This window comes from Loxodonta africana, chromosome 10, assembly GCF_030014295.1.
Source record: "Loxodonta africana isolate mLoxAfr1 chromosome 10, mLoxAfr1.hap2, whole genome shotgun sequence".
In the NCBI taxonomy this organism is placed as follows: Eukaryota; Metazoa; Chordata; class Mammalia; order Proboscidea; family Elephantidae; genus Loxodonta; species Loxodonta africana.
In genome coordinates this window covers 83238218-83526575 of record NC_087351.1, presented here as the reverse complement: position 1 = coordinate 83526575, position 288358 = coordinate 83238218, and the positions used below count along the sequence as shown (strand labels likewise).

The 288358-nt window shown below is 38.8% G+C and overlaps 1 protein-coding gene and 2 pseudogenes across 6 annotated transcripts; 1 reads left to right on the top strand and 2 right to left on the bottom strand.

Moving 5' to 3' along the window:
- Window positions 1–87779: 87779 nt before the first annotated feature.
- Window positions 87780–275373, bottom strand: PCNX1 (pecanex 1). Of its 6 annotated transcripts, none has more exons than XM_064292658.1 (36): window positions 275191–275373; window positions 241610–241818; window positions 226118–226223; window positions 217878–217923; window positions 216871–216960; window positions 210436–212151; window positions 200857–200989; window positions 194950–195134; window positions 180637–180727; window positions 178524–178581; window positions 177831–178048; window positions 168489–168642; window positions 165489–165521; window positions 162256–162427; window positions 161666–161776; window positions 159574–159665; window positions 153148–153257; window positions 152617–152722; window positions 151169–151261; window positions 144561–144711; window positions 142522–142663; window positions 135069–135246; window positions 132430–132538; window positions 131548–131677; window positions 128868–128926; window positions 126761–126976; window positions 116628–116881; window positions 114338–114568; window positions 108798–108898; window positions 107883–108033; window positions 100902–101132; window positions 99720–99994; window positions 97867–98072; window positions 96369–96811; window positions 95790–95930; window positions 87780–93854 (listed from the first exon to the last, which is right to left on the bottom strand). In XM_064292658.1, the coding sequence occupies exons 1-36, from the start codon at window positions 275341–275343 to the stop codon at window positions 93714–93716; spliced, it is 7035 nt and encodes a 2344-aa protein (XP_064148728.1). In that variant the 5' UTR covers window positions 275344–275373; the 3' UTR covers window positions 87780–93713. The 6 variants fall into 6 exon arrangements, with proteins under 6 accessions (XP_064148728.1, XP_064148730.1, XP_064148729.1 ...); XM_064292660.1 differs by having other exon boundaries at window positions 177831–178033; XM_064292659.1 differs by having other exon boundaries at window positions 200857–200986.
- LOC111750167 (V-type proton ATPase subunit E 1-like) lies at window positions 116888–126750 on the bottom strand (annotated as a pseudogene).
- LOC135232554 (small ribosomal subunit protein eS26-like) lies at window positions 124549–124909 on the top strand (annotated as a pseudogene).
- Window positions 275374–288358: the final 12985 nt, after the last annotated feature.

Here is a 288358-nt window from a genome sequence, read left to right as displayed (position 1 = left end):
CCATTGGAGCAGTTAAAGCCTCCTGGCTTTCCTCCTGCTCTTTCTAAGCCTCAGATAAACAGACAGACACATCCTTGCCACCTTTTCTAACTGTCAAAATTCGCTCACTCTTCTCCACTATCTCAAATGCCACCTCTTTTCAGGAACTTCCTGGTCAAGAGCTTAGCTGCTAACAAAAAAGTTGGCAGTTTGAGTCCACCAGCTGCTGTTTGGAAACTCTATGGGACAATTCTTCTCTATCCTATAGGGTCATGGTGAATCAGAATCTGACTCGACAACAGTAGTGTTTTTGTTTTGTTTTTTTTTTTAACCACTTTCTTTGCAAATCTTCAAAAACACTTAGCACACTTTGCCTTCTCAGAGGGTAAAGCCACTTGGCTTTTACTCAGCCCAGCACAGGCTATTATGTCTTGATGTTGTGTGTGCCATCTAATCAATTTTCAACTGATGGTGACCCCATGAGACAGAACAGAACTGCCCCATAGGGTTTTCAAGGCTGTAATCTTTGCAGGAATAGATCACCAGGCCTTTCTCCTGCGGACTGGCTGGGTGGGTTTGAACCGCCATTCTTTTGGTTAGCAGCCGAGTGCTTAACAATTGCGCCACCAGGGCTCCTGCGTCTTGGCAATGGCAGACATTAATTAGCAACCAGGTCAGGACTTGATCCTTGTAAGCTCTCAAGTGTCCATCCCAAAAAATTGTGTGATGTAGCTCTGCCCTACCCACTTGTCACAGAGAAACCCCAGTGGTGGCATCTGTGCTTGCCACTAATTATAGCTTCATTGTTCCATCTGCCAGAGCTCCAACCTGGGGAGGGAGTACAGTGTACTTACAAGCAGAGACTGCCTACATTCAAAGCCCACCTCTGCCTCTTACTTACTGGGTGACAGTAGGAAAGTTATTTCACCTCCCTGTCCCTCATTTTCTGTAAAAAGGGGAAACAAATCCCTGGAGTTGCTGTGAAAATTAAAATAACGTACATAAAATGACTGGTAAACACTAATCACTCAAGAAATCATAGCTATTGCATTCTATCAAGCCCTGCAACAGTCTGTTTTGAGAAGCAGCCTCCTGACTTCATTCATGCCCATACCATGGGGTGGTGTAAGAATCGGCCCCATCCTCTCAGCCACAGAATCCTCACATGAAGACAAAAGAGACAAGTAACCCCAAAGACTTCTCCATCACCCGGAGGCTGGCATAGAAGGCCCTAATGTCCTATTCCTGACTTGAGTGAGCCTTTCTCAGCTCCAACTACACACTCTTCGGAGAAGAGGTGTGTCTGGCATCGACTCCAGATAATTCACCAGCATTCTTCGCCGTCTGAAGTGTCTCTTTAACTGTTCAGCAGCGGTAAACACTCACTTCTTATAATAGAGGACTGATTTGAGCAGGCGATGCTATTTTACTGTGTCTTCTGTTAAAAACAAAACAAAAATCCAAACTACTGTTTTCCTCTCCCTTTTTTCTTCTTTTTTGGAGGGAGAGTTTTTATTCTGGGGCTGCATCCAAGGCCAAAGACTAGAAAGACATCCTGAAAGGTCCTGTAGACTCACAACTTATACCCCTGTGAGGCAGGGGCAGAGAGGTTTCCTGAGATTCTCGTGCCAGTACAGAGAATTCCCTTTCAAAGCTCCCGTCCCCACAGGGGGCAGAACTGCAGTCTTCTCAAGTGGTGCTTGAGTTTACTTTCTTCATTCCACTTCCAGAACTTTGCATCTCTGAGGATTTTGTACGGATTTTAAGATTTCCTATTGGCCTGAGTCTACACCCCCAGGGCTTCACTGTCTTGTAGCAGACTGGAGAACTCTTACAAGTGACCCATAAACATCACTGTGCATCACATCAAGTGACATGGTAAGCATTGCTGCAGTAGTACTTGCTTCCTAAGAGGGTCATGGTAAACCTGAGGCTGGAATTGATGCCAAAATCAACAGAGGGATTCCTTTTACTTTCAGCAAATGCCAAGTTTATAACACAGGGTGCCATTTCCAATTCCCAACTACAAAACTAGTGCATGTTAGAAATAGAAAATACATTACAATAGATAATTATTACAAAAGTAAACTAAAATCACTTATTACCTCATCATCCAGAGATATAGCCAATGGTGTATAGTCTTCCAAATATATATATATATATATATATATATATATATATATATATATATATATAATGGATCATTCTATGCAAACACTTTTGTTGTTGTTGGTAGTTCCTACCTGTTCGATTCCTACTCATGGCGACACCATGTGTGCAGAGTAGAACTGCTCCATGGGGTTGTCAAGGCTGTGACTTTTGGAAGCAGATCACCAGGCCTGTCTTCTGAGATACCGCTGGGTGGGTTTGAACTGCCAAACTTTTGGTTAGTGGTCCAGCACCTAACCATTTGCACCACCCAGGAAGTCCTACATACATCTGTACACCTTCGTAATTTGCTTTTCCATAAGAAATATTATTACCTTTCCAAATGTATAAATACTCACCTTCAGCATCATTTTTGTGGCTTCAAAGTACTCCACAATTGACTCAATGGCAATAGGTTTGGGGTTTTGGAATCCTTACAGGAGCAGATTGCCAGGCCTTTTCTCCCAGAGCTGGTAGGTTCAAAGTGCCAGCCTTTCGCTTAGTAGCTGAGGGCTTAACCATAGTGCCACAAGGGAGATAGATAGATAGAGATACATAGATAGCTACATACATAGGTATCTACATATAGATTTATTTATCTATCTATCTAAAACCAGTTCTGTTTCTCTAGAGAACCCTAAGACACCCCTTATTATATACAATGTAAGATATAGTTACATCTCACAGTATTTAAGTTACAAGATATGAGGGAAAAGAATGGACATCAGCCAGGAATGTGGCAATCTTTGCTAGGGAAAGGATTAGTGAATTTTCAGTTGTGTGAAAGCTAGGCACATCATGATAGGTGGAGGTATGATTTTCTTATTTTACTGAATGATTATGAATGGATAAATGAGATGTGTATGGGTGCAGGGTTGACGAGGAGAGGATTGTAATGGCTAGCCTTATTTGTTGACTAAGGTATAAACAAACAAACAAAACCCATTATCACAGAGTTGATTCCGACTCATAGCGACCCTACAGGGCAAAATAGAACTGCCCCATAGGGTTTCCAAGGAGCAGCTGGTGGATTTGAACCGCAGACCTTTTTGTTAGCAGCCATAGCTCTTAACCACTTTGCCACCAGGGCTCCAGGCTAGGCTATGGTACTCAATTATTGTAACAAATACTAACCTAGATATTGCTGTGAAGGTATTTTATAAACATAGCTAATATCTACACTCAGCTGGAATTAAGTAAAGGAGATTATTCCGATCGTGTTGCTCAGCCTGACCTAACTGGCTGAAGTCCTTAAGAGCAAAAGGTGAGATTCTCAAAAAGAAGAAACTCTGCCTCAAGATTTCAGCATCATATCCTACATGTGTTGCCAGCCTGTGAGCCTTCCCACATTTAAGACTCAAGATTGCATCTTCGAATACTGTCTTAGTTACCAGCATGCTGTCTGCCCTACAGATTTCAGGTTTGCCAGCCCCCACAATTGCAGCAGCCATTGCTTTAAAGTCTCTCTGTCTGTCTGTCTCTCTCAGCACCAAACATGATGTCCTTCTCTAGGGAATGGTCCCTTTTGATGACATGTCCAAAGTATGCTTTTCTCCCTCCTTTCTCAGGGATGAGACCTGCATTGTGATGTGAAGTCCCTCTGTCTACTCCTGCTCCCTCCGCTTCATCCTTAATAGGTGTTTCCCTTAAGAAATCTCTGGAATGTCTAAACTCCATTTGACATCTGCTTCTCAAAGGACCTGAAATGGCACAGGTGGTGCTGAGAGAGGTCTGAGAAAACAGACAGCAAGATGAGGTTTTGAGACTTTCTCATTAACACACAGCTGGCAAAGAGGACACTATCCCAAGTGCAATAAGGGAAAAAGATAGTGCCTAGCAAAAAATGATCACCCTAATTGCTCAAGTCACCAGTGGGGACTTAGGAAAAGGTGCTGATAGAGAACAACATCCTTTCATGGACAATGATTTCGGCATTTGAAAGATACGGGCAGCAATGGCTACAGGACAGCGGGGTTACTGGTTATTATTAAGTTATATTGATGCCCTGTGGTGGATAATGAGATACTATGGTAGTTAACAGAGGCAGATTACCCAATAAGCAAGATAAGCATGGGCCTACTTGTGCTTACTTACTAATCTGTAGTGAACAATTTCACATTTTTTCACCCCATCAAACTTCGGCTTCTATTTATGGCTGGCATCTTTCCCTCTTCCAACCCCACAGCACCTTCCTAACAGAATCAAAGCCTCTTTTCAAATTTACAATCCCTGTCAGGGATGGATTGCCCAGTAAGCAAGGTAAGATCATCTTTGATGTGGTGAGAAACGTGAAATTGTTCACACACATGAGTAAGTATGCATAAGTAAGGCCGCAAAAGTAAGCCAGTGCTTACCTTGCTTATTGGGCTATCTGCCCCTGGTAGTTATTAATTGCTAAATTGAGAGCCAGAGAACATTTGTGGTTGCTTACCAAGGGTCTTTTATCTCCTGCAGTGGAAGAGCAATCATACTGAGAGGCAATCACAGGATTTGATAGACTGTGAGATCTCCAAGACATTTACATGCTTAGTCAGAGAAATTCCGTTATGCTAAAATCAGGGCTCAGATGGGGAGAATCTAGCACCTTAAAATACAGGATGGTGACATTTGGAGGAATGCTCCTAAGAATTTTTGGTCTGCAGATCCTCTGAACCCTCAGAGCTTATCCCCCACAGGGAACTGTCTCCCACTTCCCTTCCCAGTTGTCCCCAACTTATCTCTGGGCTATCGTGCAATTCGCAGCACAACATGGCTGGAGCTGTGTTTGCCCTGATAAGGTGGAATGAGATTACACACTGAAGCAGCTACAAGAATTAGGTAGCATGTAGTGGTAGGAGCCAAGGGAATACACCTGGGACCGGATTTTGAGGTTACTTGACAAAGGGCATAGTGGTTAAGTGCTACAGCTGCTAACCAACAGGTCGGCAGTTCAAGTCCACCAGGCGCTCCTTGGAAACTCTATGGGGCAGTTCTACTCTGTCCTATAGGGTCACTATGAGTCAGAATCGACTTGACGGCAGTGGGTTTTTAGTGGGTTGATAAAGGGGGGCCAGAATGTAAATCCAGATAAGAATTCATTGATTGAGGGCACTTTTTGAGAAGTGAGATTTATCACTTCGGCAAGGACCCCCGCCCCATGATATGGGGTACCCCACTGCTAAGGTGACTCTCAGAAGCAGGGAGAAAGCAATAGCCCATACTGAACAAAGTATTTTTCACGGAAGATGGTAGAATAAGGTATCAAAAGGCTGAGAGAAGTAGGCATGCTACAGTGGATATATTACATTGATTCCAGAAGACCTATCAAAAATGAACAGGTATAAGGATCAGCATCATCTCTAAGGAGTTCAGTGAGTCCTCTGCAGGCCAGGTTAATGTTAGGATAGATTATCATAGAGTAGTGCTTATTAACAGCCATGGGAATGATGGGAGCCCTCAAAGTAACAGTTGCCAGGTAGCTACGCTTAATAGCTAGAAGCCAGGCAACCACAATTACTCTAAATATTGCTAAGGTTTGAGGGGCAGTTAAAAAGGGTTTGACCTATAGGACTTGTTAAGATGGTTATTAGAGCATGACATCTAATGGCAAAATAGGTAAGCAGCCAAAGAGGGTGCTGCTTAACATCTGCTACAAGGATAGTAAATAAAAAACAATATTGTGTCCTGGGTGGGATGGTGGACATTAAAGTCACCATAAAGACTAAAAGATACAACAGAATTTTCCCTATGAGATCTCCATTTAATTCTCCAATCTGGCCCTTGCAGAAACCAGATCAATCCTAAGGGATGAGTATAGATTATAACAAGTTCTACCACGTAAAATCTCTTGTTGCAGCTGTGGTTCAGATGTGTTAGCCTGGCTAGAGCAGATTAAAATGGCCTCGAGTGCATGGCATGCAGCCATTGGTCTGGGGAATGTGGAGTCTTCAATTCTGATCAGAAAAGAGCATCAGAAAGAATTTGCATTCATGTGGCATGGACACAGGTATGTATTTATAATTTTTCCCCCAAAGACTATGTTAACTCACCTGCTCTCTGATTAATATAATCGTAAGAGATCTAGGCTATGTGGACATCCAGAAAATGTTATACTGATTCATTACACCCATGGTATCACACTGATCCAGCAGGGTGAAAAAGATGTGGTTAGTTCATTGGAGGTCTTATTAACAGACATGCATTCCAAAGGTGGGAGATAAATCCTACAAAGATTCAGAAACCTTCCACTTCACTAGATTATTTAAATATACAGTGCCTACCCTGATGGTGTAATGGTTAGGAGCTACGGCTGCTAACCAAAAGGTCTGCAGTTTGAATCCACCAGACACTACTTGGAAACTGTATGGGGAAGCTCTACTCTGTCCTATAGGGTCACTATGAGCCAGAATCAACTTGATGGCAACTGGTTGGTTGATTTAGGTTAGGGGCACTCTGATATATACACTCCAAGGTAAAAAATTGCTGCATCTTGCATTCCCTACCACAAGGAAGGATGCACAGTGCCTAATGGACTACTTTGGGTTCTTGATGCAAATATTTCACACCTAAAAATACTACCCTGCCCCATATGCTAGATGATAATGAAGGTGACTAGCTTTGAAAAAAAAAATGGGGCCTAAATCAAGAAAGGAATTTGCTGAGGGTTCAGGCTGTGGTGCAGTCATCACCTGCTATTTGGATCATAAGATTTGGCAGACCCTATGTCTTTGCCCTTGTGGAGGGGTCAGTGATGGGAAAAGATGCAGTGTGGAATATGAGGCAAGCCCCAGAGGGAGAATCACAGCATAGGCCCTTGTGCTTTTGAAGCAAGGCCATGGCATCTGTCTGTAGAGAAATAACTTCTGGTGTGTTACCGGGCCATGGGAAAAATAGAATTTTTGACCGTGGAACTTCAAATGAGTATGTGCTAGGTTCTGTTGGATCTAACAAGTCAATAGTCAGATAGGTCTGGCAACAATTCACAGTAGGAGAATGATGGTATATCCATTACTGAACCAAGAGAAGGCAGGTATAAGCTGTAGGAGAAGGTAGTTGAGCCCACCATGTCACAGACATGGGCTCGACAAAGCCCATCACCCAGCTTGTATCTATGGCCATATGGAGGATTTTGTTCAACCATCTGAAGGAGGAATGAAATGCTCGTACTTGTTTTATGGATGGGTAGTCTTGTGTTATGGATAGTGGTGGGCTGGCAAGTCCAAAATCTCTAAGCCAGGTGACAGGCTGGAGACTTCTGCAGGTTTGCATCCCAAGATCCGTTTGCAGAGTGAAGAGACAGCAAGCTCTCCCAAAATGTCTGTTTAGAGTCTGGAGGCAGAACAGACTCAATGGAGCCTCCTTTTCAACTAATTAATTTCATCACATTAGATTACATTAAGGAAAATGATCACATAGCATTACATTATATGACATTACAGAATAGCAACTAGACTAGTGCTTAGCCAAACCACTAGGAACCATAGCCTAGCCAAGTTGAACACATAAAATTAACCATCACAGCTGACTTGCTGCAAGCATTTTTTGTCCTTCAAAAAAAGAAAAGGATGAGCTCGAGAGCGGTTCAGAGGTCAGCAGGGCTGCCAGCATGGCACAAACCCAAGGAGAGGGCCTTTACTTCCTTGGTTCCAGAAGATGGGGCATCTTCTCAGTTCCACAGGGTGGGGCCAATTCTTAGGTTCCAAGGGGTGGGTCACCACCTAGGACAGAGAGAGCAGGGCCAATCCCCAGAACAGACAGAGCAAGGCCACCAGGAGAAAGGGGCATCCTGGTGGACTAGGGAATAGTGGCTGCTGAGCTAGGCCTGGGGTTTGGGGGAACACCACCTAGGTTGCCTGGAGAATGAGGATTATTTTCAAGCCATGAAATATAATAAAACTAGCCCTGCTGGGTTTCAGATATGTTTAGGACCCATAACCCCTTTTCCCTCCAATTTCTCCCTTTTGAAATAGGAATGTATATCCTATGCTTGTTCCATCATGTATTTTGGAAGCTTATAACTTGTAGTCAAGGCTGCACAGGTCCGCAGATAGAAATTTTGCCTTAAGATGGACCATACCCAGAATCTCACCCATACCTGCTTTAGATAATCTCAAAAATGAGATTAAGAGTTGATGCTAGAATGAGTTAAGACATTTAGGGATACTGGAATGGGATGAATACATTTTGTATTTGGAAGTGGCATGAATTTAGGGAACGTAATTAAGAGCAGATTATTATGGATTAAATTGAGTCCCCTAAAAAGATATGTTGAGGTCATAACTCCCATACATGGGAATGTGACCCTGTTTGGAAATAGGGAGTTTGAGATATTATCAGTTAGATTAACATGATGTCATACTGGAGTTGTTGTTGTTAGGTGTCGTCGAGTCAGTTCTAATAGTGACCCTATAGAGCAGAGCAGAATTGCCCCACAGGGTTTCCAAGGAGCAACTGGTAAATTTGACTGCTGACCTTTTGGTTAGCAGCCGAGCTCTTAACCACTACGCCACTAGGGCTTCTATACTGGAATAGTGGTGTCCTTAAAATAGAAGAGAAAATATGCAGAGACAAGGAGTCAGAAAGGATACCATGTGATGCTGCACCTACAGGCCAAGGAATGCTGGGAGCTACCAGAAGCTAGGAGACAGCATAGAAAAGATACTTCCTCAAAGCCTCAGAAGGAATCAACACCCTTACCTCAGACTCCCAGTCTCCAGAACTGTGAGACAATAAATTTCTGTTGTTTAAACCTATCATCTACTTTGTGGTATTTTGTTATGGCAGCCCTTTAAAACTAATTCAGATTGGTACATGGATACAAACACAAAATGGATGTGGCTACGTGACAGCTCTCTTCAGGGGTGACCTTGAAAAAGAGAATGAAGAGAGGAAACTCTTCATAATCAACAGAGTTGTGACCAGTGCACTTGGTCATTTACTTTGGGTGAGACAATAAATTGTCCAAGGTGGGCTTCCAGTGAAATCGCCAATGTAATTGAAACCTCATGTGTCCAACAGCCTTCACAACCGCTCGAGTCCTGGAAGACAAAGAACTAGAAAGTCAGAGAAAAAGTAGCCTAGGTTAGAGTTATGGGAGTACATACATAGGAGTGGTCAGAAAGTGTGAATTTTTTTGTATCATACGTTCATACTTACCAAAATGCATCCACCCTATAAGAGACCTTGGATGGCTAAGTAGATAAAATGATTTGGCAGGTCAATGGTAGCCAAACTTCATCACTGACTACCCTAGAAATGGCATAATGGGCATATGAACAGAGTGCCATGGTGGCAGAGGCAGAGGCTATACATGGGCTCAACAGCATGGACTCTCACTTGCCAACGCCAGTCCAAACATTGCTGCCTCCAAATGTCCAACTTGCTAGCAACAAATATCAATGTTGAGCTCCTGATATGGCACTAGTCCTCGTGGAAACCAAACAGCTACTCGCTGGCAAGTCAACTATATCAGGCCTCTTCCATCCTGAAAGGGCCAGCATTTCCTCCTCACAAGAATAAACACTTCCTGCCTGTAGTGCCTCAGCTAGCACCACTACTGGGGGCTTATGAGATGCCTGATCTTAAACATGGAATCCTACACAACCTAGCAGCTGAATAGAGGATTCACTCCTCAGAGAAGGAAATGCAGAAATGAGCCCATGATCACAGAATTTTTGTTTGCATCACATGTTATATCATTCAATAACAGCTTACCTCACTGAGTGCTGGAATGGTCTACTGAAGACACAGCTAAAGTGCCAACTCAGAGACAATATTCTGAGACAATGGAGTGCTCCCTTCAGGATGCAGTGGTCAGGTTAAATCAGAGACTCCTATATGTGCTCTATAGCCAGGAACCAAGGAATGGAAGCAGAGTTTTCCCCACTTACCATCACTCTCAGTGATTCACTGGATTTTCTGCTTCCTCACCCTGCAATTCTGTGTTCTGCAGAGTTGTAGGTCTTGGTGCACAAAGAGGATGTACTTTTACCAGGGGACATACAGCATAAGTCCCATTGAACTATAAGCTATGGCCACCGTTAGGGCACCTTTATGTCTTATGTCCAAAGACTAGCCAATAAGAAAAAGAGTAACCATTTTGGCAAGGGAATTGGCAAGTGAAGTATGGCTGCTGATGCTCAGTAGAAACATGGAGGATTAGATTATATGTGAAACCTAGGTAATTCACTTGGGAGCTGTTTGAAACCACCTTGTACAATGCGAGCTATGAATGTATCTGTGCAGCAAGCCTGACCTGAGAAGATCTCGGACCTCTCAGATATGAAGATGTAAAGAAGTAAAACAAACAAGATACGGGGTCACCTGAAATTTCCTTGCCTTCTGGTTTGCCCCATTTTCTTTGTTTTTTACTATCTGTCGATCTGTATGTACCCTGTCCCAAGACTAACCAATAAACACAAAACCAATGATAGAAATACTGTTCTATTGAATATTAGACCTCAAATAAAAAGAAAGAAAACAGGAGCAACCTCCAACCATAAGTTTTAGTTAGGGTTGAAAATTACTACCTAAGCTGAAACCAAAAGGAGCTCCGGAGGCGGGGCCAAGATGGCTGACTAGGTAGAATTACCGCAGATCCCTCCTGCAACAAAGACTTGTAAAAAACAAGTGAATCAATCGCATACATGGCAATCTACGAACACTGACCATGAAATACAGAACTAAGGAGTTGACCTGAGTGACAGGGGATTGAAAAGCCGTGCCCTGAAGCAGTGACTGCTTCTGGAACTGGCGTCCCACACCACAGCCTTGAGCCCTCATGGTTCCCTGGTGCCGAGTAGTGGGGCTGATTGCTGCTTACTGAGACGGGGGCGAGTACGGGACACAGCCCTAACCCCTAACCCCCTGGAGTAACCCTGGTAGAGACTCAGCCAGCGCGAGCAGGCTGCACGCTGATGCCGTTGACAAGAGAACAAGCAACCACAGGGAAACAGCGACTGTTTTCAGAGCCTGGAGCCAGCATTCCAGTCAGAAAACCTTGGCACCAGGCTTTGGACTAAGCACAGAGGAGCTGAGCACAGCTTCCTGAGACAGCGCAAGCACGGGAGGCAGCCCTAGCCGCCTGAAGTAACCTCGGCAGAAACCCAGCCAGCGCATGCAGGCTGCACAACAACACGGCTGACAGGAGGAGAAATCATGGGGAAGCAGCGACTGGTTTTGGAGCCTGTAGTGCAGCTTCCCAGCCAGAAAACCTTAGTGCTGGGCTTTGGACTAGGAATGGAGGAGCTGATCACGGCTTCCTGAGATGGCGCAAGCACAGAACGCAGACCTGACCCTCGGGGGCAATCTCGACCCAGCCAGCACACACAGGCTACAGTTCCCTCTGGAATCTCAGATAAAACAGTCATCACCAAGCAATTTAAGTAACTTTGTCTACATTGCCCTGTGCTACTCTCTCCTATCTATGTGATCCCTCCCCTCCCTGCCCCAGGCGGCTTCATTAACATTGGAATTTCCTGGGCCAGGGAGTGAAGTGCTCTGCAGGGATTTTTTTCCCTAACCCATTCTCCTGGCCTGAGAGAAGCAGCAATTAACAACTCAGGAGGGAAAAATCCTTCCCTGACTTCCCTAAACTGGAATAAAAATACAGAACCAGTCCCAGCCAAGCATAAGAGATCCACAGTCTTTGGCTTTCATCCCTACAGGGAACAAGGTGGCTATTATAATGCAAAGGTAATTCTGATAGAGATCTGACTGTAATTGTTTTAGTGGGGCAGTGGAATGACAAGTTTTTGAGGTCTGATACCTCTCTACCTATTAAACAGAGCCCTCACTGATCCACAGCAGGGAACTGAGGGCTGAAGCTCCACCCAAACCACCTAGCCACCTGCTAAAGGGGTCTGAGAATAGTGACGCCTACCAATCTTTAGAGGTACAAGCATTTGGTGCCTAAGGTACAGCTGCAGAGCCCACCCATCAAAGTGCTCTAGGAACAGAGACACACCTACCTCGCTGGCACATGGGGGAAGGCTGTCAGCATCCTGCCCTCCTTGGAGTGTGACCCCCTGCCACTACTAGAATCTGGTGCATACAACTATCACCGCTACTCCTCTAAGTTAATAGGTGACAGCGTACACCACACACTTGGTGACCCAAAATCAGGACACCTAAGCTGATTGTATTCAAGAATAGTGAATGGTCTCTTATGCTTATATACCTGGTAACAGCTCAAACCAGCTGGTAATAGGACATAAGTGATTCAAAGGCTACAACAATCAGGACAGCACAATCTAGTAGCCCACCTGGGTATATTGAAACAAAACAAAACAAGAAGGTAAGACTCAGTGAGCAAATATAAAATAAATCATTACAATATCTTATGGATGGCTTGGAGACAGCAGTCAATATCAAATCACATAAAGAAGCAGACCATGATGGCTTCTACAAATCCCCAAATTAAAGAATCAAAATCTTTCCCAAATAGAGATACAATCCCGGAATTGCCAGATGCAGAATATAAAAAACTAATATACAGAATGCTTCAAGACACCAGGGATGACCTCAGAAATGAAATAAGGCAATCTACAGAAAAAGCCAAGGAACACACTGATAAAGCAGTGGAAGAAATCAAAAAATATTATTCAAGAACATAGTGGAAAAATTAATAAGCTGCAAGAATCCATAGAGAGACAGCATTCAGAAATCCAAAAGATTAACAGTAAAATTACAGAATTAGACAATACAATAGGAAGTCAGAGGAGCAGAATCGAGGAATTGGAATGCAGAGTGGGGGAGTTGGAGGACAAGGCAATTGACACCAATATTGTTGAAGAAAAATCAGATAAAAGTATTAAAAAAAAAATGAAGAAACCCTAAGAATCATGTGGGACTCTATCAAGAAGAATAACTTGCGTGTGATTGGAGTTCCAGAACAGGGATGGATAACCGAAAATACAGAGAGAATAGTTGAAGATCTGTTGGCAGAAAACTTCCCTGGCATCATGAAAGATGAAAGGATATCTATCCAAGATGCTCATCGAACCCCATACAAGATTGATCCAAAAAGAAAATCACCAAGACATATTATCATCAAACTTGCTAAAACCAAAGATGAGGAGAAAATTTTAAAAGCAGCCAGGGATAAAAGAAAAGTCACCTACAAAGGAGAATCAATAAGAATAAGTTCAAACTACTTGGCAGAAACCATGCAGGCAAGAAGGCAATGGGATGACATATATAGAGCACTGAAGGAGAAAAACTGCCAGCCAAAAATTGTATATCCAGCAAAACTCTCTCTCAAATATGAAGGTGAAATTAAAACATTTACAGATAAACACAAGCTTAGAGAATTTGCAAAAACCAAACCAAAGCTACAAGAATTACTAAAGGAAATTCTTTGGTCAGAAAATCAATAATATCAGATACCAACACAACACAAGGTCACAGAACAAAACATCCTGATATCAACTCAAATAGAGAAATCACAAAAACAAAATAAGATTAATTCCAGAAAGAAAAAAATGCTCGAAACAGGGAATCATTGAAGTCATTATGTAAAAGACTACAATAATCAAAAAAGAGGGACTAAATACAGGAGGCATAGATCTTCCATATGGAGAGGAAAACAAGGCGATATAGGATGATACAAGTTAGGTTTTTACTTAGAAAAATGGGGTAAATATTAAGGTAACCACAAAGAGGTCTAACAATTCCATACTTCAAAATAAAAACCAAGAAAAATATAACAACTCAGCAAAAATAAATTCAACTACTATGAAAATGAGGAACACACAATTTACAAAGAAAAACCTCTCAGCACAAAAAAGTGAGTGGAAAAATGAAATTGTCAACAACACACAAAAAAAGGCATCAAAATTACAGCACTAAACTCATACTTATCTATAATAACGCTGAATGTAAATGGACTAAATGCACCAATAAAGAGACAGAGAGCCTCAGACTGGATTAAAAAAACACGATCTGTCTATATGCTGCCTACAAGAGACACACCTTAGACTTAGAGACACAAACAAACTAAAACTCAAAGGATGGAAAAAAATATATCAAGCGAACAACATTCAAAAAAGAGCAGAAGTGGCAATATTAATTTCTGACAAAATAGACTTTAAAGTTAAATCCACCACAAAGGATAAAGAAGGACACTACATAATGATTAACGGGGCAATTTACCAGCAAGATATAACCATGTTAAATATTTATGCACCCAATGACAGGGCTGCAAGATACATAAAACGAACCTTAACAGAATTGAAAAGTGAGATAGACACCTCCACAATTATAGTAGGAGACTTCAACACACCACTTTTGGAGAAGGATAGGACTTCCAGTAAGAAGCTCAATAGAGACATGGAAGATCTAATTGCTACAACCAACCAACTTGACCTCATAGACTTATACAGAACACTCCACCCAACAGCTGCAAAGTATACTTTTTTTTCTAGCACACATGGAACAGTCTCTAGAATAGATCATATATTAGGTCATAAAACAAACCTTTGCAGAATCCAAAACATCGAAATACTACAAAGCATCTTCTCAGACCATAAGGCCATAAAAGTAGAAATCAATAACAGAAAAATCAGGGAAAAGAAATCAAATACTTGGAAACTGAACAAAACCCTGCTCAAAAAAAAAAATTAAAAAGACTGGGTTATAGAAGACATTAAGGATGGAATAAAGAAATTCATAGAATGCAACGAGACTGAAAACACTTCCTATCAAAACTTCTAGGACAGCGAAAACAGTTCTCGGAGGTCAATTTATATCGATAAATGCACACATACATAAAGAAGAAAGAGCCAAAATTAGAGAACTGTCCCCACAACTTGAACAAATAGAAAGAGAGCAACAAAAGAATCCTTCAGGCACCAGAAGAAAACAAATAATAAAAATTAGAGCAGAATTAAATGAATTAGAGAACAGAAAAACAGTTGAAAGAATTAACAAAGCCAAAAGCTGGTTCTTCAAAAAAATTAACAAAATTGATAAACCATTGGCCAGACTGACTAAAGAAATACAGGAAAGGAAACAAATAACCCGTATAAGAAATGAGATGGGCAATATCACAACAGACCCAACTGAAATTAAAAGAATCATATCAGATTACTATGAAAAATTGTACTCTAACAAATTTGAAAACCTAGAACAAATGGATGAATTCCTAGAAACACACTACCTACATAAACTAACACAATCAGAAGTAGAACTAAACAGACCCATAACAAAAAAACAGATTGAAAAGGTAATCAAAAAACTCCCAACAAAAAAGCCCTGGTCCGGACGGCTTCACTGCAGAGTTCTACCAAACTTTCAGAGAAGAGTTAATACCACTACTACTAAAGGTATTTCAAAGCATAGAAAAGGATGGAGTACTACCTAACTCATTCTATGAAGCCAGCATATCCCTGATAACAAAACCAGGTAAAGACACCACAAAAAAAGAAAATTACAGACCTATAGCCCTCATGAACAAAAATCCTCAACAAAATTCTAGCCGATAGAATTCAACAACATATCAAAAAAAATAATCCACCATGACCAAGTGGGATTTATACCAGGTATGCATGCAAGGTTGGTTCAATATTAGAAAAACAATTAAAGTAATCCACCATATAAATAAAACAAAAGACAAAAACCACATGATCTTATCAATTGATGCAGAAAAGGCATTTGTCAAAGTCCAACACCAATTCATGGTAAAAACTCTCAGCAAAATAGGAATAGAAGGAAAATTCCTCAACATAATAAAGGGTATTTATACAAAGGCAACAGCCAACATCATCCTAAATGGAGAGAGCCTGAAAGCATTTCCCCTGAGAACGGGAACCAGAAAAGGATGCCCTTTATCACTGCTCTTATTCAACATTGTGTTGGAGGTCCTAGCCAGAACAATTAAGCTAGACAAAGAAATAAAGGGCATCTGGATTGGCAAGGAAGAAGTAAAATTATCTCTATTTGCAGATGACATGATCTTATACACAGAAAACCCTAAGGAATCCTCCAGAAAACTACTGAAACTAATAGAACAGTTCAGCAGAGTTTCAGGTTACAAGATAAACATATAAAAATCAGTTGGATTCCTCTACATCAACAAAGAGAACATCTAAGAGGAAATCACCAAATCAATACCATTCACAGTAGCCCCCAAGAAGATAAAATACTTAGGCATAAATCTTACCAAAGATGTAAAAGACCTTTACAAAGAAAACTATAAGGTACTACTGCAAGAAACTAAAAGGGACCTGCATAAGTGGAAAAAATACTTTCCTCATGGATAGGAAGACTTAACATAAAAATAAAAAAGCCATCGATATATACAATGCACTTCCAATCCAAATTCCAATGACATTTTTTCATGTGATGGAGAAACAAATCCCCAACTTCATATGGAAGAGAAAGAAGCCCCAGATAAGTAAAGCATTACTGAAAAGAACAAAGTGGGAGGCCTCACTCTACCCGATTTTAGAACATATTATACGGCCACAGTAGTCAAAACAGCCTGGTACTGGTACAACAACAGACACATAGACCAATGGAACAGAATTGAGAACCCAGATATAAATCCATCCAAGTATGAGCAGCTGATATTTGACAAAGGGCCAGTGTCAGTTAATTGGGGAAAAGATAGTTTTTTTAACAAATGGTGCTGGCATAACTGGATATCCATCTGCAAAAAAATGAAACAGGATCCATAACTCACACCAAGCACAAAAACTAACTCCAAATGGATCAAAGACCTAGACATAAAGTCTAAAATAATAAAGATCATGGAAGAAAAAATAGGGACAACATCAGGATCCCTAATACAGGGCATAAACAGAATACAAAACATTACTAAAAATGACGAAGAGAAACCAAATAACTGGGAACTCCTAGAAACCAAACACCTATGCTCATCTAAAGGCTTCACCAAAAGAGTAAAAAGACCACCTACAGACTGGGAAAAAATTTTCAGCTATGACATCTCCGACCAGTGCCTGATCTCTAAAATCTATATGATTCTGCTAAAACTCAACCACAAAAAGACAAACAACCCAATTAAAAATTGGGCAAAACTGACAGGGAACACAACAGAGAACTCCTGAGGGAGCAGGAGAACAGTGGGATGCAGACCCCAAATTCTCATAAAAAGACCAGACTTAATGGTCTGACTGAGACTAGAGGAATCCCGGCGGTCATTGTCCCCCAACCTTCTGTTGACCCACGACAGGAACCATTCCCGAAGACTACTCATCAGACATGGAAGGGACTGGACAATGGGCTGGAGAGAGATGCTGATGAAGAGTGAGCTACTTGTATCAGGTGGACACTTGAGACTGTATTGGCATCTCCTGTCTGGAGGGGAGATGGGAGGGTAGAGAGGGTTAGAAACTCACAAAAGGGTCATGAAAGGAGAGACTGGAAGAAAGGAGCCGGCTGACTCATTAGGGGAAGAGTAAATGAGAGTATGTAGTAAGGTGTATATAAGCTTACATGTGACAGACTGACTTGATTTGTAAACTTTCACTTAAGGCACAATAAAAATTATTTAAAAAAATATGGGGCAAGCGATATGAACATGCACTTCACTAAAGAAGATATTCAGGTGGCTAACAGATACATGAGGAAATGCCCTTGATCATTAGCCATTAGAGAAATGCAAATTAAAACTACGATGAGATTCCATCTCACTCCAACAAGGCTGGCATTAATCCAAAAAGCACAAAATAATAAATGTTGGAGAGGCTGTGGAGAGATTGGAACACTTATACACTGCTGGTGGGAATGTAAAATGGTACAAACACTTTGGAAATCAACCTGGCATTTCCTTAAAAAGCTAGAAATAGAACTACCATACAACCCGGAAATCCCACTCCTAGGAATATATCCTAGAGAAATAAGAGCCTTTACACGAACAGATATATGCATACCCATGTTTATTGCAGCACTGTTTACAATAGCAAAAAGATGGAAGCAACCAAGGTGTCCATCAACAGACGAATGGATAAATAAATTATAGTATATTTACACAATGGAATACTACGCATCGATAAAGAACAGTGAGAAATCTGTGAAACATTTCATAACATGGAGGAACCTGGAAGGTATTATGCTGAGTGAAATTAGTCAGATGCAAAAGGACAAATATTGTATACGACCACTATTATAAGATCTTGAGAAATAGTTTAAACTGAGAAGAACACATTTTTTGTGGTTATGAGAGGGAGGAGGGAAAGAGGGTGAAAGAGGGTTATTTACTGATTAGATAGTAGATAAGAACTACTTTAGGTGAAGGGAAGGACAACACTCAATGCAGGGGAGGTCAGCACAACTGGACTGGACCAAAAACGAAGAAGTTTCCTGAATAAACTGAATGCTTCGAAGGTCAGTGGAGCAGGAGTGGGGTTTGGAGACACCTAAGTCAATTGGCAAAATAAATTCTATTAAGAAAACATTCTGCATCCCACTTTGAAGTGTGGCATCTGGGGTCATAAACGCTACCAAGTGGCCATCTAAGATGCATCAATGAGTCTCAACCCACCTGGATCAAAGGAGAATGAAGAACACCAAGGTCACAAGGTATTTATGAGCCCAAGAGACAGAAAGGACTACATGAACTAGAGACTACATCATCCTGAGACCAGAAGAACTAGATTGTGCCCGGCCACAACCAATGACTGGGAACACAACAGAGAACCCCTGAGGGAGCAGGAGAACAGTGGGATGCAGACCCCCAAATCTCATAAAAAGACCAGACTTAATGGTCTGACTGAGACTAGAAGAATCCCGGCGGTCATGGTCCCCAAACCTTCTGTTGACCCAGGACAGGAATCATTCCCAAAGCCAACTCAGGAGACATGGATTGGACTAGACAATGGGTTGGAGAGAGATGCTGATGAGGAGTGAACTACTTGCATCAGGTGGACACTTGAGACTATGTTGGCATCTCCTGTCTGTAGGGGAGATGGGAGGGTAGAGGGGGTTAGAAACTGGCAAAATGGTCACGAAAGGAGAGGCTGGAAGGAGGGAGTGGGCTGACTCATTAGGGGGAGAGTAAGTGGGAGTATGTAGTAAGGTGTATATAAGTTTATATGTGAGAGACTGACTTGATTTGTAAACTTTCACTTAAAGCACAATAAAAATTATTTAAAAAAAATATATATATATAAAAGGAGCTCTGGTGGCACAATGGTTAAGTGCTCGGCTGCTAACTGAAAGGTGGGTGGTTAGAACTGCCAGATGGTCAGTGGGATAAAAGACCTGGTGATCTGCTCCCATAAACACTACAGCCTTGGAAACCCTATGGGGCAGATCCACTGTGTCGGGTTGGGTCGCTGAGTCGGCCTCGACTCCACAGCACACAACAAGGTAAGCTGAAACCACAAACAGGCTTACTCAAATTCCTGCTATATTACAAAATCACGGACCCTGGTTCAGGTGTGAACTGAGCTGGTCTTCAAGAGTGCCCTGATAAGCATTAATTGAATAAATCCATTAAACTTTATTACAGTCACTTGAATTTTTTTTTTTTTAAACAATTCGGTTCAGTGACTTCTAGGAAGTTTTGACAAATGTCTAAACTGCTGGGTTTGGGGTCAAGGACAGAGCATAGAACTTCAGGTGAAGAGCGAAGTCCTGCTTCTACTCCTCTGCCCTGATTTTATTGCAGCACACAGGTTGCAGGATTTCTTTCTTTCTTTCTTTTGGTTGACCATTTCACAGTATTTTCCCTTTCGTCTTCTGAAGAACTTTGCATACATAGAGACTTAGGCAACTATCCTGGAATAGGGAAAGGCCCTCTTCCTTTGATTTCTTTTACTGTTGGTAACTCCTAATCTACCCAAACTCATGGCCAGATCTGCACTAGATGTATGGTGTGGCATAAGGTTGTAATGCTGTTAATTTCCTCTCTTAGTGCCGTGATTTCAGGAAATACAATGTTTGTGTTTGTGTCTGTGTGTGTGCTTGGTGAAAGTTTACATAGGAAATTAGATTTAATGATTTAATGATTTTTATACATAACCCTGGTGGGGTAGTGGTTAAGAGCTATGGCTGCTAACCAAAAGGTCAGCAGTCTGAATCCACCAGGCACTCCTTAGAAACTCTATGGGAAGTTCTACTCTGTCCTATAAGGTCACTATGAGTCAGAATTGACTTGACGGAATGGATTTGGTTTTGGTTTTATACATATTGTTCAGTAACACTGGTTACATTCTTCACAATATATCAGCATGCTCGTTATTTCCATTTTGGTTGTTCTGTTTTCATTAATCTGATTCCCTGTCCATCCCTTGCCTTCTCATCTTTGGTCTATAGCAAATGTTTACCATTTTGTTTCATCTAGATGATTATTTTGAGGAGCATAGTACTCATGGGTGGTATTATTTATTTTGTGGGCCAATCTGTCAAGGAAATACAATCTTGAACTGCAGTGGCCTTTTAGGTTTCTGTGGCTTGTCAAACTTATATATCTTCGCAGCACCTTAGAAGAAAAGGGAAATAAAATAGCTAAGACACCATAGGTAGCTTACATCAACTGATACAAAGAAGTCAAGAAAAGAAACAATTTGGACACATTCTAATCTTTCAAGACCTGTGCAAAAGAACTTCAACTTCCTCACTCTCCCAAAGACTTTCTCTCTTTTGTCTACCTCTGCTTTTGCCTCTAATATCCCAGCTCCTTTCTCACCTCTCTCCTATCCTTTCCCTATCTTCTTTTCTGTCCTCTTGCTTGTCTTCCTGCCTCTTTCCAGTACCTTTTGAAGGTTAGACCTGGAACTTCACCATCTCAGGATATGCTGTGTCCCAGAAATAGGAAAAAAAAAAATTTTTTTTTTTTTAAAGTCTAACCCTGAAGCATTCTGCCCTCCTGTTGACTGGTAGTAATTGAATCCGGTTGACAAGGGCATGATGAGCCTGTCTCAAATGTCTGGCACAGATTAGAAACCTCTTTCAAGGAATACTCAAGGTGAGGCTATAATATTGACATCTCCAACTTTCTGTGTTTATGGCGTGTAGCTTGAAATATTAGATGCTGTTCAGAAGCATAAAATAAGGTGGCAGACCACACCTACACATTCTCAACTTACAACAGTTAGCCCAGTGGCTTGAAGATAGCGTGATAAAGAAGAAAATCGAACACACTCAAATTCATGGTGCTGCAAATTAAACAGCTTGAGGGCAACAAAAGACCCTTCACATATACAAAACAGTTCAATAAGGACACATGCAGATACTGGAGAAGAAAAAAAAAAAAAAAAAAAGGAGAAGTCTGCGGGGTCCACACCATTATCCTCCTTTGGCCAACAGGCTGCTCAGGTAGGAACAAAATGACCCCCCTCCACACACTGTAGTTCCCATAATGACCTTTGGATCAGCAAGGAGAAATAGCGCTGTTAATAAATGGTCACGCAACCTTGTTTATAGTAGACACTGGTGCAACCATGATTTGATAAGGCCACCGTAAACAGGGCTCAGACCTGTCGTGGGTGAAGATCTAGATTGCTGTACAAAATAAGCCATGCAGAAAAGAAGGGCTGCCAAGAGAGCTGCGTAAGAGATGGACAAATTACATTTTCCTAGCATGGCAGTCCTATTCATTTTCTGCTTCTGTACCTTTCCCCTCCCCTTTTTGGCTACCGTTAGCCTGACTCCAACTTTCCAGAAAGAGATTTGATCTGAGGCTGGAGAGTTTAAGCAGCATAAATCTAACTGTAATTGCTGCCAAGACCCTGTTCTAGTACACTGTTTATGAAGTGATTTCTTCCTGTTTCCTTTTTACCTGAATTTTTGCTTTGGTACGTGTATCACATTCGGCTCCATCTTGAATTTACAGGCAATCTGAGGTATTAAACATAAGATACTATGACTTCCATAACCAAAGGCATTAAGAAGTAATATTACAAAGATCAGTTGTTCCTTACATGATGGTTTTACAACAAAGACAAAAGGCCAAAGACATTGTATCTGCAAAAAGTTGGGTTTAGCACAACACAAGAATAATGATGAGAATAATAACAGCTAGTTTGTATTAAATACCTAAAATATTTCAGTTCCCCCTTAGGTGCTTTCTTTTGATATCACAAAAGCTGAAAAAGTACATTTCGTTTCTGAATGTAAAATGTGGACCATGAAAGTCTGAAAGACTAAGTAGCTTGCCCAAGATTACACAGTGCCAGGTGGCAAAGACACTGGCCAAATTCACAACCCTATGATGCAAAATCTTTTTATCTTCCTACTGTATCATGGCCAAGTTTTTCTATGTATGCTTATTTGTTAAACTCTAACAATAAAATGAAAAAATAACAAAAATCAAGAACCAAACAAATCAGGAAAAAATGACCTTAAAACTTGTGAAATAATTGTAAAAGTTATTTGATGTGCTACAAGGGCCTTGTCATAAGCTGGGTTCTTTAGAGCAACAAAACCAGTGAGATATATATATAGAGAGAGAGAGATTTACTTCAAGGAAATGGCTCACGCAATTGTGGGTGCCAGCAAGTCCCAAATCTGTGGGTCAGGTGACAGGCCAAAAGCTGCAGTTGCAGGGGCTGATGAACCCAAAATCTGCAGGTCAGGTTCCAGTCTAAATGCTTCTCATGTCCCAAGAAGGGGAGGTCAGATGACAAGATAAGTGTAGGATCAAGAGAGAAAAAAAAGAGAGATAGACAGAGAGATAGAGCTTTGCCGAACATCCATTTATATACTGGGTGCAGGCCACTCCCAAGGAAGCCCCCTTCCAACTGATTGGTTGCTCATTTCAGATCACAAAATGGAAGACGATTACATAGTGTCTGCCAAACAACTGAGAATCATAGTCTAGCCAAGTTGACACATTATATTAACCAACACAGGCATCGATAAAAGTTAAGATCCAAAATTTAAGTACATTTTTATTTATCTCAGTTGCCGGTGAATTGACTTAAACTCATGGTGAACCTATGTGAATCAGAATAGAACTATGCTCCGTAGACTATTCAATGGCTGATCTTTCAGAAGTAGCTCGACAGCCATTTCTTCAGAAGCACATCTGGGTGAACTTGAACTTCCAACCTTTCAGGTCTCTCTTACTGAATCCATCAGTTTCTGCTATCGTCTATATGAATATAAAGCATATGACCAGAAATGGAAAGTTAATTGGATTTAACTCTTTCTTATCTGTCAACTTGTTTTATTTTAGGATGACAACCTCAAAATAACTAAAGGCTGATGTGGTTGTCAGAGTGATTATTGATCATGTTCTCAGGAAGTGCTGATACTATTTTCTCCATTGAGTGGGCTCCCATTGGAATTTACCAGGGTTCCACTGTTATTCTGGTTCCACCATTTTTATCACTCTCTTCTATAACTTGTTTCATTTGTGAAAGGCCACCAACAATAAATGAAAACAGAAAAAATATTACTGACTTAATTTTGTAACTAGTATCTCCTTTGTTAACAAGTACTCAGCCTCGAAGATCATGTTCTTTGTCAGGTGCAGAGCCATTATCTACAATACCACCTGTTCCTCTGTCTTCACAAAATGGTGGCTTTGAACCACTCTGATAGTGACAATTCATGTTGTTGCACACTCCTCTGTAATTGCACAACACATTACAATTGAAGCCCATGTCTTGATAACAGGTAAAATTCTGTTCAAGACAGTATCTTCCTGGGCCACATGTGCTATAAGCCCCATGTACAGGCAATCCACTACAAGCCCCATGTATGGCTTTTCTGTTCCATAATATGCATCATATCCAAAGCATTTTTCTTCTTTAATATCATAAACTACTAAATGACGAAATGTAGAGTGCTAACTTCCACCAGGGTTCCACGTGACACTTTGACAGTGCTGTTGTTGTTAGGTGCCATTGAGTCGGTTCTGACTCATAGCAACCCTTTGTACAACAGAGTAAAACACTGCATGGCCCTGCACCATCCTCACAATTGTTGTTATGCTTGAGCTCATTGTTACAGCCACTGTGTCCATCTCTCTCGTTGAGGGTCTTCCTCCTTTTTGCTGACCCTCTACTTTACCAAGCATGATGTCCCTCTCCGGGGACTGGTACCTCCTGATAACATGTCCAAAGTATGTGAGATGTAGTCTCACCATCCTTGCTTCTAAGGAGCATTCTGGCTGTACTTCTTCCAAGACAAATTTGTTCTTCTGGTAGTCGATGATCTATTCAATATTCTTTGCCAATATCATAATTCAAATGCATAAATCCCTCTTTGGTGCTCATTATTCATTGTACAGCTTTCACAGACATATGAGGTGATTGAAAATACCATGGCTTAGGTCTGCGCACCTTAGTCCTCAAAGTGACATTTTTGCTTTTTAATACTTTAAAGAGGACTTTTGCAGCTGGTTTGCCCAATGCAAATATGTACCATATACTGGATGCTGGTATATAGCATATACAACCTCCTGGAGAACATTTTCCCAACCCTGCAATGTATTGCCACCTATCTGGTGCTTTAATTGTGTCTTTAGAAGGCCATTCCAGCATTCTATAAAGCCAGCTGCTTCAGGATAATGAGGAACATGGAAAGACCAGTGAATTTCATGAGCATAGGCCTATTGCCACACTTTATTTGCTGAGAAGTGAGTTCCTTGATCCTAGGCAATGGTGGGTGAAATACCATGACACCAGGTGAACAAGGCATTCTGTAATTCCACAGATGGTCATTTTGTCAGAAGCATTGTGTGCAGGGAAGGCAAATCCATATCTACAGCAAGTGCCTATCCCAGTAAGAACAAAATGCTGTCCTTTCCATGATCGAAAGGGTCCAATGTAATCAACCTGCCACCAGGTTGCTTGGAGATCACCTCGAGGAATGGTGCCATATTGGGGACTTAGTGTTGGCCTCTGCTGCTGGCAGATTGAGCACTTAGCAGTGGCTGTAACCAAGTCGGCTTTGGTGAGTAGAAGTCCATGTTGTTGAACCTATGCATAACCTCCATCCCTGCTAACATGGCCACTTTGTTCATGAGCCCATTGGGCAATGAGGGCAGTGGCTGGGGAAAGAGGATGAATGGTTTCCACAGAACGCATCACCCTATCCACTTGATTACTAAAATCCTCCTCTGCCAAGGCCACCGTTTGGTAAGCATTCACATGAAGCATAAATACCTTCACTTCTTTGGCCCGTTCAGAGAGGTCTATCCACCTGTCCCTTCCCCTTACCTCCTTGTCATCAATTTTCCAATCATGTCCCTTCCAAGTCCCTGACCTTCGAGCCAAACCACTGGCCACAGCCCATTAATCAGTATTCGATCACACATCTAGCCATCTCTCCTTCCAAGCAAAATCAACAAGATGCACTGCTCAAAATTTTGCTCACTAGGAGGAATTCCTTTCATCACTGTCCTTCAGGGAAGTCCCAGAAAGGGGCTGCAGTGCTGCCCCTGTCCACTTCTGAGTGGTGCCTGAACCATCAGTAAGCCAGGCATGAGTTTTCTCTTCCTCAGTCAAATGATTGTAAGAAACCGCCCACGAAGCCATAAGTTCACACTTAGAGAAAGAAGGTAATGTGACAGGAAATTGGGACCATGGGCATTTTGGGCCACTTCCTCATGCAATTCTTTGCGCCTTTACATCCTGCTTGAGCCTGATCTCGTATATACCACTTCTTTTAATGATGGAGTGCTGCTGTGCATGTCCGACTTTATGACTCTGTGTGTCAGACAATACCCAGTTCAGGATGGGCAGCTCAGACTGCATGGTGACTTGGTGGCCCATGTATAGCATTCAGTCTCTACTAAGGCCCAGAAACAAGCCAAAAGCTGTTTCTCAAAAAGAGAGTAGTTATCTGCAGAGGATGGCAGGACTTTGCTTCAAAATCCTAAGGGTCTGTGCTGCGATTCACCAGTGGGGCCTGCCAAAGACTCCAAACAGCATCTTTATCTGCCACAGACACTTCAAACACCATTGGATCAGCTGAATCATATGGCCCAAGTGGCAGAGCAGCTTGCACAGCAGCCTGAACCTGTTGTAGAGCCTTCTCTTGTTCTGGGCCCCACTCAAAACGGGCAGCTTTTTGAGTCACTTGATAAACAGAGTGGAGTAGCACATCCGAATGAGGGACATGTTACCTCCAAAATCCAAAGAGACTCACCAGATGTTGTACCTCCTTTTTAGTTGTAGGAGGGGCCAGATGCAACAACTTATCCTTCACTTTTGAAGGAATATCTTGACATGCCCCTCATCACTGGACCTCTAGAAATTTCGCTGAGGTAGAAGGCGCCTTAATTTTTGTTGGGTTAATTTCCCACCCTCTAGCACACAAGTGGAAACCTATGGCTGTTAACCAAAAGGTCGGCAGTTCAAATCTACCAGGCACTCCTTGGAAACCGCATGGGGCAGTTCTGCCCTGTCCCACAGGGTCATTATGACTCAGAATTGACTCGAAGGCACTGGGTTTTTAGCAAACATATGGAACCCTGGTGGTTAAGAGCTATGGCTGCTAACCAAAAGATCGGCAGTTCAAATCCACCAGCCATTCCTTGGAAGCCCTAGGGGGCAGTTCTACTCTGTCTTATACAGTGGCTATGAGTCGGAATCAACTCAATGGCAATGGGCTAGAACACAAATGTCTTACCAATAAGACTACAGTCATTGATGCTTCTTCTTTATTAGGTTCAATCAGCATAATGCCATCAATGTAATGGACTAGTGTGACATCTCATGGAAGGAAAAGGTGATCAAGGTCCCTGCAGACTAAATTATGACATAAGGCTGGAGAGTTGATGTATTCCTTAAGTAGGAAAGTGAAGATGTATTGCTGGCCTTGCCAGCTGAAGGCAAACTACTTCTGGTGTCCCTTTGAAACCAGAGTTGAGAAAAAGGCATTGGCCAGCTCAGTAGCTGAAAATTAGGTACCAGGAGATGTATTCATTTGCTCAGGCAATGAAACTATATCTGGAACAGCAGCTGTTATTGAAGTCATCACCTGGTTAAGTTTTATAATAATCCACTGTCATTCTCCAAGATCCATTTGTTTTCTGCACAGGTCACACAGGTAAGTTGAATGGGGATGTGGTGGATATCACCACCCCTGCATCCTTCAAGTCCTTGATAGTGGCAGTAATTTCTGCAATCCCTCCAGGAATGAGGTATTACTTTTGGTTTTGGTTTACTATTTTCCTAGGTACGGGCAGTTCTAATGGCTTCCACTTGGATTTTCCTACCATAATAGCCCTTACTCCACACGTCAGGGATCCAATGTGGAAATTCTGCCAGTTGCTGAGTATGTCTATTCCAATTATTCATTCCTAAACTGGGGAAATCACTACAGGATGGGTTCAGGCACCCACTGAACCCACAGTGAGGTGGACCTGAGCTCAGATTCCATTAATAACTGGAGCTCCATATGCCCTACTCTGACTGGTGGGCCACAGTGATGTTTTGGGTCCCCTGGAATTTGTGTCAGTTCAGAGGCAGTGTCCAGTAATCCCTGAAAGGTCTGATTATTTACTTTCCCCCAATGAACAGTCATTCTCATAAAAGTCCACAGATTCCTTCGGGGAAGGCTGGGAAAAAGATTAACAGTATAAATTTTTGGCAGTACAATGGGGACCTGGCCTCCCCTTCATTCAAGGGGTTGTGGGCCCATAAACATCTATAAACTGGCTCAAGTCTAGGAATTGATTGAGGGGCTGTGACTTTCTGTTCTAGGTATTCAAGTTAGACTGCTGTTCCCTTGACCTAGAATTCTGCTTTTACAGATCAAGTAAAAATTTAGTAGAGTTCCCATCTATTTCATTCCTAGGGACACTATGACTAAGTAGCCAACACTTTAAGTCCATATGAGTCATACTATTCTGATTACTGCTTTGACTCTTTGTCCAGTTCTCCATTAGGGTAACCATGCCCACCTTATTTTTGTTGAATAAGTCCTACCACTTGGCCCCTACTATACCATGGGGTCCAATCAGCCCCATTGTAGTTAGGTGTCTTAATTCAGTTAGAACAGTTCCCACTGTAAAATCTGACTTACATAAAATAACAATTACAGCAGTCTTCAAGGGTGCTAGGTCTCCCCTCACAAATTTGTTTCTCACTATTGTGGTAAAATGTGTGTCCTCTGGTGGCACTCCATGGATGGATCTGTGGGTCTGGCCTGATAAATCCACTGTAACATGCCAATTTCCCTAAGCCTTTGTATACCTTCTTCTACAGGTCTGCCATTTCAACTTGATTTGGTCTATGCCACTGCTTAATCCATGCTTCAGTGAACCAACCAAATAAACTATTAGATTCTAACTTCTCAGGCCGAAACGCTGAATGAAGAATCTGTGCTTTGTAGGCCTGTATCAATAAACTCAGACTGATCCATTTTTATGTTCCTTGCACCATTATCCAACACCCCTAATAGTCATTCCAACACAATTTTCCAGGTTTCTGTTTTTATATATTAGAAAAATCAAGCAGTTCTTTTTGAGTGTATGTACCTCCTCCTGGGTCACCCTTTGTACTTCACCTCTTGGGGAATGCTGGGACTTAAGTCTAGTTATAGGTCTAAAAGTAAAAATTTGTGGTGAGAATGGGTCCTGGGGAAATTCAGCAATGTCTTTTAAGGCATCTGCCTCAGGCAATGCTCCAGGTGCCTCCCCAGGTGATATCTCAGAAAAAGACTCTTCAGGCACAGCTAGGTTAATATAATCAGATGGGAGTGTGACTCTGAAGATTTGAGCTCATTTCTTTCTTTCACCACTTTGCCTAGTGAAAGTAGGACCAACCTAACATCTTCCTTATACTTCTCATTCTGACAAAATTAAGGAAAGCATCAAATATGCAATCACCCAGGACCTTGTCTCTCACAAATATTTGAGCCATTGGTGGTGATATTTTGCATGTTTCTATTACCACCTCATGTCATGTATTAGTGGTGCTCTCTTTACTACTGGGGGTAGAGTCATCAGAGCCTTTAAGACTAACCAGACTTCAGAGCCAAATCAGAAAACTCATCCTTATGATTTTCTTCCTCTAGGTGCACTCTTGATACCATATGTCTTAGGCTGGGTTCTCTAGAGAAGCAAAACTAGCAAAGTGTGTATATATATATATATATATATATATATATATATATATATGAATGAATGAATAAATAAATATACATATAATACCAAACCCATTGCCTTTGAGTCAATTTTGACTCATAGTGGCCTTATAGGATAGAGTAGAACTGCCCAAGGTTTTCCAAGGAGCAGCTGTTGGATTTGAACTGCCAACCTTTTGGTTAGCAGCTGAGGTCTTAACCACTGTGCCGCCAGGGCTCCATATATATATCTATATATAGACAGACAGATAGATAGATGATAGATTTATTTCAAGAAAATGGTTCATACAGTTGTAGAGACTGGTAAGTCCCAAATCTGTGGGTCAAGTTGCACGCTGGAGGCTTCTCATGGCTCACATGTTTGCAGGGGCTGATGAACTGAAAATAGGCAAGTCAGATAGCAGGCTACTAGCTCGCCATCCCAAGAACAAGAAGTCAGAGTATAATGAGTTGCACACAGGATTGAGAGAGAGAAAGCTTTGCTATTTAAACATCTGTATATATTGGTTGCAGGCCACGCCCTTAAGGATACTCCCCTTTCACCTGATTGGCTACTCACTTTAGATCATAAAATAGAGGACAATTACATAATATCTGCCAAACCACTGAGAATCATGGCTTAGCCAAGTTGACACATAACTTTAACCATCACAGCACTAAATGCCACTCAATTTTTACTCTAAAACATTAACTTTTTGCTGTTTGTTGCTGTTGAGTTGATTCCAACTCATGGTGACCCATGTGTGCAGAGTAGAACTTCTCCTTAGGGTTTTTCAGAAGCAGATCTCCAAGCCTGTCTTTCGAGGTGCCTCAACCTTTGAACCATTCCTCAACCATCCTGAACCCCAAACTTTTGCCTCAATTAAAAAATTCCACTCTTGCCAACAACACTGGCAGAATCTCCCTGTACTGTAACTCACAAAACAACATTTTATCTGCAGAAACAGTGGCTTTTGCAACCTGTGGCAAACATTTATGTGTACTTCATTAACTATCACAAATTCCCTGGAACAGGAGCATAGCTCCTTCTTCATTGTTTACACTGAAGCAAGAGACCCAGGGCAGGGGAAATGAACTGGCCTACCTCAGGATCAGATGAAGATAGGTCTGGTCTGAGGCAGAGCCATTTTCTTAGAGTAGTGACACAGGCTGGGAAATGCCAGCTCTGAGCTAGCTGGGTCAATCCTGTAATTCAATGTAACTAAGCGTCCTGTCTAACCAGGGGACTATAGAGAGGCTCAAAGCAAAATTTAGTGGGGAGTAAGCATGACTTTGTACCTGCCACAGGGATTTTAGATGGAGTATCTAATTGTCACAATGACCCTGGAAAATGGGAGCCCTTCACCCATTTCATAGAGTGGAAAACCGAGACTTGCCCAGGATCCTGCCAATTGCTGTTGTTGTCTTCCCCATGGGATCAAAGCGGCCTGGAGAGAACATGATGAGCCAACTAAAGCCGTCCACATTCTCTTCCTAGCCACTTCATGCAATTAGCAGTGCTAGAAGAGAACATTAGGGCAAGTGCAGGGAACCAGGAAGAGGCCAGTGTCTAGCTCCAGGAGTTCTAACCCAAAGGTGCCTGGGACTGAGGCTACAGAGCTTCCATAGCCCAGAGCACCCATCCAAGGCCACCTGGTGCGTGTCCAGCAGCTCTGGAGGCTGGGAGGAGAGGATTTGCACAGGCCTATAATTTATTCTAACACATTTGACTGATTCACTGATTTATTTCTTTTATTCACTCAATGGAAATTTATTAAATTCCCCTTCAAAGGCAGATCTAGTTTCTGTGGGGTCTGACACATACTTGTAAACCCTCTTTAAGAAAACCACAAATAAAAAACTAGATACAAAATTGAATATTTACTTAGGATGAGAAGAAAAATCACAACATATTACTGGTGTTGGACATTCAGATCTCTTTATTCTGAGGTCTCTGGATCATTGACCTAAAAAAAAACAAACAAAAAACCGAACCCGTTGCTGTCGAGTTGATTCCAACTCATAGTGACCCTATACGACAGAGTAGAACTGCCCCATAAGGTGGATTCAAGCAGCCGAGCTCTTAACTGCTGCTTCACCAGGGCTCCTGATCTAAAATACTTGTATACGAATACTTCTCCCATTGAAGTCTGGCTTCCCTGCCCCGTTAGAATACTCTGGGCCTCCCTTATAGCATCTATCCACTCCATGTTCTAAGGCTTCTGCCAAAACTCAGTAAACAGAAGATTCTTAATTCGTAGAAACTTCATGTATTGGGAGAGTTAGTCACCCACTTGCTCATTTATTTTGTGCTCTACTCATTCTTTACTCTGTCAAGTTACTGAGCACTGACTTTGGGCCAGGCACAGTACTAGGCACTGGTGCATACAGTGATGAGCAAAAACAGATATGGTCTGCTGTCTTGGAAGTTGCCATTAAATAGTCACACTAATTGCATTGTAGTGAGTTACTTAATAGGCCTTTACAGTCATGCATGGTCTTGTGACTCCTACAAAAATGATTAGATGGGACTATGGAAATAAGGTGCTTGTGGCCCACCAAGGAGATTGGACAGCATTGTTAATAATGCAAATTAAGGTGCATGGCACACTTGTTGGGATGGGACCATGCAAATAAGCTGTATGGAACTTGGAATGAGGGGATTGGTCAGTTTTGCCATCCCACTAGGCTTAAAATAGAGCCAATCTCAGAGCAGAGGGGGGGACCTCACCACCACAAAGAAAGAACTGGGAGTAGAGCACATCCTTGGGATCTGGGGTCTCTGTGCTGAGAAATTCCTAGACCCAGGAGACAGAGAAGGAGCTGTAACACTGGAGATGGCGGAAGACAATGAGAAGCAGTGACAGAGGAAAGGCGTTAGCAGAGCCAGGAGACCAGCATGAGATAGCACAGTGGGCTTCCTGGACCACCAAGCAAGGTGGCTTCAGTGGGTGTGCTGACCCACAGAGTGAGAGAGCTGAGTACCTTAGAATAGGAGGCTTGCTGGTGGAGTGGAGTATCTCTGGACACTTATCAGTGGAGCTAAAGAGCTTCGTACCACTTGCCGAAGCAGGGCAGAGGCTGGGCCGAGTGTCCAAGAGAGAGAGACCTGCCTGTGGACACAGGCAAGAAGCTGCCCTGATTGAAGAACTATATCCTGAGTCATTCCTGATCCTGAATTGTAATCTGCTACTTCCCTAATAAATCCCATAACTTCAAGTATGGTCTGTGAGTTCTGTGTGGCCATTGCAATGAATTATCAAACCCAGTAGAGAACTAGAGAGTGCCATAGGAGGGATGGCTGGTGTCAGAATTGGTAAAAAGGTTGGAGGGTAGACGTCTGACCTCCACCTCATAGCAATCAGCCTTGGGCTGTTGATGCTAATAATGATTTTCCTTCCCTCTTATGAAGTTAGGTGAGGACGTTTGAAGCTCCAGTGCCATTTTTTACACTAATGATTTCTAATTAAAAACTGAGACGGGTTCTATGTTAAGGAGGAACATGGAGAGATCTCTGAAATTGTGTATGACAGACTGGGGCTTTGGAACATTTTCCTAGGGAGGTGACATTTGAGGAGGTGAGTACAGAAGGAGGGTAGGTGAAACGGGGTTTGAGATAGGTAATCACTATGCCCCCAAATGGTGTACATTCTTCAGTCCTGCGTGGTTATTTGCTTTCGGGTGAGCTTCCTCCCTGCCAAAAGGCCCTGCACTGGCTCCAGTTATGCCTACTCCACCGGCCTGCTCTGAGACTGTGGGTGCGCTTAGCTTGGTTGGCATTGTAGTCTCTATTCCCAAGATACCTCCTCCTGCTTCTGCCCCTTCCAGTGGTATGCTTACACATAGTACTTGGAAGGCACAGCTGGCACCACATGGAGAGTGAGAATAGAGCCACGTGGCTCTGTAATTTCCAACCCCACAGATGCTGGCTGCCAGCCACCACCACTCTCTCTGGTTGCTGCGTAAAGGCTGAGACCTGGAGACAAGACTTTCCCTCAGTCCTGGAGTCACACAAAGAGTTAAGGGGTGGGGCTGGGCAGGGACAGGAGCCATCACAGAAGCTAAAACCATGAGTAAAACTCAAAGATGGGGAAGCCAAGCACCCTTGGGAATGGCAGGTTGGTTGGCATGTTCACTTCTATGTAGTTTGGGGAGAGAGAATGTGCCTGGCACGTCGCAGACTCACAGCAAACATTTGTTGAAGGAGGCAGGAATGGATAGAAGGAACGAGTCCTGCTTGGTCACCTTGGAGAATGAAATAGGACATGGAGATGGCTGAGGTATGAGGGACAATAGTGCACCCTGACTGGATCATGTGTCAATTCTGCATCCCACCCCTCAGGCTCATAGGAGAGGGTCCTCAGGCCACCCTGAGGAGGAAGCAGGAAAGCAGCTGTGGAGGTGGCTCCATTTCCAAACAGGGAAGAGAGGAGAGGCGTGACCACCAGCTAGGGCCAGGGCTCTGGCCTGTCGGGCAGATGCTGGTTGGAGCTGGATGACTGTAGAGCAGACAGCTCCTCCTGCTCAAGCCTCTGGCAGGCGCATCCCACCAGGTCCTGCTGAGCCCAACTGCGCTGCTAATTGGGGCTGGAGGGAAAGCGTGATTCTGCCTGCTTTTCTGGAGGGAGCCTTCTCCAACTGCTACCTCCCACCCGCCCCCAGCACCCTCCTCTTCTTGCCAAGTCTTCACTTGAAAATTTGCCTGTGTCCCCATGGCTGATCGATCCATGTACACTTGTTGGGTTTTTTCCCTCAGCATGAAGATGGTGATGATATCACACTACAGAAATGTTGAGGAACAGAGAAAGGACAAAACCAGCTGTGGTACCACCAACTAAATGCCACCCTGTCCTTGGCTTGTGTGGTCTCAGTCATTGTTCACAGTAGCTGGCCCAGGGCTCTGGACTCCAAACCTCTGTTTATGGGCCATTGCTGCCTGCACTGGCACCCACCACAGTGCCAACATATCAGACTCTTCCTGGGCTGGCGGCAGGGCCACGGATGGGATCAATGGTATATTTCTTTCCTAGGGGTGCTGCTGTGACAACATACTATAATGTGGGTCGCTTTAATCCACAGGAATTTATTGTCACATCATTTTGGAGGCTAGAAGTCAGAATTCAAGGTGTCAGCAGGGCCATGCTCTTTCTGAAGATTCTAGGAGAAGATCCTTTCCTGTCTCTCCCGGCTTCTGGTAGCCAAGTTGTTCCTTGGTTTGTAGCTGCAGCATCACTCCAATCTCTGCCTCTGTCTTTGCCTGGCTGTCTTCCTCTATCTGTCTCTCTGTGTCTCTTCTCTTCTAAGGACACCACTCATATTAGATTAGGACCCACCCTACTCCAGCATGACCTCATGTAAACTGGTAAATCTTCAAAGACCTTATTACCAAATCAGGTCACATTCACAGGTACCAGTGGTTAGGACTTCAATATATATTTCTGAGGCACACAATTCAATCTATAATAGATAGGGAAAGCTGGTCCAAGTCTAGGGGCCTCTAAAAATGCTACAGGGCACATCCACAGTTCTTCTCCCATTGAAAACATCAGAAGAGAAGTAAAAGACTGAATGAAAGGGAGCTGACTATCGGGACTGGAAGAGAGGGAAAAGGACCAAGAATTGAAATGCTGCACTTTGGCTTGTCCAAGCTGCCCCTATAGGTTGCCCGCTTTGGAAAGCCTTCAGAGACTACAGGGAGCAGGGACTCATGCCTTCCCCTAGGGCCTACAATTCCCCCATTTTCTCTTGCTGGCTCTGCCCTTCGCCTACAAAGCTCCCTTGGAGGGAGGGGGCATTGCTTCTGGGATTGGTCAGAGTCCCAGACACCAAGCTACACTTGACCGGGAAGCAAGACCATTATGTGCTTCCAGTCCCACAGTCCTGCTTCCCATCTCTCTCCGCTACTTGGTGCAGCTGGGAGGGCACATGGGCTTCGGGTCAGCCCTTGGCAGACCTTGGCCTTGAGATCTGTCCTTAACTTGCTTTTTCCACAAAACCTGAAATTGAAACTCAGAAGTGGGATAGGGAGCCATGGCTGTGGGCTCCTACCCAGCTTTTACTCCAATTCTGCAAAGAGGTTACTGGGTTACAGCTCAGCTATTAATAAGGTGGTATATCGATTCCTATTCTGCACTTGTCACTTTTGTTTGTGTATAAAATAAGACAGCATTTGAACATTTCTAGTCCCTCTCCATAAAGCAGTCAAAATACCATCCCATCCCAGGAGCACTCTCGGGTGAGTTGAAAGGGTGTTTTATTTCGGGTGTTGCAAGCTCAGACAGTGGGCTTCTGCAGTGGAACTGGACACTTAGTGAACAAGCCTGAGTATTAACTAGATCTGTGCTGTTCACACTTCAATGTGCATACGCATGACTCGAAGGATCTTGCTAAAATGCAGATTCTGATTCAGGAGGTCTGGGTGGGGTCCGAGAGTCCGCCTTTCTACTGAGCTCCAGGTGCTGCCCCCGCTGCTGGTCTACAGACCACGTGATGTGTAACTGGCATCCAGAAAGTCGCAGCCAGGGCTACGAAGGGTCTGCTGCCTCTCCTAGAGCATCCACCTGCAAGGGGAGGTTCAAGTCTTCCCCACCAGAAGCTCATGGGAACCACCGGGCTGGGTCTCCTGTTGTGCACTGAGGTGTCTTTCAGTGGCTGCAGACCAGGACAACAGCAAAGGCAGCAGCTCCTCCTTTCCCCTCCCCTCCAAGTGGGAAAGTGACAAGTTGCTGATTAAGCACAAAGGGACGTGCTCCAGCTGAGAACAGCCATTCACCATGGGCTCCCTTTGTGCAGGAGAGGACAGGCACCACATGTTCCCTGCTCAACACCTTTAAGCCTCAACTCTTGCAGGTGATGGATGGGCCGTGGAACATTGCTAACAACAAAAAAGAAAGAATTTGCTGCCAAAGGCAGAAACAACCATCCTGAAGTCACCCAGCCATCCTGAGTCTGAGGACATTTATTTAGCATCACTGGGTGCAAAGCACTGCCTGACGAACACAAAGATGATGAGACCTGGTCCTTGTCTCTGGGAGTGCACTACTCTGGGGCAGCGTGACATGCAAACGTACTGTGGCACATGGGAGGCACAAATAAGTTCCAACCAGAGAGAAAAAGTTATCCATTGTGAGCGTTGTTGTTGCTAGATGCTGTTGATTCTGATTCATAGTGACTCTATGTGACAGAGCAGAACAGCCCCATAGGGTTTCCAAGGAGTGCCTGGCGGATCTGAACTGCCAAACTTTTGGTTAGCAGCCATAGCTCTTAGCCACTATGGCCCCAGGGTTTCCCCCAGAGAGGTTAGGGGTTCAGAAAAGGGACATATTCCTTTGGTCCCTGTCTCTGGACAACCGTGGGTCCCTTGAATGAAGACAAGCAGATAGACTATCTGATTAACCAGTGGTTGGCCTCCTGAAGGAGCCCTGGTGGCATAGTGGTTAAGAGTTATACCTGCTAACAAAAAGGTCTGCAATTTGAATCCACAAGTTGCTCCTTGGAAACACTATGGAGCAGTTCTACTCTGTCCTATAGGGTCGCCATAAGTCAGAATCTACTCAGTGGCAATGGATTTGGTTGGTCTCCTGGAAAAGGCAATAGAGCTTGGTGACAGAACTAGGACACGGGCCTTTTTTATTGGTATTCTACTTGCGCTTTCAGCAACTTCTCCCCACCCTTCCTGACACAGCTGTGAAGCCTCGCCCTTGACTAAGTTGCTATGTCTGTAAAACAGTTGATTTAAAGGATTACCTGTCAGTTATTAAAGAAAACCATCTCAAACCAGGAAATAAGGCCAAAAGAATATTTTCATGTCCTTTCAATGTCATACTGAAAACAGGCTCGACCAAGGATTATTAATAGGAAATGCACCATTGTTGACTTCACTGTTTGCTATTAAGGACTCAGACTCTGTGAAATTACATGTGAGCTTGTAGAGTTGTGTGCACACAAATGGTCCCTGTCCAGTAGAAAAGATAACCTCAAAGGTTAGGCTTAATTGCCCTGTAGAATGTTAACCAGTTTTGTACCTAATCTCTGTATCCAATGTTCTTTCTTTAATAGTGCTATACAAACCCCAACCCCCTTGTGTTCATTCTGGGCCCAGGATGAAGGGGCAGCAGTTAACCTGAGGGAGCTCATCTTACAGCAATGGCAAAAATGCAAGAGAGCAAGAGGAAGTATATAAGGTTTCTTAAGAATGGATTCTCTGGGTGGTGTGAAGAGTTAACACACTTGGCTACTAACTGAAAAGTTGGAGGTTTGAGTCTACCCAGAGGCACCTCGGAAGAAAGGCCTGGTGATCTACTTCAAGAAAATCAGCCATTAAAAGCCTATGGAGCACAGTTCTACTCTGACACACATGGAGTTGCCATGAACTGGAGTTGATTTTATGACAACTGGTGGTGGTAGGCTCAGAGCCGCACACTATTACTTCCATTCACATCATTGGCCCAAGCAAGTCACACAGCCAAGGTCAAGGTCCAGGTCAAGAGGAGCACCCTTCACTACAATAAAGTCATAGCAAGGGTTTAGGCTCAGTAAGTGGTAAAGGATCAGGCCAATCGTTCAATCTAACCTAGAGAAGGTGAACTGATGATGTAATAACTGTGTTAATGGTCTTTGGAAGCCCCCACTTTCTGTGTGTCTGCCTCTTTCTAGCAAAGCAAAGAGAGCTAGGCCACCTCTAGCCCACACTTCCACATCCTCAGCAAGCTTCTGGGGGAAGCTGGGGCTTGGTTATGTGACTGAATGGCACCAGGACTGCCACAAACGCAGTCTTCTTTTTTTGTTTTTCTTTTCCTCCAAGAGCCTGGTAAACACTGTAATCATTTCAGAGCTGTTTCCTACAGCCCATTAGAATGGTTCTCATTCCACCTCACTGTGCAGTTGAGGTTTCAAATCCTTTAATTACTGTGTTGCATCCCAGGAATGACATGGCACATCAAATGGATTCTAATGAAGGCCCGGTGTTTACCCTGATGGTGTCTGTAATTATCAGCAAAATTTCTTTCAGGGGGCCCATACTGCCCCATTGTGAGAATAAAGAAGAATTCTAGTGACAACACTCCAGGACTACGATTTGGGTCCTCAGGACACAGACAGATGTGTCTAACAACTAGTTACCTTTTATTGAGTTGGGATCACAGTTATGTGTCAGGCACATGCTAGGTGCTTTATACATGGCACAGGAAGGTCTTGTCCCTGGAAGATTGATGGCCCACTCTGGGGAAATTGTGGTGAGACTTTGGGGCAAGACAGGACAGGCAGCAACTTCCTCTGAGGGTGGGTATCTGTGGGGTCACTGGCTGGAATTCAGGGAGCAGGAGAGGGTGGGTGTTATGGATTGAATTGTGTCCCCCAGAAAGATATATTTAAGCCCTAACCCCCTTGACCTTGGTTGGAAATAGGGCCTTTTGAAGATACTGTCAGTTAACATGAAGGCATACGGGAGTAGGGTGGGTAGGTCACCACCTGAGTGGTGTCCTTTTAAAAGACAAGAAGAGACACAGAGTGACAGACAAGAGGAAGAGGGCCATATGATGATGCACCTGCCACCAAGGGCCGCCTGGGGCTACCAGGAGCTGGGAGAGGCAGGAAAGGATCTTCCTCTGGAGCTTTCAGAAAGAGCAAATCCCTGCCAACCCCCTGCATTCAGACTTCTAGCCTCCAGAAATGTGAGACAACAAATGTCTGTTCTTATAAGCCACGCAATGTGTGGTATTTTGTTACAGCAGTCGTAGGAAAAAAAACAGTGGGGAATTTCTGGCTGTGGCTGAGGCTAGAAGCTCTCTCAGACCCAACTTATTGCCACTGTGTAAAAGGACTTTGTGTGTGTGTGTTTGAAAGAGAGAGGGGGAAGGAGAGAGAGAAAGAGGGATCAAAGAGCTGAGTAATTGAAGAACACACCAGAGCCCAAGCATTGGTGTTCAAGACCAGGGACCCCAGCCAAGGTCTTTCAGGTGGAGGTGAGTGGAATGTGAAGTTGCACACACTTTGTAGTCACAGTTTCTCCCCACCTCCATACTCATTGTCACCAAGGTGTGGGTGGACAGGACTGACGCCAGCCAGCATGGGGCCCCTGGCTTTAGTTACATGCATATTCATGTGACAGCCGTGTTAATGGCCTTTGTAAAACCAGAGTTATACATAGACACACACTTATTTAAACACATAAACAGAATTATACTGTACATATTTTTCTATATGAGTCGGAATCGACTTGACGGCACTGGGTCTGGGTGGGTATATTTTTCTATGTTTCTTTTTACTGAATATGCTTTAGATATCTTTCCATGTTAATACTTATAAATCTGTATCTCTTTTAATGGGTATGAAGTATTTCTCCTTTTTTTAAATTTTTACAAAAACCAGCATATACACATGGTTACGAATTCCAGTCACAAGGATGAAAAATAGAAAGTAAAACTTTCTAGACCACCCATTTGCACTTCCTCTGAAATATACTCTTTCATAAATTTTCTAGGCATCTAATTAACACAGATGTATTTTTTAATTTAAATAGGATTTATTTACTAGATGGAACGGTGGGGGAAGGCGTGATTCTATGGTATTTATTCAATAGTAATAAATTTATTTACTAAATTGGACAATACTATATACATGGTTTGGCAACTCTCTTTTCTAACTTCATACTATCTTGGACATCTTTTCTTATTAGCACATATATATCTACTACAGTCATTTTTAACTGCTGCATAATATTCCACTGAACGCATGTATCTTACTTTATTTAATCAGCCTTCATAGTCTTACTAGGTTTTTTCAGTTACAAAAAAAAAAAAAAGAAAATGCCGCAATGAACATCCTTATGCCTACATCTATACCTACGTATGTGAGTGTTGTATCAGAGGCTGTGCAATGTCCCCTACTAGCCAATCTCCTCCACTTTTTTAAATCATTTTAGTCAGCTAAACTTTAGTACCTCCACCCATCTGTTAGTTTTACTGTGGTGGCTTACATGTTGCTCTGTTGCTGGAAGCTGTGCCACTGGTATATCAAATGCCATCAGGATCACCGATGGTGGACAGGTTTCAGCAGAGTTGCCAGACTAAGATAGATGAGGAAGAAAGGTCTGGTAACCTACTTCCAAAAATTAGTCAATGAAAACTTTATGGATCACACTAGAACATTGTTTAACTTGCTTGCTTTGGATTCATCATCAGGAGAGATCAATCCCTGGAGGAGGATATCATGTATGATGTAGAGGAGGGCCAATATGGGGGTGGGAGACTGGTGGTGAGATGGACTGGCACAGCAGTCATAACAATGGACTCTAAAAGGCTGGCAATCGTGAGGATGATGCATTACCAGGCGCTGTTTCATACTGTTGTACATAAGGTTGCCATGAGACTTTGTGGTTAGGTCCCATTCAGTTGATTCTGACTGATGGTGACCCTACGTGCTACAGAATGAAACACTGCCCAGTCCTGTGGCATCCTCACAATCATTGCTATTTTGAGTCCATTGTTGCAGCACAGTGTCAATCTACCTCATTAGGGTCTTCCTCTCTTTCACTGACCCTCTACCTTGCCAAGCATGATGTCCCTCTTCAGGGACTGGTCCCTCTTGATAACATGTCCAAAGTAGATGAGATGAAGTTTTGCCATCCTCACTTCTAAGGACCGTTCTGGCTGTACATCTTCCAAGATAGATTTGTTTGTTCTTCTGGCAGTCCATGGTATATTCAATATACTTCACCAACACCATAACTCAAAGGCATCAGTTCTTCTTCCGTCCTCCTTATTCATTGTCCAGCTTTCACATGTATATGAGGCAATTGAAAACACCATGGCTTGAGTCAGGTGCTTACTCCTTCAAGTGATATCTTTGCTTTTAAACACATTGAAGAAATCTTTTGCAGCTGATTTGCCCAATGCAACACATCGTTTGATTTCTTGACTGCTGTTTCCATGGGCATTAATAGTGGATCCAAGTAAAAAGAAATCCTTGATAACTTCAATCTTTTCTCCGTTTATCATGATTTTGTTTATTAGTTCAGTTGTGAGGATTTTTGTTTTCTTTATGTTGATGTATAATCCATATTGAAGGCTGTGGTCTTTGATCTTCATCCATAAGTACTTCAAGTCCTCTTCACTTTCAGCAAGCAAGGCTGTGTCATCTGCATATCACAGGTTGTTAATGAGTCTTCCTCCAACACTGATGCCATGTTCTTCTTCATATAGTCCAGCTTCTCATATTATTTGCTCAGCATACAGATTGAACAAGTACGGTGAAAGGATACAACCCTGACACACACATTTCTTAACTTTAAACCATGCAGTATGTCCTTTCTCTGCTTAAACGACTGCCTCTTGGTCTAAATACAAGTTCCTCACGAGCACAGTTGAGTGTTCTGGAATTCCCATTCTTAGCAATGTTTTGCATAATTTGTTGTGATCCACACAGTCAAATGCCTTCGCATAGTCAATAAAACACAGGTAATCATCTTTCTGGTATTCTCTGCTTTCAGTCAACATTCATCTGACATCAGCAATGATATCCTTTATTCCATGTCCTCTCCTGACTCTAGCTTGAATTTCCGGCAGTTCCCTGTTGATGTACTGCTGTAACCGCTTTTGAATGATCTTTAGCAAAATTTTACTTGTGTGTGATTTCAATAATATTGTTCAGTAATTTCTGCATTCTGTTGGGTCTCCTTTCTTTGGACTGGGCATAAATATAGATCTCTTCCAGTCGGTTGGCCAGATTTGTCTTCTAAATTTCTTGACATAGATGAGGGAGCACTTCCACACATGGTGGCTATGAGATTTTACAGCAGCTAAAAAGCAAAGATGTCACCATGAGAACTTCAGTGTGCCTGACCCAAGCCATGATATTTCCAATCACCTCACATGCATGGCCAAGCAGGACAATAAATAAAGAAAACTGAAGAATTGACACCATTGAATTACGGTGTTGGTGAAGAGTATTGAATATACCATAGATTGCCAGAAGAAAGAACAAACCTGTCTTGGAAGAAGTACAGCCAGAATGTTCTTTAGAAGCGAGGAAGGTGAGACTTTGTCTCACGTACTTTGGACATGTTATCAGGAAAGACCAGTCCCTGGAGAAGGACACCATGGTCAGCAAAAAAAGAGAAGACCCTCGATGAGATGGACTGACACAATGGCGGCAACAATTGTGAGGATGGTGCACGACTGGGCAGTGTTTTGTTCTTTTGTAGGTTGGGCTGCTATAAGTTGGAACAAAATTGACAGCACCTAACAACAACAATAAATTTTAGTTGACTGCCCAGAATAAGGAGTACATTTCCCAGCCTCCCTTTATTTAGAGGTGGCCATGTGACAAAGTTCTGGCCAGTGGGAGATAGCAGAAGTGATAGGTGCAACTGCTGGGTTGTAGCCTTAAAGGGAAGGGGTATGCACCCCATCTCTTTCCCATTGGCCCTGGCTGTATCAAGCAGCTATCCTCCATTCTGCAGATGAAGGTAACACCCTTGTGTGGCAGAGCATCAAAATATAGAACCTGAAAATCAGGAAAACAATACCATTTATAATAGCCCCTAAAAAAATAAAATATTTAGGAATAAATCTAACCAGGGATATGAAAGACCTATACAAAAAAAACTACAAGACACTACTTCAAGAAACCAAAAGAGATTTACATAAATGGAAAAACATACCATACTCTGGATAGGTAGACTCAACATTGTGAAAATGACAATTCTATCCAAAGCAATTTATAAATACAATGCAATCCCGATATTCTTTAAAGAGATGGAAAAGCTAATCATTAACTTTGTACGGAAAGGGGAGAGGCTCCAGATAAGTAAAGCACTATTGAAGAAGAAGAATAAAGTAGAACTTGCACTGCCTGACCTAAGAACCTACTACACAGCTAAGTAGTCAAAACAGCTGGGCATTGGTACAACGACAGATACATTGACCAATGGAACAGAATTGAGAACCCAGATGTAAATCCATCCACCTACGGTAACCTCATCTTCCATAGAAGCCCAAAGTTCATCAAATGGGGAAAAGACAGTCTCTTCAATGAATGGTGCTGGCAAAACTAGAAGTCCATTTGTGAAAAAATGAAATAGGACCCATACTTCACACCATACACAAAAACTAATTCAAAATGGATCAAAGACCTAAATACAAAACCAAAAACTATAAAGACCATAGAAGAAGATCATAGGATCAACGCTAGAGGCCCTAATACACAGCATTGACAGGATACAAACCATAGCTAACAACGCACAAGCTCCAGAGGATAAGCTAGATAACTGGGATCTTCTAAAAATTAAACACTTATGCTCATCAAAAGACTTCACCAAAAGAGTAAAAAGAGAACCTACACACTGGGAAAAACTTTTTGGCAATTACAAATCCAACAAAGGTCTAATCTCTAAAATCTACAGGAAAATCCAACACCTCTACAACAAAAAGACAAACAATCCAATTAAAAAATGGGCAAAGGCTTCTGTTGGCTCAGGACAGGAACCATTCCCGAAGCCAACTCTTCAGACATGGATTGGACTGGACAATGGGTTGGAGAGGGATGCTGGTGAGGAGTGAGCTTCTTGGATCAGGTGGACACTTGAGACTATATTGGCATCTCCTGCCTGGAGGGGAGATGAGAGGGTGGAGGGGGTTAGAAGGTGGTGAAATGGACACGAAAAGAGAGAGTAGAGGGAGAGAGTGGGCTGTCTCATTAGGGGGAGAGTAATTGGGAGTGTGTAGCAAGGGGTATATGGGTTTTTGTGTGAGAGGCTGACTTGATTTGTAAACTTTCACTTAAAGCACAATAAAAATTACTAAAAAAAAAAAAAAAAAAAGAATATCTGGCCTCCCCCAGGCTGGCCAAAGAGCCCCGACCACATTCTCCCCTGGATGGACACCAGAAGTGAAACATGATTCTAATCTGGTCATTGGGGCTAAGCAGTGACACAGGAGAAGTTGCTGAGGGGTGAGGTGGTGGGTTGTGTTCCCCAAATAACCCCCATTCAGGCAAATCCTTTCCTTTACACCACCAAAACCACATACCTCAGAGCCCTGCTTTGAAAAACAACATCCAACAAGTCGCAAGTCACAGAGATCTGGACTCACCAGGGCAATGAACTAGAGAGGGATTCCCTTCTGGTTTCCCGCAAAGAGTGAGCTGCCAATGCCCATCAGCATTGGCTCACACAGGCACCCACTATCCATCAGCAGGGAGACCGAGGCTGGGGCGCAGCGAGGTGATGGAAAAGAGAACTTTCTAGAAACAACTGACGGTCACGTTGGATGCCACCAAAGCTGCAGGGCCTCACCTTGCAGGTGGTGATAAAAAGAAGAGCCATGAGGGAAAATAAATCAAACCCCTCAGTAGATGGGAAGTTCCCGTTTTCCCTCCGCCCATGGAAAGAAGGAAGAAAGAGGAGCACCAAACAGGAGCTGGGACCAAAGAAACCAGGAGCTCAGACTGAAGGTCCCAAACTTGAAAAGAACTGTCTCCTCATTCCCAGAGTCCCCTGGACACGGTTCACATACGTGGCTGCTAAATATGAACTCCCACCTAACCCGCACCCCCACCTCCCCCTACTGGACCTCCAGAAGCAGAAGCAGAGGGGGTTCCAGCTTCCTGAGTCTTCCATGAGCTCTCAGGTCTGGGTTCTCTCCTCATTCCCAGCCTCACTCAGTGTCTGCCTGCCCACCACCTTCTTCAGCCCTGAGAGAAAGACAAAGACAAATTGTGACCACCTAGCTCGAGTCTTTAAACCTTTCAAACCCTGGAGGGACATGTTGGTGAAGAAGACAAGATTTAGGGTCCTAAGGTCTGGTACTGCTAGCTCTCCTGCACACTGCCGACCTCAGCCATGTTACTTGACTCTTCCAAGTCTCAGTTTCTTCATCAGAAAGAAGAAGACCCTGAAGCTATCTGTCTCATAGGGTTGGTGTGACAGCTGGCTGGAGTAGAACAGTTGCCTCGTCCTAGTCAAGGAGCTTTTACTCAAGTAACAGAAATTCTCCTCGTTGAGTTAAAGGGAGTGCAGTGGGATGGGAATTCCTATAATGACACAGAGGCATTTATAAACAACTGCCTTATGGGGTTAGACAGATAGGATCCAGAGGCATCTATAAACAACTGCTTTATGGGGTTAGACAGGCCTGGCAATCATTTGTCTCTGGGGTGGGTTTTCCTCTCAAGGAGTCTCTGCCTTCTTTTTTTTTTTTATTTTTTGTGTGTGCATGATAAATATATAAATATATACCACCAAAAAAAAAAAAAAGTGGGCAAAGGAAATGAACAGACGCTTCAAAGAAGACATTTCAAGCGGCCAACAGACAGATGAGGAAATGCTCACGATCACTAGCCATTAGAGAAATGGAAATCAAAACCACAATGAAATACCATCTCACCCTGGCATTATTGGCACAAATCAAAAAAACAGAGAATAACAAATGTTGGAGAGGATGCGGGGAGACTGGAACTCTTATACACTGCAGATGGGAATGCAAAACAGTACAACCATTTTGGAAAACAATATGGCGCTTCCTTAGAAAGCTAGAAATGGAAATACCATACAACCCAGCAACCCACTGCTGGGAATATATCCTAGAGAAATAAGAGCCATCACATAAATAGACATATGCACACCCATGTTCATTGCAGCATTAGTCACAATAGCAAAAAGATGGAAACAACCTAGATACCTATCAACAGATGAATGGATAAACAAAATATGATAATATACACAATGGAGTACTAAACAACGTTAAAGAACAATGGTGATCTGCGAAGCATCTTACAACATGGATGAAACTGGAGGGCATTATGTTGAGTGAAATAAGTCAATCAGAAAAGGACAAATATTATATGAGACCACTGCTATAAAAACTCATGAAATGGTTTACACACAAAAAGAAACAATCTTTGATGGTTATGAGGGAGAGGAGGGGTGGGGATGGAAAAACACTAAATAGACAGTAGATAAGTGGTAACTTTGGTGAAGGGTAAGCCAGTACACAATACTGGGGAAGCTGGCACAACTTGTACAAGGCAAGGTCTTGGAAGCTCCATAGACACATTCAAACTCCCTGAGGGACCAAATTGGGGGCTGAGGGCTGTGGGACCATGGTCTCAGGGAACATCTAGCCCAACTGGCATAACATAGTTTATGAAGAAAATGTTCTACTTTCTACTTTGGTAAGTGGTGTCTGGGGTCCTATAAGCCTGTAAGCGGCCATCTAAGATATTTTACTATTCTCACCCCTTTGGGAACAAGGGAGAATGAAGAAAACTAAATACACAAGGGAAAGATTAGTCCAAAGGAATAATGGACCACATCTACCACAGCCTCCACCAGACTGAGTCCAGTACAACTAGATGGTGCCTGGCTACCACCACTGACTGCTCTGACAGGGATCACAATAGAGGGTCCTGGACAGAGCTGGAGAAAAATGTAGAACAAAATCCTAACTCACAAAAAAAGACCAGACTTACTGGCCTGACAGAGACTGGAGAAACCCCAACAGTATGACCCCGGACACTAAAAGGGTAATGAGGTCATTCCTCAGGTTCTCCCTTCAGCCACAGATTAGACAGGCCCATAAAATAAAACAAGACTAAAGTGGCACACCGGCCCAGAGGCAAGGACTAGAAGGCCAGAGGGGGCAAGAAAGCTGGTAATAGGGAATCCAAGGTCGAGAAGGGAGAGTGTTGACATGTCATGCAGTTGTTAACCAATGTCATAAAACAATATGTGCACTAAATGTTTAATGAGAAGGTAGTGTGTTCTATAAAACTTCATCTAAGGTACAACTAAACCTAAAAACAAAATTGAAAAATGGCTGGTTAAAGAATTTCCTCTGGAAACCATGCTTTTATTGACACCAATGATTATCTTGCGAATATCTTAAAAAATAAAATCTTTCAACTTTGTCACATCTTAAAAAAAAAAATACAGAACCTGGTCCCCAACACCACGGAATCGCACCCCACATACACTGCCTGCGCTAGATTGGTTAGGTTAGGCTCTTATGTTCCAGAAGGAATATAATTCTATTGCGTTTAAGCCACTGTTATTTTAGGTCTCTATTATAGCAATCAAGCCAGTATCCTAATTAAAATTAATATATTCATAGGATAAATTCAGAGCGGCAGAATTGTTAGGTCAAAAGTATGTGCATTAAATGATTCGATTTTTAATATCAAGTTGCCTTCCCCAGCTGTTGTACTAATTTATACTCCCACCAACAGTATATGAAGGTGTCTGCTTTCCCCTTCTGTTGCGAACATTGTCCATTATTAAACTTAAACTGCTTATCAGTTGAAAAAAATCTCATAATTCAAAAATTTGCATTAAATATGATTGAAAATCAGTCTTTGCATATGTTTATTATCTTTCCATACATTATCTTCAATCCTTATAACAATTCTACGACTTATTATTATACCCATTTAGTTTATCTCTAAAATGTTAAGTATCTTGTCCAGGATGACACAGCTGGTAAGTGATGGAGCCAGCATTTGAATTCAGGTCTGACTCACCTGAAACAGAGTTCCTTCCTGCATCACACCTTTGACGTTGCCAGGCTCCCATCTACTACCTCACACTGCCTGTCCTCATCTATATAGGTACTGAACAGGGCTGTAGGGCCCATATAGGCAAATTGGCCTCAGCATCTGGGTTGGTCCAGGCCCACTGGAGCATCGATGAATTAGGATTTTCCACTTGGACTTCAGATAGTCAGGGCTCATGAGCTCCTGCTTCAGGCAGAGGGAGCTGTGCAGTCTTTTCTGCTTTTCTTGTTGAGGGGAAAGTTCACCAAGCCTGACCTCCTCAGGACCAGAAGCTCCTCTGGGTGGACACCAAACTCCAACCTTTCAGTTAGCAGCCGTTACGTTAACTATTTGCACCACCCAGGGACTCCAACCTCCTCATAATTATCTTTAAAAATATTTTTTCATCTGGTTTTGTTTACTACGTCTAACACCAGTGGAGAAAATGGTCTTCCAGAGTTAACTGGCAGTAGCATCATGAACACCTGACATTGTGGGCAAAGAGAACAGCCTCCTGACCCAAAGAACAAGGGGGTTTTGAGTTTTAGTTTCCTCATCTTTAAACTGAGAATAATGATAGCTTATTACCCTAGGTGTGTGTGTTTGTGTGTGTGTGTGTGTGTGTGCGTGAGAAAGAGAGATAATAAATGTAAATAATAAATGTAAAGCACTTCGTATTAGTAGAATCTCCATAAATTTTGCCCGTCTTATTATTAAGACTCCGCTACGCACCCCTTACAGCCCACAAGCCTGTGAGATACACACATTTATGTTGATCCTCTTTTTCCAGCCTTATTTATTAATTCATTCAGAAAATATTTCTTGCTCAGTCTTGACACCTTGGGAATGACATGAGGATACTAGTAACAATACTAGCTAACACATGCATATTCTGACCCTGGGCCAAGCGTTGTTCTCTGCTTTCCATGCACTGACTCATCTAACCCTCACCACAACAACCCTAAGTTGTATGATCCCATTTTACAGATGGGGGAGCCTGAGTTCAGGGGGGTTAGTGAGTAGCCCTAGTTCTCAGAAATGGTAATTAGCGGAGTTTGGAATTGAGCTCCAGCAGTCTGGGTTTACTTCTTATACCTCCTCTAGCCATGTCGGGATATTCTCAAACGTGGTGTTCTCTGCTCTCCTCCTCATGGTGAATGTCCTAGTCACCCTTCCCTTCCAGGTCTACCTCCAACATCACCTTGTCCTAGATACCCTTTCCATTCATTCATTTCTCCCTACCCCGTTGCCCATCTTCTCAATTCCCAGCTCTAGTGTAATTATTCACCAAGAAGCCCTGACGACACCCACCATCAGCCCTGGTCTATGAGCAACTTGAGGGCAGGGAGGTGTCTAATTTATCTGTGTCTCTGGCCTCATCAAGCCCCAGGCAGGTGTGGCCTCTCAGGGCCTATTTCCAGGAAGAACCAAGACTGGGGAAGAAAGGGCCAGACCCCTGGGGAACAACAGTGGAAGGGTGAATTCCCTGGCTGAGTGCAATGGTGTCTGGATTCTTTGAGTGATGGCCTGAAAGATAGAAGGGCCAACACCATAGGAGCCAGGGAGCCAGGACACCTTGTGGAAACAGGGAGGCCTGCCTTTTGGAAGACACTGGGGGAATTCTGTTCCCTCTGAGTCAGAGGGAAGCACCCATAGGTCCATGTGGCTACAAAGCCTGTGGGATTGATCACTACCTGCAGATCCTAGGGAAGGCTAATGGAAGAGAAGGAAGAGAAGGAAACCTGGTGTTGGCGGGAAAGGGAGAGGAGCAGCAGCCTAGCCGACTCTCAGATAGCAAGACCTGGTGGATGATAGGTACCAACAGCTTCCTAGGTTGTCTTCCCAGGCTAATTTATGGAATGGAATTTCCCCCCAATATTATTCTTGCCTGTCCAGCACGGATTTTCTGCCCTTAAAAAGGGCAGAGCCTTCTCCTGGAGACTGAGGAGGTTGAGCAGATAGTGAATGCTGCCTCCAGGATGTGGTCTCCCCAGAGCAGGCTGGATTGGGAGAGCAGCCGACTCCATAGGGGATGAGCAGGCAGTTGGGTCAGGATTCAGATCCCTGCCTGGGTGTCTTCCAGGCAGCTTTTGAATTCTCACACTCCCTACTACATACACATATACACACACACACGCACATACACACACCCTGGAAGGACACTGCCTTCTCCTCTGGGCTGGGGTACTCAGATGGCCCTCCAAGGCCTGTGCTGTCTCTCCTTAAGACTCCTTACCATAGTTCAGCCTGTAGCCCCAGGACAGATTCCCTTCCTGGTTGGTCAGCATGGTCTGTCTCCAACACAGGTACTCTGTAAGGCCCCTAAAAGCCTCACTACATGAAATGGAAGACTCAGGGACAAGTCATTTGGATAGATGGGAATTCAGGCCTTGATAGAACACAAAACAGATCAAAGCCCCAGTTACCACTTTTAATAAGCTTAATTTCCACTTAGGGAGGTAAGACTGTTACCAGGTGGAAACCCCAGGTTCATGCTTGACATGATCCATATTGGCCAGTAAACGAGAGACCGAGGTGGAGAACAGGAAAGGCACTTTTATTTCATTGTACAAGGAAAGGAGTCAGTCGGAGCTGCTGCTGCCAAGACTGCTCTCCAAGGGCAGGCAGGCCAGTTACTTTAAAAGGGGTTTTCAAGTAGGGAGTTCATACGAATTACATGAGCAACATTCTTAGTCATACCATGCAGGCGCAATGGGGTTTACATAAAAGAAGAATTCAAATGCAAAGCTAGCGGGGAGGAAGCCAAGCAAAGGAAATAGGATTTTTAATACAGTACTGTGGGGGCTGTCTCAAGACAAGTGTAGCATCATGGCTTTGTGTTGCTGAAAGGAACTTAGGGTCCACCTGGTCCAACTTGTTCATTTTACAATGGAGAACATGAGGAAAGTGAGTGCCCCGCACAAAGTCACAGATGGACCAGACCCCAGGTCGCCCCTATGGCTCAGACTATAATTCTTTTATTTTTAAAGATCTAGCTTTTGTCATAAGGGAATTATCACACTTGCAATTGTTCTGGCACCCAAGGGCTTAAATTCAGTTTGCTTTGCCAGTGAATGTAGGTAACAATCTAGGCTAATCACCCCAGACTTCTGGAAAAGTAGAATTGCAAGAGGAAAAAGACAGAAACAGGCTGTAGTTCAGCAATTCCAATGTTTGGTGAGAAAACAGATTAACACCATGCCCTAGACGCCTCCAGCTTAATGGGGAAGGAGCTTTTTTGAGTCAAGAGAGTGTCACAGCGGGAGGTTTCCTCTGTGCTCACAATCCCTGTGCAATGGTTTAGACAAGGCACTCTGTTCTGTTAGCCTCCAACTTTACAGACTGTAGGTGGTTTGGAGCCCTCCATTACCCTATAACTGGGCTGCTAGAGCCCTCTGATACCAGGATCTTTTAAAAAGGTGGAGAAAGGGCATAGCAAGCTTCAGTTACTACTCTTTTTCTCCTTGCAACTGGACAAGTGTAGGCAGAAAGAACAACTGAGTTTGCTTTCTCTCTACAACCACCAGGTACTGAGAGTAGGGGGAGGGAGGGGTTAGAGCTGCCTTCTCACTGTGCCCATTGCAACATCTTCTGGAACTCAGCAAGGAAGGCATGAAGTGAGCTTACCCAGGCCAGTCTCTCTGGTTGTGGGTAGAATACAGGAGACTATGGATAAAAGTTGGCAGGTTTCCTGTGGTCAGTGAGGGTGAAATTTCACAGGGGTTCTGTCTTATCATCACTCAAAATGAAATGTATTCAGATTGGGAGAGAATTCTTGGGAACCATATACCTAGTAGGGGTATAATATGGAAAAAATATATAAAAAAACTTCTGCAATGTAACAACAAAAAGACAAGCAACCTAATCAAAATATGTGCAGAAGACTCGAACACACAATTCACCAATATTAAAATGGCCAACAAGCACATGAAGAGATGCTTAACTTTATTAGCCATTATTGTTGTTGTGTGCCATTGAGTAGATTCCAACTCACAGTGATCCTGTAGGACAGAGTAGAACTGTGCCATAGGATCTTCTAGGCTGTTAACTTTATGGGAGCAGATTGACAGGTCTTTTCTCCTGTGGAGCTGCTGATGGGTTTGAACTGCAGATGTTTCACTTAGCAGCGAAGCAGTTAACCATTGCACCACCAGGACTTCTTCATTAGTCATTAACCCATTGCCATGGAGCCAATTCCAACTCATTAGCCATTCCAAACGAAAAAACCAAACCCAGTGCCATTGAGTGGATTCTGACTCATGGTGACCCTATAGGACAGAGTAGAACTACCCCATAGAGTTTCCAAGGAGCGCCTGGTGGATTTGAACTGCTGACCCTTTGGTTAGCAGCCATAGCACTTAACCACTATGCCACCAGGGTTCCCCATTAGCCATTTAGGGAGATGCAAATCAAAACCACAAATGAGAGGGTGGAAACAACGTGGCGCCCTAGACAGACACATCATGCTGTTCCTCTGCAGCAAAGACCCAAAAAACTGAGTAAAACAGATATAAACATCAACCCTGGAACTCTAAGCATCAAATAAAGGGATAAAGAACTAGACTGAACACCAAATGGAAGAAGAAATTGAAGGAAAACAGAGAACAAGGAGAGATACGGAGTGGAGGTCCCCTGTCAACTATCACAGCAAAGTGTTGCCATCTTGGAGCAGAGTCAGCAATGAATGACCTTGGACAAGGAGTACGGAAAGGCAAATTCATGGAGTTCCCAACAGGAGACAGAGCACCCAGTAACCAGAGAAACACATTATCCCATCCCTCACCCTTCTGTCCCATATGCCACCTCCACTCCTTCCTACGGGACCACACTATGTTGCATTGGCTATGGTGCCACTAGTCAGCTCTCAGCCTGGCTTCCATCACATTTTTTCCACTTTATTCCTTTTCTTTCTCCCTCCCACCTAACCCATATGCCACCTCCTCCCCTTCCTGGTAGGCCATCCCGTACAGCCTTGGCTAGAAAGCCAATGGCCCACCACCACCCTGGGTCCATGCCACCCCGACTTGCTAGCTCCCGCCACACCATTCCCCCCCCCTTCTTTTTCTTTCTCCCTATCACCTAGCCCCATATACCACCTCTAACCCTTCTCACTGGGCCATTTTGTGCTGCTTTGGCTAGAGTGCCACCAGCCCAGCTCTGCCCCATTCCCTCCCACTAGCTCCCATTGTGGCATTTTTTTCTCTTTCTTCTTTTTCTTTCTCCCTCCTACCTAGCTCTGTACGCCACCTCCACTCCTTCCCACTGGGCCATGGCACACCACTTGGCTAGAGTACCACCAGCCCACCACCAGCCTAGATCTGCCCCACCCCCACCCATTGGCTGCTGCTGCACCATTTTTTTTTCCCGTTCTTCTTTTTCTTTCTCCATCCTACCTAGCCCAGTACTCCACCTCTACCTCTTCCCACTGGGCCATGCTGCACCACCTTGGCTAGAGAGCCACCAGTCCACCACCGCCCTGGGTTCACCCTGTCCCAACCACTGGCTCCTGACACATCATTTTTTTTCACTTTCTTTTCTTTCTCCCTCCCTCCCACATAGTGCCACATGCCACCTCTAACCTCTCCTGCTGTGCCATGCTGCTCCACCACAGGTAGAGAGCCACCAGCTCACCACCACTCAGGGTTTGCCCTGCCCCCACCCACCAGCTCCCACCACACCATTTTTTTCTTTTTCCCCTTTTTTACTTCTCTTTCTCCCTCCCACCTAGCCCTGTATGCCACCTACTTCCCTTCCCACTGGCCCCCAGGTCCGCCTCATCCCCACCCGCCACATACCCTCTTTTTTTCTCTATCTCTTTGTTCCCCCTGCCTAGCCTCGTACACCAATCTCCTTCCCACTGGCCCTCGCTGTGCCACTGTGACTAGAGCATCCCCCAGCTCAGGCCCGCTGACCCACTGGGACTGCCCTGCCTCTACCCTCGTGCCACTAGACCAGCTGCTGAAAGAAAGGAAGCAAGGCCATACTACTCCTCACCTGACATCCCTGCCTATCTGGTGAGGGGTTGTCAATCCTCCAACACTGCAGGACCAACATCAAGAGGCAGACAGCACCTGCCCAGTCCACCTTCAGCCACCTCATCAAACCAGTGTACAGTGAAACTGGCTCACCCTGCTTCTGCTCCCCTGCCCAACCAGACAAGGTGGTGGGAGCTATCATGTCTGCATACGAGCAAGCAGCAAAATGTGCCTAGCCTGCCCAGTCTGACATATTAAAACAAAACAAAGAAGCAGGATGAAACAAATGAACACACAATCAACAAATACAGAAATAATACTTTAATGTCTCAGAGACAGCAGATGGTACAAAACATTAAAAAAAAAAAAAACAGGACAAGATGGCTCCAGCAAGTAACCAAAATAAAGAATCAGATGACCTTTCGGTAGAAGAAAAGGTAGTAGAACTACCAGATATGGAATTCAAAAGACTAATATTTAGGGCTCTGCAACATATTAAGAAAGAGATCAAGGAAAACAGAGACAAAGCCAAGGAAAAAAGACAAAATCATGGCAAACACAGACAAAACCAACAAAAACATAACTAAAATCAAGAAAAGCACAGACAGGGCAATAGAAGAATTCAGGAAAATAAAAGAATACAATGTCAAAATAAATAATTAGAAATTATACAAAAACAGTAGCTAAAAATCCAAAAGATAAATAACAAAATTTCAGAAATGGACAACTTAATAAAAGGTTTCAGAAGCAAATTTGAAGCAGTAGACAGAATCAGGGAAGCTTAAGACAAATCCATGGATATCACCTTGCTTGAGGAAAAACTCAGAGAAACGATTGAAGAAAAACGAAGTAAACCTACGAATTATGTGGGACATAGTCAAGAGCAAAAAATTGCACATGACTGGAATTCAAGAATAGGGAGAGAAAATGGAAAACATAGAGAAGATTGTTGAAGGTTTACGGCAGAAAACTTCCCAAATATGAAAGAAGAAAAGATGATCATTCAAGAAGCTCAATGCACCCCATATTGGATAGGCCTGAAAAGAAAGTCACCAAGACATACCATAATCACACTTACCAAGACAAAAGACAAAGGAAGAACCCTGAAAGCAGCTTAAGAAAAATGAAAAGTCAATTACAAAGGTGAAACAATAAGACTGAACTCTGAACTCATCAGAAACTATGCAGGCAAGTAGACAATGGGATGACATATGTAAAACCTTGAAAGAAAAAACTGCCAACCAGGAATAATATATCCTACAAAGCTTTCTCTCAAATACTACCACAAAATTAGGACATTTCCAGATAAACAGAAATTAAGGGAATTTGTAAAAACCAAGCCAAAATCACAAGAAATATTAAAGAGAGTCCTTTGGTTAGAGAACCAGTAACATCAGTCAACAGCCTAAATCTAGGACACAGGACCACATCAGCCAGATACCAACATATGTAAAGAACTCTCAATAATAAAAAGAAGCTAATAGTCTTTTTTTTTTTAAAGTCTTAAAACAGGGAAACAGAGGCATCAATTTGTAAATGACGACAACATCAAAACAATAAAAGGGGGAATAAATGGTGTAGGAATAGAACTTTCAAGTGGAGAGAAAGTCAAGGTGATACCAGGTAATAAAAGACTGGTTCAAACTTAGGAAGATAAGGGTAAATTTTAAGGTAACCACAAAAAAAGCTAACAAATCTACCACTCAGAGTAAAAAAACAGAAGAAAAACATAAAGTCTCAGTAAACACAAAATCCATAATAACGTAAGAAAAGAAAATCCACAAACAAAAGGAATTTAGCACAAGAAAGTAAAAGGAACGAAGAAAACATCAGCACCACAAAAAAGCAGAACAATATGACAGCATTAAACTATTACCTATTAATAATCACACTGAATGTAAATGGTTTAAATGTGGCAGAATGGATTAAAAAAAAAATGAACCATCAATATGGTATCTACAAGACACACCTTAGACACAAAGACAAAAATATATTAAAAATCAAAGGATGGAAAAAATATATCAAGCAAACAGTAAGGAAAAAAGAACAGTGATGGCAATACTAATCTCAGATATAATAGATTTTAAGCAAAATCAACTGTAAGAGAAAGGACATTACATAATGATTAAAGGGACAATCCACCAGAAGACATAACTTTAATAAATATCTATACACCCAATCACAAAGCGCCAAAATACATAAAACAAACTCTAACAGGACTGAAAAGAGAAATTGAGTTTCACAATAATAGTAGGAAACTTCAACATACCACTCTCGGTAATGGACATCTAGAAAGAAATTCAACAAAGGTACAGAAGATCTAAAGGCCCAAATCAAGCAACTTGACCTCATACATATATATACAACATTCCACCCAATAGCAGAAAACTATACATTCTTTTGCAACACACATGGAACATTCTCCAGAATAGACTACATTTCAGGCCACAAAATAACCCTTGATAAAATCCAAAACATTAAAAATTTAATGCAAAGCATTCTCTCTGATCACAATGCCATAAAAGTAGAAATAACAGGAAGAACAAGGAAAAAAAGAAATCAAATATATGGAAATTGAATAACGCCTTGCTTAAAAACAACTGGGCAATAGAAGAAATCAAAGAAGGAATAAAAAATTCCTAGAATTAAATGAGAATGAAAACACATCATATCCAAACCTTAGGAATACAACAAAAGCAGTGCTCAGAAATCAATTTATAGCAATAAATGCATACATAAAAAAAGAATGGGCCAAAATCAAAATGTTAGCCCTACAACTTGAACAAACAGAAAGAGAATAGCAACAGAAGCCCACATCTACCAGAAGAATGGAAAATTACAAAGATTACAGCAGAAATAGAGAACAGGAAAACAATAGAAGAGTCAATGAGACCAAAAGCAGGTTCTTTGAAAAACCAAAAAAAAAAAACAACCCACTGCCGTGGAGTCGATTCTGACTCATAGCGACCCTATAGGACAGAGTAGAACTGCCCCATAGAGTTTCCAAGGAGCGCCTGGTGTATTCAAACTGCCGACCTCTCGGTTAGCAGCTGTAGCACTTAACCACTACGTGACCAGGGTTTCCGGTTCTTTGAAAAGATCAACAAAATCGACAAACCACTGACCAAAGTGACGAATGAAAAACAGGAAAGGGAGCAAGTAACCCTGATAGGAAATGAGATTGGGTACATTACAGCAGACCCAACTGAAATAAAAAGAGATCATAACAATACTACAAAAAAATGTACTCCAACAAATTTGAGAACCTAGAGGAAATGAACAAATTTTTAGAAACACACTATCTAACTAACGCAAGCTGAGACAGAAAATCTGAATAGACCCATAACGAGGGTAGAGATTGAAGAGGTAACAACAACAACAAAAAACTCCCAACAACAACAACAAAAACCCCTGGCCCCAGAAGGCTTCACCGAAGAATTCTACCAAACTTCACAGAATTGCTCACACCAGTACTACTCGAACTATTTCAGAACATAGAAAAGGAAGGGATACCCCTGAATTCATTCTATGGAGTTAGCATAACCCTGATACTAAAAGCCAAGCAAAGACACCACAAAAAAGGAAAATCATAGACCAATATCTCCCATGAATACAGATGCAAAAATTCCCAACAAAATTCTAGTCAATAGAATTCAGCATCATATTAAAAAAAAAAAAAAATACACCACGACCAAGAGGGATTCATATCAGGTATGCAATGATGGTACAGCATTAGCAAATCAATCAAACTAATCCACCACATAAAAAAAATAAATAGAACAAAAGAAAAGAATTACAAGATCATCTCAATAGATGCAGAAAAGGTGTTTGAAAAAAGTCCAACACTCATTCCTGATAAAAACTCTCAAAAAAATAGGAATAGAAGGGAAATTCCTCAACATAATAAAGCACATCTGTAAAAATCAACAGCCAACATCATTCTCAATGGAGAGAGGATGAAAACATTCCCCCTGAGAATGGGAACAAGACAAAGATGCCCTCTTATCACTACTCTTATTTAACACTGTGCTGGAAGTCCCAGCTAGAGCAATAGGCAAGAAAAAGAAATAAAGGGCATCCAAACTGGAAAAGAAGAAGTAAAACTATCCCTATTCACAGATGATATGATCCTATACATAGACAACCCCAAAGATTTCCCAAGAAAATCACTGGAACTAACAGGAAGATTCAGCAGAGTAGCAGGATACAAGGTCAACATGCAAAAATCAGTTGAATTCCTATACACCAACAATAAGAACTTCAAAAAGAAAATCAGGAAAACAATACCATTTATAATAGTCTGTAAAAAGACAAAATCAGGAAAACAATACCATTTATAATAGCCCCTAAAAAGATAAAATATTTAGCAATAAATCTAACTGTAAAACTGGATGTCCATCTGTAAAAAAAAAAACAAAAAACAGGACCCATACCTCACACTATACACAAAACTAACTCAAAATAGATCAAAGACCTAATTACAAATCCTAAAATGATAAAGATCACAGAAGGAAAAATAGAGACATTGTTAGGGGTCCTAACACACAGCATAAATTCAGTACAACCCATAACTAACAATACACAAACACCAGAAACTAGATAAACAGGATCTCTTAAAAACTAAGCACTTATGCTCATCGAAAAGACCTCAGCAAAAAAGTAAAAAGAGAACATAAAGACTGGGAAAAAAATTGTGGCTATGACATATCTGACAAAGGTCTAATCTATAAAATCTATGGAATACTTCAACATCTCAGTAATAAAAAGTCAACTCAATTAAAAAATTGGCAAAGGATATGAATAGACACTTCCCCAAAGAAGACATTCAGGCAGCTAACAGACACATGAGAAAATTCTCTTGATCATTAGTTGTTAGAGAAATACAAATCAAAACTGCGATGGGATATCATCTCACCTCGATTTTACTAGCATGAATGAAAACAACAGAAAATAACAAATGTTGGAGAGGTTTCGGGAAGATTGGAACTCTTATGCAGTGCTGGTGGTAATGTAAAATAGTACAACCACAATGGAAAACGATATGGTGCCTCCTTAAAAAGCTAGAAATACCATACAATCTACCAATCCCATCCCTAGGACTATATCTTAGAGAAAGAAGAGCTGTCATATGAACAGACATATGCACATATGCACACCCATGTCCACTGTAGCATTATTCACAACAGCAAAATGATGAAAACAACTTAGTGCCCATCAACAGATGAATGGATAAACAAATTATGGTACACACATACAATGGTGTACTATGCAACGATAAGGAGCAATGATGAATCCGTGAAAAATCTCACAACATGGATGAATCTGGAGGGCATTATACTGAGTGAAATAAGTCAATTACAAAAGGACAAATACTATATGAGATCACTATTATAAAAACCCAAGAAAATGTTTATACACAGAAAAAAACAATCTTTGATAGTTACGAAGGAGGAGACAGGTGGGGAAGGGAAATGACTAACTAGATGGTAGACAAGTGTTAACTTTGGTAGAGGGAAAGACAACACACAATATAGAGTAAGTCAGCACAACTTGAACAAGGCAAAATCATAGAAGCTTCCTAGACACATCCAAACACCTTGAGGGACCGAGTTACTGGGGCTGAGGGCTGGGGACCATGGTCTTGGGGGACATCTAGGCCAACTGGCAATGTCATAGTTTATAAAGAAAATGTTCTACATCCTACTTTGGTGAGTAGGATCTGGGGTCTTAAAAGCTTGTGAGTGGCCATCTAAGATACATCTTGTCTTGGTTAGCTAGTGCTGCCATAAAAGAAATACCACAAGTGGATAGCTTTAACAAACAGAAATTTATTTCCTCGCAGTAAAGTAGGCTAAAAATCCAAATTCAGGGTGTCAGCTCCAGGGGAAGTCTTTCTCTGTTGGCTCTGGAGAAAGGTCCTTGTCCTCAATCTTTCCCTGGTCGGAGAGCTTCTCAGGCACAGGGACCCCAGGGCCAAAGGACATGCTCTGCTCCTAGTGCTGCTTTCTTTTCTCTCTTAAGAAAACAAAAGACACAAGGAAAATATTAGTCCAAAGGACTAATGGACCACATGAACCTCCAGCCTGAGCCCATCTATGGTACCTGGCTACCATCATGGACTGGTCTGACAGGGATCACAATAGAGGGTCCCAGGCAAAGCAGGAAAAAAAAATGTAGGAAAAAAAAATCTAATTCACCAAAAAAAGACCAGATTTACTGGTCTAACAGAGACTGGAAGAACCCTTGAGACTATGGTCCCCGGACACCCTACTAACTCAGAACTGAAGCCACCCCTAAAGTCCACCTTTCAGCTAAAGATTAGATAGGCCTATAAAACAAACAATAACACACGTAAGGAACATGCTTCTTAGTTCAATCAAGTATACAAGACCAAATGGTCAACGCTTGTCCAAAAGCAAAGATGAGAAGGTAGGAGGGAAGAGGAAAACTGGACATGGAGAACCCAGGGTGGAAAGGGAAAGGGGGAGAGTGCTGACACATTGCAGGGATTGCAACCTATGTCACAAAACAATTTCTGTATAAATTTTTGAATGAGTAATTTGTGCTGTAAACTTTCACCTAAAACACGATAAAAAAAAAAACCCACAATGAGATACCATCTCTCCCACATTAGAATGGCAATGATTAAAACAAACAAAACTGGAAAACGACAGGTGCTGCTGAGATTGTAGAGAAACAGGAACCCTCATCCATTGCTGGTGGGAATGTAAAAATGATACAGTTGCTGCAGGAAACAATTTGTCAGTTCTTCAAAAAGATGAAGAGCAGCCTTGGTGGTGCCATGGTTAATTCCAAAACGGATGCAGAAGAGATTCTGAAACTTGCTCTTGAACATAGAATACCTAAAGGAAATGGAAGAAATGATGAAGTAAAAGAGCTGAACAGAAGATTTCAAAGGGCAGCTTGACTAATGTATTATAACGACATGTGCAAAGGCCTGGAGTTAGAAAACCAACAGGAAAGAGCACTTTTGGCATTTCTTAAGCTGAAAGAACTGAAGAAAAAATTCAAGCCTCATGTTGTAATACTGAAGGATTCTATGGGCAAAATATCGAACGACACAGGAAGCATCAAAAAAAAAAAAAAGATGGAAGGAATACACAGAGTCACTGTACAGAAAAGAAATGGTCAATGTTCAACCATTTCAGGAGGTAGCATATGATCAAGAACCAATGGTACTGAAAGAAGAAGTCCAAGCTGCACTGAAGGCACTGGCAAAAAACAAAGCTCTAGGAATCGATGGAATACAAATTGAAATGTTTCAACAAAGGGATGCAGTTCTGGAGGTGCTCACTCTTCTGTGCCCAGAAGTCTGGAAGACAGCTAGCTACCTAGCCGACCAATTGGACGAGATCCACATTTGTGCATATTCTAAAGAAAGGTGATTCAACCAAATGCAGAAATTATGGAACAATATCATTAATATTGCACGCAAGTAAAATTTTGCTGGATAATTTAAAAACGGTTGCAGCAGTACATCAACAGAACTGCCAGAAATTCAAGCTGAATTCAGGAGAGGACATGAAACAAGGAATAACATTGGCGATGTCAGATGGATCTTTTCTGAAAGCAGGGAATACCAGAAAGATGTTTACCTGTGTTTTATAGACTATAGCAAAGGCATTCGATTGTGTGGATCATAACAAATTCTGGATAACATTGTGAAGAATGGGAATTCCAGAACACTTAAATGTGCTCATGAGGAACCTGTACATAGACCAAGAGGCAGGTGTTTGAACAGAACAAGGGGATACCATGTGGTTTAAAATTAGGAAAGGCGTGTGTCACGGTTGTATCCGTTTACCATACTTATTCGATCTATATGCTGAGCAAATAATCCCAGAAGCTGGACTATATGAAGAATGTGGCATCAGGATTGGAGGAAGAGTTATTAGCAACCTATGATATACAGATGACACAACCTTGCTTGCTGAAAGTGAAGAGGTTTTGAAGCACTTACTGATGAAGATTAAAGACTCTTCGATCTTTGATATGGATTACACTTTAACATAAAGAAAACAAAAATCCTCACTACCAGACTACTAAGCAACATCATGATAAGCAGAGAAAATATTGAAGTGGTCAAGGATATCGTTCGTACACTTGAATCCATAATTAACGCCCATGGAAGCAGCAGTCAAGAAATCAAATAATGTATTGCATATGTCAAATCTGTTGCAAAAGACCTCTTTTAAGTGTTGGAAAACAAAGATGTCACTTTGAGGACTAAGGTGCACCTGACCCAAGCCATGGTATTTTCAATCGCCTCATATGAATGTGAAAACTGGACAATGAATAAGGAAGACTGAAGAATTGATGCCTTTGAATTATGGTGCTGGTGAAGAATAGTGAATATACCATGAACTGCTGGAAGAACAAACAAATCTGTCTTGGAAAAAGTACAAGAGTGCTCCTTGAAAGCTAGAATGGTGGGACTTTGTCTCATGTACTTTAGACATGTTATCAGGAAGGACCAGTACCTGGAAAAGGACATCATGCTCAGCAAGGTTGAGGGTCAGTGAAAAAGAGGAAGACCTTTGAGGAGATGGATTGACACAGTGCTTTCAACTATGGGCTCAAGCATAGCAATGATCGTGAGGATGGCGTAGGACTGAGCACTGTTTTGTTCTGTTGTACATAGGGTCGCTATGAGTTGGAACCCACTCGACGGCACCTAACAACAAAATATGAGTTGGAATTGACTCAGCAAGAGTCGGTTTGGTTTTTTTTGGTCTAAAAGTTGAATGTAGAATTATCATATGACCAGCAATCGCAATTCTAGGTATATAACCCAGATGAAATGAAAGGAACACAAAGAAAAACCTGTACACCAATGTTCGCTGCAGCACTTTTACAATGTGGAAACAACAAAAATGTCCATCAACAAATAAATTGATAACAAGATGTGGTATATACATACAATGGAGTATGACTCAGCCATAAAGAGAAATGAAGTCCTGATACATGCCACAACATGAATGAACCTTGAAAATATTATGCTGAATGAAATAAGTCATCCATAAAAGGATAAATACTGTATGGTTTTGCTTGTAATAAGTAAGCAAATATACAGAAACCAAAGGTTATTAGTGCTTAAAACGAGTGGGAAGGAGGGGAAAAGGGGTAGTTTTTGCTTAGGGAGTATTGAGTTTATGTCAATGGTGGTGGAATAATTTGGAAAAGGGGAGTAATAATGGTTGCACAACATGAAGAATGTAATCAATATAACTGAATTACACAGGTAGAAATTGTTGAATTGGCAAATGTTTGGTTGTGTATATTTTCACCACAGTAAAGGAAGGAAGGAAGGGATGGAGAGAGGAACGAAAGGAAAAGAAATGCATTGACAGCAGGGGACGTGGAGAAACTGTGGGCCATTCTACTTTTTTAGAAATCTGGTATTTGGAGACTGGCAGACCTGGAGAGTCAGGGGCTTCTTGTGAAGATCGAAAAGGCAAGTGCTACACAGGCAGGGAGGTGACTCATCAGGTAGTGGTGGGCCTTTACCCAAAGCATCAAACCACAAATGTTTCACTTCTAGATCTTGTAGACTTTGGTATATAGACATTTCCGTTAAGCACTATATGAGCCAATGGGATGACTGGTTTCTTCCCCCTCCCCACGGAGACCATGTGCATCATTTATAGGATGCTCGTGCAGTGTGATTAACTTTCAAGGAGGGATTTATTAATGAGTCGCTTTGGAATTCTCAGATGGACGGCCTCATAAGGATGCAGAGTTGCTGTTCTTCCGGTATATGGAAAGTATGTGAGCACCAGCCCCTCAGCCCCAGTGAGCAGTTGCCTGGGAATGGTGTGGTTACTGATAGTGGGAGGAGAGAGATGGTGAGGAGTTTCCTATGGAGTACCCATTGCTGAAGAAATCTCCCTACCTCCTGGTGTGATTGAGGCCTTCCAGGAATAAAATAAGACTCATTTGATGGGGAAACAGAAAAGCAATCATTCCCCACTTCCCAACACCTCCCATCTCCCTACCTGTCTCAGCTCCCAACAGAGCAGTAATAGGTGCTGTCTTAGTCACCTAGTGCTGCCGTAACAGAAATACCACAAGGGGATGGCTTTAACAAACAGAAGTTTATCCTCTCACAGCCTGGTAGGCTACAAGTCCAAATTCAGGGTGTCAGCTCCAGGGGAAGGTTTTCTCTGTCAGCTCTGGAGGAAGGTCCGCGTCATCAGTCTTCCCCTGGACTAGGGGCTTCTTCACGCAGGAACCCCAGGTCCAAAGGATGCACTCTGCTCCTGGTGCTGCCTTCTTGGTGATAAAAGGACCCCAATTTTCTGCTTGCTTCTCTTTCATCTCTTATAAGGTAAAAGGTGGTGCAGGCCATGCCCCAGGGAAACTCCCTTTACATTGGATCAGGGATGTGACCTGAGCAAGGGTGTTACATCCCATTCTAATCATCTTGAACTAGCAGAGATTATGATTTATAACACATAGGAAAATCACAAAATGGAGGACAACCACACAGTACTGGGACTCATGGCCTAACCAAGTTGACACGTATTTTGGGGGGACATGATTCAATCCATGACAGGTGCCTACACACTCATTAGATGGCTGTGCAAAATGTGTGCACAGTGAGGAGAGCTCACGTGGCGTAACTATCAACAGCCTGATTCTGGAGCAGATTGTTCAGCTGGAATCCCAGGTCTGCTACTCACTAGCTGTGAACTTAGGGCAAGTTACTTCACCTTTTGAGCCTGTTTTCCCTTCTGTCAAAAAGGGGTAATGAGAGTACCCACCTCACAGGGCTACTGCATGCATTAAATGAATTAATATACATCACTGGTTCTCAACTGTGGTGATTCTGTTTCCTAGCAGACATTTGGCAATGTCTGGAGAAATTTTTGGTTGTCACGTCTGGAGGGTGCTACTGGCATCTAGTGGGTTGAGGCCAGGAATGCTAAGCATCTTAGAAGGCACAGGACAGCCCCCACAACTAAGAATTACCTGGCCCAGAATGTCAATACTGCTGAGGTTGAGAGGTCTTGATGTGAAGCACCTGGTACACTGTGGCTCAGATAAATGGCAACTGTGATTTTTATTTCATTTATGCAAAAAGAACTCATCATGCTCCCAAGTTCCTCTGACTCTCCCAAGGAAGCTGTCACTGATGCGGAGCACCCAGGAGGGCCTCCCCTAACGAAGGGGTTGAAGGTGAGGGTGATGCCGGCTGCAGTGGGGGTGAGGCTGAGTGGCCATGAGCAGGTGGCAGTTCGTGGTCGTTAGAAGAATTAGAAAGACCAGAAGATCTTTCTCCACAACCTCAGTCTGTTAAAAGTTTATATTAATTTATTTCTTTAAACCAAATTAACTTGACCACAAACCCTCACCCCTCTGGGCAGATGGGAAATTCAAACTCAGTCATTATTAGTGTCTCTTCCTGCCCACCCCCCAAAGCTGAGCAGAGAACTGGGGTCCTGTGCAGAGTCAGACATCCAAGGAGGCTCCTCTAGCCTTCAACCTGCTCAGGACTGTCACTGTGGTGGCCCCTGACCAAGCCTGTGCGGTCTCCGGAAGGCTACAGGTTGCTGGCTCTGCTGTTCTGGTGCTCAAGAGCTTTTACTGCGGAGAAGAGGCCCAGTGTTTGGATTCCAGCCTCCCTAAGCCTCACATGAAGTCATTCTCCTCCTCTACCACTCTACCCCCCGCCAAGGTCCTGTCAGCAATACACTAATTTGAGGAACCTCCTCCCCCTTCTCAGTTTTGGGGTACTCTCCCTTCTCCCCTAGCATAATTCCATCAATGAGACTCTGCAGTGCAGCACAGGCCTACCTGGAGGAACTGGGGGCAGGGTTGCTGGGTGGTGGTTGGTCTGTTGTCCTTCTGCTCCAAACCCCCTTTCTATACTGTGCTTTGTAATGCTGAGGCCAAAGCTCTGCACGTTCTTTCTCCTTCCTGGGTTCTGACAAGCGCCACAGAGAGACTGGGACTCTCCTTCCTGGGTTCTGACAAGGGCCACAGAGAGACTGGGATGTAGGAGGAGGGAGGATTCCTTACTGTCAGCATTTCTCCATCAAAGGCCTGCAAGTTCATCCCAGCCTCCAGCTGTTTTTTCCAACCTTCCAGTCCTAGCCCACACTGTGCCACCTCTGATGTACATGCCACTTTAGTTGAGGTACATGCTGCTTCAGTCAGCACCTCTCCCTTAGAGGTCAGAATTGCAGTTTAGCAGGGTCCTTCCTCCAAATGACTAGGTTCTAATAAGCCCAACCTCTTCTTTGCTCCCCTAGCCCGGGGACATGAGCTATTTGTGTGACTACCTTGGGTCTCTTCCCACTTTTCTCAGTCTTCCACCACCTGTTTAACCAACTCACATTAAATTCTGTTAAAATAGTGTGTTTCTGTTCTCCTAATACAGCTAAGCTACCTTCCCTAATTGTGTGTGTGTGGGTGGGGGGCACGGGTGTATCCTTGCACAGCACCAAGGCCCCCACACCGAAGTGCTGACTGCCTAGCAGCATTGAGAACACTGCCAGAGATGAAATGACCATTCTGAGTTATTGGAAGAACACCGGATGCCAGGCTTCCTTCATTGAAGCAGATTTAACTTGTCATTGTCAACTGCCACTGTCAGGATGGAAGGAGGACAGTTTGCTGTTTGACCTCAGAAGCTGCCGCCTGCTCACCACCCCCCCCCAAAAAAAAACTAGTGGAGTGGCACGCAGATAGGCACAGTGCCTTCCTCTTGGTCCTTCTGAGAGGGACCAGCTTTATAATCCATGTGAAACAACAAATATAAAGTACCTTGCACAAAACCAATTCAGCAAGACCCTGGGTGTTTTAACTGGCAATTTTTATTTTAAGGTTTATGATTGCAGGGGCCTAAATTTAGCCAAGGGAAAGAACTTACCTGGCAAACGTAAGTAAGTACAGCACTCAAGGAACCAATGTGTGAATCTGGGAGGGTATAAGATACAGCAAGTGGTCAGGGAGCTACCAGTGTGCAGATTCCTGATTTAAATACATTCCAAGAGCATTTTCGTGCACTCACTCTTCCTTCCTCACCCCTCTTCTGGACGTGTGGGTGCCCGCACGTCCAACTCCCCACCCCCAACACATACCCCTCGAATCAGCCTCTCCCCAGTGTGGGCTGAGCTCCTGCTGCCATCTAGTGGCAGTTTCTGTAAGGACACTAGGAAGGCAAAGCCACTGACTTTCGGGTAAGTGGGTAAGTGGGTAAGTGTGTGTGTGTGTGTGTGTGTGTGTGTGTGTGTGTGTGTGTGTGTGTGTGTGTGTGTGTGTGTGTGTGTGTGTGTGTGTGTGTGTGTGTGTGTGTGTTTGGAGAGGGCAACTACTGTTGATAAGGGGCAAGTACAAGCAGGATGGACACAAATACTATTACTGTCCTTCAGAGTCCTCCAGGAAGTCTCCTTTTGAGGCGGGGATTTATTTGGGTATCTCTTGAGAGGAAAAATATGAACTGCAAAGCCAATACAAAGCTCCATTGCACCAAAGGATTGTCTTGTCTTCTCAGCCACATCCACCGTTCACATTGCAGCATACTGAAATAGTGGCACTGTCTTGACGCTTTCCTTGGCATATGGTTTCCAGTGAGAGCTTCTTGAGGTCAGCGACCTTTTGTCTCCATAACTTGTATCTAGTATGAGACTGAGCATAGCAAAGGTATTAAATGTTTCTTGAGTGAAGGAACTCTGTATCTGGTCAGCATATCCTGTCATTTCTTCCTCTAGAAGTCATTCCCGTATCTGTAGCGTTCCACTTTAATTCCAGTGCCAATGTATTAGGTGCTGAGTGTGACCCAGACTTCCCTTCAGGAGAGACATTCCCCTTGACCGTTTAAAGCTAAGTCCCTTCCCAGAAATTGCCCTCCGGTCAAAGTATCTGATTCATCCAAGGTTAAATCTTCTCCCGCGGGGATCCTACATCCAATAACTGGTCAATGCTAGCAGAGACAACTCTGAAGGACCAGCTCCAGGGCTTCCCATGAGATCAGCCGATGCCTGCATTGTAACTGCGTCACAGTTCAACCTCTCCTCCGCCCAGGCGTGCGTACAGGTGGAGAGTATCCATGCACTAAGAAAGACAGTCAAAGGCTGAGGGCAACGAACTGCCTGTTTAAGGCAAAGTGTCAGTCCCAGGGGCTTCCCTGATAGCATATAAAGAATTCTTATCTTATTTAGCCAGAAGGCAGAAGCTGAAGCTGAAGGCGAAGACATAATAAGGGAATGAAGCTCCAGAGAAGGCTGATTCCTTGACTTAAGCAAGTGGTTATACCCTGGTCAGGGCTCTAGTTGAGAAGGAGTTGAGACCTGAGATGGGGACATCTAGGTTGATGTGCTTGAGAATTTCATTACTACAGGCCCGCCAAACCCTAGCCTGTAGATATGACCCACTCCCCTCTTCTTGAAGATGACTCAGAAGCTTTGCAAAATAGTATACATCACCTTCAAAATCTACTCCCACCTCCCTTCCTGGCTGCCATGTCAATAACTAGGATCAACTCACAACATACCTGGCCAGGGAAGTGCTGGGTCTGCTAAGGAAGGAAAGGGACTATATGTCGAAGAGGCTGCAAGACCTAGCCAAGCTGTTCTGTCGGAATCAAGGAGAATTTATGTGGGACTGAATCCTGAAGGTGCTGAATCAAGAGGGACAGGATATAAAGTTGGATAAGAGAGTTTATGAATATGAGTACAATCATATTAGCATCATGTTGAAGGATTTTGCCAGGGTATTAATCTTGTATCATGGCAGACTGTACTCACTGAAGGACCCTGCAACACCACAGCAAGGTATATGGTATGACTACCTCTATCCTTCCCCCCCACGGACTATGGGAAAAGGGGAATATCCAAATATTTTGAGAACTGGTTGGACACAGACACAGAATCAGAGTTGACATTGATATTGGGCACCCAAAGCATCATGATGGCCCCTGTTATAATTGGGAGAGATATAAGGGGGAATGTAGGGGTCAGCTAACAAATGGAGTCCTGGTGCAGGTCTGACTCTCACTGGCTCTGCTGAGTCCACAGACATGCTTGGTGGGTATTTTCCTGGCCCCCGAATGTATGATCAGAATGGACAGACTGAGTAGCCAGGAGAACCAACTAGTTAGTAGCCACATTGGTCCATTGGCCTGTGGGATAAAGGGCATTATATTGGAGAAGGCTAAAAGAAAGCCTATGAAACTTCCCCCTACCTCCAACCAAGAGAGTAAATCGCAGGCAATACCATATCCTGTGGGAACCAGCGGAGACAAAGGAGAGGGGTGGTGGCATCCATATTCCCAATTGATTCACCAGTCAGGCCCCCAAAAATCAGACAAAAGTGGTATCTTTGCTAGAGCAAATTAACACTTCTTCAGGTACGTGGGGGGAACATGGTATACAGCCACACTGGCAAATGTGTTCTTTTCCATCCCTAACAAAAAGGAGGATCAGATACAGTTTGCATTCATGAGGTTCCTTTAAAAAAAACACCCATTGCCGTCGAGTCCGACTCATAGTGACCCTATAGGACATAGTAGAACTGCCCCATAGAGTTTCCAAGGAGTTCCTGGTGGATTCAAACTACCTTTTGGTTAGCAGCCGTAGCTCCTAACCACTAGGCCACCAGAGTTTCCATTCATGAGGTAGGTAACAGAATATGTTTACTTAAGATCTTGCCCGAGTAATGGAAAAATTTGAAAATAAGGGTGACAGTTGAACAATATGATGAACATAACGTCACTGAGCTGTACAAGTGAAATTACGAAATGGAAAATGTTTCGTTACATATAATCTACCACACAGACAAAAGATCTTGCCCCAGGGCTATGTTAACTCTTCTCTATAAAAGATATCCTGAAGAAAAGCTGGACCTTCTGGATATCCTGTAGATCCTAAGTTTTAAGCTTGTGGCATGGGGAAGATAGTGGTAGAAACAGTAAATACAGTAACTCAGAATGAGCAATATGGAAAGCAAAGAATATTTAGGGGAAAAGATGATGGATTCAGCTTTAAACAAATTGAAATTGAGGTGTGGGTGAGTCATCTGTGTGCCAGCATTTGTTAGGTGGTGGGAAACAGGAGCCTCTAGCAAAGGAGAACTAGGAGACAGTCTCATCCAGGCACCCTCGAAGTCATGGAGGACGCTGATATTTAAAAGGGGGGGATGTAAGAAGAAAAGAAGTCTTAAAAAAAAAAAACAAAACCCAAAACTTTTCCTTCAAAGGAAGGAACAAAATAATCAATGAAGGAGATAAAGAAGGAGTGGTCAATGAGTTGGAGGAGAACAGGAGGGTTATAGTATTGCTGCCTAGGGAGGAGCTTTAGAAAGAGGACCAAGATATCAGTCAGGGCTCTTTGATTGAAAGGAGTGAAAACTAACTCTAACTTAAACATAAAGCGGAATTTATTGGCTTAATAATCAAACAGTGGGAAGGACAGTGATATTGACTGAAGTGACCTTTGTTGTTTTATGGCCTTCCAGAATTTATTGTTGCTGTTAGCGCCCATCGAGTCAGTCCCCAACTCATGACAGCACCATGCACAATAGAACAAAAAACACTGCCTGGTCCTGCACCATCCCCAGATCTGCTGTGGATTAGACCGTTGTGATCCACAGGGGGTTGGTTTGTTTTAAATATTTTATTGTAGTTTTGGTGATAGAGTATACACAGCAAAACAGGTTCCCATTCAACAATATCTACACGTAATGTTCAGTGACACTGGTTACATTCTTCTGTTTGTGTCAACATTGTTACCATTCTAGTTGTTTCACTTCCAGTAACTCGGTCTCACTGACCTTCCCCCAAATTTCTCATTTATGCTTTAGAGTAACAGTTGACAATTTAGTCTCATATGGATAATTTTTAAAAGAGCACAGTTCTCAAGGGTGAAATTCTTTACTTTTTGAGCTAACCTTGTATTTAGTTAAAAGGTGACTTCCACGGATAGTTTCTCTTCAAGGTTTAAGAAGAATCTCAGGGCAATAGTCTTGGGAATTCCTCTAGTCTCCTTGGGTCCAGTAAGTCTGGATTCTTTGAGAATTTGAAGTTCTGTTCTGTATTTTCCTGCTTTCTATCAGGATCCATAAATCATGATCCTGATCAAAATCCACAGGGTTTTCACTGGCTGGTTTAGGAACATTGGCTGGAAACAGAGAGGATCTCTCTTCTACTCTGAAACACACGAGGTTGCCGTGAGTTGGAATCAACTTGATGGCAACCGGTTCAGTTTTTCGTTTTTTTTTTTTTTGGCTTCTCCCTCATGAAATGTGAGAATTTTTATCACTGAACCACCACGGCACCCCCCTCCACTTTTCTTTTGCTAATAGCGATCAGATTTCCTTTTGAGGCATTTGTGAATACAGTGCAGTGGAGGCCTGTGCCTCCAGCTGGGTGATCTATAAGCCCGCTCTGGAACTTGAATCTTGGACCAAATGAAATAAAAAAGCCAGAAGGGTAGGATTCCTACATCTCTAGCAGTCTGAGTAAACTGTTCCTCCATGAGACCATTATTTTCTATCCTGCTTCCTAGGCCTTGAAGTGGCCCAGATTCCCACCTGCTTCCAAGCCTGGCTCTTCAGACTTCCATCAGTTCTGTGAACCAATAACCAGAGTCTCCCACATGTCTGTCAGTTTGTCATACTGTCAGGGCTTGCATGTTGCTGTGATGCTGGAAGCTATGCCACTGGTATTCAGATACCAGGAGGGTCTCCCATGGAGGACAGGTTTCAGCTGATCTTCCAGACTAAGACAGACTAGGAAGAAGGAACCGGCAGTCTACTTCTGAAAACCATTAGCCAGTGAAAACCTTATGAATAGCAGCAGAACATTGTCTGATATAGTAGTGCTGGAAGATGAGCCCCCCAGGTTGGAAGGCACTCAGAAGATGACTGGGGAAGAGCTGCCTCCTCAAAGTAGAGCTGACCTTAATGATGTGGATGGAGTAAAACTTTTGGGACCTTCAGTTGCTGATGTGGCATGACTCAAAATGAGAAGAAACAGCTGCAAACATCCATTAATAATAGGAACCTGGAATGTATGAAGTATGAATCTAGGAAAATTAGAAATTGTCAAAAATGAAATGGAATGCATAAACATCGATATCCTAGGCATTAGTGAGCTGAAATGGACTGGTACTGGCCATTTTGACTCAGACAATCATATAGTCTACTATGCTGGGAATGACAACTCCAAGAGGAATGGTGTTACATTCATCGTCAAAAAGAACGTTTCAAGATCTATCCTGAAGTACAACCCTGTCAGAGATAGGATAATATCCATACGCCTACAAGGAAGACAAGTTAATAAGATTATTCAAATTTATGCACCAACCACTAGGGCCAAAGTTGAAGAAACAGAAGATTTTTATCAGCTGCTGCAGTATGAAATTGATCGAAGATGCAATCAAGATGCATTGATAATTACTGGTGACTGCAATGCGAAAGTTGGAAACGAAGAAGGTTCAGTAGTTGGAAAATATGGCCTTCGTGACAGAAATAATGCTGGAGACCGAATGACAGAATTTTGCAAGACCAATGACTTCTTCATTGCAAATACCTTCTTTCACCCACGTAAATGGCGACTATACACATGGGACCTCACTAGATTCAACACACAGAAATCAAATTGACTACATCTGTGGAAAAAGATGATGGAAAAGCTTGATATCATCAGTCAGAACAAGGCCAGGGGCCGACTGTGAACAGACCATTAATTGCTCATATGCAAGTTCAAGCTGAAACTGAAGAAAATCAGAGCAAGTCCACGAGAGCCAAAATATGACCTTGAGTGTATGCCACCTGAATTTAGAGACCAGCTGAAGAAAAGATTTGACACATTGAACACTAGTGACCAAAGACCAGACGAGTTGTGGAATGACATCAAGGACATCATCCATGAAGAAAGCAAGAGGTCACTGAAAAGATGGGAAAGAAAGAAAAGACCAAGATGGATGTCAGAGGAGACTCTGAAACTTGCTCTGGAGTGTCGAGCAGCTAAAGCAAAAGGAAGAATTGATGAAGCAAAAAAGCTGAACAGAAGATTTCAAAGGGCGGCTTGAGGAGACAAAGTAAAGTATTATAATGACATGTGCAAAGAGCTGGAGATGGAAAACCAAAATGGAAGAACATGCTCGGTGTTTCTCAAGCTGAAAGAACAGAAGAAAAAATTCAAGCCTCGAGTTGCAATAGCGAAGGATTCCATGGAGAAAATATTAAACGATGCAGGAAGCATCAAAAGAAGATGGAAGTCATTATGCCAATAAGAACTAGTCGATGTTCAACCATTTCAAGAGGTGGATGTGATCAAGAACCGATGGTACTGAAGGAAGAAGTCCAAGCAGCTCTGAAGGCATTGGCGAAAAACAAGGCTCCAGAAATTGATGGAATATCAATTGAGATGTTTCAACAAACAGATGCAGCACTGGAGGTGCTCACTTGTCTATGCCAAGAAATATGGAAGACAGCTTTCTAGCCAACTGACTGGAAGAGATCCATATTTATGCCTATTCCCAAGAAAGGTGATCCAACCGAATGTGGAAATTATCAAACAATATCATTAATATCACACACAAGCAAAATTTTGCTGAAGATTATTAAAAAATGGCTGCAGCAGTATATTGACAGGGAACTGCCAGAAATTCAGGCCTGTTTCGGAAGAGGACGTGGAATCAGGGATATCATTGCTGATGTCAGATGGATCCTGGCTGAAAGCAGAGAATACCAGAAGGATGTTTACCTGTGTTTTATTGACTATGCAAAGGCATTCAACTGTGTGGATCATAACAAATTATGGATAACATTGCGAAGAATGGGAATTCCAGAATACTTAATTGTGCTCACGAGGAACCTTTACATAGATCAAGAGGCACTTGTTCAGACAGAACAAGGGGATACTGATTGATTTAAAGTCAGGAAAGGTGTGCGTCAGGGTTGTATTCTTTCACCACACCTATTCAATCTGTATGCTGAGCAAATAATATGAGAAGCTGGACTATATGAAGAAGAACGGGGCATCAGGATTGGAGGAAGACTCATTAACAACCTGCATTATGCAGATGACACAACCTTGCTTGCTGAAAGTGAAGAGGACTTGAAGCACTTACTAATGAAGATCAAAGACCACAGCCTTCAGTATGGATTGCACCTCAACATAAAGAAAACAAAAATCCTCACAACTGGACCAATGAGTGACATCATGATAAATGAGAAAAGATTGAAGTTGTCAAGGATTTCATTTTACTTGGATCCACAACCAACAGCCATGGAAGCAGCAGTCAAGAAATGAAAAGACGCATTGCATTGGGTAAATCTGCTGCAAAAGACCTCTTTAAAGTGTTGAAGAGCAAAGATGTCACCTTGAAGATTAAAGTGCGCCTGAGCCAAGCCATGGTATTTTCAGTTGCAGCATATGCATGTGAAAGCTGGACAATGAATAAGGAAGACCGAAGAAGAATTGATGCCTTTGAATTGTGGTGTTGGCAAAGAATATTGAATATACCATGGACTGCCAAAAGAATGAACAAATCTGTCTTAGAAGAAGTACAACCAGAATGCTCCTTAGAAGCAAGGATGGCGAGACTGCAGGAGGGATCAGTCCCTGGAGAAGGACATCATGCTTGGCAGAGTACAGGGTCAGCGGAAAAGAGGAAGACCCTCAGTGAGGTGGATTGACACAGTGGCTGCAACAATGAACTCGAGCGTAACAACGACTGTAAGGATGGCTCAGGGCCAGGCGGTGTTTCGTTCTTTTGTGTATGGGGTTGTTATGAGTTGGAAGTGACTCAACAGAACCTAACAACAATAACAAAACCAGAGTAAGAGTCTCCCAGCCCAGGGAAAGGGCAGGCCTCTGTAGGCAGCTTTGGGCCTGGGGAAGCAAGCTTCAGCTGTGAAACCAGGAGGCATGCACCTTGGCCTTGCCACTCTCCAGCTGGATGTCTGGGAACCCCTGGCTCCCTCGGGCTGGGCCTTAGCTCACCATAGGTAGAATGCCCTTTCCAGTAATTCCCTGTCAGTCCCTGGGACCAGAGGGAGGTTCACAAGGGATATGACTCCTGCAGGTTGTATCCTGGAACTCAAAATTGGAGAAGCAGGAAGGGGAAGCTTTAGTTCCTCTAGTCTCCCAGGGAGTTCCAATTCACAGTTCCACTTGATATGCTAGCATTATGGTCAACATTTGCTCAGAACACTGCTCCCCAGCCCCCATCCGAACCCCTGCCAGGTATGGCACTCCCCTAATCTGGATACAATGGAGAAAGAACTTAGAAAAGCTGAGAACCCAGGCAGCTGATCATATGCCCACTCTTGGCAAGTAGAGGGTGAGGGTGATGGGCAGCTGCAAGGGGGGAAGAATCACTGATCCCAAACTCAACCTGGGCAGCTTCTTAAAATACTCTTGCCTGGCCCCACCCCCAGAGTCCAATTGAAGTAGCCTGATGTGGGGCTTGGTCATCAGTGTTTTTAAGGATCCCCAATGATTCTAATGTGCAGCCATGAATGAGAACCAGTGTTCTACCGCCACATTTTAAAGGGCATGGTATTCCTCCAGCAAGTTTTTTCAAGGCCGGTGGTAATCAAATTTGTTTCTTTGGGAGTAAAATGAGGGGCTTTGCGAGACAATCTCTAAGGGTTCTTCTGGCTCTAGCCTATCCTTCTAAGTATCCCTTCAGCTCTAGTAGGTTACTCTTTCTATACCCCTCTCTTCTCAGACCTCCCTCTTCCCATAAGGCTTACTCTCCTGACAAGAGTCATTCACACTAAAGACTGTAACCAAAACCCCAAACCCTCTGCAGTGGAGTTGATTCTGACTCATAGCAACCCAATACGACAGTAGAACTGTCCCATAAGGTTTCCAAGGCTGTAATCTTTACAGAAGCCAACTGTCACATCTTTCTCCAGGGGAGTGGCTGGTGGGTTTGAACCACTGACCTTTCAGTTAGCAGCTAAGCACTTTAGACACTGCTCTACCAGAATGTCTCCCAAGGGCATGGGTATTACAGGCACTGAAGGAACCTGGTATAGTGGGCAGTTTCTGGGGCATTCATTGAACTGACTTAGAGAAAAGGCACTGCAGTTGGAGTCTCCTGACTCCTGACTCCTGTCCTGGGTTCTGTTGGCGAGTGGCTGCACCTATCTGGACTTCTGACTCCTCATCCACTGACTAGGAAAGTAGACCAGATGATCCCTAAGGCCTTCTACGCTCATGTTTTTTTGGGAGTACATTCCTAAGGGTGGGAGGTTAATTTTGTCGGGAAAGGGCCCTGCAGAGCCCCCTCAGTCTGTATCAGCATCTAAGACTGGTGCAGACCCTGCTTCTTGAAACAAATACCCTGAGTATACCTGGGCTGCTATCCCGCCCCTTGCCCTAAGGTCTGGGCTGTTTTCTATCCTTTGTCCCCTCCCACCGTGCCCTAGACTGTGCCCATTTGGTCCTTGATCAAGCGACTGCATGGGGACAGTTCCTTTTCTCAGACTCCAGGCTTCATGAAGGCCAGGATCACCCATACAATGCCATTTCTAACCCAGAGGGCTGATGGCCAGGACTTGGTCACCTGAGTCTCTGTCCACTGGGCAGTGTGCATGCTGGTAGATTAACCTCCCACCTGGTAACAGAGGGATGCCAAGAACATCGCTATGACTCTTTCTCAGACACCAGAGACCTGCAGCTCTCAGCCAACAGTCTCTGATGTCCTAAGTGGGTAACCCAGAATTTCCTGGCAGGGGTTTAAAAGAAGCAAGGTCTAGCCTGGAAAAAAATCAGGATGTGGGACATAAGATTCCTCCTGAAAAAGGAAACTCATAAAAAGTCCTTCTACAAGACATCCTCTTAGATCTGCTACCTTCAGAGAGAGCCTGTAGGGGTCCCTAAGAGACCATTTTCGAGCTTGGTGCTAGAAAGTTCAGCCTCAGTCGACCGTAGCGTCTGCAAAGGCTTGCCAGAGCCCTCCAAGGGCACAAGCAACTGTATGGATCATAACAAATGATGGATAACATTGCCCCACCCTGGATTCACTGCCCAATCATAGTGAAGACTGTTTCAAGTTTATTTAAAGTAAAAAAAAAAAACAAAAAAACTTTTTAAACACAGAATGTTTTAAGATATTGTGTGTTGCTTTAGCTTTTAGATTTCAAAAATTTAAAGTTTTGCATGTTTTATTAAAGAAAATACCATTTGATGATGAATAAAGTATAAATTTTTATATTGCAAAATATATCTTTTCAGCCTAAATCCCAGCTACCACCCTACATGGTCTTTCTGCTCCAATCTATCTTTTGTTCCCACATTTCTCATGTTTCCTCTTCTCATGACAATCCCTTCCACCCAGAGTGGCTTCCTTAGTGCCACCTTCTCAGAGTACCTCCTCCAGAGCCCCTCAGTTGAAAGTGGTGTTTTGATCCTTTAGGTCCCCAGGAAGGCATTTGTGTCTTTCAGCACTTCCCACCTTCTGCCTGCCTGGCGTCATCCTCATCCATGGCTTTCCCAAAGACTGTGTGTTCCTCAAGGGTAGGAGTTCGCTCATTCATCGTTGTCATTCCAGTGCCTGGCACACAGGAGGCACTTAACAAGAGCACTAAACAAATGTATCTTGAATTGTTCAGTGTATTGCCCAACGTCTCTCCCGTTCCCGCTCTGCCTTGCAGGAAGGGGTGATGGAGTTCTATTTGCTTTGCAGCTAGCTGGGCCCACACTGCTGCCTAGCCCACTCAAAGGAGAATGCCTGTTTTATTATTAGCAAGGGCGCTGCTGGCTAGCATTAAGGCTGGGGCAGTCTCAGAACACGCAGCTGCCTGCCCCCTCCAGGGACGCAGGTGTGACTGGGCTTCCCTTGGCATCTGCCCAAGTGACGGGGAAGCCACAGCAGAAGCAACCTGGAGAGCTGCAGCTTTGAGTCACTCTGGCCCTTCCCTCACCCCAGCCACCTGCCCAGCCCGGAGAGAATAAGACCTTGTCCTCCCTCCCTCCCCTCCCTGACAGTTGTTTGGAGAAGCATTGAGGGCTTGTTAGTTCCATTTTTCTAACATTTAGGGGGTTCTGGGCCCCTCATAACTCAGTCTACAGCCTAAAGTTGTGGCCAGGTGACAGGTCCACATTTCAGCACCTGCTCAGGGAAGACTGGCTGCTTCCTTAGGTGCAGAGTTGCTGGACACCCACTTCCTTATCAGGCCTGATGGTGGAGACTGGACTTCCCAGTGAGGGACTCAGTTTAGCTTTTCCTAAGGCCTTTGGGCTTCAAATGGGCTCCTGAGGGCCCCATATGCCCCTGCCCCTTGTCTCCTCCCAGGTAATTCACACCATTTCCTCAATGTACAGAAGTGAGATAAAGTGTGTAAAGAACTTTCTGTAATGCCTTAGGAGGTCTTGGGAAAAAGTAGTGTCCTTTTTCTTTTGGGTTCATGTTTTCCCCTTTTATCAGGAAAGAAAATGCTTTTGCAGAAGCCCCCGGCCCCTTACATGTACCTATTAGTTTCCCAATACTATTGTAACAAAATATCACAAATTTAGCAGCTTAAAATAACACAAATGTTATTTTAAGTTCTAAACAGTTCTAGAGGCCAGAAATCTGAAATAGGTTTCACCAGGTGAAAATCGAGGTGTTGGCAGGGCTGCGTTCCTTCTTGAGGCTCTAGAGGAGAATCTTGTTTTCTTACCTGTTCCAGCTTCCAGAGGCTTCCCATTTTTTTGACCCATGGTCCCCTTCCTCCACCTTCAAAACCAACAATGGCGGGTGGACTCTTTCTCACGTCACATCGCTGTGATGCTCAATGTTCTGCCTCCCTCTTCCACATTTAAGAATCCTGAGATTAAATTAGGCCCACCTGAATGATGCATACTACACTCCCTATTTCAAAGTCAGCTGATTCCCAGCCTTAATTTCACCTGAAGCCTTAATTCTCTTCTGGCCTGTAAACCTACATATTCACAGGTTCCGAGGATTAGGATGTAGACATCTTTGGGGGCCATTCGTCCTTGGCCAAACCAGATCTCATGGCTACCACCAGCTACAAGGCAGGCTGGTAAATCAATTAGCTGACAAAAGAGAGCAGGATGGTCATGACTGGCTTAGGTCAATCATGTTTCACCACCTAAATCTGGGTACTTGTTACCTCAAATCAAATCAGGGTCTCATTAGCAAGGAAAAGCGGGGAAGGAATGGATAGTGGGTTGGCCACTAACAACCTGCCAACACCATGCAACTGACTTTAGGGTCTTCCCGAATTACACGTCATATTTGCATTTTGTAATAAGATGGGATGGAAATCATTGTTGATTTCTCTGACCCTGTCCCAATAATCCCTTCCTTACAGCCTGACTCCAGCTTTGCCAGGCAGGATTCCCTTTCCTCCCCTTCTCTTGGCCCTAGCCCTTCACAGGAGGAACCTTCCCAGACAAAATGGTTCTCTTGGCTTTTGTAACGGGCAAAGAAGAGCAGAGTTAGATGGAGAGGTGCGGAAAGATTTATTGAGAACATGTGCCCATCTATATAATAAATACCTGAGAGAATGAGACAAAAAGAGAATATGGGTAGAATTTAGGAAGGCCTGAAGGGACACAGAAGCAGTACAAGAGGGAAGAAAGAGAATTTTAAGACGTGTTGCTGGAGACTATAATCCTCTTCTTTGGTTCAGAAAAAATTAAGTACTGGGTTGCCAGTTGGTGTGACTCCACCGTAGCACTCAACCACATGGTAGAATCAAATAAATTATTACAAGTAACTGTCCCACCCCATCTCCTTCAGCTAACTGGCTTCAGAGTCTCACCTGTGAAATGAGCATTTGGACAAGATTTCTGAATTCTCTTTCAGATCTGAAAATCTACAATCCTACGATCACTATGTGAAGTCCAAAATAAGCTTCTTCCACGTGTAAGTTTTGTATCCAGGGTGTCTAGGGTGTCACTTGCATTCTAAAAGATGGGCTAACAAAGAACATAGGGTTCGGAACTCTACCCTCATAAGATCGCTTACCTTCTCTTAGCTTGTTCCCTCAAAAGCAAATGGCTACTGTAATATCCCACTTGGACTGTTTATGTAAGGATTAGAGGTAACATATGTAAGGTGTCTGGCACATAGTAGGCACTCAATGAAGAGTAGTTATTACTATTCCTACTTAAAACAGGGAATAAAAGATGAAATGATGATCTATGATCACAGAAAAAAAACAGTTGTCTTGAGGGTTGCTGTTTGTTGTTTGCTGCCTTTGAGTCTATTCCGACTCATAGCAACCCTATGTACAACAGAAGAAAACACGGCCTGGTCCTGCACCATCTTTACAATTTTTGTTATGCTTGAGCCCACTATGCAGCCACTGTGACAATCTACCTCGTTAAGGGTCTTCCTCTTTTTTGCTGTTTATCAAGCATCATGTCCTTTCCCAGGGACTGGTTGCTTCCTGATAACATGTCCAAAGTATGTGAGATGAAATCTTGTCATCCTCACTTTCAGCATTCTGGCTGTACTTCTTCCAAGACAGATTTGTTCATTCTTCTGGCAGTTCATGGTATATTCTTCACCAACATTGTAATTCAAAGGCATCACTTCTTCTTTGGTTTTCCTTACTCATTGTCCAGATTTCCCATTCAAATGAGGTAATGGAAAATACCATGGCTTAGGTCAGGCACACCTTAGTCCTCAAAGTGACATTTTTGCTTTTTGACACTTTAAAGAGATCTTTTGCAGATTTGCCCAATGTAATATGTTGTTTGATTTCCTGACTGCTGCTTCCATGGGTGTTGATTATGGATCCAAGTAAAATGACATCTTGACAACTTCAATATTTTCTCCATTTATCATGATGTTGCTTATTGGTCTAGTCATGAGAACCAGTAACATTTTTGTTTTCTTTATGATGAGGTGTAATCTATACTGAAGGTTGTAATTTTCAGTCTTCATCATTAAGTGCTTCAAGCCCTCTTCCAACAAGCAAGGTTGTGTCATCTGCACGTCACAGGCTGTTAACGATTCTTCCTCCAATCCCGATGCTGCATTCTTCACATAGTCAGCTTCTCAGATTATTTGCTCCGTATACAGACCGAATGAGTATGGTGAAAGGATACAACCCTGATGCATACCTTTTCCGATTGTAAACATATTAACACACACATTTATATTCTATTGGTTCTGTTTCTCTGGAGATTTCTGACTAATATACTTCCCTGTCCCTTCTCATTGCTCTACTTCTATACCTGTGCTTCCTGGAAGCACTTCTCAAGTTAACTACTTGAATTCAAACTTTTTTTTTGGGGGTGGGGGGCTTAAACAATGAGAAGCCTGACCTAAGATAGATGGCACCAGAAGTGATCCTAGGAAGTAGACTTTTAAGAGTAGGATTTTGGAAATGGATCACCCTGTAGCCATAGGGCAGCAAGAACCCTTTGATGAAAGGAAATGAGGTAATGTGGTGAAACGAGTTCCCTTAGGTGGCCTTTTGCTTTGGTTCTTCAGAAAAACACCTTGAGAGATTTCCCTCCTAAGCCGTGAGGAGCTACTTTTGCCCTAGTTTTTCTACCCTAGAAGGTTTGTTACTTTTGTCCAGGTTGATTGCAATTTCCTGGATAAGCAGTAAGCAACTTGAGGTTTGATACTTTTAGTCTGGCCCTGGGCTGACACCTGTCCTGTGATTGGTAAGCATGTTGGAGGAATTGGCCATAATACTATACAAGTGAAATGCCTGTGGCCTACCAAGAGGGGATTGGTCAGCTCATGGCCTTGGTGGGAGGGCCAGGCCTTGAAATTGACCAGGAGTTTGCTTATATATGCAGCCCCACAGAGGTTTGCAGACAGAAAAGGAAGCAGCAGAAGAAAGAAGGGAAAAAGGCAAGAAAAGAGAAGCAGCAGAGAAGAGGTAAGGAACCTCTTAAAAGAGCTATAACATGGTGTCCTAGTCATCTAGTGCTGCTCTAAAAAAATACCCACAAGTGGATGGCTTTAACAAACCGAAGTTCATTCTCTCACAGTCTAGCAGGCTAGAAGTGCAAATTGAAGGCATGAGCTCCAGGGGAAGGCTTTCTCTGTCAGCTCTGGAGAAAGGTCCTTCTCATCAATCTTTCCCTGGACGAGGAGATTCTCCATGCAGGAACCCCTGGTGCAAAAGATGCTCTCTGCTCCTGGTGCTACTTTCTTGGTGGTATGAGGTCCCCCGTCTCTCTGCTTGCTTCTCTCTTTTATGTCTCAAAGAGATAGGCTCAAGACACAATTGAATCTTTTAGATTGATTCCTGCCTCATTAACATAACTGCCGCCTATTCCACCTCATTAACATGATAGAGGTAGGATTTACAACACACAGGAAAATCACATCAGATGACAAAATTGTGGACAATCACACAACACTAGGAATCATGGCCTAGCCAAATAGATACACATATTTTTGGAGGACACAATTCAATCCATGACACATGGGTCCAGGGCTGTATCACCGAAGACACCAAGAGGCCCAAAGGGGCCCTGCAGCAGATGAGTGGTAACAAAAAGCAGGGCCAAGAAGCCTGTCCTCTGGGGGCTGAGAGAGGACATGCATGACAAACAGAAGGACCTGCTTGCTTGCATGGCTAAGAGGAGCTGAGAGAGCTGTCCTGCAGTGAACAAGGGAGGGATGTGTTCTTCACTTCAGGGGAGCCTTCCAGGCTTTGCCTACATGTTTCCTGATCCTAAGTTGTACCCTATTACTTCTTTAATAAACCAATTACTGTAAATACAGTCTGCGAGCTCAGGGTGGCTGCTGCAACAGATTAATGAACTCAGCAGAGAAGCAAAGAGTGCCATGGGTAGGGCGGCTACTGTCAGTATTGTTAAAAAGGTTGGAGTGGAGATATGCCCGACCTCCACCTCACAGGAATCAGCTTTAGGCTGACTGTGATTCTCATTATCCCCACTGAGTTAGACAATTTCTGACACTGATGCTACTACCACCATTTCTCAGGTATCTTCTGGCATGCTGTATCATTACAATAACTGTCTCAGGTATAGCTCTAGTTTGTGAAAGACATGGAACAATGGTAATTGTAACAATTTTTACATTGTATGGCTATTTTTAATTTCTACAGAATCTCTATATGGAGGTTCAGGTCAGCCAGCTATCAAGTTGGAGTTTATACTGAAAGCCAGAAAGTCTCCATCAAAAAAACCCATAGACACACATCTCCTGCAGCTGGAAGGCAAATTGTGATGAAAATCAGGCTTAAAGCTCAGTGTCACAGAGTAACCATCCATATTCTGCTTAGTGTAAAATTGAAAGATTTACTGAAAGAGACAGCTTGAGCCGAGAATAAACTGAACTCCACATGGTGGAACCCAGAAATTCAAAATGGCAATTCAGCAGTGACATTTTATAGGAGGAGAACAAGGGATGTGAAACATGTTACTTGATTGGCATTTACAACCTTAGATCATTGAAAGACATTACTTCATTGGTAATTACAGGCTTAGATCATTAAAAGGCATTACTCAATTAGTAGTAGATCATTTTGAGGGAGAGCTTCTGGTGGTGGGAACCTATTAAAACAAAAGTTTCTGTGGAGGGAACTTGTGAAGCATGAATTCCTATAGCAGAACTTGTAAGGAGGGCTTCCTGTGCCAAGCTCTGTAAGGAGATTGGCTTAAAAGGGTATCCATCTCTTAGATTACAGTGTGGCAATTACACAGATGTGTAGCAGGGAGGGGTTGCAGTGTAGTTTATGTCACCATTACCGGACATTCCTATCTTAAAAAGGGTATGGAAGATGGCTACCGCTAGGTTTAAAACGGAACCAGCAAACAGCATGGCGTCCAGTCCTCAAACTGGCCATTTCAGACTATATCAGGTACCTCAATTTTTCTTTAATTCCCTTACACATCAGAGATGTGTAAGACCAGAGACTCCACTGGCTGAATATGTTTCCTGGGAGGGCCAAGGGGATGTCTCTTTACTAAATTTATGAGGAATGTGCTAGTAAAGGGTCACTAGAACCATTGAGGGGTTCAGTACTGGCTGCCCTCCGTAGACCTGCGTTGATATCGCCATAGAATTGGTCTCCACGGAATTGGCCCTTTGGCCCGAGAAAGCCAGTGAAAAGAGGCACACCTGCCTAGTGCTTGCCGAGACCAGTATGAGTCATGTGAGAATAGGACCGGGATAGAGTGCTGTGTCCACTGGCGCCAATGTGAAGTCGCCCTTGTGGGGGCTCCAGGTGAGTAGCTGCAGATGGGCCCCAGAGATACGCTGTATGTATTATTCTGTTGTACATGGGCTCACTATGAGTCAGAACCTACCTGACGACACCTAACAACATATCCTTTTTATCACGTATATATCCATCTATCCACCATTCTATATCCATCAAACTATCTTATTCAAAGTAAGCCGCAGCTCCCTGGGGAAGAGCTGCCTCCTCAAAGTAGAGCTGACCTTAATGACGTGGATGGAGTCAAGTTTTCGGGACCTTCATTTGCTGATGTGGCACGACTCAAAATGAGAAGAAACAGCTGTAAACATCCATTAATAATCAGAACATGGAATGTACAAAGTATGAATCTAAGAAAATTGGAAATCATCAAAAATGAAACAGAACACATACACACTGATATCCTAGGCATTACTTAGCTGAAATGGCCTGGTATTGGCCATTTTTAATCAGACAGTCATATGGTCTACTATGCCTGGAACGACAACTTGAAGAGGAATGGCATTGCATTTGTCCTCAGAAAGAACATTTCAAGGTCTGTCCCGAAGTACAATGCTGTTGGTGATAGGATAATATCCACACAACTACAGGTTTGACTATTATTCAAATTTACCCACCAACTGCTAAGGCCAAAGGTGAAGAAATTAAAGGTTTTTTTTACCAGCTTCTGCATGTCTAAAATTGATCAAACATGCAATCAGGATGCAATGATAATTACTGGTGATTGGAATGCAAAAGTTGGAGACAAATAAGAAGGATTGGTAGTTGGAAAATATGGCCTTGGTGATAGATACGATGCTGAAGATCACATGACTGATTTTTACAAGACCAACATCTTCATTGCAAATATTTTTTTTCACTAACATAAATGGCGACTATACACATGGACGTCACCAGATGGAATACATAGGAATAAAATCAACTACATCTGTGGAAAGAGACAACTGAAAAGCTCAATATCATTGGTCAGAACAAGGCCAGGGGCTGACGGCAAATCAGACCACGTCCACAAGAGCCAAAGTACGACCCTGAATATATCCCACCTGAATTTAGAGACCATCTCAAGAACAGGCTTGACATGTTAAACGCTAATGACTGAAGACCAGACGAGTTGTGGAATGATATCAAGGACATCATACATGAAGAAAGCAAGAGGTCACTAAAAAGACAGGAGAGAAAGAAAAGACCTAAACGGATGTCAGAAGACTCAAACTTGCAAAGAAAAAAAATGACAAAGTAAAAGAGCTTAGCAGATTTCAAAAGCCGGCTCGAGAAGACAAACTATTATGATGACATGTGCAAAGACCTGGAGATAGAAAACCAAAAGGGAAGAACACGCTCAGCATTTCTGAGAAAATGAAGAAAAAAATTCAAGCGTTGAGTTGCAACACTGAAAGGTTCTATAGGGAAAATATCAAAACAACGCAGGAAGCATCAAAAGATGGAAGGAATACACAGAGCCACTAAACCAAAAAGAATTGGTCGACGTTCAACCATTTCAGGAGGTAACATATAATCAGGAACCAATGGTATTCTTTTGCAATTCACAGAATATCAATTGAGATGTTTCAACAAACAGATGCAGCGCTGGAAGTGTTCACTCGTCTATGCCAAAAAATTTGGAAGACAGCTATCTAGCCAACTGATGGGAAGAGATCCGTATTTATGCCTATTCCCAAGAAAGGTGATCCAACCTAATGCATAAATTATCGAACAATATCACTAACATCACACTCAGGCAAAACTTTGCTGAAGATCATTCAAAAGCAGCTGCAGCAGTATGTCAACATGAAACTGCCAGAAATTCAAGCTGGATTTAGAAGTGAATGTGGAACCAGGGATATCACTGCTGATATCAGATGGATTCTGGATGAAAGCAGAGAATACCAGAAGGATGTTTACCTGTGTTTTATTGACTACACAAAGGCATTCGACTGTGTGGATCATAACAAATTATGGATAACGTTGCGAAGAATGGGAATTCCAGGACACTTAATTGTGCTCATGAGGAACTTGCACATTGATCAAGAGGCAGTTGTTCAGACAGAACAAGGGGATACTGATTGGTTTAAAGTCAGGAAAGGTATGCAGCAGGGCTGTATCCTTTCACCATATCTATTCAATCTGTATGCTGACCAAATAATCCTAGAAACTGGACTATATGAAGAAGAACATGGCATCAGGATTGAAGGAAGACTCATTAACAACTTGCATTATGCAGATGACACAACCTTGATTGCTGGAAGTGAAGAGGACCTGAAGCACTTAATGATGAAGATCAAAGATCACAGCCTTCAGTATGGATTATACCTCAATATAAAGAAAACAAAAATCCTCACAACTGGACCAATAAGCAACATCATGATAAATGGAGAAAAACTGAGGTTGTTGAGGATTTAATTTTACTTGGATCCACAATCAATGCCCATGGAAGCAGCAGTCAAGAAATCAAAAGATGCATTCCACTGGGCAAATTGGCTGCAAGAGATCTCTTTAAAGTGTTAAAATGCAAGGATGGCACCTTGAGGACTAAGGTGCGCCTGACCCAAGCTATGGTGTTTTCAATCCCCTCATGTGCATGGGAAAACTGGACAATAAATAAGGAAGATCGAAGAACTGACACCTTTGAATTGTGGTGTTGGTGAAGAATATCGAATACACCATGGACTGCCAGAAGAAGGAACAAATCTGTTTTGGAAGAAGTACAACCAGAATGCTCCTTAGAAGCAAGGATGGTGAGACTTTGTCTCACATACTTTGGACATGTTATCAGGAGGGATCAGTCCCTGGAGAAGGACATCATAATACTTTATATATATGTGTGTACACATATATATATGTTGTTTTTAGGTGCCGTCAAGTCAGTTCTGACTCACAGCGACCTTAGGTACAACAAATTGAAACTGCCCAGTCTTGTACCATCCTCAAAATTGTTGCTATCTGAATCCACTCTTGCAGCCACTGGGTCAATCCATATCCTTGAGGGTCTTCCTCTTTTTCACTGACCCTCTACTTTACCAAGCCTGATGTCCTTCTCCGGGACTAGTCCCTCCTGATAACATGTCCAAAGTATGTGAGACCAACTCTCACATTCCTTGCTCCTAAGGAGCATTCTGGCTGTACTTCTTCCAAGACAGATTTGTTCCTTCTTCTGGCAGTCCATGGTATATTCAATATTCTTCGCCAACACCATAATTCAAAGGCACCAATTCTTCTTGTCTCCCTTATTTGTTGTTCAGCTTTCACATGCATTACGAGGAGACTGAAACTACAATGGATCATCAGGTGCACCTTAGTCCTTAAAGTGACATCTTTACTTTTCAACACTTTGGAGAGATCTTTTGCAGCAGATTTTCCCAATGCAATACATTGTTTGATTTCTTGACTGCTGCTCCCATGGATGCTGATTGTGGATCCAAGTAAAATGAAATTTGTCTTAGGCTAGGTTCTGCAGAGCAGCAAAACCAGTATATATATGTACAAATATATAGAGAGATTTATTTCAAGGAAATGGCTCATGTACTTGAAGTGACTCATTAAAGCTCAATTAGTGATTTAATTCAGGAGGACGTGTCCATTCCCATTGTAAGTCAGCTCTCGTTTTCTTTTAAGTATTATTGGTGAAATCACTGGGTTAGTACTCACCCCAGATATAGTAAACAAACTAGCTCTTGTCTGATCTTGATGGCTGTAATTCAGGTGTTCTTTCCTTTTCCTATATTGTAATTCAGTGTGAAATTGAATATGAACACATTTTCAACATTCTACATTTTGTATGTAGTATTACATCATCAATGTGGCACATTCAGATGATATAAACAACCTTTCGACAATGAAAAGTGTGTGAAAATATCCCTTCTTAATATGAAATTTTACACATCTGTTCCACTGTGAGCTGAATCACATTTTTATAGTCCAAAGCTTCTGTTTAAGATTATTTCAGAAACAAGTATATGTTTTAAGACTATGCCATGCAGAACTTAATATGGTATTACTTTTAATTTTTCCTAATTTGACAAAAATGGACAGAACGCAAAATGAAAAAAAAATTTATTTCCTCAGTGTTTTATGTACTGTCAATACTGTATTCTTGATGCAATATATTTGCAAAAGAAGAAAATCTCAGCTTTTCTTTTCCATCATTTTAAACAACTACAATATTTACAAGCGGTTTGGAACAACATACTCTCAGACACACATACACACACACCTCCTCACAGACACACGCCAGTACATATATCCTTATCTCTGGTTTGTAAATGAATGCTGGTAGAGGCAATGGATACCTTTCAGAGCCCATGATCAGAAAAGGGAAACTCATTGTCCTTCCTCACACCTCCCTTCCTAGGATCATTTCTGATATTCCTCCTTCCATTTCCTCATGCAGAGCTCATTGCCAGAGTTATATAAGGGTAAAGTAATCAATTTTTACAATTTATTTTTTACATAAAACTATAAGCTTTTTAAAGCATAAGCAGACATGGTTTTCCCCCATTTCTGTTATTTTAGTTGTAGAAACAAGCTTTGTATATAAAAATCTTGTACAACCATGAGTGCACAAAACCTAAGAGTATTCTGGAGCAGCCATCTCATTGTCTACGACTCTGTTTTGAATTCCAGGGTATCATTTTATCTGTGTGAGTAACAGCAAGGAATTCATTCTCATCACAGTGTTAGGTAACCTTTGTCCCTCCTACTGTGGCCCCACTGGATCATAAACTCAGGTACAGGGCTGAGGCATAAGAAAAAACCGTATAACTCTATATGATAGGTATAAAAGCCTTAGAGCAAAGTTTTCACGTAATCTCATGGTAACAAATATCTCTGATTCTCCCAAAGAATGTTATGTTGCTTCCATAAAATAGCAGTAATGAAGTTCAGCTCACAAATAAAAGTTATTTACCTTAATTCAGGAAGAATATGTGGCTTACTGGGTAACAAAGAAATTATTCTCACGTAGTTCCTGACAGATGACTCTAGCGAAATGATTCAAAGCATAAAATATCCTGTGTTACAAGCAACATTAAGCTCCATTCATAAACTACTGAGTCTACTTGTATACTTAATTCCTTTCCAATCAAAATTCTTGCCTAAACATGTAACAAGTTTAAAATTAAGAAGGCCTGGGTGTATGTATATCAACCAGAATTTTTTTTTAAAAGAAAAATGAAGAAAAGGCTGTTTTTTAATAATAAAAAGAGGTATACATAGAAACATAATATTAAAATTTATGCTGTCTAAATACATGGTAGTATCTAATTCTCCTCCCTCTTCAGGTGAATAAAACCCAATTTATATATAAGATTGAAACAAAGTTCAGAGTTCCATCAACTTAGTAAATTATATCAGGTTTCATGCACCATCTTAGCCTCAATTGAAATTATTTTCTCCACTTATCTTGGAATTAAAGGAAAAGCCTCAAGAAAAGAAAAAAAAATGAAAAATTTTATACCTTGTCTGAACAATATATCAAAGGAAAAAATTAACTAGGTCTATCTTTTTTTTTAAGACCAAAGTAATTTTACATGATTACGCTACAATTACATGATTATACTACATTAAAAAAAAAAAAAAAAAAATTAGGTTGACTACTAAGGATTTAAAAAAACAGCAAGGGCTTTGTCTGCAGTCATGAAAAAGTAATTACAAATAAATACAAAACTGATCAACAATATGGGCAGCAGTTTACAGAAAAAAAAGTGGTGCAACATTTAAGTGCTCAGCTGCTAACCAAAAGGTTGTCGGTTCAAAGTCACCCTGTGGCTCCACGGAAAAAAGACCTGGCAATCTGCTACTGTAAAGATTACAGCCTAGGAAACCCAATGAGGTAGTTCTACTCTGTCCTAGAGGGTTGCTAAGAGTTGAAATTGACTTGATGGCACCTAACAGCAATGACAACAACCAAAACCAAACCTGCTTCCGTCAAGTCAATTTCGACTCAGCGACCCTACGGGACAGAGTAGAGCTGCCCCGCAGGGTTTCCAAGGAGTGACTGTCAGATTTGAACTGCCAGCCTTTTGGTTAGCAGCGGAATGCTTAACCACTGGCCACCAGGGCTCCAAAACAACAGCAACAACAGCTAGCAAATATAAACTCAAAGAATGCTCACACAAAATTACTAAGTTATCTTTTTCTCAAGTCAAGTATTTATTTAGGAGGAAAGATGCTTGAATGTTAGCTAAAAGGAAAAGACACTGGGCCAATCATAAGTTTAAAAGTCCCAGCTCTAGACAAATGACTCAATGTAGCGAGCCACCAAATGAAGTTTCTAAGCAGAGGTAGAAGGATACTCGCTCAGAAGCAAAGTGTTATTTATTAAGGCTAAATTACCCTTGTTTAGATGTGAGACTTTTAATATAAGATGGAAAAATAAACCAACCCAAGAAAAAAAGTACATCTTCTTAATGAGCTGTAGTGTCCTACATAAAAACTTGTATTTTCATTGCTTGACATTTGTTATACAGAATAACATTCCATATCTCACTGAGAAGAAAAATATTGTCTGACTACTTCTGTTGCAAATATTGGTAGAAGTATCTCAGATATACTTGAAATATTTTTAAAAATACTTCAAATTGAATAGATTTTTACCCTCCAGTAATGGAAACCAAAGAAGACAGAACACTGATTAAGTTTGTTCACTAATTTCCTGAAGGGTAATTAATTTCCTCTTATCTTAAAAAAAAAAAAAAAAGCAGCCCCATCACCTACTCTCCCAGGTCCTTAAATACCGTTATTTTATATTAATCCAGATTGCCAGAAAAATTAAAGTTCTTCCGCAAAAAGTCAACAAAAAAGTTTATCAAGTATTGAAAATGGTGTAAAAAGAAGGCTCACAACCAAGTTATAAACTAGAAGATTAACTAAAAAGCTTACTGTTATAATTTGGAGTTAAAAAAATTTTTTGCCACTAAGTGAGAGAAAAAAAGCTAACAACTTATAACTCATTCCAGGATTGCCCATTTCTCAAAAGGGGGAAAAAAAACCCCAAAATTAAACAAGAACAAAAAAGAAAGGAATCAATGTTTAAACCCTATTGAAAGAAAATAAATACAAAGCTGGTGTTTCAATTACATGGTTTTACTTTCAAATTATGGAACTCTAAAGGTTTTGGCAATTATAAACTAAACTGAAAACTTTGAAATGCAAAACATACAAGATACTAATGTATGTTGGAGTCTTGCGCAATTACGAAAAAGATTAGGTAAGGAATCTAAACAAATAGCTCATTAATCTCAAAAAAAAAAAGAGACATGTATGGTCAATTTAATGAAAATATGTGTATTTTTAAGTGGAATAATTTAGGTAAATTATTCTTAAGACATGAATCTTCTAATCATCACTGTTTCCTCTGATGCCATTATTAGAACCGTATTATGATTTTTAAGACTATCAGTTTTAGACTTAAAAAATAAAAGCAGGTCTTCTCTTAGGGTTCCTAATTCATAAATTCACTAGTTGAAGGACTAGATGGTAACAAAATTCAACTCATTTGAGAAAAATGTCTAGTAATTGTTCCTCAAGATCAAGAACCAATATATGTTGATATAAAATCTAGTCTCGCAAAATCTGAGGTCTGACTTCTCGTGTGTGATGAGTTTAACTTTTTGTTTTTGAGCTAAGAATGAAAATAATTCTAGCCCTTCTGACTGAATCACCTGAAGTTCAGGTATGTTTTCTGTGTGTTAAAATAAATTATCTTCCATCTAAGACTGAGTATGTTCTCCTCATCTACACTCTAGGCGATGACCACAAATGGATCGTATTCACTTCACAAAGGAAACGAGCGGCAGGGAGCAGAGTGCCTTGGAAAAGATTTTAAAAAATTTATATATATGTATATATAATTCTATCTGATATATATACATTCACACACATATAAATACATGTGTAAATACATATATGTCTATCTATACATACAAAATATTCAGTTTCAGGGGAAAAAGACATTAAACTTCAATGGCATACTGTAGATTTGCCAATATGAGACCAACAGAGATTTAATATAATGACAGTATCAGGAAAACACATTTTAAAATGGTCACCTTAGAAAGGCTGTGCAAAGGTTCAGTCGATCACTGACAAATGTGCAGCTTTTGAAGAGTCAAATTTACTATAAACGTGAAGTCTATGGAAAAATTAACATTAGGCACATTGGGTACTGAGCCACCATAAAACTTTAAAATTGGAAAAAAGGAAAATTAATAGGCTTTGGAGTAGAAATGCAGTTAGATACTGTATAGCAGCTATTTCCTTCCTTATGTTTTCATTCCTCTAGCGTAATGTTATGTTATGCTCCGAGACTGACTTCAGCACCTCCTGTCACCTCCTCAAAAATTACTTTAAACCTGTGCTGTCCAATATAGTCACCAGCCACATGTGGCTACTGAGTACTTAAAATATGGTTGGTGCCACATGCTGAAATAGTAGTATTTTGGATGTATTCAGTTAAATAAAATATATTATCAAAGATAATTTGCTCCTTTTTTCTTTTCATTCATGGGGGATAGAAAGATGGCTGCTCCTAAATGCTCAGAAGAAATGTATAACCTTCTTTTGAATTTCACACCAAAAGGAAAAATTTTCTTAAGGATTTCAAAAAAATGTTAAAGTTGCAAATTCAATCTAAGTTGCCGTTCTCAACTAACTCAATTGTAAATCTGAGTTATATTATTTCCCTGAATACATATTTTAAAAACCAATAAAATTTAAGTTATGAGACAACACATGAATTAAGTCAATTTCACAGTTATAAATATTTGCAATTACAGCTTCACACTATAAATTACAGGAAACAAAATTCAAGTAATAGAAAAAGAGAGGGGGAAAATAAAAGGTGAAGTTATTAAAGCGAGATACAGCAGTAAGAATTGCACCATTTGGATAATTTTGTTTGAAAAAAGTTTTCACTTGATTATCTGAACTGCATGTGACTAATTTCAAGAGCTAAGAACTCTTACACTGAAAGGCAATTCTTTTCTTTAAATTCATCTCCTCCTTCTTTGAAAAGCAAAAGTATTTTCTTTGACCCCAACAGAGCCTTGCTCCCCAAGTGGAGAGAAGCAGAGCCCCTCGGGCACACCACACTGTGTCAGACCGGAACTGAAATGTGGACACGGGAAGTGGCAGTGGTGATCACATGATCGATTCATTGACCACACACTGGTTCTGGGAAAGGGCAGCAATGAAGCCATGTATATCTTGAGATTTATTATTCATTTTAAAGAAAACATCCAATGGACTGGCATGAAGTACAGACTACAAACAGAAGAATGGGCAGCACAGGTCCTGCTACCTATCTTTACAAGGAAAGGGAAGGGGTTATCCCAAAGGCAATTTAAATAATGGTCTTTTATTTTTATATATAAATAAATGTTCTGAGCAATCTCAGACTTTAGTGCATTGCTGTAAAAAATTAGTGCAGTTTTTTTCATTAAAGATTTTAACGCTCAAGGAATAAGATAAATCTATGTCTGTTCATAGTCTCTTTCACTGTACATTTGACTTTTATACTGCTATATTTGAAACTGAAGGTTTGTACACTGGTCTGTTTTTAAAAATTAAGGTAAATGGATTTCATGTTCTATGACAAAACATGGCAATTATTTTTGGCAAGAAATTAGAAAAATATGAGCTCAAAGTTTAGAAACAAAGAGTCTGTTGATTTAAAGCATAGGCAATGCATAGGAAAAACTTTTCTTACGGATGTATTTTAACAGAACTTTATCCTTCATGCAAAATGTTTTCTCGGTAGCTAACTTAAAAAAATATTTCAGCTTTATTTAGGGATGGAGACAGTGACAGAAGTCAGGGTGAAGGGTGAAGGAGAGGTGCTTGACCAAGCGCACCCTATTTTCAAGTCTCTCCCACACAGGATCAGAGTGATACCTGCAGGCATCTTCCGCGCTCGCCTCTCTTTTTCCAATGTCTTGAAATTGGGAGGGAAAAGAAATGTCGTTGTAAAACACTGGCTCACACTTCAGCTCCAAGTTCTAGTACCCCAGTTTCAATTACAGTCACATATTTATCATCAATCTGGACCAGAAGTACTGTCTTGTCGATGTGGGATCTAGTACCTGGATCTCTGCTGCAAGGCACCCATCGGTGAATCACCTAATGATTTAGAATAAAACAAGAAGTTAGTGGCAGAGGCCTTTAATATAGTCACGAACTCTTATACCTCACTTAGGATTAGTGGCAGCCACAAGATGCATGGTGGGAAGGTGGATCATTTTCAATTCAGAGTATCTTTAGGTCAAATTCACCAAAAGTATAAGCATAAACTAAATTCTGCTGAAAATTTTATAGAAAACCTGGATGAACAGGACAAGGAGCTGGTGGGAGAGGGGTTGCCGACTTACTCTCCCCTAAAGTCAAAACAGATTTATACTGTACCAGTAGAGCATACAAATCCTGCAGGTATAAAATTGGGCATTCATTATAATGGTCATCTGTCTTCAGAATATATTCTTCATTATTATAAAACTGTAATACTAAAATATATAAAATAATTATTTATACTTTAGATATGGTTTTACATGCCTTGCAAAAGCCCTTCTTTTGCAAGCCTTTACATGTTAGAAAAGTACATACTGAAAGTGAACATGAAAAAAACTCCTCATAGGCATCTGTAGGTAATGTTTCTCCTGTATATATACCAAAGATTCTTTATTTAGATAATGGGAGAGAAGATAAAGGTGGGGCGGGGAAGGAAAATTTTGCTTACATTTATTCTACAAGGGTTTCTCTAAGAAAAAAAGAATTTGCTCGGTGCACTTAATAAGAAGTAATCTTCCCTGGTTACTTCCACGTGATTTCTGTAGGCTCTTCTCTCTTGGATTCTCATGCCATATTAATACTAACTTGGGAGCATATATTTGGGTGCCTGGCATTTCTAAAAGGTTTAGGGCAGGCTGTCCAATAGAGTTCTCTGAGATGACAGTAATGTCCTGTTCTGTCCAATATGGTAGCTACATGCGGCTAGTGGGTCTAAGGAACTGGTTTGAAATTTTAATCATCCCATGTGGCTAGTGGTTACCATACTTGACAGCCCAGGTTTAGGTACTCAAATCCAGTTGCCTCTAATTCCTAGAATTTATTAAAATCCAATCATTTATGTGTGCTAGCTCAATGCCATATTTATTTTTAGCTCAATGCCATAAGGTGCTTGACAATTTTTACGTTTTTTTCCTGTAAGATAGAGTACTTGAGAACTTACGGGAACAATCATTCTCTCTTCCATGGGGGCTGAGGAAAAAAAGGGTGAAACCAAGGACTCCCATCAAATTTTGGTTTCAATAAAAGAAACAGTGATTTGTTAAGAATGGCTCTTCCTTTAACAAAGGGAGTCAAATGGGCATAATCATCTGTTACATGGAGAGCTAATATGCATCATGATAAAAAAAATTAAATATCAGTTAAAGAGGATAAGTATTTACAACAATGATGAATCTTTAAGACATAAATAAAAGACACTGGTACTTAGCTTAGTAATAATAAAACTAAGGCTACTGCTATGTAATTAAAAAAAATAATATATATATATATATATATATATACACACACTTAAATAGGAAGGCCAAGATCGAACCTGATAAACTGATTTGAGAATTAAACCTAAGTATATAGAAATTCAGGAAACACTGGTGGCGTAGTGGTTAAGTGCTACGGCTGCTAACCAAGAGGTCGGCAGTTCAAATCTGCCAGGCGCTCCTTGGAAACTCTATGGGGCAGTTCTACTCTGTCCGATAGGGTCGCTATGAGTCGGAATTGACTTCACAGCAGTGGGTTTGGTTTTTGGGTTTTTATATAAATTCAAGGAGAATTCAACTTATATATATTTAAGGTTTAATTCTCAAATAGTTTCATCAACTTTAATCTTTGCCTTCCCTTTTGAAAAAAATCTTTACTTACATAGTTATAGCTTTAGCTTTACTGGCGGCACAAGAGAAAAACAACATACATAAACTACCTAAAATCACACATACAAGTGAGCCACACTTCACAAAAAAGTCAGACCACCAGGCAACTGGCTTCCTAAGAACTTACATGGCCTTCCATGCCTTCCTGAGGATTCCAGTCTTTCCAACTGTTTCTCCCAGCTTTTAACCGAATTCCTTCGTCTGGCCACTGCAGCTCTTTCCTTTTTGACAGGTTGATCCCATCCAGAATTTGACTGGGATCCACAATCTATACAGTAAATAAATATGGGTAATTTCCAATTCATTTTTTCTTAATGATAAAAAATTACATAATTCTGAACAAAATTTCTTTGCGATTACTTCATAGGACTCCGTGTCTCAAGTTTTCTACTGGCTGTAAGGGAATAAAAAACTATCTAAAGAGCCACCTTCCAAATTCCCTTTAGTCTACTGGTAGACCTTATTGCCATAGCCACAATAGCTGGATAGTGACAACAACTAAATAGGGAACAAACAGCACTTCTGTAAAACCTGCTTGGTTTCAGGTTTTAAACTGGCAGAATTTTTTTAACATTCTGAAGTGTTCTAGCCTTTAGACTAAGAAATGTAAGTTGCGTCTTCACAAGAGCCCTTCATTCAACAAATCAAAGAAATGAAAACAAATGAGTAATCAAAACAGCACAGGAAGACTTCTGGGCTTACTCACTTGGACTCTGTAAACCACTTCCCCCTTTTTGGTGTGTGAATTATTGGCAGGACTTAAGCTGTTGCCCGGCTGTGCATCAGTGGCACTACTCTGACCTCCGTCTGTCCCAAGAAAGCCCACAAGAGTGTGATGTTTGCAGGCTGGGATGCTTTGGCTGGAACTACTGGAAGAAGGCAGGCCATGCTGCACACAGGTCAGGCCACTCTGGCTGTAGGGTTCCATCTGGTTCACCATAGAGAGGCGGGACTGGATGGACGAAGGTAAGTTGCGAAGCGATATCTGACTGGTGGAAGAGCGCCGACAAGGCACAAATCCTGTAGTGGACATCCGGAGAGATGAATGCCGGCTGCTATAGCAGTAAGAGGACTGGCTGGCTACTGAGGCCCGTGCAGGGGACTGTCTGATCAGGCTTGACTGTACAGAGTGAGAGCTGTGGCTAGTGCCTGAAGAAGGAGAGACAACAGCACACACTCAGAGTGGGATGGTCCCAATACAATTCTAAGACTTTCTCTCTTAAGCAGCTTCTTGCTGAATTTACAGAAGTTAGCATTTATACCTAAAACATTTTCTTTTGGTATTCTTATACATTTCTATAATTGAATTATTTAATTAGATATATGATTCATTTAGAATAACTACATTAAGTTTCAAGTAACCTTATTTATTTTTAATAATGCTTTATTGTGTTTTCAGAGAAGTTTGTACAAGTTCTGTTTCCATTTAACAATTACTGCACTTATTCAGAGACATTGTTACATTTTTCACAATGTTTTAACATTCTCATTAATTCTCTTCTGAATGTTTCATTTCCAGTAATCTGGTTTCCCTATCCCCTTACCCTTTCATCTTTGCTTTAATTGTTGACCATATGGTTATACCTAAAACTTTTAAAAGCTGTCAAAAAGTAATAAATATCTGAGATTTGTTTCCTTGTGTGGATTTTGTAATTTTTATTTGTTGAAGCTTTTTAAAATTCAAATTCTGGGGCATAAGAAAATACTAATAATTTACAGCAAACATCAGAATTTAAGTTTGGAATAAATCCTAAATTATCTTTCACAGGAATATGAAAAAAAATGAAAAAAATCCCTCTTTAATAAATCAGAAATGAAACATCTCACAGGAATGAGTCAGCCAGGAACAGTCATTAAAAAGCCTACTATGTGGTAAGCTTTGTACCATTATTTCTCAAAGTACAGTATTACTGCCCTTTCAGTCTATTTCAATGACAGCAGCACTGCTGAGAGAGACAATGAATACTACACCATGATTTTCATAAACACTAAGGAACTCCTACCAAATGTGAATTATCCGTAATACTGAGTAGCAGGTTCTTCTGCATATTTTTCAAGTGGCTTGACATGATTCTTCAGGCTTATCTTCAGGGTAATTAGGAATAAGTAATTAGTGTAAAAGAGTTACTAGAAAATAACCATTAGGTATACTGGAAACATAGCTAAGAGGCTAACATTAATCATATAATTTTGCTTCACATTACCTAGTGCTGGAGGACAGGATGTGACAGGCGGATGGAGTCCTGCTCCTGTTCCTTGCCCTGGGTTTCCAGTACTTCCTTGGGACACGTTGCTATGGGGATCATTGGCAGTTGTTGTGTTGTTACTGGTGCAGGAAGTTCCACCTCCGGTATCGGAATCTTCAATGTTGCCACCACTGTTACATCCAGCTCCACAACCTTTCCTTAACCTAGGAACAAACACCAGAACTGAGAGCACTGGTCTCAAGGTCACTTAAACATAGGTATTTTATCCTTTTTCCAGTTACTCTGAATTGTTAATGCTACTAATATTCACCCATGAAAATCTTTACGGTATAATCAATATTAAGAACAAAAAAGTCTGTTATGTTTTCAAAGAATGGCCTAAGAACTATAGCCCTCTAAAACCAAAAAGCAAACCCACTGCCGTCGAATTGACTCCAACTCATAGCGACCCTATATATCCCCCTTCATATTCGCTGTGTCACTTCTACCCGATCTATTTCACTCTGTACACTTGAACATCTTTCTTACACCATAATGAAGAACTGCACAGAACACAGTTGTATCATTAAAGTCACAGCTGAAAGTGGCATTTCTGCCCATGTCTGTTCAAAGACTGTGAAATACACAACTGAAAACCTAATTTACTTATGGTGTTGCTGTACCACACTAAACACCAAAAGTGATGCTATAATCACTTTTCCTCTTTATTTTTTAATCTCTGTGTAGGATGGCCAACTGTCCCAGTTTGCTCATGACTGTCCCAGTTTCCCACTGTTCCAGTTTAGCACTGAAAGTCCCATGTCCCAGAAAACCCCTCAGTCAACAAACCCCTGGTTTGTCCTGGGCAAGCCAGGACAGTTGGGCATCCTATTTCTATGCCATTTCTTAGAAGGCAAAAACTTAATCTCCTCAAGGTAATTCCAGCATAACAGACATTTTTTTGAAAAGAAAATTCTCTGAACACAACCCTGGTTTACGTTCTTCCGTTTGACGGCACTTGGTGTTAAAATGGTAGAACTTCACTAAGTGTTGGGTATTCCCAAAAGAATTTAAACACACCGATGTAAGAGAATTCACTGTTCTAATCACCAGATTCTGTTTTTCTTAAGGTCTCATAATTCTAACAATATTCTGATTTCCTCTCTTGGTTTCTATTTTAAGAATCTGAAGAACTCTCAGGAAACAGAAACAACTTTCTGTGATTCGTCTTCACCATCCACCACACTTTGATGTTCCTACACCATATATCATAATTTACTAGACAAAAAGCAGAGAAAAAATTCACGTGGATATGTAAAGACACGATATATTTGTGACCGGGGTGAAGAATGAACTGTTAAAAAGGCGGTTGTATCTCTGCACGGCACAGCCAGGAGTTTCCGCCTGTATGGGGTGCTCCCCGAACTGCTAGAACACACCGATAAAACAGAAGAAAATAATAATCAACCTCCACAAGTTTATGTTTTTCTCCTAGTTTGTTCTGTTTGCTGGCCCATTTACTCGGGCCAAAAAGAGTGAGCTACTCTGATCAATAGTAAGTACAAGCTATGGTGTTATTTTGTAACCTAGGAATCACAAGACAGTCAAGAAAAATTAAACAAGTAAACAAACAGGAACTTTTCAAGATTCTACCAAATGCCAGAGCAGTGGTTCCTAAACAGAGCTGTGCATTAGATTTATTTAATAAGATTTTGAAGATAAAAATGCTCAGGTTCTATTTCCTGAAATGCAGACACGATAGGTTTAGATTGTGCCATGGCACCTGTATTTTCCCTATGAGCTAATGCACACTACCTAGGTTAAGAGGGTCAAGATATAACACCCCTGAAAAATGCCACCCCATGGCTCACCTGTGCCAGGTGGATACTATGAAGTTTCTGATATTTCCCAAGCTGATAGGTCCCCCAAGAATTTCCTTAAGCTGTTCATGGCTGTCAGAGTAAGAAGTTGTCAGGGGTGAGACAAAGATTGGGTAGCCAATAGGTTGATCACAAGATGAGTTTATCATGTTTCTCAGAGCTTGCTTTGCATTTTGGATGCTACCTCTCTCTGGGTTACGGTTACGAAGAAAAACAAGCTCCTGCTGTTGGCCTGCCCAAAGACCTCGGACACATTCCTTGTTCACCTGAAGACAAGAATACACGGGAATGAATTTAAAGGGTTAAGAATAAAATTCACATAAACAGAAGAGCAGAAATGGAAGAGATAAAAATTCATTATGATAACCAACTGTAAAAAGTAGGAGACAAATATAAGGAGATCACATTTGAATAGAAGCTACCCAATTTCCTTTGTCACTCTCAGGCTAGTAGATAATAAGCACCCATAGGGCTCCTTCCCTTGCTCTCTCTTGTGAAAATATCAAGCAAAATGTTGGGGTCCATTTAGCTTTTCAAATTGAAGCACTAAATGTGTAAGTGAGCTAATTGATATTTTTTATAGGAATGAGGGTAGCAAATATTTGGACTTGAAATGAGGTTTCTGACATTTACTGGTTGATTAAATGACACAGATAAAAAGTAAACTATTACAGACTCAAAAAAAAAAGTTCCAAATCAGCCTCATAAAATCTGAGATGTGTGGGAATACAAAAACAAACAAGGGAAAGTTAAGAATGAAGCATTCACAGTTAGCTGCTGATCACTGTCAAGTACAGGATATGGTGTTATTTTGCAACCTAGGTTGGTTTTTTTTAGGAATCATATCACATTAGCAATACAGTGCTGACATTTTAAGAAGAGATGCTACCCAGATCTCATGTATAATAGACACCACATTGCCATGAACTGGATAAAAGACTGCCAAAATTGAAATAAGCAAAATTTCTAAAGCTTTAAGGCACATGAGAAAAGTTCAAAGGACAGAATAAATCACTGAAAAAATAAGTCAAAATTATTATAAACAATAAACACGAATGTAGTATGGTCATTATTTCTTTTCATTATAAAAAATCTTTTTTAGTCACTATCTAAAAGTTTGGATCAAGTTATTTAAGCTCCATTTTTTCAGACACGAAGACCTCAGAAACGTACTTTAATGACCCTGAAGCTAAGGTGGCGCCTATTGAGCATGATAATTTTGTATTCATTGGTGCCGTCGTCCATGACGTGCCGCAACGCGAGCAAGGAGGGGGAGCTGGCAAGGACAGCACTCCGCCACGCGGGGTCCCCTTCATGGGCTATCACGAGGTTTTTTTCATGAGAGACGATGGCTTCATAGAGGACACTAGGGTCATCGTATTCATCTGGGGAAGTAAAATGATCCTAAACACAGAAATTAAAAAAAATACTGTTTTTAGGAAGAAGAGAATGATTTCCAGGATGACTAAAAACTTTTATAGTTACTAAATGAAAATTCTTATTTCACATGAGTACATGTTAACATTATTCGAGATAAATGACGATTCTTAACCATAACCAAGTTAGGAATTAGCTCATCACTGTTACGACCACTTCTGTACGTTGCTCAGTCCAACTCTCTCCTCTAAGGTTTAGATAAATAGACACCATTTTTACTTTTTACACATTTTCTTTGTTTTTCTTATTCAAGTTGGTTGTTTCTATCTTCATTCATGTATTTATAAACATTTTCTTTTAAAGGATTATTTTGCTGTTATCAGTTTACATAAAAGGTCTCTAAATTGTGTTCCTTTTTAACTAGATACTTCGCATAAAGCTTCATCTGTAGAATGACTCTAATTTACCATTTTATCCGGCCTCTCGTCTTTAAGGGTATGCCTCAAAGCTATGAGTTTTCAGGAGAGATTAAGGCCTAGTCCTAAAGGAGGGGTCGCTGGTGGTGCAAATAGTTAACATGCCTTATGCTAATGGAAAGGTTGATGGTTTGAGTTCACTCAGAGTTGCCTTGGAAGAAGGGCCTGGTGATCTACCTCTGCAAAATCAGCCATTAAAAACCCTACAGAGCAGGTTCTCATGGGGTTGCCATGAGTTGAAGTGACTCAACTCGACAACTGGTAATCCCAAAAAAGCTAGTAAGGTCTTCCCTGAAAAATCTCTTGGTCTTAATAACTACTCCTTTATTTGATTAACATTTATTCAATATTTTCCATAGGCAGAAGTCTGTAGCAGGTAGTATGAATGAAACAAAGAAGTATATGAAATATACTCCCTTTAAACCAAAAAACCAAACCTGTTGCCATCAAGCTGATTCCGATTCATAGCGACCCTATAGTATAGAGTAGAATTGCCCTGTAGAGTTTCCAAGGAGGGTCTGGTTCATTCAAACTGCCGACCTTTTGTTCAGCAGCAGTAGCTCTTAACCACTATACCACCATGATTTCCACATTCCCTTAAGGAACTTACAAATTAATACGTGACACAGGACACATACTCAAATAATCATAACACCAATTTGCATTTTTTAAATGGCCTGAGTGTTCAGGAAATGCAAACATTATACTGGCTACCTTTGTATTTACAGCTGGGAGGTAGTAAATTTTCACACCCAGGTAAAGTAACTCATTTGTACTCAAAGCCAACTGACTAGTGTGTGTGCTTGCTGAAGGGGAGGGGAAGGAGAGGAGGGAGATAGCCTCAGAGTCTGGGGGCTGGGCTATATGAGAATGCAAAATAAATGAGTTCTCCAATACGCTCCAATACAAAGAAAATCTGGCTCTTAACAAGAACCTAGCATGAAGGTTGGGCAGGTAATACCCACATTTCACACGTTATCAAAATAAAGCTCAAAGAGACTCAGCTGCTTCCTAGGTTTAGTAGTAAATGGTAATGCCAGGGCTTGAACTTAGATTTTTATTGAGTATTTTTGCATTCCATTAGAAAAAATTATATGATTATAAAAGTTAACTAAAAGAACTGTCGAGTTCAGGTGATGTGATTAGGGAAGGCTACACAATGGAGGTGGTCTTGCGCCAAGCCTTAAAGAAGGAATACAATGTCAGTGGAGGGAGATGGGCAGTGTGAGTGAAAAGGAATGGACTCCAAGCAGGGAAACCTATAGGGTAAGAGCACAAAAGGTCAGTGAAGAGATAACGACAATTATAGCATAAAGTCTCTTTGTGGGAACTAGGTACCTATTCCACTGCCAGGCATTGTGCTGGGGACTGCAAATATAGTAGTGAACGAGGTGGATACAAACACTGCGCTCACATGCCTTACAGCCTAGTGGGAAAACAGTGAGAAAATTAGATAACTGGCTTTTTGAGCAGAGTCGAGTACCTCACTGGTGTCCCCTCCAGATTTCTTTTTCTAGGCTGGTGCACTCATCTCTCTTCTGCTTTTGAGTGTTAGCTTGAAACAGCTCACAGCTGTTCTCCTAAGAACTGCCTTTAGCTGATGGGAGCTGCCTGGACAGGAAATGCTGGGGAATTGGTGTTACTCAGGTTGCAGGCACCCTCTGAAATCGGGCTGAGGCTAGAATCCAGCTGAAACACATCTTTGCTTAGCTTCTTCCCCTGTTCTATCCTTCTCCCATCACTGCCTTACAGAATTTTCTTGAGAGAACTCTCTGGATAAATCTCTTGAAAGAATCTTGGCCTCTAGCTCTGCTTCTAGGGAAGCCGATCTAAGGTAACATTCATAACAAAATGCTGGTAGGTGACTCTTGACTTTTGTACATTGTACACCAACTCTCCTTTCTTTTAAATGCTGACTTCATATTTTCCTATACCAGCAGATGTCTACATGTCATATGGTATGCTTTCTACTAGCAAATAGTTCCATTTGGAAAGGAATACCATTTTTGTATAGCAGTACTGGTGCAATTATTTGAATGAAAAATAAAAGTCTAGACAGGCAATAATCACCTAAAATGGACACAAAGATGGAAATCGTTAGGCATAGCAAAAGGGGAGATTTTAATTTTGTTCAAGTTTCTTTTCACTGGACATAAGATGGTTGAATGAGTATATAAAATTCTGTGTATATCAGTGCAGCACTATTTTCATGACAAAACATTTTAAATAAGCAGAACGTCCATGGACAAGGAAATGGCTGAATAAATTGTGGTAAAAATTATGGAATCTGGAATACTATAGAGCCATTAAAATATATGAGGTACCTCTGTACGTACTGACTTGGAAACATGCCTGTGTTATACTAAATGGAAAAAAAAAGGGATGCATTACAGATCAATTTGTATCACACAATTAAAATTTTTAAAAGGAAAATATATATACATAGATGGAAATGTCTGTAGGAACTTGGGGGAGGAATGAGAAAATATATTCATCAAATTATTGGCAGCGATTGCTGCTTGGGGGTAGAGTAGGACAGCATGTGGTGATGGAAAGATGTTTACTTTTGGGTGGTTTATCTTTTTAATGTTTTTCAGTATTTTCAAATAAACAAAAAGAAATAATGACCCAGTTCTTCTGGGAAAAGTTTTGGGAAGCATTTTAGAAACATACTTTAGAAGCTACAAGCAGATGCCTTTGATGACTGGTCTATTCCACCTCTAACACCCATGAGATTTCTCAGAGACTAGTAAGAAAGGAAAAACAAGTGAGGAGGAAACATGTTTTACAAAATGATTAAAAAGAGGACAAGAAAGAGGGCACAGAAGGAAGGCAACTGGCTTATTTCCTCTGAGTTTTGGTTAATCTTCATCTACAAAATGGGATTTAAATAACTCTCTGGGTTAGTGTGATACAATGAGATACCAAAGCACTTTATAGAATTGTTAGTTTGAATTTCCAAAATGTAAGCACAAAAAATACTTTACATTGATATACTTTAGATATCAAATCTAAAGAAACTTTTGTAAAAAATTTATATAGAATGCTTCCAGGTAAACCCATATCAGATTTAGGTTATACAGCTATAAGGGGGAGAGAGAGAGAAAAGAAAAAAGGAAAGGAAAAAACAAAATCTAAAAATACACACGAAGTGCTAAAAACATACCATCAAAGATTATGTCTGAAAGGCAAAAGGGTCATAGAAATTTTATATTTTTAGCTCTCTCAGACTCAGAACAGAAATCCTTTTTTTTAAAGTTTGAGGTATAATTTACATACAAGAAAATGCACCCATTTAAAGTATACAGTTAGATGCATTTTGATGAACCTGCATGCCCATGTAATCACTGCCGTAATCTAAGTATAGAACATTTCCATCACTCCAAAAAATTCCTTCCTGCCCTTTGGCATTCCATCTCTACCCCTAACCCCAAGCGACCTCTGATCTACTTTCTGTCACTATAAATTAGTTCTGCCTGTTTTAAAATCTATATAAATAAAATCACACAGAGCGCACTCTTTTTTTATGTCTGGCTTCTCTTGCTCTGCAGCATGTTTGAGATTCATTCATGTTGTGGCATGTAACAACAGATGGTTTCTTTTAATTTCTGAGTAATATTCTATCATGTGGATATAGCACAATTTGTATGTTCATCTGATGGGCATTTGAATTGTTTCCAATTTGGGGCTATAACGAATAAAGTTACTCTGAACACTTGTGTATGGTCTTTGTGTAGACATATGCTTTCATTCTCTTGGGTAAACATCTAAGAGTAGAATTGCTGGGTCACACGGCAAATGCACGCATAAATTTTCTTTTTAATATTTAAGCCTATTGTTCACTTTATGGATTTTCATGAGTACATGATGAACTTTGGAGATGATCAGCACTGATCTGTCTGTCTTTTCCAGGTCCGAGAGCTCCTCACAGGTAGCCCAACGTCTGGCTCAAAGTGATGCTCAACATCAAACCAAACCAAACCCACTGCTGACCAGTCGATTCTGACTCATAGCAACTCTGGAGGACAGAGAACTGCCCCATAGGGTTTCCAAGGAGCTACTGGTGGATTCGAACTGCCCACCTTTTGGTTAGCAGCCTAACACTTAACCACCGTGCCACCAGGGCTCCAATAAATGTATGCTTGATACCCAAAAACCCATTGCTGTTGAGTCAATTCCGACTCATAGCGACACCATAGGACAGAGTAGAACTGCCCCACAGTTTCCAAGGAGTGCCTGGTGCATTGGAACTGCCAACCTTTCGGTTAGCAGCCACAGCACTTAACCACTATGCCACCAGGGTTTATGCTTGATATGTGAATGCTACTTGGAACTTTATAGGTCAATCTATATCACATATCAGAATTACAAGAGGGGCTTCTTCCAGTTGCATTTATGCCTGTCCTCACTCCCCAACCCCACTATTCCTAAGTTCCCAATTCCTCCTCATTCTCCCTGTCTCTCACTGTTGTTGTGAGTCTTGGCTAACGATAGGCGTACGCTGTAGCCAGAGTGTTGGGCCTGAAAACAAGGTAGAGAACTACTAGAATAGGCAATAGTGCCCAAACCAAATAAATGTGTAAAGGAAATGGCCCCGGCAGCAATAGGAAAAAGGACGTGTATGGAATGACTAGAGGCAGAGACTTAAGGTTGGAGGCTACCACCATAGGCTATGAACTCTGCCAGATGGAGACAAGATATCTGTCATAATGTTTAGAAGATGTCTGTCAGAAGCTGAACAGCCATATAAAAGAGAGCATGTCTCACACAGCAGATATATAATTGGTGCCTTTTAAAATATTCTGTAGTTTTAGAAACATTTTCACCTGAAATCATTATCTTTTTCTTTTAAATTCATTGAATTTTATCTCAAGACTCTAAAGCTAGTCTGAAAAAGACAATTCTATTTGATCCCAAATAAATATTTTCCCCATCACCCTCAAAAGCATTTTTCAGAGATTTTCAAAAAATATAACTTTCATTAGTAATGCTCTTAAAGTAACTCTTATGGGAATTCAACTAAATTTCAGTATTTTATGTTGTATTAAAATCACTTAAAAAGTGATTGAGACTTTATTTGGGGGAAAAACAGATTCAATCAGATTTGAGCACAAAAAAACCAAAAACCAAACCTGTTGCCGTCGAGTCGATTCCGACTCATAGTGACCCTACAGGACAGAGCAGAACCACCCTATAGAGTTTCCAAGGAGTGCCTGGTGGATTCGAACTGCTGACCTTTTGGTTAGCAGCCGCAGCTCTTAACCACTATGCTACCAGGGTTTCCCATTAGAGCACAGCAGATACATTTTAACGAGTCTTTTTATTATGTGGTCTCTATCATCAGACCTGATTAATTATTTTCAAGTAGAATGATCAGGGCAGCAAATGCCAGTATTTAATTTAGCAATCAAATTCTTGAAATGATCTAGGTCTTTGCAAGTACATTTCTAGGCCTCATTTTAACTTTATTACTCTACCAGGATTACTTAACTAAGGCTAAATCTATTCTAACGATTCTTTATTCTACATAACATGCTAAATGAAACTTAAGATTCCATAACAGCAGCCTATTTATAACACTCCTAAACTGTTACTACGCTGCATTTGGAGTTGGCTAGTATTCATGTAGGAAACCCTGGTGGCATAGTGGTTAAGTGCTACAGCTGCTAACCAAGAGGTCGGCAGTTCAAATCCGCCAGGCGCTCCTTGGAAACTCTATGGGGCAGTTCTACTCTGTCCTCTAGGGTCGCTATGAATTGGAATCGACTCAATGGCATTGGGTTTGGTTTTCTTTTTTTGGAGCATTCATGCAGGAAAGATGCAAAAATTGCAATCACATGAAAATAAACCTGTGGCTGTCAAGTTGATGCTGACTCATAGTGACCCTACAGGACAGAGTAGAACTGCCCCATAGGGTTTCCAAGGCTGTAAATCTTTATAGAAGCAGACTACCACATTTTTCTCCCCTGGAGCAGTTGGTGGGTTTGAACCTCAGACCTCAGTTAGCAGCCGAGTACTTAACCACTGCCAAAGACCTTTATCTCCAGCTTGCCATTGCTTAAATTTTTCTTCAAGTTATTCTTGCCCAGATCAGTCACCCTCTAATATTAATGTTCACATTCACTGTTAGAAACATAGGTTCAGGCTTCTAAGATTTAATATCTTGCTATGAATCAGATTTTTCTTAATTTCAGATCAGAATTATTTCTCAAAAAGTTTCTAAGAAACATATAATTTGGAAGGTCAAGTGAAAAATGATCAGTAAAAACCAGTAATGATATTAGAAATCTCATCTTCTTACCTGATGAAGTTTAATGGACATACGGATTCCAGGGACTACTACTTTTCTTAGCAATTCCATGTCAGCAAAGATCCACTCATCTCGAATTGAAGAAATACGGAAATCTCCCTTAAATAGGGCATGCAATCCATAGAGGAATGACTCTAAATTACTGTTAAGATTGGAGATAAAGATTCACATATTTTGACAGTGAAAGGTCTTCCGCTATACTGATTCTTACATTTGGTTGTGGATCATGACCATCTGGGGGCGTTGTGAAAATAGAGATTCCAGGAACTAATGTCAGAACTCTTGAATCAGAATCACAGGAGATAGGGCCTGTTTGACCTGGGACCCGTGCTTATGAACACTATAATACTGAGTCCATGAAAATAAACGAAAGATAACGAGCTTATACGTTAAAATAAAAAAGAAGGGTCTAATGGAAATCATGTAGGAATCACAGAGACTTAAAATATCAGTTATTTCTTATTTCCAATTCATATAAATGCATACTTCGAGAAATTCAGTTTGTACTTCGAGTCCCAAAATTCAATGTACAACTATTTTAAAATTATGAATGTTCTAGACAAAAGCTGTTTTTTAAATTTAAATTTTAAAAGTTGTACATTAAATTAGAAAAACAAATGTAAATGGGAGACCAATAATATTTGATGATATGATTATTTTTTTAACCATCTTAAATCCATTAAATTCTCATCAATATTTACCCACACATATGTGTGAATTTTAAAAGCCAGCTCTGTTAATCAGCTAATAGAACTCAACTACATGCAGCAAAAAGATCTACACAAATATCAAATCTAAAGAAACTTGCAATACATTTGCATAGAATGCGTCCATGTAAAATTATGTCGGATTTAGGTTATATGGCTCCCCATATTGTCTTCATGAGAACAGAAATGCCTCTCATACCTAGACATATGGTGGGAGGCAGTGCCCAAAGCTCTCCGTCCCAGAACACAGAGTCCATAACAAAGAGTCACCAGGGATGAATCTTTGTCCACATCCACGGGCTTAAAAAAAAAAAAAAAAAAAAGTACGTTAGTCATCAGAAAGGTAGTAAGTATTTAACAAATCAGAAGATACCTATTTAATAAATCAGTGAGAGGATAAAGAACTCAACCAGAGCATAATTTCTCTCTCTTCAAATAAAAGTTCGAATGAAAATAAAGTTAGCAACAAAAGGGTATAAAATAAATTATGAGTTGTAATCTTTAAACAAAATCCAATACTTTATAATACTGGAACATAGTTTTAAAAAACCTGGCTGTATTATAAAGTATTAGGATCTTAGCTAAAGATCTCAAAGTACTTCCTGGTATACTAATTTCTGACATTGTGTTAGCCTTAAAATATACCATTCAATGAGTTGTGTCTGGCCATAACCTGGCAAGGAGGCTGTTAGTGACAGCTGTGTCATCCAATCTATAACTATCAAATTGATGTGTATACTGTTTCCATCTTTTTTTCTTTTAAAATAACTGCATGCCTTGACAATTGAAGGAAGACGGTAGATCACCTCTCCTTCCTGGCCCAGGAGAGCCTAATAATATTCACTGATATGTAAGTTAACATAATGTTTTACCTTGTTATAAATACTAGATAAAATCTTGGTATCTCAGTTACTAAGACATTCTTTAGGGCAGTGGTTCTCAAAGCATAGTCCCAGGACCACCACCATTAGAAGCTGGGAACTTGTTAGAAATGCAAACTCTTGGGCCACTCAGACCTTATACAGTCACAATTCTGGAGCTGGGTTCCGGCAATGACCCCTCAGGTGACTCTAACGTTAGCTAAAGTTAAACAATCACTGATACAGGTTAATAATGAGCTTAATTATTTTAATTTTGCAAGTGATATATATTTTCAGCTTTATAAATCATTTCACTTATAAACAAAAAAGGGGCAAATATATCAATTTAATATTGATTGGTCAATTTAATTAACATATTAGTCAATTCTGTTAATTTATTGTAATCATAAGAGGATTTTAAAATTTAACTTAATTTCATCTATAATAAATGTACGCCTACAAACAAAAAACTGTGTAAGAGATGCCTAATTGTTTATCAATTAGACTGTTTCCAAAGATATATTATCTCTTATAGTAAGTATACATCCTGGTTTAATCAAACTGACTCTCTGAAAGAATTCTGGCTCCACCTTACAAAACTGTAGATAAAGAGTAAGAAAGCACTTGTTTTAAGAAACAGGAAAGAAAAAAAGAGAGCAAGTATGTGAGTACAAATTTGAAGTTATATAAATGATAAAAGTACGTGTGACTTTTTCTTCATTCTCCCCTGGCCCTGACAATTTTCTATGATTAAAATGTTTGGCGTTTGTGATGAGGAAAAAAAAATTACAATTTAGTTCAGGCTTCTGCTTCTCATCAAGATGGAGTAATAGAGCACCAAAGAACTGTACACAACACATGAACAATGGTTTGCAGACAATGGACATTTGGCGGGGCAGGATACTAATCTCTGAGAGATGTGAAACAAATGAGGTGAGCCTTATGATTGACCCAACTTGCTGACTAGAGTTACCAGGCTACAATGCAAGGAACAAAGGTGAAACCTAGAGGTCTCCAACTTGAGGAGACAGCTGGGAGTCTGAGAGGGTCAAGGCAAGTAGAGTTCAGAGGGCAAAGTACCAGAAAAAAAAAGCTACATAAAAAACTCCAGATATCTGCAGATGGTCCCTGTTGAGTCTTCATCCGAGTACTGATCAACACATGCAGCAACGACCCAAGGTTGGGAAAAGAACCACCAGAAAGAAGCAGAAAGTGGCAATGTAAAATCTTGTGCTTGGCTATACTACTCAGAAGTACCAGCCTCAGTAACGGGGAAAATTTAGCCCTAAACTTAATGCTGCTCTGGTCTTTCTTTCTAATTTGGCATTCCAGGTAGTTGTACTGCACTAGGAGTTGGAAATGACCCAATGGCAAAGGGTTTGGTTTGGTTTTGGTTTAGGACCACATTTATGAGTTGAGATTGACTTGACAGTAACAGAGTTTTTTTATTTTTCAGGACAGTGTTTAGAAAAAACATTATTTCAATGTCTTTAGAAGATATATATAGCTAGTATATGGAAAATTATTCCCTCCTAGCATACATAGCACTTACTGATGAAGATCAACAACTATAGCCTTTAGTATGGATTGCACGTCAACATAAAGAAAACAAAAATCCTTACAACTGACCAATAAGCAACATCTTGATAAATGGAGAAAAGAATGAAGTCGTCAAGGGTTTCATTTTACTTGGAGCCACAACAATGCCCATGGAAACAGCTGTCAAGAAACCAAAAGACGCACTGCATTGGGCAAATCTGCTGCAAAAGTCCTCTTTAAAAAGATGTTACTTTGAGGACTAAGGTGCACCTGACCCAAGCCATGATATTTTCAATCACCTCATATGCATGTGAAAGCTGGACAGTGAATAACGAAGGCTGAAGAATTGATGCCTTTGAATTATGGACTTGGCGAAGAATTTTGAATATATTATGGACTAACAGAAGAACGAACAAATCTGTCTTGGGGGAAGTACAGCCAGAATGTTCCTCGGAAAAGAGGAAGGCAAGACTTCTCACATGTACTTTGGACATGTTATCAAATGCAACCAGTCCCTGGAGAAGGACATCATGCTTGGTAGAGGGTCAGTGAAAAAGAGGAAGACCCTCAACAAGATGGACTGACACAGTGGCTGCAACAACGAGTTCAAGCGTAACAATGATTGTGAGGATGGCACAGGACTGGGCAGTGTTTCGTTCTGTTTTATATAGGGTTCCTGTGAGTTGGAACTGACTTGATGGCACCTAACAAAAACATGAATATATATACGGTAAAACCTGAGAAAGCCGGAATCTGTGTAAGATAGGAACACTCAAATATTTTCCACTAATAGAGAGTGACCGAAAAGTGGTAAGCTGCACCCCGTCAAAGGTGGAAAATTTGAGAGACCTGGAAAAACAAGGCAATCTCTCACAGATTTCACTGTAATTAGAGAAGAAAGAAATATGATTTTTGAAATTTCTATTTAGTGTAGAACACTATTTGGGAAGAACACTTTGGAAAAAGAGTTTTGAGGCAACTTTCTGCCATTTAGGTGAGGGCACCAGAGCTTAGAGTCAGCAAATCTTTCCAGCTTAATTAAAAACTTCCCCAGGAAGAGGCTATTCTGGGAATGGTGACTCAGAGAAAAGAATGCACAATTTTAAGGAGGTAGGGATAATCACTTTCAATTTAAAAGAAAAACTGGAATGGCTGCAGAACATAATGAAAGTGGTGATTAATGTCACTGAATAAAACCAAAACCAAACCCAGTGCTGTCAAGTCAATTCCGACTCATAGCGACCCAACAGGACAGAGTAGAACGGCCCCACAGAGTTTTCAAGGAGCGCCTGGAGGATTCAAACTGCCGACCCTTTGGTTAGAAGCTGTGGCATTTAATCGCTACGCCACCAGGGTTTCCATGTCACTGAATAGCACATGTAAAAAGTTTTAAGAGTATATAGCTGGAAAAATGCAATTGATAACTTTTCTTCCCTTTGGATGATTCTTATAAGAATTACATTACACAGAATATAAGCCTGACTGACCTAGTAATAATAAGCCATCTGAAGAGACTGGAGATATCCAAGTTTGGACACAAACTTTCTGAATGCATGAATTAGCCACTGGGAGGACTTCCTCAAGTGATGTCCATGACCTCAGGAATAATCTATAAGAGAAGGGTCCTGAAGTTTAGGAAAGATGGACCCCTGTTCCTGGGTGGGAAGAAAATAAGTTCCTAGCCCAGGTGACCATGAGAAAAACAAAACTAAAGTAGCCAGTATCATCTAAGCCAGAGAAAGGCTATTAGAATAATATGATCACCGCCCTCAACAACAACAAAACTCAAGTCTAAACTATTCTAAGTATATTTCATTTTTGAAAAAGTAAAATTGCTCATCACGGGGTTAGAAGCAGAGAAGTTTAGTCCTGTTTCTGAGCCTCTTCTGAGGTTCTTTTACCCTACTCTTTCTCCCTTCTTAAAAAAAGTGCTACTCAACTCAGTCAATATTATTGTGCTTCTAGTATAAAGCTCAAAGGCCACCGTTTAGAGAAGTACAAGGATGCTCCCTTTCTTACTGATGAAGTAAAAAGACAAGAGACTGATATGATAAGGTTTCTTACTCTAAGTAGCTGCAACACAAGGCATAAAGCAGGTGCTAAACCTAAAGCTGGTCAGGGTTAAAAGGCACTGGTTGTAAAGGTGATCTGTGGTCAAATTAATCCTGTACACAGGATGCTGGTGGTTCAATACACAATGCTGTGGCTTGCAAAAGGAGTCTTGGTGGTACAATGGTTAACCACTTAGCTGTTAAGTGAACCCACCAGTGACTCCTTGAGGGAAAAGACCTGGAGATCTGTTTCAATAAAGATTACACCCTGGGAAACTGTGAAGAGCAGTTCTACTCTGTCCTGTAGGGTCACTATGAGTGAGAATCAACTCAACAGCACACACTACCACCACCACGGCTTGGAAAGCAATAGTGGTGATCAGGATTAGGTTCTGGAACCACAGGCTGTGGTTATTTCACACAGAGTCTGGCCAGGGGGCCAATTATTCCATGAGGGCCACGAAACCTAGAAGGAAGTAGTAGTATGCTGAGGTCTCATCTTACCTTTAGGAATGAGCAATTTAGGAATGAGTCATATACCAAGGCTTCTCCAAGTGCTGATGGGAGCAACTTGAATTAAAATTACCCAAGGTGATGCAGATTTTGGGGTCCCAGGTTAGATATACTGACTCAGAATCTCTCAGGGAGACCCAGAGATCTGCATTTTTACAAGTTCCTAGGTCGTTTTTACCCACATTAACATTGAAAAGCCAATGGTCTAGATCTACATGTCTAAAATGGTAACCACTAGCCACTTGTAGCTATTAAAATAAAATTAAATACAATTAAGAATTCAGTTCCTTAGTTGTACTAGCCACATTTCAAGTGTTCAATAGCCACATGTGGTTAATGGCTACAACACTGGACAGCACAGATCATTTCGATCATTGCAGAGAGTTCTATCAAACAGCACTGTTCTCACTTTAGATTTGGGAAAAAGGTACTTAATTATCCTTAAGTCTAGGTGGGCTCTCCAAAATGTAGTCTTCAAGAAGGCATTCAATGTTATTGTAATTTGAGTATGTGCATGCGTAACGTGGAGGGGGGCTACTCGAACAGTGAGATTAGGACACTGAAAATGAAAGAATGAAGGTGGTCACTTTATTAAACCTGTTTTTGGCAGAGTTGGTTGGTGTAGTCCAACCACAATGAACCAGAATAAGATCAGAAAGAACTACAAAAAAAAAAACAAAAAAAAACTGACCACATAATAACAAACAGGGATACTCCTTCCATCTCTGAAAAAAACCTGGATTCAAAGACTTGTAAGTGAAATCAAGTACCCCTACCTTTGCTCTTCGGGAAGAGCAATACTCTATCCAGTTGAGGTAAATCACACAGAAACTCTCCCTGGATATGCCTGCTAGTCGATGGTCATAGTCTTCATCAATGTTTGGATTAAACGTTGGGTCCACATCAACATAATTTCGATCTGCGCAGAGACGTAGTCCTTCTTGCATTGTCTCGTTAGCTAGCCACTCCTCTAACTTAGAGGAGGTTGTAACATAATAAATGATACCCTAATGTGGAAAAGATTTTTAAAAATTCAGGTTAAATCACAATTTGAACTGATTCTAATTCCTCAGTAAAATAAACTGATTGTGTCGACTGATAAGGTAGCTCAAAAAATATTTCATTCTAGCTCAATACTATATGTATACATTTTAAGAATGCTATAATACTGTATCTCAGGTCTTCCTGAATGGAGAAAAAAAAAATTAATGCTTTAAAATCAGAGCCATAAATTCAGCAAGGCAACTTCAAAACAACTCCTCGTCTGTTGACTTAAAAGCTTTTGAATTTAGGATATTTTAAGCAAGGTGAAAAGCTTTTGTCACAGTGCATCTATTAGAGAAATTTCTCATAGAGAGCTATTAAACCATCTTGTGATGCTAGTCGGGGATAAAAATATAGCTAATTAAAAAGTAATACATAATATTTAGAACTAGATACAGACAATGCCCTATACACACTAACACATGTCAAATATGTTGTAAAAGCAATCTCTTTAGCTTCATGGGGTTGGGTTTAACCAAACATTAAATGCAAGAATCAAGGGTTGAGCATGAATAAGGTGGTATGTAGAGGTAATGGCAAAACATGGAAAATTTAGAAATGGGTCATTAAAACTTAGCACAGATTTTCCTCTTGGAAACACTGACTTCAGCTGGAAGCCCCCAAATCACAGCCACGCTGTATTTCTGTAAAATCTTCGGCAAAATAATTCACTGGAATAGCTGTGCAATAAAGAATTAACCTTGCCTAAAGTTTTTTTTTTAAAGTTTGGGTTTTGCCCTGGGCTCCTCTGAGGTAATCTCTGCTCTTCTTGTTAGTTACCACTGAGTTGGCTCTGACTCATGCTGACCTTATGTATACAGAAAAAAACATTGCCCAGTTCTATGCCAACTTCATGACTGTATTTTGAGTGCCTTCCAACCTGGGGCTCACCTTCCAGCACCAAATTGGGCATCTTCCTGCTGAGATCCATTTGGTTTCCACTGGCTAATTTCCGGAAGTAGATCGCTAGGTCTTTCTTCCTAGTCTGTATAATCTGGGAGCTTCGCTGACACCTGTCCACGATGCGTGATCGTGCTGGTGCATTTAAAATACCAGTGGCATAGTTTCCAGCATCATAACAAAACACAAGCCACCACAGTAGGACAAATGAGTGGTAGGAAAAAAAATCTCTAAACCCTTGGAATGTCCTGCCTAATAAGAGCATCTTTGTTTCCCTGAGGACCTTGGGCCATGCCAATTAGTCTATGCTAACAGTGTGACTTATGTTGAGGGATCCTGGGTCAAGCAGTATCAACTTGACCTCTGGAGGGGCTGGGTATTAAGGTCAGCCACATGGTCAGTCAACCATGCCTACAGGACTGAGCCCCCAATAAAAACTCTGGACACTGAGGCTTGTGCAAGCTTCTCTGGTTTATGGGCACACATCATTGCTGGGAGAAGTAAGGGCTGTCTGCACAACTCCACTGGGAGAGTACAACTGAAGCTCTGTGCCTTGGTGTCTTCTGGACACTTACCTATGTGCCTCTTCCCTTGGCTGATTTTAATCAGAATCCTTTTGCTGTAATAAATTATAACCATGAGTATAGTGGTTTTGAGTTCTGTGAGATCGTTTAGTGAATTACTAAACTTGAGGGTGGTTTTGGGGACCTCCTGAACTTTGCAATACCACTATCCAGTTTACTGAAAGCACTGTAAGGCAGTGGTTGACAGCACGGGCTTAGTTAGAGGACCTTGGGTAAGTTAACTTCTAATCCTTAAGTTGTTCAGTTGTAAAGCAGAGAAGTAATATTCCTTCAGAGAATTATGCATGTAGTGTGTGTATAGTGTTTAGCATAGTGCCTAGAACAGATACAAATGGTAGCAATTATTATTAGTTAACAAATGGAATAAGCTCCAATAAAGAAAGAAACCACGAGACCTTCACAGGTATATTTTACTAAGTTTTCTGGATACTAGAGAATTTAAATCACTGCTTAGAAGCAAAGAACAAGTAAAAAAGAATATACATATCTTTCCCAAGAAGAATCTGATTATTAGAAGATCTACAGAGGCACATATTACCTTAACATAGTAGGTGGTGAGTACTTTCCGAAGGTCAAAGACTTGAAGCATAGAAGCAGCACTATTGTCAGTGATGCTATAACCCTCCAGAATATACTTAGTGACTACCACTTCCCAAGCTAGCCAGCGCTGGCTAAATGCAGCATTAAATGAAAGCACATGAGGGATATGGCCAGGTTCACAGCAGCAAAATCCTTCATCCTCCTCCACGCCCTCAGTAATGGCCTCCACTTCCCGCTGTTGACAGTAAGTACCTTAAAGAGAGAGAATGCACATTAAAAACTAAGGGGAAAAAACATAATATGGAAAAACAAACGCTTCAAAGACACAAGGTATTTAAAAGGCACATTTTATAGCAACTGAAAGTACGTGATTGATTTGTCTTAGAATGTTCATTAACGAACTCCAACAGACTCCAGAAATGAAGTGTACTACATATTCACCTCCTGCAGAATCACAGAATTTATGAAGTAATGTAACCTCTTTAATTCTGACTCACTGATTTCCAAACTTTTCAAATTCGGGAATTGCATTTGTATGAAATGAAGTCAAATCAGTAAAGGTGCATCTCATAAAGGCTTGAGTTATCTCAGAAAAAAGAAGAGTTGTGTGACAACTGAATTATCCCCCGGCACACGAGAATAAAGACAGACATGCAGGACTCAGAAGAGCTGAAGCTCTATTTACTGGTATCATGTTCATGCTGTAAGCAGAAATATTATAGACATCCTATTTCTTTGGAAGTACTAACCTGTTAACAGTTAATTATACTTTTATATTAAACACATACTAAAAAAATTTTGTTTCGAGTTCTGACAATGATTGTATAAGACTGCATGATTGGCATATGGGAGCCCTGGCTGCCCAGTGGTTAAAAGCTTGGCTGCTAACTAAAAGGTCAGCAGTTCAAATCCACCAGCTGCTCCTTGGAAACCCTATGGGGCAGTTCTACTGGGCAGTTCCATAGGGTCACTATGAGTCGGAACTGACTTGCCAGCAATGGATTTTTTTTTAAATTGAGGTTTACCTGCTAATAAAGTTTCAACCAGGTATGAAATACGATTACACCAGCAAACAAATCTTTGAAGTTATATTCTTTTATACAAGATACTTGCCAAACTGGCATTCTCGACACTGGTATTACTGACATAAAAATAAAAAAATAGATTAAATATAGAATCAGACCCACAGCAAACCAGTGCCAGCAAAATATCATCTATCACATTAATGTTAATTTTTATTTTGTTGTATGGTCTTGTTTACATTTAATTTGTATATTCCTTATATTATATAAGAACTCTAGAGAAATTACACTTAATTTTATGTATGTACTACCTTAAGTACCACTACCTTAAGTTATACTATAATAAAAATAACTTAGTGGGACTTTACAATAATTTTTTTTTCCTTAAAGGGTATACATATACTCTCATCACATTTAAAAAACGCTACTTTGAGAGAAATAGATGCCAGGAAGCCTAACTCCAGTTGGTGGTGGGGGTATGCTGAAAGAAAAGGCTGAAGACGTAAGCTTGGCCAAGCTGAAGAGCAGCATTGTTTAGTGCTCTAGAACTCTCCAACAATTTTATTATTTTCATTTTCTTGTTTAATTACATTGGCCAACACTTCCAGAATAATGTCACATAGTGGTGGTAAGAAATATCCATGTCTTGTACCCCACATTGAAAGAAATACCCATTGTGGTTGACCATTATACATGATACTAACTAAAAATATACATACACATAACTCTTTTAATAAATAAATTTTTCACATAAATGTTTTAAAAAATAAAGCATATTTTAATAGCTTCAATTTTAAATCACATTTTAAGATGAGGAAAACTTCTAGGCTCTTCTAGGTAACAGTGAAGCTACTACAGCTGGAAGGAACGCATGCCCCATGTGTGTTTTAAGCCTAAAACGCAGCGACTTGAAGGCAGACAACACCAACATGTCACCCTTCAGACTAGATAACTGGAGCTAGAAAGAGCAGAGGACCCAGTGAAGTTCATGCAACCACCGTCTGATTCCCTGACCTTCACACTGCAGAGCCAAATGAAAGTTGGTGTTGCTTTTAGGTGAACTAGAGGTAGATATCCAATCACTTTAACAGAAACTTGCTCTTACTGGTAACAATTAGGCCAAGGGCATTAGCTACAGTAGGATATTCCACTGATAAAATAAAGAACAATATTAGAATAGCAAAGAGGAGGTTACACAGATAATCTTGGTCCTTCAAATATCAGAAACTTCCACATTCTATCAGTAGAGCAGTGGAATGAACTCCACCTCCAAAGCTTAGTCCAAAAACATTCTGCTGTCATTAGCACCAAACTAGGCTCCCCTTGTACTTCTGGCATCATCTGCTGGGCTATGAGATCCAGTTGGCTTTCTAGGGTGTTGGAAACCTTTATCTTATGATCTGCATTATAGATCTCAACACCACCATCTATGTCCTCAGTCAGTTAGGTCTCCTGATCAATTCAGGCCTCAACATCTTTTTTGGTGGCAATTTTGTATGTAGGGATTGCTTTTTGCACTGAAGCCTTTACCAGAGGGAAATCCTGTTTCCTGCAATGAGCAATCATTTGGGGCTCGAGCGACTGGCAGAAACCCTAGAGGACCAGTCCATCCAGCAGCAGTTGGTACTTGGCTGTATCTTTTACCACCTTGCTGAGTCTCTGTTTTGCTTCATTTAGTAGGTCTGTGATAAGGTCTCTTGTTCTGAGGATTTTCAGTCTTACTTGATTCATCAAATTGGACATGTGAATTTTCTTCTGCTGCTCAATTTGTTTTTCTTTCTTCTCAGAGTATTCTGTAATCTTCAGTCTTTGGGTTTACACAAGATGACCTCTCTCAATGTTGAACCCTTCTTCTGCCTTTGCATCCATTTCTTCTACCTTACTGGCCTCTTGTTCAATGAAAGCCACCATGTGCTTAATCTGCTTTTGCATGTCAGCATCACTGAGGGCCATGGCAAAAGCATTGTTAGGCTGGTGGGCAACAAACAGGCTTGAGTTTAGGTTTGAGGGAGGAGGTGGAAGGAGTGGGAGAGCCACATACATTTTTTCAGCATAATAAAGATGTATACATTTTTAAAAGTATTTTAAAAAACAATAATGGAAATGAAATTTCATCAAATGTCCCCCATCATCTTTTCAAAGAATCAGCTTTTTCTGGATTCTGCGAATTCTGTATCTACAGTCACAAGTGTAAACCCTGGTGGTATGGTGGTTAAGGGCTATGGCTGCTAGCCAAAAGGCTGGCAGTTCAAAACCACCAGGTGCTCCTTGGAAACCCTAGGGGCAGTTCTACTCTGTCCGACAGGGCTGCTATGAGTAGGAATCGACTCAATGGCAATGAGCTTAGGTTTTTTTTTTTTGGTTTTGTCATAAGTGAAATTAAACTACGGTTATTTTTTTATGCCAGTGTAGTCATGTTCTGACATTATAGTATTACACTGGTTTCATGAAAAGCCTTGGAAGAATTTCCTTTTTTATTCATGTGCTAGAATGGGTTAGAGAACAGAACAATTACCCAATTTCTAAAAGGAACTTCTCAAGCCTGTTTTTTTGTTTTTTAATTGTGGTATGAAGTTCAGACCATTCCTTAAGTTTTATGTGTCACAGCTTCATTTTGTTCATTTTGGTTACTTTAAGCATGTTCCTATACTACCATCTTTCTGAGAAGTCAGTCAAAAGCTTTTAAATAGAAGAAATAGCATAATGCGAGCTATATTTTATACAAATAACTTTGTTAGTGGCAGACAGAAAAGAAATGCAGCAAGAGACAACTTGGAGGGTCTGGTATTTAGGTAGAATAAGGTCCTTGTTCAGAGTAGTGGGGCCCTGGTGGTATAGTGGTTAAGAGCTATGGCTGCAAACGAAAAAGTCAGCAGTTCAAATCCATCAGCTGCTCCTTGAAACCCTATGGGGCAGTTCTACTCTGTCTTATAGGGTCACTATGAGTCAGAACCGACTCTTCAGCAACAGGTTTTGGTTTTTGGAGTAACAGAATAAGGTAAATGTAATTGAATTAACACAGAGTGCTTTAGCTCCATCATAAAAAACCAAAAGATAACAAACCACGATTCTGACTCATGGTGATCCCATGCGTACAGAGTGAAACTGCACTCCATAGGACCTCTAAGGCTGTGATCTTTTGGAAGCAGATAGCCAGGTCTTTCTGCTGAGGTGCCTCTGGATAGATTCGAACTGCCAACCTTTCAGTTCGTAGCTGAACACTTAACTATCTGCACCACCAAGGGACTCCTTTACGCCACTATAAAAAGAAAAAAAAACCCAAACCTATTGCCATCGAGTTGATTCCGACTCATACTGACCCTACAGGACAGAGCAGAACTGCCCCATAGGGTTTCCAAGGAGCGCCTAGTGGATTCAAGCTGCCAACCTTTTGGTTAGCAGCCGTAGCACTTAACCACTACACCACCAGGATTTCCTTACTCCACTATAAAAAAAAAATACTGTCCATAAAATATTTTCCACCCCAATATATCCAAGTAATATATATTTACTCAGAAAATCAAGTCAACAATAAATACAGGAATTAACATCAATAATTGAAAAAAGAATTTGAGATTGGAAAAGGATTCTAGAAAATCTACAAGGAGTAATTATTGTTTTTTGGATTTTCTAGAATCTTTCAGGCACTTCAAGTGAGCATTACTGATAAAAATAAACAAAACTGGCAATCATAAAAACTAGACATGTTAAAATTAATTTAAGTAAGTAAAAACTGAAAGGAATCTAATTGGCATGACAAATTTTTTACCTGTAAAGTCTGACTTGGAAAACTACACTTGGCAGAAGCAATGGTTACAAATAAGAAAACAGCAGAAGCCATAATAAGAAAAAATTGATGTAGATAGAAAACTGGGAACTCCAATCTTTGACATAAAATTTACGTGGAAATGAATCTTGAGAATATCAGTATGATAAAAAATGAAAATTTAAAAAACTGAAAGGGTTTAACCAAGACCTACAGAAAACTGATCAAGAAATTTGTTTAGTCAAATGTTGCTTAAAACTGAGCATCTACCACAAAAGACAAAATCAAAGGAGCTATATTGGTTTAACGGCTTAATGGAGTGTGTCCTAGAAAATGCAGGAAAATGTTCAGCAGATCCAAACATCTATGCCTGGCAAAATGTTGACAATTAATATTTTGAAGTATGGGATGTGGATGGAACATGGCGTAATACTGTGATGAAAAGACAATTACAAAGATCACATCCACATTTGAGAAAAAATATAATCGTACCTCATGAGAATTTTGCTAAAAAGGAGAAATGATTATACTTTTTAATGTATTAATACTAATACCTGTGATATTAGTAATTAATAACCTGTGATTAATAAACTGCGGTATGCAGATGACACACCCTTGTTTGCTGAAAGTGAAGAGGGCTTGATCTTACTGATGAAGATCAAAGACCACACCCTTCAGTATGGATTACACCACACCATAAAGAAAAAAAAAATCCTCACAACTGGACCAATGAGCAACATCATGATAAATAAATGGAGAAAAGACTGAAGTCATCAAGGATTTCATTTTCTTTGGATCCACAATCAACACCCACGGAAGCAGCAGTTGAGAAATCAAATGATGCATTGCCTTGGGCAAATCTGCTGCAAAGGGCCTCTATACACTGTTAAAAAGCAAAGATGTCACCTTGAAGACTAAGGTGCGCCTGACCCAACCCATGGTGTTTTCAATTCCTCATATGCACGTGAAAGCTGGACGACGAATAAGGAAGACTGAAGAAGAACTGATGCCTTAGAATTGTGGTGTTGGCAAAGAATATTGATATACCATGAACTGCCAAAAGAATGAACAAATCTGTCTTGGAAGAAGTACAACCAGAATGCTCCGTAGAAGCAAGGATGGTGAGACTACATCTAATATACTTTGGACAATTTATCAGGAGGGATTAGTCCCAGGAGAAGGACATCAAGGTTGGTAAAGTAGAAGGTCTGTGAAAAAGAGGAAGACCCTCAACAAGATGGATTAACACAGTGGCTGCAACAATGGGCTCAAGCATCACAATGATTGTGGGGATGGTGCAGGACTGGACAGTGTTTAGTTCTATATTGTACATGGGGTCACTATGAGTCGGAACTAACGGCACCTAACAACAACCTGTGGTAAGTGCTTGACACCTGAATATATCTGAAGGAAGATGTAATTCCTGTCCTTGAGGAGCTTATAGTCTATAGGTGCTGTTGCTATGTGTCATCAAGTTGATTCTTGCTCGTACAGTCCCTATATGACAGAGCAGAACTGCCCCATAGAGCTTCCTAGGCTGTAATCTTGATGGGAGTAGATTGCCAGGTCTTTCTCCTGCAGAGCAGTTGGTGGTTTGAACTGCCAACCTTTCGGTTAGCAGCTAAGCACTTAACCATTGTCCTGCCAAGGCTTCTAATTGTCTAGAGTAAGGGTTGGCAAGCTGTAGCCCTGAGCCAAATCCAGACCCAGCAGGTATTTTTTTATTTGACAGGCTAATAATGATTTTTATATTTTTAAAGGATTTGTTTAAAAAAAAAAGAACAAGAATATGTAACAGAGACTGTTCGTGCCCCCCCCCGCCCCCAAGCCTAAAATATTTACTAACTGGACCTTTAGAGAAAAAGTATGCCAACCCCCTGGCTATAGGAGAAATAAACTTTAAATGAATAAACACAAATTATTATAAAATTATAACTATGGAAAGTGCCAAGGGGGTAAAACAGGGTAGGATGAAAGATAATCACGTGAGACACTGTGATTAGAAAAGGATGCTCTGAGAAAGTGACATTTAGGTTAACACCTAACGATAAATAAGGTTAATGCATCTGGCTGCTAACCAAACAGAGGTTTGAGTCCGCCTAGTGACACCTGAAAAAAACAGGCCTGGCAGTCTACCTCCGAAAAATCATTAAAAACCCTACAGAGCACAATTCTACTCTGACACACATGAGGGTGCCATGACCTGGGCTTGACTTGACAGCAACTGGAAGAAGTAAAGAATTTAGCATATGTAAAAACCTAAAGACAAGCCAGTGTGGCTATAATGAGTTAGGTATAAAGTGAGACTTGAGAAACTGACAGGAGCCAGATCGTACCGTGTTTTTGTTGTTTGCTGTCATCGAGTTGGCCCCTGACTCATAGTAAGCCAATGCACGATGGAGTAAAATGCTGCCCGGTTCTGTGCCACCCCTATGACTGGTTTCAGATCAGACTATTGTGATCCACAAGGTGTTCACTGGCTATTTTTCAGAAGTAGATTGTCAGGCCTTTCTTCCTAGTCTCTCTTCATCTGGAAGCTCTGCTGAAATCTGCTCGGCATCACAGCAACATGCAAGACTCCACTGGCAAACAGGTAATGGCTGTGCATGAGGTACAGTGGCCGGGGATAGAACTCGGATCTCCCGCATGGAAGGTGAGAGTTCTACCCCTGAAGTACCATGGCCCCCTGCAGTGTTGTAGGCCATGTTAAAAGTATGAACTGTATTTTAAATGCAATGGGGAGCCACCGAAAAATTTTAAGTATGGGACTGACATAACCAAATCTGTATTTTAAAAAAAACCACTACAACTGAGTGAAGAATGATAGACATTCCTTGATATGATCTGAGTTCTGATTGGCAAATAGGACAGTTTGGATAGCAAGGGATTTATCCAAAAACTTATCTATTTAGTATCACAGCACAAACATTGAGAAAAAGAGAATTTGGATCAATTTTTGATACGAAGAATTTCTAATCAATATGGCAGAATGAGCAGATAGATAGGAAAGGTCCTCTTCAATTCCACACACATAGAAATGCTCGATAGAAGAAACTTCCCATGCATATTTGTAGAAAGATTTACTTAAAACTAAAAAGCAAAGGTGAGCTTTTTAGGTCTTCACTTCCAAGATGACAAAGAAGAAAAGAAACAATGGTTCTGCCAAAAAGGGCTATAGCCTCATGCAGCCTATTTGCTGCATGAACTGCAGCCACTGTGCATGTCCAAGGACAAGGCCAATACGAAGTTCATCACTGGAAATACAGTAGAGGCTGCAGCCACCAGGGACATTTTTGAAGCAAGTGACTTCAGTGCCTATGTTCCTTTCTCAAGCTACATGTCCATCTATGTTATTGCATGAATTGAACCATTCATACCAAGGTGGTCAAGAACCATTCTTGTAAATCCCAGAAGGACTGAACACCCCTACCCCAACTTAGACCTGCAGGTGCTACTCCATGACCTCCAGCAAAGCCCATGGAAGGATTTTAGTCTTTAAAGACTGAAGAAAACTAACCTGAAAGAAAACAAAATGAAAATTATAAAGTCATAACAGTGGTAGGTGTGGTGGTGAGGGTGTTGGATAATCCCTGTTGGATTAGGTTAAAACTCTAAAAGAGAGGTAATTAAGGTCTTAGGCTCCTAATGGATAGCCAGAAACAAAAATCCATAAAATTAGAATAGGATATTTTTTTTTGGGGGGGGGGGATGTGGGGAAGGAAGAGAAAGAAAGAGACAAAGACTGAGTGAGAGAGAGAGAGATGGATAACAAATGGATTATAAATGAGTAACAAATATCAACATTTACTGCATTATTCGAGTATTGTGTATGCAAAATCTTATTTCCAGTGAATAGAGTAACTTCCACAGACATAGATAGCTGGGGTTGAGGTGGTTCCAACTCATAGTGACCTTCTGCACAACACAACGAAATGCTGCCCAGTCCTTCGCCATCGCCAGCATGTTCGAGTCCATTGTTTCAGCAATCCATCTCACTGAGTGTCTCCCTCACCCTTTCTGGCCCTCTACCAAAAATGATGTCCTCCTCCAGTGATTGGTTCTTCCTGATGATGTGTCCAAAGCAAGTGAGTCAAACAATGCTCTGTTGTAATCCATAAGGTTTTTTTGTTGTTGTTGCTGTTGAATCCATAAAGTTTTCATTGGCTGATTTTTGGAAGCAAATTGCCAGGCATTTTTTCCTGAGTCTGTCTTAGTCTGGAAGCTCTGCTGAAAACTGCCCACCATGAGTGACCCTGCTGGTATTTGAAATACTGGTGGCATAGCTTCCAGAATTGTAGCAACAGGAAAGCCACCACAATAAGACAAACTGACAGAGGGGTGATGGTCTAGAGAAGTACTTGCTCCATTAACATATATATTCCACAACAAAGGTGCAAGCCTTCTGATTCAAGACCTGGGTAAAATAAAGCTACAGGGTAAAGGTTTGGCTTAATCCTCTTCCTATTCAAATGCTTTTCTGTTTTGTATTCCAGACTAAAAACATCCATGACACTTCTTAGAATAGATGATAACACACCCCGGATGCTGTCTCTACAAACTGTGAAGTCTAAATATTCCCTAGGATGGAAACACACATTAATAGGACATTTTTGAGCTCCTAAAAGTTTTTATTTGTGCTTACAAAATATTCAACTTAAAGTAGTTGATAACATCAAGCTGATGTGTCCCTAAGTTCATGATTTTCTGTGTAGAGATAGCTTCATTTGTCAAAACCCAAAGCTACTGAGGGCTGGAGAAGAGGGGAACTGAGAGTAACTGCTTAATGGGTAAGGGGTTTTATTTGGGGTGATGAATTTTTTTGGAACTAGACAGAGGTGGTGGTCGTACAACACTGTGAATGTACTAAATATTACTTTAAAGTGGTTAATTTTGTGTTATGTAAATTTTAGCTCAGTGAAGGAGCTTGTTGAAGAGAAAGGCATGGCATCTATACAAAAGTAACTTGAGTAACTAGTCTGCCTCACACAAAAACACAGCATTCTAAGTTGTCAGCCATCTGACAAATACATGTAGTCAGTCACAAAAAGGTCTGATAAGAGAGCAAGCACAGAACAACAGAAATTCAGCATCACTAGGAAAACAAGTCAATTACACACTAAAAACACTACCTTTATATATAATGCCACAATGCAAAAATGATTCTTTTCTGAATATGAAATTAGGGGGAAAAATCTATTATTCTTCAACAACTTTTCTCATTCCACAATTTCAAAGGCTAAAGACCTAATTTTATGACTTTTGATTTGAGATATAAACATATAAAACTTAAATGTCACATGAGTACACTTTAGAAATAAAACACAAGGTGAACGAATGTCTTACCTCTGAATTCAAGTCCCCGCAGTTGGAAGGTGACCAGACCATTGCCTATCTCGATAAGGTGTACTAATGCATTGAGGTAGTCAGAGGCCAGAATGAAACAATCTCCAGTACTGTAGTTTCCCCACCGTCCTAGCAGCAAATCACCACACAGACTATGTTGTAGAGATCTGGTTAAATGTTCATAAAAGATGGAATTCAGATTGTTGTCATCTGATCCTATAAGGAGGGATTTAAAAAAAAAATTAAATTTTAATTTAAATCCTCTTTATATCAACAAACAAGATTGTTAAAAATACTAAAACTAACTTCCAGTTAGTTTCTGATGAGGAAAATAATATTCACACCCTTACAATTTCTATATAAAAATGAACCATGGGATAATGGAAGAAATTTCAAAACTCATGAGTCAACCTCTCCAAATCTCTGGTTGCCATCCACAAAACGTGGGGACTGGATTAGATGAGATCTAAGGTCTTTTCCATCTCCGTCATAGTGATCTAGTGCTGCTACAACAGAAATACCACAAGTGGGTGGCTTTAATGAGCAGAAATTTATTTTTTCACAGTTTAGGAGGCTAGAAGTCCAAATTCACGGTGCCGGTTCTAGGGGAAGGCTTTCCCTGTCGCTCTGGAGGAATGTCCTTGTTTCTTTAGCTTTTGCTTCCTGGTTCCTTAGAGATCTTGATGTGTCTGGGGATCTATCTTACCCCAACCTTGCTCGCTTGCTTGTTTAATCTCTTTTATATTTCAAAAGAGACTGACTCGAGGCTATGGCCCTACATTAATCCTGTCTCATTAACACAACAAAGACAACCCATTCCCAAATGGGATTATAACTACAGGCATAGAGATTAGGATTTACAACTCATATTTTGGGGGGACACAATTCAATCCTTAATATTCCACTCTTTGGCCCCTAAAATTCATATTCTTGCCACATACAAAAAACCTTCACCCAATCACATCATCCCAAAAGTCTTAAATCAACTCCAAGCCCCAAATCTCATCTTCTGAATCATCTAAATCAAACATGGGGGAGACTTTAGGCATATTCAACCCTGGGGCAAAATTCCTCTTCATCTGTGAACCTGTGAAACCTAAACCACAGGTTATCTATTTCCAAAATACAATGGCAGAACTGGCATGAGGTAGACATTTCTGCATATTAATTCAGGACATGGGCTTTTTGTTATACAGAATGGCACTATCAGCATTATGAGAATTCTAACCCCCTTGCAAGCACCTACTGGAACTAAGATGGTTCTATTATCTACTAAAACATGATCGTGATAGTCATAAATATCAAATAATTAATAATAGTCATTAATAATTAGTTCTTGCTCCTATTTTAATAAGTATGAATCAATCTGACAATTATAATTTAACTTCTTAGGTGGACAGAGCACTTGAGAAAATTGGCAAGTCAAATGGATACAAATACTCCAGTCTATTTGGGTGTTACTATTTCTTTTAGTAAATTAATACATTGAAATTCTGGTTGATACATGAATCTCTTATGATTGGGGCAGTGAGACTCACTGTCTCTGTTTCAGATTACTACTGGGTGGGCTGACAGAATGATGTTTCCCAAACGATAAAACTAAGAACCAAGCTTCAGGTAACAGTAACATTACCAAGATGCCATCCACTGAAATCCGATCTAATTGGATAATTTGCCAGTAAATGTCCCCTAGATGACATCTCTACATACAATAAAATAAATGAAACTTAATTTATATTTACCTAAACATTTGGGGGAGAGGGAAGCAAACACATTAATAAAACATGCATCAATCTGATTGCATGCCCTTCAATATACCTGACCAGTTTTACTTTTGAGTTCTGCTTTTTAATCTATACAATAGATGTTTTTAAATGGCATTTTTCATTCCTATCAGCATTCTTATAAGGCATTTTATAAAAGATGGGCGTCTAAATTTGTACATACTCTCATTCATACATACTTTGCTAACGTAAAGAATATTTATTTTTTAAAAAATGATTTATTTTTCATTTGGAACCCACACAGGATTCCCAACAAGCTTGGTGTGAACTATATGTATTACGTTCCTTATACTTGCCTCTTTACTCATAAATAGAACTATTACCTGGATTTCTATCAAGCTGGGAAGCCAATCTGGTATTTGAATGATCCACTCGTTTTGTGCTGAAGATGACAAAACAAACATATCCAATGACTTTTTTAAACTTCAAAAAGGTTTAACAATTAAGGATGGAGAAAAATATAGAATATAAATGAAATAAATATTAACCACCTTATGAAAATCTCTGGTAAAATCTATGTTACATAATGATAAAAATTCTTGGTAGCACAATTTTAGGGGTGAAGTCTTTTTGACTCTCCCACTCCCCCCCGCCACCACATACATTTAGTTTTTCCCAAACTGACGTCTCCCTGAACAGTGTGTGCAGGAAGCTATTAATGAGTGTACTTTTGGGGGGCATGGTGGGGTGGGGGGACTGACCAGGATGAAAAAATGCATACTATATATGCTGTTCTTAAAAACTTACAGTACACGAACATTCTTTGCCAGGGGAAGGTACATCTACCAATGTCTGGTGGTACCGTGTTCTTTAGAAAGGTGGTTCATAAAACATGGTCCACAGAACCCAGGGTAAAGGGTTCAAGACCCTTTCAGGAACTTTTTGAGATTCAAGCTATTTTCCTAAGAATACTGAGCCATTATTTAACTTTTTCTTCGCTGTATTGACAATTGCATTGACGGTGCAAAAGCAGTGGCATAAGTGCTGATACCTTGGCATGAATTAAGGCAGAAGCACTAATAATGATGCAGTAAAAATTAATTTTATTAAATCTCTACCATTCTGTACATGCTTTTTAAATATTCTTTGTGGCAAAACTGAGAAAATATACATTAGCTAAACTAAGATTATTCAGACTTGGGTATTTAACAGACATTTCTTGAAAATGAAGAAAGTTAGCCTGTCATTTCAAGGAAAGTGGCTGACAATATCTACTGTCAATGATAAAATTCAAGATTTCAAGCAAAAATTTGAATTTTGGAAAATGTATATTCACCACCATGAGCTTGAAAGCTTCCTTATACTTAAAGGTTTCTTTTTTTTTAAGTTGGTGGTGAAATTAAAGAACACATTTAAAAACATATCGTATAATGAAATATGTCAACATCTGGAAGGCCTGCGTTACTCAGTGAACCAATATTCTCCAAAGGACCAATAAATAATGCTACAAAATTATGCGTGGATAAAAGATCCATTCAAAGTATAAGAAAGATCAGTGGATTTTCAGATAACTCAGTTCTAAATGTTCATGGATATGGAATTAGATTTCACATCACAACTAACCATTAAGAAACTATCATTTTTCAAGTTTTAGTGAAGTATCAAAAAACAATATCCACAATTATCCAAAAAGGTTATTAAAATATTTTTCTTTTCCAACTACATATCTGTGTGAGGCCAAATTTTCTTAATATACTTCAATCAAAACAACATATTGCAACAGACTGAATGAAGAAGCAGGCATGAGAATCCAGCTGTCTTTCACTAAGCCGGATGGTAAAGGGATTTGTGAAAGCGTAAAACAATGCTACTCTTCTCGTTAATTTTTTGGGGGGGTAGGGTAAGTACAGCTATTCGCATTTTTAAAAAAGTTATTTATGTTAACATGCAGTAGGTTTATTATTATTTTAAAATAAATTAATAAATAAGCATTAAAGAATTTTTCTAAATGTTGATTTCTATTACAGTAAATATTGATAAAACCTATATAAACAAGAACTCCTCAGGCTTCTCAATAATTTTTAAGAGTGTAGAGGGGTTCTGAGACCAAAACGTTTAAGAACTACTGCCGTAAAACATTATTTTGGGCTAAAAGCTGGCTCAGGAGAAAAGAATAGGATTGAATTCTATCTGGTGAACACTAAAGTTCACTAAAACGGGAAATATCATTTTAGATAAAGGACCTGAGTAGAAGTTTCAAACCTACAATAATAACATGCTTAAACTTTGTATTTTATAATGTTACATTATTTTAATAGTTATAAGAAGTTATAGTTACTTCTAGTAACTACCTAAGCATTGTTTAAAAGGTGAGATGACAATTTTCACTTACTAAATCTGCCAATGCGTGAAAATGCAGAGAGAAAGACAGTCATGGATATGGCCAGTAAAATTATAAATTACTACTACGAGCTTTTTGGAAATCAATTTGTTCATAGATATTAAAGACCTTTAAAATGTTTATGCTTACTGATTTGGTAATTTCTCTTCTAGGAATTCTTCCTCAAATAAATAAAATGAAGTCTTAAGAGATTACACACAAGGATAGTTGCTGGGCATTAGATTAATAACTAGCCTAAGAAACTAAGCCTAAATGGAGAAAACACTTTATGTACAAAGATTCTCACTAAAAACTTATACTCACAAAAAAACAGAAGTAACTTATTATAACTATTAAAATAATGTAACATCATAAAATATGAAGTTTAAGCATGTTATTAGTGTGGAATAATTCCAAGAAATATCCTCAAAAGAGACAAAATAAGTATATTAAATTACAACTGTTTTTAAAATCTTATGAGCAGAAAAAATACAGAAAACAAAGAGTAATTTTCCTCTGACTTTTCTACTTTTGCTCTAATTTTCACATTTTAAAAGTCTAAGTTTTTAGCAAAATAAATACTTCAACACAATAAATTGTGAACCAGAAATAACTTTTAATAATACTAGCATAGCTTTTCCTAGCAAAAATGATAAAAACTGCCTATCAAGTGTTTTACTCACTTATAGTCTCGCTCCCAGAACTTCACGGGTCGGACGTACGAAGTGATGAATATTGCACTTCCCAGGAAAGGATTTAGTGGGGTAGAAAAGAAGGCTGAAACAGCAGCCTGCACAAACAACATGGCAGAGTCTATGGGGAAACTGGTTAAGGAACTTAACATTCACCTTCGCACAAAACAACACATCTCACAAACACATTTAGATGACAGCAATTAGAAAAACGAGATTCACGAGAGGATTACAGAAGAGATTGTATTGCTAGACAACTAAGGGGGGACAAGTAGAAAGACACAGAAATTACAACCTGGCATAATGCTTCAAAGGGACCCAACTGAGTATTTGCTAATATGCATTTGTAAAAGTCCACTTATGGATCTTGGACAGAAATGCTCGGGTTTAATTTTCCTGGAGACTAAAACTAAAATTTACAGATAACACAAAAGTCTGCATTTCAACGTCTATGAGGCCACTAATCGTTACTTTTGTTCAGAAAGTTCTCTTAAGAAATGATGAGCATAGAAAATTTTGGATTAATTACAATCATATGATTATGAAAAATGTTTCACAACTTCATTTATTTTAAAATATTTTTAAAACATTTTGCGTGTACAGAAAATTTCTGAATTTTAGTATTCCCATATACGAGTAAAACTTTACATCAGCATTACCACTTTAATACCTTTCCCATATTCAGATACCTGTGGATCACAGATTTTCATGTAAATAACCAAAATCGATATAGGTATGAACTCAAAGAACTGTAAATTTGTGATAATCATACACTAACTGTATTCTATGCCTGTGAGAGGTTATGCCCAGAAGCCAACACTGTCATGAAGGATATGACTGCCCATTCTTATAAAACCGTAATTAGAAGGATACGGGGCACTGCAAAGGGCTGAGCAAAAGCGTGAAAAGCAGAACCCCATGTAATCTGCCATGGGGCAATGTAGGTATATACAAACTGCAATTTATAAAGGAGTTCCCAGAGCTGGAGGAGGAAAAGAAAACAATTAGTGAAAAAGTTATCAATAGGTATGGGAATTAAAAAATGAAAGGCCTCTGAAATGTATGTTCTCCCTAACAGGGAAGTGGCATTGGGATTATTTTACCTTTGTACAATAGCAAAAGGTATCAACTGCTAAAATACTGCACTGTTTTTGTTTTGTTTAAAAAATTCTATGCCCTCTACTGGCCACACTACTAATACTAGCAAAATAAGGAGAATATATATATTCTGAGGCCCATGGCCCCCGAATTTTAGTGTTCTGGAAATGGGGTATCTCTTAAATGTATTGTCCAAAGGAATCTGAAAGCCAGGCAGGGGATAAAGCTGTAACACAGTTGTCAATCCCTGTTCAGGTAGGAAATGAATTGTGCATTATCAGCCATCTGCTCATATGCCTCAGCTGTTACTGCCCATGGTAGCACAATATGTATTTTTACCTTATTTACATTTGGATCTCTATTGCTTTGAACATGTCTTTAATCCTGAAGCGGCTACTGTATTTACCCAACGTTACCTCTAATGTGTTAGGCAATGAGAGGTTCGCTCTCTCAAAACAGATCAAAGAATCTTAAAAGCAAGAGATTCAGGCCAACTCAGGTACCATGATTTAGGCACCAAACACCTCAGTTCTTAAAATCATTTAGCTGATTTATACATGAACCTGTTTAACCTTCAATTTAAACCAAAATCACAGCTTGAACCAATTAGAAAATGCTGATGAATTCCAATGACCTTTGCCTTGACTCAATTACCAGGATCACACAGTAAGTGAAGGCAGCACATATATCACCATGCTGCCACTATAAATGTTTAAAGCAGTGATTCAGAAAACTCTTCGGATTCTAAATGTGAGAGGTTACATTCAAATTTTGACTTTAATATTAAAGGAGAAAATTATGTGCAATTATATGAACAAATGGTTGGTTAGTAAAAACATTTCTGTATATATTTAATTTTTTCTTGAAAGGTTATTATTGATAGTGCATCTTACAACAATATCTTAGAATAAGAATATATCTAAAAAGATCCCTTGTATACTACTTGCTTATTATCATTAAGCTCTATTAAGTGACCATATAAAACGCAAACTCCTTAAGGGCATGGTTCTTTGTGTTTTATCCTAAGCATCTAGAACAGTCCTGGCACATGGTGTGCAATCAAATAAACATTTGTTTAAGAAATGAAAGTATTAAGAAAATCTACTATTCTAATGCAGTTAAGTATAGTGAATGTATTTTTCAAGGACTGTTTGATTTATACTTTAGTGCAACTTTCACTTTTTTCCAACCAGTATAATCACATGCAATACAATTTTCAACCTACATATTTAAATTTGTAAGAAACCACAAACTTTCTTATACCAACAATTCTCTGATTAACTTTCTGGCTTGCTCCAATGGTCAGTTACCATGCTCATTACAAGAGCGAATAAATGATAAAAATGAATACAAATTAGTGGTCGTACAAATACTGAAATATTTTAAAAGTTATTTATAATAATATGGAAATAAACTATCCCTAAAACCTTGCTCAGATGAACGATTTTCCATTTTTATTGGTCCCATCCTAGATCCTAGGTCAGGCCTCCATCACATCTGAAGTACTGTCAAAACCTCTTCAGCTTCTCTCCATACCTTCAGGTTCTCTCTTCCCCAATTCATCCCAAATGTGGCTGACCAGGCTACCTTTCCTAAAATTGGGCTTTCATTGTGTTTTGTAGCTGCTCATATGCTTCAGCTCTCTGTTACCTATCAAACGGGATAATATGTGTCAAAGTCCTTTGTACGTGGTCAGTGTTAACATGAAATCTAAGCACTATTTAATTTACAAAGCTTTCTGTAATATGATTGTACAATCTATGCCATGTAGAAAAGGTAGTGTGATTCAGCAAAAAGGTCCCTGCATAGGAAGGCAGAAGACCCAGGTTTTATAACCTCATCTACAAAAGGAATAAGAGCACCTGTCTTATAATGGAATAAGAAATTATAGAAGCATTCTGTAAACTTCACGGTATTCTGCAAATGTCACCATCAAGCTAATTTCTGATTGTTCCCACATGGCTTCATGGCCCTCAGTATCTACCATCTTCATTCAGATATCAGGTTATTAACCTTGACCAGAATTTCCTCCCTCCATCTATACACACTTCAGCAGCTCACAGGCCAATTCAATTATTACTACTTCCATTTCTTAAGTTATTCCAAACTACACTGCCTTCTGAAAAGAGCCCACATATTTAAAAATATATACATATATTAGTGTTTCTCTAATTTTTCTACATAAGTGTTTATCTTATCTTCCTAGCTATAGCAAGGACTAGATCTTTTATGGATCATAGTGACTAGCATTGTTTACAGAATCAAATATGGTCTTGAATATTGAGTTGACTGAAGAGAAGTATTATTTATTTAAAAGACAATAAATGAAATGCAAGCATAACCCTAAAAGAATAGTGTATTACTTAGGCAGATAGTTTTTAACTGATGGCGTATTCTTTTCAGTGATAAGTTACCTTGTTGAAGAGTATGGACATGAAGAAGAGGTCCAGTAGCATGGTCTCTGAAAAAGCTTCATAGTCAAATTTGAAAAAGAGAACGGTGAAGATGACTGTGACATACTGATAAGTAGGGCTGCTAAAAGAGGATCGTAGCAACTTCAAACCAGCAATGGTAATCATTAAAGCACCTAATCTATAATATAAGGAAAGCAAAACTCATCAACCAATGACTGAGAACTTTAGAATAGCTACTAACTTCAGGAAAATCATCATTTAAATTACCAACCTTACAATGTATAGACCAAATTTAAACTAAAAATGATTTATATAGCTAAGCAAATTATATTCTAAAAGAATTTGACTACTACAATATTTGCTTTTAGTAATATATATTATGATTCTTATTCTTCACATAAATAAGCCTTTTTAAAAATAAGAAACCATATTGTAATTTCTGATATTTCGTTCTCCAGTTTCTCAATATTTCTATTACTTTAAAATTAATTGCATTTAGCACATGAAAAATATATTAATTCTTTTTTTTTTCCCTTGGATGTAATCTTTTTTTTTTTTTATTAACTTTTATTAAGCTTCAAGTGAACGTTTACAAATCCCATCAGTCTGTCACATATAAGTTTACATACATCTTACTCTGTACTCCCACCTGGTCTTCCCCTATTGAGTCAGCCCTTTCAGTCTCTCCTTTGGTGACAATTTTGCCAGCTTCCCTCTCTCTATATCCTCCCATCCCCCCTCCAGACAAGAGCTGCCAACACACTCTCAAGTGTCCACCTGATATCATTAGCTCACTCTTCATCAGCATCTCTCTCCCACCCGCTGACCAGTCCCTTTCACGTCTGATGAGTTGTCTTCGGGGATGGTTCCTGTCCTGTGCCGACAGAAGGTCTGGGGAGCATGGCCGCCGGGATTCCTCTAGTCTCAGTCAGACCATTAAGTATGGTCTTTTTATGAGAATTTGGGGTCTGCATCCCACTGATCTCCTGCTCCCTCAGGGGTCCTCTGCTGTGCTCCCTGTGAGGGCAGTCATCGATTGTGGCCGGGCACCAACTAGTTCTTCTGGTCTCACGATGATGTAGGTCTCTAGTTCATGTGGCCCTTTCTGTCTCTTGGGCTCCTAGTTGTCGTGTGACCTTGGTGTTCTTCATTTTCCTTTGCTCCAGGTGGGTTGAGACCAATTGATGATGGCCGCTTGTTAGCATTTAAGACCCCAGACGCCACATTTCAAAGTGGGATGCAGAATATTTTCATAATAGAATTATTTTGCCAATTGACTTAGAAGTCCCCTCAAACCATGTTCCCCAGACCACCCCCCCCCAGACCCCCGCCCCTGCTCCGCTGACCTTTGAAGCATTCATTTGATCCCGGAAACTTCTTTGCTTTTGGTCCAGTCCAATTGAGCTGACCTTCCATGTATTGAGTGTCGTCTTTCCCTTCACCCAAAGCAGTTCTTATCTACTGATTAATCAATAAAAAACCCTCTCCCTCCCTCCCCGCTTCGTAACCACAAAAGTATGTGTTCTTCTCAGTTTTTACTATTTCTCAAGATCTTATAATAGTGGTCTTATACAATATTTGTCCTTTTGCCTCTGACTCATTTCGCTCAGCATAATGCCTTCCAGGTTCCTCCATGTTATGAAATGTTTCACAGATTCGTCACTGTTCTTTATCAATGCGTAGTATTCCATTGTGTGAATATACCACAATTTATTTACCCATTCATCCGTTGATGGACACCTTGGTTGCTTCCAGCTTTTTGCTATTGTAAACAGAGCTGCAATAAACATGGGTGTGCATATATCTGTTTGTGTGAAGGCTCTTGTATCTCTAGGGTATATTCCGAGGAGTGGGATTTCTGGGTTGTATGGTAGTTCTATTTCTAACTTTTTAAGAAAACGCCAGATACATTTCCAAAGTGGTTGTACGATTTTACATTCCCACCAGCAGTGTATAAGAGTTCCAATCTCTCCACAGCCTCTCCAACATTTATTATTTTGTGTTTTTGGGATTAATGCCAGCCTTGTTGGTGTGAGATGGAATCTCACCGTAGTTTTAATTTGCATTTCTCTAATGGCTAATGATCGGGAGCATTTTCTCATGTGTCTGTTGGCTGCCTGAATATCTTCTTTAGTGAAATGTGTGTTCATATCCTTTGCCCAATTCTTGATTGGGTTGTTTGTCTTTTTGTGGTTGAGTTTTGACAGAATCATGTAGATTTTAGAGATCAGGCGCTGGTCTGAGATGTCATAGCTGAAAATTCTTTCCCAGTCTGTAGGTGGTCTTTTTACTCTTTTGGTGAAGTCTTTAGATGAGCATGGATGTTTGATTTTTAGGAGCTCCCAGTTACCGGGTTTCTCTTCATCGTTTTTGGTAATGTTTTGTATTCTGTTTATGCCTTGTATTAGGGCTCCTAGGGTTGTCCCTATTTTTTCTTCCATGATCTTTATCGTTTTAGTCTTTATGTTTAGGTCTTTGATCCACTTGGAGTTAGTTTTTGTGCATGGTGTGAGGTATGGGTCCTGTTTCATTCTTTTGCAAATGGATATCCAGTTATGCCAGCACCATTTGTTAAAAAGACTATCTTTTCCCCAATTAACTGACACTGTTCCTTTGTCAAATATCAGCTGCTCATATGTGGATGGATTTATATCTGGGTTCTCAGTTCTGTTCCATTGGTCTATGTGCCTGTTGTTGTACCAGTACCAGGCTGTTTTGACTACTGTGGCTGTATAATAGGTTCTGAAGTCAGGTAGAGTGAGGCCTCCCACTTTCTTCTTCTTTTTCAGTAATGCTTTGCTTATCCGGGGCTTCTTTCCCTTCCATATGAAATTGGTGATTTGTTTCTCTATCCCCATAAAATATGACATTGGAATTTGGATCAGAAGTGCGTTATATGTATAGATGGCTTTTGGTAGAATAGACATTTTTACTACGTTAAGTCTTCCTATCCATGAGCAAGGTATGTTTTTCCACTTAAGTATGTCCTTTTGAATTTCTTGTAGTAGAGCTTTGTAGTTTTCTTTGTATAGGTCTTTTACATCCTTGGTAAGATTTATTCCTAAGTATTTTATCTTCTTGGGGGCTACTGTGAATGGTATTGATTTGGTGATTTCCTCTTCGGTGTTCTTTTTGTTGATGTAGAGGAATCCAAGTGATTTTTGTATGTTTATTTTATAACCTGAGACTCTGCCAAACTCTTCTATTAGTTTCAGTAGTTTTCTGGAGGATTCCTTAGGGTTTTCTGTGTATAAGATCATGTCATCTGCAAATAGTGATAACTTTACTTCCTCCTTGCCAATCTGGATACCCTTTATTTCTTTGTCTCGCCTAATTGCCCTGGCTAGGACTTCAAGTACGATGTTGAATAAGAGCGGTGATAAAGGGCATCCTTGTCTGGTTCCCGTTCTCAAGGGAAATGCTTTCAGGTTCTCTCCATTTAGAGTGATATTGGCTGTTGGCTTTGCATAGATGCCCTTTATTATGTTGAGGAATTTTCCTTCCATTCCTATTTTGGTAAGAATTTTTATCATAAATGGGTGTTGGACTTTGTCAAATGCCTTTTCTGCATCAGTTGATAAGATCATGTGGTTTTTATCTTTTGTTTTATTTATGTGATGGATTACATTAATGGTTTTTCTGATATTAAACCAGCCTTGCATACCTGGTATAAATCCCACTTGATCAGGGTGAATTATTTTTTTCATGTGTTGTTGGATTCTATTGGCTAGAATTTTGTTGAGGATTTTTGCATCTATGTTCATGAGGGATATAGGTCTATCATTTTCTTTTTTTGTAATGTCTTTACCTGGTTTTGGTATCAGGGAGATGGTGGCTTCATAGAATGAGTTGGGTAGTATTCCGTCATTTTCTATGCTTTGAAATACCTTCAGTAGTAGTGGTGTTAACTCTTCTCTGAAAGTTTGGTAGAACTCTGCAGTGAAGTCGTCCGGGCCAGGGCTTTTTTTTGTTGGGAGTTTTTTGATTACCGTTTCAATCTCTTTTTTTGTTATGGGTCTATTTAGTTGTTCTACTTCTGAATGTGTTAGTTTAGGTAGGTAGTGTTTTTCCAAGAATTCATCCATTTCTTCTAGGTTTTCAAATTTGTTAGAGTACAATTTTTCGTAGTAATCTGAAATGATTCTTTTAATTTCATTTGGTTCTGTTGTGATGTGGTCCTTCTCGTTTCTTATTCGGGTTATTTGTTTCCTTTCCTGTATTTCTTTAGTCAGTCTAGCCAATGGTTTATCAATTTTGTTAATTTTTTCAAAGAACCAGCTTTTGGCTTTGTTAATTCTTTCAATTGTTTTTCTGTTCTCTAATTCATTTAGTTCAGCTCTAATTTTTATTATTTGTTTTCTTCTGGTGCCTGATGGGTTCTCTTTTGTTGCTCACTTTCTATTTGTTCAAGTTGTAGGGACAGTTCTCTGATTTTGGCTCTTTCTTCTTTTTGTATGTGTGCATTTATTGATATAAATTGGCCTCGGAGCACTGCTTTTGCTGTGTCCCAGAGGTTTTGATAGGAAATATTTTCATTCTCGTTGCATTCTATGAATTTCCTTATTCCCTCCTTGATGTCTTCTATAACCCAGTCTTTTTTCAGGAGGGTATTGTTCGTTTTCCAAGTATTTGATTTCTTTTCCCTAGTTTTTCTGTTATTGATCTCTAGTTTTATTGCCTTGTGGTCTGAGAAGATGCTTTGTAATATTTCGATGTTTTGGGCTCTGCAAAGGTTTGTTTTATGACCTAATATGTGGTCTATTCTAGAGAATGTTCCATGTGCGCTAGAAAAAAAAGTATACTTTGTAGCAGTTGGGTGGAGAGTTCTGTATAAGTCAATGAGGTCAAGTTGGTTGATTGTTGTAAGTAGGTCTTCCATGTCTCTATTGAGCTTCTTACTGGATGTCCTGTCCTTCTCCGAAAGTGGTGTGTTGAAGTCTCCTACTATAACTGTGGAGGTGTCTATCTCACTTTTCAATTCTGTTAAAATTTGATTTATGTATCTTGCAGCCCTGTCATTGGGTGCTTAAATATTTAATATGGTTATGTCTTCCTGATCAATTGTCCCTTTTATCATTATATAGTGTCCTTCTTTACCCTTTGTGGTGGATTTAAGTCTAAAGTCTATTTTGTCAGAAATTAATATTGCTACTCCTCTTCTTTTTTGCTTATTGTTTGCTTGATATATTTTTTTCCATCCTTTGAGTTTTAGTTTGTTTGTGTCTCTAAGCCTAAAGTGTGTCTCTTGTAGGCAGCATATAGATGGATCATGTTTCTTTATCCAGTCCATGACTCTCTGTCTCTTTATTGGTGCATTTAGTCCATTTACATTCAGCGTAATTATAGATAGATAAGTTTTTAGTGTTGTCATTTTGATGCCTTTTCATATGTGTTGTTGGCAATTTCATTTTTCCACATGCTTTTTTGTGCTGAGATGTTTTTCTTAGTAAATTGTGAGAGCCTCATTTTCATAGTGTTTGACTTTATGTTAGTTGAGTCGTTACGTTTTTCTTGGCTTTTATCTTGAGTTATAGAGTTGTCATACCTTTTTGTGGTTACCTTATTATTTACCCCTATTTTTCTAAGTAAAAACCTAACTTGTTTCGTTCTATATCGCCTTGTATCACTCTCCATCTGGCAGTTCAATGCCTCCTGTATTTAGTCCCTCTTTTTGATTATTGTGATCTTTTACCTATTGACTTCCATGATTCCCTGTTATGTGTATTATTATTATTTTTAATTAATCTTAATTTGTTTGTTTTTGTGATTTCCCTATTTGAGTTGATATCAGGACATTCTGTTTTGTGACCTTGTATTGTGCTGGTATCTGATATTACTGGTTTTCTGAGAAACAATATCCTTTAGTATTTCTTGTAGCTTTGGTTTGGTTTTTGCAAATTCTCTAAACTTGTGTTTGTCTGTAAATATCTTAATTTCGCCTTCATATTTCAGAGAGAGTTTTGCTGGATATATGATCCTTGGTTGGCAGTTTTTCTCCTTCAGTGCTCTGTATATGTCGTCCCATTCCTTCTTGCCTGCATGGTTTCTGCTGAGTAGTCTGAACTTATTCTTATTGATTCTCCCTTGAAGGAAACCTTTCTTTTCTCCCTGGCTGCTTTTAAAATTTTCTGTTTATCTTTGGTTTTGGTGAGTTTGATGATAATATGTGTTGGTGTTTTTCTTTTTGGATCAGTCTTAAATGGGGTTCGATGAGCATCTTGGATAGATATCCTTTCGTCTTTCATGATGTCAGGGAAGTTTTGTGTCAGGAGTTCTTCAACTATTTTCTCTGTGTTTTCTGTCCCCCCTCCCTGTTCTGGGACTCCAGTCACTCGCAAGTTATCCTTCTTGATAGAGTCCCACATGATTCTTAGGGTTTCTTCATTTTTTTAAATTCTTTTATCTGATTTTTTTTCAGCTATGTTGGTGTTGATTCCCTGGTCCTCCAGATATCACAGTCTGCATTCTAATTGCTTGAGTCTGCTCCTCTGACTTCCTATTGCGTTGTCTAATTCTGTAATTTTATTGTTAATCTTTTGGATTTCTACATGCTGTCTCTCTATGGATTCTTGCAACTTATTAATTTTTCCACTATGTTCTTGAATAATCTTTTTGAGTTCTTCAACAGTTTTATCGGTGTGTTCCTTGGCTTTTTCTGCAGTTTGCCTTATTTCGTTTGTGATGTCTTGAAGCATTCTGTAAATTAGTTTTTTATATTCTGTATCTGATAATTCCAGGATTTTATCTTCATTTGGGAAAGATTTTGATTCTTTTGTTTGGGGGGTTGTAGCAGCTGTCATGGTCTGCTTCTTTATGTGGTTTGATATGGACTGCTGTCTCCGAGCCATCACTGGGAAACTAGTTTTTCCAGAAAATCCGCTGACTGGTACGCTGGCTCCCGGTTCTGAAAACAATCGCTGCCTCCCCGTATTTGTTCATTCTCCGTCTCTAAATCTGTGTGTGTTGTTCAGGGTTCGTAGATTGTTATGTATGTGATCGATTCACTTATTTTTCCGAGTCTTTGTTGCAAGAGGGATCCGCAGTAGTGTCCACCTAGTCCGCCATCTTGGCCCCGCCTCCCTTGGATGTCAAAAATATATTAATTATTACTCAACAACATGTACCTATTCTAGTTGGCAGGCCTAAAGGATAACTGTGTAGGCAACTGACCACATATGTGGTACACAAAAATAGCCTATAGGATACAAAAATAGCCGTCTTCCAAACCTGTCATCTAATATTAAAAATTATTATCTAATCATAAAATACTAGTTAACAATGAGCAAAAACAGATGCTCAGAAAAGGGAAGTCAAATACAAAATTTCACCTCAATTTTTTATTTCACAGTGCCTTGCATCAAATAGACAGTGACTATTTGTAACTTGATCAATGACTTAAGACATTACTTATTCCCCAGTAGTCAGACTTAGATTACAGGACTATTGTACTTACTCTGTATCCAGTTTTTTTGGACTAGCAATTGTCTCTGCACTGCTACTAAGCTCATTGAGAACAATCAATGGATAGATGATATTCTTCTCCACAAAAAGAAGCCACACATGAAGTTTTTCAAACCACATCACAGTGGCTGCATCTAATAAGGCAATACAAGTCAAGAAGACCACATGTCACCTAAAGTATAAAATAGTTTGGCAATGTGATGCAAAAGGACAATCTTACAACTCAAATTTAGCTCTATTATAAATAAATAAAGGAGCCCTGATGGCACAGTGGTTAAGCACTTGGCTGCTACGCAAAAGGTCAACGATTTGAACCCACCAGCAACTCCACAGGAGAAGATGTGGCAGTCTGCTTTCGTAAAGACTGCAGCCTTGAAAACCTGATGGGGCAGTTCTACGCTGTCCTATACGATTGCTATGAGTAGAAATCAACTTGACAGCAACGGGTTCAGTTTTGGTCTTTATAAATAAATAACATAAGAAACCTAGTACTTAGGTCAACTGTCAACTTCTATGACTTCTGGGACACATCCAAATTTGTAATTCAGATATTACTTAAGATGAATTCCACTTTAAACTTTAATTCTTGAAACTTCAGTTTATAATCATAACTTTTTCTCATTTATGCCTGTAACTTATAGGAAAGGTTACTTAAGATCATTAGGCTGCTCTTCCCCTCAAAAAGAAAGAGGCTATTAAATTATCCACTTGTAAAATGCTAAGATATGTACACATACATGCACACACATACAGATTTTATACAATGCAACACCTCAGAACAAATATGGAAGTATGACATGATCTGGATTCAGATCTCCTAAGAGTCATTTTAATTGCCAATAATATTTTTCCAATACTTTAATACTATTTCATTGATGAAAGTGTTTACAGTTAACTAAAAGATTTAAAACAAGATACTTGGGCTATCTGAAAACATTGTCACCTGGTCTTAGAAAGTTCTTTAATGAAGAGTATTTTTCTTTCAGCTGCTAAAATCAATAGGAGGACAGAACTCTGCTATTACCTAATACTTTTAATGAGTCAAAAATGATATGCTGATTCAAAGTTTATAAAAATTTACACTAAATGGTCTATAAAGGTCAAAAATGAAAACAATATGCTCAATGATTTATTTTAGTGACAACTGCTGATCTTTAAAACAAACTAGATACACCTGCTATCATTTATATATGAAAATGACATTAACATTAAAGAAGTATCTCAAGTTATTTTCCTGATGGCAGGAATAAATCGGTGTAGACTCTTACACAGTTTCGTGTCATTTTCCCTTATTCAAAGAGCACATATTTTATAACAGGTCTTGCACAGTGCTGTTAGTGCAACCTATACATCAGTGTTTGTTTAATAATGTCTCCGGGATCAAACTGGTGATTGAGATTACAGTAACGTGATGCTTCAATCAACTTTGCTAAAAGGCCTAATAAATTTGTTTTGAGAATGTAAAGTCAAGTTTGGTACAGAAAGCTTTCAAGGCTCTAGAGTTCCCTAATCTCCCAACCCTTATCCCCATCAGTTTTCTTTACAATGTGACATCTTCTTTAAGGGCTTTATTTGCAATATTTTTAAATCAAAACATAGGGAGAATAGAGAGGTCTTTGGTCCTGTTTCCACCAGAGACAGTATCCTACCAGAGGAGAACCTAAAAGAGCTGATAAAGTCAGAAGTTAAAAACATTTTATAATAATTGTTCCTATTAGCGCACATTTGGAATAAAGTATAAAATCACACAGAAAGAGGTAGAAGGTCAGCCACAGCCACATAAGAAGGATTCACTAGTGAGAGGTCTGTGAAGAACGATTTAGGCAGAAGCCAGCTTTATTCAATGGGAATACTGCCGTTCCTCCTTCAATTGAAACTAAAGCATCCTACAATGCATTAATAGCTTTAAACCTAAGTAAAATAAACATAAGCCAAAGTGTTGCTGGGTGACTCTCATTTAACTGAGTCATCTATCTACGAACACACACACAAATCCACAGCATTAAAAAAAAGTGCTAATGAAATACTTACTTCGAACTTCATATTGATTATACTCCACTGTCTTCAGCAGGGGATGAGAAAAACAGTGCCATGGGAGCTGTTTCCTAACCTGAGGCAGCACATAATGGGTCAGAAAACCCACAAAGCCCACTAATGCGTATAACACATACTTGAGAGCTGGCTAAAAGAAAAAAAAAATGTTGACAAAATTAGGAGTGATTTTCAGACCCAGAGGAGAAAGAATCATTTGTCAGTTCAATTTTCTTTTGACGACAGCGAATAGCAAAGTCAATTTTGGAATCTAAGAACATCCATCTACAGTTAACATTTCAACAGTATGCACGGTTTTGGATTTTTAATTAAATAAGTCATGAATGAATGTAATTGTTCATGTATTAAACCAAAACCCAAATACATTGCCATAGAGTCCATTCTAACTCATAGCAACCCTATGGGACAGAGAACTGCCTCACAGGGTTTCCAAAGCTGTAAATCTTTACAGAAAGAGACTGCCGCATCGTGTTCCTGTAGAGCAGCTGATGGGTTCAAACCACTGACTTTTTGGTTGGCAGCTGAGTGCTTTAACCACTGTAACACCAGGGCTCCTGTTCAAGTATTACAGACATTTAAAAATGTGTTAACTACTTTCTTTGGTGTCTCACACTACTGTATAATGAGGGAGTGGCTTGAGGTGTATCACTTGCTAGTCCAAGAATGTTCTACGCGACTTTCAGAGCAATGTACTGAATTGTTTTAAAATAGTAGTGATAAAGGATGTGAGTTAAGTAAAACTAAGTCTGACAGAAAAGCAGAATAAGATGAGGAAAAAAGTATTCTGTTTTTGTGGTATACTGTTAGAACAGAGTTCTTACATATGACTAAATTTCAAAGAGAAAATCAAGTATTTCAAGTATTCAAATTAAAAGTCACATATTTAGAAACTGTGGAACCTCTTAGACATGAAGGAGCCTTCACTTGAGCCCTGAAGACCTCACTGGGCCTTACTCAGCTTGTGAGTGTTTAGGAATTAAACAGTTCAAACTGGAAAAAAGGAAAAACAGGCAGACATGTTAAATGAAATTAAATAATACAGCCTAACTTCTAGCCAAACAGAGTAACAGGGACCAGATTTACCCTCCCATATGAAACAGCCAGAACAGAATCAACTATATGAACCAATGATTTTCTAGACACTAGACTTTTTTTTTTTTTTTTTTAGACATAGGGAGGAGCCCTGGTGGTACAATGGTTAAAAGCTTGGCTGTTAACCAAAAGGTTGGCAGTTTGAATCTAGCAGCTGGTCCTTGGAAACCTTATGCGGCAGTTCTACTTTGTCCTATAGGGTCACTATGAGTCGGAACCGATTTGATGGCACATAACAACAACAGACACAGGGGACAAACAGTGAACCTTAAGAGAAAGCAAACAAATGAGATGAGCCTTATCACAGCCTTAAGAGTTTCTAGGCCACAGTGCAGGAGGGGGAAGCCAGGAGGAGCCTAGTACTCCCTGAGTTAAGGAGACGGAACTGAGTCTGGGGAGAACAAGGAAGCTAGAGCTCCCCAGACAGCATACTACAGAGAACTATACAGAGAGAGGAACTCTGGAAATCTGCAGAGGATCTTCCTCAAGTATTCAGGGGAACACTAATCACATCATGTGTGTGAGGAAGCCACATGAGTCCAGAAAAAGGACCACCTGAAAGGATTAGTGGGAAGAACAGTGTCCAGCACTCACAAAGGGCCAGGAATAGTGCCTATTCTCACCAGCTGGACTGGAAAAGTGCAACATTCACAGGGCATTGGGCAGAGTACTGAAAGGGAGAATATTAGATAGCCCTATGCTAATACTGGTCTCACCTAAGAAATCGTTTTTTAAAAACAAGACCTGAAAGGATCAAACTGTTGCCAAGTAACTTAATTGTGTCCCAGAACCAAGTCCAAGAATATTCTACAAATACAAAAATATCCAGCACCCAAAAATAGGAATTGAAGGAAAACTCCTCAACATAATAAAGGGCATCTATGCAAAGCGAACAGCCAACATCACTCTAAATGGAGAAAGCCTGAAAGCATTTCCCTTGAGAACGGGAACCAGACAAGGATTCCCTTTATCACCGCTCTTATTCATCATTGTGCTAGAGGTCCTAGCCACAGCAATTAGGCTAGACAAAGAAATAAAGGGCATCCGGATTGGCAAGGAGGAAGTAAAATTATCTCTATTTGCAGATGACATGATCTTATACACAGAAAACCCTAAGGAATCCTCAAGAAAACTATTGAAACTAATAGAAGAATTTGGCAGAGTCTCAGGTAACAAGATAAACATACAAAAATCACTTGGATTCCTCTACATCAACAAAAAAGAACATTGAAGAGGAAATCACCAAATCAATACCATTCACAGTAGTCCCCAAGAAGATAAAATACTTAGGAATAAATCTTATCAAAGATGTAAAAGACCTATACAAAGAAAACTACAAAGTACTACCGCAAGAAACTAAAAAGGACCTACTTAAGTGGAAAAACATACCTTGCTCATGCATAGGAAGACTTAACATAGTAAAAATGTCTATTCTACCAAAAGCCATCTATACATACAATGCACTTCTGATCCAAATTCCAATGACATTTTTTAATGTGATGGAGAAACAAATCACCAACTTCATATGGAAGGGAAAGAAGCCTCGGATAAGCAAAGCATTACTGAAAAAGAAGAAGAAAGTGGGAGGCCTCACTCTATCCAATTTTAGAACATATTATACAGCCACAGTAGTCAAAACAGCCTGGTACTGGTACAACAACAGGCACATAGACCAATGGAACAGAACTGAGAACCCAGATATAAATCCATCCACATATGAGCAGCTGATATTTGACAAAGGAACAGTGTCAGTTAATTGGGGAAAAGATAGTCTTTTTAACAAATGGTGCTGGCATAACTGGATATCCATTTGCAAAAGAATGAAACAGGACCCATACCTCACACCATGCACAAAAACTAACTCCAAGTGGATCAAAGACCTAAACATAAAAACTAAAACGATAAAGATCATGGAAATAAAAATAGGGACAATGTTAGGAGCCCTAATACAAGGCATAAACAGAATACAAAACATTACTAAAAATGACGAAGAGAAACCAGATAACTGGGAGCTCCTAAAAATCAAACACCTATGCTTATCTAAAGACTTCACCAAAAGAGTAAAAAGACCACCTACAGATTGGGAAAGAATTTTCAGCTATGACATCTCCGACCAGTGCCTGATCTCTAAAATCTATATGATTCTGTTAAAATTCAACCAGAAAAAGAAAAACAACCCAATCAAGAAGTGGGCAAAGGATATGAACAAGCACTTCACTAAAGAAGATATTCAGGCAGCTAACAGATACATGAGATAACGCTCTCAATCATTAGCCATTAGAGAAATGCAAATTAAAACTACGGTGAGATTCCATCTCACACCAACAAGGCTGGCATTAATCCAAAAAACACAAAATAATAAATGTTGGAGAGGCTGCGGGGAGATTGGAACTCTCATACACTGCTGGTGGGAATGTAAAATGGTACAACCACTTTGGAAATCTATCTGGCATTTTCTTAAAAAGTTAGAAATAGAACTACCATACAACCCAGAAATCCCACTCCTCGGAATATACCCTGGAGAAATAAGAGCCTTTACACGAACAGATATATGCACACGCATGTTTATTGCTGCTCTGTTTACAATAGCAAAAAGCTGGAAGCAACTAAGGTGTCCATCAATGGGTGAATGGTTACATAAATTGTGGTATATTCACACAATGGAATACTATGCATCGATAAAGAACAGTGACGAATCTGTGAAACATTTCATAACATGGAGGAACCTGGAAGGCATGATGCTGAGCGAAATTAGTCAGAGGCAAAAGGACAAATATTGTATAAGGCCACTATTATAAGATCTTGAGAAACAGTATAAACTGAGAAGAACACATACTTTTGTGGTTACGAGGGGGGGGAGGGAGGGAGGATGGGAGAGGGTTATTTACTGATTAGTTAGTAGATAAGAACTACTTTAGGTGAAGGGAACGACAATACTCAATACATAGAAGGTCAGCTCAACTGAACTGGACCAAAAGCAAAGAAGTTTCGGGATAAACTGAATGCTTCAAAGGTCAGCGGAGCAAGGGTGGGGGTTTGGGGACCACGGTTTAAGGGGACTTCTAAGTCAATTGGCAAAATAATTCTATTATGAAAACATTCTACATCCCACTTTGAAATGTGGCGTCTGGGGTCTTAAATGCTAACAAGGGGCCATCTAAGATGCATCAATTGGTCTCAACCCACCTGGATCAAAGGAAAATGAAGAACACCAAGGTCACACGATAACTATGAGCCCAAGAGACAGAAAGGGCCACATGAACCAGAGACTTACATCATCCTGAGACCAGAAGAACTAGATGGTGCCTGGCCACAACCGATGACTGCCCTGACAGGGAGGACAACAGAGAACCCCTGAGGGAGCAGGAGAACAGTGGGATGCAGACCCCAAATTCTCATAAAAAGACCAGACTTAATGGTCTGACTGAGACTAGAGGAATCCCGGTGGTCATGGTCCCCAAACCTTCTGTTGGCCCAGGACAGGAACCATTCCCGAAGACAACTCATCAGACATAGAAGGGACTGGACAATGGGTTGGAGAGAGATGCTGACGAAGAGTGAGCTACTTATATCAGGTGGACACTTGAGACTGTGTTGGCATCTCCTGTCTGGAGGGGAGATAGGAGGGTAGAGAGGGTTAGAAACTGGCAAAATTGTCACGAAAGGAGAGACTGGAAGGAGGGAACGGGCTGACTCATTAGGGGGAGAGTAAGTGGGAGTATGGAGTAAGGTATATATAAGCTTATATGTGACAGACTGACTTGATTTGTAAAGGTTCACTTAAAGCTCAATGAAAATTATTAAAAAATACATATATATATATATATCCAGCACCCAACAAGATGAAATTTATAATGTATGGCATCCAATCCAAATTACCAGGGATGCAAAAATCAGGAAAACACAATCCATAGTGAGGAACAAAAAATTAACCAAAATCAGCCCATAGGTGACACAGATGTTAGAGTTAGTAGACAAGGATGTTAAAAATTATAACTGAATTCCATATATTCAAAAAGTAGAGGACTATGAGATTAAAAAAAGAGGAATTGAATTTCTAAAGATAAAAATAGTAAGATCTGAGATGAAAAATATACTAGATGAGATTAGTGGCAGATTATACATTACAGAAAAGATTAACTTGAAGACAGAGCAATGGAAACTATTCAAAATTAAACATTAAAAAAAAAAAAAAACTAAAAAGAAGGAAAAGAGTATCAGTGGGCTGTGGGACCATTTGAAGAGGCCTAAGATACAAGATACATATAACTGGAGTCCCTGAGGTGGTGTGGGAGTGAGGACAGAGAAAACATTTGAAGTAATAATGGCCAAAATTTTCCAAATTTGATGAAAACTATAAACTCGTGAATTCAAGAAGCTCAATGAACCCCAAGCACAAAACCATGAAAAAAACTATACCAAGGAATATCATAACTGAATTACTCAAAATCAGTAATAAAGAGACGATCTTAAAAGCAACAGAGAAAAAAGGCAAGTTACCGACAGAGGAACAAAAACAATAACAGCAGATTTGGAAGCAATGCAAGTGAGAAGACAGTGGAGCAACATCTTTAGAGTACTGAAGAAAAAACTGTCATCCTAGAATTCTGTACCCACTGAAACATCTTTCAAAACGAAAGGTGAAAAAGGCTTTTCTAGATATACAGAGGCTGAAACAATTTGCAGACTCTCCCTACAAGTTACAGGAAGTCTTTTAGGCTGAAGGGAAATGACACCATATGGAAATACGGATCTACACAACAGAATGAAGAGTACTGGAAATGGTAATTATCTGGCCTACGGGTGGGAGTTACTGTACTCAAGAAACAACAATATGGAGCCTCACCCACACCTGGACCTGGTTTAGACAGTATTTTAGACTTCCATCTGTACAGGGAGTTTATAAATGTATTTTCCAAGTGGGGAGAATGTGAATCACTGGGTGTCAGAGGACAGACCGCAGCAGTCAGTCTCCAAATTGGTCCCCAGTGATCTCCGCCTCCTAGTATTTACACCCATTTGTATTTCCTTCCCACATTTGTCCAGGGCTGGTCTTTGTGACCAACAGAATACCAAAGAGGAGGTAGTATGTCACTTCTGCTATCAGGTTATTAAAGGTTATGCCTTCTACATCGGGCTTTCTCTCCCTAGGATCACTTGCTCTGCGGAAAATCAGCTGCCATTTCATGAGGACATTCAGGCGACCTATGGTAAGGATCATGTGGAGAAGAAGTCAGGTCTCTGGCCAATAGAAAAAAAGGAGGCCTACGAACAAGCAGCCCCAGGTGATGGCACCATCACAGAATCATCCAGCTAAGCCACTCCCAGTTTCATGGCCCAAAAAACTATGAGAAAATAAATGTTTGTTGTTAAAATCAAACAAACAAAAAGTCATATTTTTCAACACTATGAAAAAACATTACAATCAAACTAGAAACAAATCCAAATGAATAAAATTCTTTTTTCCAAATTAAAAGAATAAAATGATTCCTTACCTGTAATACTGTGAATACTGTGCTTACATGAATAGCAAAATACAGCACACCAATGACCATGCATACTACTAGGTCAGACTGTAAACGTTCACTCTGCGGAACACAACAGAATTATTAAGCAACTATATAAATTAATTAAGCAAATACTAAATTAAAAAAAATTATTTTACTGCCAACTGGTAAAATTTAAAAAAAATTTTCATAGACATTCTTTAGCACTTCTAGAAATTTCTCATATACAATAATTAGTTAAAATAAATCTTATTTGCTTCCTCAATTTCCTCATATTTTGGTTTGACACTGTAATGCCCAGGAAATTAAACAACTTATTTAGTTCCACACGTTGAATAACACACCACAACAAAGTCTTTTAAATCTCCTTCCACGGGTTTGTAAGTTTTCCTTTTACATATGAAAAAAGGAAATGAAGTATGTAAATTGCTGCTATGATTTGTACAGGTCTATTCCTTTGGATTACAAAGTTATATTTTCATTGGTCTTTTCAAACTTTGTATGCATTTATGTCCTGTTTTACTTACTAGATATTTGTTCTCTTATCAATTGTAGTAAAAAAATCAGAAACCTGTTGATATCATTGTTTGGTCATCAATTGACACGTTAAATTTACGCTTATAAACTAGATTCAGAATATGTTACTATACTTAACATTAAACATTCTTTGTTAACATGAAAAATCAGAAAAAAAGAAAGTTTAAATCACGCCCTTAGGCAGTTTTGTACTTCTAAAGTTTTCTGAAGAATATATGAAAATCTCAAGTCCACTGAAGGTAAATACTATATCTAATTCAAGGCCTATATAAACTCAGTCTTTCACAAATGGAAATATTCTAAAATAACAATTTTATGTATTTTCTATAGGATTCATTTTTTAAATAATTACTAATAAAAATAGGCAGCATTATAATTCACTAAATTAAAAAATTACTGCATTTACTTAAGCATATTAAGATACTGCAGCTTATTTTTCTCTCCTTCAACAGGAAAAACACACACACATGCACCCACAACTTTTCAGAGTTCCCTTGAGAAACGTAACAGACTAAAAGACTAGTAGATGACTTACAAGAACATAGCTTTTATCACCAAGCACAACAAAATCAATCTCATTTATTAGTATTTATCTTTCAAGTCCTACTTTAAATTGAATAAAACATTCTATGAACAATGATATTATGTACTTAATTTTATCTGACCTAAAAGTGGATGTTCAGCATACTGGTTGATGGAGAAACCACGTCTGAGAAACGAACATTTCTTAACATGTCAAAATTTAAAATAAAGGCAACCAACGACATACAACTAATCTAACTCAATGTAACTGACATTCCCCTCAATTACTTAAGACCTTCGAAAGGTGTTCATTATATAACATGATGAACTATCTGAAACTTAAATATATTAGGTGATTTAAAAAAGCTAAAACTTACCACGGAATTTCTAAGTTTTTCAGGCAGTGGATCTTTTACTTCAGACAGGGGATCTTCTGGATTTTTCTCTTCTGTTTTTGGAAAAATCTTGGATTGCACCAAAGAGCTTTACATTTAAAAAAGAAAAAAAAAAAAAAAAAGGCAAAAATAAATAATACATTTATAATGTAAACACTAGTATATCAGATAGCAAATAAAACTTATGGTAGAAAAACCAAATGATCCAATTTTATTTAATCATTAGCAAATGACATATTCTAAAAAGGTTAAGATGCCATAAACCAGCATATAATGAAAATATTCCTATTTAAACATAGTTTTAATATTTGGGAAGGGAAGAGCTGATAAATACCCCCCTAACCCGGTTTAACCCGGTTAGAATCACCCAAAGTTAATATATTTTGAAACGTAATATAGAATTAGGCTAACAGCACTTGGAAAGGTGTTGAGAAGAGAAATCTTGGAAGTTTGAAAAAAATGCCAACTTATTTAAATCCCTTTAACTCAATAATGTTAATTGATTTCACTTACAAAAGTACAGATGGGTCACTACTTTGTCGGCTGAGATGATAGGCTACCGCCACTAACAAACCACAAAAAATGGAGAAAAGTACTGGAATATGCTGGCCATCCCAAGAATCCTGTTGCAGGGGAAAAAAAAACACAATTTAACACAGCATGTTTCTATTTGATAATCCATCAAATCCTCCTCTTATTTCTGTATTTTGGAGTACATAATTAACTTAAATTCAACAAAAACCTTTTAGTCACATTATTAGTTACATTTTACTTCAGATAACTGAGATGTATTACTTTCTGATGAGCCAGAATCTAGTTGCTAGACTGTCTTCAGACTTCTCTTGGTGCTACAGTTCTACTTACATTCTAGGAATAACACATTTGCTTCTGATGGATGTTGCTGTCAATTTCTTCAGATTTTTAGTGCTATTAAGCTTACAGTAAACTATGGCTCCCTTCTGAAGACTAAACTAACTTGGTATAGTTAATTTTAAATAAAATAAAGGAGTAGGAAAAGGCAATACATAAGGGAAAAGAAAATGCTGACATTTGGTCTAGTATTTTCTTGATGCCTCTGCTCAAGATCCATGGCTTACAACCATTATATCCTCCAGAGCACTGAATAGTAAGTAAGGCATTAGGTAAGTGCTTTCTGAACGAATGAACTGCATATTCCCGGAAATAAATAATTCAAAGGCTAACTTCCAAAGCCAAGCAAACATGTGGATATGCTATGCCTGCTCTGCTCACTATATCATATCTGGAGTTTCTATTAGCATGGTACATGGCATACAGTGGATAATAATGATAACAGAAATATTTGACATTGCTTAATTGTGTCCTGTATGGCAGACACCATTCTACTCCTTCATCTCTCTCCGTGAATTTGGTAATGGAGAATGGCAGGGGCGGGAGCCATATCATAGTACACTACACATATTTTTTCTGCTTTATAATTGTCCAAATTTTAGCAATCTCTTAAAAACATGGAAACCTCTGGAAAGTTACACATATTAATAGGATGCAAGTAAAGGAAAAATTTTAGCTTTTAAAAAACTAAGCACTCCAGGGGCTGACTGTGCAACAGATCATCAACTGCTCATATGCAAGTTCAAGTTGAAACTGAAGCAAATCAGAAAAAGTCCACGAGAGCCAAAGTATGACCTTGAGTATATGCCACCTGAATTTAGACAACATCTCAAGGATAGATTTGACGCGTTGAACACTAATGACCGAAGACCAGATGAGCTGTGGAATGATATTCAAGGACATCATACGTGAAGAAAGCAAGAGGTCATTAAAAAGACAAGAAAGAAAAGACCGAAATGGATGTGAGAAGAGACTATGAAACTTGCTCTTGAACGCTGAGCAGCTAAAGCAAAAAGAAGAAACGATGAAGTAAAAGAACTGAACAGAAGACTTCAAAGGTGGCTAGAAAAGACAAAGTATTATAATGACATGTGCAAAGAGCTGGAGATAGAAAACTAAAAGGAAAGAACATGCTCTGCATTTCTCAAGCTGAAAGAACTGAAGAGAAAATTCAAGCCTCAAGTTGCAAGAGTGAAGGATTCTACAGGGAAAATATTAAACGATACAGGAAGCATCAAAAGAAGATGGAAGGAACATATGGAGTCATTATACCAAAAAAAATTGGTCAAGGTTCAACCATTTCAAGAGGTAGCATATGATCAGGAACTGATGATACTGAAGGAAGAAGTCCATGCTGTACTGAAGGCACTGGCGAAAAATAAGGCTCCAGGAATTGATGGAATATCAACTGAGACGTTTCAACAATTGGATGCAGCACTGGAAGTTCTCACTTGTCTATGCCGAAAAATCTGGAAGATAGCTACCCGGCCAACCGGCTGGAAGAGAGCCATATTTATGCCTATTCCCAAGAACAGTGATCCAACCGAATGCTGAGATTATTGAACAGTATCATTAATATCACATGCAAGCAAAATTTTGCTGAAGACCATTCAAGAACGGCTGCAGCAGTGCATCAACAGAGAACTGCCAGAAATTCAGGCAGGATTCAGAAGAGGACATGGATCCAGGGATATCATTGTTGATGTCACATGAATCCTGGCTGAATACAGAGAATACCAGAAGGATGTTTACCTGTTTTATTGACTATGCAAAGGCATTCAACTGTGTGGATCACAACAAATTATGGAAAACACTGCAAAGAATGGGAATTCGAGGACATTTAATTGTGCTCATGAAGAACCTGTACATAGATCAAGAGGCAGTTGTTCAGACAGAACAAGGGGATGCTGCCTGGATTAAAGTCAGAAAAGGTGTGCGTCAGGGTTGTATCCTTTCACCATACCTACTCAATCTGTACGCTGAGCAAATAATCCAAGAAGCTGGACTATATGAAGAAGAACGTGGTATCAGGATTGGAGGAAGACTCAATAGCCCGGATTACGCAGATGACACAACTTTGCTCACTGAAAGTGACGAGGACTTGAAGCACTTACTGATGAAGATCAAAGGCCATGGCCTTCAGTATGGATTACACCTCAGCATAAAGAAAATAAAAATCCTCACAACTGGACCAATAAACAACATCATGATAAACGGAGAAAAGACTGAAGTTGTTAAGGATTTCATTTTACTTGGATCCCCAATCAACACCCATGGAAGCAGCAGTCAAGAAATCAAAATACACATTGCATTGGGCAAACCTGCTACAAAAGACCTTTCAAGCGTTGAAAAGCAAAGATGTCACCTCGAAGACTAAGGTGCGCCTGACTCAAGCCATGGTATTTTCAATAGCATCATATGCATGCAAAAGGGGGACAATGAATAAGGAAGATTGAAGAAGAATTGATGCCTCTGAATTGTGCTGTTGGCAAAGAATACTGGATATACCATGCACTGCCAAAAAAAAAACAAACAAATCTGTCTTGGAAGAAGTATAACCACAATGCTCCACAGGAGCAAGAATGGCAAGACTACTTCCTACATACTTTGGACATGCTGTCAGGGGGGATCAGTTCCTAGAGAAGGACATCATGCTTGGTATAGATCATGGTCAGTGGAAAAAAGAACACCCTCAACAAGATGGAGTGACACCGTGGCTGCAACAATGGGCTCAAGCACAACGACGACTATGATGATGGTGCAGGACTGGGCAGTGTTTCATTCTGTGGTACACTGGGTCACTATGAGTTGAAACTGACTCGGCGGCAACTGACAACAATGACAACAACAAGCATTCCATTAAAAAGTTCAAGAAAAAACAAAAGGGTAAATACAAGTGCAGTATAAAACAGGATATAACCCATCCACCCCAACAGGATATAGTAGCCATAAAAGTCTCCACTAGTGAATAAATAAAAAGAAAACAAATTAAACCATTCCAAAGTTATGCAGTAAGGTCATCCTATGACTCTAACAGTCCAAAAGCAACTAATGTTATCTATTTCTTGTGTATTCTTCCATAATTATTCTCTACATATACAAGCCTTCCCATGTATCTTAAAAAAAAAAAAAAGCACAATGGAAACATATTTTTTTCTTTTTGCATATTCCCCTACCCCTTTTTAAACTAATAGTATGTGTTATAGATCATTCCACATTAGCACATGAAGATGTTTTATTCTTTTTGTGTGTGTGTTTGTGTGGTTGTATAGTATTCCACTGTAATTTAATTATTCCATAATTAATCTAACCATTCACGAATGATAAATATTAGGTCATTTCCAGTTTTTTGCAATTACAAACGGTGCTATAATGAAATAGTTGTACACAATCTTTGCTCAGATGCGCAATTATCTATATAGACGCATTAAATTTATAATGGTGGGGTATGTATTTATTGGTGGGGTATAAAACTGAACCAAGAAAGAAGGAAGAAAATTTTCTCTCTTGTCTGTCTTAGGACATAGGATTCTAGTTGGCAATTTTATAACTGCTGCTGTTCTGTTACCCAATTATAGTTAAATATTGCTGTTGTTAGTTGCTGTTAAGTCAATTCCGACTCACGGCAACTCTCTATGTGCAGAGTAGGACTGCTCCACAGGATTTTCAAGGCCGTAACTTTTTGGAAGCAGATTGCCAGGCCCGTCTTCTGAGTCATCTCTGGGTGAGTCTGAACTGCCAACTTTTCTGCTAGTAGTTGAGCACTTAACTGTCTGCACCACCCAGGAACTCCTAATAGTTAAACAGGCCTTTGTAAATTAGGGTAGAAAATGTATTGCACTTGTTACTCAATGATTGTAATTCCAAATAATGACTCACTTTCCAAAACATGACCCAAAACACAGATCTAAAACTTATGCTAGAATGGTTTATAGGTGGTACATGTGAGAGAAGCTGGGTTTGGATATTCCCTCCAGTTCTTTCCTGGGCTTAGCTCCAATTATCCTGCTTTCTATTACACCCTCCCCACCCCCCACTCCTGCTCTCCTTTTAAACCCAACCATGTCTCAGATTGTTTGAAAAAAAAAAAAACAAAAACCAGAAAACACCCTCCATCATGTACACCAGTTTCCCAGCTCAATTCTAGAAAGAGTAGAACTTCCTTAACATCTGTTCAAACTTAAACTAGTATTAATCGGGCTTCCTCAAATTACAAAGAAGTTGCTTTTGTTAAAGTCATCAACATCCTATTAACTGTCAGTAAAAACTTTTTTTAAGACTCTATTTCCCCTAAGTTTCCTTTGTGGGATCTTGTTCCTTTAAAGAACACTTAGATATTGCCATTTCCCAGGGTTCTATTCTCATCTGTTTTCTCTTGTCAATCCACATTAGCAATCTTTTGTTTCACTTTACTTTGGTTGACGACTTCTAAATGTATCCATCACTACCTCAAAAATCTCTACTCTATATTCAGCTATCTACTATGCATCTCTGGATACCCCAGAAATATCAACATATAAACAGGTCCAAATCTAAACAATCATTTTCCTCACCAAACTCGCCAGCATTCCAAGGTTTCCAATCTTGTTCACTAGTATCACTATCCAACCAGTTGCTCAAGCCAGAAATCATTCTAGACCGTTCTGGCTCTTTTCTCTTTATCCAGATACTTCCCAAATATATTCGTTGAATCTAGCTCAGTCCTTCATAATTTCAAGACTACAGTACAATTAGTCTCCCTATGTCTAATCCCTCGTGTTCATATTTCAATCTTCTTCACACGAGTGTCCACGTAGTCTTTGTAACATGCAATCTAGTAATTTCTCTGCCCTACCAAAAATACTCTGGTTGTCTTCCACTGCCACACCATCACCTTCAGGATAAAAAAATCTTTCATATTCTAGTCTTTATTGAAAGTCATCTTTCCTTATTGCTTAAACTTCCAGAAATTTCTAATTACTTGCTGTTTCCCTTACACAACGTATTTCTTTATAACTCCATGGCTTTTTGTCCAATTACTATTTTTCCTTCACAATTTGGATCAAATGCCATCCCCCTCGAAAATCATCTTGAATCCCTTTAGGCTGACTACAGTAGTCTCATTTTGTATGTCCACAGCACTCTGTTTTCACAGCCTTCGTTACTCTGTATTGAAAGTGTTGGTTAACTTGTTAATCACAGCTAAATATAGCCTACTTAACCAAAACCGAAAAGCCCAAACCCACTGCCATCAAGTCAATTCCAACTCATAGCAACCCTATAAGACAGAGTAGAACTGCCCCACAGGGTTTCCAAGGAGCTCCTGGTGGATTCGAACTGCCAACCTTTTGGTTACCAGCTGTAGCTCTTAACCACTAAGCCACCAGGGTTTCCATAAGCTCCTTAAAGGCAGGGAATTTCTTTTACCATAGTACCTGACATACAGTAAGCGTGCCATAAATGTTGCTAAATAAACAGGGCAAGCAATGGTACTGTGAGTCACTTTTCATAGTCCTTTCAACCCCATCATTCTCTGATCATCTTGCATTAATCATAAAACAACAACAATAAAACAGAAGTACACTGGAAGGGTTGAAAATTTTTATGTTTTCAATTTGTTGACAATCTTTTATAAAAGGAGCTCGTAAGACTCATCCAGCTCTTTCCAACCCAATAATGACATTTAATTTCAGTGCATTTTTACTCGAATGCCTCTTAAATTGTAATCCTTGAACTTGTTCTTATAAGTTTTAAGAAATTCTGATATGAACAGTAGTTAATAAAAATCTAAAATTAATTTCATATTCTGTGATTACCATAACTGCCCCTATCCTAGACTAGCCTACTTTTTAATAACCTGTTTCTAATATTAACCTGTGGTTATTACTTGGAAAAAGATTTTCTTTTAATAATGATTACCTATTAAATTGCTTTCAAATTCAAATTAAATGAGAATAACATTCAACATATGAAGACCATGGAAGTTAAAATTAAAGTGCTACGAGTGAAAAAAATCATTGTTCAGCTTAAAACAATCTCCATGTAGAAATATAGCCTTAAGGATAAAACAAGCTACAATTTACTGCTCACCTTTAAAGCGCCATAACACAATCCATACAACAAGGCTACTGCCACAATGCTACAGATAAAACTGTAAAGTGCTGCAAGTAGGCTTGTGGTGGCTAGATAGTAAAGGAAAAAAGCAATTAATGTTTTATAAACAGCAATGTAAAAACATATTTTAAAAGTTCATCAAATTGCATTTAAGATGTTATAATGTAGGCTGCAATTCATTCTGATTTTAAAAATTCAATTACTTCATCATCTGCTTTCAAATGATTTTGGAATGACAATGGTTTGCTACTCTCAATCTTTGATATACGATAAAATGTGTTTACCCTGGAAGTAATAAAAATGTGCACATGGAAGAAAAAATAATACCTATATTATGCTTCAAGAAATGTATCTTATGTTAATAAAAAGTATGGGAAAATGAAGCTTGCTAAGGCCTAAAAAAGACCTGGAGATGCATTAAGTATTCATGGAAAGATATTAGTAATACATAAACAGAGTCGTGTTGCTCACGGAAATAAATTTTCATTCCCTTGTGTTAATTAATTCTCACAAAAAAAGTATTAAAAGTACAAAAAGTAACTAGATCTGACCAATTACAGGTAACAACAACAAAAATCAGATCCAATGGGATTATCAATAATAGGGAATAAGGAGATGGCTAAAATACCTAGCTTTTATTTTTAAAATATAGATAATAGATTTTCATCAATGGTATTTCTACATAAAAAACGCATTGCTGTGAAGTCAATTTTGACTCATAGTGACACTATAGGAAAGACTAAAACTGCCCTGTAGGGTTTTCAAGGCTATAAATCTTTACGGAAGCAGACTACCACATCTTTCTCCAGCGGAGCAGCTGGTGGGTTCAAATAGTGACTAAAAGAAATCTATAGTGAAAAAATTTCTTCAGGAAGTATTAAAAAACTAAAACCTTGCACAAGGTTATAAATTACAGTACAACCAAGTCTACTATTATAAATTACCTACACTAAGCCCTCCCTGTGGTATTTAGATTAATACAGCACCTATAATAGTCCGGAAACTGTCTTCTACCCATTAAGCTACGCTGATTGATGAGACCAACCCTGTCTTAATTCACAGCCCTTCAAGAGTTTTTCAAAACACTAAAAATGCTCTAAGTACACAGCAACAAAGAAAAGGCTTGGTTTCTACTTAAAATTTAAGCTATACTATTTTACCAGCAAGAAATGATTTCAATGCATATACTTGGAAGATAAATGTGGATGGAAAATGTGAAGTATGAAGAGAAATGGACTATAAAATTATAGTTATATATCCTTCCCTTTTATATTTTTCTCTAATTGAAGACTAATTTTTCCGTAAAATTTCAAATGGTTAAACTAAATAATGATGTATTTTAACCACGACGGCAATGGGGTATGAACAACTGAAGGATGACAAACAGGAACAATACATATAAATGAGCACTAGCAAGTGGTTGGAAAACCGCTCATAGGGTTATTTTCAAGTTCTGCAAACCATTATCTATTCCATAGTATTTATTTTTAAAAATAGAAGATACTTATGGGCTAGGAGAACAGATTTTCTAGGTTTATCAATTCATATTATTATGATCTCTAAAAATAAAGATGCTTTTTAATACCTTACTTAGTAAGATGTTTTTGGGTTTTGGTGTTTCCATTCTAAAGATAAAATAAAGCTCTAAAACCAAATACACAGACACATCAGGTGCACATACCACTTCAAAAGTCCAAACCTAACGAACGCCATGTGTCAGGGTTTAATCTGTGTGCGACAGGCGATCTTTTAGAAGTACCTGATAAGTCTGTACAGGTTCCACATAAACTCACTATAACTTTTGGTTTTAGGCCATAATATTTTACTGCTTCTTATACACTGACTCCAATTAAAGCTTGCCCCTGGATCTTTCACTAAGGTAGCAGATGACTACTTTTTGCTATGTACAAATTAATTCCTGCTGAGTCTTCGATTATTAAATACGTACTTTTTTTTTTTAATTTCAATACTAAAGTGAAACTGGAAAAGTATTTCAATGTTTAGTTTACCACTTCATGATCTGTAAAAGTAATACTGTAATCTGTAGTTTTTAAAAAGAAGTACTCACCATTACCACCAAATATATGAATATCCAATTGTTCACAAAGGTACATTACAAATGTATTCACCTGAGGCAGGAGACCAATGAAAAATACTATTGGGAAACAGAGCGTAAACACTATAGAAGGAAAGAAAAGTATATTAAAAATACTATACCATATCCTTTTGTTCATTTAAAGATTATAAAATAAACCATAAAATGGGATCTGAAATTAATATAAACTACTAAGTAATTTCTAAGAAGATTTCACTTTTAACTCTTTCTATATAACTGGCTGGGTATTAAATAAAATCTCTTCAACTATAAACAACACTTTTAAAATGATTCCATTTTCACATAATAGGAACTTGAGATATAGAATCCAAAAGGAAATTTCTCATTTCATCTGCTTCAAAAACAATACTATAATATTTGTTCATCATTAGCTTTTTTCTTTCTAATAGCCCTATAGTTTTGTTCTACACTGAAAGGATTACAAATAGTAAAATAAGCTTATCAAAACTATTATTGCCTATATAATCAATCTACTTATTAGTGAACTGTTTGTAATCAAATAAATTAATGTTAAGATCTGAGTTGCTTTAAAGATGACTCACCTATAACTAAATCCCTGGCTGAGATAAGTACCAGTGGGTTGGTGAAAGTTATTCCATACAATTTGAACTTGGTTGTGGTAATGTTTCTGCTACCATAATCCAAGAGCCAAATAAGACCACAACATAAACAGAAATAAACTGGTCTACTGTAGGCGATGATACGATTATGACCCTGAAAACAATATTAAAAAAAAAGTCAGGTTAGTTAATTTTAAGAGTCAAAACAGCTACTGAGGTCTTCGATGGCTTATATTCTAAGGATTCAAAAGGCTTTCGTATGGAATCTAGGTTTTAACTGCTGGAGAAGGGAGTTACAAATATGGAAAAGAGGAAGGACAAAATGAACTCTGTGATACTGTACAGAATTGGGGTATCAGTATGAACTCATTATTTTTAATATACACATAGATATAGGAATAGATATACATGTGTGTGCACATATGTGTATGCATATGTATATACATATATATTTCCTGGCTTTACGTACTATGAAAACCTAGAAGCAATGACACTCTAATAATAAAGAACACTAGTGTTCAGATCTTAGTGAAGAAATACCACTGTTCACTAAAAAGAACCAGGGCTCTTTAAAGAAATGGCTGGTTTTCTGCTACAACACGGAAAATACAAGATGAACCTGGAACATCCTTTCATATGAAAATGTAAGGAGGTACTCAAAAAATGATAGAACTATGTCAAAAGGACACAGAAGGCAGCTTGATGGGACTCCCAATGGTCAAATCAGAGACAATCTGAGCATCAAAATAAATAATTACAGGGAGAGATTATCTTCCATTGACTACAATAAGAATCCATGAATTTACACTGACACAAATAATACTGCAAAGACAAAAAGGAAAACTTTTCCTTACAGTGAAAAGTCAACTAGTATGTGCAGAAGGAATGTAGGAGTTAAAAGAAAAATCATTAGGCAACCATGCAATCTAAACTGATTCAAGCAAAATACATCAATAGATAATAAAATAAGTAGGTGAAAGTTCGCAGAGTAATGGGACATACGTATAATCTCAAAGTATTTCCCTACAGGATACTTACAGAGTAGCAGTTCTCAAGGGGTTGAGGGGAGTGATTTTGCCCTCAGGGAACATCTGGCAATGTCTGGAGACATTTTTGGTTGCCACAACTAGGGTGGAGGTACAACTGGCATTTGGTGGATAGAGGCCAGATATAATGCTAAAATAAATGTCCTACAATGCACAGCACAGCCCTCTCCACCTCAACAAAGAATGATCCAGCCCCAAATTTTAGCAGTGCAAAGGGTGATAAGCCCTGCAGGAGAGAAGCCTGGCAGACATCACTTTAACCAAAAATGCAAAGTAAACATTACTAGTTACAGGATAAATTGCTTCCTGATCTGATGCGCTGAGAAAAAAAACATCATTTTCGTAGTTTTCCTACAAAAATACGTGGCCTGTGTCTAGTCAAGAAGAAACATCAGACAAATTCAGACTAAGGAATGGTCTACAAAATAACAGGCCTGTATGCATCAAAGATGTCAATATTGTGAAAGACAAATCCTGAGGAATTAAACCAGTTGCTATCGAGTCAATTCTGACTCATGGTGATCCCATATGTGTCAGAGTAGAGCTGTGTTCTGTAGGGTTTTCAATAGTTGATTTTTTGGAAATAGATTCCCAGGGCTTCCTTCCAAGGTGTCTCTAGGTAGACTACAGCAGCCTGGTGCGTTAACCATTCGCATCGCTGAGGGACTCCACTGAGGAATTGCTCCAGTAAAAGAGACTAAAGAGACCAAATGCACGATCAAGAAATTTCAACTGCCAATTGAGACAGGGGGCAAAATTTCAATAAGATCTGTAGATTAGATAACAGTACTGTATCAATGTTAATGTACTGATTTTGATTAATTATAGTAATGTAAAGGACCACCGCTTGTCTGTTGGTTTGTTGTACAGTGGTGGCTTGTGTGTTGCTACGATGCTAGGAGCTATGCAAACAATATTTGAAATACTAGCGGGGCCACCCATGGTGAACAGGTTTCAGTGGAGCCTCCAGACTAAAAATAGACTAGAAAGAAAGGACTGACAATCTACTTCCAAAAATTAGCCAGTGAAAACCCTATGGATCACAACAGAATACTATCTGATATAGTGCTGGTAGATGAGTCCCCTAGGTTGGAAGGCACTCAAGACACACAGAGTCTACAACGGACTCAAGTATACCAATGACCATGAAGACACTGCAAGTAGGCAACGTTTCATTCTGTTATATATGACTTGATGGCACCTAACAATAGCAATAAAAAGGAATTTATATTGTTTCTAGGAACCACATACTGAGGTATTTAGAGGTAAAGAGGTACTTGGAGGTAAAGGGGTATCATGCCTGGAACTCCCTTTCAAACAGTTCAGATAAGCATGTATATGGCCGTGGTGGTGGGTATGTGTTTAGAGAGAGATAGAAAGGGGTTAAGCAAATATGGGGAATGTTAACATAGAGAAACTGGGTGAAGAGTATTAGGAATTCTTTGTACTATCACTGCAACTTTTCTGTACCTGGAAATTACGTCAAAATAAAAAGGTAAAGGAAAAGCAATGCTTCCATATATTATTATACTTCAAAAAATTCTTACAAAGTAATACATGTAATCAGTCAAAAGAAAATTGTTTGCCTCTTTGTTGTTTTGCTTCTCTATTCCCGTTTTTAAGTACTCCAGTACATGAATAAAAAAAAAATGATATTCAAGAAAGGAAGAAGTATCAATATAAACTGTTCCCAGAGTCTATGTTCTTGAACTACTTTAATGAGAATGGCCTCTAGTCTTTCTACTAAACAAATAACTCCTAAGTTAGGTCTAAAACTGGACCATACTTTCACAATAAATACATTTTTCCTACTTCAAAATTCTGTGTTTGAATACGTATTCACGATTACTGAAAATCTGTTAAGTGAAAATTATCAAATAGTCATGAGTTTATATGACCCCTGTCTACCTAATCGATAACCTCCTCCTGAAACAAGCTGTCAAACAATGAATTACTATGCTCCTTTTCAACCAAGATTTAGAGTCCACAAGTACAATGCCATTCTATCTCATATAATAAGTCACCTATTTTCTAGCAGTGCCAAATCTTAGAGGAGAAAATAGTAACATAAATCTTAATCCAATCTGACACATGCCAAAAAGGAAAAGAAAAAAAGGCTTTGATGGATGTTACGGAACTGTGAGTTACAGAAATATCAGAGTGACTTACGTGTCTGGGAGAAGAAGAATCTGGTTGAACACTCTACAAGTAAAACAGAAAGACAGATTATACTACTGAAGCCCTGGTAATTTATAAACAACTTTCAAAATGCCTGAGATGATTTTAAGTAAATATACCATGATAAGAAACAGCCCACATTAATTCTGTTCCACAGATGAAACATTAATTCCAGATACTGGTGTCACCATGGCATTAAAAATACCCTAAATCTTCCCTGACTCAAACTTATTAAGGTTAATAATTTGCATCTAGCTTAATGTTTCTGAAATGGCACATGGTATGGCATTAGCAGTAAGATCTATCTTACAATTTGGCTTGTTACTATACATAAATAAGTATACTTACTGTAGAATCCTTTCTCATGTAGTATCACTTCATTTAGGAAACACACAATAACACAGTTAGTTTATAAGACGAATCCTAGTTCTGTCTGCAAATTCCAACCTCACAAAACAATCCAATGATACATGTATTAAATATATTATCTGTATTTTCACATCAAAATGATCAAATTATAAGCTATATCCTTTTAAGAGACTTTATTAACGTCCCGTTAAAATCTCAAAAGGTACTATGCAGATACTTCCTAAATCATGACTTTTCTCTCAGGTTCAAATTCATTTCCAGTGGCACACCAAACAACTTCACTAAGATGGTCTCTCACCAACCTCTAATTCTACATTGGACCAATACCGCATCGTCTGGCATGTGGCCCTTGGCTGGATTTGAGCCCAGGTTAAACTTTCAACTCCAATGCAAATCCTCTAAAAGCTTCTGTTCCTACCTTTCTTATTTCTGTTCATATTACTATTCTTCTAGCCAACTAGGTTCAAAAATCTCAGTCATCTTTTACCTTTTCCACATCTAACCATATTAACCTAAGAGTAGTAGACACAATCAATGAGATAAAGGAGACTGAAGCCAAGGAATAAATTTAAATGGTTTAAGGCATAAAGGAATGGATTAAGGTGGCTGCAATGAAAGGCAAGAACAGAGGCCAGGAATTTTAACACAGAATTACCAAAATTAATCAAAGACTCTGGGTTACTTGTTATGAAGGATCAAGGAGGAAGGAGCAGAGGTGCTAAGATTTTGAGTCAGTACCCCATTGTCAAAAGCAAAGGAATTGGAAAAGGGAGACATTTTATCAGAAGGTGACGATGTGCTATTTAAAAAATGTATGCCATTGTCTGTTAGATATAAAGGACTAAAGCTTGCAAAAGAGGTGAAAACACGGAGCTATAAATCTGGACATCGTTCATACATAGAGTCAAAGTAATAAAAGGGGATGGCTTCAATGGCAGGGAATTGCAAACAGAGAAGATGACCAAATGAAGCTGTAGAGAATTCCATAAATTAAGAAGTGGCTGAAAGAACAAAAAGGCATCAACAGAGGAAAATATTGTTATCTTCAAAGTAGGAAAATCATCAGAGTTGTATAAAGTCACAGGTCAGTCCTGAGAAGAATACAAAAATGAGAGACAGGATTAATAGGTATTAAATCATACAGCTCTCATAGAGAATGAAGACTAAGAAAAGGATACCAGGTTTGGCAATTTAGAGATCATCAGCAACCACAAAGTACTGTAAACTCAGTACTTCAATGAGGAAAGACGGTATAGATGGGTCTTGAAATGGAGTGGTTGACCTGGGTGACTTACTTGAGATGGCTAGCTATAAGTGGAGAGAGAAAAAGGAAGACAGGATAGCTGATATAGTGAACAGAACGAAGCTAATAGTTTTCAGAATCGGGGAGAGCTCTGCATATTAGCATAAAAAACAGGCAAATAAAGAATACAAAGCAAGGGTATTTACAGATTAAGAACAAAAGGGAAGGAAACTGCCCACAAAGACAGGAATGGAAAAAATTGGGGTAACTGATTTTGCATGGATGGTGAAGAATCTGGTTTTACATGAGTTGACAATGTATCTGATTCCTCCATTTCTTGAAAGCTTAAAATTGATAGCACTTAGAATTTTAGAGATACTATTAAAACAGTAACAAAGGGGCATCAGCCTTCTATTTTCAATGCCCTAAAAGAATATACACACTAAGTTTTGTCATTATTATACTGTTATGGATTGAATTGTGACTCCCAAAAATATGCGTACCAATTTGGCTAGGTCATGATTCCCAGTATTGTGTGATTGTCTACCATTTTGTCATCTGATGTAATTTCCCTGTGTGTTGCAAATCCTCATCTCCACCTGTGGCTGATGAGGCAAGATTAGATTATGTTAAAGAGGATTAGGGTGGAATGTAACACCTTTGCTCAGGTCACATCCCTGATCCAATGCAAAGGGAGTTTCCCTTGGGTGTGCCCTGCATCACCTTTTATCTTACAAGAGACAAAAGGAAAGGAAAGGGAGCAGAGAGTAGGGGACCTCATACCATCAAGAAAGCAGTGCCAGGAGCAGAGCACACCCTTTGGACCTGGGATTCCTGCATGAATAAGCTCCTAGACCAAGGAAAGTTTCATGACAAGAACCTTGCTCCAGAGCCAACAGAGAGAGAAAGCCTTCCCCTGGGGCTGATGCCCTGAATTTAGACTTCTTTAGCCTACTAGACTGTGAGAGAATAAACTTCTGTTTATTGAAGCCATCTGCTTTTGGTATTTCTGTTATAGCAACACTACATAACTAAGACATACACCTACCAATGACAGATTTTAATAAATCTCACCTACAGAAGACTCAAAGAATGGAACTGGGAGACTTCCAAGAACGCATATTCTTATTTTTTACAAATGCCCAAATATTTTCTTTTAATACAAAGAAAATATTTAGGGAGCTCCATTTATATAGCATTAACTTTAAAGTTTACTGTCCTATTTTGTTCCCTACAAAATGGTATGTAAGGTACATATCCAAGAAAAATAAGTCTAAAAATTAATATCTTACTATATAATTCAGTGAATGATATGAAATCTTCTGCCTTTTAACACAAGTTATTATTCTCTAGCATGAAAAGAAGAGAGATGCTGATACCTTGAGTAGTGAGTAGTGGCAGCTGGCTATCACCAGGCAGAACTGGAAGACCCAGATATCTCTGAAAAAGCCTTGTATGAGAAGAATAGATCCCAAAAAAGCCACAAGAATAGCCAGAATGACAGCTAACCCATTTTCCAGGATCTCACGATTTCTGCAAACAAAAAAATTGATGAGTAAGGTAAATGTATCATAAGAAAATAACCACAGTGGGTTTAACAGAGACAATATCAATATGAAGCTCATCGTATGATTGCTGACGTGACTTTCTGGTACTAAATCTGAGTAAGTTTTTTTTTTTTTTAAAGTTGTCAAATCCAATTGCTTTTTCTTTTAATTTATTTTTATTGTGGTAAAAATATAACAAAACATTTGTCAATTCAATAGTATTTACATGTATAATTCAGTGACATGACTATGTCCATCATGTTGTGCAGCTACCACCACTATCTTTCTACAAATTGCTCCACCACCATTAACAGAAGCTCAGTGCCCTCTAAGGCAAGACTCTCCCTTCCCTCTCCCACCCAACTCTGGTAACCACTAATCAACTTTGGTCTCATTTGCCTATTTCACATAAGTGGAATCATACAATATTTGTCCTTTTGTGACTAAAGTATTTTCTCTCAGCACAGTGCTTTCAAGGAGCCCTGGTGGTGTCATGGTTAAGAGCTATGGATGCTAACCAAAAGGTCAGCAGTTTGAATCCACCAGTCGCTCTTGGAAGCCCTATGGGGCAGTTCTACTCTGTCTGATAGGGTTGCTAAAGTCAGAATCTACTTGAAAGCAATGGGTTTGGCTTTTTTTTTGTTGTTTTTTTAATGCTTCCAAGGTTCATCCATGTGTTGTGCATTGCTGAGTTGATTCTGACTAATAGTGACCTTATAAGACAGAGTAGAACTGCCCCATAGGGTTTCCTAGGCTGTAATTTTTATGGAAGCAGATCGCCTGGTTTTTTCTTCCCCCCCAGAGCTGCTGATGGGTTCGAACTACGGACCTTTCAGTTAGCAGCCAAGCATTAACTTCATTCTTCTTTATGTGGCTGAGTAATATTTTGAATAAGGTTTCATCACACTTAAAAAGGAAACTAGTTTCATGTGGAAACAACACAAATTCTTATATTGGATTATGAAGTCTGAATTAAAATAAGTAATATAGTTTTCATTTGTATTAATGAACTTCCACCTTTTTAATATACGCTTTTCTGTCAAATTTGGTGCAAAATAACTGATCAACTCTAATGACAAATCAAGTAGATATATAAAAAGCAAGTTAAGTTTACAAAACAAAATTTCAAAATAATTTCAGAAAATTCGATTTAAAACACTTATTTTTTAATCCAATACTAAGTGGTTTTGTTCTTCCATTTTCCAGTTATCTAAAATAATCCAGAAAATTCACTTACTAGAATTACTTAAGTACAGGTTCTACATATTCTTGAGCATGATGGCAGTGATAATGACTTATTAATTCTGCCTTCTGTCAAAGCTGCTCAGACGATGTCGTCAAACTGACAGTAATGCAAAAGAAACAATATGATGCCCAAGATAACTACATACAGCATTGGGAATGATTTTTTATGTAACATATATGTAAGATGTCTTATATAAAAAAATAAGTTATGTCTCATTACTTCTTGGGCAAACTTTATTCACAAAATGTTAAACAAATACTTATAAAAGTCATGTTCTTAAAGATATATTTAATAACACAGAAAAATGCTCAGCATGTTTACTATAAAGAGCAGGATACCAAACTGCATATACAGCAGAAGTGGTTATTGAAAAATGTACACATATGTTGAAAAAGAGAATATACCAAAATAATACAAATAATAAGAATTAACTCTGGGTGAAGGAATTATGGTTGGCCTCTGTCTTCAAGGAAACCCTGGTGGCATAGTGGTTAAATGCTACAGCTGCTAGCCAAAAGGTCAACAGTTTGAATCCACCAGGTGCTCCTTGGAAACCATATGGGGCAGTGCTACTCTGTCCTATAGGGTTGCTATGAGTCGGAATCGGCTCGACAGCAGTGGGTTTTTTGGTTTTTCTGTCTTCAAACCTTTCTACACAATATTTAAATTTTCTTAAAGGGTAAATAATCACATTTAAAACTTCAAATTTTTTTATTATTATTACCCAATGCCATATTTATAATCATCAATTGGACCTAAAAAATTAACATATCTATACTATTTTATTTAATAGTTCTACCAGGTTAAAACAAGTTCAACGGTATTTTTGAAGCAATAAATTATTGCTCTCTCCTTTTGTTCTTATATAGCAGTTATGGAACTTCAGATTTGCCAAATCTAATAGTTACTTTTTAATTCTTGTCCTGCCTTGCTGAACTGCATACTAATGTCAAACTCCTTCTTTTCATTGAAAATCTGCTTTTCTTTAGCTTTAAGTTTTTAATTTTGATGAATCCAATTTATCTGTTTGTTCTTTTATTGATCCTGTTTTTTGTGTCATATCTAAGGAATTTTGCCTTAACCTAACATTTTCAGGTTTTTTAACATCACAAAAATAGTCTACGTTTTTCTTGAAGTTTTATGTTTTACATGTAGACCTATAATCCACTTTAATTTTTGTAACATCGTGCAAGATATGGATCCCAGTTCATTTTAATTGCATATGTAAAACCAATTGTTTCAGCATTATTTGTTGAAAACCCTATCCTTATCCTCTTCATTGACTTGGGAAATTATTTTAATGCCATTTGAACCTGGAGTTTTCTTTGTGGGAAGGATTTTCACTACAACTTCAACTTATTTGATAGATATAGGCCTATAAAGGTTATGTATTTCTTCCAGGATGAGCTTGATAATTACATTTGTTTTGAGTAATTTGTCCATTTCATCTGCTCTTCATCAAATTTATTTGCAAATAGTTGGTCATAATATTCCCTTATTATCTATTAATACCTACACAATTTGTAGAGATGTCACAACTCACATTCCTGGTGTTGGTAATTTGTGTCTTTTCTTTTTTCCCCTCCCCATTCGGCCTGGCTAAAGGCTTATCAATTTAAGTGATCTCAAACAAGCAGCTTTTAGTTTGTTTAGATTTCTCTATTGTTTTTCTGTTTCCTCATTGGTTTCCAACTTGTTCTTATTTTCTTTCTTCTGCTTACTTTGAGTTTAATTTGCTTTTCTCTCTTTTTCTAGTTTCTTAACCATCATGTGTCTGTCAGTTTGTCATACTGTGGTGGCTTGTGTGTTGCTGTAATCCTAGAAGCTATGGCACCAGTATTTAAAATACCAGCAGGGTCATCCATGGTGGACAGGTTTCAGACTAAGACCAGGAAGAAGGACCTGGTAGTCTACTTCTCAAACACTTGCAAGTGAAAACCTTATGGATAGAGAACACTGTCTGATACAGTGTTGGGAGATGACCTCCTCAGGTTGGAAGGCACTCAAAACACCACTGGGGAAGAGCTGCCTCCTCAAAATAGAGTTGACCTTAATGACATAGATGGAGTAAAGGTTTCAGGACCTTCATTTGCTGATGTGGCACAAAGTATAAACCTAGGACAATTAGAAGTTGTCAAAAATGAAATGGAATGCATAAAGATCGATATCCTAGGCATTAGTAACTGAAATGGGCTGGTAATGGCCATTCTGAATTGGACAATCATGTGGTCTACTATGCTGGGAACGACGAAGAGGGACGGCATGGCATTTATTATCAAAAAGAACATTTCAAGATCTACCCTGAAGTACTGAAGTACAGTGCTGTCAGTGATAGGATAATATCCACACACCTACAAAGAAGACTGGACCCTAGTGGTACAATGGTTAGAAGCTCAGGCTGTTAACCAAAAGACCAACAGTTCAGATCTACCAGCTGCTCCTTGGAAACCTGATGGGGCAGTTCTACTCTATCCTACAGAGTCACACTGAGTCAGAATCAACTCAATGGCAAAAGGCAACAGGACAAAGAAAACCAGTTAATACAACTATTCTTAAATTTACAAACCAACCACTAATGCCAAAGATTAGGAAATTGAATATTTTTATCAACTTCTGCAGTCTGAAACTGATCAAACATGCAATCAGGATGCACTGATAATACTGGTGTTTGGAATGCGAAAGCTGGAAATCAAGAAGGACCCGTAGTTGGAAAATACGGCGTTGGTGTTAGAAACAATGCTGGAGATCACATGATAGAATTTTGCAAGACCAATCACCTATTCATTCTAAGTACTTTTTTTCAACAACATAAATTGCCAACTATACACGTGGACCTCACCGGACGGAAAACACGGGGATCAAATTGAACACATCTGTGGAAAGAGGCAATCAGAAAAAGGCCAGGGGCCAACTGCGGAACAGACCACCAATTGCTCATATGCAAATTCAAAATGAAGTTGAAGAAAATTACAGCAAGTGCACAAGAGCCAAGATAGGACCTTGAGTATATCCCACCTGAATTTATAGACCACCTTAAGAACAGATTTGATACCTTGAACACTAATGACCAAAGACCAGATGAATTATGGGATGACATCAAGGATTTCATAAAGAAATCAAAAGGTCATTAAAAAGACAGGAAAGAAAGAAAATATCAAAATGGACGTCAGAAGAGGCTCTAAAGCAAATGAAGAAATGATGAAGTAGAAGAGCTAAACAGATTTCAAAGAGCGGCTCAAGAGGACAAAGAAAGTATTACAATGAAATGTGCCAGCCATGGAACTAGAAAACCCAGAGGACGCACTTAGCATTGCTCAAGCTGAAAGAACTGAAGAAAAAATTCAAGCCTCAAGTTGCAATTATGAAGGGTTCTAAGGGCAAAACATTGAACGACACAGGAAACATCAAAAGAGGATGGAAGGAATTCTCAGAGTCACTGTAACAAAAATAATTGGTCAGTGTTCAACCATTTCAAAAGGTAGCGTATGATAAAGAATCGATAGTTTTGAACAAAGAAGTCCAAGCTGCATTGAAGGTTCTGGGAATTGACAGAAAACCAACTGAGCTGTTTCAACAAACGGACGCAGCACTGGAGGTGCTCACTTGTCTGTGCCAAGAAATTTGGAAGACAGCTACCTGGCCAACTGACTGGAAGGGATCCAATGTTTGCCCATTTAATAGAAAAGTGATTCAACAGATTGCAGAAATGATAAAATAATATCATTCATATCACACATAAGTAAAATTCTGCTGCAGATTAGATTATTCAAAAGTGGCTACATCAGTATACTGACAGGGAAATGTCAGGAATTCAAGCTGCCAGATTCAGAATAGGTCGTAGAACCAGGGATATCATTGCTGATGTCAGATGGATCTTGGCTGAAAGTAGAGAATACCAGAAGGATGTTTTATTGACTATACAAAGGCATTTGATTGTGTGGATCATAACAAATTATGGATAATATTGAGACGAATGCGAATTCCCACAACCGTGCTCATGCAGAACCTGTACATAGACCCAAGAAGCAGTCATTCGAATAGAACAAGGGGTTACTGCATGGTTCAAAATCAGGAACGGTGTTTGTTAGGGTTGCATCCTTTCACCATACTTATGCAATCCGTATGCTGAGTAATTTTACTTGGATCCACAATCAACACCCACGGAAGGTAAAGTCACTGACTTGAGACCTCTCTTCTTTTCTAAGGTGGTCATTAATGTTACAGACTTTCCGAAGTACTGTCTTAGTGGTATTTCAAAAATTCTGATATGTTGTGTTTTCATTTTCATTCAATTCAAAACACTTCCCAACTTATCTCAATTTCTTCTTTGATCCATGGGTTATTTAGAAGTTTCCAATTATTGAGGGAATTTTCCAGAATGTTTTTATTAATGTATTAATTCCTTTGTGTTCAGACAGCACACTATGTATGACTTAAATCCTTTTAAATTTATTAAAAATTATTTAATGGCCCAGATTATGGTCTGTCTTGGTCAATGTTCTGTGTGCACTTAAAAGAACGTATATTCTATTGTTATGAGCGGAGTCAATATAGCTACCAGTCAGCTCAAGGTGGTTGATAGCATTGTTCAAGTCTATTATATCCTTGCTAATTTTCTACATACTTGTTCTATGAACTGTTGAGAAAGGGGTGATGAAACAGACTGTAATTGTGGATTTGTCTCTTCCTCCTTCTAGTTCTATCAGCTTCTGTTTCATGTACTTTGAAGTTCTGTTATTAGGTGTATTTAGGATTATTTTGTCCTGTTGATTAATTGGCCCCCTTTATCATTATGAAAGAATCTTTTTTATCCCTAGAAATGTTCTTTGCTCTGAAAGCTACTTTGATATGAATATAGCCAGCAACTCCAGCTTTCTTTTTATTAGTGTTAGCATGCAACATCTTTTTCCATTCTTTTACTCTTAACCTCTTTCTTTTACTTAAAGTGCATTTCTTGCAGGCAGCATATAGTTGAGTCTTGGTTTTTTCAATCCAATCTGACAACTTCTGACTCTACTGTCTTGTCATTCGTTTCCAACCTGCCCCATCTGCCCTTTGAATTTCTTTTTCCACCTTCTTTTAGATTACCAGAGTACTATTTATGAATCTATTTTATCTTTTTGTCTCATTAGCAATAACTCTTTCTTTTGTAATTTTAGCAGTCACTTTAGGGTTTATGGTATACATCCGGTCACAGTCTATCTTCAAGTGATATTATACCACTTCACATATAAAAACCTTACAGTAGTGCATTTTTATTTCTCTCCTGGATTTTATGTTATTAGTGTCATAAATTTTATTTTTAGATACGTTGTAATCCCCACAATACATTGTTACTATTTTTGCTTAAACTATGAATTATCACTTAAGGAGATTTAATTAATAAGAAAAAAAAATTGTATTTATCCATGTAGTTATTTACCATTTCCAGTGATCTTTGCTCCTTTGAAAAGATCTATATTCCCATTTGGTATCTTTTTTTTTTTTCTCTGCCTGAAAGACATCTTTTAACATTTTTTGTAGAGTGGGACTGCAGGTGATAGATTTTTTCATTTTTCCTAAATCTGAAAAGGTCTGTAATTCACCTCAGTTTTTCAAAGACATTTTTCAAATATCTTTTGAAAGAATTCTAGGTTGACAGTTTTCTTTTAATACTTTAAAGATGCTGCTCCACTGTCTTCTTGCTTCCATGATTTCCAGTTATAAAAATCTGATGTCTTCCCCATCTCTGATTCTCTGTAGGAAACAGGTCTTTTTCTGTGGCAGCTTTTAAGACTTTATCACCGGTTTTGAGGAATTATAATGTGCCCCGGTGTAGTTTTCTTCATGTTCCTTGTGCTTGGGGTTCGCTGAGCTTCTTGGATGTGTGCATTTACAGTTTTCATCAAATTTGGAAAGTTTTCTGCCATTAATTTTTCAAAAATTGTTTTTGTCCCACAGCTCAGTCTCTTTCATTTTCTTTTTGTTCTCTTTTGTTGGGGAGTGACAGGAGGATTCTTTTTTTATCTTTTGGAGAGTTTCTACTGGTATGCTTTCAAATTCACTTTTCTTCTGCAATGTCTAATCCGCCATTAATTCCACTCAGTGTGATTTTTTTATCTCATATATTACTTTTCATATGTAAAAGTTTGATTTTGGACTTTTATTATATCTTTCTTGTCTCTATTTTTTAACAAATGGAATAGAGTTATAACTATTTTAATGTCCTTGTTTGCTAATTCCAGTATGTGTGTCAGTTATAGGTTAATTCTGATTGATTTATTATTTTCCTTATTATAGGCTATGCTTTTCTGCTTCTTTGCAAGCCAATCTTTGACTGGCTGCCAGACACTGTGAAATTTATCTTGGTGGTGCTGAGTATTTCTAGACTCCTGTAAATCTTATGGTCCCTGGATGCTGCAAATGGTTAACACACTCAGCTGCTTAACCAAAAGGTTGGAGGTCTGAGTCCACCCCAGAGGCACCTTAGAAGTCCTGGTGGCACAGTGGCTAAGAGCTCAGGCTGCTAACCAAAAGGTCAGCAGTTCAAATCCACCAGCTGCTCCTTGGAAATCCTATGGGGCAGTTCTACTCTGTCCTGTAGAATCTCTATGAGTCATAATCAACTCGAGAGGAAAGAGTTTGTTTTTTGGTTTAGAGGCACCTTGGAAGAAAATCCTGGCACGCAACCTCTAAAAAATCAGCCATTGAAAACCCTATGGAGCACAGTTCTGCTCTGACATACCTGGGTTCACCATGAGTTGGAATTGACTTAACAGCGACTGGTTTTATAAATATTATGGGGTTTTGTTAAGCTACTTGCAAGCAGTTTGGTCCTTTCAGGTCTTGTTTTTATGACTTGTTATATGGTTCTGGAATAGTGCTCATTCTAGGGCTAATCATACCTCACATCTAAGGCAAGATCTTCCTGACTACATAATGTATCATAAAACATGAATTATGAGTCTTTCTAGTCTGACTGCTGAGAACAGGCACTATTCCTGGCCCTGTGTGAGTGCCAGGCCCTATTCTTCTATCCCTTTCAGATGATTCTTTCCCCGGCCCCCAGCAGTTTCCTCACATGCATGTGTTTATCAGCAGTCGCTCAATACACGAAGAAACCCTCTGGAAATCTCCAGAGTTTTCGCTCAGCAGCTCCCTCCTCTCTGATATTCTGTTCTATGAACTCTAGCTGCCTTAGTCTCCCTGAACTCTTATCTCCATCTCCTCAACTCAAGAGGTTGCTGGGCTCTACCTCAGTTCCCCCTCTCTGTGTGGCAGCCTAGAAACCCTCTTAAGGCAGTAAGCTGGGGCAGCTTTCGGGCTCATATCACTTGTTTCCCACCTCTCAGGGATCACTGTCCTTTGTTGCCTTATGTCCAGTGTCTTAAAAACTACTGTTTCATGTATTTTGTCTGTTTTTGGTTATTTCAGGTAGGAGGTTGAATCCAGTCTTTGTTAGTTCATGTTGACCAGAAGCAGGAATTAGTTATCAAAACTTTAATAGACTAATGTTGTTTACCATTAAGATAGCAGTGCTAAGAAATAGGAAAACAGAAATTTCCTATTATGCCTTTACGTTTAAGACTATATTATCCACAAAATCTACGTAACACACACACATGTACACACATATATAAATGAAAGACCCGTATTACCTATAAGATCAACAGTTCACAGCCTTGAGCCTTTAAATATAGTTGCATGAAGCTTACTGACAATAAAAAAGAATTCTTTGTAGAGACAAAATAAAAGTGCTACAAAAAAAGTTTTCAATGGATTTAAAAGAGTAAATGTTTGGAAGCCCTTACTTCCTTAAATTTTATCACAAGAGAACAAGAAGAGAAAGCACTTTCCAACATGGCAAGCAGGTAAAAACCTCAGTGGGTAATTAGGGACAACTCAAAATGAAATCGTCATGTATCTTTAACATCACATTATATCCTCACCTATCAAACAGGGCCAAAAGTGTGAGTCTGTCAAAGTTAATGCCAATCCATAGTTGGGGCAGGATCCAAAAACGGTAATAGTGTTTAACCTTCTGGGCAGCTTCTTCTGTTGGACCATAAGTAGCTGCCAAGTCAGGGCTTAGATCAATGTCCTGTTGCTCCAACAAGTCTGTGTCGATGGTCAATAATCTATTCAATCGAATCTGTGGAAGAGAAAGCTAAAAGAAAGTCAGAATAGACAGGCTTAAAAAATCTTTAACAAATTCATGATTCAAAGGTTACTCAATCATCTTGTAGACTGTAGGAGCCCTTTAATTCTCTATTCCAGACCACACCTTCTGTATATTTTCCGATCACCAGAAACTACAGGAGGTAACAATGAAAATTAAACTAAAAACAAACCAATCAACAGAGCTTTCAGAAAAGTTTTATTAGGAAGAGTTTGAAGTTCTAAGATTTTATGAACTGTGTAGCCAGTGTGTAATTACTGATTCATAAATATAACTAATGAAACCTCATGATGTTTTATGCATGTTTCTTTCTTTCTTTCTTAACAAAGCACTTACCAGAAGAGATGATTCTGCCATAATTTTCAACAAAACTAACATTTTGTAACTTAATCAATTTTTCTGATTTTTTTATAGGTACTTAATCTGAAAATATACCATTTTACAAAAATAACGGAAAACCTACCACATCATGTGGATAAAATCGAACTGAGGTAGAACTGGATACGTGAGAATCCGTGTCACTAAAATGAATTGAAAAAGACTTTAGGAATAAATAGTTTGTCAATTAGTAGAAAGAAAAAATCTTTAACAACTGGACGCTATTTACACTGTCTTCATTTTTCCATGTAAACTTCTAAATACAAAACAGCATTTCCCTAGAGTTGTGATTAAGAGCAACAGCCAATGAGTTACAGTGCCTATATTCAAATCTCTTCTTCAACTGAATGAGATTCTTGGACAAGTTATCTAACCTCTTTATACCTCAGTTTCCTCATCAGTAACATAATAGTACCTATAACACAAGGTTCTTTAGTATTTAAATGAAATAATCCAAAGAAAGCAATTAACATTTGCCTGGAACCAGTAAATCCACAATAAATTTAAGCTACACTATAATATATATATATATTTTTTTACACTATAATAACCTGCCCATAGCTACAGGGTCACTATTATAGGGTCATTATGAGTTGGAGGAAACCCTAGTGGCGTACTGGTTAAGTGCTGCGGCTGCTAACCAAAGGGTCGGCAGTTCGAATCCGCCAGGCGCTCCTTGGAAACTCTATGGGGCAGTTCTACTCTGTCCTATAGGGTCGCTATGAGTTGGAATTGACTCGACGGCACTGGGTTTGGTTGGGGTTTTTGGTTTATGAGTTGGAATTGATTCAATGGCAACGAGTTTGTGTTTTTGTTTTTATAATAACCCAGGGAGCCCTGGTGGCACAGGGGTTAAAAGCTCAGCTGCTAACCAAAAGGTAAGCAGTTCGAATCCACCAGCCGCTCCTTGGAAACCCTATGGGGCAGTTCTGCTCTGTCCTATAGGGTCGCTATGAGTCGTAATTGACTTGGTAACAACAGGGCTATAATAACCTAGAGCATAACAGTCTAGCTTCCCATAGGTCAGTCAAGTTTAGATTTCAAAATCTGCAGACTTTAACCATATTTATGATGCAAAGGATTTTTCTTCTCTTTGAATTATATTAGACGTGATGCCTTTCCATTCCCACATCCCCAGACTGTTTTCACCAACGCGACACTTAATTCCGTTATAAAATCATGTAACCCTCAATCTAATAATTTTTTTGAAAGAGTGAATACTGAAACTCAACTAAAGAGTTTAAAGAGTATACTTTTCTGAATAGTCTATCTTTACAGAATACAGAGCTGAATGACTGCAAGATCCTTTTGCTTTAAACGGCCCCTGAAGACATAAAAAAACTAAGTGAACTGCCTATAGAGCTTTCACATTTAAAATGTGCCCATTATTAAACTGAACTGTTAAAAAAAAGAATCAAATGACCCTTGTGAAATAAGTGAGCTAATTTAAAAATAAATGAATATCAGGGCAGCAACTTGAAAAGACGAACAGTAAGATTAAAAATTTAGAAAACAAAACTTTAACGCATTCTAAAATTATAATTGATTATGTGATAGGATCAAGATTTCCCATTTCTTATTTGCTTTTCTCCTAACTCCTGCATTATCTTAATTCCTTCTTAAGGGAAAGAAAGAAAAGAAACAATGTAATGATAAAATATGCATTTTAAGCAACTCCGCCTTCTCATTGCTGGTTAAAAAAAAATTTTTAAAACAAAATGAAAGCTGGCTGATCATTTAAAAAGCAACTTTACCAAAACACTTAGAAGGAAATAAAATTTTAAAATTTCATAAAAAAGAAAACTAACAGATGGGTTTTAACTTACATATGTACCTATTTTTCTGATAAGCTTTATCAGTAACATATATTTTATGCTATATGTATATATATAACATACATTGTTAAATTTGAAACTGTTGAAAAACTGTCCCACATTAAGGTCTATAGGAAACTCTGATTTTTTTTTTTTTAAACACAGAATAGCTTTTATTTAAAAAAATAATAATAATGCTTTCTTCTTTCCATAGCAAAAAAAGTTCTACTTTATTCCTTTGGGAAAAAATGCACTATGGCCAATTATTTAAGCCAATATGAACAAATGTTTTCAAAACAATTTTTATATTGTAAGCCTTCAAAATTTTAAACACGGCAAGTAGATGCATGTATACACACACTCCTAATATGACTTCGGACATACCAGATATTGGATGTTCTTCTTGCTGCTGGTTCAAAATTCACAAGTGACATATCACAGCCACCAGTCTCATAGAGCGTAGAAGAGAACTTACCTAGCAAATAAATGATGTTTTTAAAAAGCCATTAGAATACTCAGAATTTTTCCTTCATTATACACTAAATTTCATAGTTATTACATGTTTAAAAACTGTACTATAACCTCCTGATATATTTTTACCACAGTAATGTGCACGTAATTCAGCTTGGGGTGAATTGAAAAGGAATGCTCAACAGTGGAGTAAATGTCAACATATATAATCAGATGTTAAAAGTAAAGGATTTAAGTCAGCCTTGCAATACAAGTCTCATTCTCTTTTCCCCTCCCAACATGTTCTAAATTCAAGTAATCATATGAATAAATTTACTACTCTTTAAAAGTCACCTGACTACTAATTGTGAGTGGCTACTTGCAAGCTGCTTAAGTTTTGAGGTAGTTCAAACCATACAATCAAACTACAAGATAAACTGAATTGTGTGATTGCCTCCCAAGTTGTTTATTTTTAAGACAAAAAGTGTCAAAATGGATCTAAGGAAGTTCAATAATTGAATGGGCAATAATAATGTTGGTGATAGCTAAATTACAGTATTTCATGAGTGTTACTAGTTATAGGATTCTACCATAAAAACTTTATGAAAAATTTAGAATAGCAACTGCTACAACCAAATATTTCTATAAAACTACTAAAAAGTTTAGAAATTATATTGGTTGTAAATAAATACAGGTTAAAAAATAATTCTCTTAATATGAACGCCATAAGATAAAATGATTTCCAATAATAGAATTTAAAAAATCTGGAAACTGCCTGAACTCCATTCTTTACTTTAAGGATCTATGGTGGCCGTATCAATGGAGGGGATAAAGAATAAATAATTGAACACAAATTTCCAGTAGGGCAATGAGATGAACTATATAAACCCATAACCATTTGGGTCTAGTCCAGGTGGCTTTTTGAGGATTTATGAGATAAATTGGAGTATATTATTTTGGGGTGGTAGGGGGGAAGTCAACTACAGAAAATAGAACAATAAAATAAGTAAGACATTTATCTTATGACTCATGGACAGACACTCAAATAATTCTATCTAATAAAGTACTTTTTCTGGTTCTAATCCTCATGAAGACTGGCTGAAATGGTCTATAAACTCCTAATTATTAGTACATTATAGGGTTTTTTTTTTTCCTATTTGTCATTTTTTAAGTCTTTCACTTAAATAAAAATCCTTACTGTGAACTGTTTGCACTGTAGGAACAGAACCGAAATCTGACTTTAGCCCTGCCATCAAGTTGAAATTGACCTCTAAAGTGTCTCATTTTTATATTCCAAAATAATATACTTCTGAGATAAACTGCAGCCCTGGTGGTGCAGTGGTTAAGAGCTCGGCTGCTAAACAAAAGGTCAGCAGCAGTTGGAATTCACCAGCCGCTCCTACGGAAACCCTCTAGTGCAGTTCTACTCTGTTCTATAGGGCCGCTGTGAGTCAGAATCAACTTGACAGCAACAGGTTTGGATTTGGTTTTGGAGATGTATTAGATAAAAGCACTCTGTGAAATGCTCAGTTTATTTGCTGTGTGTAAGGGAGAATTACTCAGCATGTATCTAAGACTGCTTTTTTTCCCCTGTCTTATGAGAGTGATTATTCACTCAATACCTCTAACAGAAACCACACTAATCAACTATGACACTGGTAAACTGGCTACTTCTTACACCTATTACTGAAAAGTTTTTCATGGTAGTAGATGGGGTTGCAGGAATTGTTAGTAAAGAAAAAACTAAATACAAATAATGGCTCAACTGAGATTCAAAAATATTTTTAAAATATTATTTATGTTCTGCTCTTCATTTATCATTCATTATCAAAGATTGGCAGTGCATTTAAATTTACATTAATAGAAAAAACATCTCATCAAAATTCACTGACTGCATAAATGGAAAAGAGTTATAAATCCATGTTAAACGACTAACAGCACAACAAAGAGCTGGGAAGGCCTGGTTACTGAGTGTGAAGTCCAATAAGGATGAAATACATAAGCTTAAGGGTTAATAAACACATAATTTGTATGCATTTTAGAAATAAGTTAATTCTATTTTTATTTTCATAGGGTTCAAACTATTTCAGTATCTTCTGAGTACTTAAGCTTTCTGTGAGGTTTTTGTAATATAAATCAGTCCTGTTCCTGGTAGACAGAAAATAATATTTATATACAACTGTGATCAACTAAAGGTATTAGTCTTTGTAACTTTCAAATGGAATAGTAAAAGAATATTACTGTACTGTCTACATTGTCTTTTGGGCATAGATGCCTCATATTAAATTTATATAGGAACAATTACATTTTAAATAAAAATAAAGCATGCCCCCAAAAAACTTTTTCTAGGCAGAAAGAAAGCTGGAAAAATTGGGTAGTTTTATTACCACATAAATTCTTCTATACAAAACAATGACTAACATGTAATAAAATTTAGAAATATAAACAGAGGCACGAAACGTACCTAAGAAAAGGGCAGCTATGATTTTAACAGATGTGCGTGACTTTGGCAGTATTTTTTTTCTTAAGGATACTTTTGTCTGTTTACTAAAACTTTAGGAGTATCAGCACATCCAGGTTCTTAAAAATACCCCTGGCACTTGTCAAAACAAAACGACATTGTAGCAGAGCTTAATTCCACTCCAAGAACAGACTCTCTGTGCCTCTTGTATCTTTGGCTTTGGCAACTGACAACTTTTATTCAGAGGGTAAACAACTCAGAAAAAAGTTACACTAAAAAAATGTTTAGATTAAGGTTTTAGTGAAAGAATAAATAATAAGTTAATGTAGTAATATGATAAGCTATTAAAGGCAGCTTCAGAATTAACCAAAACAGAAATAAATATATATTGTTATTGGTTTATAAACATTAAAAATATTTTTAAATTATACAAGTCTTCTTAGCATGCACAGCAATTTTATTTATGTCTCATTTAAGATTAAAAACAGTCATTTTCTTCAGTGCCAAAGTAAAATCTGCTCTTATTAATAAACATATTTTAATATTAGTCTGGATTAAGAAAAACACTTCAATTTAAATATTGTTTTTATGAATATAAACCGGAAAGAAAGTAGCACATCAATGAAACGTCTTCTCATCAATGAATGTTGATTACAAACTAAACCATCTCATCATAATTCAACTCCCACGTCATAATGAACTATATTTAATAGAATGGCGCTGTCATGATTTAAGAAGAATATCAGTTTCTGACAAAATAAACAAGATTGGAAGTTGAAATTTCAGACTTATAATGATATTAGCCATGAAAGAGCGTCTCTGAAGATGAAAAGAAAAAAAAAGGTTAAGTTTTTAGCATTTCTCAGTTTTGAATACTCAACAATGACTGCTGTTTTCTACCAAAATTAAATATATTACAAGCAGCATTTTTTTTTGTAGGGGAATTTCAAAGTAATAACCATAGTCAATAAATAAGCAAAGAACAACAGGAAGATGGATTAAGTTGGATACTGACTTAAAGATCAAGTACACTTGAAGCACTGCCAGAAACCCTGAAGAATGCAGCAGACAAGTCAAAAGAACACTGATAAAACACTGAAGGATGTGAAATTAGTGCAATTCTCTGCTTTGCCCTATGTCTCACCATGTGACGCATAATACGTGCAGAAAGAACAACAGTACTCTCTTAAGAAACTCCTATTACATTCGTGAAGCCATTCTCATTTTTCTGAAGATTCCTATTTCTTGGAACGAGGCAATTACTACAGGGCAGTGTTTCCAATGGTTCATTCTGGTTCGAAACCCTGCTGAGAATTTGCATTTCCACTCCAGATATACTGAATAAGAACCTACATTTTTAATGAGGTTCCCTGGTGATTCTTATGTATAATAAATTTTGAGAACCACTGCTCTACTAGTGGTTCTCAGAATTGAGTCCTAACCAGCAGTATTAGCATGGCCTGGGAAGTTGTTAGAAATGCAAATTATCAGCACGGGTTCAAACCTGAACTACCAGTTTTAAGTCCTGCTGGAGGGTGTGTGGGACAAAGCATCTACAGGGTTTTTCTAATCCTCCCTGTACCAAAGGAGGCCTCCATCCAGTCCCTTAGATGATTTTCTTTATTGACTCCTCTCCCCTGATTCATTCCATGTCCTCTAACTCTACCCTGATTTGCTGTCTTGACTTCCACTTTTCTGGTATTACTGTTGGAACAGGAATGGGCTAAAACGGCAAAGAGAGATACACGGGGGAAAGATTTTTAAAGTGGGTTTTTTGGGAGATGTTGGAGGACCACATACATCTATAGGACTAATTTAAGTATGCAGATAATAACTGTAAAAAGTCTCTACTTCTGACAGTGATAAGAACTCAGTGAATATATTAGTAGACTTTTAAGAGAGAAGGTTTTTAAGATCAGTTCTAGTTTCTTGGATAGTACCCTCTTACGACGAGTGGCAACTCTGAGTTTCTGAGGTAACACCATGAGTTTGCATCCAGAAAGAAATGACTCATTTTTATTGCTATTTACAGATGAATGGAATTGTTTCTCCCTAGACCTCGGGTTGTCAAACTTTTTCTGTAACAGGCCAAACAGTAAATATTTTAGGCTTTGTTGGCCAGCTGGTCTTCGTCACAACAACTCAAGTAAGGCCAGTATAGCATGAAAGCAGCACTGTAAAACACACAGATGAAGGGGGTGTCTGTGCTCCAGTGAGACTCAGTTACAGAAAAAGGCAGAGCTACATTTAGCCACAGGCCTTTAGTTTACCAACCTCTATCTCAGGTAAAGAGCTTTAAAGTTTTTAGAACCTCCTTAACTCTGATACAATGAATTTCAAGTCACTATGCCCTATATGCCCTATAGGGTCGCTATGAGTCGGAATCGACTCCAGGGCAGCAGGTTTATGCTGCTTGTTGGAAACCCTGGTGGCACAGTGGTTAAGAGCTACAGCTGCTAACTAAAAGGTGAGCAGTTCAGATCCACCAGGTGCTCCCTGAAAACTCTATGGGGCAGTTCTACTCTGTCCTATAGGGCCGCTATGAGTTGGAATCGACTCGATGGCAGTGGGTTTGGTTTTGGTTTTGGTATGCTGCTTGTAATTTCAAGGTTCATATTTAGAACCAGTCCATCTTCCTGGACTGTGCAACGCTGCTCTAGACTTTAAAACAGGATAAGAATAAGGAAAAGGGTAGGTATGAGAAGAGATTAGGAGAAGGCTTAAGGGAATGGTAAGGAAAGATGGGTGTATCTATTGCTTGGCAACAGCATAAGACAGAGATTTATATACTGATGCATTTTATCAACATGACCCTCTTGTTCTCATTCGGACCTAACACAACATGCCTTAATTCACTGTAAGACTCCACTCCAGCGGCTTAATCCCCAGATCAGCTGAACCTTCCAAAAGTGGATGTACAAGTTCCTACTCTGCTATGATTTTATCATCTGCTCTCCTTTTATTTCAAAGGGATAAGTGCTCCTTTTCTTGGTAAAGTAATACCTAACAATGATACTGATGACACTAAAACTGATCAGGTAAACAAAAAGGCAAGACACAGAATAGGAGAAAATAGTGTAATTTGTACGTGACGAGTGAGCTGTATCTAAAATATCTAAGAACTCTTACACCTCAATAATAACAAAAAAATTTTTAAATGAGCAAAAGATTTGAACAGATACACTTCACAAAAGAAGATATGTGAAGGTCAATAAACACATCAAAAGATGCTCAGCATCATTAGTCACGAGAGCAATGCAAATTTAAACCACAATGAGATACTATTATACACTTATTAGGACTAAAATTTGAAAAGACCAACAATAACAAGTGTTGCCAAGAATGAGAACAACTAGAACGCACAACACACTGCTAGTGAGGGTATAAAACCACCTGTGAAAAATACTTAGCAATTTTATTCACAATTTAGAAACAACACAAATATCCATCAACAAGTGAGTGGATAAACAATATATAGCATGCTCATACAATAGAATACTGCTCAGCAATAACAAAGAACAAATTACTACTAACATGCAAATGGATAAGTCTCAAAAGCAATGTGTCAAGTAAAAAATCAAACAATACCAAAAACACAACAACAACAAAAAATGGATAAACTGGACTTCACCTGTACATCAAAGGACTTTATCAGCAAAGAGACAACTTACAGAGTGGGAGAAAATATTTGGTAACCATATATCTAATAAGGATTTAATATCCAGGTTTTATAAAGAACTCCTACAACTCAACATCAAAAGGCAAACAACTCAATTAAAAAAGGGCAAAGAATTTCAATAGGCATTTCTCCAAAGAAGATATACAAATGGCCAATAAGTACATGAAAAGATGCTCGAAGTCAATAGTTGTTAGGAAAATGCAAATCAAAACCACAATGAGATACCACTTCAAACCCACTAGGATAGCTATTATCAAAAATACAGAAAAATAACAAGTGTTGGTAAGGATGTGGGTAAACTGGAACCCTTATCCACTGCTGATGGGAATATAAAATGGTGCCGCCACTGTGCAAAACACTTTGGTGCTTCCTCTAGAAGTTAAACACAGAATTACCATCTGATCTAGCAATTCCATTCCTAGGTACATATCCAAAAGACTTGAATAAAGGCACTCAAGCAGATACTTGCACACCACTGTCCTTGGCAGCATGGTGCACAATAGTCAAACGGTGGAAACAGATAAACAGGTAAACAAAATGTGGTATGTAGATACAATGGCCATGGAGAAAAAGGAAGTTCTGATACACACTACAGTGTGGATAAGCCTTGGAAATATTATGCTAAGTGAAGTAAATCAGACACAAAAAGACCAATATTGTAAGATCCCACTTACATAAAATATCTAGAATAAGCAAATCCATAGAGACAAACATTTATTAGTGGTTACCAGGGGCTGGGGGAAGGGAGGAGCGGAGAGCCACGGCCTAAAGGTACTCGGTTTCTGTTTGAGACAATGAAAACCTTTTGGAGACAGAAAGCGATGACGGTTGCACAACATGGTAAATATAATAAATATCAGTGAACTATTTTTTTATACATATAAAAGTGGTTGAAACGGCAGATGTTTTGTTATATATATTTTACCAGAATAAAAACGGTTAAAATGGCAAATTTATATATATATATATATAATTTTAAAAACACAAAAAGGCCATATATTGTATAATTACATTCATATAAAACTCTAAAAAAAACTCTAGGAGAGGAAAAACCGTATGACAAAAAGCAGATTAGTGGGTGTCATGGGCTAGTGGTGGAAGAGAGATAGGCTGCACGAGGGCACAAAGAATCTTTTGACAGTGTTGGAAACATTGCTTATCTTGACTGTGGTATATTTCATGGGTATTTGTTGTTGTTGTTACACATCTGTTAAAATTCACTGACTTGTACATGGTAAATGGATGCAAGTTACTGTACCTAAATTATGTGTCAATAACACCATTTTAAAAAACAAAGTAAAAAAAGAGTGAGACTGGTCAGGTAAGAGCCTGAGTAAAGGGATGAGCTGAGACAGTGTGTAGTCAATGGAGACAAGATGCTAATCAAGATTTCAGAGAGTGATGACAGTATTTGTTGTTTTGCTTCTCATTAAAAAAAACATAGTCATCAGAAGATTCAAAAGTATTCTATAAAATAAAGTTCTCCCATTCCTCAGAGGTAGCCAAGACCATTTTCTGTGTTAACAATTTTTACATACATGTATTCTGTCCAAAGACAAATTTATTTTTTTTTAACTTAATAAATGAGCTAATTTTCATGTTCACAACACAGGTTTATCGAACTCGGAACATTACACTGTTAATGTATCATTATTTCATTATGCAGTTCCTTCATGGTGAACGTTTAGACTGAAATTTTTCAAAACGATGAACAATGCTACAGTGAATATTCATAAATACATGTTTCCATGTTTGTAAAATTTCTGATCAAAAGATATGGGCATTTTGCTCTATAATTCCTAAACTGCCCTCTGAAAATGTTCTATCATTTAGTTGCTATTTCCCCAGACCCTTCTCAACAATGGACATCATTACACTTTCAACAAATGAAAAACATCTCAATCCTGTCTATAATAGCAGTTTTTAATTATAAGCGAGGTTAAGCTCTTTGCCCATGATTGCAGGTCCCTTCTATTTCTTTTGTTTGAACCCCTAATTTTTCTAGAACATCATTTATCTTTATCTTATCAGTTTGGAAATATTGTCTATTGTAGCAAAGATTGCTTGCTGACTGCCTCCAGTGTTCATTTCCCCCTTATTCCTTTTAAAAATAGGACCTCCCCTCATGGAATTTTAGCTGAGCATATGTACGTCCAACCAGTTAGGCATTTTCCAGCCTTTCTTGCAGCTAGAAGTTGCCATGTAACTATACATAAGCCAACGGGAGATGAGAGAAAATGACAGGGGCACGTTCCAAAACACAATCTGAAAGACAAGCCTAGTTGTCCCTTACTTCTTTTTTTTTTTTTTAATAACCCACCCCCTTTTCTGTTTGGTGGGAAATGTCAACAACTGGAGCAGGCACTTTGGACCAGGCAGGGAAGCGCTCCCATTAGACTGTTCTATTTCATCCACTGGAAGTGTCTAACCTCCATTAAAGCTAACTTATATTCTAACTAACACATGTGTTAACCAACTTTAGTTTAGAATCTTTAGAATGTTCAATGTTAGAAAGCAAATAACCTAGTCTAGTGCTTCAAGAATTTTTCACAACACAAAACTACCAAGAGGCAAATTATGTATCTCAAAATCAGTCCCTGTTATCTCAGGTAAAATTCCTAGAGCAGCTCAGTCATCCATAAAGCAATTAACAGAATAAATAAAAAGCCTCAATTATCTTTATTCACCTTGACTGGCAATTCCACTTCTACGTGTTTATCCTAAAGAAATAATCAGAGCTATGAAAGGTTTATGTAAAGAATGTTCAGCACAGCTTTCATTACAATAAAAAATGTCTAGAAACATCTTGAAGGCTAACAATAGGGAAAGTAAATTATGGTTTATTATAATAATAATAGCATCAATGATTATATCACAGACTTACTATTGCCAGGCATTGTACTAATTGCTTTGCATATTTTAACAGATGTAACTCTCACCTTATCCCTATGAAGTATTATTATTGCTTCCTTTTTATGCATGAGGAAACTGAGTCACAGGGAGAGAAAATAACTTGCCCAAGATTGCACAGCTAGTAAGTAGTAGAGCTTGGATTTGAAGCCAGGAAATCTGGCTCTTCAGTCCACTACACTACACTGCCTTTCATGTAGATCTAAGTGACAAAATATCATGCAGCCACTTAAAAACAGGTTAAAAAACAAAACAAGAACAGTTAACAGATGAGTAAATGTTCAGACATGGTAAGTGAAAAGAGCAAGATACAAAACTCATACAGTAGCACAAAAGTTATACAGCATGATCTCAATTCTGTTTTAGGGAAGTCTATACATGTTTGCATTTAGAAAGGCAGTAAGTAAAAATTACAAAATGTTAATAGTGGGTGACTTAGTGATGAGATTACAGATGACTTAATTTTCATCATATTTTCCAGTTTTTCTAAAATATATTACTGTTAAAAGAAAGGTAAAGCACATTCTAATTTCATTAAAATAAATATAAGTAGAATATATCTCCCAAATCTCTTTACACCTCTTCCTTGCAGATAGAACAAAGTATTTTTATTATTTCAATAAAATTAAATATTTTATCTTCATAGATACATACATTATGTTGCCCAACAACGACAAAAGAGAAACAAAGAAGAGGTCAGAACTTAGTATTTTCTGCACTCAAAAATAAAACAGTAAACACTGAGACCAAAAAAAAAAAAAAAAGAGAGATGAATAAAAATAATATACCATAACATCTGCATTTATAGTAACAAAGAGAAAGTATGACAGAGCCCAAAACGCTACAGCAGTATATACTGCATATTCTCTTTTTTAAACACCAAGACTAACTCTAGTAAAATCACTAAAAGTATTTTAAATATTCTGAGTCTCTGCTGCTTAAAGTAAAAAATAAAAAGCCTCCAAATCATATTTCTGCTTAATAATGCAGAGCTGCCCTGAACTGCTTGTTATGAAGGGCGACAGTGCGCTGCCAGCTTTCCTTTAAGTCTTTATTGAGTTCAGTATTTCTCTGAGCACATTTTCAAGTTAATATGTTCTGTAGTAAAGAGAATTATCTCAAAGAATACCTTCTTTGTCAATTCCTGCTACAGTAATGAAACATAAGAAAACCTAAAAAAAATCATTTCTATATCACTTCTTAAACCTCTAATACAGTAATCAAAGAAAATCTTAATCACAACAGTACCTATGATATTTACGTATATGTTTTGACAAACATAAAACTTTCTTGTTCTCATTTTATTGCCTATACCATTACAATTGTATGTTTTTCTTTCTCAAATGAAAATTAAATAATTTTATAGATACTTTTAAAAAAATATATACTCACTACTGATCAAAAACTAATTTGATACACAAAACACAGTTTCTTATTCCATCTGATCTCATCTAGGACACTTCCTTTAAGGTGTTAAGTTATATATTAAAAGTTTATGAATTATAATGGCATGTTTCACACTGCATCAAAGAGTCTTAATTTACAAAGAAAGTTAAGATTAACATAAAAGCTGAGAAGCGATCACCAAGTTTTACAGAAAGGGCTTATTAGATATAGAAGGAGCCCTGGTGGCACAGTGGTTAAGTGTTTGGCTGCTAACCAAAATGCTGGAGGTTCGAAACTACCAACTGCTCTGACGGCATAAAGATTTATAGCCTTGGAAACTGTATGGGGCAGTTCTACTCTGTCCTGTAGGGCCATTCTGAGTTGGAAGCAACTTGACAGCAACAGGTTTACTAGATATAGAATAAAATTTTAAGGCTACCTGAATTCAGATTCTCTCATGTGACTTACCTGGGTATGAAGCCACACCTAGTTTTATTTAGTATAACTGCAGTTTAATTCAGAAAATAGCATGAAGTGCAAATAAACAAATCCATTAAAAGACTGATCAGAAGGAAACTAACCTTTAACATCTGGTCTGTATTTAAAAAAGCAACATGTCACACCGTAGGATTTGAGAAATTCTCTGATAGAAATTTCCTTTTCAAAGATGTTAACCTTAAAACCTCTCACTTATGTCATTTAAATCCTTTATAACTAAGTTTGCAAGGATATGAAGTCCATAAATAAGAAAGGAAACCATCTAAATTTTTTCAAGCAGATATTAAATTATACCACTTATAATTCAGTTTTTGAAATTAATTATGATTTAGCAATTATGCCTGAGTATGGATGATGAAAACACATTTTCCTCTGCTGAATAAGCTACTAATAAAATCCTTATAATATTATCTTCAATGAATTTTTCTACCATGTCTGATGTTACCTGGCAACCTTGAAATGCTAATTAAGATGTAACACAGAAATAAGTACTTTCAGGGTTTAGTATAGGAAATGGATGTCGGTCTCTTAGTATGACACTGCAGATCACAGACGCAGAAATCACAGCTAAGGAAAACTGTCTAGGCTTGGAATTAAACAATGCCTAACTGCAAGCTTCTGTTTCTCCAAAAATGCCATTCTTCAGGAGTCTGGGCCTACTGAACGGCAACTAAAAATAATGTATACGTTTATGAGTATGAGTGTATATATACTTATATGCAAGTGTATCTATGGGTATACATAAATGTATTATTATAATGTATACATTTCCACATGTAAAAAAATGTGCAGTTAAAAATGTTCAACTGAAGAACCTAAATTTGGGAAGAAGCAATTGTTTGTAAATACTCTACACTTCGAGGAAATATCACGTCTAACTTTAACATAATTGAGCATAAAAAAAAAAAAATTTGACCGTACAATGTCTAAATTCCTTCATACAAAATTATCTTACTACTATTAAGTCACTCAGAAAATTAAACCATGCAACAGAAGTATTCTACTGGAATGTATCACAGAAGTCGATTTCTCTACCAATTTCTTTAAGCTTGGCAGCAGTTCATTTTCTGAATCTTTTCTGGCCAACTTTATGCACTATGGAATAGGTATATACTTCCCATTGTTTTGTGCTAATTATTACTAAGCATTCAATTTGGCAAAATTCAGCTACCACACACCAACAATTATCAGAAGGCAGTTAACACAAAAGATAAAATCCAAATTTCAAGAGAATATTCCGAATATCCACCAAAACCAAAAAAACCAAACTCGTTGCCTTGGAGTCAATTCCGACTCATAGCGATCCTATAGGACAGAGCAGAACTGCCCCACAGAGTTTCCAAGGAGCACCTGGTGGATTCGAACTGCCAACCTTTTGGTTAACAGCTGCAGCATTTAACCACCAGGCCACCAGGGTTTCCAATCAGTAGATGCTAAAATCACTTCCAATCAGAAGAGGGTTTTTTTTTCTTCAGGTCTGGCAAGACAGTTCATATGTACATAATTTCAACAATCTGTGCGTGGCTTTAGGATGGGACTTTACAATTAAAGGTGCAGCAAATTTTTTAAGCACAATAAGTATCTTGATAGAGGAATATCACCTACTGTTTCATTTTATGCTGGATCTGACAAAAGTCTAAGAACGCAAAATGAATCAAAGTGAAGCTTTTTATCTTAGTTAATCTACTGCCATAAAGCCAGTGAACAGGCAATGGTGATGGTGACTCTAATTTTATATTCACAAATCAACATTCCTCCGGTCCATGAGAACTTTGGGTTAACTGGAGAGAGACGTTAATATAAAGACATTATTACCTGACTCGATATACTTGCAACTAAAAGGTATTATTGTTTTAAGTCAAAGCAAGTAGCTAAACTGAAATCCACCTTACTATCTCTTGAGCACCATCTTCACACAGACTACCTTTCCAAATTACGAATTCAAAAGCGAAGCCCTCTAAATTTAATAAGTTTTATTGCCTTCTCTCTCTTTTTTTTTTTTTAGAAATCATCATACATTCTAAAGCTGTAACTACCTTAGAAAACCATTTTAAAGTTTCTGTAAAATTTGCTGAAGATGCTTATTTTCATCAACACGCATAGGTATACACTTATCAATACCTCTCTGTAACTAAGTATTTTTACACAACGGAAAGAGAGTCAATGAATAGATACCAAAACCAAACCCATTACTGTTGAGTAGATTTACAACTCACAGCAACCCTACAGGACAGAGTAGAACTCATAGGGTTTCCAAGGCTGTAAATCACTAGGAAAGCAGACTGCCACATCTTTCTCCTGAAGAACGGGTGATGGGTTCAAACCCCTGACCTTCTGATTAGCAGCCTAGCACTTCACCACTGCGCCATCCTGGTCCCCAAATGAACAGATAGCAAATGAAATTTTTCATACCCAGTTTGGGTACTTTATACCCCATATCTCTCTAGTCAAAGCATCAACTGGGTTATCATCTTTATTAATAAAAGGCAAGAGTAACATGGATAAAACAAAACCATAATGATTCAATGTTATGCTTTCAAATGCCTATTTTTCAACAAGACTTTATCTTTATCATCATATTTACACATCAATCATTATTAACCTGTACTCCAAACATAAGAAAGCTGGATTGTACAAAGAAGTGAAACCAAGTCGTATAAAATACTGTCCTTAAATAATGCACAAAGCAAATGTTTATGTGGATAGGTATTACTGAGGTTTTAACCTACACCTCCCCTCTAACGATTAACTATTCAATAATTTATATGCATATTTGCAGGTTTAACAGGAAAAAATAAGCTTTAAAAAAGTTATTATTTGGTATTAGTATAGAACCTCTGCATTTGGAATTACAATAAATCCTGTATTTCAGGTGATGGACACTGATTATGGAACACAGAATACTAAAAGAAAAATTCTATGGTCATAGACCATTAGAAAGCATTTTTCCCTTTCTTACTGCACACTGATAAAGAAACTAAGGTTTAGTAAAAATCATTAAAAAAAAGAAAGAAAGAAAGAAAATGCCCCAGCTAGGAATGACAGAGCTGCCAAACACTGAAGCATGAACAATAATACTTTTAAGCACTTATTAATAACAGACATGCTCAAAAAAATTGTGGGTTAAGAGTAGAGAGAAACAGAATAGGAACAGGCAAAAGTCAAATTTTCCTTACACACAGGGCAAATCCTATAAAAAATGCTCTTACGCATATTTCCAAAATGAAGCTCTCTAAAGAAAGAATTGCAATCATTACCCATTATCTGCTGTTTTAAAATTTCGTATCACCAAGATTACATAAGGCCTGCATACCAAGTTCATCGTGCAAACTGCTGCCGCCTACAGCAGATGCATTGTCATGTGATGCTTCTAAGTGGACACTCCCATTTCTCACCAGCAAGGAGGCACTAGCACTGAGCACTGCAGCCTGGGAAGGGGGGCGGGACTGGACTTTGATCTGGGCTGTGGACTGCTGGCCTTGCTGACCATCTTGAAGGCTAGGAGAAAACATGGATTGGGGAAACATTACAGGGAAGAAAAGAGAAAACAATAGCTAGAATGAAGTCAATGTAGAAAACTGATTTCAAAAAGAAACTTTTTCATAGTAACCTAAGAGCCAACAAGCTTTGTAAAATATACAGATTACACTGTTGGCTTAAATCTGGTCCCCATAAATGAGTCACAGTGATGACCAGAATGAATACAGTAAACATTTAATGCTCATTTGTTAAATCAACCAATCAGTGACTTTTTTCTACCTCAATCCAACTAAGAAAAAAGAAAGCAGCAAAGAAGAATCACGAGTAATTCAATATATGTGGGTTACAGCTGGTCCCCCATAGATAAACCTATTTTTTAGTTAAATATGCACTTTTCTTTACAACCTTATAATAAATAATCCCAGAATTCTTCTTTCAAACATTCCAGCATCTCAAATTTGCAAGAAAGTCTCTATGTACTTGAAAACCAAAGAATCTTTATAAAATGAAACCAAGATTCAAATTCTGAATCAAAAGAAAATTATGATCTAGTACAAAAACCAGACTAACAAACACTAACTGAACTAAAGGAAATGCAAATTTGGCAGAAGTAGAATCAATACAAAGTATTATATACAAAAAGTCTACATATTTCTGAAATAAGGCCATAGGCTTATTGTACACAGTGCTAGTTAAAAATAATTATGTTCCCTTAACAAATTTTATTCCCTTTTCCAATCCATACTGTAGTCTCATTAACAAGAACCTATCAAATTAGAAAATCTTAAAAATAATTTGTAAGCCAGTGATTTCCCAAGGGAGTTTTTCTTTAATTTTATAAAAAATATTAAATACTCATTATTTTATGATAAGTATATTAATTTAAAATTACAAAATTCATAAATTACCTAAAATTAGGAACCTATATTATTTTTAAACCCTTTTATATCTTTACATATTTATGCATTTTAAAATACTATGAATTTTCATGTTCTTCGTATAGTACTTATCCAAATATAAACTGATGTGACTCATGAAAACATTCCGAGTATAATTACTGTATGTCATTCTCTATGTGACGTTCACTGCAACTCAGCATTACTTCGAACAAACCTGCAGCCTGTTACTAAAGTTACTAGACTTCTCAAAAAAATAAGAATGGCCTCATTCAGTTTTACCATTTCTCATGAGTATCAGCTTCTCTTTAATTCTCTCAATTCAGTGCAATGATTTCTCTGATGACTATAAAAGAAGTTCACGTGCTTTAGACTGAGAAGGGAACTATAATTTGAAATAACCATAAAATAAAAGGCCTGATAGAAAATACTTTATATGCTGATTAAGCCCGTGGTTACAGCAACAGGCTACACTCTGGAACTGCACTGTCCAATACACTAGCCACATGTGGCTATTAAGTTAATTAAAAATTTAGTTCCTTAGTCATACTAACCACTTCAAGTGCTACTGCATTGAACAGCAGCGAGTAGCTACCACAATGGGCAGTAGCTAGTAGCTAGTGGCTACCATACTGGACAGTGCAGATTACGGAACATTTCCTCCATCACACAAGCTTCTATGAAACAATGCTGCCTGGAACATCCATTTTTCAGGCTTCTTCTAGACCACTGAAAAGTATACATGCATAGAGCATAGGAATGCATATAGCAAATAAAGTATGTTCGCAAAATGTTGACTTTTCAAGCCTTTCTGATACTATTTTAAGCCATAGCTATAAAAATATTTAAGAACTTCTTTGGACGAGAGTTTTTGTCCGATAGACATAAATCAAGAGATAATCTTGGGAACTACTATAATCAAGTATGTTTATATCTTCTAATATAATCAAAACTAATATATTCAGATAGGTTTGTCTATAATATAGGCTGTTACTCCTTCTTGGAAGATTAAATATAAACTTATCCACAAACTTTACAATCAATAAATTTCACAAAGAAGAAAATGCTGAGAAGAAAAAGTTAAAAAGTTCAAGTGCCGTGTCCCTTCAGGTTCAGAAGACTGCAGAGTTTTATAGAGTATGTAAGTATGTACTCAACAAATTTTTCTATCAATTTTTTTCACTTAAAGTCATAAACAAAGGTGCTGTGTGGAGCTCGAATCTACCAAGCGCTCCTTGAAAACTCTACAGGGCGGTTCTACTCTGTCCTATAGGGTCGCTATGAGTTGGAATCTACTCAACGGCAACGGGTTTGGTTTTTTTTTTTTTGGTGGCAGTTAGATGTATTTTAAGGCTAAGCATATTTCAAAATATACTAATCTTAAACATAGATGCACAATGTATATACAAATACACAAAAAAGTTTGTAAATTAAGCAATGCACTAAAATCAACTCCAGAATAAATAAACAAAAGAAATTAGTCAAAATCTATGTGGTTGTAAATGTCAAGATTTTAAACATTAAAATAAAGCTAGTCATAAAATATATGTTGTTCTTCTGTTAGCTGCCATTGAGTCAGACCCTGATTCATGGTGACCCCGTGCACAACAGGTCAGAGTGTTGTGATCCAGAGTCTTCACTGGCTGATTTTTTTGGAGGTACACAGCCAGGCCTTTTTTCCTAGTCTGCCTCAGCCTGGAAGCCCCACCTAAACCTGTTCAGCATCATAGCAACATGCCAGCCTCCAATGACAGATGAGGGGTGGCTATGCTTGAGGTGTACTGGCCAGGAATCAAACCTGGGCCTTCCTCATGGAAGGCGAGAATTCTACCAGGTAGAGGAAAAATTCCCATTTTCAAACTCCTTCAACTACAATAACAAAAGCCTGTCATTTATGCACAAAATGTAAGGAGGTATAGTCCTGGAAGGTTACACTTCACCTTAAACAAATACTTGGCATGAATTAATCTTTTTGACAGTATCAATTATATGCCAAAAAACAGTTTGAAAAAAGCAACTATTTTACAACACAGCAAAAGGAAAAGTTTAGGTCTATAACTACCAGCTATCAATAGCATTGTTGACTCACAATCTTAAAAAAATTAATATTTCTAATTTAAATGACAGAAAAATATAGTTGGCCCTCGTCTTTCTTTCCGCTGTACTATTTATTTGGTATTTGACATTCTGCCTTATACTGCCTTATACAAAGGTATGCGTCTCCCCAGCTAAAACGTAAACTCTTAAAGAGTATGACCACGTTATTCCTATGTATCTCCACATTCCAGAGAACACCCAGAAGAGTCTCTTGAAAATAGTACACAAACAACAAATGTTTGGTGAATTTATTTCTGAGCACCACCCTCTCGGTTCTGACTATGACCTTATTTATCACAGATATTTCAATCTTATCATTTAAAAAAGTAAATCTAAGACTACACCAAAGGTTTTTCCCCCTTCACCAAAATGCACTAATTTCTTTTCATTCCAGCTCATTAACTAGAGTTCTAAAAGTATCACATTTAGGTAGATATATTTAGATAAATATAGAATTACAAGACTAAGTAAATGAAAAAAATCCTTTTCAAAATAATTCTGAAACAATATTCTAACAGACATTATAAAATTCATCCCAATTCTCTTTGTGAAGAAATTCATGATTCCAAGTTCTTGATAACATATACTTTACCAAGATCCACAAGAGTCTCTGTGCGTTTCAGATTGTAAATTCTTTAAGTTATTCATTAAAGTTTAAAATAAGTTAGCAGATTTTATCAGGATTTAGATAGTAATTATAACTAAAGTATCCCCACATCCATTCCACTTGCTTTTGCAAGACCATGCCATCCAATATTTAAAGATGAGATTATTATTCTCTAACTCACACTGAGAGATAACACCAATATACTTGAACTGAACATCTTTGCAATTACAAAACTGACTTTAATAAACATCTCTCCTAATTCCTCACAGCTAAAATCTCATTTATTCCATGATGAGGTCAGTTCATTTAAAATATATGTAATCTCTATCTTAGAAATATTCCTGGAACCTCAACAAAAAACTATAATGGAAGACTACTTTCCAAAAATTCTAATTTGGACTCTTTACAAGTAAGTTTCACACCATAACCTCATTCGGATGGTGATGTATTTAAAGCCCTAGAAAAGCAGGGAAATCCTACGCGATTGGCTAGAGCAGAACATAGCTCCTTCAATATTCCACCAGGCAGAGAAAAAACTAATTTGTCTACATTTGTTTAGGGAGTGGGATCCAGCAGTTTCATTTGTAGCAAAGAATGAAAAGATTTTAAAGGCTGAAAAGAGAAGGTTAAACGAAAAAAAGTCTCAGAAATACCAACATGGGGTGAGTTGGAAAGCAAAGATGACTATGGTTAGGTATTATTCAAGGGGCAAAAAGAAGAGGTTAAAAACTAAAATGAAATGTGGAACTCTTTCATTTGGTCTGTGTCCCAAATTCATCAGCAGAAAGAAAAATTCCTTCAGGCAGCAAAGGAAAGGAGGTGGGGAGAAAATAACAGGAGGGCTCACAAAATGCAAAGGTGCGCTGGAAAGATTTCTACAGCAACGTTTCTTTTTATTGGTTGTCTTTTATATTTTAAATATTGTTTAAACTAAGCCATACCACTTTTTACAGAATTATGCATTACTGCAGGGTTAATCAGGAACACAATCTACGAAAGGTGAAGTTCTTGATTATAATGTAAAATCCAGAAAAATAATCAAGTCTTAAAACCCAGGAGAATATAAATAAAGCAATACTTAAATGAATAGGATTTTACCACTATCAAGAACAAAGTTTTAGCAATATAAGTGGTTTATCTCTTCCAACCTACCATGCACTCTAGAGCAGTTATTTCATTAAATGCTCTTAACTTTTGAGTTTCAAATTAAAATGTGGTAGAAAAATAATCTGGGTAACAGTGCTTCTAGATATAGAGGAAAAGTACGTGGTATGGTACATGCAGTGCTTCGTTAAGCACATGTAAAGTATTTATGTTCATATTTGTGTTCTTAAAATAAATTAAAGCACATGTCTTTTGAATAAATTTTACATTTTTAATTCAAGGCATGGACTCATTGCATTTGAAACAACTGAGAATAAAATATGAAATTGTAATAAGAAATTATTCCCAATGTTATAAAAGGATGTTCTCTTGATGAGGAATATTGGAAACAAAAATGTATTTGTTCCATACGCTATTAAAGGCTGAGAATTCAATATAGATGTACATACAAATATATACATCCAATTGACCCTATTTTACCATAAATTAAATATTCTAGTCCCCTGTCATTTTTTAGGTCCTGGTGATTAGAAAAGATACCAATTTTTTTAAGACACATAAAATTATATATATATATATACACATTATTGAGAAATAAATAATCAAACTGGCTTATCAAGCTGAGGATGGCCATCTGTTATTCTCACAAGCTCTCTACTCAGTCCCATGTTTGTTCCTATTAAACTGCAAGATGCTGGGGAAAGACACTGCATTAATATTATTCATTTGGAGTAGAAAACAAATGAAAAGCTGACTTAATGCCTCTACTTACATTTCTATAACTACCCTAAGGTAATTCTGCAAATTTAAAATCGGCTAAACCACCTGATCATTTTGTTTAAACAGTGCAACATAAGCATGCATAATGCAATAAGCTCATGGTCACATGCAGAGAAAGCCTATAAGAGCTTAAAGGTACAGAAGGGAAACTGAAAGATAAAAAGAAAAAGCTCTTCGAATGCTTTCTTGGGATTGACAGAACAGGTTAGGTCTGTTACATGCATGCTAAACTTGGTGGAATTTTAAAATACCATACCTTAGGGGTGATCCGATGAGCAATGTAGGAGGGGTAGGGTTACTCCCTGCATTGTGGCGGCGCCGTACTGCCTGGCGCCTAAATGTGCTGCGTTCACGGCGAAATGACACTGCCTCCTCGCTGGCCTGTGCTGCTGTATCAAGACAGACTTAGGTCAAATAGGAGCCTAGGTCAAAGATGTAAATAGCAGCTGAGCCTGTCTTTCCCTTTCCTTCCCACCCTCAGAAGTAAAGGGAACTTGTCCAATTAATCCAAATTGCTCTTGTATGTGCACTGTTAACCTACCATATCAGGGAGCATACAAAAGTATGTGCCATTTATTTAAAGATAATTCACTGCCTCTTTAAAATAAAGCTTCTAATCTATTATCTGGCTTCACCATCTCCAACCTGAGTTTCCTATTTTAGGATCACTGTTGCTTTAAATCTTTTCTTAAAAGTCTCATTTATTTAGTCCCATATTCTTCTATTTCCCCTTTAATTAAGATGACCTTAAAAATAGAGTGTTTGGTAGTTTCTACTAACAGGAATAGGGCATTAGTTTCTACTCTCATGAGGATACTAAAAACAGCAAACACAGTACTTCATTTTTAATAACCGAGGAGTAAAGCAGAGATAAGATGTTTATCTCAATGTCCCGTGCCATACTTTGGCAGCACTAAAAGAAACCACTGCTAGGATGCACAACTAGTTTGTTAAACTTCAATTCAAGATAGCATGAATATTTCTTAACTGTTTCAGATTCTTTGCTGCCATCAAATTTCATTCAACTCTATGCCCCTGTACTGGTCCCCTCAACATTAGGAAGCAAACATTAGCAAAACGGCAAGTACATACACTTAATTCAAAAGCAATAAAAAGTACAAACCAAAACCAAGTATACAACAGTGAGAATATCACAACAATGGCTTTATAGAATTACATAAAATTTTATAAAACCATACTAATTAGCTGATTTGGATTTCTAAAACAAAAGGCAAAATTATTTTCATCCAATTGAATATAACTGTGTTTCCTAGTGATCTAAACATGAATAAAGGCAAAACTAGCACAGAAACATTCTTTCCAAACACATGGAAATTCACCTAAATTTGAAAAAGCTGTTACTTGCGGGGTAAAAGCTAACATATGTAAAAATTATGTATGACCTGACCTATGTGAACAAATGATGTTAATTAGATCTGGTCATCTAGAATTATGCTGTCCAATATGGTAGCCACTAGCCACATGTGACGATTTAAACTTAAATTACATAAAATTAAAAATCCAGTTCCTCAGATGCACTAGCCATATTTCAAGTGCTTAATATGTGGCTACCATACTGGACAGTGCAGATACAGAATACTTTCATTATCACAGAAAATTGTGTTATTAGACAGCACTGATCTAGAAAGTCAAGGCTGCCTTTTTGTTAGCAAAATCATACTGCATACTTTGCCTATTCCTGACAATGACAACCTCAATAAAAGGAAGCTGCAGCCAGCATTGTCACAAAGAAGAAAACATACATTGGCAGGGTAGTCATTGGGAAGAAGGGTGAAACAAAGCAAAGAGGAAAAAAAGCTACTTGAGGGAAGAAATGAAAAATTAGATGAGTGACTGGCATACCTACTAACAGTTCTTAGACACCAGTATGGTTGTCAGGGCACGGAATTTGAATCACTGCTCTAAAACTCCATGCAAGCCTTCTTTTGTGAAATTACATTCAAAATTTCAATTCTATTGTTGTAAAACTACTATTCAATTTATAGGTTAACCCAACTTCATTAAGAAACTTCCCAATATGTTTTCTAGTTACAGATATTTCAATCAAAACAGCAGAATAAAATTTATCCAGGTATAATTTATAGAGGATAATTTGAAACATGAAATATACTAAAATTATTCTGAAGGATTTGAAAACACACTATGTGATCACTGAATACTAACAATACGAAGGAGGGCAACAGGAGACAGTTTTCTATACTATCTTTCTTCTACTGAAGGCTCAATCGTGGAAATTTTAAGTAAAAGTAGTCCATAGTACTGGAACAAAAAAGACAAACTACATTGTCCATTTTTAGTCAAAATGTCCTTTTCCATCTTCAGAAAATACCACTCTTTTATTTTTTCACTACTTACAAATCATTTATATTTTGCTATTTGCAAAATAACTATACATTACTAATTTCCCTAATAAAATAATCTGAGAAATACAACAAGATGAAAGTTTGGGCATCTAATGAACAATGTATTATAAATTGGTTATTATGGTTATTGCAATTATGGAATTATGGTTATTGCCTCTGATTCTGCCATTATAATATTCTAGGTATAGATACCTACAGTTAAAATGGTTTTCAATGCTTAATATAGCAACTTCTCTAACATCAGTTAGGATCACACATTCAACTGGAAACACTATGCTACAATTTGTGGTCACAATGAGGAAGACTAAGCCATGTCCTAAGCCTAAAATGGGAATATGCTACTTATATAAAACATCTCTATTTGGAACAGGATTCAGCGTGGGTCTACTTCTATTACAGTCAAAAGGGAAAAATGTCTTCAAGCTTAAATTTGCTGTAAACATATACAATCATATAAGTTATAGTCACACTTGACAAACACCTACAGTTAACTGTAATAAATATTTTTTGAATCCTTTATAGGAGAAAGCAAAAGAAAAAATCTTTTACCTAGGGAACCACAGAGGAGGGGAAAAATACTTTTAAAACTGTTTCTTAAAAGTTGGCATTTTAATGCTGCTTAAAAGCCAGTATCTTCTGTCAAAGAGAATGAAATTAGTTTAATAGTGACAGTATAAAATGCGAATAGTGAAAATTTAGCCCTCTTTCCATAGTCATTAGGTAAACCAATTTTCATGCATGTGTAGGTAAAGGAAGAAACAAAACCACTCAAGTGATTCAAAAGCCATGAATAACAAGACAGATATCGAATACTTCCAAGAACATAGATTGTTGTGCGTTTTTCTACTTTTCCCCCAACTGTAAAAGGCTTGACTTTCTAAACATTTGTTTATTGGTGTTAAGAATACGTCAAAGTACTGAATTTACAATCATAACAAGTTTAAGAGGAACCTTCGGATAATTTGGCTTTTTACTTTTGGGGTCATGATACAATTGTTGAATTAAGTTTAAACATTTGCTGAGTTCCTAAGTGCAATTCATGGATAAGCACAGATACCCTGACATTTAATACCACTGTGGTCTTATCTGTTCCTAAAGATCACAAACAAAGTAAAATCCACAATATTCACCTCCCACCTCAGCAGTTACTTCCCATTTATTTCAGGAAGTTAAGGATAACTCTTGTTGTTGGGGGCTGTCAAGTTGATTTCCACTAATAGCATGTCATGTGACAGAGAACTGCTCTAGGGGGGTTTCTAGGCTGTAGTCTTTACAGGAGCAGATCACCAGGTCTTCCTCCTGCGGAGATGCTGGGTGGGTTTGAAATGCCAACCTTTCTGTTAGCAGCCAAGTGCTTAACCATTGTGCCACCAGGGCTCCTTAAGGAAAACTGTAGGCATTCTATACTGAATTATTATAATGTAACTATTTTTATATAGAGGTATTCAAACAATAGCCTATCAGTTCATTTTTACCCTGTGAATGAAAACAGAAAAAGTATTACACAAAAGCACTACGATACTTTCAGGATGGCTGGAATGCACAAAAGAACAAAATTTGGCAAGATGAGAGGTATGATTACAAATTCTAAGGAAAAAAAATGTTATCTCAAAAATCAAAAAGTTGACGGTATAAATGTGTAGAAATGAAGACACCACTAAAAACAATGGCAATCATATAGCTAATTGCTTAGTGAAAGGATCCACACACAATAAGTTACTTTCTGGTTGTTATGTACGGCTATGTCTGGCCTCTTGCCATAGCTCATAGCTATTAAATGAATTAAGGAATTAATAAAAATTTAGACAGGAGAAACTAATGAATAAAGTATTTTTTTCCAGTGGTAAGCGATTATTGTAGGAAAGAGAGGAATAAATTGGAGAGGGTTGTGCAAATAAAATTGTGTATTTTGGTACCTCAAATACATCAGAAGCAAAATGCTATCAGGAAACTAAATTTTAAAGAAAGAAGACCAATGTATGAAACAAGTAAGTGTATACATCTCAGAAAAACAACAGATATTTGCAAACACTCCAAAATCCACTGAAGGATTCTTTAAGGTAAAAAACCACTTTACTTAAAAATAACTATGCAAAGAAATATTCAAACGATTTTGCAAAAAAAAAAAAAAAAAATCTGCAATACATTAGTATCAATCTTAAGCCTAAGTATAAAATCCATTTTATCTAAATACAGTAAAACCTATGAAAGTCAGAACCTATAAGGTGGAAACCAGCCAGTGAATGAAAATTCAAATATTTTCTACTAATAGAGAGGGACAGAAAAATGTAAGACTATGCCCTATCAGAGGCAGAAAATTGTGAGATCTGAAAAACAAGGCAGTCCCGTTGAGTTCCGGCTCTCATAGGCTTCACTGTATTTTTTCCAGTTTCCATTCTGGCCAGTAATGATGCTGAACATGAGCATGCAAGGGTTCTATTCCAATACAGAAAGAAATGCTTATAGGCATCATTTTCTGACAGGCTAAAGGACAGTGGCAATCTACCATACAACTTTTAAGGTTCAGTTCTGAGTTAAAATAATGCCCATCTCCAAACACATTTTAGAGGACTACTCTACTTTTTGACAACTAAACAAACAGCAGCAAACAAAAACAAAATTATTAGCTGTGTCTTCAGTTAAAGAGAATGGTCATGTCCTCCCCGATATTTTCCACAATCCCAGCAGCCAAACAAATACAGCTGGGTAGACAAAATGGTTTCAAGAAATTTAAGTGATGCTCTGAAGTCATATTTCACAAAGCAAAGTCCTAAAAGATACTGCACAAGAATTACTTTCATCAGTGGTTCCTAATCTTTTTTAATCCTTTGCAAATTGGATGAAAGATAGCCACATCTCCCAGAAAACTGCATTTGGATACAATTTTGCACACATTTTCAGGAGATTCACCTTATAATAAGGAGTCACTAGTGAAGAACACACACCTGAAGCGACGTGTATTTGATGAAAAGGAAAACTTCCTTATAAATGATTAAAAGACATCACCAGCTTAGTTTACATAATGAATCTACAATTTACAAATCACTTTGACACATCTAAGCTCATTAAAGTTCAAGAGAGTCTGATAATCAAATGTGAGCCAGGCCCAGATGGTTATTTTTCCTGTTTTACAAAAAAGGAAACTGAGGCACAGATTTAATGGCTTACCAGAGTACTCAGTCAGTAATTAAAGGTAGCATTAAAATATAAGACTTTTGATTCCTTATCCAGAATCCCATACTGCTGCAAAGAAAAATACCGTAACAATTGTTCCTACCTAACAGAATCAGGGATGGGCTGATTTTGGGAAGTCTGTACACAAATATTTATTTGCCTCATTAATAAAATGTCTCTTTGCTTCATAATGTTCTAAGTGAAGTCAATTTTTCAAGTAACTGAAGTTCCCAAACCTGTTTTACTCTATTTAATGAGCATTCTTCTATGCTGCTTTATGTGTGCAGGCTTTCTTCACAGTATTCACTAAACAATCTTTTCTTAGTAAATCAGGATCAGCTATATATCCATTGATTATTGTATTACACTCTAAAATGATATTAAGTTATAATACCATCATGTCCTTGACCACTATTAAGATAGTTTCCCTGCTCTAATGACCCCATACTGTTACCCTTTCTGGGTTGATTTGTGTAGTCATGCCAGTTCCTACCTGAGTGTCAGCTGTGTATTTCTGCTGCTGTCACTGCTTCGCCCCCCAGCAACCTTCCCTTCTACTAATTTACCTCTAACTTACTGTGTGGACTGAGGAATCAGGAAATTAAGTTTATTAGAATTTAGACTTCCTCTATTTAGTAATGTAAAAATGCTTTAATTCACATTTTTTTGCCTATACAGTGGTCTTTGCCTTTTCTTTCTAATGTTCAATGATATTTGGATACAAAACAAAAGACCTTCAATTTACATGTATGGCACAAACCTGCATAATTTGTGGGAAAAAGATTTGGTTTTTCTTTGAATAAAATAATATCCTTTAAGGGAAGATTATCGTTGGTTCCCAACATACACAATGTTATAATAAGATCCTACTACTTGCTTAAAAAGTAGTGAACCAAACATTATAATTAAAATAATCTTCTCACACAGAGATAGAGAGGCTAAAAAATTCAGAAAAAAGTACAAAGAATAATAAAGCAAACAAACTTTTCCACTCTGGGTGTTCTTTATAACCTGTGAACTGATACAGAAAATATGCTGTAATAATTGTATTGAATCATGCAGGAAATGAGTTTAAATGACTCAAAAGAAAATGATTTTTTAAACATAGGCTAGAAAAAAACAGGACAACTTTCTACCAATATAAGTTGCCTATAAATTTTATTCTTGAAGTATTAGTCAAAAACTACTGAAGATACGCCTTATACTATAAAAAATTAAATGCAAAGTAAATGGTCAACAACAGAAAATGCCTTGGTTTGAACATTAAACTTTTTCCTGTCTAGACAGTTGAAGAACATTATTGATGAATTCCAACTCTGACCAAAGTACTTGATTAATCATGAGAAGTCCTATACCAACAATCATTTGTTACGTGACTGAGTATCAAAAGATGAGTTATATGATAAATTGCTGCTAAAATAAGATTAAAATCCAAATTGCTGGAATATTAGATGTTTAAAAATGTTTTTCTGTTAGCATTATGTAAAAAATTAGAAACTCAGATATTTTACTATTATCAAGTTTCACAATGGCACAATTAATATCTCATGTTTCTATGTTAAATCATTTTTCTCTATTTTAATTGTATGCTACTAAATTAATAAAGTTAAACAAGGGATAGGATACAGTTGAGTAGCATACAAACTGGCCCTTTAAATAGCCGTAATATTAGCATTTATTAAACATTTACTATGAGTCAGAACCGACTGGACGGCAACGGGTTTTTTGGATGTGCCAGGCACTGTTCTAAACATTTTACACGTAAGAACTCATTTAATCTTTTCAACAATTCTGTGAGACAGATACTATCATCACCTCTTTTTAACATGAGAAAGCTGAGGTTTAAAGAAGTAACATAGCTTTCCTAGAATCACACCTATAGTGGAGCCTATATGCTAATGGGTAAACAACTCCACATCATTATACTAGAAAATCTCCTATTTTAGAGGACTTTATTTTTATACTTTAAAGTATATTTCCTAAACTCTATCCCTCTACACTACTGCCACCACCTGCGTTAAAAGTAAAATAAAAAGAAATCGTTAGAGAACTCATCAACACCTCCAAATTCATTAGGATGAAATCCATTTATGCTTTGTGCACACACAGGCAGTATCCTCTGTTTTGCTGAAGCGTTCCAGCAGTACAGTGTGTAAGGCAGAAGGCCCAGAAAAATTTCTCCTAAATCGTCAGACAGGAGTGTGATAATTAATGCTAATATAAACAAATATCTTAATATTTAAGATGTTATGTAATTTTTAAATCATGAGAACCAAAACAAATCCCATCCTCCCACCACCTTCAATCTTCCAAAAGCCCATATAAACCTTTAACAAAATGTGATGAAAACCAACAAATTATAAATTCCCAACACATTCAAGCAGTCTAGTTTTATTCTTATTTTTATTCTAAACACAATAAGCTCAAATAAAAATAGACCCTACAATGCCTTCCTTTGGCAATAAATATGTTTTTCAACAGTCCACAGACTATTTCTTCCACTCAAGTGCATGGGAATTTTAGTTGATTATTCGTTTCTTATTAACATTCACTCAGGTTTTTGTGTTTTTTGGTTTTTTTTTTTTTTAATTAAAAACACAAACAAAATAAAAGTTGGCACCTGGAAAAATGGGCACTTACTCGAGGGCACTGGGTTTATATTAAGTCAAAGAACTGCATTAAGAAGCAAATAATAGCTTCCATATACCGTCTCTAAAAAAACAAAACAACAATGCTCCACATAACCCGTGAAAAGGAAATGACATTTTAAATACAAACACCTAGAGATATACTATAGCTTTTCATTTATTTACTTTTTAACAATATACGTTAACTCTTAAAATAATTTTGATAGGAACTTCAAAAATTAAGCTATATCTTAAAATCCAATAGTTTCTTGCACATCATGAAGTTAGTTAATATGATTTGTACGAGAAACTACTCAAAGCATTTCAGATCTTTAGAAAAAAACAAATAACATCCAGGTCACCAAATGGTTATAATTACTTCAAATATAATTAGTTCTCAATACTTGGGTTTGAAAAACTGTCTTCTTTCTAAGATACTAAAGATTGTTTCTTTATACTCCCAGTAGAAATTAATCTTTGTTAGAAACTATACCAAAAGAAACAAGAGGTTTACGACAATACGGAGTTTTAAAAATACTCTTGATGAAATTAAAATTCTTTTCAAGAAAAAGTATGCTCCCTTGTGTTTCCGGGCATTTTTACAAAGAAAAAATTCAGTGGAACTCTTTATAATAACAGATATTATTAAGAGACATTTAATAAGACCAACAGACTATAAATTTGATAACTAAAGATATTAGCTTAATTAATGGGAATGTAGACGGAGGGTAAAAAAGCTAAGGTTCTAGCAATAGAAGATCTAATTCTTCTGATACTACTCAAGAACCAGATTCCATAATAACCAGAACAGAATGAACAAACTATTCTGGACAGGAGACAATAGCAGGGGGAGGCGGGGCAACTCTAAAATTAAAAAAAGGTAAATACACAATGACAGAATATAAAATCACCTATGGAGTTTTGCACAATTCCATAAACCTGAAATAAACTATTACTTCAACCAAAACACCCTCACTGTTATCATAGTAAACATCATACAACCACTAATGGATACTAAATGCCAATAAAAAGTCCAAACCCTGATTTAATAAACTTTGCTTTTAAGAAAAGCGTGAAGTTACAGAAAAAAACAAAAAATTCCCAGTGCCTGAAACCTGAGTAAGCAAGAAATAAAACCAGACAAAAAGAGCCACAAATTTTCCAAGTTCATAATCAAAGTAGTATTTGGAAAAATCTTAGATAACAATTTTAGTGATCTACTTCTGAAGTTCAGTGGCACAGGCCGTATAATAGATTACCAAAAATGGCTTGAAGCCCTCATATAATTCTACATTTTGCTGTTGCAATTGCTGTGCAGAGGAAGAGGGTTAATTGTTGTTATTCCTGACAAAGCATTAATTAAGGTGGCAACTGGTTAAAAAAAGGTGCATGCCATCAAGAACAAACTGATACCGTCAAATAATACAACTGAAGAAACATCTGCTTGGTGTTCATACCAAAGCCTTTCCTAAGGTAACCACCTCCTTCATGGAAATGAGTTTAATTTACTTTACCAACACAGTGGTAGAAAGAATATTAATACGAAGCATACTTTAACACAAAGCATATTTTAATAAGTACTACTCTTATCAACAGTACCAACATTATCACAGTGACTCTTTGGGAAATCTCTTCCTGCAGTTTACTCACCTCCACTGACTGCATCTTGCTCTTCCCCTTCGGGAAATGCAACCTGGCTTGGCAAGCTATTCCTAGACCGAGTGACTGTCTCTAACTGGGAAGCCCTTCCCAATAAAGACAGCTCATCTAGCACCTCTCCCTCTTTGGCCTCAAGATCTGATTTTGAAGTGGTTAACGGTTTTATACTTTCGGGCGCCATGAGCCTATTTGAGTCATTCAAACATGCTACTGTGCCACTGTCCAGGCTCAAGACTCGGGCACGAGTCTTGGCACTATTTGTGCTGGAAGTCCGCCGTGTTGCCCGCTTTTTGCCAGTCCCTTCAGGACCCAAATGAGTCTTGTGTGTGTGTTCAGAGTCTGCGCCCCTTTCTTTATGAGTGTGTTTGGTCTTTAGAGCACTGTATCTGCCCTCAGGAGACTGACAGGAATGGGAGGTGGTGCTAGAAGAGCTATCACTGCTGAACTGGTGAGCAGACTGAACGCTTGATGTCCTACTCAAGTCACTTTGATCACTTGAGTCCTCATCATGACAAAATACAGCACTATGTGGCTTGGTACCAGAAACACCTCGAAAGGAAACATAGTCCCTATGCCGACTTGAGTCAAAACTGCTGGCCCGTTTTTTTCCTGTCCGTCTCCTGCCAGACTTGTGGGCAGAGGCTGTCCGGTGGATTAAGCTAGAAGACTTAGGTCGTACATCTCCTTCCTTTTGCTTTCCACCGACATCTTTGTAAGGTTTCGAATCCACCGGAACAGCTGACTTGTCACTCTGCTGTTCCTCTTTGTTTTCAGTTGTCTTCCCAAGTGGTTTGTCCCCTTGTGAAGTAAATTCATTTGCATGGGGGTTTTTGTTGGCTTCTTCGGATGCAGAGGTGCTGAGAGCTCTCTGATTGTGTGTATCATCGAGGGTATTAGAACCCTTGGCCTCCTGAACCCCACTGTTTGTACTTCCTTCCAAAGCAGTCTTTTCACTACTAGTCCTTTTGTCACTGGCACAGCTACTCTTTTCCTCCGTGTTAACAGAGCATTCTTTTTTCCTACCACTTTTCTTTCCTACTTTAGGAGACTCATCATGCTCTGACAAGATGCTCTCTATGTGAGTTGAGCTGGTTTGCTCACTTTTATAGCTGCTGACAGTACTGTTAGTGTCGCGGTCTGTCCCGCTGCAGTAGCTTTCGGTAGACCCACTACTCCGTGTGCTCAGGCTCCTCAAGCTGTCCACGCTTTTGTCTGCTTTCAAAGGTTTGCCCTTCCCACTTTTTGTGGGTGGCTGAGAATTGCTTTTTTTCAGGTCACCAACAAGCTGAAATTCCCCAGATAAACAAGAATTTTCCACTAAGGATTCTTTGGATCCAGAATGAGGCTTGGAAGATTCTAACTCACTGACTGGATCTAGCCCACGTCTTTGCTGATAGAGAGGGAAGTCATTCAGTGAAGCATCTGGAAAAGCCACAGCAGAGCTGGAAGTCCGTGGTACACCTCGTGGCCGGTGATCTTTCCTGTAAGAGTGTGAATGTAAAGGTACAAGAGAAGCCACTTCTGTGTCACAGGCGCTGGAAAGAGACTGGTCAACATGGTGGTGGTGGCTGTGGCTATGACTTGGCAGGCTCACTTTGTCACTGAAGTCCCTTGGTAGATCCTGTCCACCAGAGGATAAGGAAGGCTGAATGGAGATGAAGGAGTCATTGGAGACCAGGCGGAAGAGCTTCCGGTCAGTTGCCAAATCTATTTCAAACACAAATTTGGAAATGTTAACACAAATCTATGATCTGCTTTTCTACTGTTAAACAATGGAAAGAATTCACAGCATACAGTAAATCAAATATAAACAATTTCTCAAGCAGTCACTGAATAACACTGGCCAGTAATTCCAAAAAGCTGTTTCTATTTCATAGCAGCACAAAGAAACCATTCTAGTGATGGAATGAACTGAGCTTCCAGTTTTTCAAATGGCCTCAAAAAAAGGTTCTATAGACTATCAACAATAAAATAAGAGATAACCAAGGATTATATTTAAAATGGACCTGAGTTTCTACTATGAGTTGTCTGTACCTTACTGAGTAACCTTGGGTTACCTTTCTGAGTAACCTTGGGTTACCTTTCTGAGTCTCAGTTCCTCATCTGTAAAATGTGATAGTATCAACCTCACTGAGGAGTATAGAGGAGTAACTGAGTGAATACTAGATACTGCTTAGCACAGTAGCTGGTACAATTAATGGCAGCAATCATTCTTTTACCTCACTAACACAATACTAAAATCCTTTTGAAAAAACTAACATGATTATTCTACAAATCAAGAAAAACCCATCAAAATCTGAAACAGAAAAAAAATTGAAAGGCTGGCCAATGCCCAAACAAGATGTGATACAATGATGTAAGACATCAGAGCACAATACCACATATTTATGTTTCTTTGTTGATGCAGCAGTTACAAAACGTCTCATTAAAAAATACGTATCCCCCTGTATCTGTAAAGCCATTCCTTTAATCCTCCATCCAGGGCAGTAGTGACTTGAGTTAACATATATACGATATATATAAATACAAATAAATCCATCTACCCACCTACCTACACTGCAATTTATTTTGGAATATAGCTTGACAACCGAACTGCACGATAGCTGATTTTTTACAAACATTTTGACAGACAAGGACGCTTGAATCTGCTGTTAGTTCAAAAAAAAGAAAAACTATTGTCTTATTTGTCAAAACTACATAGACAAAGTACAATGAAAGTGTCTGTAGTAAGTCAGACTATTCCCAGTAGAATCGCAATAATACAGGAAGCATATATTCCCACTAAAATTAAGAATGAGTTACTATAAATGTTCACGCACTTTAAAAAAAACTAAATCTAAATTAGATTCAATTAATTAAAAACTTAGAGATGGTCTCCGAAATGTCCCGTATAAACTGTGATTTATAAATGACCTCTTTTAGGCTTTAACACATTTTTTTAAGATTTCAAGATAAGTAAAATCTACCCTCTTTATCATTTGCACAAAACAACTGCCATTGTACTTGGGTTCTTGTACCCTCTAAATACCAAAATTTAAAAGTTAATATTGTAATTACTTTTTTGTTGTATTAAATTATAATATGCTATTTCTAAGAACTCTCAATATATAGTCCTAGCAAGAAATTATGAATGGAGTGACATTCACATTTCTAGAATATGAATTTTATAGAACAAAAACTTACCAACCCTGAGCAACTAGTTGAAAATCAGTAATTGTAGATATACATTCGAGTACTTTTCAAAAAATGGTAACTATCAAAACCAACTTCCTTCCAATATGCTTTTAATAAAGAAAGTAAGTTTTTCACTTTAAAAGACACAGCCAAAATTACTTTAAAACGAATATATTTTTCCAATGCTTCCAAACAAATATGCCATGAAAAGCTCAATTTTGTCAGGGAGAATTTCAGGTGGCTTCAGGAAAATTTCAAGTATATCTGCTTTCTCTTAACAAATCAATACAGAGAGATGCTTTTTCACCTCATTGAAAATTTTTAGGTATTTTAGGTGTTTAAGATAAGAAAAACATGCTCGCAGTGGTGCAAACTGGTGTACCCTTCAGTAAAGGAATGCGGCGATATGGCCAAAGGCCTTGAGAAAGTGTTCTTACCCTTTGATCAACACCTATTTCTAGGAATTGTTGCTAAAAAATAAAAGCAGATATGTGTATAAGGTTCTAGCACAAAGTTGTTCATCTCAGGTTGTTTGTAAAAGTTCTGAAAACACAAAAAGTTAAACAATGTCCATTAAAATGGCTGAATAAGTTATGTCATTGATTAGACACTGATAATTAAGTGAAAAGGGTGCTATATAAAAAGTATGATTCCAGTTATGCTAGTTAAAGATGCTATTACATGTATAGGTATGTACGTTTGTATAAGTGTTACAAGTGATATACCATATTCTACCACACAAAGGAATTAAGTCCTGATACATGCTACAACATGGATGAACCTGGTAACCATTATACTAAGTGAAAAAAAGCCAGACACAAAAGCTACATATTGTATAATTCCACTTTTGTGAAATGTCCAAAATAGGAAAACCCACAGAGACAGAAAGTAGATTAATGGTAGCCAGGGACAAAGGGGAGAGAAGAACGGACAGTGAATGCTAACGGGTACAGGTTTCTTTTTGGGGTGATAAAATGTTCGGCATTAGATAGCGCTGATGATTGTACAACCTGATGAGTATTCTAAAAATTACTTAATTGTACACTTTAATATCATTAAATTTATGGTATGTGAAACCCTGGGGGCATAGTGGTTAAGTGCTATGGCTGCTAACCAAGGGGCTGGCAGTTCAAATCCGCCAGGCACTCCTTGGAAACTCTATGGGGCAGTTGTACTCTGTCCAATAGGGTCGCTATGAGTTGGAATCAACTCGATGGCACTGGGTCACTGGGTATGTGAATTATATCACAATTAAAAAATGAGAAAAAAGTTATATATAAAAAAATTAACAATAGTTATCTCAGTGGCAGAAGTGTGGATTATTTTTATTTTCCTCTTCAACTATATTCTCTAAAAGTAACATATATTACTTTTAAAAACAAAAACTTTTTGTTTAACAGCATGTTTGTATAGTGATCATCCCCATCACTATACAAACATGTTATTTTTCTTACACGATCTAAACCCCTTTTATCCTCATTTCCCCTGACAGCTACCACCAAATACCTCTGTTCCCTTTTACGACAATTCACCAAAAAGACAAAATCCATACATGTTGTCTTCTTTTCCTCCAATTGTCTCTTAAACATATTCCAATCCCACTCAATTAAACTGTGTTTATCAAGGTCACCAACATCCTCTACACACTGTTAAATCCAACAGTCAATTGTCAATAGTTGTATCTCCTGACCCACTGGGGACATGTGACATAGCTGAGCACTCCATTCTCCTTGAAACACTGGAATACCACACTCTCTTGGTTCTCCTTCTACATCATCAATTACTCCTACTTAGTCTCCTGGACTTCTTAAATTGGAGTGGCTCAGTTTTGTTTTTCTATCTTTACTCCCTCTTTTGTTGATTACATCCTGTCTTCTGGCCCCCATGATAAGCAAAATTCAGAAATACCTGTAACTAGTTCCTCCGTCCTCTGCCCAGTCTCTGTACTCATGAGGTTGGACTAAAGTTCTGATCTTGGGTAGGGGAGGTATAAGTGAGGTATAAGTGAGGCCGTGCAGGAAAACTACAGATAGCACTTTCTCAGGAGTGCAGAAGTAAATGCTTCATCCCCACATCCTGTTTTCTCCCAGTCTTCCTGAATCAACTAACTGCTATTCAACTAAGTATACGTCACTCACTGTCCTCTAAGTCCAAACTAGCCAGAGAACCAGAAGAATCCTGGTATTTGAGCCAGAGTGAGTAGGTGCCACTAGGTGGTGCCAAACAGTAACAGGACCAAGAAGGATTTAGATCAGGGAGCCAGACCACCTAATCTCCAAGCCAGCTAACCTTGCACAATTGCCCTGTTAGTTGATGAACTTCATAATAACCCAACTCCACATCTGACATAACTGAATTTTTTGGGACCCATTTAATATTTATACACTGACAACTCCTAACGTTAAACTCCAACCCAGATCTCTTATCTGAAATGCAGACCTAATTATCTACTTGTTATTCCCCCTTGGATACCTAACAGCTTGCCATTCCACCAAACATCACCCATGGGCTAAAGAAAGGAACAGGCTGGAAACAGGGAGAGAAGTTTCTAACCCAATATTGGGTGCTAAACTATATAATCTTGGCTCGCCATTTGAAAATAGGGAAGACGTGTCTATTCTTTCATGTTTGGAAATCTAAACTTCAAACATAAAATTATGGTAGTTCTTAAAAAATAAAGAATTCAGTAAAATCCAAAGTGCCCATGCAAGTGGAGTTGCATAAGGAGAAAAATCACATAGTGCCAAAATTTCAACTAAAAATCTGGTAAAACAAGGTATCATGTTGGAAGCAGACATACAGTTTCTCAGTAAGTTCAACACAGCGAGTTATTTCTCTGTTGTAACACATGGCTTCCACAGTTGAGAAAGAGATGGAACAGCTGCATTCAGAGGCTATACTGAAGGGAAAATTATAGCTTTATATACTAGACTATCACTAAACCCGGCAAGACGATGTGACCAACTACAGGAATAACAGATCCTTATCTCATTTCATACTAACTCTGGGGCATATGCTCATAAAATTTCTCTCTCCATGGTTATTTGGCAGAACATGTATAATTAAATTCCAATAAGCTAAAAGTACTTATAACCCTATATTACCACTAGCCCAATAAATCACTTTATTTTAGTGTTTCTTAAAAGTATCATATTAAATTACTATAAACTTCTACCAAAATGTGAGTGAAGTATTCCACAAATTCACCCTGGTCATCACAATCTGTAGTGTGGTGAAGTATGGTGTCCTTACCTTGTTCTTCACTTCCTTCCTTACAAAGACTAGAGCTTTGGCCCAGACTTAAACTGATATCATCAGAAGTCTTGGCAGTGTCTGTATCGCCTACAAAGTTAAGGAAAACAAGTGAGGACATTATATTAAGAGTTAATGCTATATAATGTGGCATAACCAAGAAAGGACATCAAGGAGTATATAGATATCTACAACTGAAGCAGTTTCTGATTATCGAGGGTTACAATAATGGAAGATGTACTGAACAGGAAGTACCACAGACTATCAAGCAACATCATTATTCTCACAGTACCAACAATGGAAAGCTTCAGAGTGTCAGCGCTAATAAAACAATTTCTTCAAAGAGAAGCAGTCTCGATAAAGAAATGCAACTTATGTTATTTCCTTTCCAAGAAAAGTTTAAAAAAAAAAAAAAACCTAATCTGTTGCCATTGAGTTGATTCCGACTCATAGCGACCCTACAGGACAGAGTAGAACTACCCCATAGAGTTTCCAAGGAGCACCTGGTGGATTTGAACTGCCAACCTTTTGGTTAACAGCCATAGCTCCTAACCTTTACGCCACCACAGTTTCCAAAGAAAATTAGTAAGGTATAAATAATACAAATTTATCTGAAGTAGATGTATAGAACAAAAAGCAGAAAAAAACTTTTTTTTGTGTGTGTGTCTCATTTGCACTCACACTTACAGATTCTACATCAAAAATTAGTTTTCCATGAACCACACTAAATCCCATGAAAATATTCTCCCTCCAAGCAAGGAAGTTTCTCATAGATCAAAAATTGTAATTCATGCAAATGCAAGTGGTCAAGTACTTCTGTAAAATCTGAATGAAAGCAGATCACAATTTAAATCAAACCTTTAATATTAAGATACACAATTTTATCTATGAAATAATTTCAAGAGTGATTTTTCATTACATTTGAACATATGACACTCAGTTATCTTTATTACAACCAAAAAGGAAATAGAAAGTCAGAGGCAACTTTCAAGTTATATCACATCTACCTTTAATAGTTGCTGCTGTTCCAAGACGAGAGGAACCAGATCCAATCTGAAAACATGACATGAAGTAAATAAAACTAATTAAAATGCCAGTTATGTATCATCTGTATAGACAAGATTATCTAACAAAATTATCATATTATCAAAACATGTTACCAGTCCCTGTTATCAATATAAAAAAGCTATCCTCCTTTCCCCCACTCCTTCCCCACCACCCCACACACAGAGCATGCTATATCACAACACACAACCTGTCTGCTGTGGTACATGCCCTGCATATATTTCAGATGTGCTGAGATCCTGAATCCCTCTGGTTGCTCAGGACTGAAGGAGCAACAGTGCCAGATGCTTCCAACTTAAAGCAGCCCGTGGTATACAACTATTATCACCATGATGTGTTCATGTTATAAACAAAAGCAAATCTATGTGTTGAGTCTATCTAAAACAGACTTATCAGACACACGAACATACGCTACAAAGAGCACCTAAATCTTGCTGTCAAATTATTAGTGTTTCCTTCAAGGGATAAAGTAGCAGGGTCTGGGAACCATGGTTTTGGGGGACGTCTAGGTCAACTGGAGTAACAAATTTTATTAAGAAAACGTTCTGCACCCCACTTTGGTGAGCGGCATCTGGGTTCTTAAAAGCTTGTGAGTGACAATCTACGATACATCAATTGGTCCCAACCAACTTGGAGCGAAGAAGAATGAAGAATGCCAAAGACACAAGGAAAATATTAGCCCAAGAGACAAAACGGCCACATAAACCAGAGACTCCATCAGCCTGAGACCAGAAGAACTAGATGGTGCCTGGCTACCACCAATGACCACCCTGACAGAGAACACAACAGACAGTCCCTGATGGAGCAGGAGAAAACTGTGGTGCAGAACTCAAATTCACATAAACAGACCAGACTTAACGGTCTGAGTGAAACTGGAGGAACCCTCAAAGCCATGGGTCCCAGATGCTTTGTTAACCCAGAACCAAAATCATCCCCAAAGCCCAGTCTTCTGACAAAGATTAGACTGGACTATACAACATAAAATAATATTCGTGAAGTGTACTTCTTAGTTCAAGCAGATACACCAGACCAAATGGGCAGCTCCTGTCTGGAGGTAGGATGAGAAGGCAGGGCAGGGACAGCAGCTGGTTGGATGGACATGCAAAATCCGGAGTGGAAAGGGGGAGGTTGTTGTCATACTACAGGGACTGCAACTAGTGTCACATAACAATGTGTATACAAATTTTTGCATGAGAAATTAACGTGAGCTGTAAACTTTTACCTAAAGCACAATAAATTTAAAAAGAGGGAAAAGAAAAGTTATGTTTAAAATGCACTTTCTTGAGTTTCAGGAAAAAAGCAAGTAGTTTTTTGCAGACTGACATAAATTTAAAATCAAAAGCTAAAGCATCCATGAAAAATGAATTTTTAGCACAAACTGTAAAATGAAACTAAAATCTGACTGCAGACCTTTTAGATGGTATAACATTTCCCTAAAATTTCAAAGCCATCATTTATTATATCACCATAAAGATCATATAAACAAATACAACAAATTCCATGAGCACATCAAGAAAACCAAATATAACAACATGGCAGTTACTAAGGCAGTAAATCTCAGTAACAATTTTTAAGAGACTGAAAGAAGAAAACAGGCAAATTCAGATTCTTAAGATAAAATCTGAATCCACCCAGACGGTTTTGAAAGACAGGCCCAGCGATCTACTTCTAAAAGGTCACAGGTTTGCAGACTCTACGGAGCAGTTCTACTCTGCACACACGTGGTCACCAAGAGTCAGAACTGACTTCATGGCAACTAACAACAACAAGATAAAATAAAGAGCATTCATATAATACTTAATATGTTACCAAGTCTTTCCTTTCATTGATTCAATTTAACTGAAGTATAAAAAAAAAAAAAATTTTTTTTTTTTATACGACATAAAATTGCTTACAATATAGATTAATATTAACTTTGAAGGGCCATGAGGAACTTTTTTGATCTGGATGCAAACCGCGTAAGTGTGGTTAAAAGCTTGCCCGCTAACCAAAATGTCTGCATTTGAATCCACCAGCTGCTCCTTGGAAACCCTATGGATCAGTTTTGGTCTGTCCTATAAGGTCGCTATGAGTCGGAATCAACTTGAAGGCAACATGTATACATATGCAAAAATTTACTGAGCTCTGCACTTAGCACTTGTGCACCATGCTGCGTATGTTATATCAGTGAAGAGCTAAGTAAAAATAGACGTACACATAATAGCTGAAACTATTAATAACCTCGTAATGTAGCCGACAAAAAGTAAGCTTTGCAATATTTTTTGAATTGTTTATTAAACTTGATTCTCCTAGTTTTTCATGTCTGCTTTCAATTAGCCATAAAAAGCACTGCAATTAGCCAGAAGGAAAAAAGCCAAAGAGCATTTTGTTTTGCTGCAAAATGAAGTTTTCTTCCTACCACACTTGCTAGACAAGTTACAGAACTGAATTAAGTTACTTTTCTACTAGAATAAACAAACACATAAGTTCCCACACAGAAATTCAAAGACAAGCAAACAAAGACAGCACTGCTCTATGCACATCTTTCTAGAAATTTAAACTTAAAAATATTTTTTGAATGAGGTTATAGTGGTCATCATTTGATCACGACCTCAAATGTTCCCTTCCTCTTCCTCTAACAGGCTTCCCATTTTGTTCCGATACTGGGCACGTGTCTTTTCATCTATGAGAAGCAAGCCCGGTCCCTTGTCTAGAGGCAGGTGTATGACTCAGTTCTGGCCAAAGAATGGGCGGGAGAGTCTGCTAGAAGGCCTCAGGAAAGGGCTTTTCCATGCCTGAGAAGAAAAGGACCAGGGAGGATCTGTCTGCCCTATACTTTAGTGTGATTCTTACTCCTCAAGAGTCATGATTGAAGCAATTGTGCTCATCCTGCAACCTTAAGGAAAAAGCCAAGAGAACTGTGGAAGGACAAACCCAGAGCTTTAGCAGTAGAGAGCTGCTTTATAAATGCCCACCACCACCTCCAGACTTAGGTGACAAACATAAACTCCCATTTCTTTAAGTTGCAATTAGCTGAATATTTTATTACTCCCTAACAAAAGCATTTTTAACTGATACAATGGGTGATTAGGTTTTATTCTTCATGCTTTTCTGTATTATTTAAGTTTCATTCCCCATCCCCCAAAATATAAAGAAATCATGAGTGGGTATGAATAAGTATTTACATGTGAAACAACAGGAGAATGAGCATATAAACTATAGTACATCCAAATAAAGGAATGCAATGCATTCCCTAAGTGTCACAGCCTGTTTCCTTGGTTGGCTGAAACATGGACCAAAATGTAGCCTGCACTAAATAAAGCTGAAATGCCAGAACTGCCTTGGTATACTGTAGAAAAAAGTATCCAAAGCCTAGAGAAATCAGAATGTTAGAATGGATTTATCATGTCAGGCCCACCCACCTACCCTGGGAGTGTCCAGAGAACGTGTCTTTTACCACAACCATGAGAAATAAATTTGTGAAGGAAGCGCCAGCATCCTTAAATAGCACTGTGATTGCTCTCCTCTGTAGGTCAAATATTACAGTGGAAAATGCTGACACTGAATTGGGAAATCTAAATGCAATGGGGGTAACTGGATCCCAGGTGGCAGGGGAAAAGCAGCATTTAATGGCCAAAGACAAGGTGGGCATGGTTTCTGTGGTAGACAGCAGAGTTGAAGCAGTAATTAGAATAATCTAGCTCTAAAAGACTATGGTGTTGGCTTAATTGATCATGACGTCCCTGGGAGTGAAACAGACAGAAAGCCTACTAAATATTGATTTGATCTGCATAAATTGAAGAGTTCTAGGTTAAGTGAACAGAAGTCTAACTTGAATCACAAAAACAGAGTCGCAGTGGCTCAATTAATTGCCAGACTTGAGCCAGTTTACAGACCCACAACCCCTTCAATGAAGGGGAGGTTGGGTCCCCTTGAGAAAGAACCCCTGCTACACTGCCAAAAATTTATACTGTTAATCTTTCTCCCAGCTTTCCCCAAAGGGGTCTATGGACTTTTACCAGGGTGACTGTTCACTGGAGAAAAGGAAATAATTAGACTTTTCAGGGATTACTTAACCACCGGGTCCGAACTGACACTACTCCTAAGGAGACCTAAACACTGCTCTCAGGAGACCACCTCCGACTGTGGTCCACCAGTCACAGTAGGGATGTATGGAGATCAGGTGATCAGTAGAGTTTTAGCTCAGGTCTGACTCACAGTGCATCCAACCAAAACTCAAACCAAACCCACAGCCGTCAATTTGATTCTGACTCACAGCGACCCTAAAGGACAGAGTAGAACTGCCCCAAAAGGTTTCCAGGGCTGTATATTTTTATGGAAGCAGACTGCCACATCTGTCTCCTGCGGAGCGGCTAGTAGGTCTGAATCGCCAGCCTTCTGGTTAGCAGCCAAGCACTTTAACCACTGTGCCACCAAGGCTGCTCAGAGTGGGTCCAGCAGTCCCCAAACCCATCCTGTCGCAATATCTTCCGTTCCAGAATGTGTAAGTGGCATAGACTTACTCAGCAACTGGTAGAATCCCCACACTGAATATGCCATTTACTAAACAGGGTCACTATGAGTTGGAATCGACTTGACGGCAACGTGTTTGGTTTCGGTTTTTATGGCACTATTAATCACATTAATATGCTCATGATATATTCAATAAAGAGAATCAAGTTCCAAAGAGTATACACACTATAAACCCACTTTGTTTAAAAACTTTTTTTGAGGACATTTTGTATGATTCTGTTCTTTTTTATGGATGCTTTTGTTCAGCTCCTCTTTTTGCTTACCCTTATTTGTTAAATTTTGTAAAAATAACACATTTAGAAAAGAAAAAATAAACCAAAAAGTGTGTCTTCAGACATGTGGAGGTGAAATTTTTTAAGTGGTTTATACAAACTAAAACAGTCTACTGCGTTTTCTCTTTGACAAATGCCATAGAAAAGATCTAGGAGGGATTATGGGTGTCAGAGAAGAAAGACATTACTCCCAACTAGACAACATATCAGGCAAGGTCACCTCCTCCATGAAGCCTTGCCTCTCTCTAACTGGAAATAATTATTTTCTCCTTTGAAATCATTAGCCCTTTTTCTGTACCATTCCTCTAGTAATTATTACTTTGTATCTTGTACTTAGATTTCCTTGGTAACCTTAATCACACCTATACCTTTCGTTACTTATATCGCATCTACTATGAGTCTGCAAACTCTATGGTGCTAAGACCCACTCCACACCCTAGACCAATTAAAATGCCTTGAATGCTGTTGTTGTTGAATAGGAAGACAATTGACAAAAGGGAGAGGAAAATAAAGGGAAAAGAGTAAAGGAGGGGAAATAAAGAACAGAAGGACTGAAGAAGGACAGAGTTGGCAAGAAGAAAAGAATAATAATGACTAAAACATAGCCAATGTATTCAAGGAGCTCACTACCTAGTACAGAAGACATTTACATAAACAAATAATGATGACAATGTATGATAACTGCCATATAATATGTTCATGAAACAACGGTATGTCTTTATCAGTAACACCACTGCCAATACACAAAAAGCCTGATTCCTTCACTTCAGCTTCCCTAAAGGGTTAACAGTAATTATGTCAATCATTTCTTTTGTCATAAACAGTATAAAACTAAAACATCAAAACCCAAGTAGCACAGCAGCCTTCGGTATTTGCCCATTTTTATTCAAAAGTTACTATTTTAAGGAAAACCAAAATAGATATGCTATACATTTATGTGGAAACCCTGGTGACGTAGTGGTTAATAGCTACGGCTGCTAACCAAAAGGTCAGCAGTTCAAATCCATCAGGTGCTCCCTGGAAACCCTATGGGTCAGTTCTACTCTGTCCTATAGAGGCACTATGAGTCGGAATCGACTAGACGGCAACAGGGTTGCTTTTATATATATACATTTATGTATGCACACGCATTAATTACATTCAAGATGGGACTCTCTCCTGAAACAAGTAGGGTAAGCTCCAATAGACACAATGCCAAGGGCAGAGTCTCCAAAAGTGGGTGGCCACTGCTGTGCTCTTTCACCTGTTCTACTGAAAAAAATTTTAAAAAGTGTGGCTCTCCAAAAGATTAGAAAAATGCAGGCTTTCTGGTGGGTAATCTGACATTGCCTATACTTGTCAATAAGAAGAAGAAGACAGGGTTGATTAAGAATACAAAATGTGTAACTATATTTAAGGATTACGTCACCTTGTTCTCTAAAAAGGAAACTGAGAAAAATATAAAGCCAACAAAAAATACAATCAAGGATAGTAACACTTTCTTCAAACTGGCATTGTAAAAAGTGAAATAAAAAAAAATCAAAGTATCAACCTAATTAATAAGTCACCACCATTTTCCACAATGTTTTTTTGTTGTTTTTCTTTAACTTGAAATCATGTCTCACTCCATCTGCTTGTTTGGGAAAATAAAAAAAAACGAAACCTAAACTTGTCACTGTCGAGTTGGCTCTGACTCACAACCACCCTGTAAGATAATTTAAAGGACCTATAAAAAAAATTTTTTTTTTTTTTTTATAATATAGAACGGATTTAAAAAAAAAAATTTTTTTTATCTGTTCTATATTACAATTAATCATAACTAAAGCTATTACCAAAATTCAAAAATCACTTAAAGTTTAAATCATGAAAAGCAACTTAAATAGAGGCAAATCTTCTAACAAAATACACTAGGAAAACAAGACCCAGTTCAAGATTTTAATTCATAAAATATGGTGTCTTTTCATAGTATTGTTCTTAGATAGCACAGGGCTAACAATGTAGACAGTGTAACAGCAAACAGGACGTGTTAGGAGAATTAGGTGCTAGAGGCCCTGGATGGCAAAAACAGTTAAGTACTCGACTACTAGCTAAAAGGTTGGTGGTTTGAACCCACCAGAGATGCCTCCGAAGATAGGCCTGGTGGTCCACATCTGAAAGGTCACAGCCTTGAAAACCCTATGAAGCAATTTCTACTCTGAACACACGTGTCACCGTGAGTCAGAACTGACTCAACAGCAACTAACAGCTTACTCATTTGTTAAATCTTTATCTACACAAAGATAATCAGCAATCATTAACTGAAAGTCCGCTGTGCATAAGGCAGTATACTCGGCAGTAGACAAAAGAGGAAGACTATTCTGTAGAGACTTATAAACTGCTACATATCATCAAACACCAAAAAAGTACTAAATGAATACCATAAACAAGTACTCCATCTGCAACAGAAAGGGGCAACAAGGCGAGGGTCAGCCTCAATTCTGATATAAATCAGCTGTTTCTTCCTCCCTATGATGAAAGGGCTAAAACAATGACACTAAAACTCATAGTGATCTAAAGTTCTACTATGAGGAGACTTCTAAAATTTCTCACACGCTTACCATCACACGCTTATACAGCTTTACTCTCACTAGTGAGATCACGTGCAGAGAAAGCAAGCAGGAATAACTGGGGCTTTGATTCGTGTGGAAGGTGTTTGAAAAGAGTTAATGAGACGAATTCAATAAGGGAGTTACTTTAGAATGAGTAAGAGAATTGGAGCAGCAAAGGCCCAGGTGAGGTAGGAGAGAATGAGTATAGCAGACTTGAGCCAAGTTCTGAGATAGTATTTTCAGAGTTACTATCTTAAAAGTTACACAGCAGACAGACATTAAAATTGGCAAAAGCACAACACAGAAAGAAAACCTTCCCCTGGAGCAGATACCCTGAATTTGGACTTGTAGCCTACTAGACTATCAGAAAATAAATGTTTCTTTCTTAAAACCAAAAAAAATTGGCAAAAGCGGATTTGTATTCTACTTCTAGGTCTGCCATCAGCACCTTGAGCACTGTGAGATTTTGTGCAAGTTATTTCACTTCTTTGCCATGTTTAAACCACAGACATCTATCCCTCAAAAACAAGGATGAGGTGAAGGTAAATGAGCAGGCCCAAGCTATACACTAAGATTCATAAGGGCACTGGCCATAACTGTCTTGCTCAAAACTACACGCCCAAGCGAGAAGCATGTGATATGTGCTCAGCAAAAACGTACTTAATTAATGTAGAAAGTCAGTTAAAAATAAGAATATTATAAAAGATGTTATTAATAAAAAATTAAACAAATGATAAACCCAAACATCAACTGATGGCTACAGACATGAGATTACCTGGGACCATCCTCAGGAGGAGGGAAAACGCAATGTGGAATAGTCCAGGTTCTTACCTGGTTGCTTGGGTCTAGACCAGCATAAGAATTTCTTGAACTGCAACCAACTGGGGGTGTGGCCTCTCGAATGAATTCAGACATTTCAATCCCTCCACCAGGATCACTATGGGGGGAAAAAAATGAGGAAAAAAAGAATAGCTGTCACTCTGGCATCAGTGACTTTTTTTTTATTTACTATTTTCTTAAGTTATTGTAATTTTTCTATAATACTAAGAGGTAATGACTTTTAATATGGCAAACAGCTAAAAAAAAAAAAAGTAATTAATAATCATTCTTCACTCTTAAGTCTGATGGAGCCCTGGTCTGATAATCTGAACTATTTTATAATTATGTCACTACTTGAAAATACTGAAAAACTCTCTTATCCCAAACTGTAGTCACCTAATTCAACATTAGAAACTGGCCTTAACAACAATTATAGCATAATAAATATTTCATGATATGTGCCACAGAACAACTCCAACAGAGAAAGAGAAATTATCCAAATACAAAAGCAGAAAGTAATCAGATATGACTCTGCCAGAGTAGACAGTCTGAGCTGCATGAAAAAGCAACCCAAACTTTTTCTGGTGAACCACCTCATCCCAGATTCTCATATGGTTTTTGGTAATGCTGACTGGCCAAAGTCAATCAGCATATTCCATTTTTCAGGCCATAGGGATTAGTGCATACATACAACCTAACACACGAGGCCAGGAGTGTTCCACTGCTGAGAGAGGAAAGTTCTCTATTTTTACTGGCGACAGTAAGATGTAAGGCCTGGAGGTGCTGCAGTCATCTTACAACCACTAGGGGAGAGCCTAAGAAGTCAGCTAATGCAAAACAGTGGAGCCTGGCTGCAAGAAAAGATGTAGAGAGGGCCATCCATAAAGTGATTGTTAGGAACTCCACAGCCTGCCACATTTGAAGATATCCTTCACACGCAGGCTTTTAGGTAATATGAGCCATAAATCCCTTAAGCCGGTTTAAGTTGGGTATTCTGACAGCTGCAATCAAAAGAAATGGGCAAAACAGAATTTGCTTGCAAGCATACCTTTCATTTAAGTACTTATCACTAAAGCAGTTTGAATTCCAGTGTGTTTTTATTACGTACGGTCTCATAATCATAATATCCTTGTTTGCATAATGGATTCCTAACTCTAGGGCCATTGACTTTAATTAGCTAATTAATGTCCAGTATGGGAAAATAGCTTTCTAACTTGCTATCCATTTATAAAAACAGAATATGCTAGAACTTTGATGGCTAAGTCAGAGTTTAAATGCCCATGTATGAGAAGAATGCAATATGATCATTTGTTGCCTGTTTTAACTCATACAAGTTATTCAGGCCAGAATGAAAAACATCCTTATAAACTGAAAAAATCTTGAATGTGCATAGAGAGGAAGCTACGACCACAATGAAGTGGTGATAACCAGCAATATTATTATTATATTCACTGGGATGCATTCTCTAAATCAGATTCCATAAGATCAAAAGATGGACAAGGTGAAGATTAAGTAATAAAATACACAACACCACAGAAAGGAGAGAGTCCTCATCTTGCCTAGCTTTTTGTTTTTAAATATATTAACAGCTTTATTGATAATTTACATACCGTAAAATTCACCTATTTTAAGGAGTACAATTCTAGAGTTTTTAGTATATTCACAGATACATGCAACTATTACCACAGTCAAAAAAAAAAAAAAAAAACAAGTACAGAATATTTCCATCACTTCAAAAAGAAACCCTGTACCCTTTAGCTATCACTCCCCAGGCCCTCCCAACTCCCCCCCCTCCAGTCCTAAGAAACCACTGATTTAATTTCTGTCTTTACAAGTTTGCCTATTTTGAACATTTCATATAAATGGAATCATATAATATGTGGTCTTTCATGACTGGCTTCTTTGATCTAACATCATGTTTTCAAAATCCATCCATGTTGTAGCATGTATCAGTACTTTATTCCTTTTTATCCCGAATAATAGACTGTATGGATATACCATATTTTGTTTATCCATTCGTCAACTGAGGGACAATCTTGCCTAGTTTTATACGTCACTTCTGATAGCAAGTCCAAATGATTATAATCTGAGTGTAAAGCATTGTTATTAATAAATAAAAACAAATATTTACTGAATACTTAAGTTCCAGTCATAGAGGTATGTGCTTTATTTGCATTTTATGAAATCTTCCCTAAAATCTATGATTTAAATACATGCCTCATTTTACAGATTAAAAAGTTAAAAATCAGAAAGTATAAATATCTGCCTAAAATCTCAGAGGAATGAGCAATATAAACTGATTCAGTGGTATAGCTATTATTTAGTAAAGATCATGAAACAAGTTCCATTTGTTGTTACGTATTATAATGAAGGAAAGTGTTTCTGTTCAAGAGTTTTAAAGGCTTTTACAAATTATAGAAATAGCCCATGGAGGCCAGGTGGGACTGTTGAAAATAATACTTAACTCAGCACTCTTCAACATGTTATCATTATTTGTTATTTCTTTTTCCCCCATATTCCTGAACGTACGTTACATATAATTAGTAAGGACTGAGACAGGATTTGAACACCAGGTCTGTACAACTCCAAATTCTTTCTAACAAACCACACTGCCTTTCTAACAAACCACACTGCCTTTCAACAAATAAGACAATGAAGTCCTCTCCAGTTCAAAACATTTTGGGCCATACAATTGTTGGGGGGCCTGCCCTGTGCATTGTAGGGTTATTTGGCAGCATCCCTAGCCTCTACCCACCAGATGCCAGTAGCAGTCTCCCCAGTTGTAACAACCAAAAATGTCTTCAGACAGTGCCAAATGTTCCCTGGGGGACATCCCCAGCTGAAAACCACACATCTAGAATTAATGGTCAATAGTCAACATCAAGAGTGGAAAGAAAGGAGATACTAAGGAAACAAAAAAGATGGGCTAAAATGGATGGCTACTTGTATTAAAAATTCTTCAGCAAACTTCATTTACCTCTCTCTTCCTCACAAATTCAGAAGCAAAACTTTTAGCCAAGCCATAGTTAACATACAAAATGGCTGAGAAAGCATTTTCTTTTTTAGCAAGACTTGCAGGTTTTCAGCAACTGAGATTTCAGAACATACCTGGAAAGTATAGTGGTTTACAATTCTCACAGAAGCAAAGTGGTCTACTGCAGTAAGCAATACACCAAATTCAGAGGACCTCTACCTTTATGCCTTAACTTCCCCACCTGTTAAAAAAAAAAATACCAGGTACAGGGAAAGGCAGAAAAGCAGCAGGGGCTAATCTGAATTACAGAGGAGATGTCACGAACAAACTTGTTAATTATTAGTATCATTAAACTTCTTAGGCTTTTATCAGAAACTTCCCAGCACCATTACAATACTAAATTTACAAATATAATCTAGATCATAATGATGTTCATAATAGTATGAGTAGATAAATCTTCCTCAGAATATTTAGTCTATTACTCACCTGCATATAGTTTAAGTTAATCCCAACTTATAATATTCCAAGCATTACTGCCATGAAGAAAGAGAAAATATGGTCTGTCTCCTAAATATGTGTATTCAAATCCTAAAATACAATGTGCTAATTTCCTTCATAGAAACATTATAAACGTAATACAAACATTAATGACTTTGACTCATCCCCTAAAATAAAGGTTTAAACTAAAGAACAAAGACATTTTTTAACTGTGGCACCACATAAAAGAGAGGCCAATGAAAACCATAAGGCTCCAGTAGTCCTACAACTGCCATTCACTCATGCAACAAACTGACAGTTTATACTGTACCAAGCCAGAGATAGGGTCTGGAAATAAAATCGTTTATATTTTCTCGTTCATTTCTTTCTCTCAGGACAGGATGTAAGACACAAGCGGGAGGCTGGAGAAAAGGAAATGTCAAAACCAAAAACCTACAACAGATATCTTAATAATGCTGAAACTTAAAATCATTCTCTTTAAGTTTATAAAAAAGGTGAAGATGTTCACCAACACTATTTCAATTTAGCAATGTACCAGAAATCACAGGCAATAAAAAAGTAAAACATGACGTGTAAGAAATAGAAAGAAGAAAAAAACTGCCATCATTTATAGAAAATCAAGAAACACCCATAAAGCAGTATCATTAATGACAGAGTTTAATGAGGTTGTTAAATACAAAGAGAGAAAAACAGAAAATGTAATTATTCAAAAAAAAAAATACACTGGCAGAAAAACTATAAAATTATTTGATAAATCCAATAAAAGTAGTTTTGTCTAACTTTTTAATAAAATTTAGATTTATCTAACGGACTGGAAGAGATTCATATTTGTGCTCATTCCCAAGAAAGGTTGATCCAAAAGAATGTGGAAATTATCAAATAGTATCAATTGATATCACACACAAGTAAAATTATACTGAAGATACTTCAAAACACTTGCAGCAGTACATCAACAGAGAATTGCCAGAAATTCAAGCCAGATTCAGAAGAGGACATGGAACGAGGGACATCACTGCTGATATCAGATGGATCTCGGCTTATATCAGAGAATACCGGAAAGATGTTTACCTGTGTGTAATCGTCTACGCAAAGGCATCTGACTGTGTGAATCATAGAAAATTATGGATAACATTGCGAAAAATGGGAATTCCAGAACACTTAATTGTGCTCATGCAGAACCTGTACATAGCCAAGAAGCAGTCACTGGAACAGAACAAGTGGATACTGTGTAGTTTAAAATCAGGAAAGATGTGTGTATCCTTTCACCATTCTTATTCAACCTGTATGCTGAGCATATAATCTGAGAAGGTGGACTATATGAAGAATGTGGCATCAGGATTGGAGGAAGACTCATTAACAACCTTCAATATGCAGATGACACAACCCTGCTTGCTGAAAGCAAAGAGAACTTGAAGCACTTACTGATGAAGATCAAAGACCACAGCCTTCAGTATGGATTACACCTCAACATAAAGAACACAAAAATCTTCACAACTGGACCAATAAGCAACATCATGATAAACAGAGAAAATACTGAAACTATCAATGATTTCATTTTACTGGACCCACAATCAAAACCCATGGAAGCAGCAGTCAAGAAATCAATGTATATTAAAAAAAATAGAGAGACAACATGTAGAAATCCAAAAGATTAACAATAAAATTACAGAATTAGACAACACAATAGGAAGTCAGAGGAGCAGACTCGAGCAATTAGAATGCAGACTGGGACATCTGGAGGACCAGGGAATCAATACCAACATAGCTGAAAAAAAATCAGATAAAAGAATTTAAAAAAATGAAGAAACCCTAAGAATTATGTGGGACTCTATCAAGAAGGATAACCTGCGGGTGATTGGAGTCCCAGAACAGGGAGGGGGGACAGAAAACACAGAGAAAATAGCTGAAGAACTCCTGACACAAAACTTCCCTGACATCATGAAAGACGAAAGGATATCTATCCAAGATGCTCATCGAACCCCATTTAAGATTGACACAAAAAGAAAAACACCAAGACATATTATCATCAAACTCACCAAAACCAAAGATAAACAGAAAATTTTAAAAGCAGCCAGGGAGAAAAGAAAGGTTTCCTTCAAGGGAGAATCAATAAGAATAAGTTCAGACTACTCAGCAGAAACCATGCAGGCAAGAAGGGAATGGGACGACATACACAGAACACTGAAGGAGAAAAACTGCCAGCCAAGGATCATATATCCAGCAAAACTCTCTCTGAAATATGAAGGCGAAATTAAGATATTTACAGACAAACACAAGTGTAGAGAATTTGCAAAAACCAAACCAAAGCTACAAGAAATACTAAAGGATATTGTTTGGTCAGAGAACCAATAATATCAGATATCAACACAAGGTCACAAAACAGAATGTCCTGATATCAACTCAAATAGGGAAATCACAAAAACAAACAAATTAAGATTAATTAAAAAAAAAAAATACACATAACAGGGAATCATGGAAGTCAATAGGTAAAAGATCACAATAATCAAAAAGAGGGACTAAATACAGGAGGCATTGAACTGCCATATGGAGAGTGATACAAGGCGATATAGAACAATACAAGTTAGGTTTTTACTTAGAAAAATAGGGGTAAATAATAAGGTAACCACAAAAAGGTATAACAACTCTATAACTCAAGATAAAAGCCAAGAAAAACGTAACGACTCAACTAGCATAAAGTCAAACACCATGAAAATGAGGATCTCACAATTTACTAAGAAAAACGCCTCAGCAGAAAAAAGTAAGTGGAAAAATGAAATTGTCAACAACACATATAAAAAGGCATCAAAATGACAGAACTAAAAACTTATTTATCTATAATTACCCCGAATGTAAATGGACTAAATGCACCAATAAAGAGACAGAGAGTCACGGACTGGATAAAGAAACACGATCCATCTATATGCTGCCTACAACAGACACACCTTAGACTTAGAGACACAAACAAACTAAAACTCAAAGGATGGAAAAAAGTATATCAAGCAAACAATAAGCAAAAAAGAAGAGGAGTAGCAATATTAATTTCTGACAAAATAGACTTTAGACTTAAATCCACCACAAAGGATAAAGAAGGACACTATATAATGATAAAAGGGACAATTGATCAGGAAGACATAACCATATTAAATATTTATGCACCCAATGACAGGGCTGCAAGATACATAAATCAAATTTTAACAGAATTGAAAAGTGAGATAGACACCTCCACAATTATAGTAGGAGACTTCAACACACCACTTTCGGAGAAGGACAGGACATCCAGTAAGAAGCTCAAAAGAGACATGGAAGATCTACTTACAACAATCAACCAACTTGACCTCATTGACTTATACAGAACTCTCCACCCAACTGCTGCAAAATATACTTTTTTTTCTAGCGCACATGGAACATTCTCTAGAATAGACCACATATTAGGGCATAAAACAAACCTTTGCAGAGTCCAAAACATCGAAATATTACAAAGCATCTTCTCAGACCACAAGACAATAAAACTAGAGATCAATAACAGAAAAACTAGGGAAAAGAAATCAAATACTTGGAAAATGAACAATACCCTCCTGAAAAAAGACTGGGTTATAGAAGACATCAAGGAGGGAATAAGGAAATTCTTAGAAAGCAATGAGAATGAAAATACTTCCTATCAAAACCTCTGGGACACAGCAAAAGCAGTGCTCAGAGGCCAATTTATATCAATAAATGCACACATACAAAAAGAAGAAAGAGCCAAAATCAGAGAACTGTCCCTACAACTTGAACAAATAGAAAGTGAGCAACAAAAGAATCCATCAGGCACCAGAAGAAAACAAACAATAAAAATTAGAGCTGAACTAAATGAATTAGAGAACAGAAAAACAATTAAAAGAATTAACAAAGCCAAAAGCTGGTTCTTTGAAAAAATTAACAAAATTGATAAACCATTGGCTAGACTGACTAAAGAAATACAGGAAAGGAAACAAATAACCTGAATAAGAAACAAGAAGGACCACATCACAACAGAACCAAATGAAATTAAAAGAATCATTTCAGATTATTATGAAAAATTGTACTCTAACAAATTTGAAAACCTAGAAGAAATGGATGAATTCCTGGAAAAACACTACCTACCTAAACTAACACATTCAGAAGTAGAACAACTAAATAGACTCATAACAAAAAAAGAGATTGAAATGGTAATCAAAAAACTCCCAACAAAAAAAAGCCCTGGCCCGGACGGCTTCACTGCAGAGTTCTACCAAACTTTCAGAGAAGAGTTAACACCACTACTTCTGAAGGTATTCCAAAGCAAAGAAAATGACGGAATACTACCCAACTCATTCTATGAAGCCACCATCTCCCTGATACCAAAACCAGGTAAAGACATTACAAAAAAAGAAAATTATAGACCTATATCCCTCATGAACATTGATGCAAAAATCCTCAACAAAATTCTAGCCAATAGAATCCAACAACACATGAAAAAAATAATTCACCCTGATCAAGTGGGATTTATACCAGGTATGCAAGGCTGGTTTAATATTAGAAAAACCATTAATGTAATCCATCACATAAAGAAAACAAAAGACAAAAACCACATGATCTTATCAATTGATGCAGAAAAGGCATTTGACAAAGTCCAACACCCATTCATGATAAAAACTCTCACCAAAATAGTAATTGAAGGAAAATTCCTCAACATAATAAAGGGCATCTATGCAAAGCCAACAGCCAATATCACTCTAAATGGAGAGAACCTGAAAGCATTTTCCTTGAGAACGGGAACCAGACAAGGATGCCCTTTATCACCGCTCTTATTGAACATTGTGCTAGAAGTCCTAGCCAGGGCAATTAGGCTAGACAAAGAAACAAAAGGTATCCGGATTGGCAAGGAAGAAGTAAAGTTATCACTATTTGCTGATGACATGATTATATACACAGAAAACCCTGAGGAATCCTCCAGAAAACTACTGAAACTAATAGAAGAGTTTGGCAGAGTCTCAGGCTATAAAATAAACATACAAAAATCACTTGGATTCCTCTACATCAACAAAAAGAACACCGAAGAGGAGATAACCAAATCAATACCATTCACAGTAGCCCCCAAGAAGATAAGATACTTAGGAATGAATCTTACCAAGGATGTAAAAGACCTATACAAAGAAAACTACAAAGCTCTACTACGAGAAATTCAAAAGGACATACTTAAGTGGAAAAACATACCTTGCTCATGGATAGGAAGACTTTACATAGTAAAAATGTCTATTCTACCAAAAGCCATCTATACATTTAACGCACTTCCGATCCAAATTCCAATGTCATATTTTAAGGGGATAGAGAAACAAATCACCAATTTCATATGGAAGGGAAAGAAGCCCCGGATAAGCAAAGCACTACTGAAAAAGAAGAAGAAAGTGGGAGGCCTCACTTTACCTGACTTCAGAACCTATTATACAGCCACAGTAGTCAAAACAGCCTGGTACTGGTACAACAAAAGGCACATAGACCAATGGAACAGAATTGAGAATCCAGACATAGATCCATCCACGTATGAGCAGCTGATATTTGACAAAGGACCAGTGTCAATTAATTGGGGAAAAGATAGCCTTTTTAACAAATGGTGCTGGCATAACTGGATATCCATTTGCAAAAAAATCAAACAGGACCCATACCTCACACCATGCACAAAAACTAACTCCAAGTGGATCAAAGACCTAAACATAAAGACTAAAACGATAAAGATCATGGAAGAAAAAATTGGGACAACCCTAGGAGCCCTAATACAAGGTATAAACAGAATACAAAACATTACCAAAAACGATGAAGAGAAACCCGATAACTGGGAGCTCCTAAAAATCAAACACCTAAGCTCATCTAAAGACTTCTCCAAAGAGTAAAAAGACCACTTACAGACTGGGAAAGAATTTTCAGCTATGACATCTCCGACCAGTGCCTGATCTCTAAAATCTACATGATTCTGTCAAAACTCAACCACAAAAAGATAAACAACCCAATCAAGAATTGGGCAAAGGATATGAACACACATTTCACTAAAGAAGATATTCAGGCAGCCAACAGATACATGAGAAAATGCTCTCGATCATTAGCCATTAGAGAAATGCAAATTAAAACTACGATGAGATTCCATCTCACACCAGCAAGGCTGGCATTAATCCAAATAACACAAAATAATAAATGTTGGAGAGGCTGCAGAGAGATTGGAACTCTCATACACTGCTGGTGGGAATGTAAAATCGTACAACCACTTTGGAAATCTATCTGGCGTTTTCTTAAAAAGTTAGAAATAGAACTACCATACAACCCAGAAATCCCACTCCTGGGAATATACCCTAGAGATACAAGAGCCTTCATACAAACAGATATATGCACACCCATGTTTATTGCAGCTCTGTTTACAATAGCAAAAAGCTGGAAGCAACCAAGGTGTCCATCAACAGATGAATGGGTAAATAAATTGTGGTATATTCACACAATGGAATACTACGCATCGATAAAGAACAGTGACGAATCTCTGAAACATTTCATAACATGGAGGAACCTGGAAGGCATTATGCTGAGCGAAATGAGTCAGAGGCAAAAGGACAAATATTGTATAAGACCACTATTATAAGATCTTGAGAAATAGTAAACCTGAGAAGAACACATACTTTTGTGGTTACGCGGCGGGGAGGGAGGGAGGGTGGGAGAGGGTTTTTTATTGATTAATCAGTAGATAAGAACTGCTTTAGGTGAAGGGAAAGACAACACTCAATACATGGAAGGTCAGCTCAATTGGACTGGACCAAAAGCAAAGAAGTTTCCAGGATAAAATGAATGCTTCAAAGGTCAGCGGAGCAAGCGCGGGGGTCTGGGGAAAATGGTTTGCGGGGACTTCTAAGTCAATTGGCAAAATAATTCTATTATGAAATCATTCTGCATCCCACTTTGAAATGTGGCGTCTGGGGTCTTAAATGCTAACAAGCGGCCATCTAAGATGCATCAATTGGTCTCAACCCACCTGGATCAAAGGAGAATGAAGAACACCAAGGCCACACGACAACTAAGAGCCCAAGAGACAGAAAGGGCCACATGAACCAGAGACCTCCATCATCCTGAGACCAGAAGAACGAGTTGGTGCCCGGCCACAATCGATGACTGCCCTGACAGGGAGCACAGCAGAGGACCCCTGAGGGAGCAGGAGATCAGTGGGATACAGACCCCAAATTCTCATAAAAAGACCAAACTTAATGGTCTGACTGAGACTAGAGGAATCCCGGCGGCCATGCTCCCCAGACCTTCTGTCGGCACAGGACAGGAACCATCCCCGAAGACAACTCATCAGACATGAAAGGGACTGGTCAGTGGGTGGGAGAGAGACGCTGATGAAGAGTGAGCTAATTATATCAGGTGGACACTTGAGAGTGTGTTGGCAACTCTTGTCTGGAGGGGGGATGGGAGGATAGAGAGAGAGGGAAGCCGGCAAAATTGTCAAGAAAGGAGAGACTGAAAGGGCTGACTCAAGAGGGGGAGAGCAAGTGGGAGTAGGGAGTGAGATGTATGTAAACTTATATGTGACAGACTGATTGGATTTGTAAACGTTCACTTGAAGCTTAATAAAAGTTATAAAAAAAAAATGTATAGCACTGGGAAAATCTGCTGCAAAAGACCTATTTAAAGTGTTAAGCAAGGATGTCACTTTCAGGACTAAAGTGTACCTGACTCAAGCCACGATATTTTCGATCACCTCATATGCATGCAAAAACTGGAGAATGAATAAGGAAGATAAAAGAATTGATGCCTTTGAATTACGGTCTTGGTAAAAAAACAGTGAATATACCATGCCTGCGAGAAGAACAAACAAATTTGAGAAGTACAGCCAGAATGCTCCTTAGCAGTGAAAATGGCAAGAGTTCGTCTCATGTACAGACATGTTATCAGAGGGGACCAGTTTCTGGAGAAGGACTTCATGCTTGGTAAAGTACAGGGTCAGCGAAAAAGAGGAAGACTCTCAAGAAGATAGGCTGACACAGTGGCTGCAACAACGGGTTCAAACACAGCAACGACTGTGGGGATGGCACAGGGCCGGGCAGTGTTTTTTTCTGTTGTACTTAGGGTTGCTATGAGTTGGAACTGTCTTGACAGCCATCTAACAACAACAAAAACAAAAGTTATGCAAGCCTTTTAATGAAGAAAATGATAAAACTTTACTGAAAGACATTAGAGAAGATTAATTGATTCACTATCATAAGGACACCAATTCTCACCAGAGGATCTCCCTCCTCAATGTAATTCCAAAAAAATTCAAGTTCTTGCAGCCCTTGCCTAGCAGACTCTAAAGTTCATATCAAAGAGCAAAGGAACAAAAACATTAAAGTCACTCTTGAAAACAAAAAAGGTAGGGTGCTTGCCCCACCAGATATCAAGAGTCATTTTATAAAGGCACAGTAGTTAGGATAATGTGGTAATAGCACAAGCAAAAACAACTAGATGAATAAAACAGAGCACCCAGAAACTTATCTACCACATATGGAAGCTTAATTTATGAAAAGGCAGTCTGTTTAACAAGTACTGAGAAAACCAGTTATTCACTATTAAAAAAAAAAAAAAAAAAGGTAAATCTGGGATCCCTATCTCAAACTACGGACTAAAAAAATTTCAAGTAAAATTGAAATTAAAAAAAAAAAAAAACCCACACAACTTCTACAAGACCACATAGGAGAATATCTTTCTGATCTCTGAGTAGAAAATAATTTCTTAAACAAGACACAAAAAATGCTAATCACAAAAAAATGAATTTGATTATACTGACTTTAAGAATGTATGATAATCATAAGAAACAAAGAAAGTGAAATGACAAGCCACAAACTGAGAAGATAACATACATAATCAATAAAGGGGTTGTATCATGAATATAAAGAATTCCTATTAATCAATAAGAAAAAGATAACTCAAAAGAAAAATGAAACAAGACATGAGCAGGCACTTGAAAGAACACAAAACCTTAATGGACCAAAAATACATGATAAGACGCTCAACTTCATTAGTAGTAAGAAATGTTAACTAAAAGTCACAGTGAGATACATTTTACACTTACCTGATTGGCAAGTTTTTAAAGATCTAACAATATCAAATACTTATGAGGATATGCAACAATAAGGACTTTTATACTTTTATTGGTGAGAGTGTAAACTGGTACAATAATTTAGCAAACAGCTTGGAATTATCTAATAAAATTAAACATGAAAATGCCCTGTGAACATCTTAGGTACGCTAGAGGTACACATATGTACCAGGAGACATATACAATAACATGTTATGGAAATAATCTGAATGACTATCAACAGAAAACGGACAGATAAATTGTGGTCTACTCTTACGATGGCAGACTGTACAACAGCGAATATGAATGAACTACAGCTACTAGCACCTCACCTCATGGGTGAGTCTCTAAAACACAATTCTGCGCAAAAGAACCCCTCACAGAAAAGTGCATATCCTATGACTGTCTTCAGGTAATGTCCCAAAGCAGGCAAAATTAAATAATATATATGTTTAGGAATACCTACAAAGACTGTACAGTAAAGCCTGTGAAATCCAGAATCTGTGTAAGGAAGAAACCTGTCAGAAAAGGAAAACACAAATATCTTTCACTAAAATGAGTGACAGAAAAGTGGTAAGACCGCACCCTGTCATAGGCAGAAAACTTGCAAGACTCGGAAATATAAGGCAATTCCGTCAAGTTCTGGCTCTCATGGGTTTCACTGTATAACAATAAAAGAAAGCCAGGGGATTATGAATACAAAATCTAGATAATAGGTATTCCTAAAGGGAAAAGAATGGAATTAAATGGAAAAGAAGTAAATGGGGCTTGTATGATATTTGTAATGTCTTATTTCTTAATCTTTGTGGTAGGTAATTAAACACTTTTTTATTCTCTAAATTACACATATTTCACAGACTTTTTAGAATGTATATATTTCAAAATAAAATCTTTTAAATAAAAGAAAACTGGAAAATAATTCAGTAATGGAAGCAATAAGAATATATATAGTATCTGGAAATAATAAGCACTGGGTTAGCAATTGTTAAGAAGTTACCCTGTGTCAGGAACTATTCCACGTGTTTTATATACATTATTTATTCCTTGTAGTAATCCTATGAGATGGTACTATTATTGCCTCATGACTCAGATGAAAAAGCCACAGCATAAGAAGCTTAAGTAATTTCCCCAAGGTGACAGCAAGTGATTCAAGCCCAGGCTGACAAAGTGCACAATCTACATTCTGTAGCCTTCCTAGTAATTTCACCTCTGATAAATTACGGCAAAAAAATTTAGTCATGTTTACATGATGTTTAAAATTTAAACATTATGTTTCTAATATTTAAGTTTGAAAATAACTGAAATAACTAAAAATAGGATAGTTAAATTATCATATATCCACAAAATGACTACTGTGCAGTCACGTAAAATAATATAGAAAAAATGTTTTCACTACTTCAAATATTTACTGAGTATCTGTCAGTGCCAGACACTGTTCTGGGTTCTATAAATGTAGTTGTTTATAAGAAAAACAAGGTTCCTGCCTTCAAGATGCTTATAAATGTAAATAAATGATTAAGTAAGATAATTAGGGAAGAAGAAAAATATAATTTAAAGGGGCTAACAAGGGCCTTCAATGCACTGGAAAATATACCTTGGCACCTGAAATCTTTCTGATTATACTTAGTGGAAACATGGGATAGTGGTTAAAGGCATGGACTCCAAAGCCCAACTGCCTATACTATTTGATCTTTCTCATCTTAGTTTCCACTGATCTATAAAAACGGGATAATAGAATTGTTTGATGATTGAATGAGCTTATATATGTCAAGTGGTTATGTAGTAACCGTTTACGAGTTATGTTAGTGATATCTATTATTTCTATAAGGTCATGATAAATTTTTGACTATGAATAAATTAAACCCCTCTCTCAAAAAGAGAAAAGGGGTAGGGCCGAGGTAATGGGTTAAAAAGCCACTGAGAGAGGCAGGGGGGATACTTTAACTGGGAAGGGGAGGGAAAATCTTCAGGTGAAGGTGACAAGTACAAAGTTAAATCCTAAAAAGTCATTCATGCAAAGATTTAGGAAAGCAAAGCTACCTTATTTTTACATAAGTAACACATGTGTTCTATGTTTATTTGCCAACCTTGCCCTCCCCCCAGGAGGTATTTTTATAAGCGCTATACCAATTTTTTTTTACATGTTGCCGTTAAAAAAAAAAAAAATAGCACAGCATGCTTATGAAAATACATTGCAGGGGGAGGGCGTGATTGGCAAACAAACCTAGAACACACACATTATTTGCTAAAAATACAGTAAGCTCATAAAAAAAAAAAAAGCTTCTAAGGTACCAAAAAGAAAAAAAGACCAGATCTGTTGCTGTGGCGTCAACTCTGACTCACAATGACCCTACAGGGCAGAGCAGAGCTGCCCCAGGCAGTTCCCAAGGCTGTGATCTTTACCGAGGCAGACTGCTACATCTTTCTCCCGCGGAGTAGCTGGTGGGTTCAAACCGCCAACCTTTCGGTTAGCAGCAGAGCGCTTAACCACTGCACCACCAGGACTCCTAGTTTCTAAGGTAAGAATATAAAATTGAAAGATAATCAAAACAGACTAAGTGAGAAATACAGATTATAAATGTCAATTAAAACGTTATCACAATTTGCTTAAGATATAAAACGTACTTCATTTATATGTGTAAATAAAAAGTTAAATGCTAAGATTCATAAGCTATTTCTTTGATATAAATATTATATGGCAACATATTGTTCTAACATGGCATTTAGTATTAAGGTGAAGGATATTACTTTAATCCCCAAGTATGTCAGTTAGCTTTGTTCTGGTCTAACATTACAAACCTGTACTTCTCGTCCTATCTATGGTGGTAAGACCCAAAACTGCTTTAAAACCATATAAACAGAACAGGTACGATACAATAATCACATCATTACACATATATAATAATCTACACCATTACACCAAGTAACTAGGTTTCCTTACCTCGGTCCATTGCTGTCTTTTCTCCTAGTTGAACAGTTGCCTTGTTCAGCTTTGGCTCGCTGATCTGTGAACTCATTTGCATTCCTATCTACAACTTCTCCAGCATCAAGTGCTCTGTGTAGCCGGTAGTTGACCATCTTCAGAACAATGAAAACAGCCGCTATCACAGGACAATAAACTGCTACTATAATCATGGAAGAAGGAAGAGCCTTTAAGAAAAAGAAAATACACATTTTTAAAGACTTTATATTTTATTCAATTAGAGAAATCTAACTAAAATACACGCACATTCACACACAAAGCACCAGTCTTGTAACACAACCTATTGTGTTAAAAAAAATTACTAGCACTAAATTATACATATTTAAGACCTCACTGTCCAATACTGTGGCCAATGGCTACACGTGGCTGTTGAGCACTTGAAATGCAGCCAGTCTGAATTGAATGTGCAGTGAGTATAACATTGGATTTCAAAGAATCAGTATGAAAAAGGAGTGTATCTCAACAATATCTCAACAGTATTTCATAAAAATACATTATTAAAACTAAGTTCACCTGTTTCTTTTATTACAGTGTGGCTTCTAGGGAATTTTGAATCACATATGTGGCTCACATTATACTTCCATTGGAAAGCACTGATGTACGGTCCATGCCAAAAGCTTACAATACAATTGCAGAGCTAAGGCATCACATTGCACAACATGGGAATAATTCTGCGTTGTGATACAAATGCAGATAATCCCTGTTTGTCTCAGCGTAACTTTTTTAGAATATAAACATTCTTTCTGTTCTAGAAAACCGAAGTTAAAACTGTCATGTGAATGACCTTAGAAAACCAAGTAAAACATGGGAGATATGCAAAACCCAAGTGGGTTTTATTTTAAAATATTTAAAAACTTTTGCCTGCCAGATAAAAAAGAATATATAACAGAATCAAGCAGTAAACAGATTAATTGCAATAACTCAGTGAAGTGACCTGTGTGTGGGGACTGCATACTTGAGGACTGCATGATGTGTGTGGAACGTGAATACAGAGATGGCAGGCTCTGAGACCACCCCTCTTGGAAAGCATGGTCTCGGAGTCATTGTTGCAAAAAACTATAAAACTAGGCTCAGCTTATTCCCACTTCCATGAGAAAAGTCACCCTGGGTGTCTGCAGCTGTAGAACCCACATGTTTCTATAAAATGTAACATCAGCCATCTAAGAACAAAACCTCAAATTTGTTTGGGAAAGAAATCTCAAATACTCAAGATGGTGAAATTAGGTCTGGCTCTTTTACCCCAGAGAGATTTAGAAAACAGATACAATTAAAAACAACAACAACAAAAAAAAAACACACGATTTCATCAATCGATGCAGAAAAGGCATTTGGCAAAGTTCAACACCCATTCATGATAAACACTCTCAGCAAAATAGGAATAGAAGGAAAATTCCTCAACATAATAAAGGGCATTTATACATAGCCAACAGCCAACATCATTCTAAATGGAGAGAGTCTGAAAGCATTCCCCTTGAGACTGGGAACCAGACAAGGATGCCCTTTATCACACTGCTGTTCAATACTGTGCTGGAGATCCCAGCCAGACCAGTTAGGCTAGATAAACAAATAAAGGACATACAGATTGGTAAGGAAGAAGTAAAAGTATCTGTATTTAAAGATGACATGATCTTATACACAGAAAACCCTAACGAATCCTCAAGAAAACTACTGAAACTAAAAGAAGAGCTCAGCAGATTATCAGGATACAAGATAAACATACAAAAATCAGTTGGATTCCTCTACACCAACAAAAAGAACATCAAAGAAGAAATCGCCAAATCAATACCATTTACAGTAGCCCTCAAGAAGATAAAATACTTAGGAATAAATCTTTCCAGAGATGTAAAAGACCTATACATAGAAAACTACAAGACATTACCGCAAAAAACCAAAAGAAACCTACACAAGTGGAAAACGTACCTTGCTCATGGATAGGAAGACTTAACATTGTAAAAATGTCTATTCCACCAAAAGTGATCTATAGATACAATGCAATTCCGACCCAAATTTCACCAACATTTTTTAATGAGATGGAGAAACAAATCACCAACTTCATATGGAAGGGAAAGAGGCCCTGGATAAGTAAAGCATTACTGAAAAAGAAGAACAAAGTGGGAGGCCTCGCTCTACCTGATTTTAGAACCTATTATATATACCACCACAGTAGTTAAAACTGCCTGGTATTGGTAAAACAACAGATACATAGACCAATGGAACAGAATTGAGAATCCAGACGTAAATTCATCCACATATGAGCAGGTGATATCTGACAAAGGCCCAAAGTCAGTTAAATGGGGAAAAGACAGTCTTTTTAACAAATGGTGCTGGCATAACGGAATATCCATCTGCAAAAAAATGAAGCAAAACCCATACCTCACACCATGCACAAAAACGAACTCAAAATGGATCAAAGACCTAAATATAAAATCTAAAATGATAAAGATCATGGAAGAAAAAATAGGGACAATGTTAGGAGCCATAACACATGGCGTAAACAGTATACAAAACATTACTAACAATGCAGAAGAGCAACTAGATAACTGGGAGCTCCTAAAAATCAAACACCTATGCTCATCCAAAGACTTCACCAAAAGTGTCAAAAGATTACCTACAGACCAGGAAAAAGTTTTTAGCTATGACATTTCCAGTCAGCGTCTGAGCTCTAAAATCTACATGAAAGTGCAAAAGCTCAACTACAAGAAGACACATAACCCAATTAAAAAATGGGCAAAGGATATGAACAGACACTTCACTAAAGAAGACATTCAGGTAGCTAACAGATACATGAGGAAATGCTCACCATCATTAGCCATTAGAGAAATGCAAATCAAAACTACAATGAGATTCCATCTCACTCCAACAAGGCTGGTATTAATCCAAAAAACACAAAATAATAAATGTTGGAGAGGTTGTGGAGAGCCTGGAACACTTATACACTGCTGGTGGGAATGCAAAATGGTACAACCACTTTGTAAATCAATTTGGCACTTCCTTCAAAAAAACTAGAAATAGAACTACCATACAATCCAGCAATCCCACTCCTTGGAATATATCCGAGAGAAATAAGAGCCTTTATACAAACAGATATATGCACACCCATGTTCATTGCAGCACTGTTTACAATAGCGAAAAGTTGGAAGCAACCAAGGTGCCCATCAATGGATGAGCGGATAAATTATGGTATATTCACACAATGGAATATTACGCATCAATAGAGAACAATGATGAATCCATGAAACATTTCATAACCTGGAGGAATCTGGGAGGCATCATGCTGAGTGAAATTAGTCAGTTGCAAAAGGACAAATATTGTATAAGACTACTATTATAAGAACTCGAGAAACAGTTTGAACAGGGAAGAGAATATTCTTTGATGGTTACGAGAGGGGGAGGGAGGTAGAGAGGGAGAGGGCTTTCACTAATTGTTGTTGTTTCACTAATTAGATAGTAGATAAGAACTATTTTAGGGGAAGGGAAAGACAACACACAATACAGAAGAGGTCAGCACAACTGGACTAAACCAAAAGCAAAGAAGTTTCCTGAATAAACTAAACACTTTGAACGCCAGTGTAGCAGGGGCAGGGGTTTGGGGACCATGGTTTCAGGGGACATCTAAGTCAACTGGCATAATAAAGTCTATTAAGAAAACATTCTGCATCCCACTTCAGAGAGTGGCATCTGGGGTCTTAAATGCTGGCAAGCAGCCATCTAAGATGCATCAATTGGTCTCAACCCACCTGGAGCAAAGGAGAATGAAGAACACCAAGGACACAAGGTAATTATGAGCCCAAGAGGCAGAAAGGGCCACATAATACAGAGACTACATGAGCCTGAGACCAGAAGAACTAGATGGTGCCCAGCTACAACCGATGACTGTCCTGACAGGGAACACAAGAGAACCCCTGAAGGAACAAGAGAGCACTGGGATGTAGACCCCAAGTTTTCGTAAAAAGACCGGACTTAGTGGTCTGACTGAGACTAGAAGGATCCTGGAGTTCATGGTCTCCAGATCTTCTGTTAGCCCAAGACAGGAACCATTCCCAAAGCCAACTCTTCAGACAGGGACTGGACTGGACAATGGCATAGAACATGATACTGGGGAAGAATGAGCTTCTTGGATCAAGTAGACACATGAGACTATGTTGGCATCTCCTGTCTGAAGGGGAGATGAGAGGGTAGAGGGTGTCAGAAGCTGGCCGAATGGACAGGAAAAGAGAGAGCAGAGGGAAGGAGTGTGTTGTCTCATTAGGGGGAAAGCAATTAGGAGTATATAGCAAGGTGTTTATAAATTTTTGTACGAAGAGTCCAACTTGATTTGTAAACTTTCACTTAAAGCACAACAAAAATTTTAAAAAAGCATATAAATCATAATTGAGAATTAAAAAAAAAAATTTTTTTTTTTTTAATTTGGTAAAGAGAGGGTAAGGGTGTGAGCTGGAGTTGGGCGGGGGCGGGGGGGGGCGGTGACAAACAGCCTGTATTTCAATCATTCTGTGTTGGGTCTGGGCATAATATAGGTATATAATTGCTATTTGTAAAGCTTGGATTAAGAAATTCTGCATATTAGAGTATCTAAAAAATTAAATTTATGATTCTAATTCAAAATGTTATTAAACTGGTTTAGTTGAAAAGGTACTAAAATTGTACAACATCCATAAATATCGAATTAGAAGAGCTAAGCAACTGGGAAGATATATTAAAAATGAATATTCAATTTATGAATGCAGTTTAAATTTCAGTGAGTTTAACTTGTAAAGAAACAAACCCTTAAAAATGACTGTTAAAATGTGATAAATTTGTAAAGAGTTGCATTCAAAGTTAAGCTAAGTTGTTTAATTTATAGGTTTAATAAATATACATATTTAATAAATTTAATACATATTTTCATTTACTTTAAAATATACTTTAAAACTATATCATTATTTTTAAAAAGTACCCTGAATAATCTTTTCTGGGCAAAATGGCCACCCTAAGGAAACACACAGAGATACTTTTAGAGAATTTACAGAAATGTGATACTCATTCTATATGAAACATTCACAAAAGAACTGGAATTTTTGGATATCATTTAGTTTAACACACTCATTTTCAGACAGGAAACTGAGACCTACTAAATCTGAATCATTTACCAGGATCTCACCTAGGTCTTCTGGTGACATAAATGGTTTGCATTGGAATATTAACCTAAAGTTTGGTGGTTCAAACCTACCCAGCAGCACCACGGAGGAAAAGCGATCTGCTTCTGTAAACGTTACAGCCAAGAAAACCATATGGAGCGGTTCTACTCTGTAATACATGGGGTCAACATGAGTCAAAACTGACTCAAAGGCAAAGCTTTTTTTTTTTTTTACCCAAGATCACTCAGTTATTTAATAACAAAATTAAGTCAGGTTTCTAGATGCCTACTTCACTGCACCTTTCATTACATATAACAAGTTACCACTTCTATTTTTAAATGTAAAATGACAATGAAAAATAAACCAGAGTTCCACTGTAATTCACCACAGTCCATATGAAGATAAAAGTGATTTTTTATATTAAGTGGATAGAAAGGCAACAACCCCAACATCATTACTGAACAGTTGATAAGTTCAATGCAAATACTAATGGCTCCTCCAAATGGAGAAAGATAACAAAGAACAGAATTTGCCTCCATAAAGGGTCAAAGAAAAGATTATGAACGCTTAAAAAGATCTAAATAAACCCTTTCCCTCACTATTATATTACTAAGAGTAGTGAGTAATTGAGTGCGAAGACACACACTAAAATGTGCATGATGTATACAATAAGTACAAAATTTCTTTTTTAAAAACAATGAACACTGAAAGACTGAAGACACAGAAATGTTTTTTTCTCTTTTTTTATTGTGCTTTAGGGTTACGTGAAAGTTTACAATTCAAGTCAGTTTATCATACAAAAACTTATACACACATTGTTATGTGACCCTAGTTGCTCTCCCTACAATGTTACAGCACACTCCCCCTCTCTACCGTGTATTTTCTGTGTTCATTCAACCAGCTCCTGTTCCCCTCTGCCTTCTCATCTCATCTCCAGGGGGGCTGCCTACATAGTCTCATGTGTCTACTTGAACTAAGAAGCACACTTCTCACCAGTATCATTTTATATCTTATAGTACAGTCTAATCTTTGTCTGAAGAGTTGACTTTGGGAATGATTTTAGTTTTGGGCTCACAGAGAGTCAGGAGGCCATGACCTCTGGATTCTCTCCAGTCCCGGTCAGACCATTAAGTTCTGCATCCCACTTTTATCCTGCACCATCAGGGGTCCTCTGTTGTGTTCCCTGTCAGGGCAGTCATTGGTGGTGAGTGGGCACCAAATAGCTCTTCCATTCTCTGGTTGATGGAATCTCTGCTTTATGTAGCCCTTTTTGTCTCTTGGGCTCTTGTTTTCCTTGTGTCTTTGGTGTTCTTCATTCTTCTTTGCTCCAGGTAGGTTGAGAACAATTGATGCATCTTAGATGGCCACTTGCTAGCTTCTAAGAATCCAGATGCCACTCACCAAAGTGCGATGCAGAAGGTTTTCTTAATACACTTTGTTACGCCAATTGACCTAGTTGTTCCCCGAAACCATCATTGCCAGACTCCCGCCCCTGCTACCCTGTCCCTGAATGCTATTGATTTTTCTTAATAATTTTTATTGTGCTTTAAGTGAAAGTTTACAAATCAAGTCAGTCTGTCACATATAAGCTTATATATACCTTACTCCATACTCCCACTTACTCTCCCCCTAATGAGTCAGCCCGCTCCCTCCTTCCAGTCTCTCCTTTCGTGACAATTTCTCCAGTTTCTAACCCTCTCTACCCTCTTATCTTCCCTCCAGATAGGAGATGCCAACACAGTCTCAAGTGTCCACCTGATATAAGTAGCTCACTCTTCATCAGCATCTCTCTTCAACCCATTGTCCAGTTCCATGTCTGATAAGTTGTCTTCGGGAATAGTTCCTGTCCTGGGCCAACAGAAGGTTTGGGGACCATGACCGCCGGGATTCCTCTAGTCTCAGTCAGACCATTAAGTATGGTCTTTTTATGAGAATTTGGGGTCTGCATCCCACTGATCTCCTGCTCCCTCAGGGGTTCTCTGTTGTGCTCCCTGTCAGGGCAGTCATCAGTTGTGGCCGGGCACCATCTAGTTCTTCTGGTCTCAGGATGATGTAAGTCTCTGGTTCATGTGGCCCTTTCTGTCTCTTGGGCTCTTAGTTATCGTGTGACCTTGGTGTTCTTCATTCTCCTTTGATCCAGGTGGGTTGAGACCAATTGATGCATCTTAGATGGCCGCTTGTTAGCATTTAAGACCCCAGACGCCACATTTCAAAGTGGGATGCAGGATGCTTTCATAATAGAATTGTTTTGCCAATTGACTTAGAAGCCCCCTTAAGCCATAGTCCCCAAACCCCCTCCCTTGCTCCGCTGACCTTTGAAGCATTCAGTTTATCCCAGAAACTTCTTTGCTTTTGGTCCAAAGACAAAGAAATTTAAATGACAATTTCATATTGGAAATCAGTATCTGATGAATAACACTCGTATTTTCTACTCAAATTACAAAAGTTACTCATATATTTTATACTATACTGTCTAAATGCTTAAGTTCTGTCAGTGGTTACCCTTGAGGTTCCTAGGTAACAGAGGACAGTTGTGCTATAAGATTCACTTTACCCAAAGGGGGTAAAAGTGTACAGACACACACCAGGCTGTTATGTGACTCTGTTTAAACTTGTTCTCTCCTCTACTTGCATTACTTCATTGGGCTCTCAGCTGATCCTGGGCAGCTGACAATATTAAAAACAGATCATAAACCCTCCCTGTAGTTGTGATTCAGTAATATCACAAGAAAATTTTAAATGGTGTCTGCCTTTACACAGTTTCAGTAGTTGTCTAAAATCAAACACCAAAAACCTAGAAACTATACCTCACTTTTATGGGTTCCATACTAAAAGGGCAAACTAAGTGGTGCATACTATTTGCTTTTATACTTTATTCAATTAGATATACCAATGCTGTATTTTCAAAGAAATAAGATTTTTTTCAGAGACATTTAGCATTCTATGTACCAATAAGCAGCATCTCATGGAAAAGTAGGTTCTTTTTCTGAAGAAAAACATTTTTAGAAAATTATTTTTGTTAAAAATACAATTTTTATATCCCATTCAACAATCCAATTCTAAATTAAAACCTGTATCTTGAATTTTTCTAGCAAGTACTTACTGACTTAATGCCAATTATGTACCATAACAAACAACATTTCTTAAAGTATTGGTATATCCAAAAGGACACTTTTCATCTTCTTGGGTTAAAATATTTTATTGAAGATGTCATCTTCAAATTAATGCTGAAGCAACCAAGAACATTAACTTCCTCTAGTTATAAAAGCTATCTGTTTTATCTTCCCATACAAATCTGTCTATAGGTATAAACTGTTCATACAGAAAGGCTGTTTTCACTTTTTCCTGGATACCAGAAACAGTGGACAGCAGAGGATGCAGGTGGTATACCAGCTGGTGTGATACAGATGGACAAACAAGGCCCCTTTTAGGTGTCTGGAAGCCCAGGGTAAAGGTCTGCTAAGACATCATGGGCTTCAAGTAACTCTTCTTAGATATACTATATATTTTATACACCTTATATATCAAAAGGTTATAAAATTACCCAGTACACAGGCTGGGGGTACTTTTCAATTCCATTATGCGATGATTAATTAATTTATCAATTTCTGAGATTTGATTATTGTGGTGGTGAAGTGTTTAAGCGCTCAGCTGCTAACTGAAGGGTTGGCGGTTTGAACTCACCAGCCGCTCTGCGGGAGAAAGACGTGGCAGGCAGGTTCCCTAAAGATTACAGCTGAGGAAATCCCATGGGTGGTTCTACTCTCCTACAGGGTTGCTATGAGTCAGAATCAACATGATGGCAATGGGTTTTTGGTTTCGTAGTTATCCTTGGGTATATACAAACCAGTTCAGTCAGAAATCATGGTCTGTAACTTAAAGGTTAACGGAACGGCAGATATCACTCACAACTGAGACAAAGGTTGTTGGGCGGGAACCTTTTTTAAACAAGTCTCTTAAAATGTCCATCATTAATTCAAGACACCCTATATGCATGTTTTTACCCACGACTGCAACTACTTCATTATTTAAGGCAGTGTCTACTAAACATTCGGCATCACAGACTTCATGGGCATTCGGCAAACATGAGAACTACCACATTTTAGTTTCTTAAACTGAAAGGACTAAAGACTTTAATGTAAAGAGCAACAGTGCCATTTAACAACAAAACTGTGACAACAGCTCATTCTGCTTGCTCTCCTAGCAAAACAATTATAATCAATTTTGCCAAGTAGTTTTACAAGCTTTTTAGCCAACGCATATAGTACATCTGTTTTTTATTACAAGAAGCTGTGCTTTCGAATATGCCTCTATGTTTTTGGCGTCTTCTCCCTCAGTGAGAAAACTTACCAATTTACACTAGAAAACCTTAGATTGAGATTATTTTGAAAAAAATCCAATTAATTTCCATAGAAATTACTAGGAAAATGACAAAAACTTCAATGGCTGCCTGGCAGTATTTGACAGTTTCAGTGCAGACAACTAAGGACCAGGAGGAGGGGCCTGTCAGAATAAAATTAAAAAATAGACACAAACATGAACATTGTAGCTCAGAGTCTCTATTAAAAAGCATATTAATTACAAGAGAATCATTGTTGTTGTTCGGTGCCCTCAAGTTGATTCCGACTCATAGTGAACCCATGTACAACAGAACGAAACACTGCCCGGTCCTGCGCCATCCTTGTAATCGTTGTTATGTTTGAGCTCATTGTTGAAGCCACTGTCTCAATCCATCTCCTTGAGAGTCTTCCTCTTTTCTGGTGACCCTCTATTTTATCAAGCATGATGTCCTTCTCCAGGGACTGGTCCCTCCTGATAACATGTCTGAAGTATGTAAGATGAAATCTTAACCATCCTGACTTCCAAGGAACATTCTGGATGTACTTCTTCCAAAACAAATTTGGTCATTCTTCTGGAAGTCCATGGTCTATTCAATATTCTTCACCAACACCATAATTCAAAGGCATCGATTCTTCTTCTGTCTTCTTATTCACATGTCCAGGTTTCACATGCATATAAGACAAGTGAAAATATCATGGCTTGGGTCAAGCAAACCTTAGTCCTCAAAGTAACATCTTTGTTTTTTAACACTTTAAAGAAGTCTTTTGCAGGAGATTTGCCCAATGCGATGCGCAATTTGATTTTCTGAGTGCTGCTTCCATGGACATTGATTATGGATTCAAGTAAAATGAAATCCTTGACAACTTCAATCTTTTCTCCGTTTATCATCATGTTGCTTATTGGTCCAGTTATGAGGATTTTTGTTTTCCTTATGTTGAGGTGTAATCCATACTGAAGGGCAGTAGTCTTTGATCTTCACCAGTAGGTGCTTTCAGTAAGCCAGGTTCTGTCATCTGCATACTGCAGGTTGTTAACGAGTCTTCCTCCAATCCTGATGCTCCATTCTTCTTCATACAGTCCAGCTTCTCAGATTATATGCTCAGCATACAGACTGATAAGTATGGTAAAAGGATATAACACTGACACACCTTTGCTGATTTTAAATCACAGTGTTCCCCTGTTCTATCCAAATGACTGCCTCTTGTTCTATGGACAGGTTCTTCATGAGCACAATGAAGTGTTCTGGAATTCTCATTCTTCACAATGCTATCCATAATTCGTTATGATCCACACAGTCGAATGCCTTTGTATAGTCAATAAAACACAGGTAAACATCTTTCTGGTATTGTCTGTTTTCAGCCAAGATCCACGTGACATCAGCAATGATATACCTGGTTCCACATCATCTTCTGAATCTGGCTTGGACTTTGGGTAGTTCCCTGTCAATGTACTGCTGCAATCACTTTTGAATAATCTTCAGCAAAATTTTACCTGTGTCTGATATTAATGATATTGTCCAATAATTTCCTCATTCTGTTGGATCACTTTTCTTTGGAATGGGCACAAATATGGATCTCTTCCAGTCAGGTGGCGAGGTAGCTGTCTTCCAAATTTCTTGGCATAGATAAGTGAGCAGTTCCAGCGCTGCATCCTTTTGCTGTAACATCTCAACTGGTATATTCCATCAATTCTCGAAGCCTTGTTTTTCAACAATGCCTTCAGTGTAGCTTGGACTTCTTCCTTCAATACCATCTGTTCTTGATCATATGCTACATCCTGAAATGGCTGAACGTCGACCAATTCTCCTTGGTACAGTGACTCTGTGTATTCCTTCCATCTTCTTTTGATGTTTCCTGTGTTGTTCAATATTTTGCCCAGAGAACCCTTCAATATTGCAACTCGAGGCTTGAATTTTTTCTTCATTTCTTTCAGCTTAAGAAATGCCGAGCATATTCTTCCTTCATCTGTCATTTTGTTGTACTGTGGTGGCCTGCCTGTTGCTATATTGCTGGAAGCTATGCCACCAGTATTTCAAATACCAACAGGGTCACCCATGGTGTACAGGTTTCTGTGGACCACAGACTAGGAAGAAGGACCTGGTGGTCTACTTCTGAAAGAACTGGCTAGTGAGAACTTTATGAACAGCAGAGGAACATCGTCTGATATAGTGCCAGAAGATGAGCCCCTCATGTTGGAAGGCACTCAAAATACCACTGTGGAAGAGCTGCCTCCTCAAAGTAGAGTTGACCTTAATGATGTGGATGGAGTAAAGCTTTTGGGACCTTCATGTGCTGATGTGGCATGATTCAAAATGAGAAGAAACAGCTGCAAACATTCATTAATAATCAGAACATGGGAGGTACGAAGTATGAATCTAGGAAAATTGGAACTTGTCAAAAATGAAATGGAAAGAATAAAGACCAACATCCTAGGCATTAAGTGAGCTGAAATGGACTGGTATTGGCCATTTTGAATTGCAAAATCATATGGTCTACTATGCCGGGAATGACAAATTGAAGAGGAATGGCGTGGCGCTGAACATCAAAAAGAACATTCCAAGATGTATCCTGAGGTACAACACTGTCCGTGATAGGGTAATATCCATATGCCTACAAGGAAGACCAGTTAATACAACTGTTATTAAATTTACATACCAACCACTGGTGCCAAAGATGAAGAAACTGAAGATTTTTACCAACTTCTATAGTCTGAAATTGATCAAGCATGCAATCAAGAGAATCATAAAAAATTAAAAAAAAAAAAATTCGGTTCAGTCTTTCAAAACAGATACCCACTCAAACGGTCACATTTCTCCAGCAAGTTAAAAAAAATCTACTTAAGTTGTTTTTCCTCATACTGTTTAGCTATGAATTCATAACTAATAAATACAATTGTCGCTCCCCTGAGGCCGTCATTCTTTGCTGCCAGCTATGAGACAAAGTTTTGTTTACAAGTTCAAAACACTGAGTTCATTCAGATTACTCTTTTAAAACTCATGCTTCTCTCCTTGTGTGATTTGAGATTCTTGAATGCTGACAACTACCAAGATATAAAATAGTGCTTCTAGAGTGAGCTGTGACAGAAACAATCACTGACATATTTAGAGAGAAATGGTGAGCGTAAATTTTCTTAACTTTAAAGTTTCTGTCTGCTCTGTCAATCTCCTGCAGAAATGGGAGTAAAAATCAAATGACAGTAAATAAAATGTCTGACAAATGAAAAAAACAAGCAGAATTTGGACGCAATATGCCTATATCCTCGGCAGAAAATAACCACAGATACTATCTTGCCCTAAGGTGTAAGTTCCATCCATTAACAACATCTGAACTAACTTTTAATACTTTCTCAGGAGAAGAAAAACAAAACAATAGTTAACAACAAGGAGTGCTACCATCTTTCCATAGTGTGCCCCCAAATCAGTCAGTCCTATGACTGTTTTCAGCGGTGATAAATGGCCAATGAGGCAAAGAATTAAGAAGCATTTTTTGTAAAGCTCTACTGAGACAGCCAATCCATCCTGGGTTCTAGCTTTTCCACAAGTACATCCGAAGCTGCCCGCGGAGACCCCTACTTACACATCCTGATGGAAGATCCCTTTCAGCTTATTCCCCAGGAAGGATAAAGGGATAAACTCATTCCTATAATGTGCAAAATTCAGTTCCATATCTGTACCACCTTTTACTTCTGGCAAATGGGGAAAATATTGGTGGACAGGGAGGAAATGTTCAGTAACCAAAATTGCCATAAATTTAATTGCCCTTAAAGTGTAGTAAGTAACTCTTCATTAGAAGTGGAAGGAGGGGTTAGATCAGAAAGACAATGAACGTTTTTTAAGCTTTACAGTTTTCATATACAGGCTGCCCCAGAGGACTTAGAAAGGGCCTTCATATCAACAGTTGTGGCTCTAGGGATTCAGCCCTTTTGCCAGTCTCTTTGGGAACTGAAGAAAAATTCCAGTTATATGTTTCTTTTCAGAGGATGGGCTCTAGAAAAAAAGCAGAAAAATACTCCCAATATTGAGATCCAGTTGTACTTTCTCATAGGAAAAAAGTGAAAAGTACACTATTCTATAAATCTAACTACACAATGAGTCAAATTGACTTCAGGGGGCCAACGGGAAACTCTGTAACAAACTCAGACTACGTTTTCCCCAAAGGTAACTGGTTTACAAGTGAACTATTAGAATTTGAGCCTACCTATATTTCTGCAGAAGTTTGAATTTTCTCTGCCTCATAAATATTTAAATACAAATAAAATCATTCAAAACATTAGGTACTATCTTCTCTTGTCTATTTATATTTGCATTTTATGTTTCTGTAACTCCAGAACATTCTTTGTATTTACAATTTTAGTTACAGCAGAATGCTTTCTTAAAAAAAAGAATGCTTTCTTAGGGAGGTAATATTCAAAATTTAAGCCATATCACCCAGCTAAAAAGGGGTCAATGTAATATAGTATATAAAATTCATTGTCAAACAAAATAAAACCACCAAACCAGTTGCTGTCGAGTTGATTCTGACTCTTTGCAATCCTTATGTGTGTCAGAGTAGAATTGTGCTCCATAAGGTTTTCAATGGCTGAGTTTTCAAAGGCAGATCACCAGGCCTTTCTTCCGAGGTGCCTCTGGGTACACTCGAACCTCCAGCCTTTCCGTTAGCAGCTGAGCTCTTAATCACATGCACCACCTATTCTGCCATCATGTCAAAAGACATGAATTGAGTCTATTACTCTGAGCAAGTCCGTCACTGTACTAAGTGTTAGAGATGAGCAGCTTCGAACACATTTGAGAAAACCTGGCACAGACATGAAAATAAGGAAGAAAAAAAGGCCCTAACAAATAAAAGGATATACACTGATGAACTAAAATAATCCTACATACTTTAAAGGGAATCCTCCGTTTTTCCAACAAGAAAAGCCAAAAAAAAAAGGTCTTCACACAATTTAAATCTATAAACTTTGGTGAAAATCAAAAAAGTTAAAATGGTATATAAAATATATTTTACAATATTATTTTTCCACTCTATTTCACGAAATGAGAAGCCCTGGTAGCACAGTGGTTAAGCACTAAGCTGCTAACCAAAAGGTTGGCAGTTCGAACCCACCAGCTGCTCCACGGGTAAAAGATGTGACAGTCTGCTTCCATAAAAGTTACAGCCTTGGAAATCCTATGGGGCAGTTCTACTCTGTCACTATAGGGTTGCTATGAGTCATAATCAACTAGAGAGCAATGGGTTTTGGTGGTTTATTTCATGAAATAACTGTTCAAACTATTCACAAATATCTTTAGCAACACAGCTTTCTTCAACACAAAGCCATTCTGAGTTAGAGGTTTACACGGCACATCAACATCTCACTTCAGTATAAATCGTCTGAGTTCCAACACCTTTTGAATGTACATATGACGCTGTTACTGGAAGTTCTGTACACCACAAACACCCATTTGTATTTCATTCAGACAACTATTCTTTTTTTCATTTATCTCATACATGCATATTTCTGATCTCCAAAATCTCACAATTTGTTATCTTTTTAATTAATCTCTAATAATTTATGTATGACATGTGACACTTATAAATCATTAAACTATAGTCTTCATAATAGTTACTAAATCTATGTTACACTGTTTTAGGACTTTTTTTTTTTTTAAACCAAGCCATGTTGTTACACATACAAAAAAAAGACAACCATGGAAGAAAAGTAACTGAGCAAGCAGCAATACAAAAACTTTGTATGGACTCAGGGTATAGTCAATGGAATTACCTTTGGACAGCAGGCAAATACACATGAAATAATGAAATTCTTCTTGCACTTATTAACTATACTCTGACAGATGTAATACTCTATGCAACTATACTCTGATAGATGTAATACTCTATGTAACTATACTCTGATAGATGTTAATACTCTACACAGCTATACTCTGATAGATGTAATACTCTATACAGCTATACTCTAATAGATGTAATACTCCATACGAGCACAAAATAAATACCAATACAAGAGCTCTAATTTAAGGATCAAAATTAAAATAATTTAATTCACTAACAGAAGTATTGAGCCAAAGGAAAACAAACTATAAAGCTAAAATAAAGATAAACATTTTTAAAATAAAATATTAATACATACAAGATTCAGTTTATCAAAATTTATTGTTAGATTGTACTCTTATATTTCACTAAAATGTAGTGGAATAAAATACTCGAGTTTCTTCACGCAACAATGAAAATCATAAGATTTATAAGTTAAAAGGAATATATTGGCTCTCACACCACTTTTACCATTTCCATCGCATCTGTCCTGAGCTCACTCAATTTGGCTGGAAAAGAATGATGGTACTACATGCTATACAGTTTAGGAAGTGCTAAAATGAGGCAATAACCGAAAGGTCGGCAGTTCGAACCCGCCAGGTGCTCCTTGGAAACTCTACGGGGCAGTTCTAGTCTGTCCTATAGGGTCGCTGAGTCGGATTCGACTCGACGGCAGTGGGTTGGGTATCACACACTAAATACTTAAGACAAGGTAATAATGCAAAAGTTGCCTCAGAGAAAAACAGTGAAGAGCACAGCATACCTGCATCTACCATTTCCTCATTTTCCATAAAAAAAAAAAAAAAAAAAAAGTTTTGGTAACACCTGACTCAACGTATAAGAGCTTTATTCATTCATTTGACGGGTATTTACTCCCTTTGCTGTCGAACAGATTCCAAATCACAGAGACCCCATAGGGCAGAGCAGAGCTGCCCCAAAGAGTTTCCGAGGCTGTCATCTTTACCCAAGCAGACTGCCAAAGCTTTCTCCTGTGAAGTGGCTGGTGGGTTCGAACTGTCAACCTTTCAATTAGCAGCCAAGAGCTCAACCACTGAGCTAGAACAGAGGTTCCTATGCTATGGCAAATTCCACTGCCTCAAGCAGCTTGATAGACACACCCAGTAGCTTCATATTAACATTCTGGTTCCCCTCAACTGCCGCCCAAACCTGGAAGTAATCGGTGAAAACCAGTTTAGACGCCATGTTGACATTCTGGGTAACCTTTCCTCTCATTTAAGTACCTCATACACAGTAACCTCCCTACTTCTGAGTGGAGTTTAACTGCCATTTTCTGAACATGTAATGCATGAAGGTATATGTAAATCCCACTGCGCCTGCACAGTATGATTAAGAATGTTGCTGATGTGACTTGTATGAACTCCCTGCTTGTAGACCCCATAAAAGTAACCTTCCCTCTCGCCCTTGATGAGCAGTCTTGGCGGTAGCCCCAACTGTTCCTTTCCTTGTGCAATGAAATAAAGGAGTCTTTCCAGTCTCCCACCTCGGTCTCTCATTTACTGGTTGAGACGAGGCGTGCCGAGCAGGCCCTGGGGTTTCCACTTGGCAACAGTGCCATCGGGGCTCCTTCAATGTATATTTACTGAACACCTATTAAGTTTTAGAGTATCTGTAAGGAATGGTAATACAGCAATAAACGAAACAAGATTCTTTCTCTCTTTGAGCTTGGGATAATTAGTGTTTTACCTCTTGCCAGTACTATCATTATCTCAATTTTGCTATTGTTAGGTGCCAGCAAGATGATTCCAACTCATAGAGACTCCATGTGACACGGCAGAACTGCACCATAGGGTTTCCTTTGGCTGTAATCTTTTCTTTCTCCCCTGGAACAGCTGGGTGGATTTCAACCACCAACCTTTCGGTTAGCAGCTGCACACTTAACCATTGTGCCACCAGGGCTCCTTATTTAACATATGAGAAAACTGAGGCTATGGAGTCATTTGCCCACCCCTCATAGGTAGTAAAAACAGGGTTCATACCCACAAAATCAGACTCCAAAATCTGAGTTTTTATCCATTACACTATATAGTCTCCCTCCAAGGCACTGTTTCTCAATTTTTTGTTTCATTATCAGCCTTACTAATTAATGAGTCTTTTATTTTTAGACATTTATTTTCCTAATGCCACCACCTTCCCTGTAAGACATTTCAATATCACAAATATATATTTATATGTATATCTGTACTTTATACATAAAAAGAATAAGACTTTTCCCCTCCCCCAAAGAAGCAATTTTCACACCCTTGAGGGCAGTATCCCAGCCACTGAGAACACACGCTCTAGGGTAAGGTTTCTCAACCTTCTTAATCTTTCCATCTTGGTCCAGATAAATCCTCTGTTGTGGGAGTTGCCCCGTGTCTGTAGGATGTTTAGCAGCTTCCCTGCCTCCACCCACCAAACAGCACCACTCTTCCAAGGTTAGGTTTCCAGCCCTTGAAACTCGTAGCTGAGTGGCAGCAATTGTTTCCGTCGCAGCTATTCATATATTCTTAAGAACTATGGTTCAACACTATAATTGTAACAAACTGAGGTGGACAAGGTGTGAACAGGCTGCAAATGCTGCACCCCTGCAGCTGGAGTAAAGGAACAGGTGTGATGTCAGCACCAACGGCAAGAAGGGGACAGAAACAAAAGACAGAGAAGTGTTACAAGTTAGGACTTAGCAACTGAAAACACTAAAGACAAGTATTTGATATAAAGACAGGAAGAAAAGAATCCCATATTAAACCAGTAAGTGGACGGACATTAAAGTTTAATAAAAGCCATTTATAACTCATGCCATAGAACAACACAGACTTACCCCCCTCCCCCCAAAAAATAATGACTGAGACAAATTATCTCACTTTAAATATATGAGAGAGCCATAACTAAATCCCCAGGAAAACATCATGCTTTATAATGGGCTCCCACTGTATTCACATAATATGCCGGGCAAGAAGGGGAGCTAACATTAAGGATATAATTTGATGGTAATGGGAATGACAGCTATGAGAGGTCTAGAGTCAGAACACATTGAAAAGGATCAGGGGACACTTAGTTCACCTCAAATCACAGGTAGGGTTTCAGGATCAGTGTAATCAGAAAGAAGCATCTTGCACAACTGTGTGGAGAAGGACAGAGTGACTGTAAGTGCTAATGGTACGAAGGTCAAAGGGAAGAAATGACAGCAGCAATCTACATAACCCTGAGCCAGTGATTTAAGCTCCAGGGGCCTCTGTTTCCCCATCTGTAAAATGCGGATAATACTATCTTCATTTCACAGGGCTGTGAGGAGGATTAAACAAGTAACTTTTAAAGTAGATGATATACAGGCATACAATAGCATGATAAATACTTGGTATTTTTAAAAACGGTTAAGCAATATAGTGACAAGACTAAGATAAGCAAACAAAAAGATCTAAGTAGGTATGGCTACGAAGAGCCACAGGATGAGCTAGAAAAGAGAAAAAGATGAGATAGGTAAGATTTATGAGATTTTAGAGTAAATGGAGGCAAATATTAGTCTGGTACTGAATGACCAAAAGTCATTAGAAAATGGATAGACGAATACTTCTGTAACACAATTAAGAAAAAAATTTAATATTTCAAACCAAACCCTAGTATGCTTAAGGGTAAAACACTGGAATTACCATGAAAGTTGGGACCAAGGCAAAACTGCCTATATTTTCAGCATTATTGAATACAGTTATACAAAGTTTTATGCAAAGCAATTATACAAGGGAAAAAGTATTAATATTGGAAAGAAAGTACAATTGTTATTTACAGATATAATTATGTATCTAAAAATCAACAGAAAAATTAGAAAGAATAAACTAATCCCATAAGGTGACTGGTTACAAAATAAATAAATCAAAATCAATAATTTTGGATGGAATCCTGAAACAGAAAAAGTTTTTAGGTAAAAACTAAAGAAATCCAAATAAAGCATGGATTCTAGTTAGTAATGACATATTTATATTGGTTCATTAGTTGTGACAAATATACCTTGGCAGGCAGAGAGAGGACAGGTGTTAAAATAAAATCTACCCCCAATACCCAAGACCCCAAATTTATTGCAGAAAAGTAGAATGGAACCCCAGGTAAGCTAATTCCTAGTTATTAGATTTTTTTTAATCTAATGACAAAAGCTCTGTCTCATGTATTGCCTATGTAGAAGATTGTGTCACATTCAACAGGCCAGCAATTTTTTGATGGAGTATAAAGATGCACACTAGTAAGGTACATAAAAGGAAGTACTAATAAGCTTCCAAAGATGGTGAATAACTTCCTTAAAAAAAAAAAAAAAAGCAGATTCAAGATGATCCCTCCATTAGCATCACTCTAGCTTGTGCTATCACTATTTTGCTACTGGAGAAGGAAAAGAGACGAGTAGTACCTCAAAAATGGGCAAGGGTGTGGGAAGCCTGTAGTTTGAAACAAGCCAATATAGAATTTTAATTCTCCTTACCCCCATTACTAACCAAAAAATAATAATAAGTTACAGTTTTCTGAAAGCCAGATGTCAATGTCTAGAGTAGTAGCACACTTTTGTGACTTTATCGTTACTTTGGCTTTCCTTTTTATTTTTACCTACGTTGTGGTTGTGTGCAATCGAGTCAATTCCAACTCATAACAACTTTACAGGACAGAGCAGAACTGTCCCATGGAGTTTCCAAGGCTGTAATCTTTACGGAAGCAACTTTCTCCCACCACCGACCTGCAAGCTAGCAGCCCATCGCTTAACCGCAGCACCCCAGATATGTCTTTTACAAGGAAGAAAGTCAAAATAGATACACAATTACACACACTGCATAACAATGTGAACAAAAATAATGCTATAAACATCTGTCAGTAATTGCGTTATAAGACTACCAACCCAGGAAAAGTAACAATGAAAGGGAAATTTGCAATATAACACTAACCATGTTAATCATGTTAAAATTTATAAATTCTGGGAACATAATTTGCACAATAAGGTTTAAGTTTACAGGAACTACAAAGAATAGAGAAAAACAACAACAAAATGACACCATAATCAGACAAGTCCATTATTTAAAATACTCTGTAAGATAACTGGCCCAGACTTTTTAAAAGTAAATTGGATGGGGGGAAAATAAATAAACCTTAACTGGGTCCTGGTTTGGAAAAACTAGTTACAAATTATATTTTTGAAGATAACTAAGGAAATTTTAATAAGGACCAGATGTCAATTAAAAACCAAAAACCAAACCCAGTGCCGTCGAGTCGATTCCGACCCATAGCAACCCTGCGGGACAGAGAAGAACTGCCCCGTAGAGTTTCCAAGGAGTGCCTGGAGGATTTGAACTGCCGGTCCTTTGGTTAGCAGCCGTAGCACTTAACCACTATGCCACTAGGTTTCCAGATGTCAGTTACTAGGAAATTATTGTTAATCATCTTCAATATGAAAGGGTGTTAGGATTACGCAGGAGATGCACCCTGAAGTATTCAAGGGGTTATCTATAGGGTCACTACAAGTCGAAATCGACTTGACAGCAGCAGGTTTGGTTTGTTTTTTTTTTTTTAGTCAGCTAGTGCTGCTATAACAGAAATATCACAAGTGGATGGCTTCAACAAAGAGAAATTTATTCTCTCAAAAGTCTAGTAGGCTAAAAGTCCAAATTCAGGGCATCAGCTCCAGGGGAAGGCTTTCTCTGTCGGCTCTGGAGGAAGGTCCATGTCATCAATATTCCCTTGGCCTAGGGGCTTCTCTGGGCAGGAACCCAGGTCTAAAGGACACACTCTGCTCCCGGCACTGCTTTTTTACTCGTACGAGGTTCCCATGTCTCTCTGCTCGCTTCTCTCTTTTTTTATCTCAAAAGAGATTGTTTTAAGACACTATCTAATTTTGTAAATCTCATCAATATAACTGCCACTAGTCTGTTTCATTACATCATAGTGATAAGATTTACAACACATAGGGAAATCACATCAGATGATAAAATGGTAGACAGTCATACAGTACTGGGAATCATGACCCAGCCAAGTTGAGAGATATTATAACTGTATTCAATAATGCTGAAAATACAGGCAGTTTTGCCTTGGTCCCAACTGTCATGGGAATTCCAGTGTTTTACCCTTAAGCATACTAGGGTTTGGTTTGAAATAATTGGTTTAAATGGTTTTTCTTAACTGTTTTTACATCTTTTTTTTCACAGGTCCAGATACTTACTAGGAACAGTAATAATTATGGATATAAGTAATATTCAGAGAAGTTAAAAAACAATCCACTGAGAAACCCTTACCACCTTGGACATATTATAATAAAATACTTGATAGCACCAAAAAACATACTTTCTTTTAATAATCAAGTATATTCCTGTAATAAACAATCTTTCCCCAGAACAAAAATACATTTGCCTGAGGGAAGATTACGGAAACACTTTTCCAGTACAAATAAGAAACCCCTAAGAGTCCCATCACAAGGCCTACCACAGTGCCCAGCACACCATAAAAGCTCTGAATGAATTAACCTCTGCATAAAGTCTTCTAGGAAATAACTGCATCCTCCTTCCAATTCCTGAATACTCTATGACACATAAGGGATTAATCGTATTCTACCTTGTAACATGGCTTTGTACTGGTTTCATCACCTCTAATTTATAAGTTGGGGAAAACATTATACTACACAGGAAGCCAAGGGACTTGGAGTCTGGTGTCCACTCTGCCGCGAATGAGGTCTAGTCTTTCTCGTCTTTAGAATTACATCATTTAATACAATTCTTCGTAAGTGAAATTCCTCAATGTTAAAGAGTATGACATAGATTACTGACCAATGCACCGTTTATAAATTACTACTCCAGATACTCTCCTCTTTTGTCCATCTAAAATGTACCTATCACAAGCATAAAAACCTTTTCACTAATTTTTCTTTTAAGATACATTTGATAAACTTACATATTATGTCAATTCCTCAAAGAACAGAATCCTAGAATGCCAACAAACAGTAAGTAGGAAGAATGCCAGCAAACAGAAAACAGTAAGAAAAAACACTAAAGAAGATGATACTAAATGTAATGTAGTATCCAAGATTGGATCCTGGAACAGAAAAAGAATAGTAGTGGACAAACTGGTAAAATCCAAATAAAATCTGTAGTTAATAGTACTGTGCCAATGTTAATTTCCTAACTTTGATAAATGTACCATGGTTATGTAAGATGTTAATATCAGAGGAAGCTGGGACAAGGGTATATGAGAATTCTGTACTATCTCTACAAATCTAAAATTATTTCAAAATAAAAAGCTTTAAAGACAAAATGATAATTATGGCGGTTGGATCAGTTTAGTTTGTGTCTAGACAACACTTAAGGAGTGAGGAGGGGCAGAAAAAGGAAATCAGCCAGATAATGATTCAAGCTGCTCTAACTTGTGACTAATCTTCCTGCCTACTCTCAGGGCAGTTGGCATTTACGGTTCTGTTTGGTTTGCACAAAACTCTAAAGAACACGATTCCCCTTCCCGCCCCCTTTAAAATCTCAAAAGGAAATGGCTTGCTTCTTTCTAGGTTTTCTTTTCTTTCTTATAACACAAAGCAATCGAGACTAGCACCAATGGTACAAGTTACAAAAGATACAACTATTCAGGTTCAAATGATATAAAAGAAGAAAAGGAAAATCTGAACAGTTTTACAGTTCTACCAAAGGAAACATTTAATCAACTTTTGGGGGACTGGCAGAAGCAACAGAGGAACCATAATTAGTAGCTACTTATTTCACTGTGATTTGGTAAAATTCATCTAATGCCAAAATATTGCCAAAATGCCAAAAATTCAACAGTGGTAAAATCCACAGAGTATTTGTTGTAATCTTTCCTTTTCCTTTCCATTGTCTCTGCTACGTCTAGTGTTACTCCCAGGTATGGCAGTTCACCTAACCAAATGATTCTCTACCTTCCCCAGCCATACACAGAGACACAAGAAAACCATTTAAATCAGATTAAATAACAGAAAGAAGTAATCAGTCGTCTTTCAAAAAATGTCTCTGCTTATTTATCAGCTGCCCTCTGTGGAAATTACCTGGGTACAAATAATAGGAAAAATCAGATCAAAGGTGTTAGGTGATATATGTTCATACGGTAAACTTCCTTAATTTGAACTGAGAAAAAATTTGAACTATAAAGTACTTTAAGAGAAACTCTATTATTAAAAACAAAGTATTACTGAAATGATTTTATTCAACATTTCATTAAACAAGAAACTTGTAGCCATAACAATGTGACTTGGGATACATTAGGTGGGGGGTAGGAAGGCAAGTACTCTCAATACTCTTGACATGAATTTAAATTAATACTACCTTTTTTCTGGAGGGCAATTTGGCATTTTTAACCCTTCTCTTCTTTTCAAACCTTGCTTGCTGAAAGTGAAGAGAACCTGAAGCACTGATGAAGATCAAAGACCACACCCTTCAGTATAGATTATACTTCAACAAAGAAAACAAAAATCCTCACAACTGGACCAATAAACAACATCATAATAAATGGAGAAAAGACTGAAGTTGTCAAGGATTTCATTTTACTTGGATCCACAATCAACACCCATGGAACCAGCAGTCAAAAAATCAAAAGACCCACTGCACTGGGCAAATCTACTGCAAAAGACCTTTTTAAAGTGTTCCAAAGCAAATGTGTCACTTTGAGGACTAAGATGCACCTGACCCAAGCCACTGTGTTTTCAATCGCATCATATACATGTGAAAGTTGGACAATGAATAACAAAACCGAAGAATTACTGAAGCCTTTGAATTACGGTGTTGGCAAAGAATGCTGAATAGACCATGGACTGCCAAAAGAACAAATAAATCTGTTTGGAGGAAGTACAACCAGAATGCTCCCTAGAAGCAAGGATGGCGAGACTACGTCTCACATACTTTGGACATGTTATCAGGAGGGGATCAGTCCCTAGAGGAGGACATCATGCTCGGTGAAGTGGAGGGTCAATGAAAAAGAGAAAGACCCTCAACAAGATGGACTGACACAGTGACTACAACAATGGGCTCAAATATAACAACGATTGTGAGGATGGCACAGGACTTGGCAGTATTTCACCCTGTTGTACGGAGGGTCACTATAAGTCGGAACCAACTCGACAGCACCTAATGACAACTTTTTTTGAAAGGAGCTCTAGTGGCACAGTTGGTTAAGTACTCAGCTGCTAACTGAAAGGTTGGATGTTTGAACCCAGCAGCCACTCTGTGGCAGTCTGCTTTGTAAAGATTTACAGCCTTCGAAACTATGGGGCAGTTCTCTTGGTTTGATCATCTTTTCAAAATACTCTCTTCCCTTGGCTTCTATAATAGGTTCCTCGCTTGATTTTCCTCCTACCTTTTTTCTTGTCTCCTTTGCTGATTTTTAAATGTTGTTCGGCCTTAGAGTTCTGTCCAAGGCCATTTTCTTTTTAATAAGTTATACTATGTCCCCATAGGTCAGCAGTTTGAATCTACCAGCTGAGGTCAGCAGTTCACATCTACCAGCTGCTCCTTGAAAACCCTATGGGACAGTTCTACTCTGTTCTATAGGGTCACTGTGAGTCAGAACCAACTCAACAGCAGCAGGGTTTTTTTTTTCCCCCAAGTAAATTTTACCCAAAATTTTCCTCCTGAACATTCCTCTTCAACACTAAAGTCATGTTCTCCAGCCTCAAGGGTACCCTCAAAATTGTCGCTAGTTAGTTCACTTTTCCAGCTCTCCAGAAACAATGACAGCATTTCACATTCTGGGATCCTTCAAACCTTGAATATCTTCCTCACCTTCTTGCTCACTCCCAACAGAAAACACTCACTCTGTGCTTCATAGAGAATACATAAATCATAACAGAAACTACCTCAACTTTTACCGTGAACTGTTTATACCTTGCTCAACCACCATTCATACTTAATTGTTCCTTCCTAAGGATGATAGGATGATCCCTTTTTTTTAAGGATGATAGGATGATCCCTTACATTACTATCCATACTCTCTGGACCACAATCCTATTTTCTTCTCAAGAATCTTGCATGATTACCTATCAATTTCTCATTTTCTCATTCATATTTCTTCTCAATATAATGATTCACTCAATGCTTGTAAAATGAATGATTATTTATCAAAGGTAAATATGCATATCCTTTAATCTAACAGGTCCACTTCTAGGAATTTATACAAAGGACTGGTACAAAGATTTAACCTCAGGAATTGCCACACAACAACTGGAATCAATCTATGTTTTTTATTTTCTTTTTATTTATCTACAATTCCTGATTCAGCCAAAAAAAAAAAAAAAGTATAAAATTGACCAAAAAGACTGCATTGACAAAACAGAAAAATCTAAATACTGAGCAAATAAAAGTACAATGTTAAAGACTACTAAAATTGAAACATGAGTATGAAGTATGCCATTATCATAAATTTATTTTAAATTAAAACATGGTCTTATTTGGGAGGAGAAAAAAGGTTTTGATATTCTATAAAGTTTTTCAGTTTCTTTCAGTTCTGATAAAACCCACACTCATATTGGGATGGCATGTTTATACATAATAGCCAAGAAGTGAAAACAGCCTAGACCCTAACATACAGGAGAATGGACACTGATGAAGCAACAGTGGTATATTCACACAAAGGAATACTACTTAGCAATAAAAAAAACAAGCTTCTGATGTACACAACATGGATGAATCTCAAAAGTATTATGCCGAATGAAAAAAAGGGTTATACAAAGTATATGCTAGAAAAAACCTACCTTCGAGTCAACATGACCATGCCCCTGAGTGGCACAAGTGGTTTGTGACTGTCTGGTAACCTGAAGGTTGGTGGTTCAAACCTGCCCGGCCATTCCGCAGGAGAAAGGCCTGCCAATCTGTTTCTGTAAACGTCACAGCCAAGAAAACCCTATACAGCAGTTCTACTCTGTAACACATGGGGTTGCCATGAAGTATATGCTACACGATTCCGTTTACACAACGTTCTAGAACAGGATAAACTAATCTACGACAGAAAAAAATCAGAACAGCAGTCGGAGGATTGACTGGTAAGGCCAAGAAGGAACTTTCTCGGGACAGGTTAATGTTCTATAACATAACAAGGGTCTACGATACACAGGTGTTTGCATTTATCAACCCTCACCAAATGGTTCACTTAAGACTTGTGCCTTTTACGCTCTAGTTAACGATATACATACTGAAGTGTTCAGGGGTGGTCTGTTACAGATGTTTGTAACTTACTTTGATATGCATCTTTCCTCCCAAAAATATGGATTGATGAAAAGAGGGATGCATAGATGGAGATATGTAATGAAACAAATACAAACAACAACAAAAAAAACCCAGTGAAATACAGCATATGTTAATTGTGGAATCCAGGTGATGGGCATAACTCTTTCAACTTTTCTCTGTGTCTGAAAATTCTCATAACAAAATATTGGAAATGTTTAACTTTTAGTTAAGTCTGCTAGAGAAAGCAAACCATCTGGTTAAATCTGTTGATTCAAAGTCTGGAAAGAAACAGAAGCTTTCCTAGCTTTTCAATTACCAAATGATCCTAAACTTAACAGTGATTTCTCAAATGGCAGAAAACATTCCATCTATATGTAAAAAAAAAAAAAAAAGACATTAAGCCATTTTAGGAACCATCATTTCTATACATTCACGAGCTTTACTAACAGGGTATCCTTAAGTTATCACAGATAGAGCCACACAGAGAAATAGCTAATTAGCAAAATAACTATTTACACTGATCTAAATATTTTAAAATACTGGTAAGAAAAGTCACATAGTAAGTGAGTCAAAACAGACTATTTAAAAACTTTCCCTAAAAAAAAAAAAAAAGGATACACAAAATACTCTATATAACACTACCAACAACTATATCTGTAATCACTAATTTATAACCTGCTAACTTTTTTTTTTTTTAACTTTCGCAGCTTAATTAAAACATTTTTAGGAATATACATTTTTACAAATATATCTTTGTATTTCAAAATATAAACATATCTTATATTTTAAAATATAAAAGCCACCCACTTCTACTATATGAAAATTCCTATTCTGATCCATCATCTTAACTAAATCTTATTCACATTGATTTTTAAAATATATTTAAATTTTGGGGAAAGAAAATGACTTGAGTACTTCAGAGGTCTCACTAATAAAGGGCTTATCATTCAGTAGATGATAAGGAATCATCTACAGGAAATAACAGTAATGATCACAGCCTCCACCACACTGAGTCCAGTACAACTAGATGGTATCTGGCTACCACCACTGACTGCTCTGACAAGGATCACAATAGAGGGTCCTGGGCAGCGCTGGAGAAAAATGTAGAACAAAATTCTAACACAAAAAGAAAGACCACACTTGCTGGCCTGTCAGAGACTGGAGAAACCCTGAGAGTATGGCCCCCACATCCTTTCAGCTCAGTAGTGAAGTCACTCCTGAGGTTCACCCTTCAGCCAACGATTGGACATGCCCATAAAACAAGACTAATGGGACACATCAGCCCAGGGGCAGGGACTAGGACGCAGGTGTGGACAGGAAAGCTGGTAATAGGGAACCCAAGGTTGAGAAGGGAGACCGTTGGCATGTTTTGGGGTTGTTAACCAATGTGTGTACTGAATGTTTAATGAGAAACTAGTTTGTTCTATAAACCTTCATCTAAAATACAATAAAAAAAATTAAAAAATAATGAGGATAATAAAAGTTGAAATCATCACAAATTTTATCTGAATGATTTGGTTTTTGAATACAATCTCTATAGGACTGAACAGTATACATCACTGTATATATCATGCATTTACCTGTGTGTGTGTGTGTGTGTAACTGCACAAAGCTGTATATACAAAAAGGGGTAACTATCAGTTGATGAGTCTAAAGAAAGTTCACATACATAATAAAAAATTCATTCAGTAAGTATGTATTCAGAGCCTAATATCAGCCATGCACGAGAGTAAGCACTGGACATACAAAAAAAGATAAATCAGACAGGGTTCCTGCCCTCAGGGACCAAACTACTGGGGGAGTGAGGGATTGTTAGAAATGGCAAACAAGTAAACAAATATATATGTTTATGATAAACACTATGGAAGAAATTTACAAGATGACATGATATCTATGGTTATCAGGTTAGGCGTCTCTGAGGAAATGGCATTTAAGGCCAGCCCTAAAGAACAAGCAATAGCCAGCTTGCAAAGAGCAGGAGGGAAGAGTGTCCCTTCAAAAGAGCAGGTGCAAAGGCCTTGCAGGAGGAACAAGCTCAGTAGGTTCAAGCAACAGAAAGAAGGCCAGTGTAACTGTAGCACAATGGGAAAAATGCACAAACTAGAGACAAAGACAGAGCCGGCTTCGGATTTATTCTAAGTGCAAAAGAATATCATTGAAAGATATGAAAAAGGGGAAATGGCGTAAACACGTTTATATCTTTTACTATACGGAGAAAGAGTTGTACAGGGGCAAGGAATAGAAGCGAGAGGCCTGTAAGGAGGCTAAGGTGCAGACAAAAGATGACATGGACTAGGAAGTGGAAAGAGAGCTTTCAGGTATTTTGACAACAGAACTGAAAAGATTTGCTCATGGAGTGAGGGGGAGAGGGATGGTCTGAGCAACTAGACACAAGATGACACCATTAATTAAGATTACAAAGACAGGGTGTGATAGTTAATTTTACATGTCAACTTCGTTAGGCTACAGTCCCCAGCTGTTTGGCCAAACACTAGTCCAGCTGCTGTCATGCAGCAGTTACATGTGATTAGATCAGTTGGCCTCGCATGGAGCTGATATGTAATCTAATGTAATGACCTTACATCTAATATAATATAATCACCTTCCGTAATGCAGTCTGATGTAATACAATCAGTCAATCAGTTGAAGTCATACCAGTGTAGAGCGGAGGCTACACCTTATCACTTCAGAGTTATCAAACGCTAGAATAGACAGTAAGACACACGCAGGGAAAGCCAGACGGCATCTAAGAATCATCTACAAGCAAATGAGAGCCAAGATTACTGGCAGACACCAGGAGGAGGAGAAAGCCTCACAGGAGGAACTGACATGGCCTTAACCCCAATTTGGACTTTTAGCCTGCAGAACTCAGATAAAATAAGTTTCTGTTCTTTAAAGTCACCCATTTCTGATATTTCTGTTATGGCAGCGCTAGGTAAATAAGACACAGGATAAAAAGAAGATTTTGATTGTGTAGAGGGGGGATGGAGGGGTTGATGAGGAATGAAGAATGGCTGTAGACAGACATGATACCTTTGAGATGCCTGTAGACAACCAGGAACATACACGGAATTAGGAGCATACTGAACAAGTTTCTTAAACTTGCCTGAAGTATTTACAAAATACAAATTAATGAGCCATACTACTCCAGAACTACTGAATCAGAATGGGCATGTATATGTACACATTTTTAACATGTTTACATGATTCTGATACCTGCTAGAATTTGAGAACCACTTATATAAACAGGTTTTAATGTCATACTTCATCACCTAGGGATATAACTCTTTAAAGAAAACAGTATGTTGAGATAACAGTTTGACTTAATAAAAACAGAGCTATCTAATCTCCAATCATAGAGCACTGTAGAGGAAACTGTTCTAAGTAGCCATTCCTTCAAATGACATTTACTGAAAGCCACTCTAGGTGCATAATTTCTCTTTCATAAATATTTTCTTACAAAACACCCATGAAATATCTCACAAGTGAGTAAATCAGAGTTCAGAAAGATGGACTCTTGCCCAAAGCACACGCAATCAATAACAGGATCAAGACTCAAAAATCAAGATAACACCAATTCCAGCCTGCTTTCCACCATACCAAAACACTGCTTACCCCCACAAAGCTCACCATCTGTGACCCATCATGTACAAAAATAATTACACCAAAATAAAACGAGGTGAGTGCCTGAAGGGAAACAGAAAGGACAATGAGATCTAAGAAGGGAAAGTCACATTTGATTTTCACAACTTAAAAGTCTTATGATTAGATTTCTCAGAAACTATAGTTAACTTTAGAACTTCACCTTTCAAAGTGTCCACAAAGCTACTAATAGAAAGCAAAAGTTTTTGAATCCTACACAGAAAGTCCTAAGACTCACAAAATATTATTAAAAAAATAAATAAATTTCCCACCCTGAAAAAAAAAAAATCCTAGCTCAATGTACAATCTCTTCACAGGCTTCAACTCTTTTTTAAAAAGTGGCACTATGTATAGTGGTTTTAGCTTCAAAAAGCCCTGGGTAAATCCCAGCTCTCCTATCTGCCTAAAGTCATAAAACTAACAAGTCACTAATGACTTTTGTCCTCAGTCTAGGACTAAAGGTTTGGGATAAAGTTAATCTATACACACATAATAGTCATAATTACTTACCATTATTATTAGAAGATCATACAAATAACAATCTGTAACTACCTGAGATTTTATTTCAACAGGGAATGCTGGCATTTGCTTTAAGTATACGCTTCAAGCTATCCACCTCGATACTGTAGTATTAGAATGGTTTCCAAAATGTTTACAAATCCTCTTTGCTGACCCTCTCTGAACCAGGATCAACCCCTTGACCATAAACTCGGTGTTACACTGTACCTACCCTTTCATAACAGCTCCAACGGTTGTAACTGTTCATTATCTACAGGCTAGACATTAAGTTCCTTGAAGGCAGAAGCTGCATCTTGTTAGGCTCTAATCACTCATTTAATATCTGAGTACTTAGTACGTGATTTGCACTGACCTAGGTCCTAGAATACAGCAGTAAACAAAATCAAATCCCTGTACTCTTAGAGTTTATATTCTAGTAGGATAAAAGAGACATTAAACATGTATCAACTAGTGATAAGTGCTACTTTAAAAAAGGGGGGGGATGGATAGGAGTGAGAAGTGTTGTAGGAACTAGGGAAGTTACAGCTTTTTCATACCGGGTATCAGGGTAAGGCCTTACACATAGCAGAAACTTGGAATAAGCACAGCAAGCCACACAGATATGTGGAGGGGAGGAGTCATCCAGAGACAGGGGGGAGAGTAAACACAAAGGCCCTGAAGCAGGAATATGCTTGTGTGGGAAGAACAGAAAGAAGGTCAGTGTGGACTGAGACACACAGGAGGGCAAGCAGAGAGCAAAGAGTGGTATCACCTGACTTACGTTTCAAAGGGTCACTCAAAACTGAGTGAGAGAACAGAGAGTAAAGAAAGAAAACAGTGAGACTCATTAGAATACTGCAATAATCCAGAAGAGAGAGAATGGCTTTGACCAAGGGAGTGGTGATGACAACCATGACGGCGATGATAATGATGTGACTGGATTGTAGTTATGTTTTGAAGGTAGAACCCACAGGATTTGCTGATGGACTGGATGTGAAAAGAAAAAGAGGTGTCAAGCAAAGTCCCAAGGTTTAGGAAGAGTGAACCAAAAAAACCAAACCCGTTGCAATCAAGTCGATTCCAACTCATAGCGACCCTACAGGAAGAGCGAAGTTGTCATTAATTGAGATGAGAAAGAGAAGCAGTTCTATTTTCCTAGAATCTAGCACAGTGTCTGGCCACTCAAATATTTATCTTAGAATTGAAGCTAGCTGAATAAACTCCTAAAATGAAGCAGGTAAAGTCAATGTATCGGTTTTCACTGGCTTTAAATTTCCTTTAGTAACGTTTGTTAATTACACAGAGAAAGGAAACCATGATTACAGTTAACTGCAGGTGCTAACAGGGAAACCGTATACTGGAACACAACTGATCATTACAGCTCAAGGATCGGTTCCAGTTTTAAATTTACAATTCTCCTAGCTGTAACAGCCATCTGCTATGAAGGCTCTGTGACAGCCTGAGGATTCTTACACCCAAAGTAATTAACCTGCTCATTAATAAATATCATACCCTGGAAGATACAGCAGTGCAAAAAGAACTCTAGGCCAGAATCAATAGAAAATTCTAACACTTCACGATAAATTCTCAGAATGGGGCAAGGCTGAACAAGTCCCTTAAAAAAATAAGCCATAAGCCATCAGCATTTTTAAATATTGGTTGTTTTACTTCAAACAATAAGGCCCTTCAAAACAATTTTAATAAAAAGTTGAAATCCAATTGCAAATGTGAAATTAAGCACATCTTCCCCCACTTTCCCCAATTAGTGAAACTGAGCTTCACTTAAGGAAATAATTAATCAACTTCGGCACTTCTTACAGTTATTTTCGATTCTCCTAAAGAAAAAGCTACCATCCCTTCTCCCCTTCTGGTCACTTAAAAAATTTAACTGAAGCTTAAGACTCATCTCTCTCTACACTAATTTTCTAATGTCCCACCTTAACCCACTGTGCTTAAAAAAAAAAAGGACTTACAAATTTCAGTGAGCATATAGGTTAAAAACACAGACCTTTCAAAGAAGCCGATCGCACTGAATTCAGCAACAGGCAGTACTTTCCACTTTCCTATCAGTAAAAGGCCTTGAACCAACCCAAACAAATCTGCTGAAATGCCAGCCAGATCCCCCGTATCACCCCCGCTCCGCCCGCAAGGAAACACAGCAGCCACTGACCATAAAGCTGAACAGAAAAGAACCCGTGGTAAGGAAAAAAACAATCTTGACAGGCACGAAGGTTAAGTGCCAGGTTTTCAACCACCACCTGGAAGCGAGTAAGAGCCCCGGCGACCCACAAACACATTCCAGGGCCGCACACATCCTTCCCCCGCTCCGAAGGCTCCGCACGCCGATTAGGGGCGAGGTAGAGGGAGGATTCTCGCCAAGGAGGAGGCGCGAGAACCGCCTCGGGTGTAGGGAGTGCCCACGGGGTACCCAGACGCCCAAGGAACTGAGCGCAAATAAGCCAGCGTGCCAAGGATGAATGCGGCGCCCCCTTAAAGAGCAACATACACGGTGCCTACCACAAAACGCTGAAGGGCAGGGAGCCCCGGTTGGGATTTACCCCCCGGGGTAGAAAGGCTGGGGGGGCGACAGGTAAAAAAAGGGGCCTAGGAAGCTTTTTTTTTAGGAAGCTACTATTTCTCAGTAAGCGGGCTGGGGGGAGGGGAGGACGGACACTGGAGATGGCAGCTGCTTTTTGATTCGTTTCTCAGTTCATCATTGAACTAGGGGAAGCCCTCAAGGCGTGGGGGGTAAGAGGAGGGAGAGGGGAGCGTGACACCGACGGGGGGCTGCGATTCCCAAGGGGGCCGCGGCATGATGGGGTGCGCGCACGGGGAACGGGAAGAGGGCGCAGCGGCCCGCCTGACTCTGGAAGCCGGGCGCTTCCCTGCCAGCGAGAAGGGAAAGGAGCCACCCTCCTCCCTGCCCCCACACTCACCATGTAGAGGGTGAAGGGCAGGCCGAGCAGAAAGAGCCACAGGTAGAGGTGCAGCGCGTTGACGAAGGTGGCCTGGTGCGGGTCGTAGTACCAGCCCCCGCTGAGCGCGGCCCACACCCCCTGCCGGAGGATTTGCAGCGTCTGCGACCCCATCCCCACCCGGCGCCGCCGCCGCCGCCGCCGCCGCCGCTGCCGCTGCCGCCGTCCCCGCCCCGGCCCCAGCTCTGCCTCGGTCGCCGGAGCCTGCGGCTGCCCCGTCTATCCCCCTTCGGAACTCGGGGAGAGCGGGCCGGCGCTTCGGCGGTCGCTAGTGCTGCTGCAGGAGGAGGAGGCGGCGAACCAGGAGGAGGAGACCGACGAGGAGGCGGCGGCGAGCAACGGGGAGGAGAGCGAAGAGGAGGAGACCGGCCTCCAGGACGCCGCCGCCATCTTATCTCCTAAGAGCGGAGCCCGAGTCAGGTCCCCGCAGCCCGCGGCCCGCCAGCGCCCCGCCGCCGCCGCCGCCGCCGCCGCTACCCCCGCCGGCCGCCAGCCCTGAGCCGGGCGGAGAAGGAGGCCCGGCGCCCGGGAGGGACGGGGAACAAGCCGCGCCCCCTCCAGCTCCTCCTCTCCTCTTCCCTCCGCCCTCTCTGCCCGCTCCCCGCGGGTGCGCGCTGCCCCTCGGCCGCCGCGGGCGCCCCCTGTCGGCGCTCGGGATTAGCGCGCGCAGACTAGGGCCTGGGGGACCCCGGGGTAGGGGGTCCCGGGCTGCGAAGGTTCCCGTGATCCGGTGTAGAGGGTCTAGGAGTAAAACATCGGACATCAGACCCTACTCCGCTCCTGGTAAACAAACCTGGCAAGTTCATTTATCAATCCATAAACTTGGTCTTTCTGACTCAGAGACCAACAGACCTTGTCGTCACACTTAAATCCCGAATGAAATCCTGAATGAAGTTCTGTGATATTTATTAAAGACCTAGGAATAATTAAGTCTAACAGCTGAACTATTCATTGAAGAACCTGAAGAATTGGGTATGGTTGATAGTACCAAACCAAACCCATTGCGCTCCAGTCGATTCCGACTCACAGTGACCACGTAGGACGGAGTAGAACTGCCCCACAGGGTTTTCAATGCGTGGCTGGTGGATTGGAACTTCTGACGTTTTGGTTAGCAGCCTAGCTCTTAATCACTCACTGCACCGCCAGGGCACCGTGGTCGAAGATACAGTTGAAAAATCACAAACACACCCAATTTGAGCAAGAACTGTGTTGGCCCCTGGAGCAGGCTAGAGGCCCTTTGGTGAGAAAGAGATAGCCACATCCAGAATTGGGAAGATTTACTACTTTCAAAAGACAAAGTAGAAGCTGCAAGAGATATATGAGTATGGAGTGGACAGATTTATCATTTGTACATGGTATGGAAGAATAACCTATCTGGTTTTGTTTATTATTTTCAATGTGCTGCAACTTCTAGTCATCTTTATCAATAGGCCAATCTGAACAAGCACTAATTGAAAGATAACTGTGACTCCACTCCAAGTTACTATAGGGTCTTGTACTCCTATTTTTAGAGCTATAAAAACAGAATTGTTCTTGGCACTGTAAAGTTTATAAGGAATGTCTGATCTCAACTGAATGAAATTTTAAAAAATGAACTTGAAGTTTATTATAGCAATGAAAATACTCTATATTAAAGTTGCTATAATTAATGAAGAAAGCAAGAGAGCCAAAAGAAACTGGTGGCATTTTAAGACGTTAAGAGTAATGAAAAATGATAGTAGTACTTCCCAGGGTTATATCACTTTATAATTTTCCAAACATTTTCACAACTGTTTCATTTGATCTTCACAACTCTCCAGTGAGGGTGGCAGGTAGAGGATATCTTTATTTTATAGGTGAAGAAACCAAAGCTCAAAAAACTAAATGATTCGCCAAGTTTTCATAAGTAACAAGAGGTTGAGAAGCACACTGAAACCAACACTCATCCTAACTGCATGGACTAAACTTGAGAAGTTTATTTCTAAGCTAGCTTTTTTCTCATTATCCGTTCAGGTAAAAGTGAGCTGGTCAGGAGCTACTCAGCAGCTTCCAGTTACCTGTGGATAGTTTAAATGTGTGGCTACTTGTTAAAGTAATAGTCCTGGAACCAGCTATATCATCACCTGAGAATTTGTTAGAATTGCAAATACTCAGGCACCACTCCAGAGAAACTCTGAGGGTGGTACCCAGCAATCTGTTTTAATAAATCCTCCAGAGGACTCTAGTGCACCCTAAAGTCTGAAACTACCATTATAGAACACGTCCCCTTCCTTATTTTGTTTCCTTGAAACAGCAAAGCCACAGAGTTCCAGTGAGATACCTTGAAAATGAGAGAAATGAACAAACACTGGCTAAGACGTACTTTAAAATATATTGGTATGTCTAAAAGGAAAATTATGATTAGGTAATATAATTTTACTATTAAATTAGTGGCTTTGAGGCTTGGTCATAGACTCAAGGTATTGTTAAGTTTTCACTCTCTAAAGGAGACAGGAAAGCTCACTGAACAGGGTTTGGAAGTGATCCCAAGCTTTTCCAACACAAAGAAAGATGTAAACAAGGATAAAATTCCAATACCACATCACACACCAGCAAATGTCTGCCGCAGTTTAATATAAAAGGATTAACTACAATAGGGGTGAGGTGGGCTGGGAGGAGTAGAAACTAGAACTCGATGCATCTGTGGAGTTGGAGGCAAACCCAGCTGGCATGATGGACGTGCAGCCAGAGACAGTATCCAGAGGATATGGAGCCGGCAACAGGCCAAGACGGCAGCCGGCAGCAGGCTGGCTCTACACAGAGAATACGAGCGTTGTAAGCCAATGGACAGCTGGAATACAGCCTTGGGAAATCCAGGAGCAGGCAAAAATTGGAAAGTCATGGCAGGAAATATTAGGAAAATGTGCTACAGTGCTGTCTTCCAGGTCTGGACTTCAATCACTAAGGGGAACTGATGAGAATAAGTAGAATCATGTTTTTGTGCTGACATCCTGGGAAAATTTGAGAGGCAAGAACTTGGGCTCAAGGGAGCAAGACAAGTATCCAAAGGCCAGATCTGGGGGACAGAGTGAATCTTAGAAACAAAGCAGAAACCTAAAACCTAGAACTGAAACCTAATCTCACACTGAGCATGACTGACTTACGTTGAGGTCCCAGAGTATTAATATAGAACTCTGACTTCCCTCTGTTACGGCTGCGATGGATCTCAGAGCCTAGAGGCGGGAGTGACATTGTACCAGCCAAGGCACAAAGAGGTTAAATGGTTTGCCCAAGGTAACCCACTCTATCACACCCATAAAATATAAGAGCATGACCAAAACTAAGGAGTCTAATTTGCTAAGTGCTAATCCTCTTAGCCTTGCATAAAAGCCATTACTTAGCATGTCAAAGTTAGCCATCATGACATACTACCAAACCACCATCTGACATTTGCTATTCTTCCAGCTAATTCTATTAAAAAATTATACTTCTTGATTAGCTCATAGGCCCCTTGAGGACTGAAAATGCTCTGATAACAGATGCTCTCTCCTGCCTACAAGGGACAAAGCTGAGTGTGCAAAACCTAATAACCCCCACCCAAGCCCATCTTGGAGCAGGAGAGTACAAACTGCAGCTCTAATCTGTTTATGCTGTGACAATTATCAGCTTTAGACAGATAGCCCACATATCCTTCCACCAACCCAAGTGTAGCCAGTATCCATGTTTTCCCCCAGTCCTGGACCAGCCCTTCTTTATTTCTCTCAGTGAAACCAACATTTTCCAGCTCACTCAGACTTGGAACCTAATATATCCTCCCCCAAGGTTATTAAGGCTGGCCTAGTCTCCTAGAGTCTTTACTCTCCTTGCATTGCCAGATCAACCATCCTGGTGGATGCTCTCATCAACTTAAATTATCTCAATATCCTCCTACTGCCACCAATCTCTCTTCTTCAAACCCGTTCTACCTTCTACCAACGAAGAAACCTCCCTATCCACTTTTCTTCACATCTTTCCCAGAAGTCTTCAATTTCCTTCTGTTACCTACAGGACTAAAGGCACACTCAGCTGGACATTTGAGATCCCCAACAACCTGAATCACTATTTTCTCTCATTTACTTTCTACTACTCCCCAGAAAATATTGAAGTTGTCAAGGATTTCATTTTACTTGGATCCACAATCAACACCCATGGAAGCAACAGTCAAGAAATCAAACAACATATTGCATTGGGCAACTCTGCTGCAAAAGACCTCATTACAGTGTTCAAAAGCAAAGATGTCACTTTGAGGACTAAGGTGTACCTCACCTAAGCCATGGAGTTAGCAATTGCCTCATATGCCTGTGAAAGCTGGACAGTAAATAAGGAAGAACAAAGAATTGATGCCTTTGAATTAAGGTGTTGGCAAAGAATATTGAATATACCATGCACTGCCAGAAGAATGAAAAAATCTGTCTTGGAAGAATAACAGCCAAAATGCTCCTTAGAAGCCAGGATGGTGAGACTTCGTCTCATGCACTTTGGATGTATTATCAGGAGAGACTAGTCCCAGGAGAAGGACATCAAGCTTGGTAAAGTAGAGGGTCAACAAAAAAGAGGAAGACTCTCAATGAGATGGATTGACACAGTGGCTGCAATAATAGGGTCAAACATGGCAACGATTATGGGGATGGTGCAGGACTGGGCAGTGTTTTGCTTTGTTGTACATAGGGTCATTATGTACGGCAAGGTCCCTGAGTGGCACAGTTTGTGCTTGGCTGGTAATCTAAAGGTTGTTGGTTCAAACCCACCCAGCAGTGCCATGGAAAAAAGGCCTAACAATCTACTTCCATAGAGATTATAGCCAAGAAAACCCTATGGCGCACTTCTATTCTATAACACATGGGGTCACCATAAGTTAGAATCAATTTGTTGGCAACAGGTTTGGTTCTTTACTCCCCTACATGAATCCTTCTCATTTACTGGTGAATATTGGCATACCTATTTATTTCTATTTATCAGCCCTACCTGTTTATTAATTTCTACCTTTGTGCTCTTACTAACACAATTTGCCTTATCTAGAAAACCCTATCCCTCCATCTACCTACCAAAATCTACATTCACTACTTCAGCCCCATTCATAAATTTTTCGAACGACCCACAGCATTCATATGTTTCACTCATTTAGCACTTAGTTGTGTACCACTCTATATCTTCCAACTAAACTGTACACTCCTTGAGGGCAAGGCACTTCTCAGTGTGTCTCACAGTGCCTGGCAGAAAGCTATGAAGATCAGCAGACACTCAAGTCAGTGTAAGTTGAATAAATAAAGCAATACAGAAACCATTGACTTTCCAGTTAGAGATTTTAATCTATTTCAGCTTTCATCTGGTAACTCTTCGATATCCAAAAGCATTTCATCAGCTTAGAAGATTGTTCAAGGAAGGAGGAAACAATATGGATCTCAATGGGAACCCTAAGAAATTCTTACATAAAAGTGAAAAGAATTTGAAAGAGAGAAGAGATGCCTAGAATTCTTCCTTGATTTTCTTTTTAGCAATTTTCTATATACCACTTTTTATCACATCAGGAGAATAAACGTCAAAAGGGGAGAGGGAATCCCCAAAATCTTACATAATTATAAAATACCAATATCTGGATATGGAGTTAAGGAAGTAAAATAAAAGGCTTTCTTACTCACTGCCTAGCAGATCATCCTTCTTGGAAATCTCAACTGAATCTACTCTTTTTTTTTATGCCCATTCTATATGAGGAGTGCTTTTACACTTGTTTTAATCGACACTAGCTAATTCCGTAATTCTTACTGTTTCTTTCTTTCTGTCTTTCTGTCATTCTGAGGGTACCTTTTGTTATATCTCAAAAACACAATTCACTTTTGAAAAACTCATATACAACACCGGGTTCTCTGGAATACTCCTATTAGTAACCACCAGGGTCATCGGGAACATCTCCTTCATACCTTTGCAGAAAAGAGAGTTGTCACCTAGGGAGGCTGGATGTCTGCCTCCTCTGGCGAGGAGTACCAGGAACATTCCTTAGTGGGAAGGCAGTGTTAGGGAGTGTGGTAGTAGAAAGTTCATGGATTGTGGAATCAGATAAACCTGCATTTCAATCCAGATTCTGCTACTTCCTGAATTAGCCCTAACCCCAAGTCAAGGAATCCAACTAGAACTGCAGAATCCTGGGGAATACGGTGTTGCTAGACTCGCTGCATTAGTTTCAATTGTTGGCGCTTTTTTCTAACAGCAAAATGAACACTTTTCAATGATGCAAGAAAAATATCTTTCCAAGGAGATTTTTCACACTTTCGTTATGGAAATCTTGACAAAACAAGAGAATGTATTTCTCATTCATCTTTTTTTTGTTTGTTTGTTTTTCCTTGCATATTGTCACTGTGAATACACGTAGCCATTTTCTAATTATAAGCAAATAGTATATTTTGTATATGAGCCCTAGGGGGTGATATGTTCTGGAAAAAAATCTCTCAAATAAATCAGTACAGATCATGCTGGAAAGCAAAACCTCCCTCTCCTGGTTTTCTCACTCCCTTCCTCTAGGTATTTCCAACCTTTGAACTCATGCCGTCAAGTTCTGGAACATGTGTTTCTGAATGTGTAGTCCCTGAGCCACACAAATCACACTCTTCTATTAAAAATATAGATTTCTAAGTCACAGTACATCATAAAATAGTGAAAAACTCTCCCAACATTAGGAATCCCTGAATTTGAGACTTAATAGAAACACTTATTATTTTCCATCTTTTGATATTAAAAGATAAAAATCTAAACAGCCAATAAAACGTTGAAGTAGCTTTTAATGGACTGATACAAACTGATCTCTAAGATATAAAGTTAAGTGAAAAGCAGAACAAAACAGAACATCATGTAAAATATCTGCTGCTTATGTAAAGAAAAAAAGAATATATAGTGTGTGTGCTTGTCTGAATAATAAATGCCTATTTATAACAGAAGGATGCCTGAGAAAATGGAAGGGGTGAGAAGACTTACTGATTCATTGTATTGTCTGGATTTTGTACCATTCACACTTTTAAAATTTTTTAAAAGTACGTAGTAAATTGGAAAAAATAATAACAGATCCCATGCACAACATCCTCTTGATGGGTTTCTGATGGGAATGTTGTGATCCATAGGGTTTTCACTGGCTGATCTTTGGAAGTAGATTGCCAAGACTTTCTTACTAGTTGGTCTTAATCGGGAAGTTCTGCTGAAACCTCTGCAGTGTCACAGCAACATGCAAGCCCCCACTGACAGACAGGTGGCGCCTGTGCATAAGGTGCATTGGGCAAGAATTCTGCCACTGAACCACACTGCCCCCATCCAAGATTTACTAAATCAGAATCTCTCATGTGAGGCCCAGAGGTCAGCTTTTTTCATGGGCTCCCTTATTCTTCTGCAAATCAGTATTGAGAATCACTGTCCTTGACCTTTCCTCTTTCTATTTCTTCCATCTTTTCTTTCCCTTGACCTTGCCCCCTGCCACTTCTCCTCCACTTGCTTCCTTATCAAATTTAGATCTCGTGGCTTTGTAATCCAGTCATTCCCAGGCTAGGGCTTTTTAACTCCTTTTACTCCTCACCCTTGCTATGGCTCTGTTTTCTCTGTCTCTAGCACACAGGCTGACTTTCCAATTATCTTTCAACTGCTACATCCACCTTCCTGGCAATTCTTTGGTTCTCACTCAGCCCCTCTTGCATCCCTCTTAATGACTTTTAAAATCTCACCGATTTCTCAAGTTACCGATACCATCCGCGCCTCCATAGTGCAGAGAAAATAGAGGATATCAGACTGTGATTCTTCAGTTTTCTGCCTTCCTCCTTCTAAATTTAGGAAGCGGTGCAAATGGTTAAGCACTCACTGCTTTGAACACCCCCAGCGACTCCTTGGGAGAAAGACCCTGCGGCGATCTGCTTCCATAAGTATTACAGCCAAGAAAATCCTATGGGGGCAGTTCCACTCTGTCAGTGGGGTCGCTGTCAGTAGGAATAGACTCAATGGCACCCAACAACAACTTCTAAATTTATCTACAAACATCCTTCCTCCCTTTTTACCTCTTTTAGTAGAAGTGGTCTGTCTAAGGAAATTCCCCCACCTGTACTCTGGTTTCCATCTCCTTCTGTCTCTAAATCAGGCAACATAAGCTTTCACTTTCTACTGGTGCTTTCCTTCAGCTGATAAGCAGGCACTCTCATCTTTAGTCTACTCTAGCTTCCACTCTCTCCTTCACAAACACGTTTCTTAAGAGTGAAACAATGCTCCTCACCTGCCTTGAACTTAACTCTCATCAATGCTCTCGCCAAAGTCATCAATGACTTCCTTGTTCCTGAGTCCAAAAGGCACTTCTCAGTCCCTGTCTTATTTAACCTCTTTGCTTCTGGGTCATCACTTCTACGGGTTTCCTCTTACTTCCCTGATCACTCTAGATTCAAGTCTTCCTTATGGCCTTGATTTCTTCCTTCTACTCCTCAAAGGCTATCAGTAGGTTAACAAGCAAAAAAAAAAAAAGCAAAATCTATTATCCACTTCTAGGATTCTTTTTGATGCAGAAGATGCTAAAGCCTCCCAGCCTGAATCATGTAGTGAGTCTCAGCCTTAGGAAATACCAGAAAGTGAAAATAAATTCCATATGGGGGTGATTAGAAACATGACACCTCAAGAACAGCAAAATGACCTCTGCTTTCAAGATTACAACTGCAATCTAAACTTGCTTTCTGAGTTTTATTTGTTTGTTTCAAATATCTCACTCCTAGTAGCCTGAGGGAGCCCTGGTAGTACAGGGGTTAAGCCCTCGGCTGCTAGCGGAAATATCAGCAGTTTGAACCCACCAGCTGCTCAGAGGGAGAAAGATGTGGCAGTCTGCTTCTGTAAAGATTTACAGCCTTGGAAACCCTATGGAGCAGTTCTACTCTGTCCTACAGGGTCACTATGAGTTGGAGTCAACTTGACAGCAGTGGGTAACAGCCTGAGGTTTACTAAAAAAAAAACTAGGAACCCCTAAACTTCCTGATTTCTAATTTATAAAGAGCATTTCTATATGTAGGTTACCTACATACATAAATGTATGTATGTATATATGCATGTAGACTTGTCAATAGAAAACCTGCGTTTTGAAAACCTGATGCTAACTTATTGGCTCAGCCTCTACCATTCTGCTTCCTGTTGGCTTTTTTGGTGAGTATTTAGTTCTTCATCATAAAAGTGATATATTTCAACAATTGGTCTCAGCCCACCTGGAGCAAAGGAGAATGAAAAACACCAAAGAGATAAGGTAAGTATAAGCCCAAGAGTCAGAACGGGCCACATAAATCAAAGACTACATCAGCCTGAGACCAGAAGAACTAGATGGTGCCCACCTACAACCAATGGCTGCCATGACAAAGAGCACAACAGAGAATCCTTGAAAGAGCAGGAGAGCAGTGGGATGTAGACCCCAAATTCTAGTAAAAAGACTGACTGAGACCAGAGGGATCCCAGAGGTCATGGTCCCCAGACCTTCTCTGTTAGCCTGAGACAGCAACCATTCTTGAAGACAACTCTTCAGACAGGGATAGGATGATACCGGTGAGGAGTGGGCTTCTTGGATCAAGTAAACACGTGAGACTATCTGGCATCTCCTGTCTGGAGGGGAGACATGAAGGCCAAGGGAGACAGAAACTGGCTGCATGGACACGGAAACACAGGGTGGAGAGAAGGAGTGTGCTGTCTCATTAGGGGGAGAGCAACTAGGACTATACCGCAAAGTATATATAAGGTTTTGTATGACAGACTGACTTGATTTGTAAACGTACACTTAAAGCAAAATAAAAATTAAAAAAAGTAATATATTCAAGTATTTTATAAGCAAATATAGAAAAGAGAGATAAAACTTACCCAATAGACCCACTACCCAATCACCAGCACTGTTAATGTTTGGTATCTTTCTGCTCAGTCTCTCCCTGCGTTCCCCCTACTCTTTCTGTACCCTATTCTAATTGGAGTTCAGATCTTGATATAGAAAGTTTTTATGTCAACACATGCCATGTGCATTGGCAGTTTGCTGAGTCTGAGAAACTTTAGGAGACATTTCTTCCTTCTGACGTATCCATGTGTTTTACTTAAATTCTTGGAAACGTTCTACTGTGCTGCATGGGTAACCAGCGTGCAGCTTCAAGTAACAGAAAATTCAATTCAAACTCATATAAACAATAAGGAAAATTATTGGCTTGTATGACTGAAAGTCCAGGAGGTGGGGAGGCTTCAGGGGCAGCTTAATTTAGTGGCTGTCTATCTATTTCTCTGCAACACCCTGAGACAGCCTCTTTTATGTGTTGGCTTTACCCTTGGACTGCTCCCTCATGGTGTCAAAATGGGTGTAGTAGTTCCTGGTTTCACAATGAGATGCCATCATTTGGATGGAGTTCACCAAAGAGCAAGGAAACTTCTTTCTCAGAAGCCTCCAGCATGCTTTTGGTCACATGCCTATTCTTGGGCAAACCCCTGTACCCAGGGGAATGCCACACACTGATTGACGTTGGCCTGTGTTCCTGAACGAATTACTGGCCAGGGAAATGGAATTATCCTTAGACCAGTTAGTCCTAGATGTGGACTGAAGCACAGGAGATGTGTTGGGATGGGTAGATGCCCAAATAAAACTGGATTATGTTAAGCAGAGAGGAAGAACAGATGTTCAACAAACAACTACCAATGGTCACTACACGTAGATTTAGAAACTTGGTCATTTTATATCTTTAAAGCAATTTTTGGCTTACTATTTTTCACTTCATTTTCTTTTTTTAAGTTTTAATAGGTAGTATCCTCAAATAGTTCAATATTCAAAGAACAAAAAAGGGGTATAGTGTGAAACATCTTCCCACTGCTGATCCCAGCCACCCAGTTATCCTCTACAGATATTTTTTGCATATACAAGGAAACAAATTATCTATATATCCAGATACATGTTGTTTTAGTTATCTAGTGCTGCTATAACAGAAATAACGCAAGTGGATGACTTTAACAAAGAGAAATTTATTTCCTCACCATCTAGTAGGTTACAAGTCTAAATCAGGGCGTCAGCTCCAGGGGAAGGCTTTCTCTCTCTGTCAGCTCTGGAGGAAGGTCCTTGTCCTCAATCCTCCCCTAGTCAAGGAGCTTCTCAGGTTCAGGGACCCCGTGTTCAAAGGACACGCTCTGCTCCTGGTGCTGCTGTCTTGGTGGCATGAGGTCCCCAACTCTCTGCTTGCTTCCCTTTCCTTCTATCTCTTGAGTGATAAAAGGTGGTGTAGCAACAGAGAATCCCTGAGGGAGCAGGAGAACAGTGGGATGCAGACCCCAAATTCTCATAAAAAGACCAGACTTAACAGTCTGACTAAGACTAGAAGAATCCTGGCGGTCATGGTCCCCAAACCTTCTGTTGGCCCAGGACAGGAACCATTCCAGAAGACAACTCAGCAGACATGGATTGGACTGGATAATGGGTTGGAGAGAGATGCTGATGAGGAGTGAGCTACTTGTATCAGGTGGACACTTGAGACTGTGTTGGCATCTCCTGTCTAGAGGGGAGATGGGAGGGTAGCGGGGGTTAGAAACTGGCAAAAAGATCACAAAAGGAGAGACCGGAAGGAGGGAGCGGGCTGACTCATTAGGGGGAGAGTAAACGGGAGTATGTAGTAAGGTGTATATAAGTTTATACGTGACAGACTGACTTGATTTGTAAACTTTCACTTAAAGCGCAATAAAAATTATTAAAAAAAAAAAAAGGTGGTGCAGGCCATACCCCAGGGAAACTCCCTTTACCTTGGATCAGGGAGGTAACCTCAGTAAGGGTGGTGTTACAATCCCACCCTAATCCTCTCAACATAAAATTACAATCACAAAATGGAGAACAAACACACAATACTGGGAATCATGGCCTAACAAAGTTGACACATATTTTTGGAGGGACACAATTCAATCCATGGCACATGTATATGTAAATATATATAAATATACCCTCCATTTTTGTATACAAAGTGTAGCATGCTATACACACTATTCTGTACCTTGTTTTTTTTTTTTTTTTTTAACTTATGTTCAAGATTGTTACATCAGTGCATAAAAAGCTTTGTCATTCTTTTTTCCACTGCATCGATTATGTTGTATGGGTATGCTACTATTTATTTAAGACCTTTGGATGGGCATTCAGGTTATTAATAATGCCTTGCTTTAAAAACACTGCTGTACCAGATAATATCATAATATGTCATTTTGTATGTTTGGGAAATATTTAAGCATAAATTTCTAAAGGTGGAGTTAATGGCAAGTTGCTTTCCTTAGCAGTTGCACCAGTTTATACTCCCACTGGCAGGGCATGAAAATGCCTGTTTCAGAACACCCTCATCAACAGAGCATGCTATTAGACTTTTGGATCTTTACTATTTGTTAAGAAAAAAAACAACAATATATCAGTGTAGTTTTAATTTGAATTTCTTCTACTATGAGTGAGGCTGAGTCCTTTTCATATGTCTAGGAGTCGTATGAGGAATCGCCTCACATGCACGCAAAATCTGGACAGTAAATAAGAAGGCTGAAGAAGAACTGATGCCTTTGAATTATGGCGTTGGCAAAGATTACTGAGTATGCCATGGACTGCCAGAAGAAGGAATCAGTCTTGGGAGAAGTACAGCCAGAATGCTCCTTAGAAGTGAGGATAGCAAAACTTTGTCTCGTGTACTTTGGACATATTATCAGGAGGGACCAGTCTCTGGAGAAGGACATTATGCTTGGTGAAAAGAGGAAGACCCTCAAGAGATGGGTTGACACAGCGGCTGCAACAATGAGCTCAAACGTAGCCACGATCGTGGGGATGGCGCAGGAAGGGGCAGTGTTTTGTTCAGTTGTACGTAGGCTCACAAAGACTTGTAACTGTGATAGCACCTAACAATAACACTGAGGAGCCATTTGTACTTGCCCTTCTAGACCCTGCCTGTTCATATTCTTGGACCATTTTTCTATTGCTTTATCTTTTCCTTATTAGTTTGTAGGAGCTCATAAATTAGGAAAAGTAGTCTTTGATCTGTAACAGAGGTGCAATACCTCCCCCAGTTTGTCATTTGTCTTTTGGCTTTGCTTATGGTATTTTCCATGCAGAAAGTTTTGATTGTGTAAGATTGAAAATGTCTATCTTTTTTGTTTTTTGGTT

Bases quoted from the DNA above. Each gene is read 5' to 3' on its own strand.
- PCNX1 (XM_064292658.1), bottom strand. From the start codon at position 275,343: ATGGGGTCGCAGACGCTGCAAATCCTCCGGCAGGGGGTGTGGGCCGCG. The intron at 200,990-210,435 runs GTGAGTAAACTG...GTCTTGATACAG, and splicing joins GCAAGATGCAGTCAGTGGAG to CAGCACAGGCCAGCGAGGAG. The intron at 93,855-95,789 runs GTAAGTTCTTAG...CTAAATCATTAG, and splicing joins AGGAAGGCATGGAAGGCCAT to GTGATTCACCGATGGGTGCC.